Consider the following 288,358-nt stretch of genomic DNA (forward strand, 5'->3'; position numbering starts at 1 on the left):
CAACACAAAGTGAAAAAAAATACTGTTGGAGTACTAGTTATAGCATTAAATAAGAGTGTACAGCACATTAAAGACAGAGATCCTACATAATATTTTTTTAAAAAATTAATTAATTTTCTATGCCATTTCCAATTTAACACCAGGTTTTTTTTTCATTTTCAATTATCTTTATATACAGAAGATCGATTCAGTATATAATTAGTAAAGATCTCATCAGTTTGTACCCATGCAGAAACACAAAGTGTAAAAATACTGTTTCAGTACTAGTTATAGCATCACTGCACATTAGACAACACATTAAGGACAGATCCCACATTGGGTGTAAGTACACAGTGACTTCTCTTGCTGACTTAACAATTTGACACTCCTGTTCATGGCGTCAGTAATCTCCCTAGGCTCTAATCATGAGTTGCCAGGGCTATGGAAGCCTTTAGAGTTCGCTGACTTTGATCTTATTCCGATAGGGTCATAGTCAAAGTGGAAGTTCTCTCCTCCCTTCAGAGAAAGGTACCTCCTTCTTTGATGGCCCCGTTCTTTCCACTGGGATCTCACTCACAGAGATCTTCATTTAGGTCTTCTTCTTCTTCTTCTCTTTTTTTCTTTTCCATGGTATCTTGGCTTTCCATGCCTACAATACTCTCATGGGCTCTTCAGCCAGATCCGAATGCCTTAAGGGCTGATTCTGAGGCCAGAGTGTTGTTTAGGACGTCTGCCATTCTATAAGTCTGCTGTGCATCCCACTTCCCATGTTGGATCTTTCTCTCCCTTTTTGATTCTATCAGTTAGTATTAGCAGACACTTGTCTTGTTTGTGTGATCCCTTTGACTCTTAGACCTATCAGAGCCATCAATTGTGAGCTGAAATTGATCACTTGGACTAGTGAGATGGCATTGGTACATGCCACCTTGATGGGATTGTATTGGAATCCACTGGCACATATCTAACTCCACCATTTGCGGCAAGTCTGATTGAGCATGTCCCAAATTTTACATCTCCTCCCTATCTTTTTCCACTCTTACATTTAACAGGGATCACTTTTCAGTTAAAATTTAAACACCTAAGAATAATAGTGTGTTAATTACAGAGTTCAACCACTAGTACTAGAACAACAACAACAACAACAACAACAACAAATACTAAAAAGGATAAAGTATTACATTGTACATCAACAGTCAGGACAAGAGCTGATCAGTTCATTGTTTCTTATAGTGTCCATTTCACTTCAACAGGTTTCCCCTTTGGTGCTCAGTTGTCATCGATCAGGGAAAACAAATGATATTTTTCTCTTTGGGACTGGCTTAATTCACTCAGCATGATGTTTTCCAGATTCCTCCATCTTCTTGCAAATGACTGGGTTTCATTGTTCCTTACTGCTGTAGAGTATTCTATGGAGTACATGTCCCATAATTTCTTTATCCAGTCTACTGTTGATGGGCATTTGGGTTGGTTCCAGGTCTTAGCTATTGTGAATTGAGCTGCAATAAACATTAATGTGCAGATGGCTTTTTTATTAGCCAAATTAATTTCCTTTGGGTAAATTCCAAGGAGTGGGATGGCTGGGTTGTATGGTAGGGTTATATTCAGGTTTCTGAGGAATCTCCAGACTGACTTCCATAGTGGCTTAACCAGTTTGCATTCCCAACAACGGTGGGTTAGTTTCCCTTTTTCCCCACATCCTCTCCAGCATCTGTTGTTGGTAGATTTCTGAATGTGAGCCATTCTCACCTGGGTGAGGTGAAACCTCATTGTGGTTGTGATTTGCATTTCTCTGATTGCTAGTGATCTTGAACATTTTTTCATGTGTCTGTTGGCCATTTGGATTTCCTCTTTCGAAAAATGTCTATTGAGGTCCTTGGTCCATCTCTTAAGTGGGTTGTTTGTTTTGTGGTTGTGGAGTTTCTTGATTTCTTTGTGGATTCTGGTTATCTACCCTTTATCTGTAGTATAGTTTGCAAATATTTTTTCCCATTCTGTCGGTTGCCTCTTCACTTTCCTGACTGTTTCTTTTGAAGTACAGAAACTTCTCAATTTGATGCAATCCCAAATGTTAATTTTGGTTTTGACTGCCTGTGCTCCTGGGGTCTTTTCCAAGAAGTCTTTGCTGCTGCAAATATCTTGCAGGGTTTCTCCAATGTTCTCTAATAATTTTATGGTGTTGGATTGTAGATTTAAGTCTTTAATCCATGTTGAGTGGATTTTTGTGTAAGGTGTAACATAGGGGTCTTGCTTCATGCTTCTGCACATGGAAATCCAGTTTTCCCAGCACCATTTATTGAATAGGCTGTCCTTATTCCAGGGATTGCTTTGAGATCCTTTATCAAATATAAGTTGGCTGTAGATGTTTGGGTTGATTTCTGGTGTTTCTATTCTGTTCCATTGGTCTATCCATCTGTTTCTGTACCAGTACCATGCTGTTTTGATTACAACTGCCCTGTAGTATGTCCTGAAATATGGTATTGTGATGCCTCCAGATTTGTTTTTGTTGTATAAGATTGCTTTGGCTATTCAAGGTCTTCTGTGTCTCCATATGAATTTCAGCATCATTTTTTCCAGATCTGAGAAGAAGGTCTTTGGTATCTTGATTGGTATTGCATTGAATGTATAAATTGCTTTTGGGAGGATGGACATTTTGATGATATTGATTCTTCCAATCCATGAGCATGGAAGATTTCTCCATTTTTTGGTATCCTCTTCTATTTCTTTCTCTAAGGTTTTGTAGTTTTCATCGTAGAGATCCTCAACATCCTTGGTTAAGTTTATTCCAAAATATTTGATTGTTTTTGTAGCTATTGTGAATGGGATTGATTTTAGAAGTTCTTCCTCAGCCGTGGCATTGCCTGTGTATACAAAGGCTGTTGATTTTTGTGCCTTGATTTTATACCCTGCTACTTTGCCAAACTCTTCGATGAGTTCCAGTAGTCTCTTAGTAAAGTTCTTTGGGTCCCCTAAATAAAGAATCATATCATCTGCAAAGAGGGATAGTTTGACTTATTCCTTCCCAATTTGTATCCCTTTAATCTCTTTTTCTTGCCTAATAGCTCTGGCTAAGACTTCCAGAACTATATTGAATAGCAGTGGTGAGAGTGGGCATCCCTGTCTGGTACCAGATCTCAGTGGAAATGCTTCCAACTTTTCCCCATTCAATAGGATGTTGGCCGTGGGATTTTCATATATTGCTTTGATTGTATTGAGGAATGTTCCTTCCATACGCAGTTTGCTTTGAGTTTTCATCATGAAAGAGTGTTGTTTTTTATCAAATGCTTTCTCTGTGTCTATTGAGAGAATGATATGGTTTTTCTTCTGCAGTTTGTTAATGTAGTGTATTACATTGATTGTTTTGCGAACATTGAACCATCCCTGCATACCAGGGATAAATCCCACTTGGTCTGGGTGGATGATCTTTTTGATGTGTTGTTGCATTCTATTGGCCAGAATTTTATTGAGTATTTTTGCATCTATGTTCATCAGGGATATTGGTCTGTAATTCTCTTTCAATGCTGCATCTTTCTCTGGCTTAGGAATTAAGGTGATGCTGGCTTCATAGAAAGAATTTGGGAGGATTCCCTCTTTTTCGAGTGTTCTGAACAGTTTGAGAAGAATTGGAGTTAGTTCTTCTCTAAATGTCTGGTAGAACTCAGCAGCGAATCCATCTGGTCCTGGGCTTTTCTTTGTTGGGAGGGCCTTTATTACTGTTTCAATTTCTGTCTCAGTTATGGGTCTGTTTAGGTTTTCTATGTCTTCCTGGCTCAATTTAGGTAGTTTGTATGTGTCCAAGAATCTGTCCATTTCTGATAGATTTCCCTGTTTGCTGGCATACAAGTCCTTGTAGTAATTTCTGATGATTCTTTTTATATCTGTGGTGTCTGTTGTTACATTTCCATTTTCATCTCTGATTTTATTGATTTGGGTCTTTTCTCTTCTTTTTTTAGTTAGTTGAGCCAATGGTGTGTCAATTTTATTCATTTTTTCAAAAAACCAGCTCCTTGTTTGGCTGATTTTTTGTAATGTTTTTTTGGCTTCAATTCTGTTGATTTCTTCTTTGATTTTAATTATTTCTCTTGTCCTATTGGGTTTGGGTTTGGTTTGCTGCCAATTTTCTAGATCCTTGAGATGCGTTGAAAGCTCATCTATTTGGTGCCTTTCCAATTTCTTGATGTAGGCACCTGTTGATATAAACTTTCCTCTTAACACTGCTTTTTTTGTATCCCATAGGTTTTGGTATGTTGTGCTTTTATCCTCATTTACTTCCAGAAAATTTTTGATTTCTCTTTTAATTTCTTCTATGACCCATTGTTCATTCAGGAGCATGTTGTTCAATCTCCATGTGTTTGCACGTGCTTTAGGGATTCCCGAATTGCTAATTTCCAATTTCATTCCTTTGTGGTCTGAGAAGCTGCATGGTATGATTCTAATTCTTTTGAATTTGCTGAGACTTGCTTTATGGCCTAGTATGTGGTCAATCCTAGAGAAGGTTCCATGTACTGCTGAGAAGAATGTAAAGTCCTTAGATGTAGGATGAAATGTTCTGTAGATATCTGTTAGATCCATTTGGGCTATAGTGTCATTTAAATCTACTGTCTCCTTGTTGATCTTCTGTCCTGTTGATCTGTCTATCTCTGAGAGTGGAGTATTGAAGTCCCCCAGTACTATTGTATTGGGGTCTAAGTCTCCCTTTAAGTCCCTTAACAAGGCTTTTAAATAAGTTGGTGCCCTGTAATTAGGTGTATATACATTGATAATCGTTATATCTTCCTGTTGAATGGATCCCTTAATCATTAAATAGTGCCCCTCTTTGTCTCTCTTAACAGTTTTTTGGTAAAGTTTATGTTGTCCGATATTAAGATGGCTACACCCGCTCTTTTTTCATTTCTGTTGGCATGGTATATATTTTTCCAGCCTTTCACTTTCAGCCTGTATGCATCATTGTTGGAAAGATGAGTCTCTTGTAAGCAGCAAAAAGATGGGTTTTGTTCCTTAACCCAATCTGCCAATCGGTGTCTTTTAACTGGACAGTTCAGGCCATTAACATTCAATGTGACTATTGATAAGTAGTAACTTTGCCCTGTCATTTGCCAAAGATTTTTTCTAATATATGGTTTGAGACTCCTGTGATCTTTTGCTGTGAGGTTTCCTTCCTTTATCTTCTTTCGTATTGGTGACCGTGTTTCTGTATTTCTGTATGTAACACATCTTTAAGCATCTTTTGCAGGGCTGGACGAGTGGCGACAAATTCTTTCAATTTCTGTTTGCTGTGAAAGGTCTTTATTTCACCTTCATTCACAAATGAGAGCTTTGCAGGATATAATATTCTGGGCTGGCAGTTTTTCTCTCTTAGTACCTGGGCTATGTCTCGCCATTCTCTCCTAGCTTGTAGGGTTTCTGAAGAGAAGTCAGCTGTGAGTCTAATTGGAGATCCTCTGAGAGTAATCTGGCGTTTCTCTCTTGCACATTTTAGGGTCTTTTCTTTGTGTTTCACTGTGGTGAGTTTGATTACGACGTGTCGTGGTGAGGATCTCTTTTGGTCATGTTTATTAGGGGTTCTATGAGCTTCCTGTACTAGGATGTGTCTGTCCTTCTCCAAACCTGGAAAATTTTCTGCTAGTATCTCACTAAAAAGGCCTTCTAATCCTTTCTCCCTCTCCATGCCCTCAGGAACTCCTAGAACCCGAATGTTGGGTTTTTTAATAGTATCCTGTAGATTCCTGACAGTATTTTTTAGATTTCTGATTTCTTCTTCTTTGATTTGATTTGACTGTTTCCTTCCCTGTTCTCTGTCTTCTAATTCCAATATTCTCTCTTCTGCTTCACCCATTCTGTTTTTAAGGCTTTCTAATGCGTTTGTCATTTGATCTATTGAGTTCTTCATTTCATTATGGTTTCTTGTCACTATCACAGTTTCTTGTTCTACTAGTTGTTTCATTTCATTTTGATTCCTCCTTAATATTTCATTTTTACGAGAGAGATTTTCTATCTTGTCCATTAAGGATTTCTGTAGTTCAAGAATTTGTTTTTGAGAACTTCTTAATGTTCTTATCAATTTTTTGATATCCACTTCTTGCATTTCCTCTATCTCTTCATCTTCATAATCTTGGATTGGGGTGTCTTGTTCATTTGGGGGCATCATAGTGTCTTCCTTGCTCTTGTTTCCTCGGCTTCTATGTTTGTTGTTAGGCATGTTGGAGATAATTTATGTTTTTTGGTTTTTTTTTTTTTTTTTTTTTTTTTTTTTTTTTTTGCTGTGGTGTTTTTTTCTCATTATACTATGCCTCTAATTGGGCTGTCTGCTTTGATGGATCCTTAGAGGCTGTGATGGGTGTGGCCAGAGAGCTCCACTTGATTCTTCAGGTTTAAGGCTGTGCAAAAAGTGACTCTCCCAGATTGTTCTCTCCCTTGCTCCTTGCTGGATTGCTCTCTCTCTCTCTCTCTCTCTCTCTCTCTCTCTCTCTCTTTTGACTCAGTTGGGAAGTATTCGACACAGGTGAGTGGAATTTAGTATAGTTGAAATCTGGCCTCTGTGAGTATTCGTTTGATCTACCCCTGGGACCACACAAAGAGTTTATGCAGCCCTCAATGTGTTCTCAAGTTTCACCAAAGTTCCAATGTTACTGAGTTTGTGAATCGTTGCGCTTTACATATGTAAAATGGCGCCTGCTCTTTGTTTTGCTTGGTGAGTGAATAGAGAGGCCTCTGCTTTTCCCCCCAATGTCTCGGGTTTCTGACGCCTTTGTCTTACCTTCCGTTTGTTCCTGCGCCTGCGAGATTCTGCGGCTAGTCTCCCGCGGTTGGGTTTCCACGCGGTGGGCTCCCTGTAGGTCCTCTGTGTCACATCCACTAGATCCGGACGCGTTTCCTCTGCAGTTTTTTTCTTGAATCTTTTCCTGAGGCTACAGTAATTCCACTTTTATGAAACTTTATTTTCCCAAACTATGGCGCACGTCCTCACTATCTGCCATCTTGGCTCCGCCCCCAGTGTTTTCACAGTCCCAGCACATAAGGCTCCCACAGACATGAGCTCTCAACCCCCTGTCAATTCTCCCAGCCAGACTCAGACGTCTCCTGTCAGCTGGTTGCTAGGCACGCAGACCCAAGCTGGCACAGCTGTTATACATGTCCAAAATGGTCACTGCCCTCTTTGACTAGTTACAGGATGCTGGTGCCAGCTGGTGGGGAGAGAGAAATATGCCCCCAATTTTCTTCTGGCATGGCAGGTACACTGTCCCCCACAGTGCTCCAAGCCCCCCCCCCAACTCTTTCAAATAAATAAAATAAATTTTTAAAAGAAAATTCATGGGTAAATCACATTATGAAGAAAACCCCAAGGATTTAAAAAAGTTTTTGCGCTAAATTTTGTAATTCCATGCTTTAACATTTTAAAAGTTATACTAACTCCATAAGCATTTTGAAATTCTGGATAAACTTAGGAAAAACTTATATTGATCATTTTATTCAGTCTTGAAGGATAATAGCATATAGAATCTGGGGTCATAGGATGTTGATGTAACATTTAGTGATTAAAGATTTTATAAATCAATGGTGAAAATTGATTTATATTAAAGTTATCTAATTAAATATTTTAAACTACAAGAATAAAAGTAAATTCTTCAGCAAAAAAGGTTAAACAACAGGAGAAAATATTTCAAAAGTATTAATCTGATAATAGATTGGTTTCCAGCATATACAAGGAACTCAAAAACAAAAATTGAATTAGAAAATGAACAATATATATAAATATTCAGTTCTCAAAAGAGGAAATTCAAATGGCCAATAAGTTTATGGAAAAAAATACTCAACATTATCAGCCATCAAAGAAATGCAAATGAAAACCACAATGAGATATCATCTCACCCCAGATAGAATGGCAATGAACAAGAAACAAAAATAAGAAATGCTGGGGAGGATGTAGATAAAGGAAATTCTTATACACAGTTGATGTGAATGTAAATTAATACGGTCCCTATGGAAAACAATATGGAGGTTCCTCACAAAAGCAAAAATTAAGTTTACCAAATGATCCAGATACCCCACTTCTGGGTGTATATCAAAAGGAAATGAGATCAACATATCATCTATCTCATACCTGCAGTCCCCTGTTTACTGCTGCACTATGCACAATAGCAAACGTCTGGAATCAACCCAGACACCCATCAGCAGATGAATGGATGAAGCAAATAAGGTATATATCCACAACAGAATATGATTCAGCTCCAAAAGAGAATGATAATTATAATTTGCTGCAAAATGGATGGAACTAGAGAACAGCATGTTACGTAAAATAAGTCAGATTCAGAAAGACAAATGTTACATGTATCCCCCTCGTGTGTAGAAGCAAAACAAAACAAAACAAAACAAATTGACCTGAACAAAGAACAGTGATTCCTAGAGACTGGAAAGGAATGGGGAGGGGAGTTATAGGGATTTGGATAACAGGTATTAAAATACTGTTAAAGAGAGGAATAAATTTTGGTGTTCTATAGCACAGAAGCAAGACTGTAGTTCACAATAACTTATTGTATATTTTGTTACTAACTGGAAGAGAAGAGCTCCCCAAGGCTCTAAACATGGAGTAAGGATAAAGATATGGTTATGTTGATTACCCTGATTTAGTCAATTCACATTTTATACATAAAATAAAATAGCTGAGAAATATGTACAATTGTTATGTGTTAATCAAAAAAATGTTTTAGATTTATTTGAGGGCCAGTGTTGTGGTGGAACAAGTTAAGCAGCCATCTACAATGTTTGTAGGCCATATGGGTGTCAGTTCAAGTCTCAGCTGCTCCACTTCCAATCCAGCTCTGCGCACTCATGGAGGAGACCCAGATGAAGCTCTTGGCTCCTAGCTTTGGCCTGGCCCAGCCCTGTCTCTTGCAGTCATTTAGGGAGTGAACCAGCGGATGGAGGATCAATTTCTCTCTCTCTCTCTCTCTCACTCTCTCTGTCTCCCTCTCTCCCTCTCCCTCTCCCTCTCTCTCTCTCTCTAACTCTGCCTTTCAAATAAATAAAATACACATTCCTTTTAAAAAATATTTATTTGAATCTATAAATTGCTTTTGGGAGAATGGACATTTTGATGATGTTGCTTCTTCCAATCCATGAGCATGGAAGATTTCTCCATTTTTTGGTATCCTCTTCTATTTCTTTCTCTAAGATTTTATAATTCTCATTGTAGAGATCTCTAACGTCCTTGGTCAAGTTTATTCCAAGGTATTTGATTGTTTTTGTAGCTATTGTGCATGGGATTGATCTTAGAAGTTCTTTCTCAACCGTGGCATTGCCTGTGTATACAAAGGCTGTTGATTTTTGTGCCTTGATTTTATACCCTGCTACTTTGCCAAACTCTTCGATGAGTTCCAGTAGTCTCTTAGTAGAGTTCTTCGGATCCCCTAAATAAAGAATCATGTCATCTGCAAAGAGGGATAGTTTGACTTATTCCTTCCCAATTTGTATCCCTTTAATCTCTTTTTCTTGCCCGATGGCTCTGGCTAAAACTTCCAGAACTATGTTGAATAGCAGTGGTGAGAGTGGGCATACCTGTCTGGTACCAGATCTCAGTGGAAATGCTTCCAACTTTTCCCCATTCAATAGGATGTTTGGCCGAGGGTTTTTCATAAATTGCTTTGATTATATTGAGGAATGTTCCTTCTATACCCATTTTGCTTAGGGTTTTCATCATGAAAAGGTGTTGAATTTTACCGAATTATTCCCTGCAGCTATTGAAATAATGATATGGTTTTTCTTCTGCAGTTTGTTAATGTGGTGTATCACACTGATTGATTTGCGAACATTGAACCATCCCTGCATACCAGGGATAAATCCCACTTGGTCTGGGTGGATGATCTTTCTGATGTGTTGTTGCATTCTATTGGCCAGAATTTTATTGAGTATTTTTGCATCTATGTTCATCAGGGATATTGGTCTGTAATTCTCTTTCAATGTTGCATCTTTCTCTGGCTTAGGAATTAAGGTGATGCTGGCTTCATAGAAAGAATTTGGGAGGATTCCCTCTTTTTCGAGTGTTCTGAATAGTTTGAGAAGAATTGGAGTTAGTTCTTCTCTAAATGTCTGGTAGAACTCAGCAGCGAATCCATCTGGTCCTGGGCTTTTCTTTGTTGGGAGGGCCTTTATTACTGTTTCAATTTCTGTCTCAGTTATGGGTCTGTTTAGGTTTTCTATGTCTTCCTGGCTCAATTTAGGTAGGTTGTATGTGTCCAAGAATCTGTCCATTTCTGATAGATTTCCCTGTTTGCTGGCATACAAGTCCTTGTAGTAATTTCTGATGATTCTTTTTATATCTGTGGTGTCTGTTGTTACATTTCCATTTTCATCTCTGATTTTATTGATTTGGGTCTTTTCTTTTTTTAGTTAATTGAGCCAATGGTGTGTCAATTTTATTCATTTTTTCAAAAAACCAGCTCTTTGCTTGGCTGATTTTTTGTAATGTTTTTTTTTTTATTCAATCCTGTTGATTTCTTCTTTGATTTTAATTATTTCTCTTCTCCTACTAGATTTGGGTCTGGTTTGCTGCGGATTTTCTAGATCCTTGAGATGCGTTGAAAGCTCATTTATTTGTTGCCTTTCCAATTTCTTGATGTAGGTACCTATTGCTATAAACTTTCCTCTCAACACTGCTTTTGCTGAATCCCATAAGTTTTGATATGTTGTGTTGTTATCCTCATTTACTTCCAGAAAATTTTTGATTTCTCTTTTGATTTCTTATATGACCCAGTGTTCATTCAGGAGCATGTTGTTCAGTCTCCATGTGTTTGCATACTCTCTGGGGATTCCTGAGTTGCTAATTTCCACCTTCATTCCACTGTGGTCTGAGAAGCTGCATGGTATGATTCTAATTCTTTTAAATTTGCTGATACTTGCTTTATGGCTTAGTATGTAGTCAATCCTAGAGAAGGTTCCATGCACTGCTGAGAAGAATGTAAAATCTTTAAATGTAGGATTGAAAGTTCTGTAGATATCTGTTAGATCCATTTGAGCAATAGTGTCGATTAAATCTGCTGTCTCCTTGTTGATCTTCTGTCAGGATGATCTGTCTATTTCTGAGAGTGGAGTATTGAAGTCCCCCAGTACTATTGTATTGGAATCTAAGTCTCCCTTTAAGTCCCTTAACATATCTTTTAAATAAACCGGTGCCCTATAATTAGGTGCATATACATTTATAATAGTTACATCTTCCTGTTGAATTGATCCCTTAATCATTATATACTGTCCCTCTTTTTCTCTCTTAACATTTTTTTTTTTGTGTTAAAGTTTATTTTGTCCGATATTAATATGGCTACACTTGCTTTTTTTTTGGTTTCTGTTGGCATGAAATATCTTTTTCCAAACTTTCACTTTCAGTGTGCATGCATCTTTGTTGGAAAGATGAGTCTCTTGTAAGCAGCAAATAGAAGGATTTTGTTCCTTAATCCATTCAGCCAGTCTGTGCCTTTTAACTGGAGAGTTAAATCCATTAACGTTCAATGTGACCATTGATAAGTAGTGACTTTGCCCTGCCATTTTCCCAAAGATATTTTCTAGCATATGCTTTGAGCTTCCTATGATCTTTTACTAGTAGGCTTTCTTCCTTTACCTTCTTTCATATTGATGGCCGTGTTTCTGTGTTTCTGTGTGTAACACATCTTTAAGCATCTTTTGCAGGGCAGGATGAGTGGCGACAAATTCTTTCAGTTTCTGTTTGCTGTGAAAGGTCTTTATTTCACCTTCATTCACAAATGAGAGCTTTGAAGGATATAATATTCTGGGCTGGCAGTTTTTCTCTCTTAGTACCTGGGCTATGTCTCACCATTCTCTCCTAGCTTGTAGGGTTTCTGAAGAGAAGTCAGCTGTGAGTCTAATTGAAGATCCTCTGAGAGTAATCTGGCGTTTCTCTCTTGCACATTTTAGGGTCTTTTCTTTGTGTTTCACTGTGGTGAGTCTAATTACAATGTGTAGTGGTAAGGATCTCTTTTGGTCATGTTTATTAGGGGTTCTATAAGCTTCCTGTACTAGGAAGTCTCTGTCCTTCTCCAAACCTGGGAAATTTTCTGCTAGTATCTCACTAAAAAGGCCTTCTAATCCTTTTTCTCTCTCCATGCCTTCAGGAACTCCTAGAACCCGAATGTTGGGTTTTTTAATAGTATCCTGTAGATTCCCAACAATATTTTTTAGATTTCTTATTTCCTCTTCTTTTCTTTGGTTTGGGTGTATACTTTCCTGTTCTCTGTCTTCTAAGTCTGATATTCTCTCTTCTGCTTCACCCATTCTGTTTTTAAGGCTGTCTAATGTGTTTGTCATTTGATCTATTGAATTCTTCATTTCATTATGATTTCTCGTCACTATCACAGTTTCATGTTCTACTAGTTGCTTCATTTCTCCCAAAAGCAATTTATACATTCAATGCAATACCAATCAAGATACCAAAGACATTCTTCTCAGATCTAGAAAAAATGATGCTGAAATTCATATGGAGACAAAGGCGACGTCGAATAACTAAAGCAATTTTGTACAACAAAAACAAAGCCAGAGGCATCACAATACCATATTTCAGGACATACTACAGGGCAGTTGTAATCAAAACAGCATGGTACTGGTACAGAAACAGATGGATAGACCAATGGAACAGAATAGAAACACCAGAAATCAACCCAAACATCTACAGCCAACTTATATTTGATAAAGGATCTCAAAGCAATCCCTGGAATAAGGACAGCCTATTCAATAAATGGTGCTGGGAAAACTGGATTTCCATGTGCAGAAGCATGAAGCAAGACCCCTATGTTACACCTTACACAAAAATCCACTCAACATGGATTAAAGACTTAAATCTACAATCCAACACCATAAAATTATTAGAGAACATTGGAGAAACCCTGCAAGATATTTGCACCAGCAAAGACTTCTTGGAAAAGACCCTGGAGGTGCAGGCAGTCAAAGCCAAAATTAACTATTGGGATTGCATCAAATTGAGAAGTTTCTGTACTGCAAAAGAAACAGTCAGGAAAGTGAAGAGGCAACCGACAGAATGGGAAAAAAATATTTGCAAACAGTGCAACTGATAAAGCATCAATAACCAGAATCTACAAAGAGATCAAGAAACTCTACAACCACAAAACAAACAACCCACTTAAGAGATGGACCAAGGACCTCAATAGACATTTTTCGAAAGAGGAAATCCAAATGGCCAATAGACACATGAAAAAATGTTCAGAATTACTAGCAATCAGGGAAATGCAAGTCAAAATCACAATGAGGTTTCACCTCATCCCGGTGAGAATGGCTCACATTCAGAAATCCACCAACAACAGATGCTGGAGAGGATGTGGGGAAAAAGGGACACTAACCCACTGTTGGTGGGAATGCAAACTGGTTGAGCCACTATGGAAGTCAGTCTGGAGATTCCTCAGAAACCTGAATATAACCCTACCATTCAACCCAGCCACCCCACTCCTTGGAATTTACCCAAAGGAAATTAAATTGGCAAACAAAAAAGCAGCCTGCACATTAATGTTTATTGCTGCTCAATTCACAATAGCTAAGACCTTGAATTAACATAAATGCCCATCAACAGTAGACTGGATAAAGAAATTATGGGATATGTACTCTATAGAATACTATACAACAGTCAAAAAAAAAAAAAAAACAATGAAACCCGGTCATTTGCAACAAAATGGAGTAATCTGGAAAACATTATGCTGAGTGAAATAAGCCAGTCTTAAAGGGACAAATATCATATGTTCTCCCTGATCGGTGACAATTAACTGAGCACCAAAAAGGAAACCTGTTAAAGTGAAATGGACACTATGAGAAACTGTGACTTGATCAGCCCTTGCCCCAACTGCTGATGAACAACTTAATACGTTATTCCTCTTAGTATTTTTTTTGTCTGTTCTACTTAATACTATTGGTTGAATTCTGTAATTAATACACAGTTATTCTTAAGTGTTGAAACTTAAGTGAAAAGTGATCCCTGTTAAATATAAGAGTGGGAATAAGAGAGGGAAGAGATGTACAATTTGGGACATGCTCAAGCTGACTTGCCCCAAACGGTAGAGTTAGAAACATACCAGGGGATTCCAATTCAATCCCATCAAGGTTGCATGTACCAATGCCATCTCACTAGTCCATTTGATCAATTTATGTTCACAATTGATTATGATAGGACTAAGAATCAAAGGGATCACATAAGCAAGACTAGTGTCTGAAAATACTAACTGATAGAACAAAAAAGGGAGAGAACGATCCAACATGGGAAGTGGGATACACAGCAGACTCAGAATGGCGGATGTCCTAAACAGCACTCTGGACTCAGAATCAGCCCTTAAGGCATTTGGATCTGGCTGAAATGCCCATGAGAGTATTCCAGGCATGGAAAGCCAAGACACTTTGGAAAAAAAAATTGATTTAAATGAAAGATCTCCGCGAGTGAGGTCCAAGTGGAAAGAACGGGCCATCAAAGAAGCATGTATCTTTCTCTGAAGGGAGGAGAGAACTTCCACTTTGACTATGGCCTTGTCTAAATATGATAAGAGTCGGTGAACTCAAAAGGCTTCCATAGCCTTGGCACCTCATGACAAGAGGCTAGGGTGATTACTGATGCCATAAACAAGAGTGTCAATTTGTTAAGTCAACAACAGGAGTCTCTGTGCACTTACTGCTCATGTAGGATCTCTGTCCTTAATGTGCTATACATTGTGAGTTAATGCTATAACTAGTACTCAAACAGTATGTTTCACTTTGTATTTCTATGTGGGTGCAAACTGTTGAAATCTTTACTTAATATATACTAAACTGATCTTCTGTATATAAAGAGAATTGAAAATGAATCTTGATGGGAATGGAAGGGGAGAGGGAGCGGGAAAGGAGAGGGTTGCAGGTGGGAGGGAAGTTATGGGGGTGGAAAGCCACTGTAATCCATAAGCTGTACTTTGGAAATTATATGCATTAAATGAAAGTTAAAAAAAATTAAAAAAAATTGAAAAGCAGAGTTAAATATGGAGAGGTGGAGAGAGAGAGAGAGAAGGAGGGGAGGGGAGCGGACGGGAGAGGAGGGGAGAGCTTTCATTTTCTGATACATTCCCCAAATTGTTACAACTGCTAGCGCTAGTCCAGACCATATCCATGATCCTGGAACTTCAATAGGGTCTCCCACATGGGCAGAAGGAGCACAAATTACTTGGGAGATCTGCCACTGCTTGCCTAAGCACATTGGCAGGGAGCGTAATCAGAAGTGGAGCAGCCAGGACTTGAACAAATACACTGATGTAGGATACCACTGTTGCAGTTGGCAGCTTAATCTGCTGCACCACAATGGTCACCCTAATCAATGTTTTTAATTGTTTAAGGAAATGGAAATGCTACCTACCCTTATTTGATCACTGTCCTTTACCTATGTATTTTGAAGTTTCACATTATTCCCCACAAACATGAACAGAGAAAAAATTTTATTGTTCTCAAATTTCACCTGCAAGCAATTGAAGTCAATTATCTTCAGACCAGACCAAACTTTTATTTTCTAAGAGCAACTATTGTATACCTCAAGCTTAATGAGAGATTTCCTATCTTAAATAACCAAATAAATATAAACAACTTAAGCTTTATGGGAAAAATTTAAGATGTGAATATGCTTAATGTATGTGGCTAGGAAGCTATGGAACTGTCAAAGGCACAGTTATAGTTTTAAAAAAAAGGCAGAGGGGACGTAAAAGATGAGCAAGCACCAAAGCCTGCTTTTGCCTGAGAGTATCTCCAGACCCCTGGTCACTTTGAATTTCTTATGATCAAGCTCAAGGACTACGCACTATGTGAAGCTGAGAAACTATGGTAGATGAATAATGGTCCCCAAGGATGTCTGTATTTTAATCCCCAGAACCTATGAGTATGCTCTTACATGATAACATCTTCACTTAAAGTTGCTAATCAGCTGACTTTGAGAGAATTTTATTTATCCTGGATTATTCATGAAACCAGTGTAATCACATACGCTCATTAAATGTGGAAAATGGAGGCAGAAGGTCAGAATTAGAGAGAGATTTGAAGATGGGAAGATGTTGAAGATGGAGGAAAGGACCATGAGCCCAGGAATGCAAGTAGATTCTAGAGGCTAGAAAAGTGCAAGGAAGCAGAGGCTTGCATGCAGCTTCCAGACGGTACTCAGCCCTGCTGCCATTTTGACGTGGACCCAGCCTTCTGAACTCCAGAGCCACAGGATGATAAATTTGTGTTGACTTCATCCAGCATGTTGGTGACACTTTGTTACAACTGCAGAAGAAAAGTAATACAGAGGCCCAAGGGATAATGTTTCCAGAATATTTGCAGTATAGGATTGCTGAGGAAAATTATACTTGTGGAGATAGTAGAATAATTTCTATCATATAATGAAAAACACACAAACATGACCAACATCCTCAGGAATTCAACAAATTCTTACTTGTGAAATTGAATTTGATGAAAAGAAAAGCATCATCTGCATTTAGGAAAGGTAGGGCTAGGTTCATTTACAGTTACATTTACTGGAAATGGGTGAGCTGAGTCATTGTGCTTCAAACCTTAATCTATCTTAGTCATTCTACAGAATTTAGAATCCCGTAAATAGAAATAGATGACCGTATCTGTAATCAGTTCCTGCCTTACCTTTCAGATGATGTGACTATGTGTCCTCAGAGGAAGAAATGATTTTTGTAAGTGAAGGAAATGACTCCAATTTCATGACATTCAAAATATGAATGAGGTTATTTGCAGAACATTTTATAGGAAATGCAGCAGCAGTGCACCAAAGTTCATAGAATGAAAGAACCAAGGGTTATTTCTGTGGCTTTTTCTAAAAGTGTTACTACTTCCATGTAGGAGGAAGGTTTTCCTCTTCTTTTAAGTTCATGGGCCTTTGATATCACAGCAGTGATTTCATTGTTCAGTAATTCCTTTCAAAGCTTAAGAATGTCTATGACCTGCTTCACAACACTTTTGCTAAACACACACACACACACACACACACGATTTAGTAGTGGATTGTAGTAAGTGACCTGAAAGCATTGAAGGAAAAGCAAAAGTTGGCTAAATAGCAGCTAGGTTTCAAAAGGCTCAACACTGTGGGGGAAGGTGTTACCAAGAATAAATAACATTGGCTTAATCCAATTCCAAGAAGTTAGAAAATTGTTTTCTGCTTTAATACCCTTATCCTTTTACTTCTACCCATTGCCAAGTTCTCACACTTAATACTGAGAGTCACTAGCCTTAACCACTGCCACCAAACTCCCCCTCCCATATCCTATATGATAAATCTTATCTTTCCCATCCTCACATTGCTTCTAAACTCAGCTGTCAATAATTTTCTCATCCCTTGCTTCTACTGCCCAGCTATTCTTGTTGGGAGGGAGATCCTAAACTACTAGATATGGAAATTACATGTAAATGATCCTGGAATTCTCCTATCCCCACCGCCAGAAGAGAACGGTGACTCTGATGACCGAGTGTTCTCCTCAATGCCCATCCATCCTCCTAGGAGTGTCTTCTCTGTAGCTGTCCAGCCAGTTTCTGTAATTTGTGTTGAAACTGACAATGGGAGTAGAATCTGAGAGGCAAAGGAGAAAGGAAAGATGTTAATCATCAAAATCAACAGCTGGAAGAATTTTGAAAATTTAGGGCAAATAAAAGGTGCTGGCATAGTGTGAGCTATGAGCAATTTAAGCAAAAGGGAAAAAAATAGTTGTTGATGGGAGGTTCGTTAAAAAAACAACTTTAATATACTTAAAAAGTACAAAAAGTAGAAAATAATTTCATTTTTTATTGATATTTGGTCTGTGCTTCTATGAATGAGACTTTGTGCATATGCTAGACTATATGGTTAAAAGATTTACATACTAAGTTTAAGGTGACCAACTAATTTTAAGTTTTCCAGGAGTTCCTTAATTTTAGCTCTGAAAATTTTAGATCCTGGGAATTCCTTCGGCCTTAGTCAAATTTGGATGTTTGTCCACCTTAACTAGTGACTAATGATGGCTTCATGCTTTATATATCCTGGGAGAATAAGAAGTTCTTGGTTTACCTCAGAAAGGTTACCAATGTTACAGGAAAAACTTCAGTGAAATCTGCCCTCAGGGGTATCCACAGAGATACTGCCCTTACTATAGTTGAAAAACACAGATAACATAATTTACATACTCACCAGTGCCTCCAGGGACTTGGATACTAGAATCTGATTTCTTTCTAGTACTGGCAAGAGAAGACAGAAAATATCCTCAGAAGAAGATAATAAGGGTGAAAGATGAGTGGAGGAAATGGAGGAGCATAGGGAGGAGAGAAAAGAAGGAAGGTGAAGAAGGTGAAGAGTGAAATTGTGTGTGTGTGTGTCTGTAAATAAAAGAGAAAGTCTTGACATAAGCAGAAGTTCTCAACTGGACATGATTCTATCCTTCAGGGACATTTGACAATATCTGGAGATGTTTTGGGGGTTGTCACAATTGGGAGGGGAACACTGCTGTCATCCAGTGAGCAGAGGGCAAGGATGTGGCTAAAGCTGCCATAATGCACAGGACAGCCCTCTACAACAATGAATTTCCTAATCCAAGGACTCTGTGGCCCCAGAGTTGAGGATTTTGACCTTATGGAATACACCATTAATGATGGACTAACACACATCAGAGAAGTGAACAGGAGGCAGGTAGGGGATGCAGCCTTCCTGTCAGTCCATAATTCACACCATATATAGAGTGGCACTGAAAAGCCTGGTAATGTTCAAGTGTCTAAAATGGTAGTGCTAGCACATAAATAGAATGCTGAAGGAACACAAGCAAAAGGCAGGAAACAGGTGTCAGTATCTTTTATTCAGCTGTCTAGATCTTGGATAAAACACTTCATATAGAAGATAACCATACTTTTCTCCAAGGTTTTCTAATATTAGAACAAAAGGAAGTGTCCTACTTCACCAAGAATCTATATAAGACACTTTCAAGTTGGAATTGAATTGGCAATTAGGGAAGATGAAGTTCACCTTATAAACAATAGAGTGCTTGATTCATGCACTCAACAAGCATAGTAGAAGAGGACTGGAAAAAAGTTCATGGAAAATAGAATTAAAAGGCAAGTTGAGTTTGGTGTGAAAACATTTGGAATCTATTTTATAACATACATTTTTATAAATTTTTGAACACTCTACAAGTACATGAATTTCACTATTTTTGTATCACAATAAATTTATCTTTTATTTCCATTTTTTCATCTTTCTGAAGTACCCTCATACATATTCTGTGCCATGCTCATCACTGTCCTCTCCAAACTCAGAATCTTAGCCCACACGTTCCCCTCTCTGCCACTTCAATGTCTCTACATAAACCATTCAGATGAGAGAGATGCTTCCATCCTGTGCTAGGCATAGGTTATATCATTTAACTTTATTTATAGCGTTGTTATGGTAACTGCTTCTCCCTGAGTATAAATCATACTCTTGCCCATTTATGTCAAACACTTTTTAAGGGACAAAATCTATGTAGCCACAGCCTTGAATTCTTTAATTCAACTATAAAGTGGCATTGTTCTTATTTGTTTATTCATGTACTTAATAATGTTAGAGATGGGGAGAGGCAGACAAACTTCCCAGTGACTGGTTCATCCCCCAGATGCTTGCAATGGCCAGGGCTTAGCCACAACCAGGAGCTGGAAATGCAGTCTAGCTCTCCCACATGGGTGGCAAGAACCAAATTTCTTGAGCTATCACCACTGTCTCTCAGGGTCTGCTTTGGCAGGAAGCTGGAGTTAGGAGCCAAAGCTAAGTATTGAACCCAAGCACTCAATGTGGGACACTGAAATTTTAGTTGCTAGGCTAAACACCTACTCCCTTATTTATTTTTGGATGAGGCACATAAACAGTTCTCCCAAATACACTTTCAAAATGTTAGTCTTTCTAGGGAATATGAAAATTCCACGGGGTCCAGTCTAATGGAAGACTAGTACATTATGATTTTAATATTATAAATTAAAGCAAAATTTAAAAATATTTGCACATGTATTAACTCATAAAATAAGGTAAACCCTTTACATGTTAATATATGCACCATCATGACAAATAACTATTCTTTCCAAAATAAACCAAAAAAGTATGAGGACAATGACATTGTTTTACATTTTCACAACTCTCTTTAATGCCTAGTTTAGTAGTCAGATGGATTCTCATATCTGGCTTGCATTCAATCTGCTGCCATATATTGATCTGATTAAGATGTATGAAGAAATCTCAGCCTCACACAGATGAGAAACTGAAAGGCATACTTTAATATCCTTGTCAGACAATTGAAGACATTCTTCTTTGATGCTATACCAAAACTTGACTTGGCTTAAAGAGCACTTCCAAAATCAAAACTGAAAAAGAACAGCAGAATTCATATCTGCTAGTGATCACATTTGGGGATCCTTTTGGCCTTCATGCTTTCATAATCCCTCTCATACATGCTCAAACTCACACAAAGCTAGGCACATACATCCCTATGTTGTAAGTGGAAAAACTAAGCCTCAGAGAAATAATGTCTCCAGGTTTGCCAAGGATATACTGTAAGTAAGTTTTTTTTATCATTTCTCAGCCTTTTGGCTAAGATCCAGTGTAAGTAAGTTTTAAATCCAGAATACTCAAAAAAAAAAAAAAAACAGTGTAAAACTGCTCCCTTACTATGGACACAGTAACTATTAGAAAGTATGTGATTATATCATAATATGCTATCAACGTCATTTTACATATGAGCAAACTAGGATTTTAAACTAGCTAAATGAGTTTCCTAAGATTATATGGCTGGCTGAGGGCTCAATCTGAGAACTTTTGACTTTAAAATTCTACCACAACAGAAATCTGCAATACAACATCCATAAGAAAAAGCGAATAAAATTCCTTTGCTCTTCAAATTTGGAATGAAGTGGGTAATAAATATATAGGAAGAATTTTCATTTTCTTCAGGTTAAGATATAAATAAATTGTATTTTTTGGTAATTGTTTTTATCCAAAGTCATTTGATTAAAAAAATCATGTGTTAATAAATATGTACTTGCCCACAGAAATTGGCACATTAATCCTTAAATTTTTTATTTAAAAGATTTATTACTGGCAAAAAAAATTCTGCCCCTCTATAGTATTTCTTTGTTAATGAATCAAAATACACAAGAAGAGATACATATATGTTCTAAACCCACATATTTGCAATTTGCTTTCATTGGTAAAGTCAACATTTCCCTTAATACTACCTGACCATAATCTTTCTTAACATCATATTCTCTTCAGAAAGAAGCCTCTTAGTTTAATGGAAACTGTGAAGCCCAGGATCCAAGCTTTGGTCTTAGACATAGGATCTAAGAAAATTTTTCGTATTTCAGCTTCTGTTTTGAAAGTTTTGAAAGAGTGACAGATGACATATTGAAAATGCATAACATCCCTATCATAGTTTGTGACATACAATAGGTACTCAATGGAACAGGTGACTAGTATGACTTAGTTTGTTTCTGTGGCCCCTAATGATAACTTAAAAAAAGGTTATATGTGTGTACCTACTTAGAAGGGGCAAATATACAGTGAGCCATCACTTCATCAATACAACAGATTCTTTAGAAAATTTCCCAGCCCAAACTTTCCACCAGGATCATTTCAGTAATCAATACCAACATTTAATATTACCTTAACTCCTTGTCCCTTATTTCAATGATAACTGTATATCATAAAGGTACTTTTTCCTTCTTATTCAGACATGGTTGCCACTTTTTTTTTTACTGCATTCTGTACATGTACAAAAGAATCAAACAGCAAAATATAGAATGTTGTATTTTCAGCACCAGCAATCAAGCAATGATTAAATGCTGAAACTTAAAATTTCCCTTAACTAAAAAAGCATATGGTAACAGACATTATAGATATCTGCAAAAACAGAGAGGTGGAAGAACCAAGAGATACTCTGATTACAAAGGTTCACTTGTTAATAAACCAAAGAACCATCTGGGCCTCCAGCATGTGAGATGATCAGATAACTGGTCACAGGGTAATTTTTGAGGCCAAAGGAATGACCATTTACTATAGGCAACCAAATCAGAGAAGACTGCCGGGCTTGTAAAGACAAGAGTGAAGGTATCTTGCTTCGAGACTCAGCTAGTACACAACCCAGTAGGAACCTGGATCTGGCTGATCCCATAGCCTATTATTCTTTTACTCTTGCCTGTCACTGTCAGGAGGGTGGGACTTAGAGAATCAGCACAAAAGGGAATTTTATATACTTGGAGATACCTGGAGATTAAAGAGTAGACTGTTTCTGGCCCATGTACAAATAGCATTGGCCCTGGTAAATCATTTTCTGAAAACAACACTTTAGGTGCAGATCCAAATTGATAAAGTGTTGGCATGTGAGTAGTTAAGATGGGATGAATAATTTTATAGTTAAGGACTGGAATTGGGAGCAATGCCACTGCTTTCCTCATTCCTCGGGGCCTGTCAGATCAGTTTGAAGAGGATAAGCTTGTCAGTTGCTGGCAGCAACTTTCAAGCTGTGCAGATTATAGAAGGTGTTTCAGTCAATCCATTCTTTCCCAGTCCCGACTCCCCTCCGCGAAGCTCTGTCCAACTTCCTTGAGCTTTTCTCTTCTTTTTTTATTTTAATCTTTAAAATTTTTTCATTAGCACCTAATGCTTTATGGATACAGTGTAGTATTTCAACAGATCATTTCAGGCAACAAGCATCCTCACCTCATTACCCCTTATCCATGTTCAGAACCTGCTGGCTCCTCTCCTTTATTTCTTCATACAGTATGTAATATGTTATTGTGATCTACAGTCAGCCATGGCGCTGTGGAAAATGAGAACCTGTTACTTCTGTCTGTGTTTTGACACCTGTTACCCAATCTCTCCCTAAACCCCTCCCCACCACCCTTCCCAGCCTCTAGCAATCACTATTCTAACTTTAGATTGACCTTTTTAAAGCTTCCACATCTAAGCCGAAGCATGCAATATTTATCTAAACATGATGACTCTCTTTCCATTTTGACAGGGGGCTAGACTTGGGTCTAGGGAGGGAAAGTCTTTAAACAATTTGCTGTGAAAAGGAGGAAGTTGAAAAACAAAACAGAACAAAAAATAATAACCAGAAACAACAAGCAGGCAAAACCAGCTGCTTCCTACAAGTGTTTGATCACTTCTCAGCTGTTCCCTGTCCTAGTCTCCCTCTGCTTACCCTGACAGCTGTACCCTCGCCAGTATACTTCCCCCTGTGCAACAAGATTCTGAACTATGTATGTTAACTCTGGACAAATGCTCGTTTCTTTACTCAGTTATGATCAAAGCTATCCTTTTCCTATAACAGCAAAATAGATAACACTCTCAATACCAGGGTACTTCAGAAAGTTTGTGTAAAACTGTAATTATGAAAAAAGAAACTACACATGGCTTTCAAAATGCTTTTACACCAAAATAAACATATTTTTTAATTTCACTTTCCACAGACATTGTGAAGTATGCTTTCACTTCTTCCTTTAATCCTTGTAGTTGCCCAACAAGGAAGATTGTATTGTTATCCTCATTTTCAGTTGAGAAAAGTGAGACCTAAGTCCTGAGTCCTGGTCATCATTCTGACTTCAAGGCTGTTCTTTAGAGGACCATAAAATGTCTTCATGTCAGCAGGTGCATTGTTGAAAACTTGGATGCTCAGGCAGCTGACTCAGAGATCCTGATGGAGTAGTGCAGTGTGGATCCCAGGAATCTGTTTTTAATAGACATCTCTGGTAAAGCAACTTTTGTGGTGCTACTCTAAATTTTTGTATATTCTGCCTTACACAGCCTTTAACAATTCTCAGTTCTGATTAATCACTTCCACAGGGTCTCAGAGCTCTCTCATGGCTACTATAGCAGGAGCCACACTGTGTTAAAATGAGCTGTTTTTATGTCTGTCTCCCTGACTAGTTGGGGAGCTGTATGATGTTTTCAGCATCCTGTTTCTTTTCGACTTCCTCTTCCTGAATTGCTCTTTCCACTGTACTTTAAATAGCTGGGTTCTCATTACTTAAGCTTCCACTTTTAAGTTCCCCCTCAAAGACATTTTCTGATGAGCTAATTAAGAAGCCTACCAGTCATTCTCTCTTTATTTCACCTGGCGTAAATCACAGTGTGTAGCACACTGAATGTTCAGTTCCAACTGGATGATCCAAGGCAGATTCAGTACATTCTGAGCATACCAGAAACACAGGGACATCAAAAATCTTTTGAAGAAGTTGACAAATGATTATCAGTGGAGGAAAAAATGAAAAAGAAAAAACAGGATTTGCTAATTTCCCTCCATTTATATTTTAGACCAGTATTTATATTTCATTAAAGATTTATTTGAAAGGCAGAGTGACAGAGAGAGGGAGAGATAGGGAGAGGGAAAAGAAGAGGGAGAGAGAGAGAGAGAAAGAGAGTCCTCCCTTTGTTGACTTACTTCCCAAATGGCCCCAGTAGCCAGTGCTGGGCCAGAATGAAGCCAGCAGCGAAAAACTCCATCCAGGACTCCCACATTTTACACTGCCTTCCCAGATACATTAGCTGGAAGCTGGATGAGAAGTAGGTTAACTGGTACTTGAACCAGAACTCTGATATGGGATGCCAGAGTTGCAAGAAGTAGCTTAACGTATTGCACCACAACGCTAGCCTGTAGACCAGAATTATTTTTATATGGAAATTATATATTGGGTATGGCCTTCATAACATTCTGGGGCTTTGAATCTCCAAAAGTGTTTTTCTGGCACACTGCATAGAATTTGTTTATCAATTACCTTTTTTCCTGAAACATTTTGAAAATATATTGGGTGGTTATTTTGATGTAGTCACAAGAAGAGGAGAAAGAATTTTTAACTGAGTTTTGTCTTCCTAAATGTCAAAATTTTTCTAGGTATGTTTAATAATAAAATGAGCATTAAATAAAAGCCAAAGAATACATCCTGTCAGTACAAAAAGCTCTAGATCATTAAAGAATATACTCCCCTGAGGTGCCATTGGGACAAACCCTTCCCCATGCTTGAAGTCTGCACTTCATTTTCCTCATCTGTGAGACTCAGAGACTAAAGTAGACCTGGACCTGTAAGCCCTAGACTACCCAAACATTAGACAGTTCCTGAATTGTCCAAAGACACCTGTGAGCTTGAGAATCCAAAAGGCTGTGTGATCCCGATTTTTTTGGTGAAAGCTTTTCTTCCCCTGATTAAAGTGACTTACCATTCTATCACAGAAAGAAATTGCCTGGCATAATTTATGCTTCTCAAAGCCCTACTTGTTATTCTACAAGGGCTTGAGTTTTGTCTTGTTTCAGGTGAGACTTTGATTTCTTGTATTATTAAGATAAATTTAAAAGGTATGAGCATCCATTGATATCCTTAACTAGAATCTCAACACCTGCAATAGTCTAATTTTGTTGCTTCCACTCTTGTTTCATTTGTAACCCTTTCTGCTCCTAGACCCCAGGATAATGTTGTCAAAACATGTCATATTACGTCACTCTGTTTAAAATCCTTTGGTTATTTCTTTTCCCACTTACCATAAAATCCAAACTCTTTTTTAAATATTTATTTGACAGGTAGAGTTACAGGCAGTGAGAGAGAGAGACAGAAAGGTCTTTCTTCCGTTGGTTCACTCCCCAAATGGCTGCTACGGCTGGCGCTGTGCTGATCTGAAGCCAGGAGCCAGGTGCTTCTTCCTGGTCTCCCATGCAGGTGCAGGGACCCAAGCACTTGGGCCATCCTCCACTGCCCTCCTGGGCCACAGCAGAGAGCTGGACTGGAAGAGGAGCAACTGGGACTAGAACCTAGCACCCATATGGGATGCCGGCGTGGCAGGCAGAGGATTAACCAAGTGAGCCACAGCGCTGGCCCCAAAATCCAAACTCTTAACACATATCTTCAGGGTCATGTGTAATGCATGACTGAGCTCATACCTACTGTTTGATTTCCTCACCTACTATTCTCTCTTGTAACCTAGACTGATCTGCTGGTTCTCCCTCATCTATCAAGCTCATTTCCACCTGGAGTGTTGGCCTATGCCATTCCATCTTCCTGGTTAGCTCACAGAGTTGAGTTAATGTTTTAAAATGTACCCTGGATTCTTTTAATCAGCTATGGTAAGACACACAGACATGGAGTGACTGCCATGAAAGAAGTTGTCACACTTTGAGATCCCTAGAAAGAGGAGGCATGCTATGAAAGTCTGGTGGTTTATGAGGGAAGAAATGGGCAAGGCAGGTGAGCAGGCTTAGGATGGGCTAGTTTGACGAAGACCAGCAGCTGGGGGACACAGGAGCTGTCTGACGTTGTATGGCACCTGGCCTTGGGGTGATCAAGACAGGAGAATATTGGGCTGGAGTGAGAGTCAGAGGAAGGTAGGGATACAAGAGCAAGCCCTGGGTGGGTTCCTTTGAATATGAAAATCATGCTCCCTCCCTCTCCCAGAGTTAATTAGCCCAGAGAAGAGCAGTCACTCCCCAGGCAGCCAGGCCCCAGGCCCCAGAGCACCAACTATGCGTTACATAGAGTTGATACAACTGAGTCGAGTAAACTCCATAGATCACTGGGACACAACTTCAGACTTCTGGAAATCATCACCTTCTGACTGGACAAGGGCGAGGGAGAAATAAGAGCATCCTTCTTTTTCCATGGTCTCAGAAAGTATAATGAAAGTTTGATTTCGTGTTCTTCCCTAGACTTGGGAATGAAACATCCCATTTTCTTGCTCCCTTCGGTTTTTAAAGACAGAATCCTTGTAGCTGTGTTGTCCTTCACCAATATCCTCAAGAGACTCAGGTCCTGTACATTCTTTAAGGAGAAAATCATGTCACTGTTATCTCTGATAATCTATCTCTGAACAACTTGAGCTGGGCTGGCAAGCTATTTAAACTCATCCTCATTCAAAACAAACATGAGGTGGAGGGGGCCAGGAACAAAAGTGCAGAAGTGAATAGCTTATGAAAATTGTGAAATAACCTTTCTCTGCAGCCTCCATTAATTTGTGTTTGCCCTGGATATATTTTACTATCTGTTACTTGAATGTTTACAATAGCAAGAAAGCCAGTTAATCCATATATACTGGAAGTTTAGGGCAATACTTAGAAAATTTGGAAACATAAAATCTTAGAGTTGTAGGAATTCTAGGAATTACAGAATTGTCTACCTACGTAAGAACTGATTATGAAATGTAGTTATATAGTTACTCTAGGCAACTTACTCTATTACAAGCCAACTTGTGAAATTAATCATATTGCAATGATAAGTACACAGCCCTGTAATGATATGATCCAAAGATAAAATTGAAGATGCAATTTTTGTTTTCTCCAAGAGAAGAAAATAAACCAAAAAATTTGCCCAGTCTCCCACCTGAGTATCAGGTCAGTAATTTTCATTACTAGTGAGTTCTCCAAGACAAGGTTTGGTAAGAGCTCTGAGTCCATGGACATTTTCTGACGAGAGCCTCAGTTGTCAAAGTTGTATATGCGAGATACTTTTGGGGTTGGAAGAAGGAAAGAAGTATGACTGACTTTCACAACAAATGAACCTAAATACCTTACATAGTAATATACTGAGTCCAGTTTGGATTACTGATCAGGCTCTGGATGCTTTCTGTCCTCTTGTCCTGTCTTCCCTAGACCCTGCCTGTCCTCAGAAGGGTCCCTGACTGATTCAAGGCAGATGCCATGTCCCCAGGCCTCATGTCCTTGCACAGTGATGCCTTACAGCCAGCAGTCAGGGAACGGCAGCACCCACCTTCCTCACTTATCCTTTGAAGACATAGGGAAAATTTCTCCAAAGGCTTTCCTTTACCTCAGTACCAAAAATCATGCTGCATGCCCCTTCCCAACCTAATTAATGACAAAGACAATGGTTACCCTGGCTGGGAGGCAGTAGTGATAGCTCAAGTAGCTGAGTTCCTGCCACCCACATGGGATACCTGGCTGAATTTCGGTCTCCTGGCTCCTACTGATCTGGACGGTGGAAGAAGGGGCCATGGGCCAAGGAATGCAGGTGGCATCCTGAGGCTGGAGAAGGCAAGGAAACAAGACTGTAGCCTGGGGATGCCAGGGGACACAGACTCCAGAGCTATAGAAAAATAAGTCTGTATTCTTCTAGACCACTAAGCTTGTGATATTTTGTTACAGTAGGAGGAGGAGAATCATATCATAGATATTTTTAACCTGTTATTATGTTTGTATTAATAACTCAGTCTGTCCATAACATTGTTTTGATACCAGGTGTTTTGAGTTTTCAGCTGCAAGGAGAGTAATCTGAAAATACAGATTTTCTCCATATTCAATTTGGTTTCCTTCCTTGCTTTGCCCCTTCCTTCCTTCTCTTTCTTTCCTTCCCTCCTTCTTTTATTTCTTTGTTTCTTTTTCTTTTTCTTTCATAAACATTTATTTATTCATTTGAAAGAGTTATAGAAAGAGATCTTCCATTCGCTAATTCACTCCCCAAATGGCTACAGGTGTATTAGCAAAGAGCTGGATCAGAAGGGGAGAAGCCAGTGCTTATATGAGATGCCCGTGTCACAGGCAGTGGCTTAACCTGCTACACCACAACACTAGTCCCTTGGTTTTCTTCTTTAAAGCCTCTTTGGTGGTATCTGTCCTTTGCTGTTGTCACCACCATCCTAACCCCTGTTGCTTATCCCTATTGATGTAGCCTTAAAGAAGTTTGCCTCCCAAGATTAGGGTGGTGGCTTTAAGGCCCATTTATAAGAAATAACATTATGCCCCACACTCGGGACTATCTGATCATGAAATCTAACATGACAATACTTGTTATAGATGTGGTCACAGTTTTTTTACTCTAAATTTCTAAAATATCTGTTTATAGAAGACAAAAAAGTTGGTATAAGTCAAGTGCCATAAAGCATCTCAATGTCAAAGTATCTTGAGTTCTGAGTACCATTGATTGTAGGTGGTTTCAGGCTTCAAGTTAATCAATTATTACATTGATGATATGAAATATTATTATATTTACCTTTGCCTAGCTATTGATAATTTTTCTTTTATGGATGCCCTTGCTTTGTCCTGTGAAACAGAGCTATTATCTGTCTCATAGTACTGTAATAAATATTTTAAATTAGTATATTTAATCCTTCAAACCATGATTTTTAAACTGTGGCCCCTTCATCATCAGCAGTTTCTGGAGGCCTGTTAAATGCAAAAATTCTCAATCCACATGCTAATCCTACAGATTTAGAAGCCCTGGAGCAAGACCCAGTAATCTGTGTTAGATTATGTAAGAATATATTTAAACTTGCTGAATATAAGGATTGAATCTCAAGTCACTGGAGCTTCAGTAATTGCTATTGTAGTAGTTTAGATGCCAGCACTAAATGTGCTGTGCCTACTCTAATTTTATTAAATTAAAAAAATAAACATGCAAAACACAAAGCAGCAGTAACAGCAATGACAATTCTGCTTTGAGCTGTATAGGGTGATCTGAGTCAGATCACCTGCTAAGGCCCTAAAGACCTTTTTGGAAAAGTCACTTCACATGTTGGTAGTTTAGAATACTTAGGTAGAACTTTTCTTCTGACAAATTCTGAGATGCATGCTTTATTTTAAGCAAACTTAAGACAACTCTAGTAAAGAAAAGTTCTTAAGAAGTGACCCTAGGAAGTTGTTGCCTATTGTTTCTGTCACATTCTGTTTAACACTTAACGTGCCAAAAGTCATATTGGTCTACATGTCTGCTATGGTCTGGATATTTATTTTCCCTCTCCACCCCCAAGTTCCTGTGTTGAAATCCTAACTTCTAGGGTGACAGTATTAGGAGGTGGGGTCTTTGGGTGGTGATTAGGTGATGGGGCAGAGCTCCTATGAATGAGATTAGTGCCTTTATAAAAGCCCCAGAGGATGCCTTGCCCTTTCTACCATGTGAGGACACAGATGTCTTCCATGAGGAAGCAAGACCTCAGCAGACACTATGCCAATTTGACAGCACCTTTTTCTTGAACTTGTCACCTCCAGAACTGTGAAAATAAATGTTTGTTGCTTCCCCCTTACTGTAAGGTTTATTTATAGGTTTTCAATTTTATTTACTTTATGGACTTATATTCTTAGAAATACCGTATTGCCTTGATTATTGTAGCTTCTTTAAAAAAAATGTATCTATTGATTTGAAAGGCAGAGGAACAGAGAGAGAGAGAGAGAGAGAAGGAAAGAGATACCTTCTATCCACTGGTTAACTACCCAATGGCCTCAACAGCCAGATCTGGGCAAGGCTAAAGCCAGGAGCCAGGAAATCCATCCAAGTCTCCTAAGTGGGTGGCAGAGGCCCAAGCACTTGGGCCATCATTCACTGCTTTCTCGGGTGCATTAACAAAAAACTGAATTGGAAATGGAGCATCTGGGACTTGGACCAGCGTTCCAGTATGGTACAATGGCAGCCCAAGTGGTGGCTTAATCCATTGTACTACAATGCTGGTCTCTAAATGTTTGTTACTTACAATTAGTCAGTTTATGGTATTTTGTTATAGCAGCCCAAATGGACTGTGTACTTGTCTGTAAGCATAATCAAGGAAGGAACCTGCCTGATCACTGCTGTACTCTCTGAACCTAGCCCAGTGTATGTTGCAAACAGAATCTCAGTATATCTGGTCTGGATGCCTATTAATCACCTGTCTCTTACCAAAACAGAAACCTACTGTCTAGAATTCTGTATGCTGGATGCCTACAATGGCACTGTGTGGGACATATAGTAGGTTCTCTAATAAATGATTGGATTCATGACATCCATACCAAATTCCATTCCCCACTATTCAGTTCATATTCAGCTATCCTATATAATTTTGCTGGAAATAAGTAGGTGTGGGCTGATGCCAAAGGAATTTCTGTTACACTAATACATTGATTACAGAAATATTTGAGGTTGAGATTGTGCAAGCTACTGCTGTAGAAATGAAGAAAAGTCAGCTGGCAAAAAGTAGAAAATCATTTCAGACATTAACGTAAATTTGAGCCAGAATCTGTTTTATGATGTGTAACCTAAAGTATGCACTTTAAAATGATGACTAATCATATTAAATACTTACATAACAAAACATTAGAATATGATGAAAAGTATATGTTTCCAAGAACAACATAATGGTAATTTTATATTAAACCTGTCACTTCACATTTGCTTTACTACTATTTTTCTAAATGTATCTCTAATGAAGTAAGCCATACTCATCTCTAATCTTCTACATTCATGATTGACTTCATGAAAGAATCTCAGCCCTTGGCTCTCTAACTGGAAATACAGAGAACTGAATCTCCAGACATTTTGGTTTCTTTGTTTTATCTGGTTTTAGGAGATAGGGATGGGGTAGATGATAAGAGAAGACTGAAAAGTCATCCCCTACAAAAACAAACTTGTTTAAATGTGTTTGGCCATTAAGCAAAGTTGAACTCCTTTATTGCTGCTTTTATCTGACCCTGTAATATGACTGGGCTGAAAGACTAGAGTTTGGATTTGTTGACTTTCTCGTAAAGTACTTGACATACAGTGGGTGTTGATGAATACATGTTGAACTGAATGCACAACAAGCAGTCTGAGGCACAAGAATGAGACTTAAGGTAGAGCTAGAAAAAGAAGACCCCCAAGTCCTTCTATGGAGGTAGGTGAGTGAAGCTCTGAGATTTCTCACATTTAAAATAAATGTGGACTGGGAGCAGCAAGGGTGCTAGCTGTGAGGGACATGCACATTTTCCTCAAGGGATTTACGAATGGAACTATGAATCATCCTGGGGTTAAGTGAAATTTAAGGGCAATTTCCAAATATTTATCATTGCCACTATATTGCTTTCCAGCAGATGGATTAGAATTTTATCTGTCTGGGATATTCTCAGTGACAGGATCCTTAGCTCTAAAGAGCCCAGGAAGAATCAAAGTATTATATTTGGTAGTCTGTAGTCAATGAAAACCTTTAGCAGCAATAGAAACCTTTGTAGATCTTCAATATGACTCAGATGAAATGCATTAGTTTATCATGTGATAAGCGCAGAGGCATCCAGTTAAATCCTGCCTACTCTCATTTCTTTGACCCCAATTGTATATGCTTTTTTTTAGTCCCTTGGAAAGAATTCAGAAGATACTATACTTTCTGGGATAATAATAAAATGATGAGGAAGATCAAAGTTATCAGTACTTAACCACTTTTGGAGCACTGCAGATAGATGTTTGGATGATCAGTACATCAAAATAGGGCTAACACACTTGTCACAATTAACAGTCATTGCTACTAATGTTCAGGATTTGGAAAAATTGCTGCCATGTGGCAATTTGTGTACAAAAAGAAAAACAAGTTTACAAGAAGATATAGCAAAAAATAAACAAACAAAAGTGCAGTGAGATAGACTAGTACTTTAAATCACTGGGAAACAATTGTTAGTTTATTCCTTCATTTTATTTCTACTTTAGATGTTCACAAGTGGTCTTGTCAGATTGGGCTGCTATAACGAAGTGCCATAGACTGGGTGGCTTATGAACAATAGATGTTTGCTGCTGTGAGATCAGGGTGCCCCTGTGCTTAGGCTCTAGAGAGGGTCCTCTCCCATGACACTGATGTCTATCTTCTTGTATCATCACATGGTGAAAGGAGGGTGAGAGACCTCTTTGGGTCCCTTATATTAGGGCACTGTTCTTATTCATGAGGGTTCCACTCTCAAGAGCTAATTACCACCCAAAGACTCCTATTCCTAAGACCACCCTACAGGGGTAAGGAGTGCATACCATCTGGATTTTGGAGGGGACACACTCCATCTGGTGCTAGTGGTTCCTTGACTCTTTATTACAAACACTGGTTCCCATGTATTCAAAATGCACTGCAGGGTAATAAACTTCCCAGAAAGCAGCAGAAATGAAGAACTCAAGTACCAGATTTGCATACTTCTAAGGAGGCAGCTAAGCACGTTTTCTCTGATGTGAGTCTGGTGCTGTTGCAGTTACTACTTCTGCTACTGTAGTAGAAATGGGATCTATCCAAAGTGAATTCAGATGCCAAAGAGTCCACTAGGAAGAGTTATGATGAGGGCGGGGCTGGGGGAGGAGAAGAAGATGCAGGGCCAGTCCTGAATAAAGGTTTCATTAATTTACGGAACTGGAACAATGGGAACTGGAAATGACTGCAATTCAATTTCAGCTGACAGCTGGACACCCATTCACAAAAAGCTAATTAAAGCTTTGTGGGGTTCCCATTCAGTTTGCTATTGTAAATGTTTCCTGAAATGTCACACTCCAGAATAATAGTCATTAATGTTTTTCATATCATTCATCTCTTGAATAGAAAGGCACAATGTCATAGATGAGAAAAGAGGGTTCTAGAGCTTAATCTGGATTTAAGTACCAGTTTTGATTGATGAACTCCAAATCCTTGGACAAATTATGTAACATCTCTTAGTCTTCAATTCCTCATCTGAAAAATGGGAACAATGGTAGCAGCAGAGTTGATGTGTGTAATGACCAATATCATTTACGTAAAATCACCTGGCAACTGGCAAGAATGCAGTACACATGTGCTCACATTTGAGTGTGTCCAGGAACCCCTGCCTGGCCCATCTTTCCCTCCTTGTCCTCTGTTTGCCTGCAGGTGGAATGGGAAAAAACTGGGAGGGGTTCCCAGGTATGCACAGGGAGTGGTTCCTGGTGGAATCTTCAGCATCAAATTTGTGTCCCATCAATGACGCTCAGCTTGACAAGGCACCCTCTTAAATTCTTATGGTGTGTAAAGTTCCCTGGAAGTTTGGGGGTAAATGAATTCCTTTACTTCTGAGGTTGAGGATGATCGATATTCCAAACTTCATCACTATCATTATTCTGTTGATAATAGTGCACACCTTTTTGGTTATAACTTTCCAGAAAAACAACCTAACCTCTCTTCCCCAACAAATAAAACTCAATTTGATAAATCTCTAAGCAACTGTATATACAAAATCCTACAGTATAAGATGTTTTGTAAATTCTGGTGTTTCCCAGTTACAAAGTCAATAGGTACTTATTGTGGAGATCAAACATTCAGAAGTGGTTTTATAAACATTCACAGGAAGTGAAATCGCTGAAGTTCAGCTCTGTAAACCACCTGAGATAGACAAAAGTGAAAGCTAAAATTATGAAGCATAATTGGTGATCCCATTAAGCATCCAGAGTTGTCCATAATACTTTGACAGGATGGTCGGTGTCAGATCTGGAGTAAAAACGAGGGGCACATGGGAAGGCTGGTATACCTCTCTCCTCTCCTGGCACGGGGTCCATCAACTGGTGCAATAATCCAGTCTTCAAATCCTCCCCTAATGACATGCTTTGACCAAGCTGTTCCAAGATGCAGCCATTTTGTAGACCACCCCTACACAACTCCAGCAAGGTCCCATCATCTCGGAGTCTGCAGTGAGCCATTCAGCTCCTTGTTCCTGTGTTGACCAGGGTAGCCAGGAGACAGCCTAAGAGATCTTAGGTGCTTTTTCCTCCCCCTCTTTAGGTTGCTATTTGGCTTGTGGCCAAATTGTCTTCCAAGGAAGAAATTTAAGAATCCATAATTAGGGTGTTGAAATTCAAACTTGTGAACTTGATAGCAATCTCCATGTCGCTCTGTAAAAAGGAAGTACTGCTTTACACTTTCATATGGTCTTCTGACAACCTATAACAAAACCGGTCTCATTAGTCTTTTTGTTTTTTGCCAATCTTATGTCTCGTTATTATTTCATTTTTCTTCATTGGTGTCAATATAGAAGAAAATGAAATCTCTGCACATGCTTGTGAACTATTTGTATTCCTTCTGTGAATTTCTTGTCTATAGCCTGTGTCCTATTTTAAAATGAGCTACTTTTCTTACTGATCCATAGAAATTCATTTTTTTTCCAGATTTATTTACTTATTTGAAAGGCAGAGTTACAGAGAGAGAGGGGGAGAGGCAGAGACAGAAGTCTTCTGTCCAGTGGTTCACTCTCCAAATGGCTGCAACAGCCAGGGCTGGGTCAGGTGGAAGCCAGGAGCCAGGAGCTTCATCTGGGTCTCCCAAGTGAGTACAGGGTCCCCAGCTCTTGAGCCATCTTCTGCTCCTTTCCCATGCCATTAGTAAGGAGCTGGATTGGAAATGGGGCAGCCTGGACTCAAACTGGCACCCATATGGGGGTGTCAGCACTGCAGATGGCAGCATAACCAATGCCTGCCCCCATAGAAATTCTTTGTATGTTTTAGATATTCTCCCTTCATTATAATACGTTAAAATTGTTTTCTAGGCACCGGCACACCGGGTTCTAGTCCCGGTCGGGGCGCCGGATTCTATCCCGGTTGCCCCTCTTCCAGGCCAGCTCTCTGCTATGGCCCGGGAAGGCAGTGGAGGATGGCCCAAGTCCTTGGGCCCTGCACCCGCATGGGAGACCAGGAGAAGCACCTGGCTCCTGGCTTCGGATCAGCACAATAAGCCGGCCGCAGCGGCCATTGGAGGGTGAACCAACGGCAAAAAGGAAGACCTTTCTCTCTGTCTCTCTCTCTCACTATCCACTCTGTCCAAAAAAAAAAAAAAAAAATGTTTTCTAGCAGTCTTACTTATGGCTTCCACCACACAGGTTTTCCACATATTCCTATGCCTGGGAAGGGCTTAGCACCAGTCCTATCTTGGTTTCCCCTCCAGGCCATGGAAGGAGAGCAAACACAGTACAGTTTTTGAGACTGAGCTACTAAGACCACGCCTCCTTGATAGCACTGGTGGACAATGGGGACACCATCATTTATGAAGCTGCAAATAAAATTTCTTGTATCCTTGAAATCACTGTGTGCAACCACAATTCTGGGAAACTCATAACAATAGTTACATGTATAAAAATAGTTGGCTGAGACCCAGCTCTGAAGCACAGATGTTTGAGAAGAAGAATTTTGCTAGACAATGCTAAACTGCTTCTTGCTAAGGTAATAAGTTTTTGACACTTAGTGTCATGGTTTTAAGTCAAGATTTAGACTCCTTAGGCACTATGGCTTATTTTTGAAATGCATATATTCTTCAAACAATTGTACAGAGGCGATAAGGCCATAAGACAAGGCTGGCAGGATCCTTACCCTGAGTTGTATGAAGGTTATATGCAGAAAGGATTACCTCAGTCTATTTAAAAAAAAAAAAAACTTTTTAAAGATTTATTTATTTGAAAGGCAGAGTTACAGAGAGGCAGAAGCAGAGAGAGAGAGAGAGAAGTCTTCCATTCACTGGTTCACTCTCCAAATGGCTGCAATGGCTGGAGCTGTGCCGATCCGAAGCCAGGAGCTTCTTCTGGATCTCCCATGTGGGTGCAGAGCCCCAAGGACTTGGGCTAACTTCCACTGCTTTCCCAGGCCATAGCAGAGAGCTGGATCGGAAGTGCAGCAGCCAGGACTAGAACTGGCACCTATATGGGATGCTGACATTGCTGCCGGCAGCTTTACCCGCTAAGCCATGACATTGGCCCCTTTGCCTCAGTCTTAAACCAGATACTGTTAAAAACTGAAAAACTGAAGTCTTGAGAAACATTACAAAAACAAAACCTTTTTATTATTAACTTTTTAAATTTATTTTTAAATTTTTTGACAGGCAGAGTGGACAGTGAGAGAGAGAGACAGAGAGAAAGGTCTTCCTTTGCCGTTGGTTCACCCTCCAATGGCTGCCACGGCCGGCGCACTGCGCTGATCCGAAGCCAGGAGCCAGGTGCTTCTCCTGGTCTCCCATGCGGGTGCAGGGCCCAAGGACTTGGGCCATCCTCCACTGCCCTCCCGGGCCACAGCAGAGAGCTGGCCTGGAAGAGGGGCAACCGGGACAGAATCCGGTGCCCCAACTGGGACTAGAACCCGGTGTGCCAGCGCCGCAAGGCGGAGGATTAGCCTATTGAGCCACAGCGCTGGCTTGTTATTAACTTTTAAGAGGATAGTGGAAGTAAGTGATGTCTTGTCTCTTTATGGGTATCCCTAGTGCTGGGGTTTACCTGCTCTGATCTGATCTCATTTTTGTGATGCTATCATGTCTTAGGAGTAGAGAGTCTCACCATTGCTCCTCCCAGGCAAGGCTGTACTTAGGACAAGACCTGAGAGTTTGGCAAGCAGACCCTACATTGCATGGAAGGAAGAAATACTACTTTCTTTGGCCTTTTTCTAGACTGTGAGCCTACAGGTGCTGACTGGTACCCCATGGTCAGGCAGGGAACCTGGCTCCCACCTGTCACTGGGCCGACAGCAGCTGCATTCCATGTAATATTTTATTTCAAAGAGATTACACCATCCACGTAGGAAAACAAGCCTAGCAAGCAGCTGCAGTGCCATATGCATGCACACTACCTAAATGTCACGACCTCAGGGATCTCCAAAAGGCCTTGTATGTTCCAGGATCCTGTTCCTCCTTCATGGCTCCTCCTTTTCCATCTTATTAGGATAAATTGTCTGCTAAAAGGTAGAGCTAAACATATATGCTCTGTGAAAACATTTCCCCCAAAGGGCCAGCAGTATGATACAGTGAGTTAAAAGCTGCCTGTAGCACCAGCATCCCATATGAGTGCCAGTTGGTGTCCTGGCTGCTCCAAAACTTCCAATCCAGTTCCCTGCTGATGTGCCTGGGAAAGCACAGAAGATGGTCCAAATCTCTAGACCACTGCACTCACTTGGTAACCAGATGGAGGCCCTGGCTCCTGGCTTCGGGCTGGCCCAGCTCTGGCCATTGCAGCCTTTTGGGGAGTGACCCAGCAGATGGAATATCTCTCTATCTTTTCCTCTCTCTTTTCTCTGTAACTCTTTCAAATATAGTACTTAATTTAAAAAAATCTTTTCTCCAAAACATTGACCAAAACAGTAACCCAGAGAGGCTAAAATCTACAATCCCATCATCGTACTAAATCCTTATCTTCTACAGGAATTAAAAATATTTTCTTTATAGCAATTATATGTCTGTATATCCTCAATTAAAAAAAGATTAACGTTATACAGATCAAAAGCCCCTGCCAAGGAGAGTTACATACTAGTGACATCCTGAAAAGAAAACTGATTTTGATTCTACTACTGTCATTTAATCACAGATTCAGCATGGGCAGTATGGCCTGGGGCACTCTGTCTCTTCATTTCTGCCAGGAGATAATTCTGGCTTGCAGGGTTAGGGAGGGGAGCAGCGCAGCTGACTCATGGTGGGCACTGACTGGAAATGTTCTTAGTATTATTTGTAAGGTCTATATTTTACTTCCTGAATGGATGGTTTTTGTGGTAAGCACTGTGCCAATTAATTCTTTACACCATTATACATCAGTCCTTCTAACAATCCCTTGAAATGCGCTTTACAGCTGACAAAGCGGAAGTGCACTGAGGGTTACACAGCAGAAGGGACAGCATTGGAGCTAGGCTGGGGTGAGCAGTTGCCTTTCTTGGCCTCAGTTAAATAGGAAGTCCAAGTGTTGTGGAGAACAGCAGATGGCCCTCACTTCACACAGACTCAAAAAGTCTAGACAGGCCAAAGGGGAGAAGCCAATACCGATGCGAGTTTGAGATCATGGAGAAGGAGGACAACCAGGAACTCAGACGAAACCAAAGGACAAAGCAGCCCTTCAGGAAAACTAGCCAGAAGGGCAAATTCCCTAACTTTCTATGCCGGCCCCGGACTCTCAGGAGCCACGCTGAAAATGACAAAAATCTGTGTGGGTTACCGGCAAAGCAAGTTGCAGAAAGAACAAAGGACATGAATACTTGGAATCCTTTTTTTTTTTTTTTAATCAGCGAAATTGGGGAAATAACAAGTGCGACCTCCTAGGCCTGTTCCTATAATTAAGACGAAAGCAGGAAGGCCACGGCAGAGCCAGGGCTTTGTTCCAGTGTGGGACACCTGGCCGGCTCTGAACCGCACGCAAACGGGGCTCTTTTCTCTGGGGCGGTGGATCGAATGGAACCCTGCGGTTCAGCGCCTGAATGCTGCCGCTAGGAACTGAATGTTGGTATATAGTGCAGCATATGACAAACACGGACATTTTAAAACTATTCGGATGTATACATATCTCAGGACATTATCGACACAGACTTTTCCCTAGGGAGAACCTCTCTAACGAGAAAAAAAAAATCCCACCTTGGTCCTTCTCCCTAAAATAACATCGAAAGACAAAAAGACTAACACATCTGTCCTTGAAAGGTTCAGCCCGCGAATCGGGAGCGCTCTGAACACACCCCTCCTTCTGCTCCGGACCAAACCTCCAGCCGCGCCCCGAGCTGCCAGCAGTCCCCGCGGCCACCAGTCTCCCCCTCGCCCCAGCCAGCGCGGCGAGGCCAAGGAGGACCCGGCCGCCCCCACGTTCGCTCCTGAAGTTTTCCAAACAACCCCGGGCGGGATGGGAGTGTCTTCTTGGCTGTGGAAATCGATCCTCCTACCTTGTCCCGAAGCCACCCGCCGCCTTGCCCCGGCCCTCCCCTCGCCTTGATTTTCCTATCCCGGACGCCCGGCGCGGGCGCGCGGCTGGAGTCCGCCCCGCCCGAAAGGTAGGCTTCCCCACAACGCACCCCCCTCTCCAGCCCTGCGATCCCGCATCGCTGCCCCGGGAGACGCAGGAGCCCGGCAGCCTCCCTGCGCATAGCACCTTCCTTCGCGGACTCAGGGGCGGCCGCAGCCACCGCGCATCTGGCGCCAGAGGCTGGGCAGGAGGAGCTGCGGGGGGCGCTCCGCGCAGTTGCGGGGGATCGGGACTCTGGCTCGGCAGAAGGCGCGGGGCTGGTGGGCGCCTCGGACTCCGCACGGCGCCGTGCCCTCCTCCTCCAATCCGCGGCCAAGTCCCCAGGGGGAAGGACTCACGCCCACGCCACCTCCCTCCTGTTTCTGCGGGCCGCGGGCTTCGGCGGCTCGATGCGGCAGGCGCCGCGGAGGCAGCAGTCGGCTGGAGCGAGCGGCGCGGGCAGGCGGAGAGCAGCGGGCCGGGCCAGGAGCCCAGCGCGCCTGGGCGGTCATCGCGCCTGGGCCTCGGCGGGTAACTCTCCCCGGCTCGCTGGGCTGCGGGGGTGCATGGCTTGGGCGAGGGAGGCTGGGGGAGAGGGGGACCGCCTGCAGACCAGGGTCGAGGCTCCTGGAGACCGCGCTGCCCGCAACCCCGGGTTTTGGAGACTCTGCGGCTGAGGGCTGGGAGCTCGGTGCGCGCTCTGTCCCGGCACCCAGCCTGCCAGCCCCAGAGTGCGTCGCAGGCGGCGGCACGAGAGGCTCGGGGACCCGCAGCCGCCGAGGGAGCGCTGGGGGTCCGGGAGCGGGCAGCGGGAGCCTAGCAGATCTGCGCTGGGACCTTCTGTCTCCGAATCGAGGCGGGGCTGGGCGCTGGGGAAGCCGACGGGGGTGTCCGGTGCCTGGGTCACTATTGTTTTGTGCTGAAGGGTCTGTGCGCCAGGAGGGGCGATGGGTCTCGTGGTTTCTGGCCTTTGACGTTAGAAAGTTTTTGTGAGAAGCCCCTCTTCCCGCCACTGGGCAACCAGACCTGACAAAACAAGCGCCGAGGCAGTTTGGGACCGACCGGCAAGGAGCAAATTGCCGTGTTGGGGCTGCCGTTAATTTTCTGGGTCGGGGAGAGGCAGTCTCTTTGCAGCCGTTGGCTCCGCAGCTCTGGGCGACCTCAGCCCTTTGCTTATGTGCTGGTGTTTTGGCTTTATTTCAAAAGCGATTTTCAGAGACCAGAAATAAACCCAAAGCACCTTCTTTTGGGATTTTTCAGTGGAAGCGATAGGGGGAGGGGAAGAGGCTGCGGGCCGGCGAGGAAGTGGGGGCGGGGGAGGGGGAGCCCGGCTGTCGTTCAAAGGTAGTGTTTAGAAAAGCGTGGGGTGGCGATGGGGGAGACCGAAGCTTGGCGGATCCGAAACCACCAGTCACGTTTGCTGTGAGAGGACCTCCTGAGTACTCGGATCGGGTTGCTGGCTGAGGAAACTTTGGAAGGTTTGCGTCCTCTGTGGTCCGTGTCCACATTGACCTTCAGGTCCCTGAGGGCCGCCTCTCTGAAGTCAGCCTGGAAATTTGCCTTTCGGATCTTCAGCCTCCCTTTCTCAGCTGCGGCCCAGGCAACTGTCTTTTTATTTACACGGAGAAGTTAAATATTTGAGAGAATCGGATCAAGGTGCCAGATTACTTTCCGTCAGAAAGCATGCTGATTTGGTGTTTTTAAATCGGTTTATGTTGCTTCCTGCCCTTCTCACTGAGGACTTCTTTTCAGACCAACATGTTTAAAAGAGGCACCCTTAAACTGTCCTTTCCTTTGTTGTCTCTGAACGGGGCCAAGTGCATTAGATAATGGCAACTTTGGTTTATAGGAAGAGAACTTTTTAAGAAAATATTTCTATTTCTGCTTCTTTGATCTGGCTTCCTAAATTGCCTTTAATGGATCTCTGGAGTGGGAGGACTGGTCTCCATTCCGTACCTGATTGTGCTTTCTTTGAACCCAATTTTTGCCCTAGTCCATGAATGTCAGTCTCAGATTGTACCATGTCTTGTTTTAATGGGGCAATAAAAACAGAACTGCAGGTCTGACTACATTGCAGTAGATTAATTGGAGATGTCCCATTTGTTCTGATGCCTCAAATCAATAAAAATCCCCGAGAGGCTTAGAAAACAATAGACGGTATTGAAGAAAGAATGCTTTTAAGAGACTTGCCATGAAAATACATCACTCTGTCTTTTGTGAAATGGTGATTCTCAGGGTTTCCCACTCTAGAACTCAGTGGCCAAGGAGTGAATTTCACAGCAGTATTCTTCTGTTGGAGATGTATTTCTGTTTCACATCAACTAGAACATTCTGAGAGCAGAAGTGAATAATGCCATTCTTCCCGTGTGTACGGTTTCCTGAGAAGCATCATCTGCTAACCGTGCAGGTTGCCAGATGGCTTCTGTAAATTGTGATTCCATCCAGGGTTAGGGACCAGAGATCTGTTTCGCATGCATTCTAGAGGCTGCTTGTTGAGAAGGTGAGGAAGCATGGAGCGCCCATGTGGCACCTATTCAGAACCGCAGCATGTTTAAATAGGTTTTGCCATTTAATCTGCCTGATAGCCCTGTGAGACAGCGATTTTTAGCTCCATTTAATAGGTATAAAACAGCTAAGAGTGCCCTAGGTTAAGTGAATAACAGTGGGTCACAGAAAGCTCTGCCCGTCTCTGCCTTATACCATCCCAGGAAGCTTCCACAGCAAACATTCTTAACAAATCCTTCCATTCCTTGCATGTATCTTTCTCCTTTGTCTCAAACATACATAATTACCCCTCTGGCTGGGCTCTTTGAACAGGTGGTCTGCATTTTTTGCCTCTCTTTTGACAGCTGCAAACTTACACAGGTGAGGTACTTTCTATGTTCTACACATCTTTGATGTGCCACTTAGGTGTGCTACATCTGGCCAGTCTGGGAGATTGTCCTATCTTCACTGGGTTGTACTCCAGAAGTTCTTTTCTTTCTGAGTGTGTCTTCATGATGCTCCTGCTCACCCTTCAAGGACCAGATGCATCTTTCCTGGAAGAAGTTGTCTCAGGGCTCCATCTTCACTTGGCTGAAATGAACCTCTTTCTCTCATCTACTTCAACTGCAATGGATGATAGCACACAGCACAGTTTCCAAGTTGGCTCGCCTGGATTAAGAACATGTTTGATTCAGAACGAGCTTTATGGTGTTTTAGTAGGAAACTATATTTATGGTTCCACATCAGCCTGTCCGGAACACACTTCCCTTAGCATTGAAAGGGTAGTAGGAGTTCATTCCTCTGGAAGTGACACCTCAGCCTGATCTCTAAGAGGTGCCAAAGAGTCATCCTTAGCCTGTTGATTAATTTATTGTCTCTGGTTAAAGCTAACTGTCTGAGAGACACTTGAGATAATAGCAGTTTCCACTGCACCTCATCACTGATTACAGTTTAGGAAGCCAAATGAAGGAAGTAGAAATAGAAATACTTTCTAGAAAAATTATTTTCCCTCTCTCTCTCTCCCCATCTTTATAAAAGATTTATTTATTTATTTGAAGTAGAGTTACGGAGCGAGAGAAGGATAGTCAGAGAAAGAGAGATATATCTTCTACCTGCTGTTTTACTCCCCAAATTACCACATTGGCTGGGACTGGGGTAGGTTGAAGCCAGGAGCCCAAGAGCCTCATCCAGGTCTCCCACATGAGTGCAAGGGCCCAAGGACACATTAGCAGGGAGCTAGATCGAAGAGAAGCACCCGGGACTGGAACTGGTGCTTTACGGGATGCCAGCACCTCAGGCAGCAGGTTGACCCATTGCACCACAGCGCTGGCCCCAAATTCTGTTCTTGTAAACCAAAGTTACCACTATCGAAAGAATCTCTGAAGCAATTATCCTTTTTCAGAGACAACAACTAAACAACAATCCAGTGCCATGATCACTGTGCTGGGTGGGGTGGCAGCAACGGAGCACAGGGTGGTTTTTTGGTGGATCTTGGGTGCCTTTCTACATGGTCCTCCACAGATGGACTTTCTTCATGATCAACCACTATTTTCTGAGTATCCTCTACGTAACAGGAGATGTTCTTGAGGGTAGAAAATGGGGTGTGTGCCCTGTTGAACAAAACAGAAATAGCCCCTGCTCTTATAGAGCTTCTGCTTTTGTGGGATACAGAGTTAGTAAACAAGTTACAAGTCATTGGAAAATATGTTTCAAATAGATACAGTATTACAAAGACAATGGAGAGGGGGCGGGTATGATAGGGCACAGGGGAAGCTCCTCTTGAACAGAGAGCTTCAGATGAGAGGAGGTTCGAACCATGTGAATGATGAGAAGGAGCCAGTCAAGTGAAGAGAAGCAGCACTCTGGGCAGCGTTAACAGCAGCTGTAAAGATCCCGAGGCATGTGGGAATTTGGGGTGGTTGAGAAACGAAGTCAGCATGTGTGGAGTTGCACAAGTTGCAGTTGGTTTTTCTTTTCCTTGTTAATTGGCCATCCGTGATTTCTCTCTCCTTGTCCCAGGTCAAGGCACAGGCCTATCCATATTATAGGGCACAGAGGACCCAGTAAACTCATATACCCACTTAGTTTCACATTCATGCAAAAAAACTCTCCATCATTAGTTCTGATTCCTCACCTGCTCTTCTGATCAGAAATCTCTGAAGTCTCTGGGTTGGCTGGTATCATCTTAAACTAGGTACTAAAAATTAAGTTAGTGAAATCAAATCACAATTGTTATCTTTTGCGAGGCAATCTTTCTTGCAAGAGGCAATATTCTCAATAATCCAAAGCCCGGCACTTTGCTGAATTCCCACTCCCTGGGATCTCTGCAGTCTGTCACAAGAAGTTCATGGTCTATTTAGAGTGCAGTTTCAGTGGAAATGTGCAGGGCTCCTGCAATATTTGTTGTAGGAATATACTATACCTGAGAATTTCATTTCTGTTTATATATGATCTTGGCAATCTTAGAGCAGCACTAAAATGACCTTAAATTTATTATTTCTGATAAATTTGTAGTACTGCTTTGTCAGCAATGTACAGAAGGTCCCAGGAGTTTATCAATATATTTTTTTTTATTCCATGATGTTTTTATTATCACTATTATATTATCCTCTGGGGAAACCTGGCACAGTTTTTAGAGATTTAGAGGTTGTTTTTGAGATTCTTTAGCCAGATGAACTGCTTATTTATTAATTGATGTATTCAGTGTAGCCAACATATTACTTATAGCTTTTTGTGTTTGTTTGTGAGGGCAGTGATGTGTGTTGTCTTGACACCCCTATGTCCTCTGCAGCTGGCTCAGTGGCCAGTGTATTACAGAATTAGCAAACTCTTGTCAGATGACTCAGTGAATGTCCATTGATTGACTTACAATGTTAATCTCTCAGCTCAGTTGTACCATGTTTATAACAAGCATCATTTATCTTTATAATGATGATTAACAATCTGTCATGGGGCTGGCGCTTAATGGCGTAGCAGGTTAAGCCTCTGCCTAAAGTGCTAGCATCCCATATAGGGGCCAGTTCAAGTCCCAGCTGCTCCTCTTCTGATCCAGCTCTCTGCTATGGCCTGGAAAGCAGTAGAAGATGGCTCAAGTCCTTGGGCCCCTGCACCCATGTGGGAGACCCGGAAGAATCTCCTGGCTCCTGGCTTCGGAATCTGCCCAGCTCTGGCCGTTGTGGCCATCTGGGGAGTGAACCAGCGGATGAAAGACCTCTCTCTCTCTCTCTCTCTCTCTCTTTCTGTCTGTATCTCTGCCTCTCAAATAGATAAATCTTTTAAAAAAAAATCTATCATCTCAGAAAGTTTACCCACTGGAGGAAACAGATTCATCCCTATGGATTTGTATAGATTAATTAAAACCCTCTGGGTTGGCATTGTGGCTTAACAGGTAAAGCTGATGCCTGCAAAGCCGGCATCCAATATGGGCTCTATTTCCAATCCAGCTCCCTGTTAATGGCCTGGGAAAAGCAGCAGAAGATAGCTCAAGAACTCATGCCCTGCACCCATGTGGGAGACCCAGATGAAGCTCCTGGCTCCTGGCTTTGGCTTGGCCCAGCCCCAGCTGTTGCAGTCATCTGGGGAGGGAACCAGTGGATGGAAGATCTCTGTCTCTTCTTCTCCTTCTGTAACTGACTTTCAGATACATAAATACATCTTAAAAATAAAAAAAGGAAGAAACCTCGGAAAAAAAGTTTTTCTCCTTCTGAAAATATTAGTGTATTTATGTTGACAAGGAAGAGATTAGTATGTAATGTTATCATGTGACTCTTCTCATATTTGTTTTTATGTACAATAGACTTTCAATATAGTTTCATAGTTCCTAATTTGTGATAATTTGGATGGGGCTAGTTAGGTGTTGCGGTTACATTACTGAGGAAATACCTGTGCCAAGAATGTGAACAGCAAAATCCTTTCCCTCTGTAATAATTAAGTACAGCATCTTTATGGCCATGATTTCATGCTCTGATTTTCAAGCACTTTAGTAGGCCAAGATTTCATTGCCTAAGTTCCAATAGCTTTGATGTTTCTTAGCTTTCTATTAGATAGCACTCATTTGAGAAGACACAACTAATACCCTGGGGATTAAAAACTGCACCAAGACTGCCAGAGCTGGTTGGGCGGAGTCGGAGAGAAGCTCCTTGTGACTGAGGCCAGCGCCCAGGGTGCAGCCTGGCCCCATGGGGGCTCTCGCTGAGTGTATGGTGACACTCTCACACAGACCGTATCTGCAGAGGGCATCCTTTTGCTTAATAGAGGTACTGTGTGTTCTGATTTTCAGATGGCCCAGAAAAGGCTCTGGCTTCTAGCTTTCTTTTCTCCTGCCCTGCAAGAATGTGATGCTATAAAAACATAGCCTTCTTGTCTTTGAGCTCATTTTAGAGTTCCTGTCCACCATCCCATCAGGTTTGGGACCTCAAAGGTCTTTTTCTGACCTCTTTGCAGAGTTTTCTTCTTAGGATATATTCTGTTGCAAATGTTGAGGCTGAAACCATAGAAGGAAGTCTCCAATGTTTTTATTAAAATCTTGTGCAACTCTAGTACATAGAGGCACTAATGTGTTAAGGAGTGCAGGAAGCAGAGAGAGGGAATGTGTCTATTTTGTATGGTCATCATAGAATAAAAAGAGATCACAGATTTTAAAAAATTTCCTGATTCCTCCTTATGTGTAACTAATCACATTTACCATTGCAAAATGGGTTATCTGGGAGCAGTGAGGTGATGATCCAGCATCCTGGTAACGCATGGGTGGATTTTCATCTGCTTTTCAGCAACAATTAATTTAATTTGCAATTTTATTTAATTATTTAATTGCTAGAGTTAATTAGTTAATTAGTGATAGTTAAAGGAGCTTTCTGTTGTCAGTTATCTTCTGAGATAAAGGACATGGCTGTCAAAACACTTCTGATATTTGGAGCTAATATTTTAGGTAATTTAGGTAATTATTTTGTTGTATCCTAGCTGTGTTACAAATAAATGATGAATAATTGGAATTTTTTAATAAACAGGATGATAGGATATGTGTGCTTTATGATCATGATCTATACATGCTTTGCATGTACTGATTGCTTTGGATGGGCAAATCTGGCCCATCTATTTCAGAAAAACATATTTATACAAATTGGGTAGTTATGGCATTTCTGCTTTAATCATAAAATAATCACTTATTTAAAAAGTTTTATTGTTATTATTATAATTATTTTATTTGACAGAGAGAGACAGAGAGAAAGGTCTTCCTTCCGTTGGTTCACTCCTCAAATGGCCGCTACGGCTGGAACTATGCTGATCTGAAGCCAGGAGCCAGGTGCCTCCTCCTGGTCTCCCATGCAGGTGCAGGTGCCCAAACACCTGGGCCATCCTCCACTGCCTTCTTGGGCCACAGCAGAGAGCTGGACTGGAAGAGGAACAACCAGGACAGAACCCGGCACCCATATGGGATGCCAGTGCCTCAGCACCATGGTGCTGGTCCCAAAAGTTTTATTATTTTTAAAATTATTTATTTATTTTTTTGAAAGGGAGAGGTACAGAGAGAGAGAGAGATCTTTCATCCACTGTTTCAGTCACCAAATGGCTGTAATGGCTGGAGCTAGGCCACTTGGAAGCCAGGAGCCAGGAGCCTTTTCCAGGTCTCCCATGTGGGTGCAGAGGCCCAAGCCCTTGGGTCATCATTTGCTGCTTTCCCAGGCACATTAGCAGGAAGCTGGATCAGAAGTGGAGCAGCCAGGAACTGAATTGCCCCAGTAATCACTTCTTATAAAGATCTTTTACTTAAGTTCTCCACCTATGACCACCAATATTTCTATAATGTATCTTCATAATTACATTTCTTAAGCATGGTTTTGATTCTGTAATTTGTTTTTCCACACAAAATCCACCAGTCATGCAGTTTTCTGCCATTTCCCACATTGCTAACTTTATTTTTACTCTCCCATTTGACCCTGGAGCTACGCAGGCCTCCTAGGGCTGTTGTTTGGGTTCTTTTACATTCAGGACCTTTCTCCTTCAACTCTGCCAGGCAAGCCAGGTTATAATTGCTTTTAGTTTCTAGCTTCCTGGCTTATAACTGCATGATTCTGAACAATTTGCCTAACTGCTCCAAGCCGTACTTGTGTACAAATTTGAAATGTTCACATCACAATTTAGTATAATTAAAAAGAAAATACATATAAATAGTTCAGCATTGTTTCTGCCAAATATCAAACTTTTTTTTCAATGTTGTATGCAATTCTTACTATTACAGCTCTATTAGTATAGCCATTGTCACAACTCTATTGTTCCTCAAATACTTAAAATTAACCAAAAGGCCTTTCTGGTTCACTTTATGTCACTCTATCCTTCCTCAAGTCTGTTTCTTCTTAGCACCTGACTTTATCTGGAGGATATTAATCTACCCACATTGGTTTAGTTCTTTAATTATTCTCTATTGAAGAGCAACAAATATTTGGGTCCCTCTCCTCTGCCAAGCACAGTGTGTTATATAGGGATCCACAGACACATAATAGAGAATTGCAGAAAGTGTGTGTGTGTGTGTACACATGCTTTTAATGGGACTGGGGAAAGACCATCTGTAGGTTAAATAGGGCTATGGATTTTTTCAGGGTAAATTAGCGGTAAGGAGTAAAAATTACTTTCTCCATATGTCCATTTAAAAACCTAACATCTTTTAATTTGAGGATTTTTTTTTTTTGACAGGCACAGTGGACAGTGAGAGAGAGAGACAGAGACAGAGAGAAAGGTTTTCCTTTTGCCGTTGGTTCACCCTCCGCGGCCGGCGCACTGTGGCCGGCACACCGCGCTGATCTGATGGCAGGAGCCAGGTGCTTCTCCTGGTCTCCCATAGGGTGCAGGGTCCAAGGACTTGAGCCATCCTCCATCTGCACTCCCTGGCCACATCAGAGAGCTGGCCTGGAAGAGGGGCAACTGGGACAGAATCCGGTGCCCCGACCGGGACTAGAACCCGGTGTGCCGGCGCCGCAAGGCGGAGGATTAGCCTGTTGAGCCATGGCGCCAGCCTGAGGATTTATTTTTAAGTGATTATAGTTATCCCTGTATTTGGTATGGCCTTACATATGCTTTCTTTCATAGATTCTTCTCTATCCTCATCCAAATGCAGATGAGAGGTAGAAAGGGAACTCCTCCTTGAAAAGCTGAATCCCAATACATGATAGCATGGAGTGGTAAGGTTGGGTTGAGGCGGAACAGCATTTCATGCAGCAGGAACTGTAGGGTCAAAGGTGCTGGGGTGAGTAGGATTAAGAACTGCACAAAGTTTGCTGTTAGTGGAGCATGACGTTCAAAGTCGAATATTTCAGGATGAGGCCTGAGAAGCCATGGGAGTCAGCCCAATTGGAATTGCAAGTCTGTGGCCTCTGTATCTATATCTCCCTATGCCTGTGCACTTAGGGAAGTAGGTCTATGTAGGCAATTTATAACAGGCAAAGTCTACATTTGTGACATACTTCTAAAGGTGGACTTGGATTTTACATATGGCATAGTAAGGCCTCTCTTCCAAGGACTGTTTTCATAAGCAAATGGAGAGACCATTAGTTGAAGTCATACATGCATCCTCTATAGTGTAATTATATATACTCTATAGTGTAATAATATATATTTTTATATATTATATAGAATATTTTATATAGTGTAATTATATATACTCTATAATATATATACATATATACATTACATATACACATACATATATAATGTGTATATATACATTATTGAGTGCATATAATTGCATAAATATAAATCTAAATAATTTATAATTTATAAAGTATAATTTGTATAAGTGTCAATTTATGTAATAAATAAGTATAATTTAAGTATAATATAAACATAATTATATATGCTCATACATGCATATAGTATACTCTATATATACTCAATAGTGTAATTCATAGCAGAGCTTTCATTTTTAATAATGCAAGTGTTGAAAGGCTTGAAGTGTTGAATATCATTTATGACCTCAGGGTGTGGGGTTCTTTATGAAATGTGATGGCAGACAGGGACTTGGGCCGGCTGGTGTCCCTTAGTGAGAAGTCGCAGGATCACTACAGATTCACGCCTCCCTGACACATTTGGCACGGCAGAAGGCCTGCCAAGGCTTCTGTTCACAGCCTCGCTTTCTGTGAGCACATTTTTTTCGCTGTGTTTCAAACTTTCTCTGTCTGTTTTGATCCATATTTGATGTGTGTGTCTTTGTTGGCATTTCAGTTAAGGTTTGGCTCCTTCCTCCCTTCAGGTCCCTGATTTGCTAGATCAATGAGCTGCTGTTCACAACTTTCTGCAATAACTGCTTTTAAATGTCTGAATTATTTTGAATTGTAGAACATCTTGTGTTTTTACTCCAAAAATATTTTCCCTACTAAGCTGAGTGTTGCCTGGTAGCTTTTAACTCTCTCTTTTGGTGGCAATCTCTCTTCCTTAGTAATTAAGCAACAAGACCCAAAGCACCCTAACCACGAGAGCTTAAAATTCCCGAGAAGAATTAGATGCAAAGGAAATAAACACTGGAACTTGAACTGTAATTAGCCCGTAAGTGGGAGGTTGAGGAGAGGTTTGCCAGGCGGCTGGGCAAACAGAGGGAAGCAGAAAGTCCCAGCATACTTGCAATACTGCAGGGGAGGATGAGCCCTTCCCATGGGTCTGTGCTCACCAAATAACTTTAATTATCACTCAGGGATTTCCAGGTAAAGTTGCTAACCTGATGGTTCAAAACTGTAGAATCTTTGGCACTTACACTTTATGTATTAGAAGAGAATCACTTGGGCCTTTCCAATTATATGCCAGGCTCCTAGGAATTGCGCCCCTCAGGTGAACTAATCCCTCGCATGTCTGAGCCTGCGGGGCTGAGCTGCCAGTCTTTCCTGGATAAGGCCCCTCTCGGAGGGTCTACCTAGGCTATCTCTAGTTCTTAGCTCCATCTTCTGCAATGTTTCACAAAATTTCTGGGGAAATAGATCAGGCATATCAAGGAGTAAATTTCCTCACAGTCAGCACCTCCAGGTATATCACCTTCAGCTGAAACAGGACACCTCCAGCCTCCCACCTGAATTAGCACCCGGCAGATTCTGAATGGCTCAGAGCATCAGGTACCCTGGCTGGCTGAATGCGAGGACTGAACACCCCTAGGAGGGTGGGAGAGGTTCATCTGGGTCACCCCTAAAAGAAGCTGTGTTGAAGTCCTAACCATCAGTGCCACAGAGCCTGACCTTATTTAGAAAGAGGGCTGTGGCGGATATAATTTGTTGAGATGAGTTTGGAAAAGAGGAGGATGGGCCCCTAGTCCAGGATGACTGGCATCCGTGTGAAAACAGTGACAGGGAAAACACAGAGGAAGGTGGAGGGTTAGTGAGGTGACACATCTGGAAGCCAAGGAATGCCCAAGATTGCTGGTTCACCACTGGAATGAGGAAGAGGCACTAGAGGATTCTCCCCTGCAGTGTCCAGCGGGAGCACAGCCCTGCTGACACCTTGATTTTGGGCTTCTAGCCTGCTGAACCCTGCTGAACCAAGACAAGAAATTCCTGTTGTTTTAAGCCACCCAGTTTGTGGTGGTTGTTGTAGCAGCGCTACACAGAAGCTCTGCAATGGGGGACTCTGCTTTATATTCCCTGGAGCAACCTGGCTCTTGGTCTTGGGGTTGCCCACCAGGCTGAAGGCTACACTGTGTCCAAGCTACTCCTGTGTGACTATCTCACCCACGGCTTCCTTTGCTGATGCTTGCTCCCAGTCTGTGGTGTGCTTCTTAGGAGCACAGATTCATGACCATTAGATGGCTTTTTCTTCATCCAATTGGCTTTTCACCAGCACCTTTGGGATGAGCTAGTTTGGTTTCCTGACATGCTACAGACTGAACATGGCAGAGCAGCCACCTTGTCTGGCTTACCTCCCAGACCCAGACTGGGCCAAATCCTCGTGCAGTTTCCATCAGCTCATCTCGTCCCAAACCATCTTTGATGGGAAAAAAAAAAAAAACTCATATTACTTTATTTTTTTTATTTTTATTTTTTTGACAGGCAGAGTGGATAGTGAGAGAGAGAGACAGAGAGAAAGGTCTTCCTTTTTGCCGTTGGTTCACCCTCCAATGGCCGCTGCGGCCGGCGCATCGCGCTGATCCGAAGCCAGGAGCCAGGTGCTTCTCCTGGTCTCCCATGCGGGTGCAGGGCGCAAAGACTTGGGCCATCCTCCACTGCCTTCCCGGGCCATAGCAGAGAGCTGGCCTGGAAAAGGGGCAACTGGGACAGAATCCGGCGCCCGAACCGGGACTAGAACCCGGTGTGCTGGCGCCGCAAGGTGGAGGATTAGCCTGTTAAGCCACAGTGCCGGCCAACTTTATTTTTTAATTAAAAATCTTCATTCATAGAAGTTTAGATAGATAGGTAGGTAGGTAGGTAGATAGATAGATAATGGATAGATACGACTCTAAAATAGGGATTGGTAGAGGCCAGGAAGGGTGAGGGTATAAGAGGAGATCTGATTATGGGCAGTGACATGCAGCCAGGTGAAGGTAGTGGGTTGTGGTACTACCCAGAACTAAATGGTCTGTGATAAATTGCATGCTATGATTTATGCTGTGTGTCTGTTGGAATATTGCACTATACACTGTGCATTAAAATGTACAAGAATTTCATATTAAAAACCCAAAATTTAAAAAATAAAGAGTTCAGAATGAAAGATGGATAAATACCTGGAATATTACATTTTAAGTGTAAGATCTAGTAAATGTTAGTAAATTGATAAAAATCAAGTTTGATTAATTAGAGCACCAGAATCATAGGATTCCCTACACGATAAAGTGGTGTCTGAGGTGCTCATGAGGCCGTCATATGTTCGACCTTTGGCCAAGACTGCTAAAACCACTGTAATTGAGTCTCTGTTACCTTCATTTCAATCTTGCAGAGATATGAAAGATGTCTTTGTTTTCAATAGGAAGCATTGAAATAGTTTCAAATAATAACAAAAAACAGTATGTTTACTAACACCGAGAAAGAAATCTTTAATTTTCAGTGTGGCCTTCTGTAAATAAATGCTTCGTTTGGCTGCACTTGGCTGTACCATAGACCTGTCCTCATTGGAGAAAATGAAAACTGTCAGATCCAAAAGCAGCTCAACAGCTAGGCCTTCAGCAGCAACAGGGAACTCTGCAGAGCCTGAGACTACAGGATGTGCTTTCTTTAGCAAATGGTTTTCAACCGCCTCACCACCTATCTGTTCTTTATTTTGAGCTGAGTTTCTGGTGCTTGTGGAGTCACAAGGCTGGTACTGTTGTAAAGTCTCCAGGGTGACCACAGGCTCAGGTCAGTTCCCATGCTCCCCACTTCTGCTCTCACGAGGGGACCTAGGGACTCTACTGGCAGCATTTCTTGTACATTTAGAAAATTTTAAAAAATTATTTATCTAAGAGGCAGAGAGACAGATACAGACTGCTCCCAACCATTGGTTCACTGCCCAAATGCCTGCAATGGTTGGGGCTGGATTAGGCCAAAACCTGGTGCTGGAAATTCACTCCAGGTCCCCCAAATGGGTGGCCAGATCCAAATTACTTGCCTCTTCACCACCATCTGCCAGGCTGTACACTAGCAGGAAGCCAGCGTTAGGAACCGAAGCTGAAAATTGAATCCAGGCACTCTAATTTGGGACATGGGAATCTTAACCACTGGTCTGAATGCCTGCCCTGACATTTCTTTTAAATGCTCTTAGCAGAGATTCTTAGTCTCGAATGGCCCCAGTCTAGATGATCGCTGAGGGCATGAGCTCTCTTCTACTTCCCCTTCTGTTTTATTCAGAAGCCACTGACTACTGCTGGTAACTATGTCTTGGGGACATGTAAAAAAATCACAAACATGGAGGACTTGCAAATATTTACGTTATCTTATTTTGTAGTTTATTTGCTGTGCTTTATTTTCTTATTAAGCCTTTTTCCACCTCTCGCTCCTGATGTTTATTCTTGGCAAATACTTTCTTTTTATGGAGAAAGTCTCAGGCCAGTCATTCTCTATGAAGATAAAACATTTTAAAAAATTGAAAAATTATAAAATAGTGCACTTTAAACTCAGAATTAGGGGATCTAGGGTAGGGCAAAAGTTATGTTTATGTGTGTGACTATATGGACCTGCCTTTAGTTTGTGCTCTCTCAGCTCAGACAGCCCTTGCATCCTGAAATGCCACGGATAGATGGTGGATAATGAAGCTACTCCATATGCTTGACCGGTTTTCTCATAAAAAGAGAGGGATGAATTTGGGTTCAGTTGGGTTCTGGTTTGTCTCCTGAAGCCTGGGAGAGTGTTCACAAGCCCAGGAGGATTTCTTGGCCTTAAGCTAGTGATCTAGAAGAATACATATCTTCTTGGCTTGCCTCTGGAATGTGCTAAAACATTTTTCTAGTTGTTTGCTAATTGTAACGCCCAGTGTGCTGAAGTTACTTCTTTCATTAGAACCCAGATTACACTTGTCATTTACCTTCTCAGGGATGGTGCATCTACCTTGGCAATCTGCTAGTAGAAGAGATATTTTCCCCATCTCTCCCCTGGAAGAGAAACACCCCTTTTTTAATTTCCTCTGACATTTTCTACACTGAATTGTTTTATAGTGTGAAGAATGCAGTTATCAGGAAATAGATATGCATATTTTGAAAGCTCTAACTTTTGATGTTTTCTTAAATTCTTCTTTAGAGAAGAAAATGTTAAAGCTATAGGAAGCCCAAACATGCGACTTCATATATTTGTATACTTGATGTCAGTTTACCCTTGATAGTATGAGGAGTTCTGAAAAAGTTTATGGAAAATGTATATTATTCAAAAAATGAAATGACACATGGATTTCAAATTTTCTTGCATCAGAGAAACATGTTTTAATTCTGCTTCCATATACTTTTTGAAATGCCCTCATAAACTTTGTTAGGGTCCTTGAATGAAAAAAATGCTGTTAATGCAAATAGATCATTGTTTATAGTCAAATCATTTATATAGGTCTGGCCATGTCGGGATAAAATACCAAGCATTTTATTGCTTTAATTGTTCACCCTACCAAACATTGTTTCTGTCACATACAGGGCACTTATAATCTCTTGATTCTTAAAAAAAAAAAAAAAAAGGGTCCCCTTTTTGCAAAGTTGTGCCTTGGATTATATCTGGCCAGAACATGGGATGAAGCATTTCGGAGAAACGGTTGGTTTGCTTATCTACTTTCTCCAACATGCTGTTTTCCACCCAGTGGTGTGGTTATCAGGAAGAGAAAGTGGCTGTAAGAGCATTTGCTGCATCTGCTGTCTCTTCGATATGTTTTGTTTTCAAAAGGATTATTTTGGATTCACACAAGCTAACAATTTATTTTCTTATTTAAAATAGTTTACTTTCCCTTTTCAGATGTTCATATTTTAGATATCTAGGTGTTTTTCTATGACTTGAACTAATGAGGTTTATATTTCAGGAAAAAAGCTATTTTAAAATGTAATTTTAGTTTTGAAGTATTTCTACCAATTTCTAGGACTTACTGGCCTAGTCAACTGTTTTTACTACATTGGGAAAGGAGACTGTATCCAAATGACATTTAGATAAACAGTTTTCTGCAAACAACCTAAGTGTCTACTCCAAGGAATGGATGATTCCGACAGAATATTCAACAGTGTTTACAGTGAATGAAATGGACCTTTAGGCATCAAATAGATCTCAAAACGAAAAGTGCAGAGTAAAAAACACAGATTTCAGCATATCATGTATGTGCTGGCAAATGTTAAGTTAAACCTCAGTATCATAGACCATATGATGTCTTTGAGAGAGGATGTGTGTTTGTAAATGTATATGAATAGAAAGTAGAGTGGCTAACTATTAAAGTCATGATAGTAGTTATCCCTGGGAGAAGAGGAACAGGTATGGGGAAGGAAACATACATCTGTGTTTAAAATAAATCTCCAAGAAGATATGATATTTTAGCTAATGGGTTCATGAGTATTTGTTTAAATATGTATATATGTTTATATATATAGGTTTATATATATATATGTGTGTGTATGTATATATATATATATATGTGTGTGTGTGTGTGTGTTTATATATATATATATATTTGAAAGGCAGAGTTACAGAGAGAGAGAAGGTCTTACATGAACTGGTTCACTCCCCAGATGGCTGCAATGGCCAGAGCTGCGCGGATCCGAAGCCAGGAGTCAGTGGGTTCTGCCAGGCCTCCCACGTGAGTGCAGGGGCCCAAGGACTTGGGCCATCCTCTACTGCTTTCCCAGGCCATAGCAGAGAGCTGGATCGTAAGTAGAGCAGCCAGGACTTGAACTGATCCCCATATGGGATGCCAGTACTGCAGGTGGCAGCTTTACCCACAGTGCCACAGCGCCGGCCCCAGGTATTTGTTATATTAACATTTGGACTTTTATTAACATTTTTGTGATGAAAAGCCTCCATGTAATATTTCCTAGTGAAATAGATCCCAACTAGGACTAGGAACCATGTAGTTTGCAGGGCCCTGGGAATGAGACTGAATCAATTGTTGAACACATCTAATATTTCATGATGCTATTCTGCAAAAGATGCGAATGAGCAGGATCAGTTTTCACAATGAGGGAGACCCCCAGTTGTCCTGGCTCCAGGAAAGCTGTACTAGCTTACAGGTCAGGAATAAAGACCCTTGCAGCAAAACCAGGACCAAACCAGGCTTGACACCTGCTAGCTGGAGAACTAGGCAAGCCTTTATCTTCTCCAGGCCTCCATTTCCCTCTCTGTAGAATGAGAGTAATAGTGCCCATCTCAGCACCGTTGTGAGGATCAAATGGGTTCCTGTGTGTGAAGCCTGGGATGCAGAAGCTGTGCTACAGGATAACCTATTATTGTTTTCATCACCACCTCCATTTAGCAGCCTTAGTTATTCCAATGGACCCTTCGTTCTTCCTGCAGGATCTTTACCACTGTTATTTCCTGTACCTAGGATGCTCTTCCTTTCTCCCCTGTTGCATCTGGGTAACTCCTTATCTTTCCCTTCCAGGGTCAGCTCCTACTCATACAACTGTAGTTTGATAATAGCTTATGAACTACTTGCTAATGTCTGCTTTTCTCACCAGATTGTAAAGTGCTTTTCTGCTTTACTGCTGTGTCTCTAATGCCTAGAACAGTATTCGACATAGAGTAGGCATGGGGAAATTCTATACTGAATAAGTCAGTAAATCAGCAAAGTTACTGTAGAAGGAGCAAACATTCAGAGTTAATTTTAGCAAGAAATGAATTTGATTCAGTGCACTTTGGCTTAAGGATTAACCTACTGGTATTAGGAAGTAAAACTAGGATTATATAATTTCATAAAATATATGCCATATGTACTGGTATATTTTAATAATAAATAATATGGTAGCACAATTTACTTGACTGACCCCATGTTTATAACTCAGTTTGAGGAGATCATCTGATGGATGGTGATGTATATATTCACACATTTTGTTTGTTGTAGAAAGCAAGACAGTTTCTAACCTTGGAATCTTAAGGCTTGATAATATGCCCTCAATCTAATGCCTTTCCTCAAAAATTGCAGAATAGGTAAGGAGAAAAATGAACAGGCAGGAGAAGATGCCTCCTACGGATTAGATCAACATAGCCTCATTCAGAATAAACTGGCATAATAAATGGTTTGGAAATAGGGATTTTGTAAATCAGATAGAATGTTATTTCTAACTTCTAGGCAAACCACAACAGTAAACCCTTTGGAAGGGTGACTTTCAGAGTGGAAGAAAGGCAGGAAACTGACTCCATAGATGAGGGTTTATTTACTCTGGGAGAGAAACATCAGAATGCCTTCACATTTAAGGAAGCGCTGTGGATTCAGATACCAACTTATTTCTCCAAGAAAGGCATCCCATAGGATTTTGAGTTGTTTGACAGTGCAGATTTATAAGATAAATTTGGGGAGTAGAGCAAAATACAGCCAAGCAACAAGTGGGGACTTTCAAAAACTGGACTTTCAAAAACTGAAGGAATTCTCAAGATTTAGATGGGTGGTAGGAAGGTGAAATTCTAGGACTAGGGAAAATTCTAGGACAGGGTTCTAGCCAAAAACAATGAAAACAAAAAGAGTAGAATTTGTGGCCTTGGGAGACTCTTGCCTCTCCCACCAGGTACAGACACATGATTTTCTTTCTTTTTTTTCTTTTTAAGATTTATTGATTTATTTGAAAGGAAGAGATACAGAGAGAGAGGGAAAGAGAAAGAGACACAGAGAGATCTTCCATCCACTGGTTCACTTCCCAAATGGCTGCAATGACTGGAGCTGAGCTGGGCTCATCTGAAGCCAGGAGCTTCTTCCAGGTCTCCCACATGAGTGCAGGGGTCCAAGCACTTGGGCCATCTTCTGCTGCTTTCCCAGGCACATTAGCAGGGAGCTGGATTAGAAGTGGAGCAGCTGGGACTTGATTCAACACCCATATGGGATGCTGGCATCACAGGTGGCAGCTTTACCCACTATGCCACAGTTTGGGCCCTGACACAGGATCTTATAATAGAATCACTGGGGGGTTTCCAAGATGGTGGAATAGCAATAGGACAGTCTGAATCACATGGGGCAAAATTAATGTTTAAAAAGGGTTGAGGGGTCAGTGCTCTGGTGCAGTGGGTAAAGCCGCTATATGGGCACTGGTTCAAGTTCTGGATGCTCCACTTCCTATCCAGCTCTCTGCTGTGGCCTTAGAAAGCAGTAGAAAATGGCCCAAGTCCTTGGGCCCCTGCACCCACATGGAAGACTCAGAAGAAACTCCTGGCTCCTGGCTTCAGATCAGCCCAGCTCCAGCCATTGTGGCCATCTGGGGAGTGAACCAGTGGATGGAAGACCTCTCTCTCTCTCTCTCTCTCTCTCTCTCTGTCTCTCTCTTTCTTTCTCTCTCTGCCTCTGCCTCTCTGTAACTCTGCCTTTCAAATAAATAAATCCTTTTTTTTAAAGGGGTGGGGGCTGAAACTACATGCCTGAGATAAAGCCATGGGGAATTCACAGCAGAAAACACAATGAATGGCAGGGATGGTCCAAGTCTGCACATAAAGAGCGAATAAGAAAAAAAAAGAAAAGGAAAAAAGAAATGATGGAGGCTCCAACCCATAGAGGAGAATGCTAGGCCTAGTGGACCATGTGAGAGGGGATGGATTGGTGGAGCTGCAGGTAGCAGCAGGAGGGAGTCCTTGGCGAACTGCTTTTGAAGTTATATGCAGGGAACGAATAAATGAACAGATAGAGAGGTGGTGTACCTCCTTCCCTCTCCCCCAACCCTGCAGGCACCAGCAGGGGCTGAAAGAAGCCATTCTGCTCCTCTGGTTTTTTTTTTTTTTTTTTTTTTGGACCAAGCAGGTAGTGGCTGTCCTCGCCTCCCTTGCATGCACCCAGTAATAGCAGGAGTCGCTTCACCCTCCACCCAAATAGTAAGGAACACAATAATTCAGAAGAATACCTTCCCTCAACATGCAAGCTGTGTGGCAAGGGGAAGCCACACCTCTTGAAAGCTCATGCTCACCCACTACCATTGAGAAGTGAGCCCAGTAAGTGGGGGCTCTGCCCACATGCCCACAACTCATAGACCAATAGTAGCTCACAACAGAGGGAACGCTGCTCACAGGAAAATCGCCACAGAAGAAAGGTTCAGTTCATTAAGTAGTCCCTCTAGTACTGAAAACACCAGGAGCTAATACCAGGGCATCCCACAGCTGTGAGGAGAGGGGCTGGTCACACCAACAGAGGTGAACACCTTCTCTACAGACAACCAGAGAAGAGCTACAAAGCCCCTCAGGGGCCTTACTTTGGATACTTGCTCCACCCTGGAATATTGAACAGAGCAACCAGGTCACACCCACCACAGGCCTCCTGGTACTCACTGAAAGTACAGAGGTCTCACTAAGACACACAAATGGCAAAAAACAAAGGGGAAACTTAAATAATAAGGAAGATATGATGAGCCCCCCAAAGGAACCCTACAACAGTAGTAGAATGTGAAGATGAAGAGATTGGGGATATGCCAGAAATGGAATTCAGAAAATTAATCATCAGACTACTTAGAAGTAACCAAAAGCAAATTCACAAACTAAATGAAAAATTTTCCCACAAAGCTGAGAGATTAAAGAGAAATCAGAATGAAATACTAGAAATGAATAACTCTATAGATCAAATAAAAAATGGAGTGGAAAGTCTCAGCAACAGAGTAGGTGAGACAGAAGAAAGAATATCAGAACTAGAAGACAAATTTCAGGAAATTTTACAGTCAGACAAAAAAAAGAAGTTAGAAAACTAAAAAACACTGTTGGACATCAAATGACCCAACATATGGGTTCTAGGAGTTTGTGAAGGCATGGAAAGAAAGGATTAGAAAGCCTTTTTAATGGAAGAATAACAGAAAACTTCCCCAATTTGCAGAAAGGGACATCCAAGTACAGGAAGCACATAGAACTCCAAATAGACATGACCAAAATGTAGTCAAACTCTCCACATTGATGACACATTGTAGTCAAACTCTCCACAGTAATAAAGACAATATTCTAAAATGTGCACAAGAGAAATGCCAGATTACTTTCAGAGGATCTCCAGTTGGACTCACAGCAGACTTCTCATCAGAAACCCTACAGGCTAGGAGAGAATGGAGAGATACATTCCAAGACTTAAGAGAAAAAAACTGTGAATCCAAAATACTGCACCCTGCAAAGCTCTCATTTATGAATGAAGGTGAAATAAAGACCTTACATAACAAACAGAAATTGAAAAAATTTGTCACCCCTCATCTAGCTTTACAAAAGATGCTTTCCAAGGATGTGCTACACAGAAACACGGTTATCAGTATGAAAGAATGTGAAGACAGAAAATCTCCTAGTAAAAGTGCAAAGGAAATCCAAAGTAAACAATAGGAATATTTATGGAAAAATGCCAGAGCAAATTGTTACTTATCAATAGTCACCTTGAATGTAAATAGCTTCAACTCTCCAGTTAAAAGAGAGACTGCTGAATGATTTCAAAAAGAAAACCCCGCCGGCGCCACGGCTCACTAGGCTAATCCTCCGCCTTGCGGCGCCGGCACACCGGGTTCTAGTCCCGGTCGGGGCACCGATCCTGTCCCGGTTGCCCCTCTTCCAGGCCAGCTCTCTGCTGTGGCCAGGGAGTGCAGTGGAGGATGGCCCAAGTCCTTGGGCCCTGCACCCCATGGGAGACCAGGAGAAGCACCTGGCTCCTGCCATCGGAACAGCGCGGTGCGCCGGCCGCAGCGCGCTACCGCGGCGGCCATTGGAGGGTGAACCAACGGCAAAAGGAAGACCTTTCTCTCTGTCTCTCTCTCTCACTATCCACTCTGCCTGTCAAAAAAAAAAAAAAAAAAAAAAAAGAAAACCCCTCTATTTGATGCCTATAAGAAACACATGTCACCAAGAAAGAGTGAGAATAAGAAAGAGAAGAAGAAGGGGAGTAGGAATGAGGGTGGGAGGGTGGGTACAGTGGGAAGAATCACCAAGATCATAAAGTTGTAATTGTGAAATGTATGAAGTATGCAACCACAGAGCAGTATAGGCCTATATACATTCATATGGACATACCTCTAAGGGTATACAACCTAACAACTAGCCATAAGACTCTGAAATCCCTTAAGCTGGCTGATACAAACAGCTGCTTAAGTGTTACAAAGATCAAATGGATAGGAACAAGTGGTAAAATGAAATATAGATACAATCAAGAGTTCAAGTGATCATATTAATAGGACTAAGTGTTAAGAAACAAGAATAGACAGAATTAAAAAGAAGTGGAGGCCCCAACATGGGAAGCAGTCCATACAGAAGACTCACAGAATAACAATCACTTTAAGTAACAGTCCGATCTCAGAATCAGCCTCAAGGCATTCTAGTCTGCCTGGAAAGCCCAGGGGGAGCATTTTAGGCATGGAAAGCCAAGACATTCTGGGAAAAAATGCCCTACATAAAGGACCCTTGTGGGTGAGACACCAGTGGAAAGAAGTGGCCACCAAAGAAAGTACTTTGCTTCAAAGGGAGGAGAGAATGTTCACTTTGCTTATGGCCTTGTCAAGCTACTGGATCCAAAAGGCTTCCATAGCTGAGGCAGCTCATGTCAAGAGTATTAGATGATCATTGATGTCCTATATAAGAGCATTATTTGTTAAGTAAACAACAAGAGTCACTGTGCACTAACTTCCCATGCAGGACCTCTGTCCACAAAGAGTTGTATCATGAAACTTAATAGTAAAACTTTTTCTCAAGAATCGCTTCCTTTTAGTGTATTAAAAGGAGGATATTATTATGTCTGCCAAGTTATAGTCATGTCTAAGAGCTCAAAATAATATTCTTGGGTTCTTCTTTAAAGACAATCAAGTTTCAAAAAGGAAAGAAGGGGGAGGAAGAAAGGGAAAAGAAGGGGGAAAGTGAAAACACTTTTGAGAAGTAATAACAAAGAATACCCCTTGTTTAGACTGTTGAACACTTCTCTTAGTTTTTCTTTTCCATTCTTTCTTCCTCTCTTCCTTTCTTTCTCTCTTGTTTCCTTTTCTATTTTATTTTATTTTATTTATTTGAAAGTCAGAGTTACACAGAGAAAGATGGAGAGTCAGAGAGAGAGAGGTCTTCCATCTGATGGTTCACTCCCCAACTGGCCGCAGAGGCCAAAGCTGCACCAATCCAAAGCCAAGAGCCAGGAGCTCCTTCTGGGTCTCCCACGCGGGTTCAGGGGCCCAAAGACTTGAGCCATCCTCCACTGCTTTCCCAGGTCATAGCAGAGAACTGGATTGGAAGTGGAGCATTGGGGACCTGAACTGTTGCCCATATGGGATGTCGGCACTTCAGGCCAGAGCATTAACATGCTGTACCACAGCACTGGCCTTTTCTTTCTCAGACCAAACAGGAGAAGGGGGAAGAATGGAGAGGGGTGTGTGGGAGGATGGGGGTAGTGGGAAGAATTACTATGTTCCTATGTATTTATGAGAGACATACAAACAAATAAAATAATAGAATCATTGGGAAAATTACTTCTGAGTCATGTGACAATCTACATTTCCATGAACTGTAATATTCTGAAATCATAAACTTATTCTTTGGTTTCAGTTACTTTCCAAGCTCAGAATAAGGGTGCTCTTTTCTACATTTTTAAATTAATTAATTAATTAATTAATTTGGCAGAGTAAGAGACAAATAGAGGAAAGAGGTAGAGAGTGCAAGCTCCCATCCATTGGTTCACTCCCAAAATCCCACGACAGACAGGTCTGGGCTACACTGACAAAAATCAACGTTGGAGATGACATTTTCTTTACAAAATAAGTTTAGAGCTGGCACTGTGGCATAATAAGTTAAGCTTCCACCTGTGGCGCTGGTATCCCAAATGGGTGCCAGTTCATGTCCCAGCTACTCCTCTTCAGATTCAACTTTCTACTAATGGCCTGGGAAAGCAGCAGAGAATGTCCCAAGTGCTTGGGCCCCTGAACCCACATGGGAGACCAGGAAGAAGCTCCCAGCTCTTGGCTTCCCACCGGCCCAGCTCTAGCCATTGTGGCCATTTGGGGACTGAAACAGTGGATGGAATCTCTTTCTCTCCCTCTCCCTCTCTCTCTCCCTCCCTCTCTCCCTTCCTCTCTCCCTTCCTCTCTCCCTCTTCCTCTCTCTCCCTCTCTCTCCCTCTCTCCTTCTCTATCTCTAGCTCTCAAATAAATAAATCTTAAAAAAGTAAATGTTCATTAGATGTTAGAAGATATTATATACAATTCATAAATTCCTTATGAAACAATTGCCAACCTTTTCCAATTTTGTGGGTACTTTCAATGTATTTGCAAATTTTCTGTGAAAGAGGGTCTATAGTTTTAAGCAACATGCTTAAAACTGAAGTCTGAATGAAAATGATTTCTCAAGGGGCTGGTGTTGTGGTGCAGTGGCTTAAGCTGAAGCACTGTTCAAGTCCTGGTTGCTTCACTAACTATTCAACTCCCTGCTAATATCCCTGGGAAAGCAGTGGAAGATGACCCAAAAACTTGGGTCCCTGCCATCCACTTTGGAGACCCACATTGAGTTCTGGCCTGCTGGCTTCAGCCTGGTCCTTCCTCAGCCATGAAGGCCATTTGAGGAGTGAACAAGTAGATGGAAGATCTTTGTCTCTCTGTCTCTCTCCCTATAACTCTGCCTTTCAAACAAATAAAATCTTAAAAAAAAAAAAGAAAATTAGCTCTCAAATGCCCTTTTTCTTTATTCCAATGAAAAAATAATGGGCAAAAGAACATTAAATTGACTTACTGAGGAAATGAAAGTATTCTGTAACCTCAAATTCACCTAAATATTTTAGAAGTAATGCTATTATAAGTTACCAATGACCAAGCACACTAGGTGCTCAAATGAAATGTATATTCATGAAATTAACATTCCAAGGATTAAAAACACTGTTGCCAAGAAGCCCCTCTTATGGTAAGATATGGTTAAAGAAGTCTCATTTACATGGCAAGCCTATAGCAAGTGCCATAAACACTATAGGAGACACTCCCTACACAGTAAAATGACAGTCCATCAGTTTTAGGACTGAATAGTATCTTTTTAGTGGTGTTGCTGGTGTAAAAAAAAAAAAAAAAAAAAAGAATATACAAGTTCAAAATATGATGGCACCAGTCAAAGTAGCCAGTAGTGTTGGTATCTCTTTGGGAGCGCACCCTGCAGTTTAGCAAAGACTGGCTTCCAGTCTTCTGCCTGCAAGCACGCTTCTTTCCCAAAAGGATGCCTGCTCAGCAGACGCCACCTCAGGGAGCAGGCTCCCAACCACCAACCTGAAAGGGATGTGGTTCAGCAAAGAAGAAGATAGACCAGAAATCAAAAGGAATTTTACAATGAGTGTTTTGCAGATTTTCTCTTGAGCCAGAGATGCTTTTTCTGTATATTCTCTAGTGAAACATTCCAAATTGTACTTACGTCATGATTTCGGTGTGATAGCTAAGTTAGGTCTGGAACAGCACACAGCATGTTTCGTGAAAATCTTTGGCGAGATGCAGTCTGCAGAAGCCTCCTTACTGTTTCCTTCATCACGATATGCCTAGAAGCTTCAAGGGATTTTCAGAGGGGAAACCACAAGACCATAATGAAAGACACACAGACTGCCTACCTATTGTGAGATTTCCCTTAGAGCCTGACTGGCTCCAGCAGGTGATCGCCACAGATGATATGTACCTGGCAAGTTAGATCAAGAACCTTTTCTCTTCTGAGAAATTTTTTCTACGTGCCCAAAAATTGCCTCTCCTAGAACTTCAATAAACTTATTTTCCAGTGGATTACAGTTGTCACATGACTTCCTCAGGCACCAGTGAACTCCAGTACTAAAGACATGTCAAGTTCAGATGGAATATGAAACACGGATTTTAGGAGTCTTGGATCTTTCTCTGCTTGAAGGGACTGGCTGTGGAACAGCAGGGTTAGGGACTTCCAGGCCTCTTTACAGAAGTCCTACACTTACTTCCCCCCTCCCTTTTCTAATTTGTAGACTATATCTTGCAACTGTGGGACCAACCTTAGGTTACCAAGAGGTTATGTCTGATGTATTACTATGTTGCATTTTTGACATCTATTGCTGTTGTAAAAAATGTTACAATGCAACTTTTACAAAAGTTTTTACAAACCTTTTTACAAAAGGTTTGAAGACATTCTGTAATGGTAATAGTAGCTATTAAGTAACCTTTGCCTAGAGGAAACAAGATGTATGGGGTCAGCTCAGAAGTATTACTGGTCGCCTGGCCCGGTCTCCTCCAGCCTCCGGGAGAAGTGGCTCATCTCTTTCTGTGCCTCCTCCTCATCGTCTTCCTCCAACTCGTGATTCTTCAAGTGGTCCAGGCTGTGCTCCCGCTCCAGCTTTAGCGTCAAGGCGCCCCCATCCATCCTCTCTCCTCCCTGATACTACCCCCACCTCCGCCTCTGCAGGCGGTTCCGGAGGCAGGGGACAACCTTGGCAGTGCCTGTGCCGGCCACTATGCAGTGCCCCCCACGAGGCAGGCTAGGTCAGGCCAATAGGCCAGAGTGAGCAGGTGTTGGGGGCCTGGAGAGGACTTCTGAAATCGTGTACTTAGAAGACTGTGCTGGACCACACTTGGGTAAACACTTGTTTAACTAATAGTCACCTTTTTTCCAAAAACAATGTTATGTACTTCTCACAAAGTTTCTTTTCAACACATTTACTGGGGCTGGCGCTGTGGCCTGTGGTGCGGCATCCCTTATGGGCCCTGGTTCGGGTTCCAGCTGTTCCTCATCCAATCCAGCTCTCTGCTTATGGCCTGGAAAATCAGTGAAAGATGGCCCAAGTCCTTGGGCCCCTGCACCCATGTAGGAGACCCAGAAGAAGCTCCTGGCTCCTGATTTACTGTAGGCCCAGCTCCGGCAATTGCAACCATTTGGGGAGTGAACCAGTGGAAGGAAGACCTTTCTCCCTCTCTATCTGTAACTCTACCTCTCAAAAACAAAACAACAACAACAAAAACCTTTTACCTGAGAGGCAGACACACGCAGGGAAAGAGAGAGGAACTCCCATCTGCTATTCACTCCTCAAGTTCCCTCAAGCCAGCAGCTCAGTGCAGGTCTCCCACATGAGTAGCAGGGACCCAAGCACTCCAGCCATTTCCTGCTTCCTCCTAGGGGCTGCATTAGCAGGAGCACCTGGACTCCAACCCAGGTACACTTATATGTGTTGGGGTACGAGCATCCCAACCAGCACCTTAACCATGAGATCAAATGTCCACCCTAAATTATATTCTAATGCTCCTGTTCACCTTATAACTTCACTATTCAAAGCATAGGCCACCAACGAGCAACAGCATTGTTACTTTGGGGCCTGCTGGGAATGCAGATCATCAGGCTCCACCCCAGATCTACTGAATCAAAACAAGATGCTCCGGTGATGCAACAGACTTTAGAGTTGGTTCAGTTCTGCCCTGCAAAGCCCTAGCAAGTGGTCCTTATAACAAAATAGTAATGAATGACCAACCATGAAATCTGTTATTTTCTTTAGGCAGCTTAAATATTAGCAAGTTCTTCCTGGTACTGAGCTCAAGCCCAACTCCTTGAATTTTGAATTTAGTGGTCTTGGTTTAAGCCCTGGTGCCTCGGGGACCAGGCTAATTCCTCTTCTAGAAGGCACTTCACAAGATTAGAATATCCTGTTTCTTCCTGGGATTTAAGCTTTTCCAGGTGTAACTAAATCCACATTGCCAGGTGTTCCTGGTATGACTGTTGGAGGTTTCTTCTCTAACCTATTTAGACTACAAATCTTTATTTATTTGAACGAAAAAGAAAGGAGAGAGAGGGAGAAAAAGAGAAGAGAGAGAGGGGATAGGGAGACAAAGAGGAGAGAGAGAGAGGGAGAAAGAAGATATAAGAGAGAGGGAAGGGGGGGCAAGGGCGAGGGCGAGGGCGAGGGGTGGGGCAAGACCATATTTGCTAGTTCACTCTCCAAAGGCCTGCAACAGCCAGGCCTGGACCAGACTGAAATCAGGAGCCTGGAAGTCAATTCGGGTCTCAGGTGGGAGACCCAGTCACCTGAGCCGTTGCCTGCTGCTTCCTGGGATGCACATTAGCAGCAAGCGGGGATGGGAAGCAGAGCCAGGACTTGAACCAATATGGGATGTGTATGTCTTAACCGCTGCTCCAAACATCTACCCTGGGGACTATGTAAGTCTTAAAGGACTCTTCCAAGTTTAACGTCATGATTGATCCTTTACTCAAGTTGATAGTGGGTAGAAGATTATAGAAATACAGCAATGGTAGTATCTATGCAAGTAAGGAGAATATTTTTTTAAAGATTATTTATTTGAAAGAAATACAAAAAGGCCGAGCTCTTCCATCCACTTATTTACTCCCCTAATGGCCACATGGCCAGGACTGGTCCAACCTGAAGCCAAGAGCTTCATCCGGGTTTCTTACATGGGTGGCAGAGGTCCAAATACTGGGGTCATTTTCTGCTGATTTCGCAGGTACATTAGCAGAGAGCTGGATTGGAGGTGGGGCAGCAGGGACTTGAACCAGCACCATATGAGTTGCCAGCATCCCAGGTGGAAGTTTAACCATCTGTGCCACAATGCTGGCCCCTGGGAGAATATTCAGAGGCAAAAATTTATCATGACCCATAATTTCTTTAGATTCAAAATTCTCTCTTGGTGAAGACGTCTCTATTGTGATAGTCACTCAAGGGGTACCACTTTGCTTTCATTCTAATTTCTATGTAGGTCTGTTATTTAGTACTTTAAAGGTAAAGTAAATATAGACACATATGAAAATCAGTGTTTTCTCTACAAATTTATGTTTTAAGAAAAATCCCCTGTAATCCTTAATTTAGCAAATCAAATGTTCAGTAATATGTACCACACCCATTCATCTAATGGACAGATCTAAATGTGTTCAATGTTCAACATTTTCTGTCTTTACTGGTTAGAATCAATTTGTGTTACTAAATGATTTTCATAATAATTAAACATCATTATTTCCCTACTAAAGGACAATACTTTTCACAAATGCCTTCAGAAATAAAAAATCATCTTTTTTTAAAAAACATTGCTTCCTTAGAATTAAAAAAATATATATTGTCACATAACCCAGACAAGTTGCAGGTTTTCTTGATGGGTTTTGTGTTAGGGTTGATTAGTTTATAAGCACTGCAGCAGCTGGGGCAGGAGCAGTTTGAATTTTTTTTTTTTTTTTTGAGGAAATGGTCCACAACCCATTCTGATAATTCACCCACGCTTCCTTCTTTTCACTCTCTTCTACATGTTTTTGCTCTCTCTGACCTCATCCTCATCCTCCCTGTCCCCTCTTTCCTTCCTCTTCTGAGGGTTTTCAGAGCACTGGCTCCTTCTCTTACCTCTGCATTTTAACAATAAAGCTGTGTGTATGTGGAGAGACGCTGGAAAACAGGACAGATGGTTCTTTCATTACCAGGGTGCTTTGGATTCATTGAGCTGGATATGTTATTTCTTTCAAGGAGACCAGGAGACCGGGCTGGATCCTTTAGAAAACCAGTCATGAATGACAATAATGTAATATGTGCTGTGGGTCTGGCTGCTGGATTTCGTTCGGTAATTACATTATCCTATCAAGCATGTTTTTGAGATCAGAAGTGAGTTTACTCAGTGTTTTCCTACAATGTTTTCCTGGCTGTAAGTTTCTCAGGTAGCTGAGTCACTCTTACAAGTACGATCTCTGTGTGTGTGTGTGTGTGTGTTTCATTTCAGCCCTTGCAAGTGAAGAAGCAGTGCAGTTCCTGGTCTTGGATAATTTCTAGAAGAGAAGCCCCAGCCATTTAGCAGACAGCATCCTGGTCCGTCCTTACCGTATTCTTCACCTTCAGGAGCCAGGGCCTTTGGGAAAGAGATTCCTCCAAGTGCAGGTAAGCGAAGGCAGCACGCCAGTTGTCCCAACTTCAGACTCAGATGTAAGATTGAACAACCGAGATGTTGTTCTTCTTCAGTGTTTCCATAGCTCGCAAGTGATGTTAAAAAGCAAATCCCTCTCCTGTGTTGACAGTGGCCTATAATTTTCTCTCTTACAGGTTTACAGGTGGCCAGAGGGCTTAGGAGACTATAGATGGAACTAGAGCCTTTGCAGTGTATTCCACAGTGGAGTTAAGGAAGTACTAAGTGTTTTATTTTCAATCTGAACAGGCCTTCTGAAGGACAGTACTAAACCAATACAGAAGTAAGGAATAAGACGATTTTGGAGATAAAATGTGAACTTCTGGCATCACAAATAATTTTAGAAGTTCTGTGGTTAACAGGCAATGGACAGGAGGCCCTCTCTGCACCTGTTATTCTCAATAGAATTACTTCTACTTTTCTCTGAAGTGCAACAATGAACAGTAATTTCATCCAAGTACCTTACTATAATTTTTAGACTTATTCTCCTTACTGTTCCTGGAACCCCATGCACCAAGCTCAGGCACCAGTTTGGAACTTGATTCTGAGAACATTCTAGTGCTCAAATGCCCACTCACAATTAACTACACGTGTTACCCATGAACACCCATGCAGTCTTTCTGATTCTTTGGGGCTTCACCAGAGAACAATTTTTCTACTCGCAAATCTGTTACATTAGAGTTTTGTTTGGAGATATTTTTGTGAAGGGCACTTACTGCTGGAGAACATTATGTTTCACATGCCCATGGCTAATTTAGTCTTGGGATCTAACTTTTGGGAATCTCTTGAGCTCTTGCCTGTTCACAATGAGATTGTTGATGGTGGTTTCAAAACCCTTTTCCGTCACAGTCCTGAGCCATTAGACGTAAGGGAATTCTTGATTGCCATGAGCCGAGGCTGAGGGTAGGACCAGGTGCTCTGGTTTTCTACTGCCTGCAGCACCTTAATTTAATAGAATTCGGGCCCATAATCATCTAGATGATTTGTGGAACTGCCTTTCCTGTCAACTTTCACATTTTCCTTCATGAAGAAGCTGGAAGCATTTTGAGATTCCTTATGGGATAATGATGAAGAGTATGGATTCTGGTGTGTGTCCGATCTAAGTCCTACGTGTGCTGCTTGTTACCTGGGTGTCCTTGGGTACGTGGTAACGTTTGTTTTAGTGCCTTTATATGTATGCTCTCGTTGACAATAATATCTTTCTTAAAGTGTGGTTTGGAGGATTAAAAGAATTCTCCATCTAAGGCATTTGGAATCATCCTGTCATGGTAGGTATTAAGTATATTTGAACTATTTTTATTGACATTTGTTGCATGGTGTTTCTTCTTCTACCCCTATTCTTTGGTTTAGGACTGGCAAATATTCTAGCTTTATCCTTTCCTTGTTGGTCATGCTGAGTCACCACAATATTTGCTTCTAAGCCTAAGACAATATTTGAATGCTTTTCAACATTATAATGGATCTAAATGAAAGTATTAGATGGAACGTGTTTGCCAAATGAGATTATTTGTAGAGTTCTTGATTTCATTTCTTGTTTTAAGAACTGCATTTAAAATTCTTATTACAAATCAGGTTTTTGTTGTTATTTCTACTAAGCCTCAGTGTAGTTTCATTATGAAAAGCATGAAAAGCTGTGGTTTCCCTAACCAGAACTAACATCTAATTCTAATAGATGAGTTTTGCCAATGAACTGGTCTTTTGGATGCCATTCATTTTATATTCAGAATCAGGTAAGTAAGGATTCCTGCCCAAGACACTTTGAAATGTTAGAATGAATGGGCAAAAATAATAGGTACTACAGTAATAGAAATGTAATGTTAAAAGAATTTTCTTACAGTTTATTCATTTTATTTGAAAGCCAGAAAGAGAGGGAGAGAGAATGAGAATTAATCTTTCAGCTGGTTCACCCCCAAATGCCTACAATAGCTGGGGTTGGGCCAGGTCAAGGTCAGGTCTCCCACATGGGTGGCAGGGACCCAAGAACTTGGATCATCATCTGCTGCCTCCCAGAGCTTGCATTAGCAGGAAGCTGGAATTGCAAGTGGAGCTAGGACTCTAACCCAGGCACTCTGATATGGGATGGGGGCATCCCAAATGGTGTCTTTTTTTTTTTTTTTTAAGATTTGTTTGAAAGGCAGAGGCAGAGTAGGGAGAGAAAGAGAGAGTGTCTTCCATCTGCTGGTTTGCTTCCCAAATGGCCGCAATGGCCAGAGGAGCCAGAAGCTTCTCCCGGGTCTCCCAAGCAGGTGCAGGGAACCAAGCACTTGTGGCTTGCCCAGGCCACAGCATAGAGCTGGATCAGAAGTGGAGCAGCTGGCATCCATATAGGATGCCAGCACTGCAGGCTGTGGCTTTACCTGCTGTACCACAACACCTGCCCCTAGAGAAGTCTTAATTGTAGGCTTAAGTGATGTTTATTTGGCAGGCAGCAGGAGGTCAGGGAAAGCCTTCTTGGGGGTGGGTGACAATGTGAGAGCTGTGCTTTGAGAATTTTATGCCAGGTACAGCATGTGGGCTGATTTAAAGAGATGGATTAGAGGTCATTGCTGGCAGCTGAGGCGAGAAGGAATGAGAGCATGGGTTTAGGCAACATGATTAAGATAACAACTTGAGAACACCTGCATTTGGGTGGGAAGATGAAGGGAGAGCTAAAAGCAAAGGCAAAGTGGGTTTAGAGATATCATTCGTTCTTTCACTGGCTTGCTTATTTTCTTATCAATGAGTAAATATTGGGCACCCCTGATGAGACAGCAATTGTGCTGAATGGAAGTCCATGGAAAAATGTTCTCCTGTGCTACCAACTCCACTATTACATTTGACAACTGAATTTTTATTTATTATTTATTTATTTGTTTTAGGCAGAGTGGATAGTGAGAGAGAGAGAAAGGTCTTCCTTTTCCGTTGGTTCACCCCGCAATGGCCGCTGCGGCCAGTGCATTTCGCTGATCTGAAGCCAGGAGCCAGGTGCTTCTCCTGGTCTCCCATGTGGGTGCAGGACCCAAGCACTTGGGCCATCCTCCACTGCACTCTCGGGCCACAGCAGAGAGCTGGACAGGAAGAGGAGCGACCGGGTCAGAATCTGGCGCCCCGACTGGAACTAGAACCCAGTGTGCCGGCGCCGCAGCCGGAGGATTAGCCTATTGAGCCACGGCGCCAGCCAATTTTTATTTTTTAAATCATGGCTGGCTCTCCTGTAATAGGGTACATGGGGCCTGACCCTGTCTAAATACCCCCCCCCCCCACTTTTCTGTCCTTTCCAGCTCTGAAATCTATAGTTCTTGGGCCCAAGTGAATAGCAATAATTGCAAATGATCATGTAAATGCTTGGCTGGTGATTGAGGTGGTACTTTTAGGTGAATCGGGAGTTGTGGAAGTAAGAGTGTGTCCTGCGGAGAAAGCAATCAGACATATTTCCTCTCAAAAACCCCAGCAGGGTCAGTGTTTCTGGTGGCAGATAGAAGGTTAAGACTGGAAATGCCATTGGAAGGACCGTGTCCAGGGAATTCACGAAGAAACCACAAACATTCCCTAGAACGATGAGGGAAATTTTTCTCAAAGTCACCCATTTTTTTCCAAAGGATGTGACTAGTTTCTAAGAGAAAGTTCTGCTGATTGGACATTTTAAAAGGTCAAGCTCTAGGACTTTTCAAAGATGTAACTGACAACATGGAATGAGCTTCCAGTTCCTTGCGAGAACGGTTTCCTGTGCTGCTGATCCCCTCAGAGGGGTATGAGTCCTCTTTCTCTGACTTCTCCAGCACTGCTTTCATGCACATGTCTCCTGAGCATCTTGCTGAGCCACAGACCTGACTCGGTGGGTCAGAGGGAGGGGCTGAGACTCCGCACTTGTGCCAGCTTCCCAGGTGATGCCATTACTGCCGGTCCATGGACCACACTTTGTTTTACTTCTCCTAGCATAATCAAAATTACTTTGAAACAATATAGCTTGCCTCCTTCACCAGGCTGGGAGCGCTGTTCCTTATATCCAAGAGTACATATGCATTATGTATATGTGTAAGTATATGTTCTATTGCATTGATATTAATAGATTGAGAGTTCTTATCTTGGTGGGTGAATTGTGTTATTCAATAGCATCAATAATTTGAGTTGTTATAGGCAGAGGATTTTCTTTCTTTCTTTTTTTTTTTTACTATAGCTAAGAGATTGAAGTAAATGTGTTGTTTAAAAAATAGGCACCAGGGATGGCATTGGCATGCAGCATATTAAGCCACCACTTACATACCCCAGCATCATATATTGGAGTCTTGGCTACACCCTGCTGATCCAGTTCCTGCTAATGTGCCTGGGAAGGCAGTGGAAGATGGCCCAAGTCCTTGGGTCCCTGCCACACCTGTGGGAGACCAGGATGGAATTCCTGGCTCCTGGCTTCTTCCTTGCCCGTATCTGGCTTTCGTGACCATTTGGGGGAATATACCAGCAGATGGAAGATCTTTTTCTGTCACTCTGCCTATTGAATGAATATAGAATATATTTTAAAAATAAGCACCAGAATGAAATATAAAGTTTTTCTATAAGCTCATAAATTTACTTTACCACCCATGAAAACATATGAATATGTCCACCTGAAGTGTTAGACTTGAATGTTCAATCCAGCTTTATTTATACTAACTAAAAACTGCAAGGCAATCAAATGTCTGTTGTCCGGTGAACTGATAACCAAATTGTGATATAATCATATGATGTACTACTTAATAATAAAAAGAAACAAATGCCTGGTGCTAGCAACAAAGTGAGCAATGCTTTGCAAAGCATTATCCTAAGTGAAAGAATCCAGAAATAAATATATACTGTATAATTCCTTTTCCATGAAATTTTAGAAAAAGCAAAACTTTAGTGAGAAATTGCTAGGAGCAAGGAAGTGGGTGAAAGGAACTTTTGATGTTGATGGAAATGTTTAGTATCATGTCTTTTGTGGTGGTTGTGTGATTGTGTACATTTCCAAAAATCATCAAATTGCACATGTAAAAAGTGGTGAATTTTATTATATAAAACTTTTATCTCAGTAAAGTTGATGGTAAAAATCAATAATAATCACTATCTATTAACAACAGGCAATACTTCTTGGAGACTTGTTTCAGTAGAATAATAGTATAAGGAAATAGAGAAATTTTCCACTTTAGGAGAAGAAAGGAGTTACTGGGAGAAAATATGAATAAATAGTAGGAGCATAAGAAGTTCCTCTAAAAGCTTCCTTGTGTACTTGCAATTGAGCAGAGTCTAAAAGGAGAGATCTTGAAAACAGGAACTCTAGTTCATTTATTACTAGCATCCGGTGTAGTTACTATTAGCTGAGTGATTTTAGTGTATACAGCTGCACTGTTGAAAAACAAAATTCTGCTGAAAAGTCATTTCTCTCCTTTTTTTATTCTTTGCAGTGAGCACAGGACATGTTCTGGGGAAGACTGGGTCATCTGCTTTGGCAGAGAGAGTGTAGCTTCAATTAGGTGCCAAGATCTGACTACATATGCAAAGGAAGAAGTCTGGCCAAAGCACTGCCTTTCTGGAAAGACTGAAAGAGAAGGGCATGGGTTTGTGTCTGAGAAGTAGCTGCCCATCGCTGCATTAGAGAACTGGGGAAAGGGAAGGAAGGGAATCACACATGTTCTGCCTCTACTATGCAGAAAGAGAACAGCTGTGTATTGAAAAACAGGTCAGAATATAGACAATTGGTCCAGTTTGTTGAAACTATGTAGACCTATTTTTTAGGAGGCATAAATCAGATTATAATGTTCTATTTACCCAGTAATATCAGATTGTTAAAATTTTGTAGTAGAGTAGTAGCTCCTAATCTGATTTAAATTTAGCTTTTTTGAGTTAATATTATATTGATTAACTCTGTGTGCTTTTTTTTTTTTTAAAAAAAGATTTATTTGTTTATTCAAAAGGTAGAATGAGAGGAGGGGAAAGAGAGAGAGAGAGAGAGAGAGAGAGAGAGAGAGAGACCTTCAATCTGTTGGTTCACACCTCAGATGCCTACAACAGCCAGGGTTGTGTCAGGCCAAAGCCCAGAACCTAGTATTTTGGCCATCACCTACCACTTCCCCAGGCATGGAGCTGGCTGGGAAGCAAAGCAGTCAGGACTCCAACTGGGACTCTGATATGGGAGCCAATGTAACAAGAGGCAACCTAACTGGTTGTGTTACAGTTCCAGCCCTGTGTGTGCTGGTCTTTATTTCTTAATTATGGCAGTGACAGTTTGCCGCCAGCTGAACTAATCTAGTGATTCCTGAAGATTTATTTTTTAATTGTGACATGAGTACTTTTGCATGTTCTTTCTAAATAACTGCTTTACTACTAAATGCATACATTTAATGTGTATTATCCCCTTGTCTTATTTTTAAAATACATCTTTAAGTGAATATAGTTCATATTAACTGTAGTAAGTGAATACATTTTTAAGTTTATACCATTGTATTTTTAAAAAGCATAATTAAGGGTTTTTATGATGTATAATTTAAATCAGCAGTCCTTGAAATAAGATGGAATTGAATTCTGGTCACTGCTCTGGGTATTAATGTCTGGCACGGGGATGAGTGATAGTCGCTCTGCTTTCATTATATGTGGACAAGCGCATGGTTCTGTGCTGGGCATTTAGCAGGTACTTTCGTGTGCTGTTATTTCTGTGAGCATTGTTGCTGGAGGCTGGAAGTCCCTAGTGGGGTAATGAGACTACCATTTCTCCCACCTAATTAGTAGTAAGGATCCTTCTTAAAAGAACAGGAAATCGATTGGCCTTGGGGCTTTTACATTTGTCACTGGGAAGTCCTGTGTTTCTCCTTGAAGATTTGGGCTATATGGAGATAGATAGTTCTGAGAAGACTAGGATTAGGAGACTCATGGGGCTCAGCCCCCCAAATCTAGACATTCATGTGTGGCTAGAGCTGGAAAATCTGTTGTTGTTTTGTTCACATGATGATGCGGTTACAGAGAATGATCACGAACTGGCAATATGTACCAAGAGGAGGGAAGGCAAGGTGTTTGAGATCTGTTGACCATGGACACAAACAATTGAGTGTATTTCAGTGTTAGCAGAGGACAGGTAGAGGCCTCAAAGGAAGAGGGCCTCTCCAGGGGCTGAGTGGACACAGGTGTCACCAGGATCACCTGGTAAAGGGTGTGGAGGTGATGGGTGAACAGGGCACCTGGCATCTAGCAGCTGCCAAGAGACTAGATATTAGATGCCCATAGGGCAATGTGGAGCCAAACTGGGTGTTCTGTTCTAATTCACATAAAGATGCAAGTTATTGGCTATTATTTTTGTGTGCTAAAAGAGTAAAGATCTAGTAGCAAAATATAAGGCCCTTTGTCACTGAGGAAGCAGGGCCTTGACCCAGAGAGGATAGGGGGGAGGTTTAGGATTGTAGTTATTAAAAAATTGGAAGTTTGGCTGTGAACCTCATGGGGTGGCTTAGAGAAAGAAGAATTCAGGCATTGGACATGATACAATTTAAGGACCCCTGGTGCAGGCATTTTGCCTGGCGATTAAGATGCCAATTAGGATGTCCCAGACCTTTATTGGAGTACGTGGGTTCAATACCTGTTTTTGACTCCTGACTCCATCTTGCCTATAATGCGGACCCTTGGAGGCGGCAGATGATAGGTCAAGCAATTGGATACTTGCCACCCTATGAGAGACGTGGATGGAGTTCTCGCCTCCCAGCGTTGGCAGAGCCCATCAGACAGAAGCTCGCTCGCTCTCTCGCTCTCTCTCTCTCTCTCTCTCTCTCTTCCTCTCTTCCTCTCTTCCTCTCTTTTCCTCCCTCCCTCCCTCAAACAGAAAAGGACCCAGCAACAAGAAACAGGAACTCAGGTTTGGTGGATTAGCTGCCCATGGCCCGTAAGCAATCCACAGCAACTTGCCCTAACTGTGAGGCTGCTAGTCAGGAGCTCCTCAAGATCCATTTCCTTGGGCTAGGATCTGTTCCAGGGCTTGGCGTGGCTGAGCTGAGGATGGCATCAGGGGACACTTGTAGCTAGGTCAAGAGGAAGTGGGAACCGAGGATCTGGACAGACTGGGTGTGCCTGTGCTCAGCACCTGGAGGGGAGACTGCCTTGGTGTTTACAATGTTGGGATACCCACAAGGTGTTTGTGCTTGATGAATGGAAGAGTGTTTCCAGAATTATTGCTGAACATGCTGCTGACTGTGTGTGTGTGTGTGTGTGTTTGTAGCTGGTTGGAAAAACAAGCTTTCTTTGGTTTGAAAAAGCTTTAGGAGGGCCCCAAAATAAAAATCTGACCATTTTCCAGTGTCCTTCTCTAGGGATTGTTTCGTTTTTACAACAATGCTAGCATGGCTGGGAGGAGCAGGACTGGGAAGAAGAGTGCTCAGAGTTTTGTGGCTGAATTTCAGCAAAGCTTAAATCAAGAAGCCTGAAAGCTCTCTATTTTGACAATCTGTAGAATTAATACTGCGTAAGAAGCTGGTGGGATGAACAAATCAAAGGCATGTTCTGTAATGGTTAGTGCGGTGTGCAAAAGACGGGCCTGTGCCCACGTGTGAAGACTGGTCTAACCAGTAAGATGTGAGTCCTGCTTCTGTTGCTGGTCAGCTCAGGCGCATTAGTATTCTTCCCAGAGCTACAGCTTCCTTAACTGGAAAGTGGGAATTGTGACTTCATTACTTCCCTCCCAGGGACATTGTCAGCCTGACATGAGATGATATACCAAAAGCATTTGTCACGTGCCAAGAACTCATACACGTTAATGATTCAATTCAGCCATCATTCATTGGGCATTTGCCATCTGCTAGGCATGTAGGGGGGAAGCATTAATGCAAAGCATCCAGTTGTGAGGTCTGTAGCTATATTCAGCAGCTATCTCCTTAGAGTCTTCTGTGTGTCCGTATTATTAGACGTGTTGGAAATAAAATGATAGAGAAGACACCATATTGTTATGGTGCTCGCATTCTTCTTGGGAAAATTACTATACAGTCTGTCGTGGACTGTGTATTTCTTCAGCAAATGTGTGTTTCCCTTCCATGGCTCTCATACGTTAGTGTACCTAAGAGTCAAAATGGAGGATGCTTGTTTAAATACACACTCCTGAGCCACAGCCATCCAGATCAAGTGGGGGTTCAGACATGTGCAGTGCAAAGGCCCTGCAGGTACTGTCCCTTGTACTGCCTTAGAGCATCCGCTCCAGCAGCTTCTGAATTTCTCCTTCCCACACACTAGATGCCAGCTGGTACCTCAAGGGAAGTTTTAGATTAGAACTGTCTCTTTTGGGTTTCCCGCATGCCTTTTATCTTGAGAAACAAGATGACACTAAGAATAGAACTCCAAGAAAGAAATGGGAGGGCCTTAAGTCTATTTCTGTCTCCCTTTGACTACGTAATCTGAAGTGACCTTCAGTTTTTTCATTCTTCAAGGAGCAAATAGGCACACCACTTAACAAGCAAAATTTGAGTCTTAAATGAAGTGAAGGGAATACCAACATTTTATGAATTTTAAAAGTCCGCGTACTTTCATTTTTAATTAGGAGGGAAAAACTATTAAGGTTTGGCATATGCTGGGTTCTAGGTCATAGTTTGAGAAGAAATGAACATTTGACCTTTGCCAATGAGTCCTGCTCTCCCTTGCTGCCCTTTATCCACACTGTAAAGGAGTAACGGCTTTGTAACATACAGCTGGTAAAAGGTGTCTTAGGGTCTCTTGGTTTTACGAGTGTCTGTCATGTTACTGTCAATGTTTAATGTCAAGGTCTTGCATCTTGCCTGTTTTGCTAACAGGAGCTATATTCAAGGGCCTTGTTTATGTCTTTTTTTTTTTAATGACATGCACCCCATATTAAGTTCTAAATGGTTTTCCTTTGAATGCTTTAGCTCAAAGAAGATGGTCCTTCCATTTATAGAATTATATAATTAGGGAATTCATTTATTTGTAGAAGCATTTTCCTGTGAGCAGGCAGAGGAACCATATATGTTTATCACAAGGATATCCTTGCTGGCCCTCACCTACTTTGCAGCTTGAATATCAAAGCTTTAAGTTGCTCCAGAAATACAAGTGGCTAAGCTTCCTAAAACTTTTTCAGATGATATGTATCATGGCTTTCCAAGAGCAGTATCATTTTAGCTTTTAAAGGGAAAAAGAATGTGCTACCAAACTTCTTTGTGTTCAGTTAAACCACATTATTAGTGAATCAAAGACAACAAAAGAACAGAAATCTTGCTTCCCTGCACCTCCTTGCTCTGTAATATGTATCAATTACCCAGAGAATGTGTTGTAGAGAATAGATAAGTAAACTGAATTGTAAATACCAACTTTTTTCTTTAGACCTTTATACATTATCCTATCTTATATGTAAATATGTTTTTTGAATATACTGGTAAATTGCATCCTTGTTAGACATTTGCATGAACTGTTATTCTTGGTGGTGCATAACATGTTTAATTTCTGTGTTTAAGCAAGTAGTTGGTAACTATTTTGTCCCACAGTAAACTGCCTTCCAGGACAGTCTAATAACTTAAAGAGGTATAGGGTATGCTCTCACTTTCAACCACATGAACACACTTGGGTAAGCACTGACTTACCTATGACCCCACCCAAGCATAATCTGGCCTTGGGCTATGAATCATATTTTCTGATTTCTAAAGTGTCAACTCTTCATGAGGATTATATATGCTAAATTAGAATTGTGTGTCACTGAAGTTTGCTTGCTTAACTCACTTGTTTATTTGCTTTCTCATGCCATAGCCTTCCTTTCTAATTTATAATAGTGGCTTGTGGGAATGGTGGCTGCCCTAGCAGGAAGAAGTACCAGGTAACACACCTCAAGGAGCAGGCTAAGTCAGATAATCATTAGGGTTTGGGACTATCTAGAGAAGAGCCTCCCACCCTCATGTACTCCAGAGGATCTCAACTCTAAGAAAACCCAGCACAATTTGTTTAAGAAAAGAGTATGATTAGCTTATGAGTAGCCTACTAAAGAAGGCAAGGGAGTGGTTTACTTTTAAGATTCCTATTTGAAATCACTACCGAAAGGAGGCAACATTACATAATCTAATGTTTTGTACTCACATGTGCTAGTCTATATTGCCCTGCTGAAAGTTAATAGATAGAGTAGAGGTGAAATGGTTAACAGGAACCAGAAACTTGATAAGGCAGGCAGGCAGAGAAATGGTTCACCTATTGAAAGTCATTTGCATTGAAATAGATCGGTAATGGGACCATATATTAAATCTGTTTTTGTATTTAATTACATTTCAAAGTTAGCTTTGAAGCAAAAAAAAAAAAAAAAAAGGAACTAAACAAATGTGTTTTAGAAGATTTACAAAATGTATTCCATGATGTTTTTCTTTTTTTTCTTTTTGACACTTACATTCTAGAAAGGATTGTATCCATGTTTTTGCCTGTCTACAAATGTGCAAAGAATGATACTGTTAATTCAATACAGAAACAAGCAAGTACTTGGCTTACTACACCATGCTGAGGTTGAAAAATTAAATCAGTGCATCTAGAAGTATGTAAAAATTGATGGTATGGGCAATATTTTTTAGTAGCTTTATTTCTTTGGCTTTTCAAAATTAGAAAATCGAGTCATATAAGTTATAGTATATATAATTTAAAAGTCATTTCAAGTACTGATGAAATATTCACATCTTAAGGTATGTACTCACTTTCTGATGAGAGGGACAAAATGAATATTCATCTGTGTTTCTGAAAAATGTTTTGGATATGGAACAGATGTGTAAAATTTTGTTCTGAAGGAATGTTTTTCTTTCTTTTTTTGTTTTTTAAAGATTTATTTATTTGAAAGTGTTAGAGATAGGTAGAGACAGAGAGAGGTCTTCCATCCCCTGGTTCACTCTCCAAATTGCTGTAATGGCTGGAGCTGAGCTGATCCGAAGCCAGGAGCTTCTTCCAAGTCTCCTACATGGGAGCAGGAGCCCAAGCACTTGGGCCATCCTTTGCTGCTTTCCCAGGCACATCTGCAGGGAGCTGGATGGGAAGTGGAACCGTCTGTACTCGAACCGGCACCCATATGGGATGTCAGCACTACAGGTTGGGGCTTTAACCTGCTGTGCCACAGTGCTGCTCCCCTCCCCCTTTTTATTTCTTACCTAACTTGAGAAAGTAGTAGGGAAGCCCCTAGCTTGAAAACCATGGAACTGTACATTGGTGTAAACACTTCTCATGTTGTGTTGGATTCATTGACAGGAGGACAGTCAGAAGAAACATGTTTTCTTTTTTCTGTACATTTTTTAGTATTTCCAAAATTAAAGGCCTACATCATTTCTTCTATTCCTTCTATATATGCTTATTCACTAGTGCTTATATTTGAATCACTGTGAGATTCTACCTAACAGTCTTCACTTTTGGACTTCTCTTGTGTTTCAGGTGGGCCAGCCATGAGAGGGTACCTCGTGGCCATATTTCTGAGTGCTGTCTTCCTCTATTATGTGCTGCATTGTATATTATGGGGAACAAATGCCAACTGGTAAGTTTCACCTTACTACTGACACTCTAGTTTGGGAATTATGTTTATCTGTCTCTTTCATTTCCCCATCACACACATACACACACACACTGTACTGGAGGAACCTATTAAAAAAGAAAGCCTATGACATTGTAACATTTTGACTCTTCTCTAGATTTACCTTATAAATTGAGATTTTAGCATTCCAGTGTCCTATAGGTTATACCTGTAACAATTTAAAAACTGGCAAGCAAGCCCTTTTTTGCCTCTCCAGGGAAAGGATAGGATTGAGCATCTTTGGGACATAACATTCTCTAATTATGTGGTTATTCATCCCTTTGAATTAATGGAGTAATTTTACAATTCAGTGATACTTGACTTTTAGAGACCAAAATGCTTAGATAAGAGATTGTTGATAAAATATGGACATTGCATATGGTTTCTTCTGTTTAAAATACTTGGTAAATGGTGACATATGTATCATTTTAAATAGCTTTGACTTGAAATATCACACATGAAACTGAAGAGGCACAGATAGTTTTCCTGTGGAGAACGCATCTCCAAGTTTTTTAACCTTCCCACTGTCAGTTCTTTGGCTAAGAACAAAGTTTCAATGACCTTTAGATCTTGAATGGGTGGTAGTACATAATTAAATCCAAATAAACCACATGGCAGCTTCCTGTCTTAGACAAAGGGGCAGTATTTTTTTTTTTTTGCCAGTGTTTCAATAATAGATCCTACATCATGTTTTTAGCTTGTGCTTAGGAGATTAAAAAATGATGTGTTTGCATTTAATTTCATCACTACTTGAAGATAATTTTAATACTTTTCATTGAAGGAAGTTAGGCAAGTGACCATAAGAAAAACTCCAATGCCCAGTGGATGTGTTTGGCCCTGAAGTTTTAGACTTTGGACCTAAATTTCGGGCTACAGCCCTTTGAAGTCTGTACCACAAGGCTTTATCTCTCCGTCTCTGTCACATCCTGTCTCTGTCCCACACTTGGTAGTGGGAGACAAAAATAGAAGTGAAAGCCTTTAAAAAGCTTACTAGATTGCTGCTTTCCTATAAATTTCTATTGTAGGTCACAGGGGAATGAAACAGAAGATAATGAAAAGGCTCTGAATTCAGCACAGTCTTTTGTCATCAGAATTTGAGGACTGTCCAAATTAAGCTAACACATTACCCCAGTCTCAGAAAGTACCGTGGGAAACCACCCCTGGTGGGTGTTTCTGCCATGAACTTGCTTCCTTAAAGGCTATCTCAGACAGATAATTATCCTTTTGAAAAAAAAAAATCCAAAATTTTCTTTACAATATCCTAAAAGTTTTTTTTTGTTTAAATGACTTCAAATAATACATGAAATAATATACCTCATTTTGTCCTCTGAATGTAATTCAGCTTTTGTGGCTTCCTGTGCTGGTCTACCACGTTTATGCATCCTCTCTACATATAACTCGAGGGGTCCCTGCCATTTGTGACATTTACCAAAGAGGTTTCCCTGCATGAGGACATTATTAGCCTTATGTTCAGACATGAAGCAGTTCTAACTATGGGGGATTTTGTACACACACACACACACGACAGGAAATTGTGTTTATTTAGGCTATTTCTTTGTTTTAATCCTGCTGATTACAGAAGAAAATTCACCAATTTTCTTCTTATATATTGATTCTTTACATAACTGATGACCATTAGTAAGTTCTTGCATTAAGCTATTTTTCTTGGCTAAGTCTAGATCCTGCCTCCCCACACCCTCTTTATTTATTTTAATTGTTGGGCTCTGTCATGTTTGACAATACCCCTTTAAACTGTGGAGACAAGTACTCCATTCAGGAGATGGGCAAGGGCCTAACCTGTGTCGGTGTGGACTCCAAACAGTGTGACGTGTGGAATCCACAGGATCACAAGGCCGGGTTTGTGGGACCTGCTCAGGTCAAGTGTTTCTGGTGTTTGTTGCCAGTAGATACCCCTGATGTGTGCACCCGGGCTGAGTTTGGTTTCTCAGGCTTTGGGGGGCTTATACGAAGCAAGCCTGGTGTGGCTTCCGCAGTGTGTAATTCTAGTCTTCCCTCGGGGCCCCCTGAATCACGGCTCTGTGTATCGCTTCTGGGTCACTGGGCATCTCAGCCTTGCCCCTGTCCCCTGCCTTACACCCATGAGTCCTCAAGGGCTGCTGGACTTGGAAGAGGTCCTGTCAGACCCAAGGGGCTGCTGGGAGGAACTGTAGTGGCACTGAGTGGTTCCCAGGGCATTTGCTTCCCTTTGGGCGGGCTGCCCAGTTCTGGTTTCTGACCGACACTATTTTTGTCTTGTAGGGTTCCACCTGTGGAGATGAAGCGGAGAAATAAGATCCAGCCTTGTTTATCAAAGCCAGCTTTTGCCTCCCTCCTGAGGTAAAAATACACAAGATGAAAACCAACTAACCAAACAAACCCCTGTGGCATACAGAATGTTCAAGCTGTTTTAATCATTTCCTATACTTGTTTTAACTTACCCCTATGAATCTTAGCAGTATAAAGTGGATGCCCCAAATTTAAGGAAGATCTTGAATATCCTGTTTCTGTTTGTGTTCTTAGAGCTCTGCATGTGTTTTAAGAAAAAGCATTGAAGAACTCAATCAAACCAGTGTTCTTTTCACACAGGTGACATTAGAGAGGACTATTTGTGTTTGATCATAAAAAAGTAGAAACGTTCTTTGGGGTTCTGTTTTTTCTCCTTGTCCACAAGTTAATTTGTATTGTTATTTATTTATTTTTTATTTTTTATTTTGGGGTGGTTTCTTCCCCCCTTGCCTCTAGGTTAAATCTCGTGCTTAGAAATTTTCTCTTTTTACTGTTAGTGAACTACGTAGAATGTAAATAATCATTACACATTGTGGTTGTCAGTACTCATCGAGAATTTGCTCTTCCAACCACAAATGCTCTTTTCCACTGCACCCTGACTTTCACAGATTACTGGTCACAATGCTTCAAGATAACGGGAAGTAAATGACAGCCTGGTCTGGGCGTGTTTAATTGTGTAAAATAGGCACAGGCTCTTTAAACTTTTTCCATTAAGCATCAAGAATTCATACTTTCTTCTAATATACAAAGGGTTCTACAAAGAGCTCATGGGAATATGTGAGAAAACTACATGTGAGTTTCAAATATTTTTTGCTCCAAAATGAACTGTTACTTCCATTTTACCACAAACTTTACAAAATACTCCCGTCATACTGTGCCTGTCCATTATCAGTTCTGAATACTTTGGGCTTAGAGATTCCTTTAAAATCAATCAGCTCTCTGGAAAAGTGCATGCATTGAGTTGTTTTTGCATACAATGCCTGTCACCTATCCCTGGGTGTGTGTCCTATTTGGACTACTGCACAATGAGAAAGGTCTTCGTAAAGCTTTTTTTTTTTTTTTTTAAACCATCTCTCATCTCATTTTACTTTGGAATCCTGTATTCATATTTCTAATAAGAAAAACAAAACATTTTTAGCCTTTGTAGTCCAGATACCCTGCATTCTGTTCTATTTAGTTTAAAAAAAATATTCTGATCATGATACAGTTTGATTTCCTGAGCCATTTATGAGTTGTGGACTACAAATGAAAATATTACTTTAGGATCAAGGTACTCTGTAACTTTAATGAGCAAAGATTTCCTTCTTGTGAAAATTGGAAAAAGGTTAAAGTATTTATGCAAGAATGCTCAGCAGGCTACAGTTTGAGCACAACTGATTTGCATTTGTCATGTGAACAGCATGAGGGCAATTTTCTGAAGTGTGCTGGTTCTCAGCCACAGAGCAGAAGCAGCAGCCATCAGGAGACACTCTGCTTGGAAACATGGAGCTGTTGCCTGCAGCGTGCTACAGAGGACTCCTTCCCTTAGAATTAGGCTTGGGAGTGAATTTCACCTAGTGACCTCAGAGGAGTTACTTCGCTTCCTATAGCCTCAGCTTCATCCACATTGATGGCTTCATTTTGCCATGCTTTTCAGGCCTTTGTAGAAATGACAGTCACAGGAATCTAATGTCATACAATGTACTGTGATGTAATATCATACATGTAATACAATGTAATGTAACAAATGTTCCAGATAAGGCTGCTGCTTACCCAGCTCCTGCCATGCCTGAAGTTGATGCCAAAGAATTATTTAGAAATAAAATGTGGGTCACCTAGAACAAGGTCCTGACTGGGAATAGACAGCAGTAATTAGTTACTATCATTAACACTTTCAGCGACTCAGAAGAAAGTCGTCATTGGTGCAGTTATTTAGGGTTCAGTTTTCCAAGTAAGACTGAGAGACTGTTGAGCCTCCCAACCCTCAGGAAGGTGACCTGATGCCTCCTCTTCCCAAAGCAGATCCTGAACTCGAGCATCAACATTGCTATAGAAAGAACTTTTGTAGGTTGGCTGGACCCTTGAGGCTCCTGCATTCATTATCACAACTGAATTTGGGATGTGCTTCATATCTCCGGCAGGGAGATCTGGTCTCTCTACTGGTGTCCTTGGTCTGACTGCAGAGTGATCTCTTTTTTTTTTTTTTAAAGACTTTATTTATCTATTTGATAGGTGGAGTTAGAGAGAGAGAGAGAGAGAGAGAGAGAGAGAGAGAGAGAGAGAGAGAGAGAGAGAGAGAGAAAGGTCTTCCATCTGCTGGTTCACTCTCCAAGTGGCTGCAACGGCTAGAGCTGGGCTGATCTGAAGCCAGGAGCCAGGAGTTCCTCTAGGTCTCCCACATGGATGCAGGGGCCCAAGCACTTGGGCCAGATTCCATTGCTTTCCCAGGCCATAGCAGAGGGCTTGATCATAGGAGGAATAGCCAGGATTAGAATCAGCACGTGTGTGGGATGCTGGCACTGCAGGCAGGGGTTTAGCCTGCAGTGCCACAGTGCTGGCTCCCAGAATGAGCTCTTCTTCCCACTCTGAAGACAATAAGCTCCTGTGACTTGCCCAAGTCCAGTGGCTCCTGAGTGGCAAAGCCAGGATAAAATTGCAGCTATTTTATGCTGGCTGACCTGCTTTTTATTTCTAGTTGGTCAGTCTTACAGCCTTCTGAAACGTCAGCATCACTCTGGTCTCCACCTGCAGGTTTTAGACTAGGTAAGCAAAAACCTGCTATGACAGGAGAGATGGTACCAGATGTGGGGCTGCGGTAAGGATTAGCTAGATTTGTCCTGCGGTGTGTAGGCAGCGTGCAGTCCTTCTGGTGGTGAAAACAGCATTTTAGTGTGAATTTTAGGACACTTTCCTTTTCCTAAATAAAACCTAAACCCTATTTTTTTCCTCCTGTTTCATAATGGTCCGTATAGGAGTTTGCTTTCCATTGCTTTAACAAACTACCTGAGGCTGGACACTTTACAAAGAAAAGAGATTTTTTTTAGCTCAGTGCTGGAGGCTGAAAATTGAAAGCACATAGTGCAGGCTCTGGCGAGAACCACCTTCCTGGCCTTGCTGTGCCAGGTCATTCCAGGTGGGATTATGGTGTTAATGTGTATAAAAGGGAGAGCACCTGGTGACACGGAAAGCCATAGAGTGAAGGAGGCTAGTCTTGCTCTTTTCTAACAACTCTGGCAGCAACTAACTGGAATCCCACATGAACAATGTTAATCACTTCCCAGGGCAATGTCCCCAGTGACCTACTACTAGGCTCCGCCTCTGACAGGTCCCACAACCTCTTACATGGCTGCATTGGGAACCATGTTGCCAATACAGAACTCGGGGAGGACACATTCAAACCCTAACAGTTCCTTAGACAATTGATTTGGAGTTGAAATTCATTTAATCACTTAATAACCATGTGTTGCCTGCCTGGTCTGTGCCAGGCTCTAACAGTGAGAAAAGACCACGGATAGTCCTGCCTTCATCAAACTTTGTCCCTTGTGAGAAGGGAAAAGCACACAGAAAAAAGACAAATGCCATAATTCTTGTTCTTAGGTAAATCGTAATTTAGCAATAATACGAAAAGTTGGATTCTAGCCAAATCTAACTTTGGACCCATTTTTGTTTTCACAGCTGATACAGGCATACACAAATGATACTTTAAAATTTAGGGATGGCTTGGGATCAATACTTTTATTACTTCTTTTCTTTGTGTATAAGGCTCTGATTGGTTTGCTTTTAAATTTTGTTTTCATTCCCTGAGGTGTAATGTTTAGAGCCCAGTGCTTGGAGAGTGTTTCTGTTCTTGTGTAGTTCCATTGCACATCCTATTCCATGGAATATTAAATACAGTTTAAAATTATTTCTAAAAAATTCTAATTCTACATTTACCTACAGTTAACATGACTTACATACTTCAGTTATTTTTGGCTGCAATTTTAAAGCATTTGACAAGATTTTTCTTTATCCTTTCCTTCCAGGTTTCGTCAGTTTCACCCTTTTCTGTGTGCAGCTGATTTTAAAAAGATTGCTTCCTTGTATGGTAGTGATAAATTTGATTTGCCCTATGGGATAAGAACAACAGGTCAGTGGTGTTATTCTTACCCTGCCTTGTTAAAGTTGAGTGGTGTTTGATGAGACTCACTGCTTTGTGTAAACTTAAGGCCTTTGAATCCTTCGGCTTCCCAATGATTCCTAGGTGGTATGATTTTGGGATGGGATGAAGGGAGTTATATTTTTAAATAGAAATCTCCACTCCTTTGAAGGCAGTGTAGACTAAAAGCAATAAAGAAAGTGGGTTTTTTTTTTTATGTTATGAGAAACTGCTTTTTAATTCTGTCACTGTGTGATTAATGAATTCTGATGCCTTACTTTATTGTATGTTAGAATTAACATGAGGCCGGCGCCATGGCTCAATAGGCTAATCCTCCGCCTTGCGGCCCCGGCACACTGGGTTCTAGTCCCGGTCAGGGCGCCGGATTCTGTCCTGGTTGCCCCTCTTCCAGGCCAGCTCTCTGCTGTGGCCCGGGAAGGCAGTGGAGGATGGCCCAAGTGCTTGGGCCCTGCACCCCATGGGAGACCAGGAGAAGCACCTGGCTCCTGCCATCGGATCAGCGCGGTGCGCCGGTCGCAGTGCGCCAGCTGCGGCAGCCATTGGAGGGTGAACCAACAGCTAAAGGAAGACCTTTCTCTCTGTCTCTCTCTCTCACTGTCCACTCTGCCTGTCAAAAAATAAATAAATAAATAAATAAAAATTAACATGATAGCCCTGAGGGTTAGTTGTCACCCCTACTCTCAATTTCCCCCATTTCACCGCTTTACCTGTCAATTTTATTTTATGTATTTCTTTTTATTTTTTGAAAGATTTATTTATTTATTTCAAAGGCAGAGCAACAGAGAGGCAGACAGAGAGAAAGAGAGAGCTAGAGAGACAGAGAGAGAGAGAGGTCTTCCATCTGCTGATTCACTCCCCAAATGGGCACAATAGCCAGAACCAGGAGCTTTTTCCGGGTCTCCCATGCTGATGCAGGGACCCAGGGACTTGGGCTATCTTCCATTGCTTTCCCAGGCCATAGCACAGAGCTGGATTGGAAGTGGAGCAGCCAGGACTCAAACTGGTGCCCATATGGAAGGCTGGCACTGCAGGCAGTGGCTTTACCCACTATGCCACAGCACCAGCCCCTATTTTGTTTATTAGCAAGTCTCAACTCCTTGCTTAATTTTTTTTTTGACAGGCAGAGTTAGACGATGAGAGAGACAGAGAAAAAGGTCTTTCTTCTGTTGGTTCACCCCACAAATGGCCGCCATGGCCGGTGCGCTGCACCGATCCGAAGCCAGGAGCCAGGTGCTTCTTCCTGGTCTCCCATGTGGGTGCAGGGCCCAAGCACTTGGGCCATCCTCCATTGCCTTCCCGGGCCATGGCAGAGAGCTGGACTGGAAGAAGAGCAACCGGGACAGAACTGGCTCCCTAGCCGGGACTAGAACCCCGGGTGCCGGAGCCGCAGGTGGATGATTAGCCTAGTGAGCCGTAGCGCCAGCTCCTTGCTCAATATTTTAATTTAATCAATATGTATGTTATTTTTGTATTCTAATGACAAATACTCTTCCTTCTGCTAACTTAGAATTGGTTGGCCTATTTATATAGCTTTAAGTCCAAAAATTTTTTACAAGATTTATTTATTTATTTGAAAGAGAGAGAGGGAGGGAGGGAGGAGAGAGAGAAAATCTTTCATGTACTGTTTCATTCCCCAATAGCCCCAACAACCAGTTCTGTGCCAGGCCAAAGCCAGGACCTTCACTCACGTCTCCCATGTAGGTGGCAGTGACCCAAACACTTCCACTGTTTCCCCAGGTGCATTAGCAAGTAGCTGGACCAGAAGTGGAGCAGCTGGGTCATGAACTGTTTGTCCATATGGGTTGCCAGTGTTGTAGGCTATGGTTTAACTGGCTATGCCACAATGCTGGCCCCTAAGTCCTAGATTGTTGAGAGACCTTAAGAGCTGAAGACATGATAAGTTTACAGTTTAGTGAATTACATTGTGTTTGTTCAGCTGATCTTGGAGTGTTGCCTGTTTGTTTTCATATTTTAAAAATATTTTGCCAATAATTTGATAATTCACTTGGTTTGAACTTAATATTTCTGTGCTAACATCAGTTTAAGAATTATCTCATAATGCTAATTTCTTGATGTTTTAGAATGAGTGTTTTTAGATGAAGCTTCTTATTCGGGTGGGGGGGTTTGGAAAGTGTCTTTAGAATATGAAGCATTTTGAATGTGTCATAAATGGGTAATGATGACTCATTGCAGTCATAACGTTAGCATTTCACAGAATAAATCATATGTGGCTATACCATTTGGAAATGGATTTGGTGGGGAGGAAGCAGTGTGGCTTACTATGTACCTAAAAAGTCGTGTTTGTCCTTTTATTCATAATACTCCATTTGTTTTCTAGCGGAATATTTTCGACTTGCTCTTTCAAAACTGCAGAGTTGTGATCTCTTTGATGAGTTTGACAAGTGAGTTTACTTCCTTGCTTCTGTCTGACTTGTAGCTTTAGGTAAGGTGGTTCAAAATTTGTACCCCAAGGGATGTAAAATGTATTTACTCAGGAAAGTCCCATAGTATTGTGCATTGTACATACTAAAATATTTAGTTCTTTCTGTAACACTTAAAATAAACCACAAAATTAATTTAACATCTGTATAACTGGTTGACTCAAAAGTTTGTAGAGAATATTAATGATGAGCAGTCCCTAGTCAGGACACTGTTAATCCATCATCATCTTTTCTAAGTTGTTGCTGCTTAAGAATTAACACCTGCTGTGGATCAGTTCACAGCCTCCCTTCCTGGGCTGTTTCCATACCTTCCCATACATTCTCCAAAGTATTCACGGAGACTCTTCTGACTCACTTGTCTGGAAGGTTCAACATTATTTTGTCAGCATCTCTCTTTCTTTCTATAAAGAGTTATATTTGAAGGTAGCAGACAGCTTGCTCATAAATACATTTTCTGATTACAAAGGTAATTTAGTTTGTAGAAAATTTTCTATAAATTTTTCTCTAACCACATATTTACTCCCACTTATGTCTCTTGGCAACTTCAGACAAAGCAGTCAATACGACCCTGCCCACCAACCGCACTCCACTCCCTCCCAATACAATAAGAAACAGGCATAGGCTAATAGTGGATAATGAGGAGGGGCACACTCTCTGTGACCAAAGGGGAAAAGAGGAAAAAAAAAAAGTGAATCCCATAGAAATTGAATTGCCAAGGATAAGCTTCTTGGTAGGTAGACTCATGTTACAGAGGTAGATTTATTACCAAGGTGTTCATCTATTCTTTAGAACGTGACTAGTGGGCCAGACTGATAATATGAGCACTCTATCAATGTCAGACCTCTGTTACAAAGGAACATGGCAGAATTTCCCCTCTTGCCCAAGAGAATAGAGGTGCTGTTTGATGGGTGCAGAAGGTAGGAGGCAGAGATGATAAAGTGGAAATGGAGTTTCTGAACAGAACAGGAGGAACAGAAGGAGGGTTTAGTTCCAGTTTATCTCAATTTTCTCTGTCGTGGATTTGGACTATTAAAGTGGGGATTATGTAATGTGCCTTCATTCATCTCCACTTGTAAAATTTATAATTTGAAACACCTGATCAAATTTGACTTTATCAACAGCAACCATGTCTTTTTTCCGATCTGAACTTTTATGTGGCTCTCATTTGTAGAATGTTATTTTGTACAGATTTTAAACATGTACTTCACGTGAATTCTCTCTCATTTTTAAGTGGGGAAACTGAAGCTAGATAAATGGACATAGTTTTTTACAGCTGGTAGATGCCAGAGCTTGGACATGCACCTACAATGTTCTAACTCCAGTGCCTGGAGTTAGGAATGATAATGACTGTTCCTTGTATGCTTGCAGCAAGTGTCTCAAACATCTGTAAAGATCGTGACCCTGTAAATGTGAGATCCTGTCAGGATGCTTGAGGGTATCTGACTAGAAGTTTCATCCTTGCCTGGCTTCTTAGAATGAGACAGTGTTTTATTTAGTTGCTTCCACAGCGGCTTTGCCCACAGGTGCTGCTCCATTCCTATGTGCCTTGGCCAGGCTATTTCCTGTCTTCTTGCCAACTTGGTCTTGTTGCCTCCCTTCCTCTTTCCCTCTTTGGTCACGGAGAGTATGCCCCTCCCCATTATCCACTATTAGCCTATGCCTGTTTCTTAGCTTTACCTGTATTGGGAGGGAGTGGAGTGCGGTTGGTGGGCAGGGTTGTACTGACTGCACAACAGTGCTTTGTCTGAAGTTGCCAAGAGACATAAGTGGGAATAAATGTGTGGCCAGAGGCTTTTAGATAGTGAAAGGCAAATATCCCTGTAGGGTCTCCACTGAGGAGCAGTGTTGCTTTGTCAGCTTTGTTGAATTGTTTGACTTGTACATACTTGTTCTCCAGAGATTTCAGAAAGACTATTTTGAAAATAGATAAGGATATGATAATTTTTGGGAAGGATTCACTTATACTAAATTTTACCTATATTTTAAATGAGCCATAAGCCATTCTGCGCTTGTCTGGTGACAAAGTACAATGCAATTTTAAAAAATTTATATTTAGTTACCTGAGCAATTCATTTCCAGCAAATGGTAGAGAGGAAAAATATACTAAATCTGCCTAAATATTGCCACCTAGTCAACTCAGTTTGTCCCCTAAGTGATCAACACAGCTACCATTTCTCTTCCTGGCCTGGGGAAGATGCTCTGGGAGAAAGATGTCTGAGGACAGCAGAGATTTAGACTCCCCTTGGCTGAGAGACCTCTCCCTGAGCCCTCGGCCTGTGGAGCTGGGAGGAGGAAGAAGCCTGTTGGCTTGGGCTGGTTAGCTCTTGGTCACGATCTTCAAGTCAAAGACAAGGGGCTGAGGTGGAGACAGCTGAGATCTGCCCGTTCAGTCCCCTTCACTCTTGTTCTGCACTCTCTACTGATGTTTATGTAGCTGCTGGCTGTTTCTTTCCCTGTGCTCTGGAAGACACGACTTGCTTTTGCAGACAGCCGCTAAGGACAGCTCTTTCCCCTAAATTTTATTCTTTCTCTATCCTTTTTTTTCCTTTCAGAATGGCTCATACTTTTTTTGTTGTTATGCATCCAAATACTTGAAGGTTCCACCAGATAAATGTGATAGTTTTGTTCAGAGATCTTGTCCAGTATGCATGAGGCCCTCTCTTGGGACAGGTGCCACTATGACAGTTATGTCTGTAAGATAGATATTTTTCTCTTTCTCCCGTGGCCGCCACGGCCGGCACTGCGCTGATCTGAAGCCAGGAGCCAGGTACTTCTTCCTGGTCTCCCATGCGAGTGCAGAGGCCCAAGCAATTGGGCCATCCTCCACTGTCCTGGGCCACAGCAGAGAGCTGGACTGGAAGAGAAGCAACTGGGACCAGAACCCAGTGCCCATATCGGATGCTGGTGTGGCAGGTGGAGGATTAACCAAGTGAGCCACGGCGCCGGTCCCTCTGCCAATCCTTAATATATACTGCTTCCTCCACAGGGTCCAATGAAATTGTTGGACTTCCATCTGTCACTTCTTTGTTCCTGCCAGTGGTGATGAGGAAAGGGCAAAGGCATGTCCCCACCATTTAAAACTTCCTTCTTCCTTCTTTAAGTACATCTGTCAGAAATCACATAGAATACTTCCAAGGGAATCGACAAACGCTACATACCAGGGCTTTCCCCCTTCTTACCCCAGAGAACTGATTGGTAAACATTTACTGGCAACTGCTGATTACATAGTATTGGTAGGTGTCAATCACAAGGCCCCACTGAGCTGAGAGGTGGACTAGAAAATGTAGCCTTTATTGCAGATGATTCTGTGCCCAGCATTAAAAACAGTGAGTCCTATTTTAAGGGACAAAGGAGACATTAGTGAAGGGCAATTAGCCATCCTTATCAGTAAATGCCATTATTTTCCTGGTCCCATCTATTTTTGTGCCTGGTCACTTTCAGGATTCTGAAGTCAATTATATAAATCTGCCCTGTTACATAAAGCTCAGGGCATCTTTGCTTTATGCTGCTGGTGTTGATTTCTCAAGACCTCCTGTTTCTCACTTTATTCTCCAAAACACATTAACACAGCACTACTGTGTTCAACCAACTTCACTATAGATTAAGGATTTAAGGGAATTCAGCAAAAAAAAAAAAAATGGTAATACTTAGTATCCTCGTCCCTGGGATTGTCGCTTTCTCATCAGTGGGCGCTCATCCTCTGCAAGCCAGAAGCAGCAGAAGCCCTGAAGCCCAAAATCTTTGCCCCCACTTGAAATGCACAAAGCAGCTCCCTACTCCCAGCCCTACTGCTGCCTTCTGAAAGCAGGCCAGATTGGGAGGCAAATGCGTTATTTCTGGAAAATAGGTGGTTATACAATAACTACACATAACGGATGCACCTGTGACAAGTCAGTTGGCTGCTGCATGGATGAGGATTTGTAGAAGCTACCCGGTTGGTCACTCAAGCAGAATTCATTATGTCAGCACCAATACAGCTGGGTTAGATTGGCTACCAGCCAGGGCAGGAAATGTAAATATATATATACACACACACACACACACACATATTAGCAGTGTAGGTATTGAAAGAAGTCTCAATTCTGTGAGGCATACCAATGCCTGTGTCCCTACTTTAGACATCCTTCTGTTCTGTACAGTTTCTCTACATGGCAGCCTTTCAGCCAGGGAGAACTGGAGGCTGAAGGGAAACTGATCAACAGTGAGTCACATGTAGTGAAGGTGCAGGTGTGGCCGTAGCCTGTTGCCTAGTGTCTGTGGGGTCAGGCATCTGGTAGAGAGACAGATACCGTGGGATACAGGCCAGAGTAAAGGGTCACAGAAAAGAACAACAGTCAAGGCTTCAACGATTCTCTGACTTCACAAAAAGGAAAACGGAGTAGTCGGGTCACTAGGCCAAGGTCCCAGAGGTGCTAAGCCAGAACTAGAAGCCAGATCTCCACCCCCAGGTCTCTTTCACTGGGTTTTAAGTCTTCTGGCTGCAAGTAATAGTTTCCTAAGGGTGATTTAAACAAAGAGAACATTTATTATCCTCCATATTGCATAGAAATACGGTTCCAGAAGGCCAGGCATCCTGCTCAGAGCTTCATATACTGCAGATCACAACTCCAGGGAGTGCCAGTTGCCCACTTAGTTGTCTGAATGATGTTCCCTAAGGTTGGACTTTGTACAACCTGAACATCTGCTGGAAGCGCTTCTGGTGGTGGGATTCCGTTAGTGGCTCAGCGATGGCAAGGCTCCAGCGTCGCTCTTCTGTGACACTCTTCTCCTCAGAGTTGCAAGATGGCTGTGTCACATCCGTGTCTAGGTAAAAAGGAAGGAGTGGCTGAAAAGAGAATGTTCTGCTTACCCATTCTTCTACCAGGGGCAAAAGTCTTTCCAAAAGCATGGAGCAGGCTGCTGTAATTTCTTACTTCCCATAGGCACGTGGCTATCTTGAAACCCTCGATTGGCAGCAGAAAGGAGCTCACCAGTGCAGGCTTAGCAAGGCAGGGCTAGCAAGGCACACAGTGTGATGGTGTGGGATTATGATCAGTAGGGTCTGCCATGTACTGTTACACTGAAGAGGGGATAAGTGAATGCCAAAAAGCATTCAGAAAAGAAGATCCTCTGAAAGGAGCAACTGAAGTTGACTCTCTCTGTACTGATTGTGTTGACATTTCCCTGTGCACACAGCAGGATCTCCTCCAGCTCTAACTTTATAACATACATGCCTTTCACCTGGGAGAAGTAGAATCTCTCACCACTACTGTTCTAGCAGCTTTGCAGATTTTCCATTAACAGGTTCAGGCACTCTGGAATTATTTTGTTTTCTGGGTGAGCAGTTTTTTGGATCATGTGCATAGTCTTTACCAGTTTCCAAGGTTGGGGGAGGAGTTACAGGTACCTGCTTCTGCAGACACAAAGTAAGAAAATGACCTCCACACACTCGATGTCACAACTAAGCAGGTTTCTAAAATGCTAATGAATTGGGAAGCTGTAACTGGAAGGATACAGAGATATAAGTGATACTGCTGTTTTTGTTTCTGGGGACTCACAACTCATGGCAGCTATTTGTGCATGAAAGTTGTATTAATTAAATGTGGTGAAGTTAAACAGTCACCCAAAGGACACCAGAAGTCACTGTTGTACACCAAAGGAGGCAGGGGCATACAGAAGCCCAGACCAACTGGACGAAATCAAGGAAGAATAAATAAGACTTTTCGTAGCATGTGGGTACCTGCTGGGGAGACGCAGAGGAAGCCATGACTTGTGAGGGATGTGGTTCAGAGAGTTTATCTGTACTACTTGTATTTTTCAAGAGCCATGATGCAACTCTGGCTACTAGTAGTAGATATGATTGGCAGAGAGTAGTCCTAGGCACACTCTCCAAAGGGCTTCTAGAATTACATATGATCCTCATCATCTGCTCAATGTTCTCCTTGTGGGGCAGCAGTCCTTTGTTGAGTTTCCAGGAGAACCCTGCAAATGTGCTTGTGGCTTGCACATCTGGCCTTTGCCTCTACATGCCTGGTATAGTTGGCCACGTAGCCTGATGTCAGACTGGGGACTCCAGGCTGGCATGGATGCTTGAGCCCCAGGTGTACCTGAGCTCAGGGCAAGGGAGCTCATCCCCTCCACAGGGGACTAGGCCAGCCTCCGTTGGAGAGAGACAGTTAGGCTAGTTACCATCATTACAGATATTCATGCCTCACCCCATGCAGGTTATCTAATACAAACTGTTATTTCAATCCTGTCTGTTCTTAGCCACCCCTCCATTGTCTAGCATTCTCTGCAGAAAGATGGAGCCAGCTTCAGGAGGTTCAGCCTCTGGTGTGCATTACACTGACCGCAAGGTTATGGAAAGGTCTTGCAAGCTGTAGGTGTGGGAATGCATTGTCCCCTGCTGGAGAGCCTTCCTGGGATGTGTCTGGTGAGGATCATGGCCACCATACCCCGAGAAGAAGGGTTCTGAATATCCAACAATGCTCCCATCTCAACCGTGGTCCCAGCAAAGAGGAATTTTAATAAAGTTGACTTCCTGAAATTGGGATTGAAGTCAAACTTGTTTATGGAAGTGTCCAGAGAAATATATTGTTTTCTTAGTTAAAAACAGATTTCAAAAATAAACACCTCTGGTACATATTGTGACCTGGAACAAGTCCATGATGGGAGGTTTCCAGCACACCCTCCAATGCCTTTCCACCCTCTACTCCCCGACCCCTGCCTCCTGTGAAACTCATCATACTTGTTCTTGTCTGATGAAGTAGAAACCAATTTAGGCAGGATTCTAATATTTGAGAGCTAAGAGAGCTCAATTAAAATGAGTAGAAACTTGTGTGTTTTGCTTCAAAGGCTTATTTATTTGAAAAAGAGGAGAGACAGAAATCTTCCATCCACTAGTTCACTCCACAAATGGCCACACCAACTGGGGCTGAGCCAGGCTGAAACCAGGAGCCAGAAGATTCTTCTGGGTCTCCCACGTGGGTAGCAGAGGCCCAGGGATTTGGGCCATCTTCTGGTTCTTTCTCAGGAACATTAGCAGGGAGTTGGATCCAAAGTTGAGCAGCTGGGACTTGAACCAGTGCCCATATGGGATGACGGTGCTGCAGGAAGCAGCCCCAAAAAGTGTTTTTAGTTTATGTTGAAACTTAGATGAGCTATACAAATTCTCCATTAAAGAAGTAAACTTACAGTGCAAAAATGTGTACATTCTCTTTTCTTAATCTGAAAAGGCCAATGCTTGGCTCTTCTAAATAGTTCCTGCATCTCTAGGATTTGGGATTTTATAGCATTTATATAATTTTGCTGCTTGTTCATTTCCTAAAATCTTTGAGGTCTGCTAATTTCATGGTTTTTGAGGAACACTGTTTTTCTTCAGACTTTTCATGATTGCCCTACAATGGCAACCTCAACAGCCTTCCCTTCTGCAGTTTTGTTTCCTGGAGGAGAGGGACAGGACCTATTTTTGTCATTTCTCTGGCCTGGTCTTGCAGTTGTAAGAGCTGGGAGACAGAAGGGCCAAGGCCATGTTTACTGAGAGCAAATGGTATACGATCTATGGTTCTAGGCAGATCCCAGCTGGCAACAGGAGGTCCCCCTTTGTGGCCTATCTTATGGTTCTGATTCAGGAACATACAGTGAAGTTTTTGTTTGTACTGGTTAACTGCCAACAACCAGTCCATGTTTAGGGAATTCAAGTGAGCATGGGCAGAATACAGAAAGCTACGCGTGGCCATCAGGTTGCAAATTGTCCATCTCCACGCTTAAAATGTAAAAGAGAGCCAGAGGTACAATCTTCAAGGAAGGGGTAGCACTGTTAAAAATATATATATGAGGAAGTTTCAGGAAAGTTTGTAGAAAATAGACTTAAAAGAAGTTTATTTTGGTGCAAAAAATTTTGAAATCCACTCGGTTTTTTATTAGACACATTTGTTTTAAACTTTTTGAAGATCTGTTGTACATGGATTTAAAAAATATTTTACATGAGAATAAACTGCAAATTTCATTTTCCAAGAACTTTTTAATAGTACCCACATATGAGAACATACTTTTTTAAATATCAACATAGAGAGTTGGAGGGTTGTTTGTATAGTCCAGATCCAGGTGCTCGTTTAATCTCTCTGTAGTGTGACTTTGAAGTGATATGTAATAGTTTTCTAAGCTTCTTTCTTCATTTGTATAATGGGGATATAAGGCTGACTTATTTCAAGGTATAGTTATGTGAATCAAATGTAAATGTGCTGATAAGTTAATAATTGCTGAAAATAATATATTACCATTGCATGCTATTTATTGCATTTCTTATCTAATACATATCTAGACCTCTGTCACGATTCTTTGGCTTTTTCTCTACTTATGCAACAAGTGAAATTTGGCACTGGGTTCTTGAAAGGAGGAACAAGTTTTTGGAACCATCCCATTTGGCAAAAGATTGCTCAGTCTCTCACTTGTCTATTTGCCCCACAGCGTGCCATGTAAAAAGTGTGTGGTGGTTGGAAATGGAGGAGTTTTGAAGAATAAGACATTAGGAGAAAAAATCGACTCCTATGATGTAATAATAAGGTAAATGTATTTCCTATTTGCTAAGCTAGAATTGTTTCAAAAGAATATGCTTTCCTGCCTTAGTACAGCTGTGTTATAAAAAGAAAGGGAGTTGCTTGAATTTACTATGTACTTAATTATGAAAACTTTTCTCTCAATTGCTGGCTAGAATTAGATCCAGATTTCAGATCATTGATTCAGCAAATGTGTATTAGGTCCCTTTGCTCTGCCCAGCACGCTTCCCCAGTGAAGCCTACATTCTAACAAAGGGAAGAAAACGGTCTTTAAGTACATAAGGGTATACACCACATGGGAAATGAAAAAACATGATAGATGGATGATTGCTTTGTGGAGAAGACATCTCGGCTGAACCTAAAAGACCATATGGTATCAGCCACATAAAGATTAAGGAAGAGTTGGGCCGGCGCCGTGGCTCAACAGGCTAATCCTCCGCCTTGCGGCGCCGGCACACCGGGTTCTAGTCCAGGTCGGGGCACCGATCCTGTCCCGGTTGCCCCTCTTCCAGGCCAGCTCTCTGCTGTGGCTAGGGAGTGCGGTGGAGGATGGCCCAAGTCCTTGGGCCCTGCACCCCATGGGAGACCAGGAGAAGCACCTGGCTCCTGCCATCGGAACAGCGCGGTGCGCCGGCTGCAGCGCGCTACCGCGGCGGCCATTGGAGGGTGAACCAACGGCAAAAGGAAGACCTTTCTCTCTGTCTCTCTCTCACTGTCCACTCTGCCTGTCAAAAAAAAAAAAAAAAAAAAGATTAAGGAAGAGCAGTCTAGAGAGAATGCTCATAGCAGGGCTTCAGGAGGATATGGTCTGAGTTTGAGTAGCAAAAATCCAGTGAGGTTGGAGGGCAAAGAGGATGAGGTGGGAGTAGTGGTGCATTCAGAAGCTGACAAAGTGGGCAAGGAGCAGCCTATCCTGATCTATTACCTAGATTAAGTGAACTAGAATTAGAGCTTGGATTTTATGTACAGTAGGCAGCTGTTGAAAGTTCTTAAGAGAGCAGTGCAACCTGGTTATATATTTAAGATACTCTGGTTGTAACATCACCGTGGAATGTGAGGGACAAGGCTAGAAGGGAGGAGGCCAGTTAGGTTGTTGTATTTGGGTAGTAGATGGTGGTGGGTTGAGAAGGGACTATCATGGAAGAGAAAGAAGTGCACAGACTGAAGGCGTATTTTACAAGTAGCATTATCAGGATTTGTTGTTTTATTAGATGTGAAGGGTAATGGTGATAAAGTAACCAAGATGGCTCCTACTGTTTTCAGCTTAAGAGACTGGCTGGAGAGTGGCTATCATTTATTGAGTTAGAGAAGACAGGGGTAGGAGAAGATTTAGAGAAAAAACAGGATTTCTCTGTGAATATGTTAGATTTGAGTGCTTATTAGAGTTACAGTGAGTAAGTCATGTAGGAAGTTAGATCGCTTAAAGTCTCTCTGGTGAGCAGCCTATGGGCTGTATTTACACCATGGATGGGGTGATGGTTCCCAGGGAAGACTTCAGAGACCCAGGAAGGCCCACAAGAGAGCCTGGGGGCACTCAACACCTAGAGGTTGAGCAAAGGCAAAGAGTAAGCAACAGAGATGGAGAGAGGATTCACCAGTGAAGTGGGAAGAAGATCTGAAGGTGATCATGGAAGCCAAGTGTTTCAGGCCAGAGGGGCAGGATCAAGCAGGTCCCAGTGCTGGTGAGAGGTCATGCAACATAAGGAGAGAGATGATAATCTAGTTGGTAACCTGAAGCTCACTGTGACACTCAGGACAAAACAGACTTAGAGGCATAATGTGGCAAGAAGCTAATCGGGATGAGTTGAAGAATGACAGATGAGGAAGTAGAGAAACCAATGAACTCCTTTGAGAAATTTTGCTCTGAAGGAGAGCTGAGAAATCAGGAGGCAGCTGGCCGGTGGTTACGGAAACATGGGAGGCTTGTTTTGTTTTGTTTTGTAAAGATGGGAGATGCCAGAGCAGATTGGCAAATACAGAATACAGAAAGAGGTTGGTGTGATAGAGAGGTGGTGGGGTATACAGCAGATGTGAGGTTCATCTTTTAAAATGGAAAAGAATCCAGATTATGTTGACAGCTGCCAAGAGTGTGGGGAAATAAGGACATTGCCATCTCTGCTTTCTCAATGAAAGGTTAAGGTCAGGTCATCTTCTGGACTCAGTGTGTGTGTGCAGAGTGACTGTGCAGCCTTTTGTGGGAAAGTGACCTTGCTAGGACAAAGCCACTTAAGGGACCTGGAAGTGTTCCAGGGTTGTGCCAGATTACAAAGTGCCTAGGACTTCTGCAAGTAAAGTGAGGTCACCCTATTTTGTGTATTATCCATTTTGAGGAAGCTGTGACAATTTATCTACCAAACTATCTTGAAGCACTCACAAATTTCTCTACTCATAATGATCTAAACTGATTGCTTAAAGACACAGCAAGCCCTGTGGAAAAGCACCATGAGGGTACAACATTGTCATTTCAATTGATGTTAAAGACTGCCTTATAGAGTCAGTGGCAAAGTATAAAACAGTATTTATCCTCCTGGGGGGACACTGTTTTGGAAACAAAGCATTTCTTTTTTTATAGCAGGTCTTCATAGCATATGCATAAATAGTTCATGTCTACCCCTGCCAACAGGAGACCCTTTGTGGCTCTTTAGTTCACACTAGCAATAGACATGCATTGGGTTGTTCTTGAATACTTAACACAAGCGATTTTATGTGGTTACTGTATTTCAGAGCACAACAGTTTTGAAGGGCCATCAACTTCATGATGATGATTCTTGTCAATCACTTAGATATATCTCTGTGTGATCTTGGACAAATAACTTTGTCTCCATGGACTTCAGGGCTGTTCTCTGTAAATCCAAGGAGATCTGTATGGTTGTCCTCCAAGATCCCTTTTAATTTTTGTACTTTGTATTCACATTTCTTTTATCTAGCCTTCAGTTTTCCTAGAGATGGAATTATCAGTTTCCACAATGAATTTTCAAATACAAATATTTCTGTCTTTGATCAACCAGCTCTTTCATGAAAGGGAATTATTTCCTTGGCCATCATGTACAAGAGATTGATTAGTTGCCTTGTGGCTTTGGGTAAATGGCTGATGCTTGTCCATCTCTGAAACCTCTGAGAACTGTGATGAAGTGCTCATACATCACTTGGTATTCATATTTTGTGTTTTATGACCCACAGAATGAATAATGGTCCTGTTTTAGGACATGAAGAGGAAGTTGGGAGAAGAACAACTTTCCGACTTTTTTATCCAGAATCTGTTTTTTCAGATCCCAATCACAATGATCCTAATACTACAGCAATTCTCACTGTTTTTAAGCCACTTGACTTAAAGTGGCTTTTGGAATTGGTGACGGGTGGCAAAATAGTAAGTTTGAAAAACTGATCTGCCTTTAAGTTAACTTCAGTGTTTTCTTCCTGAAAAAAGAAAACCATCCACAAGTTGTGTTTTCTGTATTATTTCAGGACACTAATGGTTTTTGGAAGGAGCCAGCCTTAAACTTGATTTATAAACCTTACCAAATCAGAGTATTAGATCCTTTCATTATCAGAACAGCAGCATATGAACTGCTTCATTTTCCAAAAGTGTTTCCCAAAAATCAGGTATGTATTTATGTTTGTGTGGTTTCAATGTAAAGATTTGGCTGAGGTAGGTGAGGGGGTCCTCAGGTGTGAGAAACTGTATGAGACCCACACCCCATTAAGTGGTTTCTGAGGACCACATCCGAGTTGGTAAAAGTAGATATCTGTGGCCTTTATGTTCCAAGGAAAAGAACCTTGAGCAGAGGGTTTTTCCTGCCTTTGCAGGGCCCTCCTGGGTTGTCTTACAACATTGCCTTCAGTGTTGTGCTCCAAGGAGACTTTGCATGTGTGTGTTGACAGGCAGCTTGTGCTCAGAGCAGCAGAACTGGCACCAGGACAAGTGCATGGTTTTTCAGGCTGAAAAAAAAAAAAAAAAAAACCTGCTTGAACACTGTGACAAAAATATCACAGGAAAGCCAGAAGAAAGGTGAAGGGCCACATGCTAGTCCAGAAATATTTCTGTGGTCAGAGGGCATAGTGGCACTCTGTTTTTAAGAAATGCAGGAGAGAGCAATAGTGAGAGTTCTTGAGACTTCAGCATGTCATACACATCCAGACACACAGTGGCAGGGATGTTCTTCTCATTTAAGTTTGGGTAACTGTATCGTGGTACCTCAGAAGAGAGGAAGGCTTCTGTTTGTAATAGGGAAAAGCCAAATACATATACATCACACATCTTTTCTTTGGCATGCTAAAAATTGTGATCAGGACATTCTAAAGTGTTTAAAATCAAATAACTTCTAAAGGAATTTTTTAAAAAAGGAAATTGTCCTCTTGCTAATGTAATCCAGGTAATTTTCCATTTGCCACTGTTTACATTCACAAACACATACCCATACCCTTTTAGACAGTTATACCATAGGTATTCTGCTTTCTTTTTACCCTGTGTAACTATTTTCCTATTTATAGACATTTACATATATTCAACTTTTTTTCCTCTATATAGTGTCACAATGTATGTGCTTATATGGATTTTTGTGTACTAGTGTGATTTCTGTGGAAATAGAAGACCCAAGTAAAAAAGCATACACATCTGAAATTTAAACCCCATTTCTTTGTAATTTTGAGGGTAAACGACAGCTTCCGATTTTGTTTTGTGACTTTTCAGTTCCTGTTTCCCTAAGTGGCTGTGATCAGATGCATCCCTGGCTTTCTGACTGGGGTAATGTTACGTCTTTGACACTAAATGTGCAGCCAGACCCTCTCATACTTAGACATGATGCTGAAGCTAAGATTAAAGTGCCAGTAGGACATGGTGTCCCAAAAGATTAGGACACTGCTACATCTCAGGAGAGAGCAGTCAGCCATGTCATGTGCTGTCTAGAAGTTGAACACAAATAGTAAGCCCTTGTTTTATAATCATGGAGATCAGATTGGTGAGACTGACAAGAAAGAGGAAGATAGGCTGCTTGAATTAGGTCACAGAGGATATGGGACATGAGCAAACCACAGACTTGTCTTTAGTGGAGTTTTGCTGGAACAGGCTCAGAAATGGAGCAATAGTTTGAAGATGACAGCATTTTCCAGAAAGTTTTACATTTGTATTCTGAAGGCAGTAGTCCGAGAGAGAGAGAGAGAGAAAGAGAGACAGACAGACAGAGATGAGAATCTTCTTTACTAGTGAACTTGCTTCCCAGATGCTTACAACAGTCAAGACTAGGCCAGGAGCTTGGAAGTCTCCCATTTGGGAGGCAGGGAGTCAAGCACTTGAGCCATCACCTGCCACCTCCCAGGGTGCACATTAACAAGAAGCTAGAATTGGAAAGTACTTAACAGGCATTCTGATAGGGGATGCAGGCATTCCTAGAAGTACCTTAATCACTATACCAAATGCCAGCCCTGACTCCAAATATTTAATCCAATCACTAACTTCCTTCAATAGCAGATGACAAGGTTTGTGATAGGGTCACATAGTAAATGGGATAAGAAAAGGTTTTGCTGATGGCTGTTAGGACTTAAGATTTGCCTTCTGGAGTTCATTTGATTTTATTGTGCTTCTTTTAAGTTCTAAGTAATTAATATATAATTTCCATGAGATCTGTCAGAAACTTAGTGAAAAGGTATCTTTGAATGATTGTGCAAAAGATATATTTTATTTTCATCTATGAAGTCCACCCAGTGACAATTAACTTTTGAATGCCAAGACTCTGAACATCTATTGCACTTTTAGGTTATTCATATGCAAATATAGGAAAGGGATGCTCAATTTCTATTTTTTTTTTCTTTTTAAACAATCTAGCTGGGATGATGATGTCTATATATACATTTGGATGCTTTATTTGCTAGTCAGATGCTATTACAGTTTGCCATTAAAGTTTAGTCTTTTCTCAGGGCTTAATGATTAGGAGTAATAACTATAGCTATTTTAAGTTTAGTTCATTTGAAACCTTTAAACAATATTTACTTATTTGAAAGAGCTACACAGAGAGAAGACAGATCTTTCATCTGGTGGTTCACTCCCCAAATGGCTGCAGCCAGGAGCTGCTTCTGGGTCTCGCATGTGGGTGCAGGGACCCAAATACTTGGACCATAATTCTGCTTTTCTCAGGCCATTAGCAGGGAGCTAGATCAGAACTGGAGCAGTTGGGACTTGAACCTGTGCCCGTATAGGATGCTAGTGGCATTGCAAGAGCTTTATCTGGTACGCTGTAACACCGGCCCTATTTGAAGCCATTTACAATGATCCATTAGCACCCTGAGCTCTTTACATATCATACATGCACTCAAAACCCCTAGGCTTTGCTTCTCCCATGAAGAGCCTGACTCATGTTTTCAAAGCAGAAGCACCTTCTCCCTTCATTTGGTAGTTGTTCTCTAAGTCAATACTGCAGCAAAATTTTACTTGAAAGATTTTCTAACATTCCAGCTGTGTGTGTATGGGTACATATGTTTATGTGTACTGTCTGGGGCTTGAGTCCTAGGGCCCAAAAATATTGATTCAATTTAATTGTTTCTTCACTGATAAATGTTCAGCAATCCGTGTTTTTAAAGACTAAGTCAAATGTTTTGGAAACAAGTGGCTTAGTGGGATTCTGAAGAAATTTTCTTTTTCCCTCAGAAACCCAAACACCCAACGACGGGAATCATTGCCATCACACTGGCATTCCACATATGTCATGAAGTTCACCTAGCTGGTTTTAAATACAACTTTTCTGACCTCAAGAGTCCTTTGCACTACTATGGGAATGCCACCATGTCTTTGATGAATAAGGTAATATGAAGTGATTTATTTAAGTAACATACTCATATACTTTGGTATAAAATCTTTGAAGTCGCAAAGCCCATATTTTCTCACTTTTCCATTTCATTGAACAAACAGGTTCCAAGGGGTTACAGAGCTAACAAGGAGTAGCAATAAGAGACTCAAATCCAGAGATCATTTTAGTACACCAAGTTCCAATTTGTGGGTCTCAGGCTCTTGTGAGAACCTCATGGTTTTTGCCAAGTGCCATCAAACCCCTATACGGACCTTTACTTTAGATAGTATCATGTTTGCAGCATTTAAACAATCTGCTGTGTTGGGGATATTACAGTATTAGAGTCACCTGAAAGCATTGCTATGCTCACAGTAATTAAACATTTTTCAGTTAAGCAGACAGATGGTCTAAAACACTATAACCCCACAAGTTTTCATGATCAAAAAGGTTGCAAAATTTTATACTGGATCATGCTTCTCTTACATAGGGATCATTTGATCCTGAGGGTTTTTGATTGGGAAGTTTTGTGTTTCTTTTTTTCTTTTTGTGCTAATTTTAGCGTAAGTGGTTTGATAAGTGATAGAACTAAGAGGTTATCGGTATACTGTAATATTAAGACATGAATGGCTGTAATAGATATGAATATATACCATGACTGTGACCCCCTTCAACCCACCCGTACTGCATAAGGATGATAAGTGGGACTATTCAGGTTGCAGTTTAATCCTCTTTTGTCATCCCTCCCTCAGTGTAAGATAAACACTTGAGTAGTTCAAGAACTAGTGTCTAGAATTCACTTTATATTAGACTCATTTCTCCTCAATCCTAAAGTTTCCTGTAGCACTTGTGGCATTTCAAGAATCTTCTAAAGAACAGAATATTAATACAATGTCCTGAAGAAAATTAGGATACACACCAACAGATAAACTACTATAAAGCATAATTCAGTTTAAGATGCAGTTGATCTCCAAGCCAATTTGCTTTTTAAGGGGTCCCAGGTGCTGCTTTTACTATAAAGATACAAAGATTTTGGTATATTTGAATCATATTATAAATTCAGAGGATGATCTGAAGGGATCTCTTAGGTGATAGTTTAAGAACAGGGGGCACTAGGGGAATGGTCAAGGAAACAAAGTTATAAAGGTAATAAATGCTACAATTCCATGTGACTTTTAGCTAACTACTCAGAACATCCTAGATACAGAACATTCCATTGGGGTCTTTCATGCCTGAGACTGGGACAGATACTTTCATTTTTCTTCTCTAGAATGCGTATCACAATGTGACTGCAGAGCAGCTGTTTCTGAAGGACATTATAGAGAAGAACTTTGTAATCAACTTGACTCAAGATTGACACTATAGACTCGGAAGATGATGCCAACAGTATTAGTTTTATTTTTATACTGCAATTTTTAGTTTATTTTTAAATGTTGGATGCACTTATCAAATAATTATGTATATTAAGTCTGCTGCCTGGTGATTCATAACCACCGGCTTAATTTCTGTGAATATATTTATGAAAACCAAGAAATATATAGTTATCAGGGAAATAAGTTTTGACAATGTTGTGTTTTTAAAATAAGCTAGGTTTCTTAGGTGTTTTTAAACATCTTTTTTTATAAGTAAAACATCATAGACTTTTGGAGGGATGTGACTTCCTAATAAGAGGACTTTCTAGGCCACAACAATTTTGATTGACACTGTCAGACATACATTTGGCTACTATAAACCTGGCTGGGGAAATGGCATGTGACTGTGCCTTGATGTGGCAAAAGAGAAGCACTACTTGGGAAATTTCAGTTCATACTGGTTAAATTAAACCCGTTTCCCCTGACAATTAAACCATGATTGTGACGAGCAAATCTGGTAGAATGAGGATGCCTTTTTAAGTTAAAGGAAATACGAGTAAATGACTAATTCAATTACCAAAGTCTGCTGGTTCTGCATTATTTTTTTAAAATATATAGTTTATACAAAAACAAGCTAGACATACTCAAGAAGGGAAAAATCCTTAAACATTTTTTGCATGGCTTAACTTAAGTACTAAACTTGGAAAGTTTTCTATTTGAAGTAAATTAGAAATGCTGAACACAACAAAGCAAGTAAACCTTTAAGAAGAGTCAAGCTGGGCTCTGGACTTACAGGTATTTTCATAAAAACTTTTTTCACATGACTAAGTCCAGTCTTCAAATGGAAAGCTTACCTGTGTATCCTGAGAGGCACCAGAACAGAATCTGATGGGATACAAACAACCCAGCTTTATTGATGTGCTGAGCTTGTCTCCCTTCCCAAATGTAAGTGAAACTACAAGCTATTTGGGAGAATGAGATGGAGAAAAGAAAAATAGTTTTTAATTCTATCCTACTTACCTGTCCCCTTGCAAAGGTATAACAACACCTGCTTCCCGCACAGCTCTCCATCTCTTCTTCATCCTCTCTTGATCTGTCTCCACCCTCCTCTCTCTGCCCCTTCCCTCCAGCCTATCGGACTTCCCCCATCAATAAAACCTTCCCCTTAAATAAAAAAAAAAAAAAATTGGCCATAAAATGTGTGACTGATAAAATTGAGAAACCCAGTATTTTGTGAAGTATGAGAAAAAGCTACAAACCTCAAGGCTGTTTTAATAATCTGAGCAAGACATCTATAATATATACAATTTATTAAAAACACAGGAACACATTAAAATTTCACTGTTTATACAATCTAAATTCTAGCAACATATACAAATACTGAGTGACTACAGTACATGCCGAGGTAAGAAAAGTACATTCTGGGAGAGTCACTGACACTAGGCCATTTTTATTTCCAATATGCATTTCAATACATGTTTTGTTTCCATATTCAACAGTGCCAAAGGGGAAAAAAAATAAAACTAGCCACAAGTTGGATTACATGAGAATTCGTGCCTCGGTTGATCTAAAAACTACTTTCATAACTATCCAACTCTTAAATTTTGCAGTTTAGGGACTTCAAGTTTAGAACAAAAAGGTAGAGCTCATAAGTAATTACCCTAATCTTAGGCAGAGCTTCATCAGTTCTCTGAGGAAATGTCCCCCACACTCCACTGGGCCCTTCTAGTGGACTCATCTGACAGGGTCTTTCTGCAGCACAGGAAGGAAGCCCCAGCTTTGTCACTGTCCACACTCTGGAGCCTCAGGCACATTCAGATGAGCTGGGAGTCTGGTGCCCTCTCCCAGTGTTGTGGGGGACAGGGGAAGAGGCAGGTGTATACACAATTTTAATTTCTGAATAAATTCTCTATTCGAACGATTTTCATCAGTGAATAAACCCATTGTTCAATGCAAAGTGCAAATAGTGAACTGTGAAGTTAAATAACTGGACTAGACCCAGCACATAACAGATTCTATTTATAGCATTTTAATAAAATAAAAATAAGAATTCACAATATCTTTGTGCTGGTTCCTAGGATCAAGTAACAGCCAAGTCAGTGTAATTTTATGAAACCTGTAAGGGCCACACTTGCTGTGTCATTGTCTGATTGCATTTCTATAATTGTATTAACACACCAAAAAATAATAAAAACGACTTAAGTCTTAAATGCTTCAAGCAAAGAAAAATCCAAGGGAACTGTCAAGACGGTTACTTTCACATTTTCAGATGTTACTTGATTGTCTCCAAAGCTGTATTTATATGTATATATATATATACATATATATATGTATATATATCAGACATATAAACATACTAAAAAAAATCTCTAAAACAGGAAAACAAAGTACAGAACTAGAAAAACCATTTGAATCAGGCTCAGCTCTTCATCTGGAAGGGAAAATATATAAAAGTAGTAAAAACTATTTTATTAAAATCATGGGTAGTTCAAGGACAGCACAGTGGTGATGAGAATCAAGTTTTCAAATATGCATCACTTCAGAAAGCACTTGCCTTTTTTGCACAGCAACAAAAGCTCCAGGGCAAAAAGCAATCAGGTACACAAAATTACACAGAAATAGCAAGCCTCTTTGGGTAAGTGAAATAATTATTGAAAACATCTCTCCTAAAGCTTCAAAGAGGTTTACAACTTGAGGAAGAGTATATTTTCCATGTACTAAGGATGAATTAAAAATTAAAGCCACTGGTTTACTCTTTCCACCTGAAAGGGGATGACTGCATTAACACACACACTTTACACATTCATATGTGTCTCAATTTCAACATCTGTGCTTTTTGAAACAAACTATGCATGGATTTTTTTTCAATGAATAAAATTGTGCCTCAAAGTTTGTCTGGAAAAAGAAAAGCAAATGAGAAGCCAACAAAGCATACAATGAAGAAGGGATCAGGGAGGCTGTAGAAGTACATGGTTCTCTTTTTGGAGCAATGTTTTAGAATATCATGGAAGCAAACAAAATGAATACTGTTCACCTTCATTTAAATGTAGTGAACTCTGGCAACATCATAGTCTGGTGGCCTGGCTGACAGCAATGACTAAACCAGTTTCACATTAAGTCTACAAACTAAGGTTGATGGAAGAGGGGATGTCAATTTTCTTTTTTTCACTATATGGTGAGCTTCTTATGTTGTCTTGCCAGTCTAAAGACTTTTTAAAGTTTTTTTTTTTTTTACACTACTGGCTGATACATTGCAGACGACTTTTTATTTTTGCCTTATTTGCAACTCGTTCTAGACGAATCATGAAAAAATGGTGACAAGTTGCCAGGAGGTACCAAAAACAAGGCACAGATATTCATTTGCTAGGATGTCACTACATCTGTTCCTCAGGTCTGACAAAGGACTACTCCTACCTCTTAGCATCCAACGGGCACAGTCACAGTGAAGACTGAACACCACATGTTGGGTTGGCATTTCTTACAAGAGTTTACTGTGGAAAACTGCACTGAAAATTATTTGCCTAAAAATAATAAAGTACCTTGAGATGGAAGCAGAATTTGTATGTGTGTGTATAAAGCCAAAGAGGACAAATTTTCATTGTATTATTTGTTTTCTTAAGGTAATCTGTATTACTTGTGAGTGAATGATTTTTGTCTTTTACTGTGATAAATCAGTTATGTTTACAGCATTCATTTAGAAGCCTTCAACTTTCCACAACTCTCCCAGGGAAAAACCTCATTGCAAATAAAATTTGGGGGAAGCGAGGAAGGGAATCTTTTACAGCTTTTCTAAATTGTAATTAGCTCCTCTCATGTTTCCACATGGAGAAATATAAAGACTTCAGAGGATCTGAGTTCAAGAGATGGATACAGCAAGCATCACATGCCGAAAGAAACCAAACATTTTATAAACACAAGAATGGGCCTCACCCAGAAGGACCCTGGTCAGAAGCAGCCAGGCTGAGACCAGGTCATGTACCATGAAGTGCTGAGCTTGTGAGTGTCACAACATGAAGTCGGCACCCTGCTCAGTACAAGCCAGTTTCCTAGCTACAGATCTTCCTACTGAAAGAGAAATGTATATGGCTGTAATCCAAACAGTGCTGTGTCACTATTCAAAATAATAATGCAGAAAGCAATCTAGAAATAGAACAATAGGAAATCAAGATAGTACCCACCTTTCATAGAGAATTTCAAGCCATTAAATATTTCAAAACACCAAAAAACAAAAAACAGTACCATGCGTTATTGCCAGTCTGGCTTACAGAGCCATCTCTTGAGTTCATTAATGTACCTGCAACATTGGAAATAAATACTCAGTGAATTTTAATGTCTTTGAAGTGCATTACAGGGAGCTTTTTCTGTATTAAAAGAGTGTCTTACAGTAGTAACAAACAGGATGTTGAAAACTTAAGAGGCAAGCAATGACTGGCACAGTAACACCTTTAAAGCGAGATGGCAAAATTAGTAGTTTCCTGTCCCTTGGTCATCACGTTTCCCCAACTGCTGCAGTGACAGATATGCAATACATTCTATATATTACTACCACTAATAATCTTTACAAAGGCCATGTGCTTTAAAATGATGCTTCATAAAAAGCAGCATCAGCTTCAAAGGATTTCTTTAAAAATACCACATTCCTCCTCTCTTCCTGCACCTGGTGCTTCCTGCGTGCTCTGTGGTACCTGGTACACCAATTCGTCTGGGGCAGTTGGACCTGGCTTCCCACCTTTTGGGGTGTCATACTGGGCACGGGCTGAGGAGCAGCTGGCAGTCCTGGAGAGAAGTGGACTGTAGGTTCCCAAAGGGGGAGGAGGTTGGTTCCCTGTAGCTTTGAAAGTGGATGTTGCAGGCAGACCCACTGAAGCTGTGGGGTGCCCTGACATGTCCATGACGATTGGGGTTGCATACTCAGGCCCGGTGATGGGGAGCGGTTCGGCATAGGCATGGTACACCTCCTGCACTGGCGAGGTGTAAGGATCGAGGTCTGCGTAGCCTGCGTCTTTGCCTTCCTCAGGCTTGAAGGTAGATCTCTGGTGAAGGGTGCCAACGAGTCCTCCCACAAGTGGCTGTGCGTACTCTGTGGAGATCATGAAAATGCAACACGGGAGCTGTTTTGCTAATACACAGATTACAGAACTTGGGAGTTAGCTGCAAGAACCCCAAAAGTGCTTCTCAGTGGTACTTTTGTCACTACCAACGAAGACCTATGGATTTCCCACCTGGCAAGATCCAACTTCAAAAATGGAAATTTAAGATGCTATCTAGTACGTCATGGTAACACATTAGCATGCAATTTTGCATAAAGAATGCATACATTCTTTAATTTACAGTTAGCACTTCATTAAGAAAAAGAAATGTATTGGAATAAGTCTTAGTTCTGGAAATAATATCTGAAAAGGAAAAAACTCTGAAATTAATTTTAAGATTTATTTACTGGAGATGTAGAGTTACAGAGAGAGGGAGAGACACAGAGAGCTCTTCCATTCAATGGTTCACTCCCCAAATGGCAGCACTGGCTGGAACCAGGCTGATCTGTAGCCAGGAGCCAGGACTTTTCCTCTGAGTCTCCCAAGCAGGTACAAGGGCCTAAGCACTTGGGCCATACTCCACTGCTCTCCCAGGAGCTAGATCGAGAGTGGAGCAGCCAGGACCTGAACCAGCACCCATAGGGGATGCCAGTGCCACAGAGGGATGCTTAACCCACTATGCCACAGAGCCAGCCCCAGGAATGTTTAAAAGGAATATGCACTGGGATAACAGGATAACTGTGGATATATAGCAGGGTAATAGGATAAATTCTGTATGGCTCCGTCTTTTCTGCTTGCGGCTTAACATCCTATCCTCTCTAAAAGGCCAAAACAGATGAAATCCTGGCGGGGGTTGGGGGGAGTGGCATTGTGGCAGGGCACATTAAGCCATTGCCTGCCATGCTGGCATCCCACATGGGCACCGGTTCATGTCGTGGCTGGTCCACTTCCAATCCAGCTCCATGCTAATGTGCCTGGGAAAGCAACAGAAGACAGCCCAAGTACTTGGGCCTATGCCACCCATGTGGGAGACCCAGAAGAAATTCCTAGCTTCACTGTTAGTGGCCATTTGTGGAGTGAACCAGCAGATGGAAGATCTCTCTGGGTCTCTCCCATTCCCTAACTCTGCCTTTTAAATAAATCAATCTTAAAAACAAACGAAACCCCAGGTTAAGACAAAAACGTCCACGTCTTTACAGATGAATGCCCTGATTTTACAGATAGAGCACAACACAGAAACGACTCTATTATCAAGGTTGTCATTTTGAAAGACAGTTCATCTCTTCCACATGAAGAAAGGCCCAGGCTATTCTAAGTCCCAAAGCACTTAACAGACGTAAGCAGTTGCCCCTCTGCCTGGTGCCCTGAGGCTGCCACCCAGTTACCTGCAGAATCAGCCTGCAGCATCGTGGTGACTTCTCTCGGACTCAGGTGATTCACTTCACTGTTGCTGTAGCGAACTGGGGTTTCCTCGTGTTCCACTGACTTGGCAGGGAGAAACTGCTTCATTCCTTTCCACCAACCTTCATTATGATCAGAAGCCAAAGAAACCGTTACATGAGAACCTACGCCTCAAAAGATAACGCCAAGGGAAATAGCCTGTTGTATTTAAGCCTTTTCTATCACAACAACCTATCTCTGCAACCTCGTCTTGATGTTCCCCCTCATTTTCTGCTTTGATCGACTATCCAGTGCAAACGAGAAGATGGCAGAAACCTCTATCAAAAACAAGCACATGCACAAGACAATCCCTGCTCCTACAGGGCAGCCAGACTGTCTATTGCAAGGGTGGCTTTTCCTAAGTTGTTCCCCAAAAATACTTTCCCATAGCCACCCTGGGGTGATAACAGCACGGAGGATCTGCCCCCAGCTCTGCCCTTTTACCACACTGGCCCCAGCTTGCACTCTCTCGGCTCCTAACTGGGGTTCCAGCAGCGAGACCGGGCAGTACTGAGCAGGGGGAGTACAGGTGGGGACCTCTGGTATTCCTTGCAGTGATTCAGCGATTGACAGCTCACCGCAGGCCTCCGCTAGGGAAATCAGTGGGACTGGTTTCTCATTTGGGTTCACACGGGCCATATAGAGAGCCACTATCAAGAGGAAAAGGTAAAAGAGGTGCGACACTCAGGTTCTCCAGAGGAGAAGGGACAGGAGAAATTCATGCTTCCCAACGTCACTGCTTATTAACTACAGAGATTTTGTAAAGGGGCAAAGGATGGGAAGGGAAGAGGAATGGCACTCTTCCGACGCTGGTGGAAGCTGTGACGGGCTGAGAACCCGGTCCTCTCGCACTGCTGCCGCCTGCAGGGGAAGGACTTGCATCTGATGGAAAACACAAGTCAGGGCCCCATGAGTTACCTGCCCGGTCCCAGTACGGTAAGTCGTAAGTGCCTTCTGTTTTTTTCTTTCTGGAAAAATACAGAAAAACAGCGAGCCAACAGGGTGAATTCACTGGAAAGAAATCTCTGAAGCTGCAGCATAAACACCCAAGTTAATAATTAGTCAAGAGCATGCACTTCATTTGCTGATCTATTTCATTTGACTTTCCAGTGTGCCACCACCCAGGCTTATGAATCCTGGACTCAGTCAATTAACTATCATCTGGGATAGTTACCTTGTTATCCACCTATCAGTCACTCGTGAGGGATAAGGGAAATTGAAAAAGGCCAAGTCTGTATACTAAAAGACTGAATGAAATCGAAGTCTCAGCCTTGACATGGCAAATGACGCTAGGTTGGCTTTGGTTTCAAATACAAATTTCGCAAATCAATCAAATCACAAAATTTACAGAACTAAAAAAATCATCTTCTGGATTTCTGTTCTGCATTTTCTGCTCTTTTTTTCTGACTTGTTTCCTTGCTTTTAGGGTCCTTTGTCTCAGAGAGGGATAAAGTGCTTCACACTGATTTGTAGAGACTTAATTCCCCCCAGGATTAAGTCAATGCCATCATTAACAAGTGACAAGTGGCAAAAGGATTCTCCAGGCCTGGGCGGCAGTGTATTCTTGAAGATTCTCCCCTGCTCGGCCCTTAGTACTCTGATCTGTCCTCCCCAGGAGGAACTGCACGTCTCTCTGTTAGCAATCACTGCCTCTTACATGGAAAAAGTGAACGGAAGCCTGTAAATTTAATTAAAACTAGTGCTTTGTAAGATGAAAAGAAAGCAGAAATTGCTCTAGTTTACAGATGAAGACAAGACAGTTGAGTTATTTGCTCAAGATCACAAATGTGGCTTCCATGTAGGGCCTAAGCCATGTCCTTTTCATACTAGGAAACATTATTTTTCCAGTGAAAGATGATGTATGTTTTTATTAGACACCAAAGCCTTTAAAAGCTTCCTCACTTTTTAAAGGCTGGATGTGTTTATATTATTTCATTGTTTCAGAACACAGTAAGAAATCTATGGAAGAGATGGCAGGTGAGGAAGCTATTAATGAAAACTTGGAACAGACAAGAAATAAAATATGCTGTTTTATTACTTTTCCCCCTGAAAGCCCTCTAATTAATTTTAACAAAAACAATCTTTTCTAAAATACTGAAGGAAGATGCCTTATATGTGCAGGAGAACAAATTTCATGGTATGAATATTAGCCAAGGGTTGCACTATAAAGAATTTCATGTACTGAATCTCAAGTGACAAGACTTCTGGTTACTAATTCATTACCCACAAAGTGCTCTGAACAGTGTTTGGCGTGAGGTAAGGACTCAGTGAAGTTGCAGCTGTTTTTGTCATTCTCCACCTCTCCCCATCATTACTCCTTGTCATGAAGCCAATCACTAGCAGTTTCAACTACTTTCTAAACAGCAACTTCAAGTCTCTGGCTCGGATCTTGACTGCCGCCCATCAGGCGAGTTCTCCAAATGTTTCCTGGGAGTCTGGATGTCCACAGGGTCCTTTCAACATCATCCCAAACTATCCCGGGACTTCACTCCTGCCGCCCTTGCATTGACTCTACCTTTCCTGCTCCTGTGCTAGATTATGCTTTATATACTTTATTTATTATACAGTCTGAAATGGCAGGGGCCTGGTCCAAATCCCCACTCTACCATGCAAACCTCAGGCAAGTTACTAAAGCTGTGTCTCCCTTTCTTCTTCTGTGAGATGGGATTCTTAACAGTACTTGCTTTATTGGTTGTTCTGAACAGTTAGTGAATTAACACATGTATACAGAATAATATTTAGGATAATGTCTAAAGAATTTAGGATAATGCCTAAACAATATAGAATAATGCCTAAATCCAGCATTTAATTTTCTGTGAAGCTTGGCTAGCGCTGCTGTTGGACTTGTTGCTTCTCCTGCTGTTCAGCTGGATGAATGCACGAAATACTCTCCTCTTGAACCTCCCAAAGCCCTCGAGCCACTTCCTGGCTCTCTGTTCAGCTTCACTGACACTGAGTCTGGGATCTATGTGCTCCTCCAGTTTCCTCTGAGGCACACGTTCTGTAGGCAGGGCCACAGTGGACATTTCTGTGCACTGTATCCTTTCCTCATGTGTAAGTTTCAGGGTTCATCACTAGAATGGCCGCGTGTACTTCAACACTTGGCACAGGTTAAGAGCTAACTATTCAAATGTATATTGAAGGGCTTAACAAATGAAATCATTCTCTCTCTCCATCAAACCCGTCCCTCCTGCTGTTATCTCAACACATGAGATCACTACTGGTCTAACTGCACAAACTGGAAACTCAGATCCTTCCTTCTACGTTAGGAGACAAGTAGTCTCGCATCCTTTAGATGCTATGGTCAACCCCCCCCCCCCCCCCGCCACCATTCCTTCTCCCTTCCCCCTTCCCTAGAACTGCTGTGTTGTGCCACTGCCTGGTCTTAGTAGTTTTCTAACATATCTTGCTGCCTCTTCCAGTCTCTCTCTTTCAATCCACCCCAAACTCCTGCTGCTATCTTTCTACAATCACACGATATCATCACCCGCCTGCTTAGCAACTGATTTCCCCATCAATAAAATTAAATCTAAATATCACTCTCCAGAAAGCCCTTCCTGGTCTAGGCCCAGACTGGCTTTCTATGGGCACTTCTCAGGAATCTCCCACGCCAAGGCCACTTAGGGTGACTCACTTCTCTGCCTACATCCCACACCTCTGTGCCTTCCTTCACTCTAGCAATTCGCTCAGTCTGGGCTACTCTCTATTGCCAGAGTCTGAATGTGGATGTCTATAAAAGTCACAGCTGAAGTTCTAACCCTCTAATCCTGGTGGTAAGAGGAAGTGGGGCCTTTGGGAAGTGATGAGGTCATGAAGGCAGAGACGTCATGAATGGGATTAGTGTTTCTTTTCCGCCCCTCCCACCAAGGGAAGACTGAGCAAGGCAGCACCGTCTAGAAGCCAGAGAGTGAGCCCCCCAGACACAGAATCTGCCGTGTCTTGGTCTTGGACTTTTCGGCCTCCAGAACTCTAGGAAATGAGTTTCTGCTGCTGATCACGCCCCAAACTGATAGCACTTTCTTTCAGTAGCCCAGACGAGGACATCTACATTCTTGCACGCGGCTAACTCCAATTACTTTAAAGGCAACATGTGACAAACTCGAGGGTTTCCCTTTCATGATGAATTCTGGATGACACATGGTTCTCCTCAGTACTTCATAAATAACTCATCAAACCACATGACAGTTCCTTATTTTGTGTCAGCCAATCCTGCTAACTACTTTGGGGGAAAGGAATTATCTCATTCTCTTAGGAAATATTACCAAACACCTACTAGGGGTCAGACACTGTGCTTACTAATGTTCATATACCAATGTACAATGCTGAACCTGATACAATAAAGGTATTCAGTAACTGAAATGGAACTTACTCATTTTTAACAGGAATGAAAGGGTAATATTTGCAATTTTTTTTAACTTAGTGACTACTTTACTCTCATATCAAACAGGTGAACTGTATATAATTCATCTTCTATATTTAATGCTGTTTTACATTTGATAGCTTTGGAATACATCCGACCTTGCAACGAATGGGTGAACTGGTCATGTACTAACCTGTTTCGCCAATGCCAGGCACACACCAATATGAGGATGAGAGTAGTGAGGACCATGACAAGCACAGGGACAAGAACTGCAGCCAACGCTACATCTGAAGTCAAAAAAGAAAAACAAAAGTACATATTAATACCAAAGGCAAAAATCAAAGGAAAATTTACAAGGATTTAACTACATCTTCATGCAACACTCTTCTATTACAAAAAATACCTTGACTATTATTTGTGAAACAAAACCGAACTGGTAATGGCAGAAGCTTTCACAGATACTTGGATGTTCATTATATTCATTCCACCTGTCTACTGAATGGCCAGTGCTTTTTTTTTTTTTTTAAGGTTTATTTATTTTCTGAAAGGCAGAGATACAGAGAGGGAAGGAGGCAGAAGGAGAAGAGGAGGAGGGAGAGAGAGAAAAAGTGAGAATGAGAAAATCAATCTTCCATCCACTGGTTCACTCTCTAAATGGCTGCAATAGTTAGGGCTGGGCCAGGCTGAAGCCAGGAGCCAGAAGCTTTATCTGAGTCTCCCACAGGAGTGCAGGGGCCTGAAGCCTTGGGTCATCTTCCACTGCTTTCTCAGGTGCACAGTAGCAGGGGAGCTAGATTAGAAGTGGAGCAGCTGTGATGTGAACTGGTGTACATATGATATATTGGCACTGCAGGAAGAGGCTTAACTCTATGCCACAGTGCTGGCCCCGTCAGTGGTTTTAGTCACCAAAATAAAACTGAAGGAGAAATGATAAACTGGGGAAACATTTTCTGCACATGACGAAGGATGAATATATATCATAAAAATATTACAGAAAAAAGTATAACCACTAAACATTGTTAATAAATCTGAAAGTAAATTCTAATATATTTGTATTTAAAAATCTAAAAAATTATAATCTGTAAACTTTTAATGAGTACATTAATGCAGAGTACATTGTAAAATGTTTTAGTTTCTACCAAAAGTTCCTTTTTTTCCCTTTTTGCCATCAAGTTTCCTATTCAGAAATTTAACAAATAATTGGGGTGGGGGTGGGGAAAATTTTGGTTCCTGCTATGATTTGAGTGTTTCTAAAAATTTCTAAGAATCAGACTCAATGCACTTAGTTAGCAGGGAAAAAATAATCACAAGAGGATACCTACAGCATAGCTGCCAGCTCTAAATATTGAAAGGACAATTCCACGTGGCACCTGAGAATGGAATTCAGATCAACACACTCAGCCTTTTCCCCAAGGAAGGAAGGAAGTCAAATTTTTTGGCTATACGTGGAAAAAAATACAGTTGGAAGACATGAAACTGAGGAAATAGTCCTGAAAACTTAAGTTAGAAACAACAAAATCCTACTAGGTAATGGGTGTCCATTTTTGCACCTGCATACCTTTGGTTACATTTGGAGTTACCGTGGTATTTTTGATATCAGGAGTAGCAGTGGTTTGTTCTGTCTCTGCAGGTAATTCATTGCTACTTCGAGGTTGGAGTGGTTGAGTAAATTTGGGGGCACGACCTTGAAAAAAATTTAAGAACTCTTTATTCTTTTATCTGCACCAACTTCAGATGGCTGTTTTATAATGCTTTTAATGTATTTCTGATTACAAATCCAGGCAATACCAGATTCTCACATTAAAAAGGAGGCATTACCTTTGGCTATTTTTGGAGGCAATGTGGTGTTTTTGAGGTCATTGCTGTTCCGAGGAGGTGGAGGTTGAGTAAGTTTTGGAGGTCGACCTTGAAAAATGGTTTACAGACATTTACATTCTGCTTTTAAAAATCATGTTACAGATGGTGATGCCAAATGTCTTCTGCATTTCCTTACCAATGTAATTCTGCAGAGTTCTTATAACCCTTACAGAGATAAATATTCTACTCCACATTAAATGCACAAATAGACCAGGCATTCTGTTTTTAAATTAAAGGAGACAAATGGTGACAAGAATGATGTTGACTCCAAAGTTATAAAGATGGCACCACAATTTGATATTACGCTCAACTGAACTGGCCAATATTTTTTTTTTTTAATCAGGAAATTGTTTTATTGGACTATGTATCAATCATCACTTATAAATTTGCTAGCCAATATTTCTGAAGGCCTGTCAAGCGCTGCTAGTTTGGGGGATAACAGAAACCAGCTTATTAATATACTCTGTAATATCGGTCAAAATTATTTCTACTTTTAATTTCTTCAAAGTTAGGCACTTTTTGGCTAATGTTGCTGTTATAATCTTTGGTTCTTATTTGAAAAAAATAGTATAGCCCATGAGAACTGATTAAAAATTATGATTGAAGCTAGATTTGGAGAGCAGTTTCTCACAAATGATGCTATTTCTTTTTCTTCAGCTTATTTTGAAAACCATTCTGACTGCAACTTTGGTTAGGGTAGCTTTTCTTAAAATGTCCTTTAAGAAGATATCTCAACTAGAATTTTAACACGAAAACACATTATTATCAATTACTTCCTCTGAGAACAACAAAACCATTTTAAATTCACAATCCAGTCTAAACAACATGTCTTAAACACACTGTCTCTTTACCTTTAGGAATAAACTGACATCCAAGCAACTCCATTTTCATGGCAATTTTCTGCTGCCACTGGGTAGGATTCACTCTAATAAAACGTGCAATAATTGGTGGCAAAAAGTTATTACGTACATCCTGGTGATAATCTTTGTTTCCTTGAAATATCTATAAAAAAAACAAAAAAATGGTACTTTACATCAATAGAGATGAAGGTTAATCATTCCACTTAAACATGGCTTTGTTTTTGCTCTGGGCCTTAAATAACATTTGTAAAGTACTACAACAACTAGAATTAATATCTAAGAAATATTAATCACAACTGGGAAAAGCTATTAAGAAGCTGTATATTCTTTATTAAAAATTTATAAAAGGAAAATACTGAGTATAGAAATGTTGATGATTTAGGAATTTATCAAGAGTGCTAACTTGGCAATCTGGGAAAAAGATTTCAACTGCAGTGAGAGAGTTTACTGTATTTATAAATCAACTCTGGTCTTGTGGAATTGACAAACTACTTCGATGTATTCACTTTATTTTCAAAGTGAAACACCCTTCATCATACAAGGTCTTAGAGGAAATGCTTTGCTCATTTACTTTTCATAGTTTTTTCAATAAAGACAGAAAGTGAACATATACTAAACACATAACAGATACATGTCTCCACCTACTGGATGAACTGCATAAGACAGTCCCCACATTACAAATCTCCATGTTCTCTACTTGTTGCTGTGTAAATCAGAACAGAGACTGTTTTTTAAGTGTTTTCCCCCCAACGAAACCTTTTATTTAAGGAATACAAATTTTTTAAGTACAACTTGAGGAATATGGTGATTCTTCCCACCATACCCACCCTCCCACCCCTCTTCCTTCTCTCTCTCCTTCGCAGTCCGACTCATTCTCCATTAAGATTTTCAATTAACTTTGTACACAGAAGACCAACTCTATACTAAGTAAAGATTTCAACAATTTACACACACACACACACACACATCTGAGAACCAGTTTTACAGTTAACTCTCATAATACAACTCACTGAGGACAGAAGTCCTGCATGGGAAGTAAGTGCACAGTGACTCCTGTTGTTCATTTAACAATTAACACTCTTATGTGTGACTTCAGTGACCACCCAAGGCTCTTGACATGAGCTGCCTAGGCTATGGAAGCCTTTTGAATCCACGAACTCTGTCAGTATTTAGACAAGGCCATAAGTAAAGCGGAAGTTCTCTCCTTCCTTCAAAGAAAAGTACATCCTTCTTTGATGGCCACTTCTTTTGCTGGGTCTCACAGAGATCCTTCATGTAGAACATTTTTGCCACAGTGTCCTGGCTTTCCATGCCTGAAATGCTCCCATGGGCTTTTCAGCCAGACCAGGATGCCTTAAAGGACAGATTCTGAGGTCAGAGTGGTACTTAAAGCGACTGTCATTCTATGAGTCTGCCTTGTGAACTGCTTCCAATGTTGGAACATTCTCTCCTTTTTAATTCTATCTATTGTTATTACCAGACACTTGATCCTATTTATATGATCACTCTAATATTTAATCCTATATGCTCACTTTACCATTTAATATGATCATTTTAACACTTAAGATGGCATTTTTACCACCCAGCTTAATGGGATTTTGGGGTCCCATGGCAAGTTTTTAAAATGTATCCTTAAAAGTAAGTCTGTAACAATGTATGCAGAACTATCCATCTTTATAAGCTAGAAGAGAGACTTTGAAACACTGCCCTGTGCCTAGTAATGTTCATAACTACATACCAACAAACAGTAAACCTTGGGTAAAACTATATTTCAAGTGACTACCTACCTCATTCCTTAAACTATCTCATTCCTCCAACTATTTCAAGCAAACAATAATATCTTACACTAGACTAGCTCAATTATTTGCAAAGCATTTTCATGTAATTAAGTCAGATGCTCCTGATGACAACATAGGCAGGGCACAGGAAACTGTGACTCAGAAAATACACAGCTAGTTGATGATGTGAGTGACTTGAATCTGGGCCTGCTGGCTTAAGAACAGTACTCCACACAGCTAGAGTGCCCTACTTGTTCTCTCAGTCCAAATCAACCAGCTTCTAAAGGCCATTTATAAGTAGATACTTGCCTAAAATCAAAGTAGGTTGTTTTTTTTTTTTTAAATAAAAATCAACTGAGAACAATTAAATGTTTAATTCCTTAATCAAGTTATCTTTAAATTTTATGGTTACTTCTTCGTGGTTGATTCATGTGGCATTAGGTTATAAACCTCAAAAGATGTGTTAATATCCTTCACATTCTAAAAGTTATGCTTTGAAGTTATAAAAATTTCCACACTAACAAGCTTCCCTGGTTTTTAAGATATTACTCTGAAATTAAATAAATGTATTTTTGTGGTTTTATTATATTAATAGAACAGAAACAATAGTGAAATATCATTTTAGGACTTAAGAAAACTATTATTAAGGTCTTCCTATACTTTACTAAAATTGAGTGAAAAACATTTGTCATAGTTGAGCCATACCTGTATACAGAGAGGTTTGCAAGGTGTCATGAGTATAAAAATGAACATGTAAGTCAATCCCAACTTTCAGGGAACTTAGATTCAATTGGATATCAGCACACACAAATACGGCATAATATTAGAAAGACATATATGCCGGCGCCGTGGCTCAGTAGGCTAATCCTCTGCCTTGTGGCGCCGGCACACCAGGTTCTAGTCCCGGTCGGGGCACCGATCCTGTTCCGGTTGCCCCTCTTCCAGGCCAGCTCTCTGCTGTGGCCAGGGAGTGCAGTGGAGGATGGCCCAAGTTCTTGGGCCCTGCACCCAATGGGAGACCAGGAGAAGCACCTGGCTCCTGCCATCGGATCAGCGCGGTGCGCCGGCCGCAGCAAGCCTATCGCGGCGGCCATTGGAGGGTGAACCAAGGGCAAAAAGGAAGACCTTTCTCTCTGTCTCCCTCTACTGTCCACTCTGCCTGTCAAAAAAAATTAAAAAAAAAAAAAAAAAAAAGAAAGACATTAGCAACAAGTAAAATCAATCAAAATCTATCTATAGATTTATACATATAGACATAGATTTAACTTGCTTTCCATATATACATGAACATATATAAATGTATATATGAATATTCTAAAAACAAAACTATTTAAAAGTCTCCATTTGTACACATGTGCACACACACATCCATGTGCAAGCTTAGAAAAGCTGTGATAATGAATTCACCAGTTACTAAAGTTAGGGGTAAATGACAGAGCAGATGGATAAATGTTAAGTGAAGGAATATTATTTCACATAATTATGATTTCATATAATTCAATATCAGGACTTTCTGCCCATTAACAGGGACTGCACTTATCTTGTAGCCTTAAACATCTGAAAAGCTGGATAAAATCCATGACACAATGGTTCTCAGAGAATGGACAACTCAAAGTATAGGGCAATCATCAGTGAAACAAGGGACCACATGAGGTTGGCCTTACTATATAGCTCCAGTACAACCTGGAGAGAGTGGGCAGATCACAGTTCGGGGAAAGGGGCCCCTGACAAAGCCTGGTGGTCTCACTGAGTGGAGGAGACACAGACCAGAGATCGAAAGGCCAATGAGGCATCTAGAATTTGTAAGGCAGGATTCAGGAGTGAAGAGAAACAGAGTTAATTCCAGGATAAGAAGTTTCTCCTTAAGTCTTCAAGTGCATGTAAAGAAAAAAACTTATCAGGAAAAGAACCACTGGAAGGGGCCAACAGAACAATTCTTGGGGCAACACAGGACTTAGGAACACTTGACATCCCAACAGATAGAATGGGAAATCCTCATAATACATGGGACACTAGGTTGAGTATTTAGAAGAGAAAGGGTTCAGTGGTGGGGAAAAATTAGAATGAAAGCTTGCTCAGGACCTAATAATGCTTGAAAGCAAGCCTTGAAAACATCAAATTGTTTCCAAACACCTTAAAAGCATCCCAGATGAAAGCTCAAAGACATCTAAGGAAACAATAAAAACCCAGCACCACGTCATGTACAATCTACAATATTTGGTATCCAATCAAAAGTTACCAGGCATACAAAATGATTCATTATCAACCAATAAGCAAAGTCCCAGATATAACAGATGATAAAAATTGGTAGATAAGGACATTTAAAAAGCTGTATTCAGTATTTTTTCAGCAACAGAAAAAAGCATGTAAAGGGGAGACATAGAAGGCATGTTCACATATGAAAATCTAAAGGGGAAAAGCACAACACCTAGGATAAAAATATACTCGTAATATTAACAGCTGATTAGACATCACAGAATATTGAAAGCAAACAAAAAAAACACAGAACTGTTCTCAACTAAAACATAAAGAGTGAAAAAAACTGAAGGAAAAAAGGTAAGAGCATCTGAAATGTTGAGACATCTTCAAGGATAATAGTTATAAAGTTAGATTTGGAAGGGGCAACATTTAAAGGAAAAAGTCTACTTTTTTAGAAGACTGATTCTGAATGTCAGAGTTACAAAGAGAGGGAGACACACACACATGGAGAGAGAGAGAGAGAGAGAGAGAACATGGAGAGAGAGAGAGAGAGAGAGAGAGAACACGGGGAGAGGGAGGGGGGAGAGAGAGAGAGACAGACAGACAGACAGAATATCTTCCATTTGCTGGTTCACTTCCCGGCCAGCCGCAACAGGTAGTGCTGGGCCAGGAGCCAGGAGCCTCATCCAGGTCTCCCAGGTGGGTTGTGGAGCACAGCATTTGCACCATCTTCTACTGTTTTTATCCAGACCATTAGCAGGGAGCGGGATAGGCAGTGGAGCACCTGGGACTTGAACTGGTGCCCGTATGGGATCATGGGAGGCAGCTTTATCTATTATGTATGCCACAGTGCTGGTTCCAAGCCAATACTTTTTTAAATTTGATGAAGAAAGAAGCTCAAAGAGCCCAAAGCAGAAGAAACATGAAGAAAACTATAGAAAAACACATCATCATAATCAAACTACTTAAAATAAACAATAAAAAAATCTCATAAGCAAAGAAAAAAAGATAAATTATTTATCAGGGAACAGAATTAAGGATAAGAATGGCAGAATTTTCACCAATGCAAGGCAGAAAACAATGGATCAATATATTTAATGTATGGAAAGAAAAAATAGTCAACCTAGAATTCTATACCCAGTGAAATTATCTTTCAAAAATGAAGGTAAAAAGGTCTTTTTCAGAAATATAATTCAATGCTGTTAGAAATCTATATAATATAGGCATTGGAGCTGGCGCTGTGGCATAGTGGGTAAAGCCGCCACTTGCAGTTGCGGGCATCCCATATGGGCACCAGTACGAGACCAGGCTACTCCAATTCTGATCTAGCTCTCTGCTATGGCCTGGGAAAGTAATACAAGATGGTCCAAGTCCTTGGGCCCCTGAACCCATGCGGGAGACCTGGAGGAGGTGCCTGGCTCCTGGCTTTTGACAGGTGCAGCTCCAGTCATTGCAGCCATCTGAGTTGTGACCCAGTGGATGGAAGACATCTCTCTCTGCTTCTGCTTCTCTGTAACACTTCCTTTCAAATAAATAAAATCTTTAAAATATATATAGACATAGGTAATTATTAAAATTTAATTCTATTTCACAAGTATAATAAATGTTACTGAAGAAACAGATGTACCAGGAGTAGAGTGGGCAGGTTTGGGGCATTAAGCAGAGGATGGTGACAGTGTGCTGTTCACTTCAACAGGCAGAGGGTTCATCAAAGACAAAGTTAATGTGATATCAAGTAGAAGACAGAAAAGAAGGCCGTGAGTAAGTACTTAGATCTCTATGAAATGGAGTCCCTGGAGACTTTTGAAGTAGATGATAAAAGTGGTAACTGAAGATATATTAGCAAATCATATGGATGATATAAAATGAAAATATTATATAATTGGAGCCAAAATCATACGGAAGACTCATGGAAAAAAACGTGTTCATAGTTTCAATTCTATGTGGGAGGTTATCTATTTTCCTTAGGGACAGGGACTTCTTCACTTAAAGATCCTTGTGGTGGGTCATGGACCAGGAGCCTGGGTGAATGGAATAAACAAATGGATGAAATTCATTCTGCTACCATCCACCCCTTACTGACAAGTCTGGCTCATTCTAGCATGTTCAGAGCTTTTTGCTAACAAGCACCAAAACGGATAGAGTTTTAGACCAATTTTATAATTAACTAACGCTACCTAAAATGACCAGAAGAGGGCAGTGTAAGACAAAACTATTGAATTTTCACACACCTTTACACTTTTGGCAAGGAGTCATTTTTGAACATACTTTTTAAAAACACCTCGATAATCATTTACCTTATCCTGTTCCACACCAGGCTCTCTATACACAGTCCATTTCTGCCCATCATCGCTGTACAGAATTTTATAGGCAGACACATAGTAATTGTGCTCCACCATAGTAGATCCAGTGGTTATAATGCCTGGGAATGAAGAGTTGTTCTCATCAGAACACATGGTCTAACTCAGCAGCCAAGCATAAACAACTGAGGGCATTGTTCAGACATTTCTGCCAGCAGCTCATTTCCGCACCTCTGTGCAAGTTTTCATCATCATGGCTTTGTGTTCTTGTAGAGATAGAAAGAGGTATGGGTGCACATAAGAAAGCACTATTGTGTTCTGGCAACTTGTGTTCATATCACTATAAAATATATTTTAATTCCTAAGAATAAATTTCCGGGAGTGAAAGATTAAAAATGATTATTGGTATTATTTTCAGTACCAAAGCAAAATAAATCTTTTAACAAAACCATTCCCAACCAATTATTCACACCATTTGCTAAGTTTCCCTAAATTAAATTTATGCTCAGCACATGTGGAGAATTAGTTATTTATAGCACTTAAAATGGACCCCATGAACATAAATTTCAATGACTCTAAGAGATGGTTATTTTGTGTGTTTCAAGACCACTTTTCACTGAAACACACCCTTGAAAGAATGAAAGTGAAAAACTATTAAGAATTAAATACCACCTCCTTTCCTCTGCCATGCTTTATAAAACTTTCTCCAGTGATATTAACACCAAGCAATAAAATTGGAAACCATGTAATTGAATTTTCCATGAAAATCTTAGATGTCAACAGGTTTGCAAGTAATAAGAGTATCATAAATGGTTCCAGGAAATTATGTTTCTTAACCTGTTATCTTCTTTTCCTTATTCAGATCTACTTGTAACCACTGATATTCATCAGTGGCAAAAGCAGCCCAAGGGGGTCCAGGTTTCTTCAGCCTGGCCTTTTCAGGTTTCCAGCTGTTCTCCTGCCCTGTGTGGTCAGTCCACTCCAGCACAGACGAGGCTGTTACTTGGGGATCAGCAATCACACCAGATTCCATCCCCAGTGTGCCATAACAACCTGAAACAAAGCAGAAAGTAAACTTGGTTTCTAGATATAAATTCAAAACTTAATGGACTTGCTCCTTGCAAGCTTTCTACTGCATCTTTAATTAACATGTGCTGTGCTAGTAAAACACTGTAATAGAAATTTCAATACCAGGACAGTGTTTCTTGGATGTTATATTTTTGTGTATCATTAGGAAACCTGTAAACATTCACCAATGAGCAAATGAGCAATAACTTTTAATTTAATGCAGGTACAAGATCCTCTCCCTGGGATACTCTTTCCAGATAAAAGAGTAACTCCTTACCCCACTTATCTCTTTCAGGGTTTGTTTATTTGTTACCTTCTCAGTGAGGTTTTTCCAGACCCTACTTAAAACTTCAAACCAGTACCCTTGCACGTCCTGTCTTCCTTCCTTGCCTATTCCCCTACATCTTCTTATCATGCTGTGAACAGTGTGCTATAGACAACAATTCATTTACTCATTGCTTGTCACTCTCACTACCAAAAGGTAAGTTCCAGGAAGGCAGGTGTTATATTGTTCACTGTCGAGTCACGAGCACCAGAACAGCGCCTAAGCAAGTAAGAGAAGTTACTCAGTAAATATTTCCTGTTCAGTTACTTCTTCCTATCAGTCATCTTTTCTAAGGAACCTTGCTTGCTTATATAATCTATCTACAATAGTATGAAACTCCCAATTTATTCTATTTTTTTAAGATTTATTTGAAAGGCAAAATGAGAGAGAGAGAGAGAGAGAGAGAGAGAGATAGGGATAGGTGAGGGATGGGGGACAGAATCTTCTATCTTCTGGTTCACTCCTCAAATGGATGCAATAGCCCAACAGGGCCAGGCCCAAGCCGAGAACACAGATCTCCATCCAGATCTCCTGCATAGGTGGCAGGGCCCAAGTACTTGGGCCAACTCCCACTGCCTTCCCACAACAGCAGCAACTTGGATCAGTACCAGAGCAGACGGGACTCTAATTGTTGCTGGGAGATGCTAATGTCTCAAGAAGCAGTTTAAACCATGGCACCATACCACCAGCCTCTATCATTTTAATAGGTACCACTTTGTGTTACTAGGATGTTTAAGAGCAATAGTACAAAAAGTCAGTAATTGACACAGTGCCTGCTATAGAGTGTATAACAATTATCAATTTAACAAACTACATTAAGTTATAAAGTCCACAAAAGACTTACCACTTGTCTTAAATGTAAAAAGACTTGTAGATAAGTGTCCCCTGAAACAGAGAGAAGTGTTTTTTGTTTTTTTGTTTTTTTTTTTTTTTTTTTTTTTTTTGGTGACACACACATAACACATGACTTCTCCAACCTCATTAAGACTAAAACCATGGTGAAAGTTTGCTTTTTTCTGTACCATTTAAAGACCTAGTGTGATTCCATGGCTAAAAATTAGGCAACTAGTATTGTTTCTAGGAAAAAAGTCTCATTTCTAAGCAAAGCAAGTTTTGAAATCTGCATAAACAATTTTCTCTATAAACATCTAGTATCCAGTTTCTTTCTCCTTTTTAAAACTTGAGAGGCATGAGAGACAGACAGAAACAAAAGGGTGGGGTGGAGAGGCAGACCTTGCTCCCATCTAGGGGTTTACTCCTGCCTGAAAGAGATGGAGTTGGGCTGAAGCGGAAGCTGGGAGCCAGGATTACAATCAAGGTCTCCCCCATTGGTGCCAGGGACCCAATGACTTGAGCAACCATGAACGCCTCCTAGGGTTTGCATCAGCAGGAGGCTGGAGTCAAGAGTTGTAGGCAGGAATCTTCACTAGCAGGCTGAAAGCTTGCTCCCTAGTCCCCAGTTTCATACATGACTGTGTCAATATATCCATACACAATAATATGCACTTATTTATTTTTCATGAAATGTATTGACTGTAAAACTTTAGCTTTTTGTTCAAGTACACTAAATGGTATAAAACTCTGAGAATGAGGCTCAAGCTTCCTGGGGTAAACATAAAAAAAAAAAAAATTGGTTACTAACAGACTGCACTATTTTTAAAAAAGGGGAAACCAACATGTCTGAGAATGACCTTTAATATTAGAATCCAGCATTGCATTTGCATTTCCAAGCAGTGGACAGAATAGGTGAGCAGAGAATGGACCAGTGAGCCAAGTGAAGACTTCACCAGATGGCAAGCCAAAGGACTCCCTTGAACTTGCAGGAATAAAACCTCCAGTTCAATCTTCGGCCTCTACACAGCATTCAAACTATTACATCCTGTGCTTATTTTTTTTTCAAGTATGAAAGGCAGAATTCATCCCCCCTCCACAGACTCTTTCCAAAGGCAGGGAAGGGGAAAGGAATGACAGCATCTGCATAAAGCACAGAGAAGGAACCCAATGAAGGAAAGGTAGCTGGCTCCGTGCTAGGGAAGGGCGAACAGCAGCCCAGGCACAAGGCCAGTTCTGCACAGCCAGTGAGCCGAGCGTGATTTTTACACGGTCGAGGAGCTGTGAATACAATACAAAGAGAGGGACAGAACCACGTGGCCCAGGGAGCCTGCAGTGCTTCCTAGGTGGATCTTCACAGGAAGTGTTTGCTGCCCCCTGCTCTAGAAAGTCTGGCTCGTGGGCCACACACTCGCGTTCCAGGTGAAAACTGGCCGAGGGCCCCCGGAGGGAAGCTGGTTTCACTGAGGCCTAGAACTGTTCACAGGAGGAAGCATACCTAAGATGCAGAGTTTTAAACATCTCTTAGCTAATACTGCATTTCTAGCTAATGTTTCAACTTTTGCTTTTGATGTCTGGTCCTTGTTTTGTAAAGCAGAACACTGTCAATACTATGAAAATAGCTTCTTAAAACATTCTTCCAGAATGAGAGAGATTCATAATAATATTACCTATTTTATGTCAACATTATGTCAACATTTAATTTATAATTCAAAATATTTCAATTATCCTCAGTCCATCCTGGACTACACGGGCTATAAGGAACAGGGCACTTACAGCTTCTGATCTTTAAAATAAAATGGGATGCAGCAGAAAACTTTTAGACTCTTACTCCAGAGTTTCCAACACTTAGGAAAAAAAAAAAAGCCACCCTTCCAAATGACTATCTTTTTTTGAGGCAGAACTAAAAACTAGTACAACACTGCCTGTACACTTCAAACTACTCAAATATTGAGAACACACCAATCTGAGTGCTTTTTGCATAAAGGTTTTTCCCTGAGCCCCATTAACAGTGACACTTCTGAGATCCAGCCAGTCCCTAGCCCACTCCTATTCAGCATGCTTACTAGAAACAGCAAAGGTACTTACACCACAGATGTGACATTGTTAGCCAGAGAACTTTCATAGTACGGGATACCTTTGCTGATTACCACGCTGATTTGGCCGCCCAAAATATTTGACACTACTCCTGCATGCACACCAGCCATGCACAGTGGCGAGGACTTGGGGAAGGGAAAAACAAAAGATTAGGTTTTAATTATCTTTGCCTAATTAAGAAAGAAAATACTTCTACTTTCCTCAAGACTTCTGTGGATTTGGGCAGTTTTCTCATAAATATATAGTACTGGTGCTCTAACAGAACAGAATTTTAGCAGAAGAGAAAGAATAAAGCATTACATGTTGCTAAAAAGAAATAATTTCTAAAAGCAAGATTATATATATACAATAGATACATGTCTCACTGTTCTGGAGTTTACTTTTCTTTAAAGTTATAACATTAAAATAAGTCTCTCTGCAACTCACATCTCTGTATCCATGAGGGATTGTTCCAGATATCTCAGCAAAAGGAAGCAGACAACCAGCTGGGCAGTACTTGCTGTGGAATGAAAACAAGTGAAAGGTTATATTAGGGTGTACTTTCTAGGGAAAAACATCAAGACACATTCATATGTATTCCTCAGCTCAATGCAAATACTATAATATCACAACCCTGAAATAACTAACATTTTTTTTTTTGTTTTAAGATTTGTTTATTTGAGAGGCAGAGCTACAGAGAGAGGGAGAGACACAGAGAGAGGTTTTCCATCCACTGGTTCACTTCCCAAATGGCTGGGGCTGGGTGATCTGAAGCCAGGAACCAGGGGCTTCTTCCAGGTCTCCTGCATGGGTGCAGGGCCCAAGCACTTAGGCCACCCTCCACTGCTTTCCCAGGCCATCAGTAGGTAGCTGGATCAGAAGTGGAGCAGATGACTTGAACCAGCACCCATATGGGATACCAGCACCGCAGGTAGAGACTTAACCTACTATGCCACAGCGCCGACCCCAGTAACTAACACTCCTAAAAAGACTTTTCAGATATTTTTCTATTGCTCCAAATATAAGCACAAAGGCAATACAAGTTCCATGTGGTGGCAGGGAACCAATTATATGAATCATCACTGTTGCCTCCCCAGGGTCTGCACAGTAGAAAGCTCAAGTCAGGGGCTAGAGCTGGGAACTGAACCCAGGTACAATACTATGAGACACAGGCATTTTGATCATTAGGTTAAATGCTCATTCCCTAGTATGCAGTTTCAAACATGACTGCGTGAAGTCCATATAAAATAATGTGTACTTATTTCTTTTTGTGAAAAACACTGACTCCTAAACTCTTACAACTTTTGCTTTGGGTGAGTCTACACTAAAAGACATTATCATCATTACACATGCTAACACTTTTTCACCTGTGTTATTTACAAAATTTTTCTCATTTTGCAGTTGTTTTATTTACTTCATAATGAATGGTAGACATATTTCCACTTTAAGATCATCTATTCGTTATACCTAATAGCTACATGATATTCTATTTTTGGACAAACAATGTAAGATCTATTCATTATATTTAATAGCTGTGTGATATTCTACTCTGTAGATAAGTGATAGTACATTCTACCAACCTTCTATTGATCAAATTGCAGTTGCATTAAAAGAAGCCTGGCATTCATTCCTTTATTCATTTGCTCACTCATCTACTCAACACAAAGTCATGTTTTTGTGTCTCTTAACAAGGGAGATATATTCGCAGAAATTAATCCTTAGACAAATTCATCATTGTGTGGACATCACTGAGTGTACTACACAAACCCAGATGGCATAGGAGACTTAACACCAGGGCTATAAGGTATAATGTATTGCTCCTAGGCTACCAACCTGTATAGTATGTTACTGCACTGAACACTGTCACAATGGCTAGTTTCTGTGTATCTCAGCACAGAAAAGAGACAGGAGAAACACAGTATAAAAAGATTTTTAGGGGCTGGCGCTGTGGCGTAACAGGTAAAGCCACCACCTGCAGTGCCAGCATCCCATACGGGCGCCAGTTAAAGTCCTGGCTGCTCCACTTCTGATCCAGCTCTCTGCTATGGCTTGGGAAGGCAGCAGAAGATGGCCCACGTCCTTGGGCCCCTGCACCCATGTGGGAAGACCCAGAGGAAGCTCCTGGCTTTGGATCAGCACAGCTCCACCATTGCAGCCAATTGGGGAGTGAACCAGCAGATGGAAGATCTTCTCTCTTTCTCTCTTACTTTCAAGTAAAACAAATAAATCTTTAAAAAAAAAAAAAAGACTTTCAACATAGTCCACCTGTAGAGAGGAACTCCCAGGAAGGGAGTTGCAGTACTGGAAGCTGATCTGGGTGAGTGAGCGGTGAATGAATGTGAGGCCTAGGGCATTACTGGACATGGCCACAGACTTCATAAACAACGTACACTCAGGCTACACTGAATCTGTTCAAATATTTTTCTTCAGTAAGAAAGAAACCTTTGTTTAATGTCACTTTCTCACCTTACAAAACTTTTAAACTGTTTGAACTTTGTGACTCTCTTGTAGTAACACCCAGCTTAAAATATTAGCACACTGTACAGCTCTACAGAAATATTTTTATATCCTTACCCTAAAGCTTTTTCCTATTTATTTTTAACTTTCTAAAATTTTTTTTTCTAAAAACTAAGATTCAAGCCCCTGCATTAGTCTCAGCCTGCACAGGATGATGATCGTCAGTGTCACTTCTGCTCCCGCACCTCATCCCGCTAGGTCTCCAGGGCAGTGGCATGCCTGGAGATGTCACCTCCTGTGACCACAAGGACTCTTCTGAATACCCCACACAGGATCTGCCCAGGGCTCTTCTTGAGGACATGCCACTCTTTTCAGAAACGTGTCCACGGTGGTTTTCTTGGTGTGTTTTTTTTTCATCACAGATTTGCTTCTAAGTAGATAGTGCACCACAAAAATCCCTCTAAGGAAAACCTTTCCACATGCTGGTGTATGTTTTGAAACTCTGTAAGGAGCTTGTGGATGTCTGTAGAAGCTTCTGCTAAACTCCTCACTGAATTTTCTAGCGGTTCTTCCTCTTTTTCTTCTCCTGCAGTGTCTTTTTCTCTTGCTTCTTCTGCAGCCCCGAGTTCACTAGGTGATAGGAATGTTTCAGGTCTATTACGATCTCAAGGGACTCCTGTGGTATATACAGTCCGGCACTGATGGAAACGCTACCATGCAGTACAGCACTGTACTAGAATGTTTTATTATGTTGTCTGCTGAGTGTTGGGCTGTGTGGACACTGGGTTTGCAAAGGTCAAACAAACAAACGTAGCCCCTGCCCTCGTTGAATTTACATTCCAGTGGTGGAAGAGACATTAAACCAATACTTCCATAAATAATTAGATTTCAGTTCTGTGATGAAGAAAAGGCACTGTGAAATAACCGGGAAAGATCTAACCTAATAAAAGTTAATATAAACACTTAGTAGGCTTATTGTGTGCCAGGCAGCATCCTAAGGGCTTCAGGAAAGTCACACAAGAACCCTATATGCCAGGTACTGTTACCATCTTCTCTTTAAAGATAAGCAAACTGAGGAACTGTGTGCCCAGGGCACACAGCTGGCAAGCAGTGGGAGGGCTCCAGAGTCTGCGCCCTTGCAAAGCAGGGCTGTGGACTGCCTCAGCCAGGGGACGGGACCGTGAGGTAGGGAAGCCCAGCAGTGTGCTGAGGGCACACTGAACAAGCAGAGGAACGTGCAGCAATCACTAGGAAGGGCACACCCTGCAGCACAATGGCCTGCTCTGTGAGTGCAGGTGCTCAGTGCAGAGGCCAGGCCACAATGAGCAAAGGGAGAGGAGCAAAAGGGTACACAGGGGACAGATCACACAGACAACGGCATCGAGTCTAGAATATATTTCCAAGTAAAAAGAGGAAGGCAGAAAGAGATTGACAGTTTACATAAATTTTTTTTTTAAAGATTTATCCATCTTTTTGAAAGGCAGAGGGAGTAAGAGTAGGGAGAGAGGGGGGAGAGGGGAAAGGGGGGGAAGAGAAGGGGGAGGGAGGAGAGAGGGGGGAGAGAGGGGGGAGGGAAAGAGAATCTTCCATCTGCTGGTCGATTCCCCAAATGGCCACAAAGGCCTAGGCTGGGCAGATCCAAAGCCAGGAGCTAGGAGCCTCCTCTGGGTCTCCCATGTGGGTGCAGGGGCCCAAGGCCCTGGGCCATCCTCTGCTGCTTTCCCAGGCACACCAGCAGAAATCCAAATCAGAAACAGAACAGCTAGAATCCAAAACTGTGCCCATATGGGATGCCACCACTACAAGCAGAGGTTCAACCACTCCATCACGGTGCAGGCCCCGCTCACCCCCCTTCATATTTCTAATAAAGGTTATTCTGGCTCCTGGGAAACAAGAGAAGGTGAGGGATCATGAGCAGAAGCTGCGACAGTTAAGCAGATACAGATCAGATTTGGGCGATGGAGCCCAGAGAGGAGGATGAGGAATCTGGATCCTCCAGCAGGGTCATCCTTGCTGAGCAAAGCACCTATCAAATGCAAGAGAGGGCACACTTGCCACAGACAGAACCATTCTTACAGACAAAACTGAGCTTCTGTAGGGAGGAGAAACAAGCTGGGAGGAGGCTGAAACATGAGAATGATTTTGCCAAGAGGAGAAAAATTCCAGGAAAGTTCAGAGCTCAGAGCAGGGTAAATAATCCAGAATAATTTTAACATGGAAGTAGATGAAACAAGACTGGAAGAATGGTCCAAGGACTCCTCGTGAAGGACTCTGAAGACCACACTGAAGAGTGGGCAACTTTTTATGACCATAAGGAGTCCCTAAGATGTATCAGCAGGGAAATGTTCACATATCTAGTTTAGAAAACAACTTGGCAGGGGTGTGAGTGGCAGAACAAAGTCAGAAGAGATCAGAAATGGGAAATCAACTAGAAGCTAATCCTAGTCCAGGCAAGAGACAAAGTGATAAAGTAGACAGACAGTAGAAATGCTACTTGGGAAAGAATACCTAAGAATCCCCTAATAGCCTAAACCTTCCATTTTCCTTTTCCTAGAAAAAAGACAGCTTTTCTATTTGTTAGCTAGCAGCATATATTGAAGCATATTAAAATTATACTTTGAAGATCTAAGTGTTACAATTATAGAAAAATTTAAATATGGCAATAATTAAATGATTTTATGTAAACTATTTGAGTCATGGAATAATGATTATGTGTCATATATTACACAATAATCCTAAGTAGATACAGAATGAATATGAATATTATTTAAGCAAAATGGGGGAGGGGGCAAAAATATGCTCATACCTGAACTCAGGCTCCAAAAAATTGGATGCAGTGTCCAAACAAGTAATTAGATCTAGAAAAACAAAAACAAAACACTAATTCAGTAATGCACAAATTCACTCTTGCTAAAACACCAAATGTCTCAGAATCCCAAAATGTATTGCCCTAAATTTCAAAATCTCCAAACAGCATTTTTTGTTAATCAAGCTTTCTGATTTTAACTATCTTGATTTGTGGCACTATGTCTCCTCAACACACTTGGACTACTATGTCACCTGAGGAAGTCACATACCACATACACAGAACATACACAGATAAGGAAAGCCTGGTAGTGGCTTCTGTAAAAAGAGGTGTTGATTCTGCGGTTCCAAATGCTACACAGAATTTGCTCTCTGCATAGGACCAGTGGCAGCACCATCTTCTTGGAATTTACTAGAAATTTAATTTTTTTTCTTTAAAAATATAATTATTGATTTACTTATTTGAGGAGCAGAGTGAAAGGGAGAGAAGGAGGGACAGGGAAAGATCCTCCATTTGCCAGTTCCCTCCCCAGATGGCCAAAACTGCCAAGGATCAGCAGGGTGAAACCAGGAGCTAGTAACTCCCTCCTGGTCTACCATACAGGTGTCAGGGTCCCAAGTACTTGGGCCATCTTTCACTGCCTCCCTAGGTTCATTAGCAAGAAACTAGATCAGAAGAAGAGCAGCTGGGACTCAAACCAGCACTCAGACACAGGATCCTGCATTGCAAGCAATGGCTTAACCCACTGTGCCACAATGCAGGCCCTAGAAATTCAAATTCTTGAGCCCCATCCAGACTCACACAATCTCTGGAGACAGGGCCTGGAAGTTTGTTTTTAACAAGCCCTTCCAGTAATTCTTAAATACAATGAAGTTAGAAAAGCACCGCTCTATAGAGAAAATAATTTTTTTTTTTGACAGGCAGAGTTAGTGAGAGAGAGAGAGAAAGAAAGGTCTTCCTTCCATTGGTTCACCCCCCCAAATGGCCGCTATGGCCAGCGCCCTGCACCGATCCAAAGCCAGGTGCTTTCTCACGGTCTCCCACGGGGTGCAGGGCCCAAGCACTCGGGCTATCCTCCACTGCCTTCTCGGGCCACAGCAGAGAACTGGCCTGGAAGAGGAGCAACCAGGACAGAACCAGTGCCCCAACCAGGATGAGAACCCGGGGTGCCGGCGCTGCAGGAGGAGGATTAGCCAAGTGAGCCGTGGCACCGACCAAGAGAAAACAAATTTTAAAATTTAATATACTCTGTCTAGAAGTCAATACATCTGAGTGTTAACCTGCCTCTAAGACCTAGTTCTTAGGCTACAAAAAAGGTAGCTTTTGATGAAAACACATTTTAATGGTTTCTTTCCACTCTCAAGACAGAAAGCAAAGCTCTCAACACAGCCTGTAGAGTCCTGTAGTGCCCAGCCCACCTCAGTCTCTCATCTTGTCCTGGGCCACCTTGGCTTCTCATCACTCTACCTTTCTTGTCCCCCTGGTAATAGCTACTGGCTTGGCCTGCAAGGCCTTTCCACTACCTGTTAGCCTAGGATTCCCCTCTATGATCTCAGCTTTAAAGAGCTGCCTGCTTGGGGCCGGCGCTGTGGCACAGTGGGTTAAATGCCCTGGCCTGCAGTGCCGGCATCCCATATGGGTGCCGGTTTGAGACCTGGCTGCTCCACTTCTGATCCAGTTCTCTGCTATTGCCTGGGAAAACAGTGGAAGGTGGCCCAAGTCCTTGGGCCCCTGCACCCGCATGGGAGACCTGAAGGAGGCTCCTGGCTTCGGATCGGTGCAGCTCCAGCCGTTGCAGCCAGTTAGGGAGTAAGTCAGCAAATAAAGATTTCTCTTTCTCTCTCTCTGCCTCTCTTCTCTGTGTAACTCTGACTTCAAATAAATAATTTTTTTTTTTTAAAGAGTTGCCTGCTTACAGAAGCTGGCCTTGACGTTTGCAAGTTAAGGGTCACACAACAGGCACTTAAGTTTGGTTTGTTTTAACAAATGAATGGCTATTATGTTCTCACAGTAACACGTTTTATGTAAGACTGATTTTTGATGTGATTATAAAATTATAAGCAACACTGTTCTATAATGCCTGGTTCCTGGACAGAGGCTGAGGCTGTGTCGTCCACTCCGTATTGCCAGCAATCAGTGTGAATGTTTTACAGGAGGCTTTCAATGAACATTTATTAAATCAATGGAAGAATAAAGTTTCTGTTTGTTGGCATGTTTGCCAAGTCCTGTCATTTACTAACCCATAGGGAGGGAAACCTGGAAGAAGACACAAGAGCAATCACAATGCTTGGCTGGAAAACTGCATTGCAGGGGGAGGGGGGAGCAGGAGAGACACACACTGATAGTGACAGCAACCAGCACGCTTCCGCAGGGCTGGCATCCCAGGTGGGCGCCAGTTCGAGACCCAGCTGCTCCACTTCCAATTCAGCTCTCTGCTGCGGCCTGGGAAAGCAGTAGAAGATGGCCCAAGTGCTTGGACACCTGCACCCATGTGGGAGACCCAGAAGAAGCTCCAGGCTCCTAGCTTTGGATCAGCTCAACTCTGGCTATTTGGGAAGTGAACCAGCAGATGGAAGATCTCTCTCTGCCTCTGCCTCTCTGTAACTCTGCCTTTCAAATAAATAAATCAATCTTTAAAAAAAATTTAAGAGACTTTGTGTTTATCATCAAGCTGAAATGAATCTCAAAGAACTAGAACATAGTAACTGTGCTACATCAATAGGAAAGCAGTATTTTGAGAACAGTTATACAGGTTAGTAGCTACAAGTAATGGGCATTTGAATGATGCTCAGGTTAATTTTGTGCTTTAGGAGTTTACAAGGATACATGCCTGGACTAGTACTATTTCACTAGTACTAGTTGACCAACTGGGAAACACAAACAAATGGAATTACCTTTATTCTGGTTATTCCTGTCAATCTTTGTAAAGCATCAAGGAGAATCAATTTTCCACTTTCCTATTCCACGAAAAGCATTTCCAACGTCCAAGATTTATGGTCTGGGATGAAAAGGGACCTGTGTGGTCCAACACGGCAGTCAAGCCACAAGGAAAGTGCCAGCTGGCCTCAGTACCTTCAGGCCACAGGCCAGAAAGCTGGTCAATTATGAACACATTCAATCAGAACAGGACTCTGGTTCTAAGTTCATGCACTGCTGAAACTCCACAATACGACATGCAACTGTACAACTGACTGGCTTGTTCTCAATTTCCATGGAGGCTCAAAACAGGATGAAGGAAGACAATAAGAATTCAAAACAAGCAGCTACAAGGAAAGCCAGGAAGACTGAAGATAGAGAAAGTGGCAAGTACAGAATTGACATTTACAACTCCATGAAGGCAAAGGAAACAAACTTAGCAGAGAATTAAGAAGTGTAAAAATGGGTCTTGAGAGTAAACAGCCATCCAGAAAACTATCACTATTACAAGGATCCCAGAAAATAAGAACACAGTCCGAATAAGAGAAACACATCTCAGAAAAAACCATCTACCTCAGAGACTTCTGACAGCCATTTTTAAGAATATAATCAGTGGGATAGAATCAAGAGTCTAGAAATAAATCCTCAAATTTATAGTCAACTGATTTCCAAAAAGGGTGTCAAGATAATTCAGATAGGGGAAGAATAGTGTTTTTAAACACATGATGCTGGGATAAATGGAAACTCGCAAGCAAAGCACAGAAATTGGACCTTTACACTTCATCCCAGATTAAAAAATTAACTCAAAGCAGATCTAAATATAAGAGCTGAAAATATTTAAAAAATTAAGAAAATATAGGAGTAAATGATGACCTTGGAGTAAGTAGTGGTTTCTTAGATTTGACACCAAAGGTATAAACAGCCAACTAAAACTAAATAAACTCAAGTTTATCAAAATTAAATCTTCAGTGCTTCAAATGATATTATCATGAAAGAAAAAATCCTGTAGAAAATATTTGCAAATTATAGATCTGGTAAAGGTCTACTATTCAGAATATATACACAATATTGTGATGGGACATTTAAAAGACAAATTACCCAATTTAAAAATGTGCAAAGAATCTGAACAGACATTTCTCCAAAGAAGATACACAAACAGGGGCCAGCATTGTGCTGCAGCAGGTTAAGCTGTTGCCTGCAACAACACCGGCATCCCATATGAGAGCGCCAATTTGGTCCTGGCTGCTCCATTCCAATTCAGTTCCCACTAATGTGCCCAGGAAAGCAGCAGAAAATGGCCCAAATGCTTGGGCCCCTATCACCCAAGTGAGAGACATGGATGGAGTTCTAGGCTCCTGATTTGAGCCTGGCCCAGCTCCAGCTCTTTGCAGCCACTGGGTAGTGAACCAGCAGATAGAAGATCTCTTTGTGTCTCTTCCTCTATGTCACTTTGCCTTTCAAATAAATTTTAAAATCTTAATGCAAGGACATACAAATGGTCAATAAGCACATGGAAGATATTCAACATCATTAGCCAACAGGGAAATGCAAATCAAAATTACAATGAGATATCACTGTAATAAGACAGCAACACTCAAGACAGACAGAATTAGCTAGAATATGGAGAAATTAGAATTCTTATAAGAAATTAAACATAATTAAACATATAATTATGAGTCTGCATATAACTCAGAAATTCCATTTCTAGATATTCAAACAATGGAATGTTCTTTGGCCAGAAAAAGGAATGAAGTACTGATATGAGCCACAACAAGGATGGACATTGAAAACATGCTAAGGGAAAGACAGTCATGAAAAGACCACATATTATACAATTCACTTACATAAAATGTCAGCAATAAGTATCAAGATGAAAAAGATTAGTGGTTACCTAGGACTAGAGGGGATCAGGAGCTGTGAAATGGTAAGTGGCTGCTATTAACCATGGGGTTTCTTCTGAGGTGACAAAACATTCTAATATTGAATATGGTGATGACTTCACATCTGAATATCACAAATGTCAATGAATTATACACTTCAAGTAGGAGAACTGTATGGTGTGTGAGTATATCAATAAAACTGTTACAAAATTTTAGAATACAGAAAAATAAGCTATCATATAATAACAATTTTATTAATATACAGCACATCTGCAGTTATGAAAGAAACAGAATGTGGTAAAAGAGCCAGAGCTGGCAACTTAGTCATTAAACACATATTCAATAAGCACATATTGTTACCAGGTGTTGTTCTAGGCAGAGATGGAACAAAGAACAGTCAGACAAAAAAATCCCTGCACAAAGCCTAAGTACTCCCAGTGAGGTGAGGAGGAAAGAGAATTTTCAGTAAGAAAAATTTTCAGTGTGTGAGAACATGGAAGTACCTTAAAAAACAAAGAGTAAGGAAGCTAGGAAAAGTCAGGGTGCTGTCATTTTAAGTACAGCGATCAGGGTAGGCCTCAGCGAGGTGTCATCTGAATAAAACTCAAGTAGAGCAGGTGTGGCTCTGAGAACAGGCTGTGGAAATCACGGACGTCTGAGGAGGAGCATGTGCCAGAAGGAACAGGAGGACGAAAGGCAGAAGAGGTCAGACAGGCAATGGGAAGCTCAACCCCAGAGGGTCTCCCAGGTAAGGACAGCTGGTAGAATGAGATGGGAGCTTGATTTAAGACCACACGGACTGCTAGACTCAGAGTAGACTGAAGGGGAGGAAGAGGAGAAGCAAAGTCAGTGAGGAGTTTATCTACCATAACAGAGGTAGAAGTTGACAGTAACCTGAGCTAGCACGATAGTAATGGAGCCACTCTGATATAATCAGATTCTGTACATGTGTATCCGAGTATATATTCAGGGAAGTGGCAGATGGATATGCATTTCAGAGAATGAGGAATTAATGCTAAATTTTCTGGATTGAGCAACTTAGAAGATGAAGTTATTTATATATAAAGTTCTTAGATTATAATAAAAATACTGGCAAAGCACTCAACTCTCATAATTATCATGCTGGATCCATTTTAACATGTCCTATAATATCAGAAAATCGATTATCTGTTCAAAGTGTAGGAAAGCAGGTAATTCACTATATTCTCTTTAAAAATAACATATTTTTTAAAAATTATTTCTTTGAAAAGGAGAGAAAGATTGATCTTCTATCTACTGGTTGACTCCTTAAATGTCCAAAACAGCTTGGACTGGGCCAGGTCACACTCAGTCTGGGTCTCCCGTGTGGGTGGCAGAGACCCAAGTACTTGAACTATCACAGGCTCTCTCCTAGGGTGCACATTAGCAGGAAGCTCGAATCAAGAATAAAGCCGGGACTTGAGAACAGGCACTACAATATGGGATGTGGGTATCCCAAGCAGCCCAACACCCACACGGAATTTGCCATATTCTTAACTAGGAGCCCCTGTGTAGGACATCTGGCAATTTTAATGAAGCACTTACTACACACCAAAGACTACAGCATATATGTCCCTGTACAAGGTAGTACACATGTGGCATGCTCTGTTTGGGTGCATTGGAAGACAGAATGGCAGCAGAAGTCATCAGCAGCCCTCGGGGGCTCTGCTGCAGCAGACTGGCATTCCCTCTTTTCCTGGTACAGCCTATATGGGATCAGCAACATCCTGGAATCTACTCTAGCTGTAAAAGCAGGGACTCACTCACAGGGGCTGTAACCATAACCCCTTTATAATGAGCTTTGATCTATCCCCATTAACTGCATTCCTTAATCCTGGGAAGTTTTCTAAAGCCCCAATCTCCAAATGAGGTTCTGAAGGCAGCTTAACAGGGCTGGGAGGAACAGCAGGAGAAAATCCAAAAAGGAAGCAACCCAACAACAGAATGGAGGATTTCAGGGTTTTCTTAGTAAACCCATAAACATCAAATTTCTAAGACAGCTCCAAATAGCAATACTACCATCTGCAATAATTGATACACATGAGTTTTTTTTTCCTTAAAAATTTATAATTTAAAAATTTTTCAACATATAACAATTAGAGCCTAGAGAACTTTAGAACTGATCCACAAAAAGTATTTACTCATGAAGCTTTAGAGTTGATCCAAACAAAATACTAGGAAGACAGAATATTTTATCCTAACAAATCAATTTTTAAACTCAGTTCATTGGACGGCCCTAGCACTTGAGTCCCTGTACCCATGTGGGAGACCCAGAAGAAGCTCCTGGCTTCAAATCAGTTCAGATCCAGCAGTTGCAGTGATCTGAGGAGTGAACTACCGGATGGAAGACCTCTTTGGCTCTGTAACTCTCTGCCTTTCAAATAAATAAAAATCTAAAAAAAAAAAAAAAAAGCGCTCATTGTTACTCTGTCAGAAATATTCTTACTTGAGAGACAGAATAAGAGTGCTGGGCTAGGCCAAAGGGAGGAACTCAATCAAGGTTTCCTGCATGGGATGACAGGAACCCAGCTTTTTTTTTTCCTCCCAGAAGCCTTTTAAGATATACAAACTTGTATTTTTACACTTTGTGTTTCTGCGTGGGTACAAACTGATGAGATCTTTACTAATTATATACTGAATCGATCTTCTGTATATAAAGATAATTGGAAATGAAAAAAAAAAAAACCTGGTGTTAAATTGGAAATGGCATAGAAAATTAATTTTTAAAAGAATATTATGTAGGATCTCTGTCTTTAATGTGCTGTACACTCTTATTTAATGCTATAACTAGTACTCCAACAGTATTTTTCTTTCACTTTGTGTTGCTAGATGGGGGCAAACTGTTGAAATCGTTACCTAATATATACTAAACTGATCTTCTGTATATAAAGAGAATTGAAAATGAATCATGATGTGATTGGAAGGGGAGAGGGAGCGGGAAAGGGGAGGGTTGTGGGTGGGAGTGAAGTTTTGGGAGGGGGAAGCCATTGTAACCCATAAGCTGTACTTTGGAAATTTATATTCATTAAATAAAAGTTTAATTAAAAAAAGATATACAAACTTCATGTATTTCGTAAACACAATTTTAGGAACACAGTGATTCTTCCCACCCTCTCTGCCCTCCCATCCTCATTCTCACCTCTTTCCCCTCTGATTCTTATTTTGTACTAAGATCTATTTTCAATCAACTTTATATACACAAGATTAACTCTATACTAAGTAAAGAATTCAACAAATAGTATAAAATTGTTCCTCAACAGTGGAGACAAGAGCTGTTCAGTCATAGCATTTCAAAATGTCAATTTCACTTCTATAGAATACTTTTTTTTTTTTTTTTTTGACAGGCAGAGTTAGAGAGAGAGAGAGAGAGAGAGAAAGGTCTTCCTTCCATTGTTGGTTCACCCCCCTCAATGGCCACTATGACCGGCGTGTTGCGCCAATCCGAAGCCAGGAGCCAGGTGTTTTCCTCCTGGTCTCCCATGCGGGTGCAGGGCCCAAGCACCTGGGCCATCCTCCACTGCCTTCCTGGGCCACAGCAGAGAGCTGGACTGGAAGAGGAGCAACCGGGACAGAACCCGGCGCCCCAACCGAGACTAGAACCGGGGTACCGGTGCTGCAGGCAGAGGATTAGCCGAGTGAGCTGTGGCACTGGCCAATGTACTCTATTAGTTACCCAAATCAGGGAGGACATATGGTATTTGTCCTTTTGGGACTCGCTTATTTCATTAAGTATATTTACCAGCTGCATCCATTTTATTGTAAATGACAAGATTTCATTTTTAACTGCTGTGTAGTATTCCACAGTGCACATACCCCATAATTTCTTTATCCAGTCTTCAGTTGATGGATATCTGAGAATCCAACTATTTGACCATCTCCTGCTGCCTCCCCAGGTTTGCCCTGGCAGAAGCTGGAATCAGGAACCAGAGCCAGGAATCAAACCCAGACACTCCAATGTGGGACATGGGCATCTTAACCACTAGGCCAAGTGCCCACTCCATAGAAATATTTTTGACTAAACACTATTTGACTTTGCAGATCTGTGAAATCTATTTTACATTTTTGTGTTCTTGAATGAACTGTGTTCTGTACCGTTTTATGTTCTTGACTGAAGAGAGATTTTCAATAGTGTCTAACTCCTCACCTAACAAAAGTGCAACACCACCTACATTAGCTCTAGGGTTTAATTTTTGCCCAGCTGAAGCCACTTACCTCTAAAGGAAGGGAAGCCTGAGGGCCTGTATTTATTCTTCTGCATGGAATCAGAAAAAAACTACTTCTAAGTTACTGTATTTAGTCCACAGAAATGAGAAAATGTAGGAAGACAATGTGTGCTGACAAATTCTTCTCCTTTACTTGCTTTAAAATTCCTTTTTCTTTTTTAAATAGAGAGAAAGGGAGATATAGGAAGGGTGAGAGAGGGAGGAATGGAGGGAGGGGGGAGGGAGGGGGAGAAGGAGAAGGAATGGGAACAGGAACGAATATCTTCCATCTTCTGGTTAACTCCCCAAACGGCTGCAACAGCTGGGGCTAGACCAGGCCAAATCCAGGAGCTTCATCCTAGTCTCCCATGGGGATGCAGAGGCCCAAGTACCTGGGCCTTATTTTGCTGCTCTCCCAGGCCCTTAGCAGGGAGCTGGATCAGAAGTGGAGCAGCCAGGACCGGAACAGGTGCCCATATGTAATACTGGCAGTGCAGGCAGAGGCTTAACCTTCTATGTCACAGCACTGGCCCCTAAAACGCTTTTTTAAAAAATTTTATTTGAAAGGCAGAGTTAGAGAGAGGCAGAGGCAGAAAGAGAGTGGAGCAGCCAGACTCAAACTGGCACCCATATGGGATGCTGGCACGGCAGGTGGCGCCTTTACCTGCTATGAGGCAATGCTGGCCTCCTAAGATTCTTTAAATAGTCAATTTCTCACAGCCTAAAGGAGCATGCAGTCTTGCTTTCCTAATTCTTACCTTGTCAGTAATGTTGCATTGTGGGTACCTGGATGGCTACTTTGTTCAAGTGCTAGAGGAGGTGGGATAAGACTGGTTTGGCTGATAAATTCTCCTGACAATATCACAGAGTTTTCTTAGGACTAATCTTGTTTCCATGATAGGAATCTGGCATTAGTCTGTATCAACTGCAATTTAAGAGAAATCTGCATATATTACACATAGTTTACTGTGATTCAGAATTAACATTTATTAAGTGCCAGATTCTATACTACATATTTTACCTCTCTTGTACATTCTTAGAGTAGAGGTTAACTGTTTATTTTTTTATTTATTTGAATGGCAGAGTTACAGAGACAGAATGAGAGACAGAGATAGATCTTCTATCTGCTGGTTCAATCCCCAAATGGCCACAACAGCCAAGACTGGGCCAGGCTAAAACCAGGAGCTTCATCCAGGTCTCTCACATGGGGGGCAGGGACCCAAGGACACGGGCTATCTTCCACTGTCTTCCAAGGCACATTAGTAGGGAGCTGGATTAGAAGTGGAGTAGCCAGGACACAAACTGGCACATGTGTAGGATGCTGGTGAGGCACGTGGCAGCTTAACCAGCTACACCACAATGCCTGCACCCACGAAGTTAACTCTTAGTATTACAACGCCACGTATGGGAGTGGAGTCCACAGTTGGAGCTCTTGGGAAAAATGTCCTCAGATGAAATTAAGTAATGCTTTCTTATGTACAATGTAGCATGGCTCGGTTGCCTAAGACAAACCATGCATTCAGAGAGGATATAAGCTACCCATGGTTAACCAGGTGAAATCAACCTCTCTCTATACTTAAATTCCTATATGTTGACAAGTGAATATAAGACATTAAGAGCCCAATTCTTTTGAGACCCACACAGTACCTAGGATACTAATACATTAGTATTTATCAACAGTGAAGGGGTTAGCTGCTGTATAGCAGACAGCACATTTTGGCATCCTTTCATAGCCTTCTTAATATACAAAAAAAGTGAAACACACTTAAAACACTTTTTAAAATCATTAAGGGGCTGGCATTGTGGCACAGAAAGCTAAGCCTGTATCTGTGATGCTGGCATCCCATATAGGAGCACTCTTTTGAGTCCCAGTTGCTCTGATTCCAGTCCAGCTCCCTGTGAATGTGCCTGGTAAGAAGCAGGTAATGGCTCAAGTGCTTGGGCACCTGCCACCCACATGGGATGCCCGGATGGAGATCCTGCCTCCTGGTTTTGGCCTGGATCAGGCACAATCGTTGTGGTCATTTAGTGACTGAACCAGCGGATGGAAGATCTCACTCTATCCCTCCCTCTCTGCTTCTCTGCCTTTGAAAAAAAAATAAAAAAATTAGAGTGCCATTCAGTTTGTTGTATGTCATTTTGGAATAAACTCTATCCCATATGCTAAACTGCTTCTTGTGAGGAACACTATCTTAACAGATTCTGTATTAATTTCACTTTCTCTACAAAACTGCTAATATTTTACTACCAGAACCCTTAAATTAAAAACTTGACACCAAAATGCAGGCATTTCTCTGTATGTTAGTTATATCATGTACACAAACACCATACATACTCATTTGTGAAAAATAAAGATGAATGCAAACTGAAACTTCACTAACAAAAATCATACTGATGAATTTAGCACTTTAATAGTTTAATGTTTGCCAGATGTAAAAAAAATTTATAATACAATATAAAAATTATAAATAGAAGCCTAGCTAAATGTACTTGAGACAAATTCAGTCCCATAAAATTACTGTACGTTTAAAGCAAACAACCTAAGAATGCACTCTATTTTCAAAAGCAGAAACATTCCATGCAGGGGAAAATAATCATAAAAATTTGGACTCTGACAAAGCAGTTCTCTACTCAGCCCTTGTATCAGTTACAAGTTTATGTAATCTGATTTAAGGAAGGAATGGAAAATATTTGCAAAAAATGTGGTTAAAAAGCGGAGCAATCTGAAAATTTATTAGTATTGGTGTTAGTTCTAAAAATATTCTATCATATAATAACAATAACCTTGTCAAATGAGAATATTTTCCAGGCTCAGCTGCTCAGAAGTCTTAAACACACTGTCATCAGATTCTAAGGAGTGGCAGGCAAAAAAAAAAAAATGAATATAAGTTTATGAGTTCCAATTAGGAGGGATGTTAATATCTGTACTGGATTTTATTCCATATGAAATTTTAACTTGTTTTCTATTTTTCCTCACAAAAATAAAAGCAGATTGACTATTACAAAATTCTGGACTTGTGAAAACTAAAGCAGTGAGGCCTGACGTTACCTGTGCAGTGATGATGTCACAGACTACAAAAATTTCAGGACTGCAACCTTCTACCAGTGTATGTACACACACAGCAATTACAGCACATTTAATAAATGCAGCCTTGAAAGACCAGAAGTTTCCAATGCAGGTGTGGATGTCTTCAGTTCACTTTTTTATAGCCAAATGACTAATAAATCATCATTCAGAATCCTAGAAATGTTGAATCCTTCATAGAAATTGGCCATTGCTGAACACAGATTCAAAAGTAGGAATTTAGATTATTTACCTATAAAGTTTATTTTATGTTTCACATCCTGTGGCAATTTCTAGGCAACTTCTGTTATTAAATTTACATTTTAAAAGTGAAAATGGGGGCCAGCACTGTGGTGCAGTAGATTAAGCCTCTGCCTGCAGTACTGGCAGCCCATATGGTGCCATTCAGCTCCCTGCTAAAGCACCTGGGAAAGCAGTGGAAGATAGCCCAACTACTTGGGCCCTTGTACCCATGTGGGAGACCCAGAAGAAGCTCCTGGCTTCATCCTGGTGCAGCCCCAACTATTACGGCTATTTGGAGAGTGAACCAGCATGGAATATTCTCTATCTCCACCCTTCAAATAAATAAATACATCTTAAAAAAAAAAGTAAAAATGTCAGCAGAATTTATTATTAAACTAGGTGAACTAGAGACTGAGTGGTAGATCCTGCTTGTCTCAGTGATCAGCAATACTTAAGACTCCACACAGAGCTCCTGAACAGTGGATGCTAACATTATGCCCAGGATTCCACAAAGGTCCAGCTACAGCTTCCATTTCTTAGAAAGTCCACTGGAATTTGATGGGATTATTCCAACTTGGAATAGAAATGCTAGTCCTCGCTGCAAGAGGTGGTTCACATTGACATGCATCTTTCCTTGCTACCCAAATAGGTAAATGGGAACTTTGTTGCTGGTAGATACAATTTTTGAAAAATTAGGGGAGAGCAGCAAGACAGCTGAATAGGAAGCAAGCACATTGATAGTCCGGGAAGACACAGGTTAATAAAAGTGGAGATACTGCAGGGTCAAGGAAGAGTAGGGGAAGAAACAGCAGAGGAAACTCTTCCGGAACTAGTGATTCACAGTGGACCTGTGTGGAGAGCATGTGAGCCCAAGTTCGGGACACCAGCGGCAGACTCAACACACCAGCGCTGGAACGCGGGGTGAGCCGAACCTCAATAGCCCGAGACACCAGCGGGCAAGCGGAAAGAGGAGACTAGAGGGAACGAGGCTTGAAACTCCGTGGGGAGAAGTTCACCAGGCTAACTAGAAGAGAGAGAGGAAAAAAAAAAAGTGACCGATACAGACACGAGTTTCTCTCTCTCCGCTCACCCCTCAAAGGCGAGCAAGACAAAGAGCAGGCGGCATTTTGGACATACGTCATAAGCAGGGCGACCTCAGGTCTGCACCAGCCCTGAGCCTAGCAGAAAAGCTGACTCTGGGGGGAGGGGTGAAATAACAGGAGATAAGGATCTAACTTGGCAACCCAGTGGGAGACTGCAGGAGAATTGGAGCCCACACTGAGGGCAGCACAGATTCCCTGTGTGGTCCTTGGGAAAGAGCTTCCAATCTCTGGCTCCTGTGGGTATATTATTCTCCTGCTAACTACCTCCAATTACTTTCAGCAGTGTGGAATTACTTCCCTTTTGAATCAAAAAAAAAAAAAAAAAAAAAGAAAAAGAAAGAGAGATTTACCACGCCTAACTGGGAGTGTCATCTTTGACACACCCTCAACCCTGAGGAATCAAACACAGCTCTCAGGCCACACTCATCTCAAGCCTCTAAGGCTCCACCGAAAGAAGACAGTCCACTTAATATAGAGCCATAGTGTAACAAGAAAAACACCACAGTGAAGAAACCAAGTATCTCCAACATGCCAAACAACAAAGGCAAAAATCGAGGTAACAAGAACAAGGAAGACACTATGACGCCCCCAAATGAAAAATACACCTCAATTCAAGATTATGAAGACGATGAGATAGAAGAAATGCAAGAAGCGGATCTCAAAAAATTGATAAGAACATTAAGAAGTTCTCAAAAACAAATTCTTGAACTACAGAAATCCTTAATGGACAAGATAGAAAATCTCTCACATGAAATTGAAATATTAAGGAGGAATCAAAATGAAATGAAACAACTAGTAGAACAAGAAACTGTGATAGTGATGAGAAACCATAATGAAATGAAGAATTCAATAGATCAAATGACAAACACATTAGAGAGCCTTAAAAACAGAATGGGCGAAGCAGAAGAGAGAATATCAGACTTAGAAGACAGAGAACAGGAAAGGAAACAGGCAAACCAAAGAAAAGAAGAAGAAATTAGAAATCTAAAAAATATTGTCGGGAATCTACAGGATACTCTTAAAAAACCCAACATTCGGGTTCTAGGAGTTCCTGAAGGCATGGAGAGGGAGAAAGGATTAGAAGGCATTTTCAGTGAGATACTAGCAGAAAATTTCCCAGGTTGGGAGAAGGACAGAGGCATCTTAGTACAGGAAGCTTATAGAACCCCTAATAAACATGACCAAAAGAGATCCTCACCACGACATGTTGTAATCAAACTCACCACAGTGAAACATAAAGAAAAGATCCTAAAATGTGCAAGAGAGAAACGTCAGATTACTCTTAGAGGATCTCCAATTAGACTCACAGCAGACTTCTCATCAGAAACCCTACAAGCTAGAAGGGAATGGCGAGACATAGCCCAGGTACTAAGAGAGAAAAACTGCCAGCCCAGAATATTATATCCTGCAAAGCTCTCATTTGTGAATGAAGGTGAAATTAAGACTTTTCATAGCAAACAGAAACTGAAAGAATTTGTTGCCACTCGTCCTGCCCTGCAAAAGAAGTTTAAAGATGTATTACACACAGAAACACAGAAACATGGTCACCAATATGAAAGAAGGTAAAGGAAGGAAACCTCACAGCAAAAGATCACAGGAAGCTCAATTTCTCTTTGACATAGAATTAAACTTTGATGCTCTGTTAAAGCAATGTGTTAATCTATTATGTTCTCTTGATGTCTGTTACATTCTAATTGTTCAAAAACAGCTGAATTTTTATTAAGAGCTATGGGTTATTTAAATATGTGCTTATTTTCAAAGATTTGAATAATCACCTTGTAACAATGATCAAATTTGGTCTATGTTACGTCATGATTTTAAGGAATCTTATTTCAACCAGATATTTTGGATTTTGAGCCTTCTTGGCATTCTTGACAGGCATTCAAAAAATCAAAGTTTCAAACAAGCTGGACTCTAAAATTTCCAGTAAATCCTGGACTTTGGTTTTTCCAGTTTGGGCCCAACTGAAAAAAATCGAAGGACCTATGTCTCTCATCTTATAGAGACACTAACTAATCAGGCTATTTGGATTATATTAGAAGTACTGTCAAGATGTGATGTGGTACCAAACTTTAAGTTTCTATAATGGAAAATGCTATTAATACAAATGTTTGAGAATTAAAAAGTCTAATGATTTTGTGTTACTAGACATGATAGTTATCTTAATGAGAAAGCCCCAGAGGCCTAAGGGGTTAAATACTTGTAACATCCTACAGGCGCTTTCAAAAATACTGTGAAGTAAGCAAGTGCCTCTTGTTGGTTGATGAGTTTATAATTTTAAACATGGCGACTTAAAGTCTTTTGTCATCCACAGTTATATATGATTTGCTGCTCATAAAACTAAAGTGTTGTTGGTTCTGTGTTTAGCTGTCCTCCTATAGGTTCCTATGGACTTTTTCCAGCCACTTCTATTGTATTCAGTACTTTGGGATGGCTCTGTAAACCGATGAAGCCAATACTGTATTAACAGTACCAACTGAGAGAAAGTATGGTTAACTGAGGTTACTAAAAACAAAAAAGATTTCAAATCAATTGGCAATCTACAAAAAGAGTTAAAGATTTTAAAAGCTATCATTAAAATTGCTATATTGGTCTATTATGCTATGTTATATGTGTGTACATATTGTATGTCCACATGGGAAAATTTTATTAAGAGTTTTATTTTAATTGGCTTATAGATTAGATTGTCCATAAATTTAAGCTGCTAAATTTAATCAAAGATACATTTTAATTCGTGTGACCTGAATCTGTGTATCATATGTTTTAAACTTGTTGGTAGAAAGAAACTAAAAACATTTTATATAGTTGTGCTTAAGTTTACCAGTTAAACAAACTACACCATGTTAGATATTTAAGAGGTGTTTCCAAACACATGATTCTTAAAATTTATAGAAGGCATTAGACCTTCTGGTAAATGTTTTCTTAAGTTCTTATCTAATGGTTGAAACTATTTGCTAAGTATTCATGTAATATTGCTATTGTCAGCAAGCAATCTAGGACTTGCTCCCTCATTTCTCTATTCTAAACCCAACTTCTTCTTTTATTTCTCTATTCTCCTCAAGGTAGGAAACTAATTCTATTATGAAGGAATCTGTAGGACGCACAATTTAATCTTTAGACCTTATAAAAGAGATGGCTAACATTTTTCTGTAATAGCATAGCCAAAATAAGAACTTCAATAATAATCTCATAGCTAGATTTACTTCGCCATCAGCAAAGTATACAGTAAGTAGAAAAAAACCTCCCTTTCAGACCAAAGGGAAAGAAAGTTTTAAAGTGAGAATATAATTTTCCTCATGGGCATTGTCTACCTTAGAAAAACTACTACAGAACATGACTGTGACTATAGACTTGTAGTTCAGGCCACCGAAGATTAGAGATGGGACATGGGCACTCCCTTGACTTGCATCCTCTGGTCTGCTTTAACACAAACCAGGAGGAAAAGAAAGCTAGGCATCAGAAGCAATGGGTGGCAGGCCTATTAATGGCTGATCTGTACAGTGATCTGCCCTCAAGGAGACCCAACAGGCCAGTCCACTGCAGTGGCTTTCAATGTGGTAAGCCTGGGCTTCAGCAGAAGTCAGCTTGTGAAGAGCCCTGGCAGCTCTGCCAAGAGTTGGATCGCTGGAAATGGACCTGCCCTGGAGTCAAAGGATGCCCAGGTCAGAGCCACAGATCTTATTGGCTCTAAGCTGAAAAGCCCTTCACTCAGCCCAACTTCCAAAGTGACCACTGCAGCTGAGGGGATGGCCAAGTAGGGTCAGCAACATTGCAGGCAGAACTGTAAATTTCTTGTTAGAGATGCCCCCTGCCTTTACCTAGCCAGCTCTCCTCCCAGGCCAGCCAAGTAATGAAAGTCAACAGAGTGCCTTCCCCTAGGAGGTTCACACCTCCCTTAGGATATACCCCATGTGAAGAGATAGATAGGTCTGGGCCTCTTAACTTACAAGGCCTAAAGCCCAGCAGATTATTACCAAGCCCCTTCTGTCAGGTTCTATTTGCCTCTCAATCAGAAAACTTAATTGTAGCTTTGACAGCACCTTTCTTAGCTCCTCTAATAATGACTCTGTCCTTTGTTCTAGACCCTGTCTAGTGCACTTGGCCTCATTCCCTTGTAATCATAACCTCTATTCTACCACCAATGGCTCTACTCCCAACCTGTGTATACTGATAGTCCTCTTCCCCACTTAATGCTATAAACCTGGTAAATGCCACTCTTAGGATCATTGGTTACTATCCTCACTCTGTCTTTTATGACCTTGTCTAAATATGATCAGAGTCGACAAACTTGGAAGGCTTCCATAGCCTTGGCAACTCATGACAACAGCCTAGGGTGGTTACTGGCACCATAAACTAGAGTGTCAATTTGTTGGGTCAACAACAGGAGTCACTGTGCACTTGCTCCTCATGTGGAATCTCTGTCCTTAATGTGCTGTACATTTTGATTTAATGCTATAACTAGTACTCAAACAGTATGTTTCACTTTGTGTTGCTATGTGGGTGCAAACTGTTGAAATCTTAATATATACTAAATTGATCTTCTGTATATAAAGAGAATTGAAAATGAATCGCGATGTGAATGGAAGGGGAGAGGGAGCGGGAGAGGGGAGGGTTGCGGGTGGGAGGGAAGTTATGGGAGGGGGAAGCCATTGTAATCCATAAGCTGTACACTGGAAATTTATATTCATTAAATAAAAGTTAAAAAAAAGATACTATAATAAAAAAAAAGAAAAAGAAAAATTAGGTTTACAAGTGAAAATCAAGAGCTAACTAATAATGGAACAGGCTGGAAAGTACTGCTCAAAGATCAATGACAACAAGGAGGATAAAAAGCTATAAATTAAAAAAAAAAAACTAGAAACAAAAGTAGACAACACCAGGGACGGTGCCCTATATACAGCAGCTCAGAGCTTCATCCAAGAGGGCTTCCTTAGCTCAAAGCCTCTTACTTATGGCAACTTAAACTCCAACAGGGTGAATCCTAAATCTTTGCAACGTTTCCTTCTAGGTCTGATTCTAAAAGCTTCAGAAACCATCACAAGTCTAGAGTTATGTTTGTAACCTGACATCTTAATTCAGTTACTTCTGATCTTGTCTCCTCCAACAGTCTTCTTCTCCCTATTCTCACTTTTCTTCAACTCTTGGCAGCACAGGAGGGACTGCAAAAAAAAAACAACCAACACACACACACAAGTCCAGTCACATTACTACTCTGCTCTAGCAGCTTCTATGTGTTCTTAGGAAAAAGCTCCAGTGCTCTGAGTAAGGAGAGCCTCTCTCTCCACTCACTCCGCTGGAGCTACATCGGCTTTTTCTTCCTAGTTTCTTTTGAGGTGAGACCTCTGCACCTGCTCTTCTCCTCCCTAGAATGGGCCCCCTTCCTTCTCTGCCTGGAATCTCTAATCCTTCAGTTCTGAGCTGAAAATTGCCTTCCTCAGAGAACTCTGCTCTTCATCAATCTTCCACTCCCTGCACCCCTGTGGCGGCCTACCATTTGCAGAATTCCTTTGGCATTCTTACCATAACGGCAATTAAGTAATCACTTGTTTAATGTCCTTTTCCAATCCTTTACCCCTACGAAGGCATGACTGCGTCTGTCTGTCTTCTTTACTGCTGCTTCCCCAGTGGCAATTACTAACCAAATCGGTCACTACAGAGTATAACTGTGCAATTGGCTCTTGCACAAATGAATAAAAATTAGTCTATCTTACACAAAATCATGACTCTACAACAGATACTAGAACATTAGCCTGTCTCTGTGAGAGTGTAACACTTGAAGCAGCTATTGAAGCAGGAGTTTTCACAACCTTTATTCCCAAGTATCCTAAATCTTCAACTGGAAGGCTAAGCTGGGGACATACAATGATGTTCCTTAAAATTATTCACGGAATTCATCGTGCAGCTAAGTTTCCTGGATGGAAACAAACCGAGGATCCCAACCAAAGCCAACTAGCCTTCAAATGAATGAGTCATTACAAGAAATTGTGACTAAAAGGCCACCCAAGAAGTAATAAATTCAAACAGTGCTCTTTTGAATATGGTTTAGCCAATTCTCTTTAGTTCAAATAAAACAAATGTCTGATGGATGGGACAGGACACGCAAAAATATAAGTAAGACTTCAGGAGACAGCTATGAAATGAGGATTTTGCAAAAAGAGTTATGACTTTGGAAAGTGATTTGTCAGGAAGCTCCAAATCAAGGTGGATACTTCAGAAACCTTTGGAAGCTAAAGTTCATCTTGAAAATGCAATACAGCCATCTGAAATGTGACACAGAAGTTTATCCAACTGGAATATACTGATTCTCATATCTGAGACCACTATCAATTCTTAAGTAACTTTCCAGTTTCTGTGGGTGAAAAAGCCCCACAATTTAAGTATCTATCCTAACAAGGTTTGCTTTCAACCAGAGAGGATATTTGTTTTCCATAAATCTTCAACTCAACAAAGAAAGAGGGAAAACAGGAATAAAAATATAATAATCTGATTTTAAGACTGAGAAACTTCAGGGGAATAAAAAGCAAATTAATTATTTTCCTCCCCTCACCCATCCATCCAAGACTTTTCAGGAGTAAAACTGAAGGGATGGTATCTGTTATGTCACTCTGGGTTGGGGAAGCTACCCTACGTGTAAGGAAAATGTATATACATGTATACAGTGGAGGAAGGGGAATTTTCTAATTTTAAATGGCCAACTAGGTAAATATCAAAATAATTTCCTATCTTCTAATTTAAATAATCGTTTTGATATATTCTTCTAATAGCATCGCTTCTTAACCTTTGTCAGGCCACAGAGGACAAAGGATGTCAAGAGATTTCATGCGAGTCTTGCATTTATCAAGGGCCCAAGCACTTTGGCCATTCTCCACTGCCCTCCCAGGCATATTCCCGGAATAAAGTAAATTTTGGATTCTGTTCTAGTTAATAGCCTTCTTTCTAATTTTCCCCCGCTCAGATCCTAAACATTAACAACTTAGAAAATATTTCATAGTTATTTTGTGCTGTCTCAGATCTTTCAGGGTACTTGTGATAGGAGGGACTATTTTGAAAAGCACAGTACCATGGTGTGTTTTTTAAAATGATTTATTTATTTGAAAGGTAGAGTTACAGAGAGGCAGAGGCAGAGAGAGAGAGGGAGAGAGAGGAAGTCTTTCATCTGCTGGCTCATTCCCCAAATGGCTAGGATGGCCAGAGCTTCCTCTGGGTGTCCCTGGTGGGAGCAGGGGCCCAAAGACCTGGGCCATTCTCTCTACTGTTTTCCCAGGCCACAGCAGGGAGCTGGATTGGAAGTGAGCAGCTGGGACTCAAACTGGCGCCCATATGGAATGCTGGCACTGCAGGTGGCAGCCTTATCTGCCATGCCACAGCACCGGCTCCAGTACCATGGTTTTTAACATAGAACCATGAAATGGTAAACTGTGGAAAATAAAGCTCTAAACTGCTACATTTCAATAATTCATAGTTTACAGGTTATTATAGTTTGCATTCCAGTCTTATAAAAAATCATGACAGTATTACCTCTGCTATGGAAATGAAATTATATGCACTTTATACAAAAGTATACTCTTAATTTTGGGAATTCTGAACTGCACAGAATTTTCTTTGTCAAATTTATGTACATCTTATTCACTGTTCAGCCTTTGTGCTGTATTCCAATCTCAGATAACAGGTACTGAAAGAAACATTTTTTTTTTTTGTTAGCCATTTCTTCTTATGTAGTGAAATTACCTTGTTTATCTACAACTGAATAGGAAGCCAAAAATCCGCGTCCAGAAACATGGATTCCACTCATGAACAGCACTGTAATCTCATTGCTTTTTGATTCAATTGAATGGTTCATTTGCAGCCCCAAACCACAGTATTTGCCTAGGAACAAAAGAAAAGCAGACACTTGGTATGACTCTCATGAAGTCAACAATATTTGCAATGTAAAGAACAAAAGCAGAATAATATACCAAACTAGGTATTAAATTACCATAAAATATTGGGATTTTTTTAAAGATGTTTAATGTTCAGAAATATTTTCTGGAGAAAAAAATAAATGCTAATAACAATTCAACTGATTCAGAAGAAAAAAAGAACAGTAAATGCATCATTGCCCTTAAGAGGATTCAATTTCTTGTGAAACACATATATACTCTTTAAAAGAATAATTGAGAATTAAATAACTTCAAGCATTTCATGCAGGCAGGCAGCTCACAAATGAACTATGACCAATCAATAATATTCTTAATAAGCCTTCACCAGGGCATCCCTGGATTCCTCACTTCAGAGCACCCCTCAAATATTCTTTTCAGTTTCAGTCAATCCCTTTAGGTGAACATATCTGCTCCCATGTTTTTAACTATGATCTGACAACTCCAACTTCCATACACTTTCCCTTGAATTTCAGCTATATATATGAGGGGGAGGCAAAATATTCATGGAAAAATGGTTTTAAAAGATAACACGGAGGCTGGCATTGTGGCACAGCAAGCTAAGCCACTGCTTGCGATGCCAGTATCCCATCTCATATTGGAGTGCCAGTTTGAGTCCAGGCGGCTCCACTTCTGATCCAGATCTTTGCTAATGTGTCTGGAAAGGCAATGGAGAATGCCCAAAGTACTTGGGTGCTTGCCACCCATGTGGGAGACCTGGATGGCTTTCTGGGCTCCTGGCTTCAGTCTGGACCAGTCCCAGACGTTTCAGCCATTTAGGGAATAAATAAGCAGATGAAGGATTTCCCTCTATGTCTCTGTCTCTGCCCTGTCTTTCAAATAAATCAATCTTAAAAAAAGATAACAGGTATTCTCCATGAACTTTTTGAAGCCCCCTCATAACTAAGTGCCTGTCTTATATCCTTTCATGTCTAACATATATGTAAAAAGTCACATGGTCTCATTCCAGATCTAAGTACACTAAGATAAAAAAAGATGACAAAATAAATAAAGTAAGATATCAACCAGTAATAAAAATGGATTCCCACATGGGCTTGTTAACTTGTCTAAAAAACTTAGGACAAAAGCTCCATTACTTGAATAAGAGTCATGTGGACTTTTATGAACACCACTTTCAAGGGTGGTATTTCTTTTTTTTTTTTTTATTAAGCTTTTATTTAATGAATATAAATTTCCAAAGTACAGCTTATGGGTTACAATGGCTTCCCCCCTCCCATAACTTCCCTCCCGCCCGCAACCCTCCCCTTTCCCGCTCCCTTTCCCCTTCCATTCATGTAAAGATTCATTTTCAATTCTCTTTGTATACAGAAGATCAGTTTAGTATATATTGGGTAAAGATTTCAACATTTTGCCCATATAGCAACATAAAGTGAAAAAACTACCATTGGATTACTAATTATAGCATTAAATAGCAATGTACAGCACATTAAAGACAGAGAACCTACATAATTTTTTTTTCAAATTAATTAATTTTCTATGCCATTTCCATTTTAACACCAGGTTGTTTTTTTTTTTTTCATTTCCAATTCTCTTTATATACAGAAGATCACTTCAGTATATAATTAGTAAAGACCTCATCAGTTTGTGCCCACACAGAAACGCAAAGTATAAAAATACTGTTTCAGTACTAGTTATAGCATCACTTCGCTTTAGACCACACATTAGGGACAGATCCCACATGGGGTGTAAGTACACAGTGACTCCTGTTGCTGATTTAACAATTTGACACTCCTGTTCATGGCGTCAGTAATCTCCCTAGGCTCTAGTCATGAGTTGCCAGGGCTATGGAAGCCTTTAGAGTTCGCTGACTTTGATCTTATTCCAATAGGGTCATAGTCAAAGTGGAAGTTCTCTCCTCCCTTCGGAGAAGGGTACCTCCTTCTTTGATGGCCCCGTTCTTTCCACTGGGATCTCACTCACAGAAATCATTCATTTAGGTCTTTTTTTTTTTCCATGATATCTTGGCTTTCCATACCTGCTATACTCTCATGGGCTCTTCCGCCAGATCCGAATGCCTTGAGGGCTGATTCTGAGGCCAGAGTGTTGTTTAGGACATCTGCCATTCTATGAGTCTGCTGTGTATCCCACTTCCCATGTTGGATCTTTCTCTCCCTTTTTGATTCTATCAGTTAGTATTAGCAGATACTTGTCTTGTTTGTGTGATCTCTTTGACTCTTAGACCTATCAGAGCTATCAATTGTGAGCTGAAATTGATCACTTGGACTAGTGCGATGGCATTGGTACATGCCATCTTGATGGGATTGTGTTGGAATCCCCTGGCACATTTCTAACTCCACCATTTGCGGCCAGTCCGATTGAGCATGTTCCAAATTGTTCATCTCCAAGGGTGGTATTTCATTTTCTAAGTAGAAAATCCTTAGGAATCAACAAACAAAAACAAAAAAACAATCCCACCAGAACTATTAAGGCAAAGTCATAGGATCAATATATAAGCTCAGTTGTATTTTCATATGCAACAATCTGAAGAATTTTTAAGCTATTCATAACAGCATAACATAAAAATATGGAGATATTTTTAAAATGTTAAAAAAATCAATACACAGATAAACACAAAACACTCCTGAGAAACATTAATGCTAAAATAAAGAGATGTACCAAGTTTATGAACTGAAATTCCCAATACTGTTAAGATGTCAGTCTTTCCTACACTGACCGTATTAATTCAAACCAATCCCTATAAATATCCTGGTGGGCTTTTTCATTTTTTAAAGAAATTCACAAGCAGAGCTTAAAATTCATATGGAAATGCAAAGGACACAGAACAGCCCCAAAAGAAAACTGAGGCTTTATATTACCCAATTTTTAAACTTACTATAAAACTAGAGTAATCAAAACAGCATGATACTGGTGTGAGGAATATATCTACACCTCTGTCTATTTGAGTAAGTATGACATGTGGACATGGTCAACTGGATTCCGACAAGGTTGTCAAGGTGCCTCAACAGAGGAAGGCTAGTCCCGTCAGCAAATACACTAAAACAGCTGTACCTAAATATAAAACCAAATGAATTGAAAACTTTATTCCACAACATATACAAAAATTAAGTTGACATGGATTATGAGCCTAAATGTAAGAGCTAAGATTATAAATTCTTACAAGAAAACATAGGACAAAGCCTTGGATTCCAGGGTTAAGCAGAGATTTCTTTGATTCAATGCCAAAAGGATGACCAACTTTAAAGTAATTTCAATTTCATCAATACTAAAAAGTTTTTTCTTCAAGATACCATTAAGAAAAGGAAAAGACAAGCCATAATCTGGAAAGTATTTGCAAAATATCTGATAAAGGACTTATATCTAGAATACTCTTGTAACTCAGTCAGACAATATAATTTTTTTTTTAAGGGCAAATGATTTGGCTAAGACAAGGCAATCTATGACAAGTAAGCACATAAAGATGACAATAGCATTCATTATTAGGAAAATGAGTATTAAAACTACACTTGGGCCCGTGCCTTGGCACAGTAGGTTAATCTTCCGCCTAAGGCGCCGGCATCCCATACAGGCACTGGTTCTAGTCCTGGCTGCTCCTCTTCCAATCCAGCTCTCTGCAGTGGCCTGGGAAAGCAGCAGAAGATGGTCCAAGTGCTTCGGCCCCTGGACCTGCAAGAGAGACCAGGAAGAAGCACCTGGCTCCTGCCTTCAGATCTGCACAGCTCCAGACATTGTGGCCACTTGGGGAGTGAACAAATGGAAGGAAGATCTTTATCTCTCCCACTCACTGTCTATAACTATCTCTCAAAAAAATAAAATCTAAAAAAAAAAAAATAAAAACTACACTGAGATACAACAGACCCACTAGAACAATCAAAAGGACAGTACATCAAATATTGGTGATGACGTAGAGAAATGAAAACCTTCATACATTAATGGTAGGAACACAAATGGTACAGCTGTTTTAGAAAAACATTTGGCAGTTTCTGAAAAAGATAAATGTAAACATAATTTTTAATACAGCCTTGCAACTAACTTCTAGTTATCTATCCAATAGGAAAGACTATGAAAATGTTCACAGGACAAAAAAGGGAGAGAACGATCCAACATGGGAAGCGGGATACACAGCAGACTCATAGAATAGCAGATGTCCTAAACAGCACTCTGGCCTCAGAATCAGCCCTTAAGGCATTCGGATCTGGCTGAAACGCCCATGAGAGTATTGTAGGCATGGAAAGCCAAGACACTATGGCAAAAAAAAAAAAAAGAAAGAAAGATCTCCGCGAGTGAGATCCCAGTGGAAAGAACAGGTCATCAAAGAAGGAGGTACCTTTCTCTGAAGGGAGGAGAGAACTTCCACTTTGACTATGGCCTTGTCTAAATAAGATCGGAGTTGGCGAACTCAAAATGCTTCCAGAGCCTTGGCAGCTCATGACAAGAGCCTCAGGTGATCACTGATGCCATAAACAAGAGTGTCAATTTGTTAAGTCAACAACAGGAGTCACTGTGCACTTGCTCCTCATGTAGGATCTCTGTCCTTAATGTGCTATACATTGTGAGTTAATGCTATAACTAATACTCAAACAGTATTTTTCACTTTGTGTTTCTATGTGGGTACAAACTGTTGAAATTTTTACTTAATATATACTAAACTGATCTTCTGTATATAAAGAGAATTGAAAATGAATCTTGATGTGAATGGAAGGGGAGAGGGAGCGGGAGATGGGAGGGTTGTGGGTGGGAGGGAAGTTATGGGGGGGGAGAGCCATTGTAATCCATAAGCTGTACTTTGGAAATTTATATGCATTAAATAAAAGTTAAAAAAAAGAAAGAAAATGTTCACAGGAGCACTGCACTTACCTGCCTCAAAGACACATATTCATCAGTGTATTAAAAAAATGTGGTAAACATCCACACAAAGGAATACTATTCAATAATAAAATGGAACAAACTACTAATACATGGATGAATTTGAAAAACATTACATAGAGTAAAAGAAGACATTTAGATAATATGTACAGAAAATGCAAAAAAATGGGACCAGTGTTGTGGCACGGTGGGTTCAAGGGCGCCAGTTAGAGTCCCAGCTGCTCTACTTCTCATCCAGCTCCCTGCTAGTAAGCCTGGAAAAGCAGAGGAGGATGGCCAAAGTGGTTGGGCCCCTGCCATGCACATGGGAGATCTGTGTGGAATTCTAGGCTCCAAGCAGATGGAGGTTCTCTCTCTCTCTCTCTCTCTCTAACTCTGCCTTTCAAACAAATTTGTTTTAAAAAAGAAAAGGACAACAAAAATTTGTTTTGAAATTTAAAAGTCAACGTTTGAAAGCAAAGAATATTCAGTCTCTAACTTTTCAATTCATTTCACATTTAATAAACACTAAACTCTACGGCGTACGTATGTCTTAGGCACAATAGATGTTCAACATAAAATATGTCATGCTCATCCTTTCTTTCAAAAAACACAATTGTGCACAAATAAAAATTTTCTATTTTTCTATTTTTTGAAAAAAATATTTGAAAATAGGGACGGAGGGAGAGGAAAAGAAAGGATATGAAACTGTGAATGTCCTATCTGCTGGTTCATTCCTCATACAGCTGCAACAGCTGGGGAGGCCAGGCCAGAGCCAGGAGTTCAACCTCGATCTCCTCTTTGTGTGGCAGGGACTGAAGTATTAGAGCCATCAGCTGCTTCCCCCAGCATGTGCATTAGCAGGAAGCTCAGATCCATATCCAGTATATGTCTCCAACATGGGATGCAGGCAGCCCAAGCAGCATCTTAACCACTGCACCAAATACCTGCTCCTTTTGGAATACTCAACATATCATAATTGTACAAATTTATATGGTACAGTGTTACATTTCAATGCGTGTATATACATATATAATGAACAGCATAACTTGCCTGTCACCTAGACATTTATCACTTCTTTGGTTTGGGAACATTCAAGATCTGTTCTACTAGCTGTTTTGAAATATTTGATCAATTTTTGTCAACTATATTTATACTACTGTGCAACAGAATACCAGAAGTTATTTCTCTAGCTGCACCCTTGTACCCATTAACCATCTTTTCTCTCCATCGTCCTTCCTCCATACAATTTCCAGGCTCCAGTAACCACCACTTCTATGGTTATCAACATTTTAACATTCATGCCAAATAACCCAGTACCAAAGAATCCTGCAACAGTCATTATCTGAATACTGCAGTCTCCACCACCTGCAGTTCTGCTTTCCGGGGCCTCAGTTGCTCACGGTCACCTAAGTGCCAAAGATATTAATATCTCTGGTTCTTCCAAGAGATACAGACTACATTCACATAATTTTTATTGCAGTATATTGTTATAATTATTCTACTCTATTACAATGTTGTTAATCTCTTATGGAGCCTACTTTGTAAATTAACCCTCCTCATGGGTATCTGTGCACAGGAAAAGATATAGAGCATACAGGGTGCAGCATACTGTGCTCCATCGGGAGCCCTGGAGCAATTTCATCAACTACATATTTACATAAGCCAGTTACCTATTCTCAAAGTGATCAGCAGTTTCATCTGGGCCCATCAACACTAGTTGTTCTTTGCCATTTAAAGATTTTATTACAACGCTGGATGTATAACTTTATGACAATGCTGGACAGAGTGTTCACAGCAAATACTGACTTACAGATATTTTTAGGTACAAACGGAAAAGATCATATTTAAAAGATATTTAGGCCATATATAAAAGTGTCTTTACCTTATAAAAATGAAATCATTTGCTGATAATGAATTATAAATTATTAAATAATTTGAAGTACAAAAATATATTCCTGAAGTGAAATATTTAGAAGTTACATCTGTAAAAAAATTTTTAAAAATTTGAAAAGTAGAGTAACAGAGAAAGAGAGAGAAAGAAAAAATCTTCCATCAGCTGGTTGACTGCCCAAATCATGGCAAGGGCCAGGGCTGGGTCAGGCTGAAGCCGGGAGCCTGGAATGCCAGCCGGCTCTCCCACGTGAGTGGCAGGGACCTGAGCACTGGGCCATCTTCTGTGGCATTAACAAAGAGTTGGATCAAAGTAGAGTAGCTAGGACTCAAACTGTAGATCATTTGAGATACCCATTTTACAGGTTGTGGTTTAACCTGCTGCACAACAAATCTGGCCCCTGAAGTTAAACTTTTAAAAATCCTTTCAACAGGTAAAGAATCCTAAAAGTCTTTGCTATCATTTTTAAAATCATTCTTGCTTTACAAAACTCAAAAGACAATGCTAAGCGCAAGAATAATTTTAATTTTTACAAAAGCACAATTGCCAACTCTGCCTTCAAATAAATCTCAAAAAGGAGGGGTGTGGGCAGCGTTGTGGCATAGCAGGTTAAGACTCCACCTGCAATGCAGCATCCTACATGGGCACAGGTTTGAGACCCAGCTGCTCCACTTCCAATCCAGTTCCCTGATAATATGTCTGGGAAAGCAGCAAAAAGTAGTCCAACTGCTTGCACCCAGAGACCAGGTTGATGCTCCTGGCTCTTGGCTTCCGCCTGGCCCAGTCTTGACTGTTGCAACCATTTGGGGAACGAACCAGCAGATGGAAGATCTTTCACTCTGCTCCTCTGTAACTTTGCCTTTCAAATAAATACAAAATAAATGCCTAAAAGAAAAAACAAAAAACAGTTGCTGACCTTCTAGGTGGTTAAATACACCAACGTACACCACATAAATACCTGCTATTATCTCTTACTCTTGGCCACAAGGGCTGTCTACTGCTACTTTTGATCACAGGTGTTACTCATTATACAAGCAACACAGGGACTTGGTTAAAATTTCATATATATATTTCATATACACACACACACACACACGAAACATAGAAGAAACTTCATTCCTAATCTGGGCAATATACTAGTTAATTCTTTAATTCTACATCCCCAGTTTGGCCTTTCAAAGGAAATCTGAAATCAACAAAAAGCATTTGATTGCTAACAACTATAGGATCTGATGGTTCTCAAAGCGAGCTAAAATCCCTAGAAATTTCTCATACATAAATAAGAGAAGACTTTCAAAAAATAGCACAGAGATACCTATAGAAAATGTAAATATTAAAGTAAATCTCTTATCTGGCCCAATATAATACTCACAAAACACTAATTTAGAGTCTAAAAGAATCGACAGTTCAGACAAATAAAATGTTTAAAAAATCATTAGCCATGAGAGAAATGCAAATCAGGCCCACAATAACATAACACTTCCCACCTATTAGGATGGCTAGAACCAAAAAAGAGATAAGCGAGTTTTGACAAGGATGTGGACAAATCAGAACCCTCCTACACTGCTGGTGGGATTGTAAAACATGCAGCCACTTTGAAAAGCAGAGATGGTTTTTCCAAAGGTTAGATGGAGTTAGCATATGATCCAGCAATACCACTGCTGGGTAAAAACCCAGAAGAAATGCAAACATAAATTCACACAAAAACTAACTCAACACATCATTCATAATAGCCAAAAAGTGCAACCCAGCCAGCATTCTGAGATATCTAGCATACAGCTTCTGGCATTTCTTTGGGGAGGTGCGGATAACCCTGAAGAAGGAACAATGTGATCTTTTGAGATCTGGGAAAAATATGATGACCTATAAGAGTCTGCTAACAGAACAAATGCCTCCTGGCTTTTAGGGGAAGAAAAGACTAATTCTCAAGGGAAACGTGCAGATGCAGTAGGGAGTTTGGGTGCAGAGCAAACTTGAACAGCAGTGAGTCAGGGAAGCTTCAGGGGACAAAGGTCTAAGGACTTCAGGAAAGCAGAGTTAAGGGTCCCACCAAAGTATGGTAGGGGCTGGAACTATTACCTCTCTCTTTTTTAAAAAAGATTTTATGAAAGATATATTATTTACTCAAAAGGCAGAGTTAGGGAGAGAGAGAGAGAGATGGAGAGACACAGAGAGATCTTCCATCAGCTGGTTCACCCCCAAGTGGCACAATGGCCAGGACTGGGCAGAAACCAGGATTCTTCCAGATCTCCCATGTGGGTGCAGGGTCCCATCTTCCACTCCGTTCCCAGGCCATCAGCAGAGAGCTGGATCAGAAGTGGAGCAGGGGCTGGCGCTGTGGCAAAGCAGGAAGAGCCACCGCCTGCAGCACCGGCATGCCATATAGGCACGGGTTCATGTTCCAGCTACTCCACTTCCCATCCAGCTCTCTGCTATGGCCTGGGAAAGCAGCAGAGGACGACCCAAGTCCTTGGGCCCCTGCACCCACGTGGGAGACCTAGAAGAAGCTCCTGGCTCTGGATCGGCACAGCTATGGCCATTGTGGCCAATTGGAGAGTGAACCAGTGGATGGAAGCCTGCTCTTTCCCTCTCTGCCTCTCCTTCTCTCTGTAACTGACTTTCAAATAAATAAATCTTAAAAAAAAAAGTGGAGCAGCTGGGAATTGAACTGATGCCCACATGGTATGCAGGAGTCAAAGGCTGTGGCTTTACCTGTTACCCCACCATGCTGTCCAGAATCACTAACCTCTTAAAGTGACTTCATTCAAGAGGATAAACCAGTTGATGCAACTTTTAGTATGAAAATTTAAGTTTCCAATTTTCCCATGCTTTATATCACAGAAAAGATTTGACTCTATGTACAGATTTTCCTGTGTTTCAAATGATTAGTGATGCCACATTCTCTGAACTGCAGTTACAGAATCATGTTATTTTCCAAGAGTTATACCAAATTTACATGACTATCATAAATGTTGGGTCAGTCTTTATTCCAATGCAGCCTTATTGTCACTTTGTCCATGCTGATAAGATTTTTAAAAATCTATAAAACTAAGAATTTGAAAGACTCACTCTTAAGTGAAAACAAATTATCCTTACATAATCCTAACACGCAGACAAGCACTCTCAGTGTCTCGGCTCTTTCCATCTGATAAATGCAAATGCTGTATGTATCTCATAGGGTCACAGGTATCAGGAAATGAATATAAATGTGTATATATATATATATGTGGATATTTCATGTGTCTGTTCATTCATCCATTCATGCATACTCTCGCTCTGACTTTAACACATGCTGTTACTACACCGCTTTTTCAGTCAGCCTGTAGCAATTTATTTCTCTCCCTCCAGGATTATTAGGGATTAAAGAAAATGGTAACTTGTTATCTTCTAGATTAATTGTAAAGGTGAACTTTTTAAACATGTGTTTCCTTAAATTTTTCCCTCTAGTAAGTGATCTTTCTATGTTTCTAAGGTATTTTCTTGACCATGGTCCCCGATTTTTTTTTTTTTTTTAAAGAGTAGAGGTAGGCCTGATCTGATTAGATATGTCCTTTAAAAGCACAGTGTTTTCTCCACTTGGTTGCAGAATTGGAAAGCAGAGAGAGACGCCAGCTGGCCTAGAAGGAAGTGAACATGTGTGCTGTGAATTGCCTGTCGGGGCCACTGCACGCAGCCTCTAGGAACTCAGAGCAGCACCTGGCCAAAAGTTACCGGCAAAATGAGGAATTCAGTTTCACAACTGCAAGAAAGTGAGTCAGCCAGCCAGTAAACTTGGAAGGGAAACCTGAGCCCCAGAAAATATCCGTATCCCCAGCTGACACCTTGATTTCAGCCTTACAAGACTCAAAACAGAATTAAGTTATATCATGCCCAGACTTCTGATCTACAGAAACTAAGACAATTGCATCTGTGTGCGTGCGAACACAGACGCTTTAGGTTGCTAAGTTTGTGGTTATTCGCTATGAAGTAACAGAAACCAATAAACCAGAAATTTGCTTTAGTGTACTGTAAGACTACCCTGGCTTTTGGATGATTGGAAGTATAGAGCAGAAGTTGGAATCTACAGCTCACAGCTCAAATCAGCCCATAGATGTATTTTACTTTGCCTCTTGGCCTATACAATTTTGGGCCACATGCTCTTCCAAAATGTTTAGATTAGTTGCCAAGATTTTAAAAATTTGACATAAATTTTGATTTTCTGGGTCCTCTTGAAAAATCACAAGGGGAAAGAAAAAAGGGAAACCTGGGCCAGTTTTCCAAATGGTTATACCACTGAAAAGGATAGTGGCTATCCTCCTTCACAGAGGAAACCACACACTACAGTTTACCACAGCTCACCATTCCATACTTTCCCCAATTCCAAAACTCAAATATCACACATGATCATAGCAGTGCTGTCATTTTACCCTGGTTAGGCCCTGCTGGCAATGAGTTTGTACTGACTTGTACAGAGCTTAGACTGTAAGGTGTTCATGCCTCTTCCAACATTCATATCAACCACATTTTGGTAGATGAACACCAACGAATTAAACTCCAGAAAGCGTTAATGGGAAATATTCCATATTCAACAGAGAAGAGAGATGTTCCCAACTTAGACCAGAATTGGAATATTAAGAAACTTAAAACCTGACTTATGTTCTCAAGTAAATAGGAATTCAATCTATTGAGAGATGAGCCACAGAACAATGTTGTTCTTAGAAATGTGCAACTTGGGGCTAGCACTGTGGCATGATGGGTAAAGCCATTGCCTGTGGTGTCGGCATCCCATATGGGCTCTGGTTCCAGTCCCAGCTGCTCCTGGCTTGGGATCAGTGCAGCTCCAGCCATTGCAGCCATCTGGGGAGGGAACCAGTGGATGGAAGACCTCTCTCTCTGCTTCTGCCTCTCTGCAATTCTGCCTTTCAAATAAATAAATAAATCTTTTAAAAAAAGAAGAAACAGACCTGCAGCATATGAAGATGGGGTTGAGGGAATGGAGTTACCTGCTGAGCAGATCGGGGAATGGTACATGCTTAGAAGAGAACCATTGTTTGCAGACAAACTGATGTAGAAAGTTTTCAGTACTCAGTACTGAAAAATAAAACTGGGAATTCTCAAAGCAATTCAGGTTTTTTTTTTTTTTTATTTGACAGGCAGAGTTAGACAGTGAGAGAAAGACAGTGAGAAAGATCTTCCTTCCATTGGTTCACCCTCCAAATTGATATTGAATCTAAGTATTCAGGCACTATGCTTTGCAGGTGCTGGGGACTCCGGGATGAAATGAGATAGGAACACTGCCGCCCTCAGGAAGCTGAATGGAGGGGGACACAGCAGATGCAAGACTGGCCCTCTAAAACAGAAGAGCATGTTTAAGAAGAGATGTTACCATTAAGTAATGTCTTCTGTCCAGCAAGTTTCTTTAAAAAGCCATGCTTCAAGGATCACTACTTTCTGCTTGCTTGGTGGGCCAGAACAAGGTAGAACTGCACAAATTAGCCCCTGAGTTGGAGGTGAGATTGTGTTCTCTTTCGGGAAGCCTGAAAACTCTTTCCAAGATTCCTCTCATGCTGTAACTTACAATAAACTGCTGTTTGTGGCTGGATTCAGCTTTAGTTTCAGCTGCTTCAAAGACTCACCTGCAGAGGATATTGACAGGAAGGTATAGATCTCTTAAGCAATAAGACTTGGGTTTATAATTAAAACATGACATAGCAGATATTAAAAGCAACAGCACTAAGAATGGACATGCCTTTCTTTCTAAAAGACAGTGATGACTGCAGGTTGCACATCCCTTACCTGAACTGCCTGAGAACAGGAGTGTTACAGCTGGAAGATGGCCCAACTCCTTGGGCCCCTGCACCCACATTAGAGACCTAGAGGAGGTTCCTGGCTCCTGGCTTTAGATCGACACAGCTTTGGCCATTGAGGCCATCTGGGGAATGATCTAGCAGATAGAAGACTTTCTTTCTCTCTCTCTCTCTCTGCCTCTAACTCTGCCTTTCAAATAAATAAATCTTAAAAAAAAAATAAAAATGGTGCTGGCAAAACTGGATGTATATAAGAATAAAATTAAATTCCCTACTCCTCACCTTATACAAAAGTCTACTCATGTATATCATATAATTTGACCAAACTTATGCATATGTTTTTATACATATACCATATATGCATATTATTAAGGATAATCTGAAGAGGTAACTAACAGAATGGGAGAACATATTTGCAAACAATAGAACTGATAAATAATTAATATTCAGAATTTATAAAGAACAAGAAACTCAAAAACAATAAAGCAAACAATCTAGCTAAGAAATGGGCAAAGAACTGGGGCCAGTACTGTGGTGCAGTGGGTTAACACCCTGGCCTGAAGCGCTGGCATCCCATATGGACGCCGGATCAAGACCTGGCTACTCCACTTCTGATCCAGCTCTCTGCTTTGTCCTCGGAAAACAGTAGAAGATGGCCCAATTCCTTGGGCCCCTGCATCTACGTGGGAGTTTCAGAAGAAGCTCCGGGATCCTGGCTTCAGATTGGCACAGCTCCAGCCATTGTGGCCAAATGGGGAGTGGAACTGGGGCAATTGGAAGATCTCTTTCTCTGCTTTTCCTCTGTGTAATTCGGATTTTCAAATAAATCTTATTTTTAAAAAAAGAAATGGGCAAAGGACTTGAACAGGCATTTTTCAAGAGGAAATTCAAAGCACCAACCTACAAAAAAATCTCAGGATCACTAGCCATCAGGAAAATGCAAATCTAAACCACAGTGAGGTTTCACCTCACCCCCATTAGAACGGCTTTCACACAGAAATCAAACAAATGCTGGCAAGGGAAAGGTACCCTAATCCACCACTGGTAGGAATGTAAACTAGTGCAGCCACTGTGGAAGAGAGTATAGAGATACCTCAGAAATCTAAATACAGACCTACCGTATGACTCTGCCTTCCTACTCTTGGGAATTTACCCAAAGGAAATGAAATCAGCATATGAAAGAATTATCTGTACCCCATGTTTATTGCAGCTCGATTCACAATAGCTAAGATATGGAATCAACCCAGATGTCTATCAGTTGAAGATTAGATAACGAAATTATGGGATTTGTACACCATAGAATACTATACAGCAGTAAAAAATGAAATCCTGTCATTTCCAGATGAAACTGGAAAACATTATAATGAAATAAGCCAATCCCAAAAGGACAAATATCACATGTTCTCCCTGATCTATACTAACAAAGCACCTAAAAGGTAATCTATAGAAATGAAATTGACATTTGGAGATGTGATGATTTTGAATTTATTTGGTTTTCTTGTTTTAAAGTTTTATTTTATTTATTTAAAAGGCAGAGTTAGAAGTGGAGACAGAGAGAGGGGTCCTCCATCCACTGGTTCACACCACAAATCACCCCAACAACCAGGACTGGCTGGGTCAGGCCAAAGCGAGGAACCAGGAGCTTCTTCCAGGTCTCCAATGTGGGTGCAGGGGCCCAAGGACTTGGGCCACCTTCTACACAAAACCATATAATTGTACTAGAGAGGGAGGGAAAAAAACAGGTAAATTTATTTTACCTGAGATGTTGGGTGAAGTTATCTTACTATGATTAAGAAAGCAGATGTAATTAAAGAAGACTGATGACTTTAACTACATTTTATAAAATCTGCACGGGAAAAACAAACACCCTACACAAATTCCATAAACCAAGTCAAAAGACAACTGATGAGATAGCAGAAATTATTTACAGCATATATCACATATAGGCTGAAATCCCTAAAAGATAATAATAGCCCTGGCCAAAGACACAGAGACAAAAAGTTTAAAAAAAAAAAAAAAACCTCAAACACTTCAACATATGAATAAAGGTTCTACCTGGCCAACAATGAGAAATGCCAACTACAGCAATAGGAATACTATTTCTCACCATTCAGTTGGCAAATCACAAAAAGCATGGCAATACACTGTTTGAAGGACTGTTTGAAATGCATTTTTACGTGTTGCTGGCGCCAACTGGCACAATCTTTAAACGGTATACATAAATGTATACATATATATATCTGGACTCAATAATTGCTCTTCAAGTATCTGCTCAAAAGACATACACTAAGAATACCAAAAACAGTTTATAGGTGTAAAATATCTGAAGCAAGCAATACAGCATCCATAACAGACTGACTGAATAAACACCAAGAGTACCATGCCATAGAGTCCTGTGGCTATAAAAAGAATGAAGATTGTCTCTATAAAGTCATGTGGAGTGAATTTCAGCATATATTATAAGTGGGGAAAGCAAAGTACAAAGGATAAGGATTTTGAACTAAAAGTGTAGAAAAAAATAAAACACAGAATGACACAACTGGTTAGCTGCAGGGGGCGAGTGGGGATTGATGAAAACAAAGAACGGTGTCACTTATCTGAGTATATCTTCTTGCACATTTCTAACTATGAGAACCATGCTTGTATTTCACATATTCAACAAAATAAAAGAAAACCATCAAGGACAGAGGAAAATACCTACAATGGGAGATGAACAGAAACAAATGAACCAAACCATATTTCAAATGAATAACAAACACTCAGAGATAGGAGTTGGCAGGAGGGGAACAAGCCTAATGTTTGCACATGTTACTCAAACTATACAAGTTCTCAAAAAGTCCATTAAAAATGTGTATATGAAAAAAACTACATAGATTTCAAAGTTTATTCTGCAAAATAAATGTCTTTTGATCCCATTTTCCAGAAATTATATAAAAAAAAAAAAAACAACAAAACAAAAAACCTTTGTTCGAGGAAAGGAAGAGGAGAGAGGGAGAATAAGAGGCTATCATGTGGGTGGCAGGGATTCAACCATTTGAGCCACCACTGGCTGTCTCCTAAGCTCTGCATTGTTAGGAAATTGGAATTGGGAGCCGAAGCCAGGAAGCAAACCCAGGTACTCCACTATAGGCTGTGAGTCTCAACCACTAAGCCAAACACCCACCCCTCCATAAACGTTTTGAAGTAACCTTGTATGTCCTCTGGTTTAGATTCTAAACAAATACAAGTTCTACCTAGCAGGGTCCTTTCATTTAGAGTCACAGGTATGTAATTTTGAAACTTTTCTGGTTATAGACTAAGTAAATACAAGGATACTTCAAAAAGTCTGAAAAATAGAATTAACAAGATTTTAGTGCAAAGATATTTTGAAATCCATGTATATTAGGGGGTGTTCAAAAAGTTCATGAAAGGATATGAAAAAAAATCTATGAATTTCAGATATTTTTGACAACCAAAAAAATCTCTAAAAATCCATTTCAAATTGAACTTTCTAAATTAGTCTCATATATTATAGATAATGGGAGCTGGATTTCTCATTGTTAGAGAAATAAATTATAAACATGAATAAGAAAAGGGTAGAATGAACCCTATAATGTTAAATTAGGATTAAAGGCATCAATAAAAACCCATGCTCTTTAATATAGATAAATATAAGACCTAAGATATACACATGTACATACATATGTAAATATGTATGTATACATGAATATATACAGCTATTTACGAAATCTGTTAATAGGGCCTGACAGCCCATTGGTCTAAACTGATGGACTGGACATCAATTTTTCATACCAACCTCTACTAAAAAGAACCAGAGTTCTCTGATGGGTTCCTTGAAGAAATGGCTCATTCCAGGAACAAGTGCAAGATAAATCTAGACTATCCTGTGTTAGATATAAGGCAGTAAAGAAGGATGAGGTCATCACAAAAGGAACAGGGTCTGGCGTCAAAAGGTTCCCACTGGAAATCTGGGCCAATATGGGCATACAAATGATAGTGAAGGGGCCGGTGCCGTGGCACAGGTTAATCCTCTGCCTGCAGTGCCAGCATCCCATGTGGGTACCAGTTCTAGTCCTGGCTGCTCCTCTTCCAATCTAGCTCTCTGCTGTGGCTTAGGAAAGCAGTAGAAGATGGTCCAAGTGCTTGGGCCCCTGCATCCACGTGGGAGACCAGGAGGAGGCGCCTGGCTCCTGGCTTTGGATTGGCGTAGCTCTGGCCATTGCGGCCACTTGGGGAGTGAACCAATGGAAGGAAGACCTTTCTGTCTCTCTCGCACACTGTCTGTAACTCTGCCTGTCAAATAAATAAAAAATCTTTAAAAAAATGATAGTGAAGAGTCACATGTAATGAACCTAATAATCCATTGAGCCCACATTTATAAAAAAATGAGATAAGGAAAATTTTTCAGTAGAAAAAAAAAATCTAAGAAACATAGAAGAAATGATGAAACTAGGAAACCAGCATTTGGCAACCGTCATAACTGATTCAGACAAGGATCATTAATGAATGCCAAAACTAGCTTGATAAGTAAAAGAAATTTACATCGTTTCAAAGAGTTTCCTCATAAGATATGTATTGATTATGAAGAAACTAGGTACAACATAGAAACCTGGGTGCCACATGGGAGACCAGGAGAAGCACCTGGCTCCTGGCTTCAGATCAGCGCGGTGCGCCGGCCACAGCAGCCATTGGGGGGTGAACCAACGGAAAAGGAAGACTTTCTCTGTCTCTCTCACTGTCCACTCTGTCAAAAAAAAAAAAAAAAAAAAAAAAAAAAAAAAAAAAAAAAGAAGGAAAGAAAAAAGAAACCTGGGTGCTATCAGCTTAGCCAGGAGATCAAGCCAGTCATGGAACAGGCTGACACTGTGTGCCATGAGTTCACTTCTGCTGAAAGTGCCTAAACTGCACCGACTCACAACACAAAACAAACCAAATTAAGGACTAGCCTACAAAATAATTAGTCCACATACTGAAAATTGTCAACAGCATGAATACTGAGAAACCAAAGAACTGTCCTCTCCTTTAATCTCCAAAGTAATGGAGGCAAAAAAAAAAAAGATGAGACAATTGAATAAAACAAAAATATATTAACCGAAATTTGATTTTGTTGCAAAGCACATTACTTGGTTAACTGGAGAAATCTGAGTAAGGACTGTAGCTTACTGCATAAATTACATCAATGTTAATTTTCTGTGGTTATGTAAAGACAGTGTCCCTACTGTCAGGAAATGAACACTTTAATATACAGATGTAAGGGGAAATCATGTCCAAAGCTAAATTTCAACAGTCAGAAAGGCAAAAGTATGCATATGGAGAGAGGAGGGGGAGGAAGTGGTGTGAAGATAAAGCTAAAAGGTGAAATGGTAAAACATTAGTAAGTGAAAGGAATATGGAAATTCTTTATCCCATTCTTACAATGAAATTGTATCAAAACCAACAGGTAAAAGAAAACAAGAGTTAATGTTGACCAAAAAGCTGCTAGTTTCATCTGTTTGGGGTAAAGGAACCATATTGTAAAAGATGCAGACCATATTATAAAAGAAAGTCATAGTTGAGACTATGGACTTTACAATGAGACCTCAGTTCAAATTCCAGCTGTGTTGATATGACTTAGCGAAGCTGCATATCTTCTGATCTTTTTTCCGCCTTATTTATTTATAGGGATAATCTACTGGATTCTTGGAGGATCTGGTGAAATCAAGCACGTCAATGGTTTACAATAACAGATACCAGTTCCAGAACAAAACTGCTTTAGTCTGAACCTCACTTTGTACTATAGGTGTGACCTTGGGCAAGTTATTCAACCTTCTGTGTCTCAGTTTTCTCATCAGCACACATAGTAATAACAATACCTACCTGAAAGGTTTCTGGGGAAGACCAAACTGATAAAAGCACTTTTGAATAGTACCTAGTACATTGCCAGCACTGTAAGACTATAAATTATTTTTATTACTAGCCAGAACTTCTACAGAATAGGAATTCAAAAAAATATTTTATCATTAAGCACATACTATAATTTTTACAAGAACTTGATGGTAAATAAAAACAAAATTTCCTTTTTCCCTTATGATAGGCAGACCAAAGCATAATATAGAGAAAGGGGCCAAGAAGTACAGAAAGGGAAACTGAAAATGTGAAAGACATAGAATCACTCATTAAGTGAGATCTTAAAGATTTCAGTTCCCCTCTTTGTGAGTAATGCTGAGGACTTAAGGTATTTTGGATGAAAGCATAAGACAGAATGCATTTTTTAAGTGTAACTTTGACTACATAAGACACATATACTTTAAGTTTCTTCTTTTATAGAATGCATTTTTTTTTTTTTTTTTTACTTTGAGAAAAAGTGAGCAAGTGACAGTCTGTGGTTCACCACTAAACGCCCACAAGAGCCAAGACTGTGGCCAGAAACAGGAGCCCAGAACTCGACCCAGGTCTTGCACATGGGTGGCAGGGACTCAACTGCTTCAGCTATCACCTGGTGCCTCCCACGGTGCCCATTGGTAGGAAGCTGGAATCAGGAGTGAGAGTTGGGACTCAAACCCAGGTACTCCAATATGGGACAAGGGTGTCACAACAGGAAATGGTAATAAGGGACAGTGCCGGGATCCCATTTGGGTGCCAGTTCCAGTTCCAGCTGCTCCACTTCCGATCCAGCCCCTTGTACCCCTGTGGGAGACCCAGAAGAAGCTCCTGGCTCCAGCTCTGGCCATCTGGGGAGTGCACCAGCAGATGGAAGACCTCTCTCTCTCTGCCTCTACCTCTCTCTGTAACTTGTCTTTCAACTAAATAAATCTTTAAAAAAAAAAAAAAAAAAAAAAAAAGCCTTCTCACACTATAGAAAATAGCATCGAAACCTGGGCTGGTTCAGTGACTTGTAGAATGAACTCTGAATGATTCCAGGAGCTATGATTAGAATCCAGCAAGCCATTTAAAACCTGTGTGGAAAACTCTTCCTCTCCAGTAACAGTGCTTCTATTTATTGTCCAAATATACAACTCTTGTCAACATTTTAAAAACATTCTTCATTTTGAGAATTTCCAAAACATACAAAAGCAAGCAGCAGCAGGTGTAGTAATTCCCAGGTGCCCACTCCCAGAGTCCAGAAATGTGTGCTATCATTGCTTTGCCTTTCCCTCTCCACACCTTTGCTTCCTAAAGCACTGAAAAACAAATCTTAGACATCTCATTTGAACTCCAGAATCTCTCCACACATTAGGATAAAACAGTTCATTTAGAACAGTCATTCTTTTCTGATCATCTTAAAAATGTCTTCCTTCAATAAGATCTTGATTCAAAGTAACCTAACAAGGTCTACACATTATTTCTGGAAGACATGTCACACTGTACAACAGTCCCCTCCCCTTTTTTCCTTTTTAAAAAATGCTATTTATACGTTGAAGAAACTAGGTCGTTTTTTTCTGTAGAAATTCTCAAGTTCCTAACTTAGTAGTTACAGTCAGTACAATGTGTTTCTCTGTCTCCTTTACTTCCTGTAAGGTACTATCAGAGGCGGGACCAGGTTTTTTTCACTGCTGTTTCCTGAACGTTTGGGTGGCATCATCCACTGTCAAATGCAGCCTTATGAGGCATCTACTATCCAATTGTCTTCTGTTACTTATTATAATAGGGTTTCTATAGCCTCCATTCATGTGAGTTCCTAAAAGTTTATCCAACAAAATATATCCATGGAACTATGCATATGGTGATCAAGCCTCCAGAGCTGACTGAAGACCACAGAGGTTATAGGTCAGCAGCTGGGCAAACAGAGCAGAAATTTTCTTCTGTTAGATACAAGGCTGAAAAGTAGAGGAGAGATGAAAGATTTGGCTAGAGATGGAGAGAAGGCCAAGGGATGAGGATTTAAAAAGCAGGATACTGGGTTCCTATCATATCTGAAAGATATTTATATTTCCAAATAAACTAACACTTAAAGTGATGTTAGTTCTCCAAAATGGCCTTGCACGAATTCTTCCACCCATTTTTTTTTTTTTTAAGATTTATTTATTTATTCAAAAGTCAGAGTTACACAGAGAGGAAGAGATCTTTCATCCACTGGTTCACTCCCCAGATGGCTCAACGGCTGGATTCAAAGCCAGGAGCCAGGAGCTTCTTTCGGGTCTCCCACACGGGTGCAGTGGTCCAAGGACTTGGGCCATCTTCTACTGCTTTCCCAGGCCATAGCAGAGAGCAGGATCGGAAGTGGAGTAGCCGAGTCTTGAACCAGTGCCCATATGGGAAGCCTGTGCTTCAGGCCAGGGCGTTAACCCGCTGTGCCAAAGCACCAGCCCCTCTCCCACCATTCTTAACAGAAAGATACTGATCTCCAAATCAAAGGTTCTAAAATTTGTTTGGGGGCTGGTGCTGTGGCACCTGTAAGTGCCACCATCCCATACGGGTGCCGGTTTGAGTCCCGGCTGCTCCAGTTCTGATCCGGCTCTCTGCTGTGACCTGGGAAAGCAGTACAGGATGACCCAAGTCCTTGGGCGGAGACCCAGACGAAGCTCCTGGCTTCTGGCTTCGGATCAGCGCAGCTCTGGCCATGGCAGCCTTCTGGAGAGTGAACCAGCACACAGAAAACCTCTCTCTGCTTCACCTTTTCTCTCTGTGTAACTGACTTTCAAGTAAATAAATAAATCTTAAAAAAAAAAAAAAAAAAAAAAACCTTGCCTGAAACACAGATTTTTCTGGGAAGCTTTTAAAATACTGAAGCCTATATCCTACTCGATCAACTCCAACTCAAGTGGTCTAAGACGGGAATGAGTAATAACAGCAGTTTTCAAGTCTCCAGAGGTGACTCTACCACGCAGCTATACTTGGTAACCGCTGACAGCAATGCACGCACAAGCGTTACCGGACAGGTACTGTTGGAAGCACCAGTTTGGTCCTTACTTCACAAGCGAGAAACAGAGAGGGGAGGTAAGCCTGCCCAAGATCTGAGACCCAGCAAGCTAAGGGCAGACAGAATTTTTAACCCCAGGAAGTTTAGATCCATTGCCCATGCTTTCAACCAGCAAGGGGCTTTTTATGGTTTGGGGACTGGATGTTCTCTATCCTTGGTATAGCTATTCACTGGAGCCATGTAAAGCCAAGTTAGGTCGAAATAATCAATGATCACCTACAAATTTAGTTAAAGGAAACTTCCAAAATGAACCAGCTGTACCACCCCCATGTGTGAATTACACTTGTGTTCTTCAACTGCAAATAAAGTAATCAAAGGAAAATATTCAAAGGGACATAACTAATTTTCTCTTTCTTAGAAATAGTGCAGTGGCATCTTGGGTGAAGATACCAACAAAGGCTTATTAGCAAAGTAAATAAACAAGATAAACAGAGAAGATTCAAATTTGAGATTGTCTACACATTTTCAGTAGTTTCCCACATATCATCTTACTCAGTATAGTTATTCAATGGTAACTGCTTTAGTTTCACAACCTGAAGTAACAATGAATTACACTTGTATTTACAAAAAAAAGTCCTACCTATTTCAGTTCTGCTGACTCCAATTCCATTATAAATTCTGAGATAATTAAAGTGACAAGAACCAGAACCTTCAATGTCAAAGTCACCAAACTTGATGCGAATTCTCTCTCCAATCTTCACACGGATCTCCCATTCACAAACAGTGCTGTTGGGGTAGGTCTGTGGATAGTTTCTGGACGTAAGGGTTCCACTTTCAGGGCCCAGTACAGTATGTCCACATCCATCACCTTTAAAAAAAAAGGTTCAAAGAATGAGAAATTGTTCTTACATCTTACACTATAACCGATAAGGAATTTTTTGTGAAGATTGCAAAAAGGTATTTTATAGCATCGATACTTTCTTTAAACAAAACAGGTAACAGTCACATGTGGGGAATCTTTTTTGGTCAAGGGCCATTTGGAAGTTTATAACATTATCTGTAGGCCATACAAAATTATCATATTCAAAATTAGTCTGCTATAGATTTATTGAATTAAGTCCTATCTGTGGTTGCCTTGGCAGAGCCAGACCAAATGATTCTGTGGGCTTTTTATGGTTTGGGGACTGGATGTTCTCTATCCTTGGTATAGCTATTCACTGGAGCCATGTAAAGCCAAGTTAGGTCGAAATAATCAATGATCACCTACAAATTTAGTTAAAGGAAACTTCCAAAATGAACAAGTAAAAGTAAATGAAAATAAAATATGTATGCATATCATAATAAATCCAATCTTAAAAAGAATGTCAATTTACAGCAATTGCTCAAAATAAATATATAGTACAAGAATGTTATCAGCTTCATTTATTAATTTACAAGTATTACAAACTCCTAAAATCTCTGATAAGCTGAATGGCTTCTAAAAAACAATCTGCAATAAATATTATGCAAATTATTGACCATATTAATTGTAAGGTACTTTTAAAAAAAAAAAAAAGATTTATTATTTGAAAGGCAGAGTTACAGAGAGGGAGAGGCAGAGAGAAAGAGGTCTTCCATCCGCCGATTCCCTCCCCAAATAGCCACAATGACCGAAGCTGGGCCCATCCAAAGCCAGGAGCTTCCTCTGGGTCTCGCATGTGGGTGCAGGGGTCCATGCACTTGGGCCAACTTCTACTGCTTTCCCAGACCATAGCAGAGAGCTAGATAGGAAGTGGAACAGCCAGGACTTGAACCAGCACCCATATGGGATGCCAGCACTGCAGGTGGCGGCTTCACCCGCTATGCCATATTAGCGGCACCAAGGTACTCCTTCTAGAAAACATTAAAGGTATTTATTTAATGTTTTGATGAAATTTCACATTTTAGTTGCCCTTCCCTTAATGCCTTATTTTTTCCTTGTCAAATGAAAAGAAAAAACAGCATTTTAATGATTAAAGACTAGGAATAATGACTTTATATTTTGGTAGTGGTGTTATTTGCTCCAAAAATTTCTTCAGCACCTGTACCCAGAAACTTATAGGTAGCATATTACTTCGCAAAAATGAAATATTTCCATTGTCCCTTTTATTATAGTTTGACTTTTTTTTACAAAGAGCACCCACAAGGAAGCATTAATTAATGTTCATTCAGTAGTTTCAGCTGCCTCTTTAATTTACTGGCTAGCATTTCATAAATGATGGGATTCAATAAATCTCTAATAGGGTGATGGATATATTCTTTCAAAATAATATTTGTTCCTTGAAGTTATTTATAATTATATTCTGGAATAATACAGCACTTATACACACAAAAAACTACACTAAAAGGGGCATCATTGGGTTTTAACCTCAATAGATACATATATTCTATTATCATGATTTTATTCTTTAAGAATATGGTACTGATATAATTTATTAGAACAGATTATTGCTTCTACGAAACTATAAATAAGGACTTCACATAATATCTAGCAAGTAGAATCTAATTTTTTTTAAAGATTTTTTTATTTGAAAGGCAGAATACAGGGCCCGGTGCCATGGCTCACTTGGTTAATCCTCCACCTGTGGTGCTGGCATCCCATGTGGGCACCAGGTTCTAGTCCCGGTTGCACCTCTTCCAGTCCAGCTCTCTGCTGTGGCCTGGGAAGGCAGTGGAGGATGGCCCAAGTGCTTGGGCCCCTGCACCCACGTGGGAGACCAGGAGGAAGCACCTGGCTCCTGGCTTTGGATCAGCATAGCTCCGGCCGTAGCGGCCATTTAGGGGGTGAACCAACACAAGGAAGAACTTTCTGTCTCACTGTCTAACTCTGTCAAATAAATAAAATAAAGTTTTTTTTTTTTTTTTTCAAAAGGCAGGCAGAATACAGACAGAAGGAGAGAGAGAAACATTTTTCCTCTTCCATCTGCTGGTTAACTCCCCAAATGGCCAAAATGGCGAAAACTGGGCCAATTCAAAGCCAGAAGCCTCTTCAGGGTCTCCCATATGGTCCAGGGACCCAAGTACTTATGCCATCCTCTGCTGCTTTCCCAGGCACATTAGCAAGGAGTTGGATCAGAAGTGGAGCAGCTGGGACTCTAACCATTGCCGCAGGTTTTACTTACTACTCCACAGCTCAGGCCCCATGCTAAATGTTTTTAATTGAATGAATACACAAACTTTATCCTATGAGAAAGTAATTTCAAACTCATTTCAAAACTAATAGAACAGGGGGCTGGCTCTGTGGTGTAGAAGGTTAAGCCTGTGCCTGCAGTGCCAGGACCCATGTGGGCACCAGCTGAGTCCCAGCAGCTCCACTTCCAATCCAGCTCTCTGCTTATGGCCTGGGAAAAGCAGCAAAAGATGGCCCAAGTGCTTGAGCCCCTGCACCCATGTGGGAAACCCAGGAGCAGCTCCTGGCTCAGGCCTGGTGCAGCTTTGGTCATTGTGACCATTTAGAGAGTGAAGCAGAGGACAGAAGATCTGTTTGCCTTTCAAATAAATAAATGAATGTTTAAAAAAAAAAAAAACAAAAAAACAAAAAAACAAAAAACTCTGCACTCAAATTTTTATAATACTTTAAAAAATTACATCCTTTGCTGATACAGACATTTGATAATGAAGCCCAAATAATTGTTTCTTAGACTACTTTTAAAGGTCAATGATGAAATCTGGCTTCAACAAATACCCCTCATAAAAAGCTTAGCTTTTAATCAACAATAAACATTAGTAATCTCTACACCTGCTTTTATTAAGCACTAGACACAGCAGCTGAATAATATAAGACTATATAAGGGTAGAATGAAAAAAAAAATGTGGAATTTTGTGCACTATACCCGCTGATCTTTTGCAAATATAAAACTTAGGATGTTATACAATCAAGAAAAAACAGCCACAAATTTCCCCTGAAATTACCACAAAAATACCTTGAATATTTCTGCTGGTTATCAGCTAAATTAAAAACATACAGGTATAAAACCTGTACTGTGAAAGTGAGTGAACTTTAATGTAAGGAAATTCTTGAGACTCATCAACATTCTTTCGTTAAAGAAAAAAACCATATGAGAGTTTCTAAAATTAGGAAACTCATCAGAAATATTCTATTACTATTGAAAAGATGAAAACATGTTTCCTGGAAGCATTTCAAGCTAAAAAGTAAACACTGAATAAATGAAATAACTCAAAAGATAAATGTATTTCTTTAACAAACAAACTGAGGCAGAGGCTTTTTAACTTATTAGAAATGCTGATGGATTGCAGAAAGTCAAGACTTTCCCATGAACAGCTGAATCTAATACTTTGTAATGGTAGATTGTCATATTTAAGTACTCCACATAGGCTATTCAACTTACGGTTGTCATTTCACAACAAATTTTACAGAAAGAGTACAAGTAAAATGTTAGGAGTAATTTTTATGCTCAGTTTATGTTTTAGTCACAATAAATAAACAAAATGTTTTTTGCCCTTTCCATCATAAAGCATGATTTCTACAAAAGTTAACAAAGTAAATACTAGCTGATGAAAATCAGGATATTTGCATGCACGCTGATGAAGAAAATAATTAAAATGGAGCTCTCTTCAGAATCTTGTGGAAGGGGAGGAAGGGCATGAACAGCCCACAAGTAACTTGCCAAGAATGTTCTAAAATATGTGATGGAGTTCAGAGTTTCCTCCTCTTGCAAACAAGTTGATATGCACCAGAAACCAAGGTTAAAAGTCTCCGATCCACTTCAATGAACAGTATGTCAAAGAATGTCTGATAAGTTTAACCCGACTTAGATAAGCAGCTAAGCCAAGCAGCTCCTACTACGGACATCTATGTTTACAATGATGTAGTTTGAAAGGAAAGCCTGGGCATTTATAAATTCATTAGGCCAGCAGCTTCATGTGTTTTTCTGCTATTCCAAAGAAAACGTTTTACACTGTGACGCTATACACGCTGGCATGCAGATTCTTGACCCACTGATGGCCCCCACCTGCAGTCTGAGAAACACTATACTTTGCATCCAAAGGTCATAAAATTGAATCTGCAAGCAGAAGATCTTGTCTTCACTTTCATCTGCAATTTAGTAATGAGTTCCTAGTATATATTTACAGTTCTTAAAAATAAAGCCTACTCAAAATATTTAAAAGTAAAGTTAAAATCTGGAAAATGCTATTTTATCAATGAGACACCTAATACACTCAAAGAGGGGAAGATATCCCTCCCGGCCCCCACTTGGTAATGTTTGGAGATATCTTTGGTTGTCACAACCAGAAAAGGAGGGGTGTTACTGGCTTCTAGCCTTCTAGCCGATAGACTACAGGAATGCGACTTAAGCAACTTAGAAGACGCCCCACCCCCAAACAAAGCTAGCCCCCTTAAATGTGAATAGTGCTGAAGTTAAGAAGTGCTGACTTCCAGCCAAGGCTAGGAAATCTCAGGCTGAAGATCTGGTTTAATTCTTGGCTGGGTTTCATCTGACCACAGGGTAAAGTTGTTCTACTCACCAAGGGTACAACTCAGGGGAGAGTTTTCTCCCAAAGTCCAACAATTTTACTAAAGAGTCTTGTTACTACTTCCCATTTTTTTTAAAAAGACAAATAAATGGAATGATTTATGTTTCAAAAGAAAAAAAAGGGTCCTTTTTATTGTCTACAGATTTCAAATGATCCTTTTCCCCCTGGATCAACTGCTTTCAATATTAGGGAGAATAAGTACTAAGAAGGTCAGGAAGAATCATCACCAATTTCTCTGATTAGCTTTGTACACCGAGAAGAATGATTTGTGACGAGGCTACACCACTTACTTTTAGTCATTTTCACAAGACAGAATTGACATAAAGATCTTAACTATATAAAGAAAACTACTACTAAAGTGGGTATTACAGGACCAGCTCATACAATCTAACAACTCCAACATCACCAATTTTTTCCTTCAATTCCATCATCATGACCATCACTGTCAACTTCTCTTCCACCTCATCCCCTAAAGGATCATCATCAGACTCTGACTATAAGTGGGTAGAAGCCTATTAATGTAATTTTCAAATTTTAATTTTATTTTAGTGCAGAAACAGCACTGGAATTTGATCTCACTGCTGCGTTGCTCAGCTACAGATTTATCTAGGGGATTACTCAGAGAACATGTGTTCACTTCCTCGGAAGAGTGTAAGGTCAGATGTGTTAAGCCAGATACGAATTTTTATATTGTTCCAGGAAGAGAACTAAATGACTGTTTTTTACTATTTATCCCTAGAGAAAACAGAAAGAACATTAAATATATTTAAATGACAAAAAAAAATACGCAGCAAATCCAAGCTAATTTTAGGCTACACTAAATTCTAATAAATCAAATGTAGTTTCTGGGTGTTTCATGATGTTCATTGCATGTAACTCTCCAGTCATCCCCAAACTTTAGTCATATCACCACTAATATGTGTGTATATATATTATCTTTAAAAATGTATATATTTATTTGAGAGGCAAAAAGAAAGTTCCCAGACACCAGTTCATTCCCCCAATGCCTGCAACAGCCAGGACTGGGTCAGGGCCAAAGCAGGGAGCACAGAACTTAATTCAGGTCTCCCACATGGGTAATAAGGACCCAATTACTTGAACCATTACTGCTGTCTCTGTTAACAGAAAGCTTGTTAGGATCCAGAGTCAGGTGTCGCCAACCCAGGCATGCTGACATGGGACACAAGCACAAACTGCTAAGCTAAGTACCTGCCTCTATATTACTGAATTTTAATAATATGAAAATGATTACCAAAATTTCTTCATTAACAATTCCAAATACAAATGCAGGTCACTAACAGAAATACGTCAAAAATGAAGAGCAATGTAACTTTCATTATAGTAATTATAAAATGAAAGGTTTATACTTTTCCCATTAACTTGCAAGGATCTCTTTTCTTACCATTGAAGACTTGAGTCTCACTGTACTTCCTCTAAATAAGTGTCACTTTTGTCATGTCTTACAATACATTTCTAAGAGCTTATAATAACATGAAAAAAGGAAAAGCAAAAAATATTTAGGGAGTTGAAAACTGTTCCAAAAAGTCACAACTGTCAACTAATACATTCTTTTTCACTTGGCTGCAATGAAGTTTTTAATCTACTATTCAGTGCTGTTAACTTTTAGACCAGAAGTACTGTATCAGTCCATGTTAGTGAGGTGTCTTAAGAAACATCACTGGGGCTGGCACTGTGGCATAGCAGGTAAAGCTGCCACCTGCAATGCTGGTATCCCATATGGGTGCCAGTTCGAATCCTGGCTGCTCCACTTCCGATCCAGCAGTGGAAGATGGCCCAATGCTTGGGAGACCTGGAAGAAGCTCCTGGCTTCTGACTTTGGATCGGCTCAGCTAAGGCCATTTTGGTAATTTGGGGAGTGAACCAGCAGACGGAAGACCTTCCTCTTTGTCTCTCTCCCTGGCTCTGTATCTCTACCTCTCAAATAAATAAATAGGATCTTAAAAAAAAAAAAAGGCATCAGAAAAATTCAAGGCACTCCTTTAGTTTCACTTTTTTTTTTAGGTCCTCTTTATCCTTGGGAACTTTTCTTGTTCTGAAGTCAGTTTTGCTGACTTTTAGCTGCTCTTGCTTTCGATTAGGATTCACATGTCACATCCTTCTCCATCCCCCTATTTGTGGTAGATGAAATATTAACATAAACTCACTATTTTTAAATTGACTTTATTTATCTTTTACATAAGTTTTAGGTCCAGAGCAAAACTGAATGGAAAGTACCACTCTGCACATATTCCTTTCCCTTATATGCGCAGTTTCCTCCATCATTAACATCCCTGATAGGACTGGTGCACTTCTGACAAATGAGAAGCTACACTGACACATCATTATCACCTGTAATTTACAGCACAGTTCATTCTTCCTGTTGCACATTCCATGGATTTGGAGAAGCATACAGTGACATGTATCCACCACTACAGTATCATACAAAGGAGTTTCACTGCACTGAAAATCCTGTGTGCTCCACCTGTTCATCCCCACCTCCCCCCAAATCCTGGCAACCCCTGATCTTTTTACTGTCTTCATAGTTTTGCCTTTTTCCAGAATGGTATATGGTTCAACCACACGCCACAAAGGCTCTTCAAAGAAGTTTGTGGGAAAATGGAATTAGAAGATTAAATATTTGGGGTACAAAACCATTTCATATCCATACATTTGAAGCACATTTCCAGGAGCCAGTGATGTAGTGCAGTGAGTTAAAGCTCTGGCCTGCAGTGCCAGCATCCCATATGTCCCAGCTGCTCCACTTCTGATCCAACTCCCTGCTAATGTGTGTGGGAAAGCAGCAGAGGATGGCCCAAGTCCTTGGGGCCCTATCCCTACGTGGGAGATCCGGAAAAAGCTCCTGGCTTCTCATCAGCTCAGCTCCAGCCATTGCAGCCATTTGGGGAGTGAACAAGTGGATGGAAGACCTCTCTCTGTGTCTCTACTTCTCTTTATAACTCTCTCAAATGAATAAACCTAAACAAAAATGAAAAATACATATTTCCATGAACTTTTTAAAGACCTCTTATATGCATGGATTTAAATTTTTTTGCATCAAAATGAACTTTTTAATTCCATTTTCCATGAACTCTGAAGTACCTTGTTATGTAGCTTTTCCAGCTTAACTTTATTCACTATGCATTTAAGTTTTCTCCATGATTTTTCATGGCCTATTGGTTCACTTCTTTCCTTATTTAAAGATTTATTAATTTATTTGAAAGTCAGAGTCACACACAGAGAGACAGAGAGAAGCGGAGGGAGGGGAGGAGGGAAGGAGAGAGGTTTTCCATCCACTGGTTCACTCCCCAGATGGCTACAGTGGTAGAAGCTGTGCCGATCTGAAGCCAGGAGCCAGGAGTTTCCTTGCCATCTTACAATACCTAGCACTGCTTCTCAAACACTCCACTCAAACATCTTAACCTCAGATGAAGGAATGAGTAAATAAAATATTTGATGTGTTCACTTTATACTTACACTGTGGTTAGATCTTTGTCTTTTTTGCAAATTATGCCTTGCAAAGTGAGTCTTCAGTGGGGCTAGGGTCTGCACTTTTTATAAGTTTTGTAACATGGTAAAGCAACAATTAAAAGACACAGCAAACTTTCTACCCTGAATCACTGATATCAACCTTTTTGTTTTTCACTCTCCTTTTACAGAGTGATTTCCTTGGTTGCTTTTCTTGATGTCTTACTTATATGCCTCTCATTACAACATCAACGCCCTGCTTCCAGGCACTCATGGATTGGATAGTGTCCATCAAAAGGTAGGTTCAAGTCCTCACTTCTGGTACCTAGGAATTGACTTCTTTGCGAACAGTCTTGAAGATGGAGTTAAATGGCATCAGGCTGCGTTAGGGCAGGCCCTAATCCAATGACTCCTGCCCTCATAAGAGGAGGTCTTGGATTCAGACACACGGAGAATGCACAGAGCAAAGTGAATTCATTCATAAGACAAGGAAGGCTAAGGATTTCAACCTCCAGCAATTAAGAGTAGGCAACGAAGCATCCTCTCATGGGGTCTTGAGAATTCTCCAGAGCTTAGTCCTGCTGGTATCCTAAAGACAGAATTGCAGCCTCTGAACCTGACAATAACTTTGTGGTTTTAAACCATCTAATTTTGTGATACTTTGTTACAGCAGAGCTAGGAAACTAACATAGAGACCCACCTATCTGAGGGAGCTGCCGCTAAAGCCAGTGGATACTTTCCCACCCTTATCTTCTGTGACCTCTCTACAGCACTGGCATTTCCTCCCCTCCCAGCCTTACCTCCCTCCTTAAAACTTTCTTCCTGTCTTAGTTCTTTTAATTCTAACTCCAGCTTCTCAGATGCCTTAGCTACAATCTTGTTTCCCCAAAATGCTGACTCTGCTGTTCTTCACTGTCCTTTCCCCATCCTCTGTATCTACCTGGGCAATCTCATCTACTCCCATGACTTCGGCTACCACCAAATGGAAAAGAGCTCAAGCCTCCAAACTCTCCTCCAACCCTCAAATCTGCTATCTGTGTATCTTAAGAACTTCTACGGGCTGGCGCTATGGCATAGCGGCGGGTAAAGCTGCTGCCTGCGGAGCCAGCATTCCATATGGGTGCCAGTTAGAGACCCAGCTGCTCTACTTCTGATCCAGCTCTCTGCTATGGCCTGGGAAAGCAGAAGATGGCCCAAACCCTTGGGCCGCTGCACCTGCATGGGAGGCCAGGAAGCTCCTGGTTCCTGGCTTCAGATCAGAGCAGCTCTGGTCATTGCAGCCATCTGGGGAGTGAACCAGCAGATGGAAGATCTGTCTGTCTCTCTCTCTAACTCTTTCAAATAAATAATTAAAAAAAAAAAAAAAAAAAAACTTCTGCTCAGAAGTTCCATACCTTTTCAAATTCAACATGTCCCAAAAATTCAATGAACCTCGACATGCCAGGTACTGTGCTATCATGCTATGTGCTAGTGATAACAGTAAACAAGACAGGCAAGGCCCCAACCTAATAGAGTTTACAATACAGAGGACCGTATGGCAGAGGTGAGGAATACTACCAGCAGGTCATGGTGCGTTATGTTCTGTGTATGTGTGAGTTCTATGGATCTGTGAGAGAGGAGGATAAAGAGGCAGCAATTAGGCAGAAATTCTGATGGATAAGTGGAAAGCAGCAAGAGGAAAATGACTTCAGAAAGGGAGGGGAAATAATAAAAGCAGGGGAAATAATAAAAGCATTTGAGTGCTGGTTCTCTCAAATTTAAGTGGTCATTCCATTTTTTAGTTTGGATCTCCTTAATATCTCCAAATGTAGTCCCCCTGAACAAGTGCAGATCCCTGCAAAGTTCTCTATCAGGTCTCCCCTCCATATCTTTCCCCTCTCTGATCCACCATCCACACTCCTGCCAGTATTTCTTAGACACTAACCCTACTAGGCCAGTCCCTTACTTTAAAAGCCTTTAACTGTTCTCCACTGATGATCCAACAGAACCCAAACTCTTCAGCAAGAATGCAAAGTCCACTATAATCTGGCTGCAGATTTCCCTCTGCAGTCCTGTCTCTCCTTCTGCTGTGGCATGATGGTGACCCCACCCATGCTGCATGCTCGCTCACCTCTGTGCCCACACATGCCATCCACTGCCAAGAATGTCCGTCCTCCTATCCACCTGGCAGACACCTGCTCAATGTGATCTCCCTTTTGAACTTTCTGAAACCAATCTCCCATTTCCATTATCACATCGGTTTACCATACATAGCTGTGAAACTCTTAGGAAGGCAATACAATCTATTTGCCTTTTTAGCCCTAAGCACAGAAATAAAACAAATGAGGCTCTTGGCATAGGCTGCTTAGAAATAAACCCAAACAAGTCCTATATTATGGCAGACAAGTGATAGTACAGGAAGTACACAGGCTTTGGAATCAGAAAGACTTGGATTTTTTAAAAGGAGATTTATTTATTTATTCAGAATGAAGAGTGATGCGTGAGAAGGGGATAGAGATCTTCCATCTGCTGATTTACTTCCCAAACGCACATGATAGCAGGGCTGGGCCAGGCTGAAGTCAAGAACTCCTTCATCCCAGGTCTCTCATGTCGGTGGCAGGAATACTCGAGTCATCCACTGCCTCCCAGAATGTGTATTGTCAGAAGGCTGGATTGGAAAGGAAGTAGCCCAGAATCAAACCCAGGCACACCGATGTGAATGTGGGCATCCCAGGTGGCAGGTGGCTTAACCCAGAGCCTTCTCTCAGTCCTGGACTGCAATTTTAGACATGCCAACTTTTGAGATCCTGTCCACCTCCTCAAGCCTAATATCCTTAACTATGCATGGGCACCATCCATCTTCCAGCTCACTTAACACATAGTGGACTCTCTAAATGCAGCATTCTTCCTCCTTCTCGAAGAGAATGTCTCTGCCTATCTAGTTCCAGCCCTATCCATCTGGGAACTGCCCTGCAGTTTCCCCAGTTTTTACATGACCTCATGCCCCCTGGCTAGTTGATTGGTCCAATGAGGTACTGATTCATACTGGGCCAATGTGAGTCAATTTACCATTCCCGGAACCAAGTACAATAGGGAAAACCCCAGAATCTCTCCAGCATTACAACTACAAGATACGGGGTTGTCAAAGCGCTGATTCCTTCCAGGTAAAGCTGGACTGAAATAAAAAAGATTAAAGCTGAGCCCTCGCCCTTAAGTCCAGCAGCAGTCTTGCTTCCCTCAGCTTAGGCTGATTCAGCTCTAACGAACAACCTGTAAGCCACTTCAGATTCCTCCCAGTACTTTCTCTTTCCACCTTAAGCATATTTGTATTTCTGTTCCCCATAACCTCAAGAGTCCTTACTAAAATACCCTTCTCCTACCACTGCAACACAATGTCTGCCTTAGACACACACCTGAAGCACCTGCTTCCAGGATGCAAAGAGTCACAAGAAAAGGAGTGTGTCAGGAGAAAAGTGATCATCCATCATAAACCCAAGAGGAAGGAGACCAAGGAAAGTTGAAACCTGACATTAGGTAGAAAGTTGGAGCTAGAGCCAAGTCTAAAAGGATAGGAAAAACCAGTGTGAAGGTTTAGGTGTTGAGACCAATTAAGGACAAACCATGTGAACTCTTATGCTTTGCTGCCACATTCCTTCGTGGCTTGGCCCGACTCCTTCCACTGAGCAAATCCTGGAACTTCCCCAGACACTAACTGGGATGGTGATAAGGAGAAGAGCAACAGGGTGAGTCTAGGCAGAAACAGCGAACATCTGAAATGGAGGGATTTCAACTGCAGAGAAGGCAAGAGTCCAGATTTTCAATCATGTACTAATTCTCATTGAATAAAAATTTACCACTGCCCAAACAGATCTGATCTAATGATACATTCTAAAATGAGAGGCAAGTTACACATTTTAAAACACTGATAGTAGTAACTCATTCTCAAAATTTGACATGGCTAGTATGTAAATCCAGGTACGTCTGAGTTCAAAGCCTCCATATTTTCAAAAATCACTTCTGCAATAATAATCATAATCATAGGACAGTTCCTAGGTTCTTCAGGCTAAACAAAAACCCACACAAAAAAATCTGTTTAAATCACAGTTTTAGCAGAGCAGAAGGCTGCAAGGGTTAAAAAGGAAATTCATCATTTAATAAATATCTACTGGGTGCCAGACAGTAACAAAATGTATAGCACAAATGTAGTTTCCACTTTTTAAAAAACTTGTCACTTGAAAAAGCAGGGGGCCGGTGCTGTGGCACAACGGGTTAAATCCCTGGCCTGAAGCGCTGGCATCCCATATGAGCACCAGTTTTAGTCCCAGCTGCTCTTCTTCTGATCCAGCTCTCTGCTGTGGCCTGGGAAAGCAGAAGATGATAACCCAAGTCCTTGGGCCCCTGCACCCATGTGGGAGACCTGGAAGAAGCTCCTGGCTCCTGGCTTCAGATTGGCGCAGCTCCAGCCATTGTGGCCATCTGGGGAGTGAACCAGTAGATGGAAGACCTCTCTCTCTCTACCTCTCTAACTCAAATAAATAAAATAAATCTTTAACAAAAAGAAAAAAAAAAGCAGCTGTAACAGGTGCCAGGAAAGCAGTTGAAGAAAGAGATGTATAAAAGGTGTTGGAATTTTGAGCCCGATTCTAGACTCGGAGTAAGAGCAACACAGAGATGCAAAACATACTGGAGCAGAACCTCCACAAACTGATGAAGCAGTGCTGGGCAAAGGGGATGGAGACCACGCTCCAGGCAGGAGGAGCGCTGAGGCAGAGGCACAGTCCTACAGGCAGGAATGAGGCACAGTGAAGAACTTTAGCCCTACAAAGTGCTGCTCCTGAGCACAGGGACCCCCATTTGAGATTTCACCTTGGCAGCAGATCTGATCGCAAAGGCCGTGTGCCTGTCTCCACAACCCTGACCCAACCAGGACCAAAGAAAGACAACAGGAAGTATCACATAGGCCCACGCTGGGGAACTGCCAAGAACCAAGGCAAGAACACTGTGGAGACTCGGGCCTGAGGGCCTGGGCTGGGAAGAGTGAGGAAACATGGAGATGGACAAGTAGCTTGTGTGAAGGAGGCGGCCACGGCAGGCGTCATGCCGCATGTCACAGGTACTCCTCCTTCAGCCCCTCCGTGGGAAGGCCTCCACAGCCTGGCCCAACCTTTCCAGCCTCTCACTGCCTTCCTATGATACCAGGTTATTAAAATGACCTGAACAAGAGTTTCAGGTGACGAGGAAAAAAGGAGGCACAACACCGGTAGAACCCAGAATGGGGAGAGGGTGGAAGGAATCCACTCAACTTGCTGGCATTGATTGATGCTACCACCCTTCTCAAAGACAACCTGTCTCAGAAGAATGGTTTTCTAGGAGCCAAATCTGCATTCAGAGTTCCAGCTTGAAGGAGACCTCTCTCAGTCAAGGGAGTGTAGCAGGGAGTTCCATTTCCTGGGAAGAAGGGAGCTGGGAAAAGCTGGGCAGATTGTTAGGCCTGGAGAAGTGGTGGTAAGGACCATGAGGGGGCTCTATTCCAGGAGACTCAGGCCAGGCTCTTGAACTGATCATCAACTGTGGGGATCAGGCTAGGCACATGCCCAGGGACTAACACCAAATAATATGCCCTGCCCAGGGCAATAGATTCACTCCAGATTTTGGGCTCTTAATTCATTTATTCTGAATGACAGATACCATGGTAAGTATTAAAAGAAAATGAATGAAATTGTGCTGACAAGAAAAACTATTTAAAATACAGCATAAAAAGTACTATCTGGAAATGAGTATGCTGTAACGGTTAGAGAAGTAGAAGGGATGATACCCAAGAATGGTTTTGAAGGACAATGAGGAGCTACCTAAGAAAAGGAAAGTAAGGAAGGGTATTCCAAGTAGAAGCGGCTGCATATGTAAACAGACCAGTCTAGGCAACAAGATAAAACGGCATGGAATTATATATTAAGAGGAATACAGCTCAATGTTATACTTGCACAATGGAATTTAAGGAGTACAGGCACGAGATTAGGTCAGAATGCAAGAGAATGTATAAAGTTTACATACATAATATACAAAGAAGTTTGGACTATACCCTGAAGAGGCTACTGATCACATTATGGAAGTCATTAACACAGCTCCAGGAGGGCAAAACCTTCAGTGCATGGAAACACGGCCAGTCCCCAGGACCCAACCCCGCAAATATTTGCTCAAAGACTGGGCACAAACATAGGACATGGGGGCTCAAGGAGGAAACGGTGGCCAGGACTAGCAGCTTGCTTCTAGAAGGAACAAGGCAGAGTGCGACGTTCCCACACTTTCCTGACCACTCCCAACCTGTTCGGATCTTGTGGTATTTTAAAAAGATTTATTTGAAAGGTAGAGAAACAGAGAGAGGGACAAACAGAGTAAGTAAGCTGGCTTCCCTCCACTGGTTAACTCTCTAGATGGCCACAATGGCCAAGGCTGGTCCAGGCTGAAGCCCAGAACCCAGATCTTGTGGTTTTTTTATTCCTCAAATGTATGCCACCTCTGTGGATTAGAAATCTAGCCACCCTTCAAAGCTCACACACCTAAAACCACTTACTCAGCAAGGTTTGCATTTCCCCAGGTAATAAGTTTTCTCTCCCTTATAAACCTATATACTGTACATCCACCCTTGATTTATATATAAACATATTCCAACTTGACCATAATTACTTCAACTGAACCGTGGGTTCTCCAAAGACGACAATATTTCACTACTCTTTGAATGTCCCACCAGGGCTGTGATCAAACAGAACATTCTTGAGAGCTTATATAGTCTGTACCCCCCATGTTGACAGCTCCCAAAGACAGAATGATAGAATCTCAACATCTCTTCGATTCCAAGCAATTTCATTTTAACGGCAAAGCTGCAAGTACCCTACTTAACAAATGCCTTGCAAAGAACTCTAGGCCACTGGCTCTTAGAAAGCAGTTGAGGGAAATTGCACCTTGGGGTACTCTTAAGTAGCTAACGAAAGCTCTTCTCTCAAGGACATACTCTTCAGAGTATGGGTTGATCTAGATGGTAGTATATCAGAAGCCTCTGGAAATCACCTATTTTTCTCATCTGCTTCAACAGACACTACATTGTCATACATTACTTATTAGTTTATTTGGATTATCTATATTTTCTGTCCTCCCAGGTTAGACTGATTTAACCCAAATAGTGACAGGCAAAATAGGATGATAGATGCTTCTAAACTAACAATTTGGACTGTAATACTTTCGCAAAAATTCTACCCAGAAAAATAAAACAATGTAATAGTCCTAAATATAAAAATTACCCAAGTAACAAATGTCTTATGATGAAATTTTACTTTGACAATTTTTCTCTTACTTTTATTTGTGAGTGTGCTATGTGTAATAATTTCATCTATAAATTAATTTCAACATGTCTAGCATATAATACAACACTACTAAAATCAGCTGTGCAATATTATGTATGGATGTCAAACAGACTAGGAAGGAACAACAAAAATAAATTAATGGATTAGGGGATAAGACTATGGATCATCTAAGGTTTTAGATTTGAGTAAGTATCATTTCTATTTGTAAAATATTTTTAAATACAAAGTGTGATGATCTTAAGGTTGTCATAACAAACTGAAACCAGGAATCAAAATTTAATAATAACCATTTGACTGAACTTCAACAATCACATTTAGGAAAAAATCATCTTTCATAAAGCTTTTCCTAATCCTTCTAACCACAGGTCATCATTCCCACATCTTTCAACTAGAGTCAGGTATCACCTAATGACAGCCATAGTGACTGAGAAATGTGTTATTAGGCACTATTGCAGCTGTGGGAACGTCATGGTGTATGTACACAAACCCAGAAGGTATGTATGGGTCAATCACTGCACTTGGCCTCTAAAGCCAGTCAAGAGACATAGCAAGGGGCGGGTGCTGTGGCTGAATGGGTTAACGCCCTGGCCTGAAGCGCGGACATCCCATACAGTTCTAGTCCTGGCTGCTCCACTTCCGATCCGGCTCTCTGCTATGGCCTGGGAAAGCAGTAGAAGATGGCCCAAGTCCCTGGGCCCCTGCACCCACATGGGAGACACAGAAGAAGCTCCTGGCTTCAGATCAGCTCAGCTCCAGCCGTTGCGGCCATCTGGGGAGTGAACCAGCAGATGGAAGACCTCTCTCTCTACCTCTCTCTGTAACTCTGTCTTTCAAATAAATAAAAATAAATCTTTATTTAAAAAAAAAAAAAAGAGGGAGAGAGAGACTTGGCAAACATAAGACATAAAGCTGTGCCTGAGTAACAGGGCACATCATATTATAGTCAACTTTGCTTACTAAGACAGTACCTTAAAATAACCATAGTAAATACATAAACCAATAGCTCTTTATTATCACTATCAAGTAATATGCCCTGTACATAATAACTATGTGCTATACTATTATATAGGACACCAGCATCAGCACAAATATATAAGTAATGAGTCTAACATGGTACAATGGCTACAATGTCACCAGACCAAGGGAATTTCTGCTCCATTATAATCTTATGGGACCACTGTCATATGTTGTCCATTATTAACCAAACATCATGTAGCACATAACTATAATTACGGAGTAGAAGTAGAAACTCCAACCAGGTCTCCCATGTGTGTGGCAGGGACTCAACTTCTTGGGCCATTACCTGCTTCCTCTCAGGGTGTTCATTAGCAGGGAGCTGGAACTGGAAGCATGGCCTGGACTCCAACTCAGGCACTCAATACAGGATGTGGGTATTTCAAATGGTGTCTTAAGTACCATGCCAAAAGCCTGTCTCTAAGTTTTTTTCCCCCTCATGTTGATCTTGTAGAATGAAGCTCAAATGTTCAAACAGAATTATCAACTATCTCCAGATAAAAATGTTTCCATTTTACTTATAAATTGGAAAATCTACCTTAACGATCATTAACCTGTAATTTTACAATCAATGTCTCCTTTACAAGTTTAAGAATGTGGATTTAAAACTGATGGTTAGCACATGTAGAATGTGGGCTACATATCTGTCACTGTGCAAAATAGTCAAATATACTAGAAAAGGATGCTTTTTTTCCTCTGAACCAATGTTTTACCAGACCAAGAAAAGGCAATGGAAAATTCTAAATCATAACCTATTGTCAACATTGGAAATAATTACAAATGTTTCTTTGCAGAGAGAAATGAATCCATTCCTGACAGTTCAAATATTTTTCAAATAGTTTTTCCCTGCATCACAAGCAAATAAAGGCATTACTTTATGGAATATAAAATTTTTTCACAAGTTTCAAATATCATGGATGTGAATGATTCTTTTAAAGAACAAATTTGATTCATTTAAGGTTTACTAAATTAGCAAGAATCAATACCCTCAAAAGTATATCATATTAATAATTAAAAAATCTATTATGACTTTTTATGTTTAAGTTCCAGGGCTGGCGCTGTGGCGTAGCATGTAAAGCCGCTGCCTCCAGTGCCGGCAACCCATATGGGTGCCAGTTTGAGTCCCAGCCACTCCACTTCTGATCCAGCTCTCTGCTATGTCCTGGGAAAGCAGAAGATGGTCAAAGTCCTTGGGCCCCTTCAACCACATGGGAGACCTGGAGGAAGCTCCCGGCTCCGGGTCCGCGCAGCTCTGGCAGCTGCGTGAACCAGTGGTGGAAGATCTCTCTCTCTCTCTCTCTCTCCCTTTCCGCATCTTCTTCTCGGTGTAACTCTTTCAAATAAAATAAATCTTTAAAAAATTAGTTTCCTGATATTTACCACATTCAAATTACTTTCTACCCAGAAGGTAGGCAAGCCTTCCATGATACAAATGAGGAAGCTGAGCTCCTGAGATGATCCAAATTCCTACAGATCCAATGTAAACTGGAAAAACCAATTCAATTATAGCAGACCATCAATTTCCTATGAAATTATTACAATAGAAATACGCAATTAGAATAAATTAAATCAAGTTAAGATTTTTGGAGAAATGTGCATTTTATTGCAGGCTGTGTTGAAAAAAAAAATTTTTTTTTTTTTGACAGGCAGAGTGGACAGTGAGAGAGAGACAAAGAGAAAGGTCTTCCTTTTGGTTCACCCCTCAATGGCCGCTGCGGCCGGTGCACTGCGCCGATCCGAAGCCAAGAGCCAGGTGCTTCTCCTGGTCTCCCATGGGGGTGCAGGGCCCAAGTACCTGGGCCATGCTCCACTACCCTCCCAGGCCACAGCAGAGAGCTGGCCTGGAAGAGGAGCAACCAGGACAGAATCCGGCGCCCCAACCCAGACTAGAACCCAGTGTGCCAGCACTGCAGGCAGAGGATTAGCCTATTGAGCCGCGGCACCAGCGGAAAATATTTTTCAATAAAAACAATTTGAGGTTAACATCTCAATATTAAACTTAAAACTCAAATACACAAATGTAAGCCATATCTAAAACACCAACATTGTAAACAGATATAAACTGTATCTATTAATAAATGTCTAGGTGAAATAAGACTGGTTCTCTGAGAAAGGTCGATAAGTTTCCAACCAATGATGAACACTGGCTGTTGTGGCTATCTGGGGAGTGAACCAGCAGATGGAAGCTCTCTCTTCCCCCCATCTCTCCCTCTCTCTTTCAAATAAATAAATCTTAAATATATATCATTTTTAGAAATTAGGAAATTCACAACCCATATAATTCTTGAATTTTCAAATGATGTGTACCTAATTAGTCCTTAATTTACATGCTTAGTAAGCTCGACTAATGATAATCACTTACAGTTGTATTATGCTCTTCCCTTTGCAAAACTCTTCTGTGCTATTTCACTGTCATTAAGCTATGAGATAGTTATGCATTCTCATACCAATGATGCAGAAAACTGATGATTTTATTCTGTGTCAAATGAGAACAAAAAAAAATCACTGTCAGCAGAAATGCTGAGAAATAGCTATATATGGCATTAATTGGAATGAAGGTAATATATTCTGCTATTTCAAAATGTCTCAGAGATTTTTTAAAAAGGATAGTTCTTCTCCAACATAATGTTTCTGCCGAGGTTGACTGAGGAAAAAAAAACCTTAGCAAAATCATTTTTACCCTACTTTTTTACACTGACTATATGCAAATTGCAGATCTGAAGAAAGTATAAGGAAATTGTTCACAATTCCACCACCAAAACACAACTGTTAACACTTTATTACTTCCTTCCAATCTTCTTAAGATTTCTTATAGAGTTAAAAATTCTGCCTTGTAACTCAACATTACAACATGCGGACACTTCCTTTACTGAAGACTATAGACATTTTAAAGCACTGTGTCTCATTTTAAAATCAGTAGATCCTGAATTAAATCTGTTAGGCTGTTAAGACTATTTGAAAAGGAATTTCATTAAATATTTTTTTAAAATGTTTTTTGAAGGGTAGGAGACAGGCATTTGGCACAGTGGTTAAATTGTTGGTTGGAATGCCTGCATCCCAATCAGAGTGCCTGGGTTCCAGTTCTGGCTCTGCTCTCCATTCCAACTCCCTGCTAATATGCACACTGGGGGGCAGCCATGCTGGCTGTCCCTGCTTCCCATGTGAAAAGCACCTACTGAGTTCTGGGCCTCCGGCTTTGGCCTGGTCCAGCCCTAGCTGTTGCAGGCATTTGGGTAGTGAACGGCCAGATGGAAAATCTCTGTCTCTGCCTCAAAGAATAGAAATTAAAATTTTTTAAAAAATAAATTCTAGGCCGGCGCCGTGGCTCACTAGGCTAATCCTCTGCCTTGCGTCGCCGGCACACCAGGTTCTAGTCTCGGTCGGGGCACCGAATTCTGTCCCGGTTACCCTCTTCCAGGCCAGCTCTCTGCTGTGGCCAGGGAGTGCAGTGGAGGATGGCCCAAGTGCTTGGGTCCTGCACCCCATGGGAGACCAGGAGAAGCACCTGGCTCCTGCCATCGGATCAGCGCGGTGCGCCGGCCGCAGCGCGCCTACCGCGGCAGCCATTGGAGGGTGAACCAACAGCAAAGGAAGACCTTTCTCTGTCTCTCACTGTCCACTCTGCCTGTCAAAAAAATAATAAAATAAAATAAAATAAAAAATAAAAAAATAAATTCCACCACAGAGTGCACTAGGACCCCTTCAGTAAGAAATATAATTTTGAGGGCTGGCATTGTGGTGTAGCATGATAAGCCTCCACCTGCAGCAAATCTGGGCTTCTCCACTTCCAATCCAGCTCCTCGCTAATGTGCATGGGAAAGCAGAAAACTGTCCAAGTGCTGGGCCCCTGAAGCCAGGTGGGAGACTTGGAAGAAGCTCCTGGCCCTACACTGGCTGTTGTGGCTATCTGGGGAGTGAACCAGCAGATGGAAGCTCTCTCTTTCCCCCATCTCTCCCTCTCTGTGACTCTTTCAAATAAATCTTAAATATATATATATATCATTTTTAGAAATTAGGAAATTCACCACCCACATAATTCCTGAATTTTCAAATGATGTGTACCTAATTAGTCCTTAATTTATATGCTTAGTAAGCTCAACTAATGATAATCACTTACAGTTGTATTATGCTCTTCCCTTTGCAAAACTCTTCTGTGCTATTTCACTGTCATTAAGCTATGAGATAATTATGCATTCTCATACCAATGATGCAGAAAACTGATGTGTAGAGCGATGAAATTTAGCCAGTCTATTCATAAGATCTGAACTAGTAATCTTTCACTTCTATTTGTGTTAACCTTCACCGTGAAAAAGAAGCACATGCTCACTAAAATGCTCTGGCAAAAATATACTAAACCTGGGGCCGGCACTATAGCGTAGGTTAAGCCTCTGGCTGCAGCACCAGCATCCAACAAGGGTGCCAGTTCAAGTCTCAGCCACTCCTCTTCCCATCCAGCTCTCTACTAAGGCTTGGGAAGGCAGGGGAGGATGGCCCAAGTGCTTGTGCCCTTGCACCTCCTCTCCTCAATGTGGGAGACCTGGAAGAAGCTCCAGGCTCCTGGTTTCCGATGGGTCCAGCTCCAGCTGGTACAGTTACTTGCAGAGTGAATCAACAGTTGGAAAACACTTCTCTCTGTCTCTCCCTGTCTGTAATTCTCTCAAATAGATAAAATATTTAAAATACATATGTATGTTAAGCCTTTATAAAAAAAATAAGGTAATGTTGCATGTTTGATGAGGCTGGAGAAATTCTAAACAAGGAACTCACATCATTAGGTGCACACAGGGGTGGAGGGGGTGAAACCTGTAACTGAGTCTATAATGTTCCAAGATGCTTTTTTAAACATTTTTAAATACAAACACTTCATATCTACAAAGAAGCAAAACTGCTTATGCAGCCACATTCCCTTCAGTATCAGAGTCCCTTCCAGTCTAAGTTTGAAGTGGGATGACAATACCTATCTCAGCTGGTCGTGGTAAGGGTTAAAGGAGTTACTTTGTGGTCTACACAGAACTAAATGGTTTATGTAAATTAAGCCCTAGTACCTGTTAGCTGCAAACTCTTTAAACCTGTTTTCCCCCATCAGGTAGGAAAGACACAGACTCTCAAACTTCAACAGAATGAATTTCACACTCTGATATGCAAGTGCTGTTAAAACCTGAGTGCTAAGTATCTAATTTTTAAGTTGCACTATGTAGCTACAGATCAGCCTATCAAAACACTCCCCCCCCCCCCCCCGCATGCCTGCCCAAGCTTCAGCATCCTCCTAACGACACACTTATGGCCTCCATTCCATACTTTACCGAAAACCATGTGAACATCAAGCTGTACTTCCACGTACAGATCAATTTTTAAAAAATCATCACAGCAATAAGTAACAACCCAATGTTTATCGTCTCCTTGCAATAAAATGGGAAATGTAATGGAAAAATGTGTTCAATAACTGATGCTAAACTGATTCAAAATTTGTGGTACGCTGAAAATAGTACTGAAAGAGGGGGAAAAATCAGTTCTGCTTTCTTTTCTATTAGCATGATTCTTCAATAGTTTTTGCTTGCTTCTGGAATAGGCTTTTCAAGTAGAGTAGACGGAAATAAAGTTTTGTCACTTTCTGGAAAGGCTTACCCTGTTAATGTGGGGCGCTCCACTAAGCAACACGGCACGATGCCTTGGGTCAGACCCAGGCACACTATATACCACAACACCAGTAACAGGCAGACTTGGTTAAGAGACCACCAGAAGCCATTCCATTCGCTTTAACACAGGATGGTGATTATCACGACTTGGCTTTAATGGGTTTAGGATGGCTATTTCATTTCCTGGCCTTACTACTCAGCCTGGCCATCCACCTGGCTTAACTTGGGGGGGGGGGGGGGGGGGGGGCTCACATCTACCAAAGTTCTTTTTCCTTCTCAAATTTCCCCAGAGTAAGGATACAATGTCAAAGCGGGCTTTCAGAGCAGAGGCTCAGGTACATCTTTTCAGGGAAATGAAATGCCTTGCCAGAAAAAAAAAGTAACACCGCGCCAACTTGGGGAGCAGGCAGAGCCCACTTCTGCAACTCAACCCTTGCCAGGTTTGGCCAAGCAGAGGAGCGCAGCGCATCGGCCTTTGCAGATTCACTTAAAGACCCGGAGACAGCGAACCCGGGGGAGGTCCCCGGGGCCCCCATTCGTTCCCTGGGCGCCGCGCACCGCGCACTCCCCCGGGGCTGCTCACCTTGCTGGGCTCCGGCGTCTTCGAGCAGCAGAAGCAGAATAAGTAGGAGCAGGAGGAACAGAGGCATGGAGGAGGAGGAGTTGGAGCCGAGAGGGAGGGAGCAGTACAGGGGGAGCGCGGTCCGGGCGGGGGCGGCGGCCGCGGCCCGGACTCGGGCACACCGCGGGCTGCGCCCGGCTCTCACCACCGCCCGGCTAGCCATCCAGGCGGCTGATGGTTCGCCTGCATAGTGCGGGCGCCCCGGGACTGCGGCACCGGGCGTGGAGGCGGCGGCTGCGGGGCGGGAGAGCGAAAGGCAGCGCGCGCCTCGCCCCGCGCCGGGACCCCTCCGCCCCTCACCTCGCTTTCACCTCCTCCTCCTCCTCCTTCGTCCCTTCCCTCCGCTCCCCGCCCCGAGACCGCAGGCCGGAGCGCAGGGGAGGGGAGGGAAGGAGGCGGGGTGCTCGGGCCGCGGAGGGCGGCCGCACAGAGCAGGGGGTAGCGCCTCCCGCGCCGCGCTTCTCTCGCGGACTCGGGTCCCCGCGCTCTGCCGCGGCTCTGGCTAGCTGGCAGGCCCGCGGGCCGCCCGCTCCCTCGCGCTCCCTCTTGCGCGCGCCGGCCACGCCTCCGAGGCCACCGCCGCCAATCTGCGGTCAGCTGCGGTCCATCTCTTTCCGCATTATCCAATCAGCACGCTCTCTCCTCAGTCGACCCGTTAACTCCCCGGCCCACTCTTCGAGCTCCAACGCCCCTTATCAGCACTCTCCAATCCCCTTCGGCCTTCTGCAGCGTCCCACCCGCCTTCCCCAACCTGGGTTCCGCCCCCAAGCTCCGGTCCCCGGCGGCCCCCGCCCGGCCCGGGCCTCTGTTATTGTTGGGACCGCAGCCCAGAGCGGTCGCGCTGAGGCGGCCGCCAGCCCCGGTCAATGACTTCCGGGACTTCCCCCATCCCGCGCACCCTGCTCCCCTAGCCCAGCTTGCTCGTAGCTCCTCCCCTGCCGCTCATCAGGCCACTGGAAGGGGTGGGAAACCTGGATCCTGGATGGTGCTAGCTGGGAACTGAGTCTAAAGGACTTTCTTTGAAAAGCAGAGCGTGTTTTTTATTAAAACTAGCGGCAAGTTGTTGCAGCAACTCTGAGTTACGATTGCAGACTCAGTATTCAATTTTTAAACATGCATTTCTTGTTTCCTGTGTCCTTTACTATATGGGGGGGGGGGGTGGACTAAAAACAAGACCCATGCCCTGAAGGTAGTTTAATATCCTAACGTGCAGTCAGATTATTCCGCAGAGTTGTTGAGCACCTGCTATCTGCAAACATTGGTGTGAGAGTCATGGGAATTATAGCCATAATACAGACATCTTACAGAATGGGACAGAAATGTAAACTCATGCAAGCTTTAGTGAAATAAATGCCAATTAGAATAACAAGCAGTGTGAGGAAGGAGAGAGCAGGTGGAGGATAAAAAGAACATATCTTTAGGAAAAGAATCCACAAGACTAGGCAATGGTTGATTTCAGAGAGGAAAGACATTCCATCTAGGATGTTCTTAACAGGAGCAGGTGACAGTAGGATGATGTCCTCAACAAATACAGGGAAGTAGAAAGGTTGTGTGAAAAAGAGGACCGGTGTTGTGCAACATACCTGCATCCCACGTAAACACTAGTTCAAGTTTAGGCTGCTCCGCTCTGCTTCCAACCAGGTCCCTGCTGAAGCACCTGGGAAAGCAGTGGAGGATGGCCCAAGTTTTTTTACTTTTGTCACCCACATGGGAGATCAGGAAGTTCCAGGCTCCTGGCATACACCTGGCTGAGCCCTGGCTGTTGTAGCCATCTGGGTAATGAACCAGTGGATGGAAGATGTCTCTCTCTCCCTAACTCTGCATTGCAAATAAATCAATCTTTAAAAAAAGAGAGAGAGAAAAGTAGGTTAATTTTGGGTATACAGATGGCTCCTGATTTAGAAGGCTCAACTTAAGGTTTTATGGTGGTATAAAAACAATATGCAGTCAGTCAAAACCATACTTCAAATCTGAATGTTCATCTTTTCCCTGGGCTAGTGATATGCAGAATAATAATCTCTTGTGGTGCTGGGTGGGTAGCTCCCAGTCAGGAACAAGATCACAAGGGTAAACAAACAACTGATAGCTCTACAGGGGTGCTGTGTTCAGTAGGCGTCAAGCTATGATGTTCAGCAGGCATTTTTAACATAATAGTATTTCCAGTTTACAATGGGTTCATCCAGAGACAAAGAACTTCTACTAAATTTGAGATGCCAACTCAGCTAATAAGTGAAGCTATATAACAGGCAGGTGGACATTTTAGTCTAAGCTCAGGTTGAGAAGTGCTTTAAAATTATGGGTCTGTGAGTCATGGATAGATGATATATTCAAACACATGATATCCTCAAATGACAATCAGAGAGTTAGAAAGGACTTCAGAGGTATCTTTTTCAACTCCTCTGCATACTTCTCATGCAATAAACTCTTCCACTAAATTTATTTAATAAGCATTTGTTGAATGTATATGCAGCTCTATTATGTTCTAGACTTAATGTAGGCATTGGGCATACAAAGCTCCATCAAAGGAGCTTCCCTTAATGTGGGGGAGGTGTGTAAATTACTGCATTGTTACCAGTACCATGTTGGAAGTATGGACTGGAGTCATAGTGTACTCATCACAGTGAGTATGAAACTCTGGGTGAGTCTTTTTTTGTTTGTTTTATTTTAAGATTTATTTATTTATTTATTTATTTGAAAGGCAGAGTTTAGAGAGAGGCAGAGGCATAGAAAGAAGTCTTCCATCTGCTGTTTCACTCCCCAATTGGCTGCAATGGCCAAAGCTGCACTGATCTGAAGCCAGGAGCCAGGAACTTCTTCCAGGTCTCCTATGTGGGTGCAGGGGCCCAAGGACTTGGGCTATCTTCTACTGCTATCCCAGGCCATAGCAGAGAGCTGGATCTGAAGAGGAGCAGCAGGACTTGAACTGGTGCCCATCTGGGATGCTGGCACTGCAGGTGGCAGCTTTATTGGCTATTCCACAGTGTGGCCCCTCAGTGAGTCTTGAATAAGAAAACAGAAGAGGAAGGAGACCTCTGTTAGAAGTAAAATAGGCTGAATCACAGAAGTAGTGAACAGTGTTGGTGCAGCTGAATGGAATTGACTCCTGCTAATGTAATGGGAAGAACTAGAGACTGGATTGAAAAAGTTAATAGGTGCAAGGCTATGACAGGCTGAGTCAAGATCTTTACTTTATAACACTGAGAAATAACTAAAGAGTTGTAAGAAAAAGTGACAGCAGATTGTGATTGTAGAAAAATCAGACAGGAAGGCGAGGAATGGATTGGAATTAGAACAAGACTGGAAGCCAGGAAGAGCTAGTCTGGAGTAAAGGGAATGACTGTGAGTCTTAACTGCATGAAGCATGGTCTTGGAAAGGGGCACTGACTGGAGGAATGTTTGTGAACCTAGAGACCGATTAGATGTGGGGAATAGGGAGGAGTTGAGCAAAATCCTCAAGTTTCTAGGTAGAAGATGCCTTTTACATAGTAAGTAGCACAGGAAGAGGGGCTGGTTTGAACAGGTAAGGACTTAGAAGATGCGAAATGGAACCCGGTATTGAACATATCAAACAGGGTGTGCTAATGTGTCAAACTATCAGCCATGAACTAAGACTTCCTAGTTACAGTCTCTGAGACAATCCATTTCATCTGTTGAGCCACTCCCCTCATAGGGCCATTGGGTGATAACCCGAGTTCTCAGAGGTGGTGACAGAGCAAGATGTTATGGACCTCATGCTGACGTCCATTGACAACCTAGAACCTGTTCCAGAGGGAATGAATTCACCAGTGAACAACACAGTTATGGAAGCCTTTCTGGAAGAGAACAAAACCTGGACTACAACCATCCATATCACTTACTACTACAATGTGGAAAGATGCAGACCACGTGCCCTGAAAGCAAGAGAAAAAAGCTCTTAGCTTTTCTCATCCCTATACTGTATTTAAAAGGTTATTAATGGGCCGGCGCTGTGGCTCAACAGGCTAATCCTGCGCCTTGCGGCGCCGGCACACGGGGTTCTAGTCCCGGTTGGGGCGCCGGATTCTACCCCGGTTGCCCCTCTTCCAGGCAGCTCTCTGCTGTGGCCAGGGAGTGCAGTGGAGGATGACCCAAGTGCTTGGGCCCTGCACCCACATGGGAGACCAGGAGAAGCACCTGGCTCCTGCCTTTGGATCAGCGCGGTGCGCCGGCCGAGGCGTACCAACCGCGGCGGCCATTGGAGGGTGACCCAATGGCAAAGGAAGACCTTTCTCTCTGTCTCTCTCTCTCTTACTGTCCACTCTGCCTGTCAAAAATTTTTAAAAAAAAAAGGTTATTAACATGGAGACTAGAGAGATGAAGAATTTCTGAATGAGGTCAGTGGCAGAGAAAGAAGAGGGTGGTAAAATAAAAATGGAGTTAATATTTAAAGTGGTGAAACCAAAAGTTCTTGGTCACTAATGCCATTTGATGATTTCCATATCATTTTGTGCTTCAATTTTCTGCGTTTTGCTTTAGAAAAATGGGGTCTGGATCTCAGGATAGAGATTGCTCCATGTGCATAGGGAATTACTGTAGCACAAATGTGGATGGCAGATAATGTTATTGATGAATTTATTCTCTCTTCATTTCTCCTAACCATAGTCCCTCTACTGAGCTGCAAAAACAGTGGTGAAGGCTGCTATGAGATGACCAAACTTTCCTTGTAGGAGCTCCCACAAAAGCAACATAATGGCATTCATCTAGGAGAATAACTGTGCAGAGGTAGATCTCTAGTTTATATAAATATTTATATTTATTTCTAGTTTATTTCTCTCACTCTCTGCATGCTGCTCCTGCCAACTTTGTCATCTTCCTTGCTTCTAGGAATTGGTTCATTTGGGGTTGACATCTACTGAGGCAATGGGAGCCATACTTGTCCAGGATCATTTTACCTGCATGACCCAGATGCGTCATACTGGGACACAACTGGGGGTACTATTCAGGAAAGTGGATAAGTTTGAAGGAGGCCATCATCATAGCAACCAGAGGCCCCAAGAAACTAAAGTGCCTCCAGCAGGAAATCCCAGGGCCCAGCTCTTTCCTACAGAGTCTCAAAAAGTAGGAGCTTTAGATGATCCCATGGGCACAAAGCAAACAGAACAAACCCAAATTGAACAGTGTCCTAATTGAACCTGAATTCACTGACATGGAATAGGACTAGTAGCAGTCACGATTGACTTAGTTTCATTGGCTGGTAAATGAATTAATGCTTTGAAAGGAGGTTCTGGGGAAGATTAGAGCTTCAGGAAGGGACCATGTAGGATAGTTAAATGTGAAATACCAAAAATTAACATTTGTGTCATTGTAATATATTTAGGGTTGTTCACAATAAGATATTTAAACATACAAATAGATCATGTACCTAAATTTTAATTCACCAGGACTTGAATCTTCTCTTTTCTTTTCTCTTTTTACTTCTCCTCTCTAATCAATAAAGAGTGGAAGAGAATGTGGAATTGCTCTACAGAGAAAAGGGGAAATATGACAATAGTTATACCCAACTATTTTTGCTTTCAAGTGAATCCCAACCCAGCCAACTGCTAAGGAAATGAGAACAGGGGCGAAGACCCTGGGAGCTGGTACCTATGCATCTGTCCCTGCAGAAACATCTGGGTTTTAATGTGTAATATGGTAAGAATCATTTGGCACCATCATTGCTATTAAATGTCTGTTAAGCTTTAATGAAACAAAAGAGGCTCATTTAAAAATGGCATTTATACTGGAAACCTTAGCATAATGGTATGTAATGAATCATTGGTGAGCATTATCAGTGAGTGTGTGTTTCTGGCAGGATAACAGAAAGAGGGAATGAACAAGAATTTACTTTTGTGATCTTCCAGTGGGGTGGGAGAAAATGAAGACTGTGGCAGTCTGGGGAAATACTTCCAACTTTAAAGACCAGAGCCCTGTGGTCTGATTACTGTCCTCGCAAGGGCATTCTCTTTGTCCTGTCAAATGTGCAGACAAATGCTTACAGCCACGTTCCTTGCTAAATATTTGAATTCTGCTGAAGAGACTTTCTTCCCTTCTGTGAACAGAAATGGTTTGGATACATTTTTCTCTTTCTCTGGTAAGCTTTCAGTGAGTCATCTCAGTCAAATATAACTCTCAGGTTTATTACTCATGTTTTCTTAACATTTATGAACTATTTAAAAATATTTGCAATAGCAAACTGAAGACAGGAGTGATAGGAGACTGACTTATTATAGAAAGTGTGTAATTTCTCCTAGTGAGTCACAATACTGAGTATTTTTTCCTGTGCAATTAACATTGGCATAGGTCAGCAACATGACTTTGATTTTTTTGTTTGCATCTTCATCTGTTACAACTATCTCCCTCTCCATCCCCCACCTCAGTGTTTCTTATACCCTTGTTTTTCTAGGAACATAGGTTTGACCAATTTGACTTCTTGTGGGTCAGAACCAGAAGGCTTCAGTTTTATCTCTGATGGAACCCTCAAAAGATTTTAGTAAATGCGTGTGAAAACAGCCTTCCAGAACATCAACATACCTAGAAATTGAGTATTTACATACATGAACCATGAGCACAGGACTGAAGTATGCACAGAACATACCAGAATAACTGAGATAATATGATTTAGGTGCTCAGTAGCCACATGCCTCCCTTGCTTCGTGCCTGTATCCTTTCCTATGGGACCCTTGCTGGCAACACAGCCAAGAATTAAATGCACATACTTGAAATGCTATTGGCTTCTGAGAAACTGAGTTGTTTCGTGAGATCACGGAAACAGCCCTGGGTCAGATCATAGATCCAACTTCTGCTCACAAATGCTGGATAAACTCCAGACAGGCTGTACTTACCTCTCTAGAGCTCAGTTTCCTTGTCCATAACTGAGTATGTTTGGAACCTTTAATGTTTTCAAAGGTTGATCATTCTTTCAAATTTTTATTATCTTCTCTCCCTTTATTTCACAGCCATTGTTAAATCCATAATTTCTAAATTGCTACCTATTGTGGAGAGAGAGGGAAAGGAAACAAACATTGATGACTGGGAAGTAATTGTTTTTTGCCAAACAGGAGTGCACCTGAAAGGGAGTGTTTGGTTTGCGAAATAGCCCTCAGACACCCTAGTGCCTTGGTGAGAATGCCTTTATGAACTCTTGCAGGTGAATAGCCCAGTTCTGTTCTGTGAAAGAAGCAAACAGGATTTAGGAGGGAGGAAGGTTACCTTATAAGGGAGAAGGAGGAGGTCCTGGAGATAAAGCTGATCTGCAGTGTGGCAGGAAGGTGGAGCTGCAGAGAGGGGAGAAACAGAAGTTCCCAGGGGTTCGAATGTAAAGATGCTTTTATAAATAGGTTCAAGTAGTAAATGATTTCAAATTGTTCACACATATGCACTCTTATAACCTTCCCCTTGCCTTCCTCCCAAACTCTCCATCAAAGTGACCACAGCCACAGGCTGGTCTGGGTGAAACTTTGGGAACCAGCAGTGGACGACCCTGAGGCTGGTATCCAGGTCAGTAATTCTGCATGGGTAGCGGAACATCCTCAGGAGGTGAAGTGGAAAGGAAAGTCAAGATCATGGGTTCAGAGCAAGAACTTCAACTAGAACCAGAGGTTCTGAGACATTTTACACTTCCACTTCCCATCCTAGGTTTCCATCCCATCCCTAGGGAAGTAACCAGGCAAGCGAGAGGATTTGGAATCATCCAGATGTCTGCTTCTGTTATACTAGGATAAATAAATAATAAATTAATTTTTTTTTGTTTTCTAAGAACCAAGAAAATAGAAATACAAATTGAAGGTTTTTTTTTTTTTAATACACACATCACTTTTTTTGAATTGTTCCTTTTGAATCCGTTAATTAAATTTAAATTTAATTTCTTTATGTTTAGTAAGTCAATACAATAGGAATTAATATTTTAAGACATGCAAGTCTTTGGAAATTCACATTTAAAAGGAATATCTGGGGCTGGCAATTTCGCACAGCAGATTAAAGCCGCCACCTGCAATGCTGACATTCTTTATGGGTGTCGATTCCAGTCCCAGCTGCTCCACTTCCAATCCAGCTCCCTGTTATTGGCTGGGCAAAGTAACAGAGGATGGCCCCAAGTCCTTGGGCCCCTGTCACTTATGTGGGAGACCTAGGTGAAGCTATTGGTTTTGGCCTGGAGTGAACCAGCAGATGGAAGGTCTCTGTTTCTCCCTCTCTCTCTGTAACTTTGACTTTCAAATAAATTAAAAAAATCTTTAAAAATAAAAAAGGAATAACAAGTTTTGAAGAGGTGTTAAATTTTCTTAGTATCATTTGTTCACAGAATAGTTTATACTAGCCTGCGCAACACAATAAGAAACAAATGAGATGCAGAACATATTATACATGTTTTCATTTAAATAAGTCTTTTTATTTTTGATATTCTAATAAGCCATTTCTTTGGTTAAATGATAGATTATGGTCTAAAAGGAAATGTGTACTATTAAGATTAACTTGACTTTTCATGAGCTTTTGCATTAATAATAAGGTTTTAATACTAATATAAGTATTGGGTTTGACTGACATGCACTATCATTTTGTTCACAGTTAACATGCTGCACAAAAGTGAAGATGTGAGAGATTATTCTGAAGGATTGAGTACAGGCTGAGCTAACCCTTAGAAGAGAAACAAAGGAAAATATAATTCCCCTGATCTAGCTACTTTAATTTTTGCTTTTGAAGGATGTGACATGCCTAGTACTCACAGAATTTTGTATAAATAAAGCTATTTTCTTACCACATTTCTCTCAAAATCAATGTTTGGTTCTCATTTGTAGATCTGAATATACTCATATGTCAATTCCTTTTTGGTGAATGTAATCAGTTATATGATGCACATTGATAAGTCAGTAGTAAAAGACTACTGACTTGCAGCACACTTGGTAAAGTGATAAGTATAAGTACACAACCGATCAAAAAAGATAGGGTAAGTGTCGAAGAGATTTTACAAACAAAACCAGTGTAAGCAAATAATGAAGGATAGAATTAAAAGGGAGAGAATGATCCTGCGGGGGAGGCTTGACACACAGCAAACTCATAGAATGGCAAATGCCCAAAACAGCACTCCGGCCTCAGAATCAACGCTTGGGGCATTCGGATCTGGCTAAAAGGCCCATGAGAGTCTCACAGGCATGGAAAGCCACGACATGGTGGCAAAAACAATCTAAATGAAAGATCCTGGTGAACAAGACCCCAGCAGAAGGAACAGGCCACCAAGTGGGGAGGCGCTTTTCTCCAAAGGGAGGAAGGAACCTCCACTGTGATATGGCCTTGACTAAACAAATTCAGCAATGGTGAACTCAAGGGGCTTCCATAGCTAGACAGCTCATGGCAAGAGTCTGAGGTGATTGCTGACGCCATAAATAAGAGTGCCAATTGTTAAATCAACAATGGGAGTCATTGGGTACATGCTCCCCACGTAGGACCTCTGTCCTTAATGTGTTTTACTATGAAACTTAAAAACAACACTACTAGTTAAACAATACCTTATACCTTGTGTCGTTGTGTTTGAGAGCAGCTTGTTGAAATCCTTGCTTAGTATATACTAAGTTGATCTTCTGTATATGAAGGTAATTGAAAATGAAACTCGATGAAAGGCAGGATGGGAGAGGGAGTGGGAGAGGGGAGGGCCAAGGGAGGGAGGGAGGTTGGGGGTGGAAGCCACAACAATACAAAAGTTGCACTTTGTAAATTCACATTTATTAAATAATAAAAAGAAAAAAAATAATACTGACTTGACTAAAATAGAGACTAAGAGCAAGATTTGGTAAAAAATAATAAATTTATTGAGTCACAAAAATTCATGAATTTTCTATTTATTTAGGACTCATTAAAAAGTCATACAGGGGGCCTGCACTGTGGCATAACCAATAAAGCTGCTGCCTGCAGTGGCGGCATTCCATATGGGCACTGGTTCAAGTCCCAGCTGCTCCACTTCTGGTCTAGCTCTCTGCTATGGCCTGGGAAAGCAGTAGAAGATGATCCAAGTCCTTGGACCCTTGCACCTGCATGGGCAACACAGAAGAAGCTCCTGGCTCCTGGCTTCAGAAGGGCACAGCCCTGACTGTTGTGGCCAATTGGGGAGTGAACCAGCAGATGGAAGACCTCTCTCTCTCTCTCTCTGCCTCTCCTCTCTCTGTGTAACTCTGACTTTCAAATAAATAAAATAAATCTTAAAAAAAAGGTCATGCAGATATTAACAGCTCCTAAATGACAAACTCTATTTGTTTAACTGTTTGGTTTGAAATAGTCAGCTTTTATTATCTCCAAAACCAATTACCAGACATGAGGTAATTCAGGATTTACTTTGTTCTTTTTGTCATATTATTCTCATATTGATGACTGATATTAAGAAAGGACTTCATTATCCTAACATAAATATATTTATCCATATCTAAATTTATGCTACATACTGTGAGTCACATACATGTGCAGTTAATTAAATTACCCATAAAGTAACATGTTTACCAGAGAGCCATGCTGAATCATCCGACAGACTTTATTTCAATAATAAATATGGCACTGTATGATTACGTTGAAGTTCTCCCCAAGTGAACAAACTTATACAGCATTCAAGCATGCTTAAGGCAGCCACCCATTTAGAAAAGTAGTAGTTATACATGTCTCAGAATGAAATTTTTAAAGCCATCTGTGCCCTTATAGAAAACAAAATGAAACAAATAAGCCATGCTTGAAGATATGTTAAAATCTGACACTCAGATTCCATCTGTAATCCCATTTTCTCCTCTGAAAATTATTTCCCAATTTTTATGTCCCTATATTATGCATATAGAGAGTTACAATGTCATCTTTATCCACTAAGATTTTGTCCTGGTTCTCTGTTATCACTTTCATAATTGAGAGTCTCATTCTGTTCCTCTCAGATGAAACAATTCCCACCTTTGATTTCCCAAATCCAAACGCACCTTTGATTTCCTAATATTCATGTACAGCCGAGTGAGCACCTTTAGTAACCATTAAAAATTTGCCTTCATGAGCTTGATGTACTTAAGGAATAAAAAAAAAAAAATGTTTAAGAGAGTACCACATGAATTGCCGCTGAAGATACCTTGAGAATGTAAAATGTCTGAAATGCACAGGATTCTACATTCTATACAATAAGGGCTAACTTCTTCCCATCAGGTTTCCAACCTGATTTAAAAGCAAGCTGCATGAAAATTATGACACTTAAGTTTATGGACTATGGGGCCAGCGTTGTGGCGCAGCGGGTTAACGCCCTTGCCTGAGGTGCCTGTATCCCATATAGGCGCTGGTTTGAGACATGGCTGCTCCACTTCCAATCCAGCTCTCTGCTATGGCCTGGGAAAACAGTAGAAGATGGCACAAGTCCTTGGGCCCCTGCACCCACATGGGAGGCTCAGAAGAAGCTCCTGGCTCCTGGCTTCGGATTGGCGCATCTCTGGCCGTTGCAGCCAACTGGGGAGTGAACCATCGGATGAAGACCTCTCTCCCTCTCTCTCTGCCTCTCCTCTCTCTGTATAACTCTTTCAAATAAATAAATAAATAAATCTTTAAAAAAAAGTTTATGGACTATGGAATATAATGAGCTCCTCTCCTGAGATGACATCAACAGAATCACCTGATGTGGATTTTGTAAGTCCTGAGAACCCTGTATGGAAAACAGGAACCTTCTGGAGTAATGATGAGAAACGTCTTGAGAACTTTTTGTTGGAAGGTTCAATTTTGACAGTCAGGCTGTATGAGTTCATTAGGGACTTTGACTTTTTCACATTCACATTTAAGAACCCTGTGTGTCTGTTTCTGCCAACTAAGCTTATGTCTGTCTTAGACTCTGTATCTTCCCTATTCCTTCTTTGCTGCAAAAGCCTCAATGAGACACTGTGATCCATTAATGGAATGCAGTTGACTCTATGCCCTCTGTCACAATGTTGATTCATAGCCCCAAGGAGCAATGGGCAGAGTGCCAGGCTACAGATAGTGCCTGAACCCTGGCAGCAGGTCAAATGTGGGGCTCGCTTATTGGGCCCTCTGTCTGCCTGAAGCATGCAGGTCTATCACAGTGGGCTCAGCTTTCTCATTGTAAGAATTGTTGCACACAATTTCCTGTCACTGAGATTCCCCGGAAGGCTATCTGTGGCCAGGATGAGGCACCCTTTGTAGCAAATGAAGAATCATACCTTCTGATACTGGGTCACTCCCCCTCCCCCGCCGCTGCCTTCCTCAGCAACCTCAGCCAGAAGTGCAAGGGGGAGGGGATTCACAGTTCGTGAGTGTCCGCCTCTGTTAGGCATTTTACGCTTGTATTACTGATGTCTCAGAGCATCTTGAGAGCAGTATCATCATTCACAGATGTGGGCACACTGGTTGAGAGATCAGGCTAGGACTCAGCTGGATTGAGATTCAGGGCCACCTAACATAAGCACTTGTGTTTTTCCCACTTCACCTCACTGCCTCCATGTTACTTTTGGAATGCTTGCATGGTTCAGTGACCAAGACTATTTCTAAAACTTGCTACAAGAATTCAACTAGTGAAGTACCTAACAAAAGTGGTGGGGTGGGTTTATTTTTCTTTCTGCTTATTTTTGGTTGCAGAACTGTTGTTAGGTACTAATGGCATTTCTGAAAAGTGCATTAGAAATACTAATTATATCTCTTGTATTTTCTAAAATTGTGTTAAAAATTTCAAGTCTTGACTGTGTTGAAAGTGGGCAAGCAAGCCTGTGTCCTGTAGTTTTGTGGAGTTAAATTCAGCGTTTAGAGAATGTGTTGGCATTCGAGGACCAGAGACATTCATTTCTGGTTAAATATCGTGGGTTGACCACAAATGCTTATTACCTCTCTGAAATGATTTTAAAAGACATTCAAGGAATTCAAAAGGTGGATATCAAAAGGCACAGGGCTACAGTTCTATAAACTGAGGGCCTATCAGGTAGAAAAGCTAGACTTTAAGTCAGAGCTAAAGACGAGGGTGGGAATGAATAATTGAATGTGTGCATTTTGAACTCTAGGACCTCAGTGCCAAAGACCAGGGCACAGAGTGTTTTGAAAAAAAAAAAAAAAAAAAAAAAAGAATGAGTTGTTCTGAAATTTTGTTGAGATTCTGGAACGTTCCCCCATGCCAGTATTATCCATGCTGATTAAATTTTACCTTGAGCTTGCTGTAGGTTAAAGTGTGATTCTGCCATCCTATATCCCCCGACATGCCAAGCCCTGTTTGCATTTTAACAGCCACTTTCTTGGTGGACAAGAACGTGCACTGACTTGATGGCTAGCTAGTCTGAAAACAAGCAGGCTAATTTCTACTGAGCTAGTTTGGCAACATAAAGACATGAAATTTTCTGATGAAACATACTAGAATTTTGTCACAAAATGAACTGAGTCCTGACAGCATTTTTCACAGCCACCTGTAAATCTTGGAATAACTCTACACTACCATCCACCCGAAGGGACAATCGGTCTGTTAAAAATCAGGCAGTGTCTTTACCCCAGTTCCTTTTCCTAGTCCATGGTTTCAGCACAATTTGCTACATTCAATTGCCTGAAGTCCACCTACACTTTTCTACTGTATGTGTGTGACATGGAATAAACTATAAAGAGTTACAAGAAATCAGAAATATAGCTTTATACTGTTGGATTCTCTTTACATAGTTTTTTTTTTATTTTTTTAAAGATTTTATTTATTCATTTGAGAGGTAGAGTCACAGACAGTGAGAGGGAGAGACAGAGAGAGAGAGGTCTTCCGTCCACTGGTTCACTCCCCAAATGGCTGCAACAGCCAGAGCTGTGCCAATCCAAAGCCAGGAGCCAGGAGCTTCTTCTAGGTCTCCCACATGGGTGCAGGGGCCCAAGGACTTGAGCCATCTTACACTGCTTTCCCAGGCCATAGCAGAGAGCTGGATCAGAAGAGGAGCAGCTGGGACTAGAACCGGCACCCATAAGGGATGCTGGCGCCACAGGCGGAGGATTAACCTACTGCCCCACGGTGCTGGCCCCTAACATAGTTTTAATGTTTGTAGAAAGCCCTTTTCAGGGGTTTGATATTTTAAAAAATTTTGTTGTGAGGTAATTCATAGACCATTCCTTTAAGATCCTATGATCCAGGCTTATCTTAACTGTGGATGTCATCCCACATACTCCCTTACATCTGAAGTCACTGAATTGTTTGCTGCCAGAGAGCAGGGAGTATTTTACATTGACTTTGCTGTCTCTTGCCAGTAAATAAAACCATAGATTTATAATAAAGTTTTCATGATTGAATAATGTATTGATAAAAAATCATGTTCCTTTGGACTCGGGAAAATTCTATTCTTGTTTCAATTGCAAGTACCAGCCTTCTATTTCAGATTCTGCTATTAGTTATGTCCTAACATTCTTTTTAAAAAATATTTATTTATTTATTTGGAAGGAAGATTTAGAGAGAGGCAGAGGTAGAGGCAGAGAGAGAGGGAGAGAGAGAGATCTTCCATCCACTGGTTCACTCCTCAAATGGCCACAATGGCTGGAGCTGTACCGATCCAAAGCCAGGAGCCAGGAGCTTCCTCCAGGTCTCCATGCAGGTGCAGGGGCCCAAGCGCTCGGGCTATCTTCTACTGCTTTCTTAGGCCATAGCAGAGAGCTGAATAGGAAGTGGAACAGCCAAATTTCAAACCGGCACCCATATGGTATGCCAGCACTATAGACTCTTGTTTTTCTCTCTTGTCCTTGATCTTAAACATGGGAAGTGCTCCCAGAAGGTATGTATCCTGTCCACTACTCTTGGTGGAAGCATCTTGGAGAGTCTTGTTTAATTCTTTCTCCTTTCCTAATTTTAAAACATCCTGCCATTTTCTATTAAGTGTGCAGATTCTAGAACCGTGTTCTGAGTCCACATCCAGGCTTTCCCAATTAAGGTCTGTGGTTTCTTTTCTTTCTGGTTGATTATTTATTTTCATCTACTTGGGAGAGGGAGAGGGAGAGGGAGAGGGAGAGGGAGAGGGAGAGGGAGAGGGAGGAGGGAGAGGGAGGAGGGAGAGGGAGAGGGAGAGGAAGAGTGTTTCACTTTCCAAATGCCTGCAACAGGCACTTCTGGCCAGGCCAAAGCCAGGAGCTTGCACTTCCATCTGGATCTCCCACTTGAATGGCAGGGATCCAACCCTTGAGTCATCATCTGCTTCTTCCCAGAATGTATTAGCAGGAAACTGGACTGGATGTAGAATAACTGGGACTTGAATTGGCACTCCAATATTGGATGTAAGCATCCTAAGCTGTGGCTTCACCCACTGCACCACAACGCCCACCCCTTAGTTTTTTTTAACCTATAGAACAGAGTTAGTAACAGGATCTCTTCATAGAATTGTTAAGAATTAAAGTAAGGACAGATGTAAAAGTTTTAGTGTACCACCTCGTAGAATGTAGTAGTAACTGTTAAAAAAAAAGAGTAGTGAATGTTAGTCTTAAGTATTATTATTGTAGAAACCGTTTACCTCTGTGTAGTTCCAGGTAACAAAGCCAAGAATCTATCAAGCTACCTCTGTGCAGGGATTCACTGCATTCACCTGCTCCACCTGCTCCTCCTAGCCGTGTCCTGACTTAGCCCTGCGGCATCAATGTTGTTTGCACTAACAGCTTTAGGAATTGGTAAGACCACACATGTTGACACTCTTCCCCCAGCCGTAGGCCACTCCTGTGCTTTTTGTTCCTGGTTAATAAGGAGATATGCCAACCATTTCTAGGGCCTATTTAATATTCATTTCTACCTACTTTATTTCTAACAGAATTCTAGTTTTCTTTGGGACAGCAGCATGCCCAATTTCATGTGTACGTGTGCCTATCTGTGTATTCAGTCTTTTACAGCTAAAGAAGGCAAGCCCATCTGGTAGGATTCCAAGAAAGCTTTTGTCGTTTTTTTGAAAGGCAGAGTTACAGAGAGAGGGGAATCTTTCATCTTCTAGTTCACTCCCTAAATGGCCACAATGGCCAGGCTGTGCCAGGCTGTGCCAGGCTAAAGACAGCAGCCTTGAGCTTTTTCTGAGTCTCCCATGTGGGTGCAGGGGTCCAAGGACTTGAGCCATCTTCTGCTGCTTTTCCAGGCACATTAGCAGTGAGCTGGATGAGAAGTGGAGCAGCCAGGACTTGAACCGGCCCACATATGGGATGCCAGCATCGAAGGCAGAGGTTTCATCTGCTACACCACAACATCAACCCGCCAAGAAAGCTTTTTAAAAAATAGTCAGATTTGTATGGCATTGGACCTTCACTCTTTTCTTTCTTCCTTCCAAAGGCATGGTCATGATGTCTTGGAGGCCCAAGAGGCAGGTTCTGAACACAAAGACAAGAAACATGATAAGGATGACAGAGCACAAAGATAATAAGAGATTAGGTTCTGATGGCATCCTGCCACTCAGTAACTTCCTACCAACACTTTATGTTTCAGGAAAAATAAACTCATTCAAGTCTTCATGGTTAGAGTTGTGTTGTTTGCCGACTAATGCAATCCTACCTTATTTGTAGGTATGTGGGAAGAGAAGTAATGCAAGTTGGCTGTAAAAAAGCATAAGACAGGTGCATTGTGAATAAGTTTTAAGAGGTCTTTTTACTGAAAAGATTGTTATAAGTTGATACAACATCTATGAGGTGGAAATGAGTATTAGATATTCCTCATAGATGAGGAATATAGAATGGTATACTAAGACTACAAGTCCCTATTCCCTAATCTAAATAAATAAATCTTAAGAAATTTCTAAAATGTCTAATATACTATCTTCAATAATATAGTAAGAAATAAATATGGGCCGGCGCCGTGGCTCAACAGGCTAATCCTCCGCCTTGCGGCGCCGGCACACCGGGTTCTAGTCCCGGTCGGGGCACCGATCCTGTCCCGGTTGCCCCTCTTCCAGGCCAGCTCTCTGCTGTGGCCAGGGAGTGCAGTGGAGGATGGCCCAAGTGCTTGGGTCCTGCACCCCATGGGAGACCAGGAGAAGCACCTGGCTCCTGCCACCGGAACAGCGCGGTGCGCCGGCCGCAGCGCGCTACCGCGGCGGCCATTGGAGGGTGAACCAACGGCAAAGGAAGACCTTTCTCTCTGTCTCTCTCTCTCACTGTCCACTCTGCCTGTCAAAAAAAAAAAAAAAAAAAAAAAAAAAAGAAATAAATATGAATAAGTATTGAGTCCTTCTCTCAACAAGCTTATTAGAGAGGACTAGATAAGTATATGAATGCATGTTTATAATACAAAGTGGGGTCCAGTGCACTCCGTGTAGTAGAGGTAGATGTAATGGATCTGGAAAGCTTCATGGAGAAGACTTTAAATAACGAACTGCCACCACTGCAGCCGCCACTGTAACACTGGCATCCCATGTGGACACCTGCTCAAGTCCTGGCTGCTCCACTTCCGATCCAGCTCCCTGCTCATGTGCCTGGGAAAGCAGCAGAGATGGCCTATGTGCTTGGGCCCGTGCACCCATGGAGGAGACCCAAAAGAAGCTCCTGGCTCTTGGCTTCAGCCTGGCCTGGCTCTGGCCATTGCAGCCATTTGGGGAGTGAACCAACAAATGGCAAACCTCTCTCTGTGTGTGCTTCTCTTTCTCTACATAACTCTGCCTTTCAAATGCATTTAAAAAGTAAATCTTTTTTTTAATTTAATGAATATAAATTTCCAAAGTACAGCTTATGGGTTACAATGGTTTCCCCCTCCCAAAATTTCCCTCCCACCCACAACCCTCCCCTTTCCCGCTCCCTCTCCCCTTCCAATCACATCATGATTCATTTTCAATTCTCTTTATATACAGATCAGTTTAGTATATATTAGGTAACGATTTCAACAGTTTGCCCCCATATAGTAACACAAAGTGAAAAAAAATACTGTTGGAGTACTAGTTATAGCATTAAATAAGAGTGTACAGTACATGAAAGACAGAGATCTTAAAAAAAGTAAATCTTAAAAAAAAAAAAAGCAATTGACAGGCTTTAAGTAAACTGATGGTTTTAGGGGTAGTAAACTTTTTACCTGCCAAGGGCCATTTGGATGTTTAAACATCATTCATGGGGCATACAAAATTATCAACTTAAAAACTAGCCTGTCTATAACTGACTGAATTTCAAGTCCCACCTGGGGTTGCCTTGGCAGGCCTTATACAGCCCTCAGTCTAGACATTCTCCACCCTTGCTTAGTATACTATCAAAGAAGAGAATGACATGGACAAATGCATGAAGGTAAGAATTTTCAAAGATGATCTTAAGAGTTATTAGCCACCATATGAACTATATTAATATTTTCATCTTCCAACAACTATCAACATATCAATTTAGATAATATTGATCCCTTATTTACATTTTAATTCAACCATCCCTGACTCTGTTGTTAAAGGCACATTTTATTTATTTAGTTCTAGCAATGAAGGTAGAAACTTGAAGACATTGTAATTTGGGGGTTATTAATGTAAATCTGAATTCTTTATTTGTATCTACTGTCTGTGAGATGGCTTGGAATATACCAGTGCATCTTCATTTTCTATGATGATTTGAAAGATGTGTATTTTGATGACAAAGGATTATAATAATTGCAATCTCTTTGTCCTTGCCCACTGTATAATGTATGATGGTCTTTAATTGCTCTCCTTGTCAAGCAAAAGACTATTATACAAAGATATTGATGGAGCATGTGAACTGATAAGAGTATGTGCTTTGTGAATTATTCCACGGTGTGGAGGAATTCCTAATGATTCTTTCTTCACCACTTTATCTCCCTTATTTTTAAAATGCAGTCTAAGACATACTTTGCTCCTTGACAGTGAAATGGAGAGATTACTCTCTCAAGGTTACTAAGTAATTAATACTATGGAATTGTTTGCATATAACTCCCCATAATCATCCTGAACATATCATCTGAATACCTGAACAGATTGTAAGAGTTTCAAAAAAATTTAATTAATGAAAAGTATTTATATCAAAAATTAGATCAATGAGTGGGCACACAAGAGCTGGAACAATGTTACTGTTGAGACTGCCACACTTGTGTAGACTGTGCACTATTTCACTCAAGAGAATGGTATTTACATCATAGTCTATGGAATGAAATCCTAGTTTCTTGGGAGTGTACAACCTTCATGACCAAACAAGGCAATTCAGGACATTCTTTGGGTTATCTTTTGTTCTGCTTATTGTGGCTGAAGGGGTCTCCTTGCCAAGTTTCCCTGTGCTTGTCTTCTTTCTTTCCTCTGACTCTTATTTGTTTTTGGAGCCTTGGCAATGGATTCCATTGGCAGTCCTGTTATCGTGGGCTGTCTTTGGCTTTGTCCTTGACTCCCTAGATATCTTAGAAACTGGCATTAATATACCGGCACCCTTTGTTGGGAGATTAGTAGGGATGCTTGCACTCTTTTACCATGTTTTTCTCTTTCCGGATGCCAAGGTGGTTCCCTGCCAATGACTTTTTGCTTCAAAGAGAATCACATTGGTTTTGTTTTCTGGTATTAGCATGACTATAAACATGACTTTTTGAAGAATCCTCGTATATTGTGCAATCAGGTACACTTTAAGATATAAGGTTATCCTAATGCAAAGGCATAAAGAGCAAACATGATCCTTAAATATAGAGCTATTGCTGAAGAAAATGGCATAACAGCATTAAACTGGAACTGTTGGGGCTGGCATTGTGGCATAACAGGTTAAGCTTCTGTCTGTAATGCTGGCATCCCATATTGGTGTTCTAGTTCAAGTCCTGGCTGCTCTGCTTCTGATCCAGCCCCTAACTAATGCACCAGAGAGAGCTGAGGAGGATGACTCAAGTACTTGTACCTCTGCAATCCATATAGAAGACATGGATGGAGTCTGGCTTCAGCCTGGCCCATTCCCAACAATTGCAGCCATTTGGAGAATAAACCAGCAGATGCAAGATCAATTTCTCTCTCTGTATCTCACTCTCTGTCACTCTGCCTTTCAAGTAAATAAAATAAATGTTTAAACAGAGTGGGACTGTCCTGAGCACCTTGGGGTGTCTGGCCATCTGTGCTCCGATTTCTCTTACCTGAGAAGCAGGTGATTCACACCTCTCAGGGAAGATGCTGTAGTTTTGGACTATTCCCATTTAGTAAGTAAATAGCCATTGTCCTGCTGCCCATAGGAGTGGCCTCACTGTTGTGGCACTTCCCTGGGACTCTCCAGACCTTCCTTGCTCCAGCATCTGAACTGTAAACATCAGCAGTGATTGGCAGTCTCTAGGGGCCAGCATTGTAATCTTCTTGATAGTGGCCTGTGCCATAAAATTTGCTAAATGCTTTTGATATTACCCTTCTTTCTCAGTAACTTTCTTTGTCATTCTATTAAGTTCTATTAAGTATCTGAAGATACTCAAGCTTCAGATTGCTGTTTCTTTCTGACAAACATATGCACCATAGACAGTTTTCTTTATATTATTTACACACATGTCATAAATAGCAAGACATTTTCCTGACTCGAGCAGAAGGTATTTGACTCTGTTACCAACATCACACAACTGCAGTGTGATTATAGATACTTCAAGCAAGCAGCTTCAAAAGCAGAGCTCTGTGTCTCTTCACCACCCAGCACTGTTGAAAGACCGTCTCTGTCTTTGACTCCATTCCCCTGATTGGAATGTGGAGAAGAGGACTGGTTCCATGAATAACATTAGAAAACCTAGAGAAGAGCTGACTAAAATGAGGGCAAAAAACTATTGTGCACTTTTCTTTTTTTTTTCTTTTCCTTTTTTTGACAGGCAGAGTTAGACAGTGAGAGAGAGAGAGAGAGACAGAGAGAAGGGTCTTCCTTCCGTTGGTTCACTCCCCTAATGGCCACCATGGCCGGTGCGCTGCACCAATCCGAAGCCAGGAGCCAGGTGCTTCCTCCTGGCCTCCCATGCGGGTGCAGGGCCCAAGGACTTGGGCCATCCTCCACTGCCTTCCCGGGCCACAGCAGAGAGCTGGACTGGAAGAGGAGCAACTGGGACAGAATCAGGCGCCCCAACTGGGACTAGAACCCAGGGTGCCGGCGCCGCAGGCGGAGGATTAGCCTAGTGAGCCGCAGCTCCGGCCAGTGCATTTTTCTGAAAATCACATACCAAATATTCCTGGTTACTGGGTCAAATTAAGAATGTCAGCACCTGGGCCGTGCCTTAGGGAGAAAAGCTGCCACCTGTCGTGCCAGCATCCCAAGTGGGTGCCAATCTGCATCCTGGCTGCTAAGCTTCTGATCCAGCTCCCTGCTAACATGCCTGGGAAAGCAGCAGAAGACAGCCCAAGTCCTTGGCCCCTTATACCCTATTGGGAGACCTGGAGGAAGCTCCTGGCTCTTGGCTTCAGTCTGGCCCAGCTCTGGTCGTAGTGGCCATGTGGGGTGTGGAGTGAACCAGCAGATGGGAGATTTCTTTCTCTCTGTCTCTCCCTCTCTCACTCTGCAACTCTGCCTTTCAAGTAAACAAATGTATTTAAAAAAAAACCAAAAACCTTGGATATATAAAAAGTGTAATTTGGAGGATCCAAAATGAGCTGCCTCAACATATTACTGAGGAGGGAATTGCCTGCTTTTATTTTAGGTTTTTTTTTTTTTTTTAAGAGTTCTTTCTTTATTTGAAAGGCAGAGTTACAGAGAGGGAGAGGCAGAGAGAGAGTTCTGCTCCCATTGTCGCAATCTAAAAACAAATGGCTAAGCTACCTTCCAGACTTTAGCAGTCACCATCCACCCTGGATCTTGCTGCTGTTCACCTACTGGCTCCACGCTCCAGAGCCTTGAATAGACAGGTACATCATCTTGCTTTCTCTGCAGAGCATCCTCACCTGAAGCCCACGTTGCACTAAGAGTTCAGGTACTTTTCAAATGCTCTCTAAATCGCTTTAACCACGGGCCCCTCGTGGATAGAGCTGCTATACTGCTATCTCTATAGATCTCCCCATGACTTTGTGAAGATGACTCTACCATCATTCCACACTGAGAGAAAGGCAAAATCTACTTCACTCCTGGAACTCAATGGGAAACTTGAGTGGTGTTCTGCAGGGTGATCTTTGCTGCTATCCTGCTTTCATTTTTTATGGATGATTTGTGTTAATGCATAGGAAATACAGTATTCTAGACTGCAGATGATACAGAACTGGGAAAAATGGCTAAACATAAAGTAATAACTTCAAACAATTTTTATTGCTTACTATATCCAGTTTTTTTTTCTGTGTGCTTTACATAAATTAGTTCATTTGATTCTTAGTTCATAGATGAAGAACTTGGCACATAGGGACATTAAATATTGCCCAAGGCCACACAGAAATGAAATATCAAAGTTAAAACCAAGTAGACGGGCTTTAAAGTACATGCTCTTGGCCATATTTTGATGCCTTCAACATTGGGTCATAGATGAGTCAGTAGAATGGATTCTTTAGATTTGTTAAAACAAGGGGCAGAAAATGATAAAGAGAAAGGACTGACTTTATAACAATTTATATGAAAAGAACAAAGGTTTTTAGTTGATTCTAATCTGAACTTGTATAGCAAAATGGAAGCAGATAGGTAAATGTTTTATAATACTGTGATGACTCTGACCCATAGGATTATGTTAGTTTTATCTAAGTCTGACAGTGAGCAGCATTGTCAGCCTCCAGATCCATAGGGCATTAATCAAAACACCTTCAGTCCAGTGACTACTCCATGTAAGGTGGGACAGAAGTTGGCAAAAAGGCCATGGCATACCAGTTTTCAGATATTATAAAAATCATCTCCGGGAAGAGGTATGAATTGTGAAGTTATATGGTTAATATCTCAGTTTAAGACCAGGAGGAAGCATGAAAATATTCAGTCTTAAAATTGTTCAAAGACAGTAGTCAGGGCTGCCTCATTAAGTAGTGAGCAGCTGGACAACGAATGTTTCAAGAAGTATTTTGGATAACTACTTGTTGACCACCTAATTTGCTGTGAAATACTATCAACTGGGATATTATTCCAACAAAACTGTTAAAAGAATTCCTGTTTTCAAAAGTAGTTTTTAGCCAAAGAACAATATCTCACTTAATTCCTCACCAGAAAGCATCAGACTAGTATGATTAGTATGCTCTTCTTAAAACTCAGATTACACATACTGATGGGCAATGTTACCAGTAAAATATGAAAGAATCATAATAAAAATGAAACTCCTAAACTGCTTATCATGCATTTTTGCAAGAAGTTGAAAACCCAATTTTACATGAATGCTTTCTTGCCAATTTAGTGGATTTAAGTGCTCTATCTTTGCACAGATGCTTCAATATGTGAAAGTGTAAAATTTAAGTGGCTAAAGACCCTGTCAAGATGCCCTGTTCAGCCAGTGCCCTGTAATAAGTGAGGAAAGAAGAAAAGGTTAAAGCAATTAGAGAAATGAATTCTGGGTAACCCCAGGGAACATGTCTTATGAGTCATCTATGTTCACATTTCTTTGAACTTTGTCTATCCTAAGGGAGATGAAGCAATTACATAGACATAGTGTCTTACCCTTTCAGTGCAATGCATCCCACATTCCTCAACCCATTCATCATCATCAGTGGTATTTGTGTTCAGTGCTGTCATGCAGAGCTAGTTGCCAACAATTATTAAAGAGAAATCCATGAGGGTATTCGTTTAGAAGATAAACAAAACCAATTTTCACAATGTATACTATGAAGACATCAATCCATTAAGGGGAGAAATCACTAAGAAGCTCTTCAAAGATACTTTTGCATCAAGGACTGTCTCCAGAGACCAAAGAAGTGAATGAAGTGATTATCTGTCATCTACGATTTCTCTTCTCTAAAATGGGATCCATGATGCCTGTGACATTGCTGCACGTGGCAGCTTCCCTTTCTCCTGTTGTTCTCCATTTTACCTTGGTTCTCACTCATCAGTTGTGAAAGCCTTTTCTTCTGGACCTCCTGCATTGATTGCTTTGATTCGTCAAAAGCAAACAGTAAGAATAGTCTAAGATTTCATTACCAGGGACATTTCATGTAGCAGGAATCCTGTTTGGTAGAGTTACCACTATTCCTGCCAGCTTCTTAGAAAAGAACATTTTCAATATTTTTCTATGAAATCGGAAAAGATCCCCTTAAATTTACACTGAAATGTGGGCCCTTAAAGTTCCCTAGAAATGCTATCTGGGGTGCCATATGTGCTACTGGAATTTGGGGTGCCTTATGATTTCACCACGGGCTTATTACTAAATCCCCGATATTAATAAGCTCAAGAGGGTTCTTGCCTAGTATTTAGAGAAGAATTCTAAATACCGGCACAGATAAACGAGGCAGCATGGTACGTTTTAAGCTTTTATTTAGTGCGAGAAGTATCTAGGAAAGTGAAGGCTTTAGTTCAGGTAGGAGAGAGGGGAAAGTCTGGAAACTAGGGTAGCGTCCATACCACTCAGAGAGCAGGCCAAAGCCACGTGCAGCAAGCACCTTGAGCTGCTATCCACCGCTTATCACCAGCAGCACGGCAGAGGTAGAGAGAGCCTTTTGCGACACTCCCTGTCTTTATATATAGTTTCCACAGGGGAGTGGCTTGTGGCCAGGTGGGTGCTCAGGTATGGTCAGGTAGAGCCTGATGTCACATGGGGGCATGTCACAGGTAGGGCATGAAGTCACACAGGGGCGTGGCAAAGGCGTGGTCTTCCAGCTCACAAATCTAACAATTTTAGCCTGTATGCCTGCCTGCTTCATCTCTCTTCTCCCCCTCTCCTCCTCTCTTCCCCATCCTCTCCCCTCCACTCTCCTCCCTTTCCCTTCTCTCCTCTTTTCTTATTAACCTCCTCTCCTTTCCTTCCTCCCATTTACCCCCTGCCTCCTCCTCCTTTGTCTTGTTCCTCTTCCCCTACCCCCTGCTTTGTCATCTTTCCTTTCAAAATGAAACTTTCAATCCTTGCTATGTACCAGGCAGTATTCTAAGAACACTCATTGATGGACTTATTTAATCTCAACAATATAAGAGGTAAGCAGTATTGTTAAATTCTTTGATAGAACACTAAGGCATCAGGGGTTATATAGTATTCCAACAGCCAGATGAGGTCTGAGCATAGCGCTGTGATTCCAAAGCTTTAATGCCAGTAGTGACTCCCTTAGAAACTAAGCAAGAAGGGAACTAACATATTCTGGGCCCTAATTTGTTCCAGGAAGTAAAAATATGTTATGTAGTTGATCCAGTTAGGATATTATTATTATGTTATCTAGTTATTATTATTTTATCTAGTTATCTAGTTTAGGTATTATTATCTCCACTCTACAACACAACAGGCAATATTATTCTTGTTCTACAGAAAAGGGTTAAAAATAAACAAAAACTTGCTCAATGTCACATTGTGAGCCAACAACACCGTTCTTTTTCCCCATTTTCACATGCTACCTCTTTAGGACATTACAGATTAGCCCCTGTGTTTGAACAGGGAGCAAGTAGCATTTAACCTGATACCTCACCTTGGGCATTGTCTCCTTGCTCATTCTGATATCCCAGCCTCCTGGACACTTTGTAAAACTTGAGCTAGTCACAGGGCTGAATCTTCCTCCTTTAACCTGCTCACAAGAATTCATTCTCTTTTCTGGGAGACTTAGACCTCATCTCCCTCTGAGTCATATTGCTGACTCTGACCTGCATCACATACTTTTTTTGTTGTTGTTCTGTTCCTTTCTTCTTACAAATCCTAAAAAAGGATGTGGAAAATCAATGATTAAGTGAGAATAACATGAATCACATGATAGGAATTATAAGGATGAACCATATGAAACTGATAGTTTTGTATATTAAGAGGTTCAAACAGCAAATTTTCATATGGATCAGTATCATCTAAATTTTGTAAGCTCTATTTTTATGTTCATAATTTATGTAAAAGTAATTATAGAAAGCAAACTATTTTAAGGCCATATAATCCTATTACTAAGAAATAATTTTCAATATATTTCATATAATGTTATTTATTTTTTATTTTTAAAGATTCATTTTATTTACTTGAAGGGCAGAGTTACGGAGCAGGGTGGGAGATAGATCTTCCATCTGCTGTTTCACACCCCTAATGGCTACAAAGGCCAAGGCTGGGCCAGGCCAAAGTCAGGAGCCAGGAGCTCATGCTGGTCTCTCATGTGGGTGCAGGGGCCCCAGAACCTGGGCCATCTTCCACTGTTTTCCCAGGAGCATTAGCAGGGAGTTGGATTGGAAGAGGTACAGCCAGGACCGGGACTCAATCCGGCGCCCATATGGGATGTTGGCATTGAAGGCAGCAGCTTAAACCATTATGCCACATGTTTGCCCTATGATTTTATTTCTTATATAAATAATAAATGTAGACCAAACAGCCCTTGCAGCTAGTGCTGTCATGCAACTACATCTTAAAGGAAATTAAAAAATACATTGAGCTCCATGAAAGTGAAAATACAAGATATAAAAATTTATGGAATGCATTCAACCAATCCTGGGAGGGAAATTTATAGAACTAAACGCTTACCTTAGAAAAGAAGGAAATCTCAAATGAATAACTAACTTCCTATCATAAGAAACTGGAAAGAACAGCAAAATAAAACAGAGAACAGAAAGATGATAGAGAAAAATCAGTGAAATAAAGAATCAGTTTCTTTAGGACACAGACATTTAGATTAGCGGTTAAGATGCCTATGCACCACATTGGAGTACCTGATTTATTCCTGGCTCCAGGTCCTGACGCCAGCTTACTGCCAAGGCAGAGAGCCTCTGCAAGGCAGGAGTAATTGGATTCCTGCCAGCCAAATGAGAGACCGGGATTGAGTTCCTGGCTCCCCATTTCAGCTTGAGCCTGGCCCAGCCCTGGATGTTGTGGGCATTTTAAAATCAATAAAATTGATAAACCTTTAGTAAAACTAACAAGATAAAAAACGGGGAAGAGGAGACAAATTACCTATATTAGGAATGAGATGGGATCACTACAGACATAAATAAAATTGAAAGGAAATATTAGAAACAACTCTATACATATAAATTTAACAGCTTAGGGGTAGGCATTGTGGCATAGCGAGTAAAGCCGCCACTTGTAATGCCAGTATCCCATATGGGTACCAGTTCAAAACCTGGCTGCTCCAGTTAGCTCCCTCTAATGTGCCTGAGAAAGCAGAGGAGGATAGCCCATGTTCTTGGGCCTCTGCACCCTCGTGGGAGGTCTGGAAGAAACTCCTAACTCTCAGCCCCAGCTGTTGGAACCATCTGGGGAGTGAACCAGAGGATGAAAGATCACTCTCTTTCTCTCTCTTTCTCTCTCTGTGTAACTCTGACTTTCAAATAAATAAATAAATCTTGAAATATAATTTTTGACAGCTTAATTGAATTTTAAAAATTCTTCAGAAAGCACAAACTAAGACAATTCACTCAATATGAAATAAATAATTTGAAAAGCTGTATAACTCTGAAATAAATCAAATTTATAATTTAACCTCCTACTTTCCCCTCCCTCACCTCAAACCCTTCAGGTCCAGATGATTGCACTGGTGAATTCTCCCAAACATTTAGAGAAGAAGGAATATCAAAACTATATAAACTCTTCTAGAAAAAAGAATACAGCATATTTTCAAACTCATCTTCTGTTGTCAGCACTAGCTTGATATTAAAATCTGTCAAAGTGGGCCGGTGCCACGGCTCACTAGGCTAATCCTCCGCCTGCGGCGCCGGCACACCGGGTTCTAGTCCCAGTCGGGGCACCGGATTCTGTCCCGGTTGCTCCTCTTCCTGTCCAGCTCTCTGCTGTGGCCCCAGGAATGCAGTGGAGGATGGCCCAAGTCCTTGGGCCCTGCACCCCATGGGAGACCAGGAGAAGCACCTGGCTCCTGGCTTCAGATCAGCGCGGGGCACCGGCCGCAGGACGCCGGCCACGGTGGCCACTGGAGAGTGAACCAACGGCAAAGGAAGACCTTTCTCTGTCTCTCTCTCTCTCACTGTCCACTCTGCCTGTCAAAAAAAAAAAAAAAAAAAAAAAAGAATTTGGCAAAGACAATGCAAAAAGAAAACTACGGAGCAATATCCCATGTAAGCATATCCACACAAATACTTGAAGTAATAATAATGAATCGAATCTAGAATGTATTAAAAATGGTCATTAATATCAACTAAGCCTGGTTGATTACAGTAATGCAAAGTTGGCTCAATTCTTGAAAATAAATCAATATAATTCACTGTACTAGCAAAATAAAGAAGGAAAAACCCATGATTACTTCCATTAACGTGACAACAGCATTTGGGGAATTCACTATTAAAAACATGAGATCTTTACTAATTATATACTGAATCGATCTTCTGCATATAAAGAGAATTGAAAATGAAAAAAAAAAAACCTGGTGTTAAATTGGAAATGGCATAGAAAATTAATTTTTTTAAAAAAATATTATGTAGGATCTCTGTCTTTAATGTGCTTGCTGTACACTGTTATTTAATGCTATAACTAGTACTCCAACAGTATTTTTTTCACTTTGTGTTGCTATATGGGGGCAAACTGTTGAAATCTTTACCTAATATATACTAAACTGATCTTCTGTATATAAAGAGAATTGAAAATGAATCTTGATGTGAATGGAAGGGGAGAGGGAGCAGGAAAGGGGAGGGTTACGGGTGGGAGGGAAGTTATGGGAGGGGGGAAGCCATTGTAACCCATAAGCTGTGCTTTGGAAATTTGTATTCATTAAATAAAAGTTTAATAAATGAAAAAAAAAAAAAAAAAGAAAACCCTGCAAATAGAGGCCTCTGGGGGGAAAAAAAAACTCAGCAAACTTAGAAAAAAAAAGAAAACTTCCTTAACTAGTAAAAGTCATCCATAAAAATGCCATAGCTAACTGAAGTTATGGGTAAAAGGCTAAACATGTATTTTAAATGAGGTGTGAATACTTAATCTCAACTTTTCTACTTAATATTGTTCTAAAAGTTTTAGCTAGGTCATTAAAGCAAGTAAAAGAAATAAAAATCATACAATTGTGGCCATCTGGGGAGCTAACAGCAGATGGAACATTTCTCTCTTTCTCTCTGACACTCCCTCTATCTTTGTTACTCTGCCTTTGCAATAAATAAATAAATAAATCTTTAAAAACATATCACAGTGATATGGTATATATCCATGATAGTTAATGTGTTATGTATCAACATGAGTGGCCACTGGATGCTAAAATGTTTGGTTAAACATTATTCTGGGTGTCTGTGGAGTGTTTCTCCATAAGATCAACATTTTTGTTTTGTTGTTTTTTTTTTTTTAGAAAGCTTTTATTTAATAAATATAAATTTTGAAAGTACAACTTTGGATTATAGCAGTCCCCCCCCCCCCCCGTAACCTCCCTCCCACCCACAAACCATCTTACCTCCTACTCCCTCTCTCATCCCACTCTTCATTAAGGTTCATTTTTAATTATCTTTATATACAGAAGATCAACTTAGTATATATACTAAGTAATGATTTCAACAGATTGCACCCACACAGACACACAACCTATAAAGTATTGTTTGAATACTAGTTTTTCTGTTAATTCGCATAGTACAACACATTAAGGACAGAGATCCTACATGGGGAGTAAGTGCACAGTGATTCCTGTTGTTGATTTAACAATTGACACTCTTGTTTATGATGTCAGTAATCACCCTACACTCTTGTCATGAGCCGCCAAGGCTATGGAAGCATTTTGAGTTTACTGACTCCGATCTTATTTATACAAGGTCATAGTCAAAGTGGAAGTTCTCTCCTCCCTTCAAAGAAAGGTGCCTCCTTCTTTGATGGCCCATTTTTTTCACTAGGATCTCACTCACAGAGATCTTTCATTTAGGTTTTTTTTTTTTTTTTTTTTTTTTTGCCACAGTGTCTTGGCTTTCCATGCCTGAGAAATTGTCATGGGTTCTTTAGCTAGATCCGAATGCTTTAAGGGCTAATTCTGAGGCCAGAGTGCTATTTAGGGCATCTGCCATTCTATGAGGTTGCTGTGTATTCACTTCCCATGTTGGGCTGTTCTCTCCTTTTTAATTCTATAAATTATTATTGGCAGACACTGGTCTTATTTATGTGATCCTTTTAACACTTAATCCTATCTTTATGATCAATTATGATTTTTTTTAAACTTTTATTTAATGAATATAAATTTCCAGTGTACAGCTTATGGATTACAATGGCTTCCCCCTCCCATAACTTCCCTCCCACCCGCAACCCTCCCCTCTCCCGCTCCCTCTCCCCTTCCATTCACATCGCGATTCATTGTCAATTCTCTTTATATACAGAAGATCAATTTAGTATAAAGATTTCAACAGTTTGCACCCACATAGAAACACAAAGTGAAACATACTGTTGGAGTACTAGTTATAGCATTAAATCACAATGGACAGCACATTAAGGACAGAGATCCCACATGAGGAGCAAGTGCACAGTGGCTCCTGTTGTTGACCCAACAAATTGACACTCAAGTTTATGGCGCCAGTAACCACCCTAGGCTGTCATCATGAGTTGCCAAGGCTATGGAAGCCTTCCAAGTTTGCCGACTCTGATCATATTTAGACAAGGTCATAAAAGACAGAGTGAGGATAGTAACCAATGATCCTAAGAGTGGCATTTACCAGGTTTGAACAATTATACAGCATTAAGTGGGGAAGAGGACCATCAGTACACACAGGTTGGGAGTAGAGCCATTGGTGGTAGAATAGAGGTTATGATTACAAGGGAATGAGGCCCAAGTACGCTAGACAGGGTCTAGAACAAAGGACAGAGTCATTATTAGAGGAGCTAAGAAAGGTGCTGTCTAAGCTACAACTAAGTTTTCTGATTGAGAGGCAAATAGAACCTGATGGAAGGGGCTTGATAATAATCTGTTGGGCTTTAGGCCTTGTAAGTTAAGAGGCCCAGACCTATCTATCTCTTCACATGGGGTATATCCTAAGGGAGGTGTGAACCTCCTAGGGGAAGGCACTCTGTTGACTTTCATTACTTGGCTGGCTTGGGAGGAGAGCTGGCCAGGTAAAGGCAGGGGGCATCTCTAACAAGAAATTTACAGTTCTGCCTGCAATGTTGCTGACCCTACTTGACCATCCCCTCAGCTGCAGTGGTCACTTTGGAAGTTGGGCTGAGTGAAGGGCTTTTCAGCTTAGAGCCAATAAGATCTGTGGCTCTGACCTGGGCATCCTTTGACTCCAGGGCAGGTCCATTTCCAGTGATCCAACTCTTGGCAGAGCTGCCAGGGCTCTTCACAAGCTGACTTCTGCTGAAGCCCAGGCTTACCACATTGAAAGCCACTGCAGTGGACTGGCCTGTTGGGTCTCCTTGAGGGCAGATCACTGTACAGATCAGCCATTAATAGGCCTGCCACCCATTGCTTCTGATGCCGAGCTTTCTTTTCTTCCTGGTTTGTGTTAAAGCAGACCAGAGGATGCAAGTCAAGGGAGTGCCCAAGTCCCATCTCTAATCTTTGGTGGCCTGAACTACAAGTCTATACTGACCACTTTAACTAGCAAGATGGTATTGGTACATGCCAACTTAATGAGATTTGGAGTCCCAAATAGAGTTTCTAGTTCTACCATTAGGAGTAAGTTCGAGTTAGCGTGTGCCAAACTGTATGTCTCCTCCATCTCTTAGTCCCACTCTTATTTTTAACAAGGATCACTTTTCAGTTAAATTTAAACATCTAAGAATAATTGTGTGTTAATTAAAAAGTTCAGCCAATGGTATTAAGTAGAAAAAGAAATACTGAAAAGAATAAAATAGTAAGCTGTTCCTCAACAGTCAGGACAAGGGCCGATCAAGACATTGTCTCTTATAGTGTCAGTTTCACTTCTACAGGTTTCCTTGTAGATGCTCAGTTAGTTGTCACCAATCAGGGAGAACATCTGATATTTGTCCCTATGGGACTGGCTTATTTCACTCAGCATGATGTTTTCTGGATTCCTCCATTTTGTTGCAAATGACCGGATTTCATTTTTTAAACCACTATGTAGTATTCTATAGAGTACATAATCTCATAATTTCTTTATCCAGTCTTCTGTTGATGCACATTTAGGTTGATTCCATGTCTTAGCTATTGTGACTGGAGCTGCAATAAACATTAAGGTGCAGACTGCTTTTTTGTTTGCCAATTTAATTTCCTTTGGGTAAATTCCAAGGAGTAGGATGGCTGGGTTGTATGGTAGGGTTATATTCAGGTTTCTGAGGAATCTCCAGACTGACTTCCATAGTGGCTTTACCAGTTTACATTCCCACCAACAGTGGATTAGTGTCCCCTTTTCTCCACATCTTTGCCAGCATCTTTTGTTGGTAGATTTCTGAATGTGAGCCATTCTAATTGGGGTGAGGTGAGACCTCATTGTGGTTTTGATTTGCATTTCCCTGATTGCTAGTGATCTTGAACATTTTTCATGTGTCTGTTGGCCATGTGGATTTCCTCTCTTGAAAAATGTCTGTTGAGGTCCTTGGCCCATCTCTTAAGCGGGTTGTTTGTTTTGATGTTGTGGAGTTTCTTGATTTCTTTGTAGATTCTGGTTATTAACCCTTTATCTGTAGCATAGTTTGCAAATATTTTTTCCCATTCTGTCGGTTGCCTCTTCACTTTCCTGACTGTTTCTTTTGCAGTACAGAAACTTCTCAATTTGATGCAATCCCAAATGTTAATTTTGACTGCGATTGCCTGTGCCTATATCTTGCAGGGTTTCTCTGATGTTCTCTAATAATTTGATGGTGTCGGGTTGTAGATTTAGATCTTTAATCCATGTTGAGTGGATTTTTGTGTAAGGTGTAAGATAGGGGTTTTGCTTCATGCTTCTGCACATGGAAATCCAGTTTTCCCAGCACCATTTGTTGAATACACTGTCCTTGCTCCAGGAATTGGTTTTAGCTCCTTGATCAAATATTAGCTGGTTGTAGATGTTTGGATTGATTTCTGGTGTTTCTATTCTGTTCCATTGATCTATGCATCTATTTTTGTACCAATACCATGCTGTTTTGATTATAACTGCCCTGTAGTATGTCTTGAAATCTGGTCTTGTGGAGATAAATGTTTTAATTGGTAAACTAAATACATCTATTGCCCTCCCCGTAGTGGGCAGGTCTTATTCAGGCCTGCAAATCTGAGTGAAAGAGAATTCACTCACTCTAGCTTTGAACTGTCAGCCTCCTGTCTTCAGATTTAGACAGAACTGGAATTTACACCATGGACTGTTCTGCTTCTCAGGGATTTGAACTGCAGATCTTAACTTCCAAAATCCTTGGAGCCAAATTCTTGTAATAATTAACTGCTTATCTCCTATTGCGTCTGCCTCTTTGGCATACCCTATCACATTTTCTTCTTCTTCTCCTCCTCTCCTTCTTCATCTTCTAGAACAACTTCCTTAGGGATTCTGTTTTAAAGTATTTGGTATATATTGTCAAGTTGTCCATAGAATTACTACATCAATTTACACTGTTGCCAGGGTTCCCACCACCCCACTTTTTCCAACATTGGGTATTACTATTTGGAAGCATTAATAGTCACTTTTCCCATTCTGCCTTCCTTTTAGCTAGACAGAAGTCTGCTGCTTGTAATAAAGACTCCTTCTAGCATCTCTTGCAGCTAGATACTACAACACAACTAAGTTCTAGTAATTGAGATCTACGAAGTGTATACATAGTATCTGGATGTGTATGTTTTCCTGGCTGAGGGGCATGCTCTCTTTCCTATATCTGCATCTCTGTGGCTAATGGCTCAGTGTATTATTCCACTTTTCTTTCCTGCAATGGAATATCTCAGACAACTAACTTTATAAAGAGAAAAGCTTTATTTAAGTCAGAGTTTTGGGCATTCAAGTCCAATCTATGGCTCCCCTTTGGGTGTGGCATCTGTTAGGGTGGCAGGTGGTAATAGTGAAACAGGTGAGGAGGAAAGATCACAGGACATGGCAGGGAGCAGAGAGAGCAACTAGGACTATCTCAAGATTTTATATGAGAATTACCTTCTTCATATGAGAATTCACTCATGTGAGGATTACCTTCTGTAAACATTCCCCTCAATGACAAAAGGACTTCTCACTGTGTCTACCTCCTAAACACCATAATTGGATTAAGTTTCTACCCTTTTAGCATCATTAACTTATGACTTTGGGATTTAAAGTTCTACATGAGCTGGGAGCCAAATTATATTAAAACTATAGCACCCAGTAGCCATGATTTCCGTAGCTTCCACATAGTACAGCAACGAAATGGAAAGGGGCTGAGTCCCTGACACCAGGAACCATACTATGAGCACTGGACTCCCTATCTCCTAAATGATGTATAGCAAAAACAAACAAACAAACAAAAAAGAAAGAAACCACACACTTTTTTAAAAAAAGATTTATTTATTCATTTGAAAGTCAGAGTTACACTCAGAGAAGGAGAGGCAGAGAGAGAGAGAGAGAGAAAGGTCTTCCATCCCCTGCTTCACTCCCCCAATTGGCCACAACAGCTTGAGTTATGCTGATCCAAAGCCAGGAGCCAGGAACTTTTTCTAGGTCTCCCACATGGGTGCAGGGGCCCAAGGACTTGGGCCATCTTCTACTGCTTTCCTTGCCATAGCAGAAAGCTGGATCGGAAGTGGAGCAGCCGGGACTCAAACCAACACCCATATGGGATGCTGGCACTGTGGGTGGCAGCTTTACCCACTGCACCACAGGGCCGGCCCCCACATTTCTTTTTTAAAGATTCCTTTATTTATTTGAAAGGCAGAGTTAGAGAGAGGCAGAGGGATATAGATAGATAGATAGATTGATATATAGATAGATAGATATAGATAGAGGTCTTCCATCTGCTGGTTCATTCCCTAAATGGTTGCAGGGCCTATCAAGCAAGTAGCCTGGAGCTTCTTTCAGGGTGGGGTTTCCCACATGGGTTCAGGGGCCCAAGGACTTGGGCCATCTTCTGCTGCTTTCCCAGGCACATTAGCAGGGAGCTGGATCAGAAGTGGAGCAGCCAGGACTCGAACCTCTGCACATATGGGATGGCTGCCAGCCCTAATACACTTCTTGTTTAATCTGTTTGCAGCTGAATTTATTCTGATTACTATGTCATTATTGTTAGTTTTCACAGCACAGGTGAGAACATCTTATTTTTATTACACATACTTCTCTTGACAGCTGCTTGGGAGTCATATGTTCAAATTATTCATACTTTTAGCTAAGCAAAGGGGAGAACAAAGGGAGAGTTTTTTCTTCATTTCATCTTTGGGGTGACATATTGCTAGAGTTCTTCTAAATATGAATGAGTAAATTCATTAATATCACCTTTCTCTTAAATTCAGGGATTATTTGAAAGATAAGTTTGCTATGATCAACAGATATTTACTGACATATTCTATTCAACTGATACTTGGAGAGACTACTTAGATTTTAATAGTCATGCTTTAGAGGATTTTAATAATGATAAAGGTGCCAGATATTGCTGATTCCTTTATTAAAATAACCAACTAAAATTAGAAAGCAGATCTAATATCTCCAGTGAAGTTAATCCTTGTTATTTATGTTTGGATGGGTCTGGGAGGAAGTGTGATGAAACTATGAAATCCCAGCGTTGTGATTTCCAAACTTCAGTGTGCAGAATGGCAGAATGAGTAGTTCTGGTGTATGACTGTCTCATTGCTTCTGATGCGGTGCCACCATTCTGGTGTAACTCTACCAATTCAAAGAATGAGGCAAAAAACTAAGGGAACGGGAAGGGCAAGAAGCAGAGAACATCGAATTTCTTCAAGGTCACTGCTTGGATTTATTTATGCCTTTGGACTGATTTCCAATACTTAGACTGCTTCCTGTCCAATTTAAAATTTTGCTGATTCCCTTGGAAGAAGCATCGTAAAAGACCCCGACTCCAATTTGGCATAGCCAAGGAACTTTCCTTTCAGCTTTAGAGAGTATAACCATATGCCCTCCTCCAATCTCCTGACAGCTTCCGTGATGCAATTGAATTTATGTCCCAATGTTCCTGCAGAACTCAGCCCCTGTTATAGATGTTCTTGGCTACATTTCAGCTACATAAGAACTGCTGTCACTACTGTTCCTAACTCCACTGATCTCTTTCCCTTTCCTGCATTTACCATTAACTCTGAATTAGAATGTATATGGTTTAAAATAAATTTTCGGCTACAGGATAAATTTATATATGAGGTTTATAAAAATTCAATTGCCTTTAATAAAGCCATGCCATCTTATCAATGTTTTATTTGGTATTTATCTATTCTGGTATTTCCTTCTTAATGATCAAGTTGCTAGGTATGTTGTCGTTGCCATTAAGTAAGCTTCACCAAATAAAACATATCTGAGTATCAGATTTTCATTTTCCCACCACAAACTTTGCAGTCAGGATAGCAGCAAAAGGACAGTTGAAACAGTCTCAATTTTTAGGTGCGATGTATTCTTTTATATAAGTTGGATATTTTATATGTCCATGAAAAAGATACAGACATAGTCTTAGAAGGGGGTTTAAAAATTATTTGACTCAAACATTTTGTTTTACAGATAAAAAAAATCTCAGATTCAGATAAGTTAGGTAATTTGTTTAAAGAAACTATTAGCTACCAGCTAGTGAATGAGCCAGTAGCAGAAATATGCCTACTATTGCTTTGCAAAGTCAATATTAAGTGAAATGAACTACAGCATTTTAAAATGCATTTAAACTATTATTTCACCTTATTTAATGAAGGTGTTTTTCCTGTATTAAAAATGGCATAATAATATATTTTGAAAAGAAAAACAACATACTACAGAAGTTAGATACTGCTGTACTTCTAAACAGTTCATTAAAATGTTTGATTTGAACCAAGTAACACTGATCATTAATGATGCATTCTTGCTGATTTATGAGGAGCTGTAAGTGCTGCAGGGAGCATGCAGAAGGGATGAAGATGTTGAAGAGAAGCCACAGGAGAGATAAGCGGCCCAGCTGGAATGTGTTTGGAATAAGCTTTTTCTCTAATAATGTTCACAACATTTAACATTCTCATTATCTCAACATCTACATTTATTCTTCAAACTTCTATTTTCTTTCATTCTACTTTATTTCCACTGTGGCTAAAGACACATAGGGATAAATGCTAGCACTGATTCTCATGATACATTTCTATTGCAAATAGTTTTCTTAATTGGTTATAATTAATAATAATGAATGCAATTTCAAGAACATATAAAATATTAATTCTTATTCACTTAGTTGAATTATAAGGGATAATTAGGTTGCTAAAACACTGGCTAAAAATTTGGCTTTACAAGATTAGTTCCACCATAACAAGTTTGCAACCATCCCATTATATGGCTGCATGAGTAAGAGCAAGAGTAACCAGTCAGTTTTACCATATTCATTAAATTCATTTGACCAACATTGCAGTGTAGTTAGATAACGCACCATTGACTCAGATGCTTGGAGTGAGAAATATTGGTGTTTCATCTACTCAATGCTTTAAGCATCTGAACACATCACTGTGAGGGAAGACTCCCAGAGAAGGCCAGAAAATCATCTCATCTGCTTTCATCTTGTTTCTGGGCTTTGTTCCCTCTGTGCTTTGCAAGTGTGAGAGGGAGGAATTAACTTCCTTCTCTGTCTGTGGCTAAGAAGAATCAGGCTCTTTATTTTTAGTCTGCTTCAAAATTGTGAATCATATTAGATTACAAAAAATATTGATAACAGCCATGTCTGCTCTAGAAAAAGATGACACAATTTCTCATATTTTGCCTCATTGCACAGTGATTTAAGCTGCCACCTGTAAGGCTGGCATTCTGTATGAGTGCCTATTGGAGTCCCAACTATTCCACTTCCAATCCAGCTCCCTGCTAATGCATCTGATAAAGCAGCAGAAGATGGCCTGAGTGCTTGGGCCCCTGCTACTCATATAGGAGACCTGGATGGAATTCCTAGCTCCTGGCTTTAGCCTGGCACAGCCCTTGCTTTTATGGGTATTTGGAGAGTGAATCAGAGGATGGAAGGTCTTTTTTCTCTGCCTCTTCCTTTCTGTAACTCTGCCTTTCACATAAATAAATAAATCTTTAAAAAAATTAGTAAGATCTAACATGCATATTGTTTACTATATGTAAATACTGTTTAATGCAAATAAGTTGTTTATCTTTAATACCACCTAGTAAAATAGTTCACTTATAGTAATATTTTCATTTATGGAATTTGCTTTTAGTAAAATTTCCATTTTATGTATGAGGAAATAAAGGCAGAGTGAATTTAAGGTATTGCTTAAGATAAAGCAGCTCATAATTTGTAGAGATTTAAATGCAAATCTTAATCATTCTGCTCTTATCAGAGCCCAGGTTAGAAATATTTAAAAAGAAGGCAGTCTGTGCAAATCAAAACAAATTATTCATGGAAATTGAAAACTCATGCAACATGAGAAATTTAGCAGATGCATTGAGATATTGGTCCATCTGGTTGTTTGGAAACAAGAATTCTAATTAGAGTTTTCATAAACAAAAACTTCAGGGTGTCTGAGAAACACAGGCATAGAAGCCACTATAAGATAATCTATACAGTTTTTGTCTTCCACCAAATGATGACTAGAAAATAGTCCATTTGAATTAAAAATCACTTGAGTTACTGGTTTTTTAAAAATAAGTATTTTCTTGTTAATATTATGAACATTTTAAAGAATTTTAAGATTTAGTTCTTATTTCTTGGAATCTATTTTTAGAAAAATTATGCATTAGATAACAGTATATAACAATATAGGGTACATATGCTCTGTGAAGTACCATAGAGAATAGTAAAGACAATGTACCCTTGGAAACTCCAAAATTTTCTACATGGATTCAAATAGAGGTAGAACAAGGAGGATCATTCATGAGAAAAGTTCCATGAAAAAGGAAAACTTGAGATAGGACTTGAGTGGCGTCGAGAAGCTGGTAGACAAAGCAGGAGGCAGGATGTGCTTGACATATTTTAGGGACAATGAGAAGAAATATATGGTTGGAATAAAGGAATTGTAGAGAAAAATTCTGTGGGTAAGGATATTACTTAAAGGCTTAGAAGTTAGCACTCTATCTCATAACAGTGTGAAATTATGAGAGGCTTACAAGGTGTTAAGATGTTTAGAATGGTAATAGCAAAGTTAGGAGAATGGTTAAGGGGCTAGTACATCAATCCTTTTTTTTTTTTTTTTTTTTAATTTGAAAGGGAGAGTTACAGACAGTGTGAGAGAGAGAGACAGTGATAAAAGTCTTCCTTCTGTTGGTTCGCTCCCCAAATGGCCTCCATGGCTAGCACTGCGCCCATCTGAAGCCAGGAGCCAGGCGCTTCCTCCTGGTCTCCCACATGGGTGCAGGGGCCCAAGCACTTGGTCCATCCTCCACTGCCCTCCTGGGCCACAACAGAGAGCTGGACTGGAAGAGGAGCAACCGGGACAGAATCCGGCGCCCATATGGGATGCCGGCACTGCAGGCGGAGGGTTAACCTAGTGAGCCACGGCGCTGGCACCTAGTACATCAATCCTAACATGAAGCAGGAGACATGAAATATAATGGATTTTTATGGCTCTTAAATGAGAGTGGTCAAGCTAACTGATATCAGTATTATTCTCTGGTCAGGATAAGATAGAAACAGAACAAACTGTATCCGAAGAGTTATGAATTCCTGAGTTCAGAATTCAAGTAGCCAAATTTACTGTCAAGTTACAGGGGCAAGCATGGGGCTGAGATCTAGAGCTGAGGCTAGTGGGAGCTGAGTAAAGGCAAGAGTTGACCAGGAGTTGAGGCATTTCTGTGGGAGCAAAGTGAGAAGGTTGCAAGCAGGGCAGTTTTCCTGCAGAAAGTGCTGTTTTCTCGAAAGCTCTTTTTAAGTGGTTTATTAGTGATTCTCAGCAGAGGATATTCAGAAAATCGCCACTCTGGCTTACAAAATGGTAGAACAGTTGATAGTAGGCTTGTTGGGCATTGTCCAATCATGATCCTAAGGACCTTGGGAAAGCATGTGAGTGCAGGAACTTTCTTAGGAATTTGCTTTTTGGGGCTGGCATTGTGGTGTAGCAAGTAAAGTGGTCACGTGCAATGCCAGAATCTCATATGAGCACTGGTTCCACTCCTGGCTACTCCACTTCCGATCCAGTTCCCTGCTAATGACCTGAGAAAAGCAGCAGAAGATGGTCCAAGTGCTTGGACAACTGCCACCCATGTAGGAGACCTGGAAGAAGTTCCTGGCTCCTGGCTTGGGTCTGGCCCAGTCCTGGCTGATGTGGCCATCTGAGGAGTAAACCAGCAGACAAAAGTTCTTCTTTCTCTGTCTCTCCCTCCAAACCCCTATACACACACACACACACACACATATATATATATATATATATATATATTTGCTTTTAAAATAAATTTTTAGGGGCCGGTGCTGTGGTATAGCTGATAAAGCTGCACCTGCAGTGCTGGCATCCCATATGGGCACCGGTTCAAGACCCAGCTGCTCTACTTCTGATCTAGCTCTCTGCTATGGCCTGGGAAATCAGTAGAAGATGGCCCAAGTACTTGGGCTCCTGCATCCATGTGGGAGACCCAGAAGAAGCTCCTGGCTCCTGGCTTCGGATTGGCATATCTCCAGCCATTATGGCCAATTGAGGGAGTGAACCAGCGGATGGAAGAATTCTCTCTCTCTGCTTCTCCTTTTCTCTCTGTGTAACTCTGACTTTCAAGTAAATAAATAAATAAATATTTTAGAAAAAAATAAAATAAATTTTAAAAATAGATTTATTTATTTACTTGATAGGCAGAATTATAGAGAAGGAGAGACAGAGAGAGAGGTCTTCCATCTGCCAGCTCACTCCTGAAATGGCTGCAATGGTGGAGCTGGACCAATATGAAACTAGGGGCCAGGAGCTTCCTCCTGGTCTCCCACATGGGTGCAGGAGCCCAAGCATTTGGGGCCATCTGCTACTGCTGTCCCAGGCCATTAGCAGGGAGCTGGATTGAAAGCGAAGCAGCTGGTACTCGAACTGGTGCCCCTAAGGGATGCTAGCACATCAGGTGGAGACTTAACCTACTATACCATAGTGCTGGCCCCTAAAATAAATTTTTTAAAAAAGGGAATTTCTTTACTCTGATTGACTATTTCAGATGATCAAAAGTCAATGCTGAGTCTTGAAGATGAAAAGATGGAAATGAATTCAAGAAATTTGTAAAGGTGAGTTAGGATTTTTAAATATGGAATAAACTTGAAATTAGAAAATCATACAATTTTAGAGCAGAAAGGGGCCTCAGATCTTCTTGTGGGTCTCCACTTAAGATTTAAAGGGGATTCTCAAAAAATAGCATGCACTATTGTCACACACGTGTTTTTTGCCCATTCAGGAACATTTCTATATATTTTATTGTATATAACATCCCCCTTTGCCTTTTTTATAAGAATACAGTAGGCTCATTGGCTAATATTAAAGTTTGCAAGAATAACTTACCATGAACTTTATTTAAACTTATTACTATGATTACATTCATTAAGGGATAAAATAAATTGGGACTTTAGATAGATGACAGTGTCTAAAAAAACTTCTAGATCTATTTCCAGAAAATATACAAAAAGTTGTTTTAAATGATCTCTGTGGTCATTCTGACAGGGATTTCTGGCCCAGTTAATAGCACTATTCTACAATTGTAACCCACATGTAAGTAGGTGTGAAATATTGAGAGTAAAATCTCATATGTTATTGCCAGAGAATGGCTCACAGGAGTAAAGTAAGGATGGAAAGCCAGTGAGCTCTGCACTAGTTGGGGTCATTTTCAGGAGGTGTAGATAGAAAAAGAAAATTTTTGCTTCACATCTGAATATTGGTTATGTAGAGAGAAAGGGATATTTTCTTCCTAAATTTTCAGTCTACCATAAGAAAATGAACCATAAAAATTACGATGATAGAAGAAAGAGATCCATAAAGAATTAGGACGTATTTTCTTTAGCATTACCTTGTTATGTTTTTTGTCAATCTCTAGAGAGGAAGTAGTGTTAACACCATGGTCAAGGACATATATTGAATGTTATTTTTCATTTGTAATACATGTATTTATTTTTATACCTTAATAGAATTATAATCTCATTATTCCATTGTTACTTTATTTGAGAGATATAGGATTATAAGCCAAAGACAGTGGATTAATTTGTAACAGGTTTTTGCTTCCGCAAGTAGAGTACCTCCTGGACTCATTTGCCTCACAATTTTTTCACATTAATTTGAGCATGAGGAATATTTTTTAAATCACATCACAAAATTAATCACAAAAATATAATCTGAAACAAAATCATATTTTTCTTTCTCTAAAAAGAGACCAAAATAATTTCAATAAACCCTAACCAGTTTGTTTTCTCTGGAGAATAAATTTTCTGCTCACAAAATAGCTGTACATCCCATCTTGTTCTTATTATAGTGTAAGTCATATAATGAACTGTGAAAAGAATGTTGCGTGCCAGTGTACCATATCCTCATACTAAACAGCTTTGGAACACACTGCAGTAAATGTCAGTTTGTCATTTTGTGTAAAATGTGATTCTTGCAGGTTCTTTAGCAGTAGCCAACTACAACATCAATGCCGTTAAGTCATTCCTTCTGTTCTCTTTTAGATACTGTTAGGTAACTTCAGATGTATATCACTTTTCAATATAAACTCTCATATATTATAAATTATAGAATATTTGCTTTTAATGAATAATATATAGAAGTAAATTTATGAATCATTAGCTAAGTGTGCAAAGCATCAGGATACATTTCAATTGTGCTGATATCAGCGACCAATTTTTTGTAAGGTGTGGAACTCATATAAAAATTCATATAAAATATTTCTAAAAAAAATCTACACTAACTTAGGGAAACGTCTCCAAGAAAGTCAGATGAGTAACATGCATGTTCAAGATGACAGAAGTATGTGAATCATTTCTATAAAAGTGGAGCCCATCCCACTAGTCTCGCAAACATTCAGGGCTGATTTTATGTGCAGTGAATGAAAACACTTGTGCCTTGCTGGCTCACAGTGAGAGATGCAGATTACAGTGCAGCGTTTGCCACTACAAGGTCTTTTCCTTAAGAATTCTCATTGAGCAGTTTAGCTACACACCCAAGCTGTGTTGGACTCCTGGGGATTGAATCACATGCAGTGATTAATCAAGAAAAGATCTCCTACGAAGTGCCTATAGACCATTTGGATTTTTAGGAATGAGAAAAAATTACCCTGGCTAAAAATTAGTGCTGAATCAAAGGATTTGCAAGGGAGAGTGTCTGCTGGTCTCTGCCTTTGACACATAGGGAATATTTGTTCTTCTTGTCCTTGTCGTCTATTAAATTGGTAAAAGAGGAATTATTAGTTGTCCCCAAATATAAGTCAAGTGTCTACCGTGAAAATATATTAAACTTGAAAATAAATTATTCACAGCTGGTGCTGTGGAATAGTAGACTAAGCCTCTGCCTGCGGTGCTGGCAAGCCATATGGATGCTGATTCTAGTCTTGGCTGCTCCATTTCAGATCCTGCCCAGTTGTGGCCATTTGGAGAGTGAACCAGTGGATGAAAGACTTTTCTCTCTGTTTCTCCCTCTCTCTGTCTATAACTCTACCTCTCAAGTAAATAAAATATTTAAAACTCATAAACATTTTATCAAAAAAGAAAGAAAATAAATTACTCCTCACCTCCTGTAAAGTAGACTGAAGAATTTAGCATCAAGTGCTCACATTTGCCTAGGAGTGAATCCTTGAACTTGTGTATATCCTCTTAAAATGATGGTAAGGAGAAAAACTGGTGCTTGAATCACAAATGTCATCAACTTAAATTCTCAGAAGGAAGCAAAAGGCAATTTTAAATACTTTTATACAACTAGAATAAATAGCACTTTACCCAGTCATTATTTTTCTAAAGTCTTTTTAATTGCAAGTGTAAATGTTCTGGAAACCACAAATGTCATTGCTAATCTTTCTTTACTGACTGTCTAGGAATACTAAAATTTGGAGCTTACTAAATTCTATTTTTGAGCTAATCCCATATGCAGACTACTTAGATGAAAGTATGATTCATTTTTTAAATTAAAAATTTTAAGGCCGGCGCCGTGGCTCAACAGGCTAATCCTCTGCCTTGCGGCGCCGGCACACCGGGTTCTAGTCCCTGTCAGGGCACCGATCCTGTCCCGGTTGCCCCTCTTCCAGGCCAGCTCTCTGCTGTGGCCAGGGAGTGCAGTGGAGGATGGCCCAAGTGCTTGGGCTCTGCACCCCATGGGAGACCAGGAGAAGCACCTGGCTCCTGCCATCGGAACAGCGCGGTGCGCCGGCCGCAGCGCGCTACCGCGGCGGCCATTGGAGGGTGAACCAACGGCAAAAGGAAGACCTTTCTCTCTGTCTCTCTCTCACTGTCCACTCTGCCTGTCAAAAAAAAAAAAATTTTAAATCATGTGAAAATTAATATATGACTAGCAGCTAAATCTAGAAAATCAGAGGGAGGTATATTTAACAAATCTATAAAACATCATATAAATGTTTACAGTGGAGCTATACAGAAAAAATAGCCCCCATGAAGCTCTGGTTTCATTATTAGAATTACCAAGTGAAAATATAAAGTCAGAAAGAAATAGTGTTCTGGTGAGAATCCAGGTAAGACAGGTTTTCTTTTTTATTAATGTAACCAATTTTTTTAAAAACTTTTATTTAATGAATATAAATTCCAAAGTACAGCTTAAGTATTACAATGGCTCCCCCCCCATAACTTCCCTCCCACCCGCAACCCTCCCCTTTCCCATTCCCTCTCCCCTTCCATTCACATCAAGATTCATTTTCAATTCTCTTTATATACAGAAGATCAGTTTAGTATATATTAAGTAAAGATATCAACAGTTTGCACCCACATAGCAACATAAAGTGAAAAATACTGTTTCAGTACTAGTTATAACATTAACTCACAATGTACAGCACATTAAGGACAGAGATCCCACATGATATTTTTTAAAAATTAATTAATTTTCTATGCAATTTCCAATTTAAAACCAAGTTTTTTTTCATTTTCAATTATCTTTATATACATAAGATCAATTCAGTATATATTAAGTAAAGATTTCATCAGTTTGCACCCACACAGAAACACAAAGTGTAAAAATACTGTTTCAGTACTAGTTATAGCATTACTTCACATTGGACAATACATTAAGGATAGATCCCACATGAGATGTAAGTACACAGTGACTCCTGTTGTTGATTTAACAATTTGACACTCTTGTTTATGCCATCAGCAATCTCCCTAGGCTCTAGTTATGAGTTGCCAAGGCTATGGAATTAACACACAATTATTCTTAGGTGTTTAAATTTTTTTTTTTAGGTTAAAAAATATTTTATTTCTGGTATTTTATTTTCCTGTACATTTTTTTATTAAACTTTTATTTAATGAATATAAATTTCCAAAGTATAGCTTATGGGTTACAATGGCTTCCCCCCTCCCATAACTTCCCTCCCACCCGCAACCCTCCCCTTTCCCGCTCCCTTTCCCCTTCCATTCATGTAAAGATTCATTTTCAATTCTCTTTGTATACAGAAGATCAGTTTAGTATATATTAGGTAAAGATTTCAACATTTTGCCCATATAGCAACATAAAGTGAAAAAACTACCATTGGATTACTAATTATAGCATTAAATAGCAATGTACAGCACATTAAAGACAGAGATCCTACATAATTTTTTTTTCAAATTAATTAATTTTCTATGCCATTTCCATTTTAACACCAGGTTGTTTTTTTTTTTTTCATTTCCAATTCTCTTTATATACAGAAGATCACTTCAGTATATAATTAGTAAAGACCTCATCAGTTTGTGCCCACACAGAAAAGCAAAGTATAAAAATACTGTTTCAGTACTAGTTATAGCATCACTTGGCTTTAGACGACACATTAGGGACAGATCCCACATGGGGTGTAAGTACACAGTGACTCCTGTTGCTGATTTAACAATTTGACACTCCTATTCATGGCGTCAGTAATCTCCCTAGGCTCTAGTCATGAGTTGCCAGGGCTATGGAAGCCTTTAGAGTTTGCTGACTTTGATCTTATTCCGATAGGGTCATAGTCAAAGTGGAAGTTCTCTCCTCCCTTCGGAGAAGGGTACCTCCTTCTTTGATGGCCCCGTTCTTTCCACTGGGATCTCACTCACAGAGATCATTCATTTAGGTCTTTTTTTTTTTTTTTCCATGATATCTTGGCTTTCCATGCCTGCTATACTCTCATGGGCTCTTCAGCCGGATCTGAATGCCTTGAGGGCTGATTCTGAGGCCAGAGTGTTGTTTAGGACATCTGCCATCCTATGTGTCTGCTGTGTATCCCACTTCCCATGTTGGATCTTTCTCTCCCTTTTTGATTCTATCAGTTAGTATTAGCAGATACTTGTCTTGTTTGTGTGATCTCTTTGACTCTTAGACCTATCAGAGCTATCAATTGTGAGCTGAAATTGATCACTTGGACTAGTGCGATGGCGTTGGTACATGCCATCTTGATGGGATTGTGTTGGAATCCCCTGGCACATTTCTAACTCCACCACTATAAGCAACAATGAACTGATCAGCTCCTGTCCTGACTTTAGATGTACAATGTAATACTTTATCCTTTTTAGTATTTGTTGTTGTTGTTGTTGTTGTTCTAGTACTATTGGTTGAACTCAGTAATTAACACACAATTATTCTTAGGTGTTTAAATTTTAACTGAAAAGTGATCCCTGTTAAATCTTAGAGTGGAAAAAGAGAGGGAGGAGATGAACAATTTGGAACATGCTCAATTGGACTGGCCACAAATGGTGGAGGTGTTTAAATTTTAAATGAAAAGTGATCCCTGTTAAATATAAGAGTGGGAAAAAGAGAGGGAGGAGATGTACAATTTGGGACATGTTCAATCGGACTTGCCCCAAATGGTGGAGTTAGAAATGTGCCAGGGGATTCCAATACAATCCCATCAAGGTGGCATGTACCAACGCCATCTCACTAGTGCAAGTGATCAATTTCAGTTCACAACTGATCACACTGATAGGTCTAAGAGTTAAAGGGATCACACAAACAAGACTAGTGTCTGCTAATACTAACTGATAGAATCAAAAAGGGAGAGAACGATCCAACATGGCGAGCGGGATACACAGCAGACTCATAGAATGACAGATGTCCTAAATAGCACTCTGGCCTCAGAATCAGCCCTTAAGGCATTTGGATCTGGCTGAAGAGCCCATGACAGTATTGTAGGCATGGAAAGCCAAGATACCATGGGAAAAAAAAAGAGATCTAAATGAAAGATCTCTGCGAGTGAGATCCCAGTGGAAAGAATGGGGCCATCAAAGAAGGAGGTACCTTTCTTTGAAGGGAGGAGAGAACTTTCACTTTGACTATGACCGTATCGGAATAAGATTGAATCGGCAAACCTTAAGGCTTCCATAATGTAACCAATTTTAATAATGCACATATTTTATTGAGTGTTTTCTATGGGCCAGATATGGTGCTACATGCTCTGCTTCTTTAAAAAATGCTTATTTATAGTGTTTATTCTGTAAAACAAGCAATAGAAAATGAGGGTATGCTTTTGGTTAAATATTACTGGGTTTTATTTTTAATTGTGTCTTTAAAGAAATAGTAGTCACTATAATGTGATAACATGATTTTCATGAAGCAGTGGAAGACTGTAGCCTTTCAAGGTGATTTTGATTTTAGATCATTAGATGTGTGATGAAAATGGTTAAATGTTTGCAACTTGAGTTCTGTATTCAAAGATGTAACAAATGTTTGTTTTAATAATATACAGACTTCCCTTGAAAATAAAGGATGAAACACATTCTCCCCTTAAAAAAAAATAAAAAATAAAAAATGCTTATTTATTTAATTTATTTGAAAGGGATAAAAGGCGAGCTCTTCCATATTATTATTCTTTAAATGCCTGCAACAGCTGGGGATAGATCAGGCTGATGCCAGGAGCTTAGAGCTCAATCTGGATTTCCCATATGGGTGGCTGGGCTGCAACTACATAAGCCATCATCTGGTACCTCCCAGGGTACAATTAGCAGGAAGCTTGAATCAAGAGCAGAGCCAGGACTCATACCTAGGCACTCAGATATGCAATACAGGTGACCCAAGTGACACAATTAACAATTCGACCAAATGCCTTTCCCTAAATCCTTTTCATTTAAGGACCATGGAGACATGAGGTAGGTACGGTTACTACTGTAATGCCAATTTTGCAGGTGCAGAAATTGAAGGTATGTTTAAATAACTTTTCTCTGCTTACATAGTAAAGATTTGCATCTATAGTTACATTGTCTTACTTCCAAAACATCTGTATATATGTTCAATGTTCTAGAAAATGGAATAATAAAAACCCTTAATTATCAAGAACAAAAATATTTTAAGCAGAATTATTCAAACTGAACATACTTTGAATCCAGTTCAATGCTGCTACATGACTTCTCAGTAGAATTATTTGTAGGAATCAAATTCAGCAACAGTTTACCTATATATTAATAAGTATTATGATTTCTTCTACTCCATTTCTTCCTCCTTTAAGTCTTTCTCACATTCATATCATCATCATCATTATCATGCTCAGGATCATCATCATCAACAACATTATGTATACCTGGTTTAAAAAAATCATTTAGGTCAATACTTTTCTGAAATTTGAGTTCTCCTTACAACATTTCTACTCCGTGTTTCAATATCTCCCATAAAGAAAGATTTTTCCTTCTTGAGCCTGATGATTCCATTTTTGTTACTGCTCTGACAATGAGAAAAGTGTATCTTATAATAAAGCTAAGATTATCTCTCTCTGTGTTTTGCCCACTCTTTGTAAGATAGTTCCATGGCCTAAGAGGATGAACCACTCTCAAAATATATTTGCTGACTACAATAAGTATACCTCACATATTAGGTAATTTTAAAATTTCATGGAGGAATGAGAGGAAAAGACATGTTTCATCTTGGTGCAAAAATATTTTGAAATCCATGCAAATGAGAGTTAAAATGTTCATGTAGAATGCATATTATGGAAAAATTAAGCTTAGATTTCAAAATGTGTTTTGCTCCAAAATAAAATATATTTTAATTCCATTTTACAGAAATTTTTTGAAGTAGCCTCATAGACTAATGTACTTATTAAGTAAATGTTGCCAAAAATCTTATGATTTTCACCTATTGGTATGTGTGAAGAGGATGGGATGGGGACAGGTACAGGGAGTAAATGAAAAAGTTAAAAAGACCATTTTGAAAGGAATGTGATGCTATTGTCTTATGAAGAGTTGGTAAACAAGTAGATAAAAATAGAAGCTTCCAAAATGTCTCAGTTACATCTGTAAGTCTATTATTTTCAAGTAGCTTTTTATTTATTTATTTGCAAATGGTACCATCACATACTCGCTAAACAGTTTTCTCAAGGGGCTGCTGCTCTCCTATATTAGATTCTTGTCAACATTAATTAGTTCAGAAAACCCTTAGCCTAGTGTGCCGGTGCTGCTAGGCAGAGGATTAGCCTATTGAGCCACGGCAATGACGTGGTATAATTGTTTATATTATATAACTCAACTACAATTACACTGTCTCCAATTTTTAAAGTTGGTGTTAATAGTGTTCCATTTATAGGAAAAGTATCTACTAAGTATATGCTAAGTATTCAAAAAACACTTGTTAAACAATTTGAATTAAGTCAGATAGTAGGTTAAATTTTATATAGATTTGCTTATCTTAATGGTTGAAGGAAATGTTTTGAATTCGGAATTATGTTTTAATTTGAGCCGGACACCATACAATGGTCTCAAGGGAACATAGCTCCAATTTTGGAGCAGTTCAGTGAATACCACCACTTCTACAAGAAACAAGTCATGTAAAAAAGTAATACGGCTCTGACCTGGGCATCCTTCGACTCCAGCTGAGGGGATGGTCAAGTAGGGTCAGCAACATTGCAGGCAGAACTGTAAATTTCTTGTTAGAGATGCCCCCTGCCTTTACCTGGCCAGCTCTCCTCCCAGGCCAGCCAAGTAATGAAAGTCAACAGAGTGCCTTCCCCTAGGAGGTTCACACCTCCCTTAGGATATACCCCATGTGAAGAGATAGATAGGTCTGGGCCTCTGAATTTACAAGGCCTAAAGCCCACCAGATTATTATCAAGCCCCTTCTATCAGGTTCTATTTGCCTCTCAATCAGAAAACTTAATTGTAGCTTACACAGCACCTTTCTTAGCTCCTCTAATAATGACTCTGTCCTTCGTTCTAGGCCCTGTCTAGTGCACTTGGGCCTCATTTCTTTGTAATCATAACCTCTACTCTACCACCAATGGCTCTACTCCCAACCTGTGTGTACTGATGGTCCTCTTCCCCACTTAATGCTGTATAATTGTTCAAACCTGGTAAATGCCACTCTTAGGATCATTGGTTACTATCCTCACTCTGTCTTTTATGACCTTGTCTAAATATGATCAGAGTCGGCAAACTTGGAAGGCTTCCATAGCCTTGGCAACTCATTACGACAGCCTAGGATGGTTACTGGCGCCATAAACTAGAGTGTCAATTTGTTGGGTCAACAACAGGAGCCACTGTGCACTTGCTCCTCATGTGGGATCTCTGTCCTTAATGTGCTGTCCATTGTGATTTAATGCTATAACTAGTACTCCAACAGTATGTTTCACTTTGTGTTTCTATGTGGGTGCAAACTGTTGAAATCTTTATACTAAATTGATCTTCTGTATATAAAGAGAATTGACAATGAATCGCGATGTGAATGGAAGGGGAGAGGGAGCGGGAGAGGGGAGGGTTGCGGGTGGGAGGGAAGTTATGGGGGGGGGAAGCCATTGTAATCCATAAGCTGTACACTGGAAATTTATATTCATTAAATAAAAGTTAAAAAAAAAAAGTAATACGGAAAGAGCATTAGCTTTTGAAACCTGGAAACAAGTGATAGAAGCTATGCTAGCTCTCCCTCTGCCTCTCTTCTCTCTCTGTGCAACTCTGACTTTCAAGTAAATAAATAAATCTAAAAGAAAAAAAGTGATAAAGAGGACCTAAATGAACGATCTCCCTGAGTAAGATCCCAGTGGAAAGAACAGGGCCATCAAAGAAGGAGGTACCTTTCTCTGAAGGGAGGAGAGAACTTCTACTTTGACTATGACTTTGTTTAAATAAGATCGAAATCGGCGAACTCAAAAGGCTTCCATAGCCTTGGCAACTCATGACTAGAGCCTAGGGAGATTACTGACGCCATAAACAAGAGTGTCAAATTGTTAAGTCAACAACAGGAGTCACTGTGCATTTACTCCTCATGTGGGATCTCTGTCCTTAATGTGTTGTCCAATGTGAAGTAATGCTATAACTAGTACTCAAACAGTATTTTACACTTCATGTTCTGTGTGGGTGCAAACTGATGAGGTCTTCACTAATTATATACTGAATTGATCTTCTGTATATAAAGAGAATTGAAAATGAATCTTGATGTGAATGGAATGGGAGAGGGAGTGGGAGATGGGAGGGGTGCGAGTGGGAGGGAAGTTATGGGGGGGGCATTGTAATCCATAAACTGTGCTTTGGAAATTTATATTTACTAAATAAAAGTAAAAAAAAAAGAGCTTCCTTAAGCTTTCAAATCTCTCATCTGTAAAATTATGAAGAAAATATATTCTTCCAACTATTAGTGGGGGTAATTTAACAAACTATTATATTGGGAAAGGTCAGATAGTAATAACTTAATCTGCAAAGTTACCAAACAGTATGTGTATCTATATTATTTGTAGAATTAATTAAAGTAAGTGCTTGGGAAACATTCTGGAAAGAACCGTTGTTTATCAAAGTGGGTAACTGTGGATGTCTTTGGTCATGTGTGTAACTAGATGTCATTTATCATGTGGGATGCTCAAATCATTCCTACATGAAGTAAATATGTATTACATTTATACAGTCTGGCTCTTTGGACATTCTGCTTTCCATTATTAAACAGTTCAAAGTTGGGATGATTGTCTGAAAGTCAGCTAAAATTTGAAATGCAAAAAATGGTTCCCCATCTTAACTTGCCCAATTCTTAAAAGTAGGAGTGAAAATTAATCAAAATATACAAAGAATAAGATGCCAAACTCCAAAGAATCTTCCTATAAATGATTACTAACATTAATCTGTATTGTTGTCCAACCTACTTTTATTTAAATTATTTATGTAAAACCTGTTTGTCACCAAACTGTCTAGGGTCTTTGCCTAGTGTTTGTATTTCTGTATAATATTTTTTGACCCAGAAGTCTAGAAGTCAGTAAAACACTTGGTTAAACTCTTTGGACGAGATGGTCATGTAATTGCAGGAAATGTAGGGATCTCCTTAGGGCTGATAACTGAGGCCCTTTGAAGTCAGAGGGATCCTCGGAAAATATGCATATTGACTACATCACATTTTGGGAAGGCTCTTTCCCTGATAAAAACTGTGGTATGCAGAACCTTCTATCTCCAAAAGCTAAAAGAGTGGTGCTTGGATAAATGATACTGTAGACCTAGTCCTTCAGGAACATGTAACAGGGACTCATACAATTAAGTTTTACCAGGATCCATGGTGCTACAATTACTGAGAAAACAATCTAATAGGCATTCAAGTAATTTCTGAAAAGAAGAATTAAATAGGCATATCAAACACTAACTAATTGGGGAGTGATGGGATTTATACATCAACATATTCAATGTAGATGTCCAGAAAAATCCAAAGCCAAAGCATCATAATCAAGGTTGAAAGCATGGCCAAATAGAGAAATAGGTTTATTTCTCTTATTTCAGAGAGTTTTCACGTTAGGATTTGAGTTATTTAGGTTGATTAAGTTGGTCTAATCCAATAGATTGTGTCTTTCTTTGAGATTAATATGGTAAAACTATTCATGTTGGTTATTACAGACTGATGATGGTTTTTATCCTTCCTAATGTACTTGTAAAGGGAGCACTTTCTGTCAACTTGCTATTTCTAGGCTAATGGAACTGCTTAAGTGTGTGGTTACAAATGGTCCATGGTTAGCCAGTGGTTTTGGCATGTAAAATCCTCCTGTAAAACACTCTTATTTTTTCTAAACCTTAATCAGTGGTTTGGGCAAAGCCTTGGTTAATCATTCTAGTTCAAATACCAATTTCAGTGCCTAGCACTTAGGTGTTCAGTGAATTATTATTATTATCATTACTAGGTATTTATAATGCAGTCCTGCTCTGGGAAAGTGTTATATGCTTGTTTTTGTCTTTACATGTGAAAAAATATATAACTATTTTCTCTAGTTGGGAAATGTATCAGAAACATCATCATTTTGAATATTAGGAAAAGGAAATAACTATTACATTCTAGAAGCTAATTTACATGTTATAATAAAGCAAAGTAAAAGGAACTTTGAACAACAGCCACAACCTTCATATTTTTTTTATTTCTTGATCTTTGTTTTCTAATAATTCCCAACTTCTTGTTGAGTTAATCCTTTTGGTTATTCAGTGATCCTGAGTAAAGCTTATTCCTCAATGTCCCAGGTGCTGAATTTGAATTCTCTGCAGTTTTCACTGAACTCTGCTGGACAACCATGCTTTCAGCCCTAACAATATCTTAGTTTTTGTTCCAATAATCAAAAATTCAATGGTACTTACTAACTCATTCCTTGAAATTGCGTACATCTGTCCACGGTATTCCTCCCTGCCTTTCTGTTGTTCTGACACAGTCTTGACTAAGGCTTCTATCATTTCATGTCTATCTAACTCTGCTGCTACTTTCTCCTATCCTGCATTCCTTGTAATCTGCCATTTGCAGGTACATTTACCTGAAACAACTCCTTTGTTATATTACTCCCCTCCCCATCTTGATTGACTTCAGTGATACATCCTTGAACCTGCAAGTAAGCTCCTGAAATAGCAGAGACTTGTCATACTTCTATGAGTTTAAGGGCTATTCCATAATATTTGTTTAGGGAAAAATGCAGCTGACAGGTTAAAATGAATTCTAATTTCAAAAACGCTAAAAGTTTAGAGAAAACATAAATCCAAGAATCAGGGCATACAGTACTTACTTAAACTTTGTAACAAGACCAGTGTTCATTACATGGTAAATGGTACTACTTATTCCATTATCATTTTTATTATTAGTATCATTACCAGGTAAATATTAGTTGTTGACAAACAACCTTTATTTCAAATGGATAGAGTCTCTTGTTCTATTGTGTTCTACTAGATCTTTAAAAAAATATGCTTTTGCTGATAAAATTTTTATTTAAAAACTGTGTATTTATGGTGTACAGTATGATGCTTTTGATATATGTGTGACATATTATGGAATGACAAGATCAAGCTAATTAACACACTCATTATCTCACACACTTCTTTTTTGTGATGAAACCATATGCTGTTTGGTGTCTTTATCGTCCTTACTTTCCTGACTACGTAAGTTCCCTCCTCTGAATCTTTTTTGATTTTTGTTTTAGGTGATCAGTGCCTTTCAGACTGCAATCAAGTGTCACCTACCCTTGTGTACCCTCAATATTTTTAGTTTTACTTATTTATACTTATTTATGTGAAAGACAGAGTGACCAAGAGAAAGAGAAAGAGAAAGAGGGAAGGGGAACGAGAGGGAGAGAGGGAGAGAGAGAGAGAAAGAGAGAGAGAGAGAGAGGTGCTTCTATTTGCTGGTTCACTCCCCCAATTTCTGCAACAGTTGAAGATGGTCCAGGATGAAGCCAGGAGCCAGAAATCCCATACAGGGCTCCCTTGGGTAGTAGAGACCACAGTATTTAGGCGTCTTCTGCTGCTTCCCAGATGTACTAGCAGGAAGCTGGAACAGAAGTGAAGGCAGGACAGAATGGGGAAAAATATTTGCAAACTATGCAACATATAAAGGATTAATAACCAGAATCTACAAAGAGAGCAAGACCTCCACAACAACAAAACAAACAATCCACTTAAGAGATGGGCCAAGGACCTCAATAGACATTTTTTTTTTTTGACAGGCAGAGTGGATAGTGAGAGAGAGAGACAGAGAGAAAGGTCTTCCTTTTTGCCGTTGGTTCACCCTCCAATGGCAGCTGCGGCCGGCACATCGTGCTGATCCGACGGCAGGAGCCAGGTGCTTCTCCTGGTCTCCCATGCGGGTGCAGGGCCCAAGCACTTGGGCCATCCTCCAGTGCCTTCCCGGGCCATAGCAGAGAGCTGGCCTGGAAGAGGGGCAACCGGGATAGAATCCGGCACCCCAACCGGGACTAGAACCCGGTGTGCCGGCGCCGCAAGGTGGAGGATTAGCCTGTTAAGCCACGGCGCCGGCTAATAGACATTTTTCAAAAGCGGAAATCCACATGGCCAACAGGCACATGAAAAAATGTTCAAGATCACTAGCAATCAGGGAAATGCAAATCAAAACCACAATGAGGTTTCACCTCACCCCAATTAGAATGGCTCACATGCAGAAATCTACCAACAACAGATGCTGGTGAGGATGTGGGGAAAAAGGGACATTAACCCACTGTTGGTGGGAATGTAAACTGGTAAAGCCACTATGGAAGTCAGTCTGGATATTCCTCAGAAACCTGAATATAACCCTACCATTCCACCCAGCCATCCCACTCCTTGGAATTTACCCAAAGGAAATTAAATTGGCAAACAAAAAAGCGGTCTGCACCTTAATGTTTATTGCTGCTCAATTCACAATAGCTAAGACCTGGAATCAACCTAAATGTGCATCAACAGAAGACTGGATAAAGAAATTATGGGATATGTACTCTACAGAATACTATACAGCAGTCAAAAACAATGAAACTCGGTCATTTGGAACAAAATGGAGGAATCTGGAAAACATCATGCTGAGTGAAGTAAGCCAGTCCTAAAGGGACAAATATCATATGTTCTCCCTGATCGATGACAACTAACCGAGCACCAAAAAGGAAACCTGTTGAAGTGAAATGGACACTATGAGAAATGGTGACTTGATCAGCCCTTGCCCTGACTGATGATGAACAACTTAATACTTTATCCCTCCTAGTATTTTTTTTGTTTGTTCTACTTAATACTATTGGTTGAATTCTGTAATTAATACACAATTATTCTTAAGAGTTGAAACTTAACTGAAAAGTGATCCCTGTTAAATATAAGAGTGGGAATAAGAGATGGAAGAGATGTACAATTTGGGACATGCTCAAGCTGACTTGCCCCAAATGGTAGAGTTAGAAACATACCAGGGGATTCCAATTCAATCCCATCAAGGTGGCATGTACCAATGCCATCTCACTAGTCCAAGTGATCAATTTCTGTTCACAATTGATCACACTGATAGTTCTAAGAGTCAAAGGGATCACATAAATAAGACCAGTGTCTGAAAATACTAACTGATAGAACAAAAAAGGGAGAGAACGATCCAACATGGGAAGCGGGATACACAGCAGACTCATAGAATCACGGATGTTCTAAACAACACTCTGGCCTCAGAATCAGCCCTTAAGGCATTCGGATCTGGCTGAAAAGCCCACGAGAGTATTTCAGGCATGGAACGCCAAGACAATCTGGTCAAAAAAAAAAAAAAAAAAAAAACTAAATGAAAGATCTCTGTGAGTGAGATCCCAGTGGAAAGAACAGGTCATCAAAGAAGAAGGTACCTTTCTTTGAAGGGAGGAGAGAACTTCCACTTTGACTATGACCTTGTCTAAATATGATAAGAGTCAGTGAACTTAAAAGGCTTCCATAGCCTTGACAACTCATGACAAGATCCTCGGGTGATTACTGAGATGCCATAAACAAGAGTGTCAAATTGTTAAGTCAACAACAGGAGTCACTGTGCACGTACTCCTCATGTAGGATCTCTGTCCTTAATGTGCTGTACATTGTGAGTTAATGCTATAACTAGTACTCAATCAGTATTTTTCACTTTGTGTTTCTATGTGGGTGCAAACTGTTGAAATCTTTACTTAAGATATATTAAACTGATCTTCTGTATTTAAAGAGAATTGAAAATGAATCCTTTTTTAAAATTTTTGACAGGCAGAGTGGACAGTGAGAGAGAGAGAAAGGTCTTCCTTTGCCGTTGGTTCACCGTCCAATGGCCGCCACGGTTGGTACGCCTCGGCCGGTGCACCGCGCGGATCCGAAGGCAGGAGCCAGATTCTTATCCTGGTCTCCCCTGTAGTGCAGGGCCCAAGCACTTGGGCCATCCTCCACTGCACTCCCGGGCCACAGTAGAGAGCTGGCCTGGAAGAGGGGCAACCAGGACAGAATCTGGTGCCCCGTCTGGGACTAGAACCCGGTGTGCCAGCGCCGCAAGGCGGAGGATTAGCTTGTTGAGCCACAGTGCTGGCCTTTTTTTTATTTTTATTTTTTTAATTTTGACAGGCAGAGTGGACAGTGAGAGAGAGAGAGACAGAGAGAAAGGAAATCTTGATGTGAATGGAAGGGGAGAGGGAGTGGGAGAAGGAAGGGTTGCGGGTGGGAGGGAAGTTATGGGGGGAAAAAGCCATTGTAATCCATAAGCTGTACTTTGGAAATTTATATTCAATAAATAAAAGTAAAAAAAAAAAAGAAGTGAAGGCAGAACTGGCTCTCAGGCACTCCTGATATGAGATGTGGGTCCCAAAGTGGTGGATTAACTCTCTGCCTCATAATACCAACCCCCCACCTCATCAGTTCTGAACCTTTACATTTGACTAGTTTGGCATTTTATTCCACTACTAAAGTGTAGCCAGATTTTTTTTTTTTTAAATAACACTTAGCAGCTGGTGCTAGCACTTCACTTACCCAGTTTCTTTGTGTATATTTAGAAAAATGCTCTCATGAGGGTGAAATGAGAAGCTCCTGATAGGGTCTGGAAGAGAAGACAGGATAAACAGAAGACAGAGATGCCCTGCATAATAAGAAAGCATTCATGGTAAGAGCATGATTGGCTTCCTATTTTCCTTTCTTCCTTCCTTCCGGCCTAAGCCTGCCTGCCTGCCTTCCTTCCTTCCTTCCTTCCTTCCTTCCTTCCTTCCTTTTTTCTTCCATTCTTCTCTCCTTCTCTAGCTCCCTCCCTTCTTTCCTCCTTTGGGAAAAGAAGAGTGAGAGGAAAGTAAGGGTAGATCAACTTAAGCAAGAGGCCGAAGGGAAAGCTGCAAGTTGGAGGCTCAAGCAGAGTTGAAAGAAATGGCCAAAGGAGTTTTAAAACATGGATGTAGCTAATATTCTTGTAATTTCTTGCAAATCTTGTAAAATTTTTAAACATCGTTATTGGCTTAAACCATTGACACAGCATGCAACATGCATCAAGGCATTGTATTCCTAGGTCTCCCACAAGGGTGGCAGGAACCTAATTACCCAAGCCATCAGTGATGCCTCTCAGGGTCTGCAGTAGCAGAAATCCAGAATCAGGAGCTACAGCCAGGAATCAAATCCAGGTACTTCAATGTGAGACACAAGTCCTTTAACCACTTCCCTAGAAGTCCACTCCTGACTTTTGTTCTTTTTGTATGTTTTGCTTTGTCAATAAAGTATGAAACTCATAATACATATTCAGAAAACAATCAATTTGAAAAATTTAACCATTTTAATTGATGTAGACAGACAATTCAGATCTTCAGTGTTGCTGAGGTTCAGTTTGATTTTACATATTTGTTACTTCCATCACTAGAGGTATATCTGAAATTTCCCAACAAGTAATTAAAGCTTTGTTCATAATTAATATTTCTTGTCACTTATGAGTAAAAACTGATAGGGTAGTGATGAACAAGTAGGTATTAATTTAGTTGAGAACTTGCAGTGAGTAGTGGTCCTGGTGATTAATACAGGCAGTAAGCAGTATTTACTTTGAGGAAAATCCAGATGGATGTTTTTGCTTAACACTCTTTCCAATCTTGCTCAGTATAGTTCAGTATCATTGCTCAGTAGTTTGATACCATCTAGACTCCAGTACTTTATTTTTTGAGGAGGGCCTAGGGGTGTTGTTTTACTGAATTTTTCTAGGCAGTAGTTTATGAGCTCTAAGATTAATGAATATGAACTTCCCCCAGTGATGGGAGTAGATAGGAACTGTGGGAAATAGATCTATAAAGAATGCAGTACTGGTTAAATTGAACCCAAACTTTCCTCCATCCCCAGTGCTTACAGATAGGAGGGTTTGAGAAACATTTATTTTAAATACATTGAAGCAACTTAGCTTAGAGTACAATAATTCACTCATAACATAATATGCATCACTTGCTATTTGGAAATCATGTATTAGACACTATGGAAATCAAATGCAAGTAAAATAGGTTTCTGTATCTAAGGGTTTTTAGAATCTGGACTTAAAATCTAATTTATAATATAGGCATTCAGTTAGTAATATCACAAAGTATCCTAAGAAATGCTCAACTAATGAGCTATAGGGTTTAGAGGAAGGCTGGTCATTACTACCAGCTTGATTTGAAGACATGAGAGTTGGAGTTCATAAGTGAGCACAGGGAGGAAGAAAAAGTGGAAGGAAATCCCAGGTGTAGTGAATGATACCTGTTGGCAGCTAAAATCCCTCTTCAGTTTTCTTCTGATCATCACCCACATTATATTCATTCACATCCTGGTTCCTTCTTGCAAGCTTTATGGTAACTGCCTCCTTAACAGCTCTCCCTAGATTGTCTTTTCTAATTTATCCTTGGAAATATATTGCTACATATGATACTCTATTACTAAAAACATTCAATGGATTGTTATTGTGTAGTTAGTCCCCATACAAGGCCCATCATAATTTGGCCCAAACTAACAGTAACAACTTTGTACTGCTTAGTGATCATTTAAAAATGCAATGTCTGGAAAAACTTCTGGTTGTCCCAAGTCAGGGAAAGCTGCTCCCGGCATCTAGTGGGAGAGTTCAGGGATGTTGTTAATTATCCTGCAAGGCACAGGATAGCCTCCTACCACAAAGAATTATCTGGCACCAAACCAATGGTGTTGAGGTTTTTATCACACTTAATTCAGTTGTGTAATTATAATAACAAATACAACGGATTTGAGAAAAGAAACCATTGACTCTTAATGAATGTAAAATTCAACTAGTGGTAATAGAATTCCACGGGTGAACAGGAGAGTAATCTATCAACTGTAAGTGTTTAGCATGTCCTACACATTAGCCAATACATTTATACAGGCATGCAGTGCACTGTTTAATCTCAAGTGTTGTTTCAGTAGATGTTAATTAAGGAAACTTTTACTAAGCTAATAGTTTCCCAATCTATGCATCAGCTCTATTGCTAGACTTCAGCATACATTCTTTTTTATGCTTGTAATTTTTTTCCCTACGTTTCCACCTGGTAAACTTATAGTTATGTTCCAAGTTCCAGCTTTAACATCACATTCCAATTGGTCTAGCAGTTTTCTCATATCTCCCACAACATGCTTCATAGATCATTTTTATTATTTAATATACGTTTCTTCCACATATAGAATGAGTTCTTTGAAGACAGGTTTCATGTCTCATTCATTATCCACACCCAGTACTCACCATAGAATCTTATGCACATTAAAAAAGTATTAGTTGATTTAATAAATGAATGAGAGAGGATAAAAATGAGATGTATACTAGAAACAGGTAAAATCTATTTTGGATGGAAAGGAAGATCTGAATAAAAGTAGTAAAATTTTGACTGCAAAGGTCCTTGAGGTTTAGGTTATAGAGTGTTTTGAAGAATTGGAGCTTATGGTTTATTCTGGAGGATTTAGAAAAAATAGAATATCTTTTTTATCAATAGGTGACACAAAGTGCCACCACAGAAACATTGATCTGGTGGAGGCATTAGAAACTATTTGGTAAAATTACAAGGCATAAAATCATTCAATCATAATGTATATGAGGCTTATGTAAATATTGTGGTTTTTAGTGCTGAAGAGAGCATGTGAACTCAAACTAGGGTCACTCCCAAGCCTAGAAGAGTAATGAGAAGGAGATAGTAGAATCTCATACTACTAGTCTCAGGGGATCTATGTATTCATGGCAGTAGATCAAAGTGAGGAAACCATGACAGAGTCTGGATAACCATTAGAGCTGATCAAAATCAGACCTGCCCTGGATGGAAGTGTCCATGCCTCTCTCTGTAGATGTACTTTCTTGGTATAGTCCATGGTGGGCATAGCCATTGGTAACCAAAGGTATACAGAAGTAGCTCTTGTTTCTGTCAACTCATCCTTAACATCTCCCTTTTCATTTCTACAGCATTTACTTCCTTTGGGGGACTCATTTCTTCTTAATATGGTCCTGGTACACCTCTTGATCATCATACTCCTATCTTCTACTTTCCCAGACACAAGTGTGTAAGGATTCAGGCTGAGCCCATCATTGTACCATGTCTACCTGGACAGTTATTATTTACAGCAGTGTACACATCCACCAAACTAGGCCAATCAGCAATCCTTACCAGAGCTGTACCATGAATAACTTTCTTCCACTTATCACAGGAACTGCAGATGTAGGCCTGTTAGGATAATAGAAGTTCATCTTCTCCAATTCATGGTGTATGTACATGTATGCCTGCATATAGAATATGAAATAAAGAAGCCAAGTGGAAAGAGGAGGAATGATTAACAGAAATAAGAGTTGGATGATCTCTGAATCATTGGTCTCTGCGGTTTTTTTCCCAGGTTTACAACACACTTTAACATGCTTCCTAACAAGATGAGTCAGCTCATTTCCCTTCCTGCTTAAGTTAATTTTTGTTGGGTTGTGGTCATATGCAATCAGAATAATATTATCTCATAGAGTTATCCATTACTTAAGGGTGTAATAAATAATACAAGAGAGTATGAATCTAGCAGTAGGCTGGGATCTGCAATATCAGCACTTTTTGCTATGCAAAATTTCCTTGCTATTAGTGACACAAAATTGGTAATAATTTCCAAATTCCTCTCAAAATTAAAAATTGAAAAAATTAAAATTAAAAATTGAAACATGAAAGCTTTAACTTTGGATATTAAGAGTTTGAAACATTTAACATATAAAAAAGAGGTGAACATTTAGCCTAGTGGTTAGGATGCTGGTTAAGACATCTGCATTCCATTTGATGTACCTGAGTTAGAATCTAGGCTCTGCTTCTGATTCCAGCTTCCTCCTAATACGCATCTTGGGAGGTAGTAGATGATGGTTCAAGTGTTTGGGTCTGGGTCCCTACCATCCATGTGAGAGACCTGGACTGGGTTCTGGGCTCCTGGTTTTGGCCTGGCCTAGTCCTGGCTGGTGTGAGCACTAGGGGAGAGAGCAAGCAAATGAGAACTCTCTTTTTCCATCTATTTTTCGCTTTCTCAATCTCTGCCTATCAGAGAAGTAAATTAAAAAATAAAGTAAAATAAAATAAGAAGTTTGTAGTCCCTCTGAAGTAGCTCAGAATTTATGCCAGCATAATGGAGTCTGCCCATCAGGCTCAAGATGTGGCTCACCTTCTTTGGACACTTAAGAACCACAAAGATAGGTTTTCTCCCCATCTTCCCATTGCCAATAGACAACCATGGAAAAAGGGACAGGATAGCAAGAGCACACAATCTTGTTTGGAAAAGGGAGAATGGACACAGACAGTGGCCACTGGACTGTGGAAGTTCTGAAATCCAGCTGGGGAGACATGAGTTGACTGTGGGGTGGGAGAGCTCCCTTCATTCTTTGGTCTGTGATTCTGCTCTCTGGAGGAACTTCTGTCTACAGCTCTTTGAAGGACGTGTCCTTTTTTCTTCGTCAGAGGGTCTAAAATGGGCATTGGAGACATGGGCCCTCCTTGGGGGCTGTAGCTTTCCCAGCCCATTCTCACAAAGGAAGCGTGCAGATCCAAGACATTTTCAGTCAAATATTTCTCTGGTTAAAGTTTCAGTTTCTCTGGCATTATAAGCTATCAGAGGTAGGCCTCTGATGTGTTTACTTCCAGTGAATGCCCAGCACCAGTAACCACAATCACAGCTCCTTTTGAGACTTGGTTCTCAAATCTTTATTTCTGTGCCTCTTCATTCCCTTGCCTTGTATTTGCTGGACTCCCTTCAGGCTGTTGAGTTTATTTATTTTAAAAGTTTTATTTATTATTTGGAAAGTCAGAATTTACAGACAGAGAGAGTGTTCTTCCATCCACTGATTCACTCATCCAGGATGGACACAATGGCCAACATTGGCCAGGCCAAAGCCAGGAGCGAGAAGCTTCATACAGGTCTCCCACATTGCAGAAAGGGGCCCAAATACTTGGGCCGCCTTTCACTGCTTTTCTCAGGCCATTAACAAGGAGCTGGATAGGAAGCAGAGCAGCTGAAACACAGACCAGTGCCCATATGGGTTGCCAGCAGTACAAATGGCCACTCAACCTGCTGTGCCCCAATGCAGGCCCCTAGGGCTGTGGAGTTTAAATGGGAACAGTATACCCTTACTCTAACCTTCCTAGAAGCAGTTTAATCAGCTAAGGGGTTTTATTGGATATTAGTCACTTAGAGCCTTTTTAGGACTGTTTCTTACTTCTGAGGTGTCTATATAATGGATCCTCAAACCTGAAAGGTCTTGAATTTCTGATCTTTACCACATATTCCCTTATAGTCAGCTTTCAAATGGTCAATTCTTCCCAAGTAAATTTGTTTTTGGCAATACTTTGCTAAACATGGCAAAAGTATTGCAACGCACAGTATGGAAGGTCTATTTTCTCTAAACTCCTGAAAAATCCTTTTTCTTTACACTCCTGGCTCAATACTCTTGTGAACTGACTTGCAGCTCACTGCATGTACTAATTTTATCAAATATTTGTCACCGTAAAGCACATATCATTATCATTTCAGCCACTGCTATCAGTTTCCTTGCTGTTCTTTACCCATTCAGCAAATTCATATGTGTTAGGTTGTTTTTATACCAACATTCTATAATCAGGTACTAGCTTCCTCATTAGGATAATTAATGCCAAAGGCCATAATTGATGGTTTAATGTCTCAGTGCTTACAGAGTAAAGGTTTAACTTTGTTTACATTTCATGTCCAGAAAGAGTCTGTGGACAGGAGATGGGGGAAGTGGTGCTGCTCCACATAATCACTCAGGAAACCAGGCTCATGGAGGTTCCACTATCTTGAAGCTACACCACCTGGAACACTTGGCCTTTGAGGTATCCTTGGCACTGAAGGGCATGATGGAGGAGCATATCAATTCTTAATTCCTTGGGCTTGTGTTTATACATATGACTTCTCCTCATGGCCCATTTGCCCAAACCAATCACTTAACTATAACCTAACCATAAGGAAGCCTGGGAAATCTAAGGATGCACGTAAAACGGTTGGTGAACACTAATTGACTGTACTCCTTGAAACTACTATAGGTATATGCAGATGTGAGAAGAAGACTAGGCATTAGACAGGAATATACTGGCAGGAAAGTTCTGGAAGTCATTAGTTATTCAACAAATATTTCCATTTCTCTTTCCCAGAATGTTGTTCTTTATTTCCCTGGAGTTTCAGTGGTCATGTGCTTTGGCCATTCATTACTTTGGGCAATGAAATGTGAACAGAAGAATATCTGTTTCTTCCAGGTGGACTCTTTAAGCCCAATATGCAATTTGTTGTGTGCTATCTTTCCATCTCCTCAGTGACTGGTAGTGTTCCAGACATTAGCTTGGGTATCCAAGTGAGGATGACAGGAACTTGAAACCTTACAGTAGCGATATCGTGAAATAAACCCCAGTTATAAGTTGCTGGGATGTGGGTGGTTGTTTATTACCAGAAAGTAGTTCATAGCATTCTGACTGATATTGCATTTTCTCACTTTGTTTCTTTAATGCTTTAGCAAATGCTTGTTGAAGGAATTTTGAAGTGACTCCTTTAATTCTTTTTCTCTTAGGAAATATGTGTCTCTCTCGCTCTCTTTTTTAAATGTTCATTTATTAAAATTTATTTGAAAGGCAGAGTGATAGGGATAGAGGAAAAAATGGAGAATGAGAGAGAGAGATCTTCCATCTGCTGATTTACTCCCCAAACTAACAAGAGCCTGGGCTAGGGGCAGGCTGAAGCCAAGAGTTTAGAACTCCATCCAGGTCTCCTTTGTGGGTGGCAGGGGTCCAAGTACTTGAGTCATCTTCTGCTGCTTTCCCAGGCCTATTAGAGGGGAGCTGGATTAGAATCTGAACAAGCTGACACTCAAATCAGCCTTCCAATTTGGAATGCAGGCAATGCACGGGGCAGCTTAACCTGCTGTGCCATAAGGCTGGCCCCTTTTGTAACTATAGCTATCTTATTAATGATGATGCTCTCAAGCAATATGACCAATTTTTAAATAGTTTCCTGAACGGTATTCAGACCAGTGGCCATTGACAGCTTGGAGCTGTGGGAAAGGACCACAGGTGGCTCTTCTTAATCTTGTTTTCCAAGGAACACTTCTCTCTGCAATGAGGGTTAACAGGATATCCTTCAAATACGAAGTCGTTCATTACTTCCATTTATTTCTCACTCTTTCCTTTCCTTCTTGCCTCAGAATTATCCTTCCTCCATTTTACTGAAAGAAAATGAACATTATTCTTAGATAATAGGTGAGATAGATTTATTGTACGTTTGGTATTACTTATACATAGAAGTATTTATTGGAAAACTTTTGAGATTTGGATTCATGAAATATGGGTTTGAATCCTGCTTCTGCTACTCACTAGCCATGAGAATTTTAGATAATTTCTTCATCTGCAAAATGTGGCTAATATGTGCTGGATCTTTCAGAATGTTGTTATGGAAACAAATATAAATTATAACATTTTGAACCAGTGACTTTTTTAACCCTTGCTGTTAATGAGCCATCTAAGTGTACTAGAGTGGCTGCTTTTCTTGCAATTTCAAAGAATTTTCAGTTTCCTTTATGAAATTTCTCATACTTTAAATAAAGAGTCATGATTAATGGTTACTTCTAAAGAGCTAACTCTGGGGCTAGGGTTCTGGTGCAGAGACACCACCATCCCATATCAGAGCACTGGTTTGAGTACTGGCCACTCTACTGATCCAGCTCCCTGCAAATGCACCTAGGAAAGCAGTGGAAGATGGCCCAAGTCCTTGGGCCCTTACCACCACATAGGAGACCCAGATGGAGTTTCTAGCTCTTGGCTTCAGCCTAATCCAGACATAGCTGTTGTGAACATTTGGGGAGAGAACCGGCAGAGGGAAGATCTCTCTGTCACTCTCTTTCCATCATTCCTCCTCCCTTTCAAATAAACAAAATAAATCTTTTTTTAAAAAGAGCTAGGTAATTTCATATAATTAGATTGCTGCCATTGTCTCGTCATGGCTACCCTCAACTCAGCTTTCTATCAGACTGGGCTGACTCATGTGTACCATGTCATGGGTTCCCTGAGTTTCCTATTGAGTTTGGGCAGTTTGCCCGTATGAAGCCCTGGCAGGGGCTAAAGGAAGGAGAGGGACTGGTGCTGGATGACTCTACCAGCTGACAAATGAATTCTCTTAGAGCAACAAGCATCAAGCATGTCTAGTACAGCAAGTGTCTGTACTGTGTCTTCCCCTCTTAATGACTTGGGTATTAGGCTATTCCTAACTCTTGGATATAGGGTTCCCATGATCCACATCTTTGCAAGTAGTCTTTTTATAAATAAACTCTCATGAAATTATTCTTGTTTGAACTACACCATATGTTTCCTCTTGGGACAGTAAGTATTTCAGTGGATGTCTCTGTTTAAATCTACTCTCCATGTTCCTACTTTCTCTTTTATTGTTGCTGTTGTTCTTGGCACTTTATTCTGTGCATGATGTCTCCTATGCATGCTTCTATGTATTTTTTTCTATTTGACACGATGTATCACTGAACATGCAGTGACTTGCCAAATGAGGACTCTCATATTCAGATCTGTAGTATCTTCCTTTGTTTTTATTTTGGAATAATTAAAAACCTACAAAAAGCAGCAAGAATAGATTGAAAAGCTTTATCTTCCCGAACCATTTGAGTAAGTTTTGCCAAGAAGCTCCATAACTCCAAAAGCATCAGTGAGTATTTTGTACAAATAAGTAAAGTTTTTGCATAACCAGAGTAACGCCACTGACATTAGGAAATTCACAATTATGCCTTACTACAACTGAAATCACAGATGTCACTCAAGGTTTTCCCAATTGTCCAAATAATGTCCCTTATAAAAGAATTTAATTCAAGATCTTGTGTTGCAATCAGCTGCCATGCTGGAACATGAGGAACAGTTTCTGTCTTTATTTTCATGACCTTGACAATTTTGTCCAGTCAGTTTAAAAAATCCCTAAGTTTGGTTTATCTAGTGTTTATTTATGATTTGATTCAAGCTGTCTTCTTTCAGGGATGGAATGCCACAATAATGACTTAGTGTTCTTCTTATTCATCCAATTAGATGGTACATGCTTTTAATTTGTCCCTTTACTAGTGATATTAACTTTAATAATCTGTTTAGATGATGTCTGCCAGATTTCTCCACTATATTGTCACTCTTTTCTCCCTTGCAATTAATATTTTGTGGAAAGATGAGATTGTATAAATATTTCATTCCTCACCAAACTTTCACTTAATAATTTCAAGACCTATTGATATTTTGGGGCTGAATTAATTATTACTATGATGGCTGCTAAATGGTTATTTTCTAATTGTGCCATTTCTTCTTCATTTATTACTTAGCATTCCACTGTTTGGAATTTACTTATCACAATTTATTTTTTCACTTTTTTATTAATATCTGTGTGGACTTACAAATTTCTATTTTACTCAGAGTGTAATTATTAATTCTGCTGCTCAGATCATCCAGTGGCATCTCTTTCAAACTGACTTCCACAATTGTTTGATCATTTCCTTGAGGTATTGAATAAAATATTCAGTCTCACATTTAATTTTCCCTGCTCTAGTCCTGAAACCAATATTTCTTTGAGGAGTCCTACCTCTTTTTAGTAGAGAATAGTATTTAGAAACCAAAGTCTGGGGGGTGAGCATTGTGGCACAGGGGTTAAGTCACTGCCTGTGATACTGGCTTCCATATGAGTGCTGTTTAGAGTCCTGGTTGTTCCATTTCCATCCAGCTCCTCGCTAATGTGCTTGGGAAAGCAGCAGAAGATGGTCTAAGTGTTTGTGCACCTGCACCCAGATGGGAGACCTGGATGGATTTTCAGGCTCCTTACTCCAGCCCTGGTCTCTGTGGCCATTTTGGGAGTGAACCAGCAGATGGAAGATCTCTCTCTCTCCGTTTCTCTCTCTCTCTCTCTGTTTCCCTTTCTCTCTGGAACTCTGCCTTTCAAATAAATAAATAAACAATTTTTTAAAAGAAGAAATTATTTATTTGAAAGGCAGAGGGGTGTGTGTGTGTGTGTGTGTGTGAGAGAGAGAGAGAGAGAGAGAGAGAGAGAGAGAGAGAATAGGAATCTTCCATCTGCTGGTTCACTCCCAAAATGGTTGTTGGGGCTGGGCCAGGCTGAAGTCAGGAGCCAGGAGCTTTATCCAGTTCTCCCACATAGGAGACAGTGGTTCAAGCTTTTGGGACATTTTCTCCAGGCTATTAGCAGGGAGCTGTATAAGAAAGTGAGCAGCTGGACTCTGGCCTCAGAATCAACCCTTAAGGCATTTAAATCTGGCTAAAAATCCCATGAGAGCATTTAAAGCATGGAAAGCCAAGACACTGTGGCAAAAAATGACCTAAATGAACGATCTCTGTGAGTAAGATCCCAGTGGAAAGAAGTGACCATCAAAGAAGGAGGTACCTTTCTCTGAAAGGAGGGGAGAACTTCCACTTTGATTATGGCCCTGTCTAAATAATGTTGGAGTTTGTGGACTCAAGAGGCTTGGCAGCTATGACAAGAGCCTTGGGTGATCACTGACACCATAAACAAGAGTGTCAATTGTTAAATCAACAACAGGAGTCACTGTTCACTTACTCCCCATGTAGGATCTCTGTCCTTAATGAGTTGGACTATGAGGATTAATGGTAAAATTAGTCTTCAAACAGTACTTTATACTTTTTGTGTCTGTGTGGGTGCAAATTATTAAAATATTTACTTAGTATAGAGTTGATCTTCTGTATATAAAGATAATTAAAAATGAATCTTGATGATGAATGGGATGGTAGAGGGAGCACGAAGTGAGATTGTTTGGGGGTGGGAGGGTGGGTATGGGGGGAAGAACTGCTATAATCCAAAAGTTGTACTTATGAAATTTATATTTATTAAATAAAAGCTTTCCATAATAAATAAATAAATATATACAATTGGGGTTGGTAAAAAGAAAAGAAAGTGAGCAGCTGGTAAATGAACTATACATATGGGATGCTGGTGCCTTCACTTTTTTTTAAGATTTATTTTATTAATTTGAGAGGCATAGTTACAGACAGAGAAGGGGAGAGACAGAGAGAGAGTCTTCAGTCCACTGGCAATAGCTGAGTTGAGCAGATCCAAAGACAGGAGCCAGGAGCTTCCTCCAGGTCCCCAGTATGGACTCAGGAGCCCAAACACTTGGGCCTTCTTCCACTGCTTTCCCAGGCACATTAGCAGGGAGCTGGAATGGAAGGGAGTAGCTGGGGGACTCAAACTGGCACCAACATGGGATGCTGGTACCACAGGCAGAAGGTCAACCCACAACATCACAGCACCATCCCCTGCCCATTGGTTTTGAAATGTTGCACCCAGACCTGTACAAACAGCTATGGAATTCATGTGTGTGTGTGTGTGTGTGTGTTCTAACATACACTCAAAAGTACATTAGTTATGTATTGCTATATGACAAACTACCCCTAAACTTATTGGCTTAAAGCAATGAGTATTCATTACTTCACAGTTTCATGTGGGATTCAGAAGCAGACCAGCTAGGAAGTTTTGACTTTTTGGATCCGTAGAGTTTATAGTCAAGATATTGGCTAGGACTGTTATTTTCCTAAGGCATGATTGGGGCTGGAGGACTTAGTTTGACTGTGGCTTACTTGCATGTCTAGTGAGTCAGGACTGCTTGTTTGTAGAAGGCCTCAATTCCTCATGCTATTGACATCTCTATTAGCTGCTTGAGTGTCATTGTAGCATTGTGGCTGGCTTTTCCCAGAGTGAGTAGAACTGAAGAGGAAGCCAGAATGCCACAGTGAATACAACCCACTCATATTTCCCTGGCTACCTACAGAGCATCTCTTTCACTGTATGTCCAGCCTTAGGGTTGTCATTCTGTTGACTCCCTTCACATCCTATTCCCAAATGAGAGGTAAAGGTTGTTGAGTTCAGGGATGTTAGTCCGCTGACTCAGACATGTGTGTCGTGACTTATGCAATGCATCATTGCATAGGCAGGATATAAACAAGTGATGTTTGCACACCTCATTATTTTTACAATATCCTATTGCTTATGCTAGTCAACTCTACTCAGTATGGGAATGATACAAAGAAATAAGAAAAAGTGGGGAGTTGTTTTAGAGGCAGGCTACCATGATATCTATATTTATTTCTCTATCTATCTATCTACCTACCTACCTATCTATCATCTATCTATCCTATGAGTTTATACCATGGGATTCTTCTACTTTTTCCTCTTTCCATGACAATGAGAAAGTTGGTTTCCATTAATCTTATATATTTTCAACATAATCAATCTACTGTCTCTCCATGTCCAGCTACCACCCCTACCCCACCCCCACCCTATGTAAATGCTTTTCTCAACACATGTGAGCTCTTAATGCTTTGCCAGGCCATGCAGCTCCTCCTCACTCTCAACCCATATGGAATAAGTATCTCATAAGGACTCTACCAAATGTCTTTAGAACTGAGATATTCATAAAGACAGGTAAGTAGGTTTGTCTTTTTTTCTTTTGGTTCAGAATTGTAGTGTGGTAAGAGGAAGAATTTGTAACTCTGAGATTTGAATTAGAAAATCAAAAGTTTAGATTTACCCTAAATTAAAAATGGCTCCTTGGAATGATGCAGAGTTCTGTGAACTCTGTCACATTCCTGTGTATGAGAGCACTTTCAAATTTTAGAGAAAATGAAATTAAAGGATGTTTATTTTGACTCAAAAAATTGAAATCCATGCAGAATTTTTCATAATATGTATTATCTATGAACTTTTTGATGAAGAAACTATGCATGGATTTGAAAAATATGTTTTCAATCCAAATAAACATCTTCTCATTCCAGTTTTTGCACACATTTGTTAAATGAACCTTTGTAAATGAGTCAGGTGCTGATTTAGTCTGCAAGCAGTTGTTCTTATAGGGGATATTTTGGTGTAGGCTACAGCTGCATTTTTTACCTCCTTTTTCCCTTTACCTCTTCCCTCCCTTTTCTCCTCTTTCTTTTTAACTTTTCACAAATACGCCCTCTCCCATTTTGTTTTAGTTGTCTTTGCTTCAAGCTTCTTAAATGACATCTATGGCACATGCAAAGACATTGTTTATTCTCATAGTAGTCCTCAGGTTGTGTGCAACTAAACAAACAAATGTCCATTGATGCTTCATTTAAAAAATTGAATGCATTAGAATGAACTTTCACATGTTAGCCCTTTACTTCCAAGAGCATGCTCCCTTTGAGAGCATGGGAATATAAATTTCAAAGCATCTCTATTATTTCTATGTCTCTGCTGAAGGGCTTACAAGAGATATGTGGTTTTCAGTTTCAGAATAAGAAATATGAAGAAGCAAGTCCAGATTTCCAACACAGAAATAGTGATTATTCTAGTAATATAACTTCTTTCAACTATATGCAGATGTGTCACACAAAGTATCATTCCCACTCTGGGCTGTTCAGTTCTGCAGAAAGCTTGGGAGATTTATCAGATGAGACGTGTCCACTGGGCTATAAGCCAGAGGCTCCAGACACAATGGAGGGACAAAAATCATGCATTAGCAAGCTGTTAAGTCACTATGTCCTTTAACTGAAAGACAGATAATAGTCTATTCTGCAAGAACTTGGAAGTTGGCTTGATTAAATCACTCACAGATTTGCACAAGATTTGGGGAATTTGGATATGAGGGTGTTCTCTATTCATAGAAATATCAATTTATTTTACTCTGCCTGTGGAATGATGCATGGCAAAAGTGACAATACACACATGTCCAAGCCAGGGGACTGACACCTCAGAGCTTAACAATGCTTAGCCCTCACTTGGGAATAAGATGTGGAATAAGTCAGAGGAAGGACTACCCATTGAGTATGGACACAGAGGGAAAGGCTGCTCAGTAGGTAGCCAGGGGGAATGTGAGTGTGTTCATATTTAGTGCACTCCATGGTCTCTTTGGCTAAACTTATTCAAAGCTATTATTTCATGTCAATTTTGTGCTGTGAAGAATTCACCATGGCCTGTAGAGCAATCTGGACTTTTTAAACTAAAGCCAGTGCCAAATTTTACCTAAATTTAACTGTTTGGAAGTATCATTCCAACAAATTAGGGAGATGACGAAATAAGCAACCATAAACATTTTAGAAATGTGATGATGGGCACTTTGTAGGAGGACATAAAAATTCCTAGATAAGACAGTATGACAACATTAACCACAGAAAAGAATATAGGGAGTTTCCAAACACTATTTTTATTTTGGGCTTCTGTTAAACTATATTAAAATTTTGTGAAATAAAACTAGAAATGGCTTTTGGTCACTATTTTTTGTGATTTTTATGGAGATAACAAAAGAGAAAAATTTCTCCAGGTTGCATTTTGATATTAATTTTTTCTATTCACCTTAATTTTAGCTTTCTTGGATCCTTAAATGTGTTCATTTAAATGGAAAGAAGGATGTTAGCGTTAAAATATAAAGGCTCTCTATGATCTTACTCTGGGGAAGGAAGTATTGGCAAGAAATATAAATCCCAGGGGTTCTTCTCCAGGAGTTAACATGAAAAAATTTTTAAAAAACTAAAATAAAAACAAAACTTGTTTTTACTCTACTTTCAATGTAAAAGTCTCTTTTCCTGAGAATTTATTCATTCTTTCATTTGTCTTTATGAGAGAACTAAAAGAGATTACAGGGCAAATGGATATTGCCTTACAACTTTTTAGTAAAAGAGTAAGATAAAAATTAACTCCAGGAGGCAATATGGTGTTGTGGGTTCTGCATTCACACAGGCCGTGTTTGATGTTAACTACCAACTGTGTGGGTAAATTACTTCACGTCTGTGAGTCTGCACTTGTGTGCAGCTCATAGTAATACCTACTTTTCAGTCCATTTTGTCCCGCAACAGAATACCACAGACAGGGTAATTTATAAGAACAGAAATTCCTTTTTGACTGGGACTGGGAATTCCAAGATCAAGGGCTGGCATCTGTGAAGGTGCTGACATGTCCTTACATGGCATAAGACAGAAGGGCAAGAAAGGAAAGAAATCCTTCCATAAAGTCCTTTTATATGGGCCATATTATCTCATTCACAAAGGAGGGAACTCCCTAGCCTAATCATCTCATAAAATCCCCACCTCCTAACAATATCATAGTGACAACACCTGATTTTTGGGAGGGAACGCAGTCAGGTCACAGCATCTATATCTCCAAGTTATTGTGATGATTTAAAGAGATAATACCTGCGTGATATTTAGCCAAGTACATAATTTAACCATTATATTGATAAATCTCTCACCCGTTGTATCATGCCATTCTTATGCATAATGTGTCTTTTCTCTATTTCATTTATATTCTTCCTCTCAATACTTAGCAATGCTTTACTTTCATGAAGCTAGTGTTTTGGTTTGTTTTCTGAAAAGTCCATTCTTGTAATTAAGTGCATCTCTGATCTTGTCTTAATTAGTTCTTCCAGCTCAACCAGGCTATAATTTTGAAACCATGAGGAAAAGGGTAGGGTTCAGAAAAAGTCAAATCTCTCACCCTACACTTAGACTCTGTCCTTAGAGAACTAACAAGGTAATCAGTCATTTTCTCTCTTGTAGAAGCTGAGAAGTATTTGTTCACCACTTTAAATAATTTTCTTTGGAGACAGGGAGCTCATCCAAGAAGCTGGTACACATGTTAGCTCAATTTTCAAGTGTAAAGGCCAATGATCAATCACTAGGTGAATGAAAAAAAACGTCGCTAATCTGAATGGCTAATATGGAGGTATTTTAACAGACATACTGGTATACTGTTGGAAAATCTATGCAGAGGCAAAGCATTATGGATTGTGGTTATTTCCTGTGTTTTGGGTTATGGGCAGCCACAACTTAATGCTTTGCACTATTCTCCAGACCCTAGTCTAGTGATGGATAGTTGCACTAAAATAAAGGGGAAAAGGGGCTTTTCGCTTCTCCACATCTGATAAAATGGTGTGTTCTACTCCAGAAGAAAAGTATTACAGCAACTAAAAGCAACCAAATGATTATTGAACCATGCTCATTGTCTTAGCTAGGTTGCTGAAACAAAAATACCATAACCTGGGTGACTTAAACACAGAAATCTACTTCTCACATATCTGGAAGCTAGAAGTCTGACACAGAGTGCCAGCATAGAGAAGTTCTAGTGAGGATTCACTTCCTGATTTGCAGATGGCTGCCTTCTCCCTGAGTCTTGTGTGGGTAGATAAAGTGAGCCCTGGTCTCTACTTCTTATCAAGATACTGGTCTCATCATAGAATCCTCCCTCTCATAATCTTATCTAATTCCAGTTATCTCTTAAAGGCACATTCTCCAAATACTGTAACATTGTGGGACAGGGCTTCAACATATGTATTTGAAGGGGACACAAACAGTCAGTCCATAACATTTATCTTTCTCACCTTATGATATTCTATACAAATCAGCTGTGGAGATACATTTAAATGTAATTACCATTCTTTTGGAATTACATATGAACTTAATATTTTACTCCTAGTAGACTTTAAATCAAAGTTATTAATAAAATTATTAAGTTCTAATGTGTTGTGATCCAATTCAATTTTGGAGTTGAAGATGAGAAAATTGACCCAATATCTTTTTCTTTTTAAGCATTTCATTTAATTCCTGATATTTTCTCATGTGGTAGAGAAATTTTAGAAGAAAATATTTTCTCTTGAATGTTTCCCCTCACTGTTAACAAAAAATGTTATGCAATGAACATCATCCATTCCTCTGTGGGATTCTCTGTTTGACCACTGTAGCAGGCAGGATGTGGCATTAGATGGACAAACATGACCTTGTGATCCCTCTACTAATGTGGACATTTGAGGAAGATTAAGCATATTTTCCAAACAACTGGTTTTGGGTTTAAGAGCACTGAAAGCATTGAGTTAGATAAAAGGGAATAACAACCCTGGCTCACCTTGGCACCAAGTTGTCTTTGAAATCATAAGTTATCTTTCTCTTAGCAGTGAAAATCTTCTTAAAACAACTCACTGCTTAGTGACTCTGAAAAAAAGTTTGAACAACTAATGATAAGATTTTTTATTATTTTGTGAAGAAAACAAACTCCTTGAATCTTCCCAAATTTGAGTTCACTTGTTCTTAATCTCATGCTTTTGATTTGTAGACCATGAGCTGACATAGGTTGTTTTGTGGTTGTGGAGTTGTTTTGGAGGTGAGGTTCTGATCATCCTAGGCAAGGCTCTTGACCTCTATATTCTTAGATGAATTGAACCACTTGTGAATTAAAATAAAAAGTCTTTCCAAACTGTGATTTGCTTCAACTGTTAGTTTAACTCCGTGGGCAATAAGATGAAGCCAGAGCTTAAGACAAGTACTTTCAATATTAAGTGTGGTGTTGACTGCCTGCTATTTAACTAGGAAAGAAATGTAGAAGGCAGAGACAGAGTTGTTCCACTTACTCAACGTAATCCAAAAGTGAAAATACAACAATCCTACTTTTTTAAGGAAAATGAGGAGTTTTGAGATGACTTAATTATTCTATTTGCATTAGAAGCATTTATTTTGCCTCTTTTTGCATTTTACAGGTTACTTCAGAGAACCCTAATATAATTTTGATAGTCACAGATTTTATTGGTAAAAGCAGTGAGTTTTGTGGCAAATATGAATCACTTTTTATAGAAATAGGTGACCCATGAACCAACACAATAACTGGTAAGGAGAAGTCCTCTAGTAGATCACATTATACTTACCAAAGTATAGGCAAACACAGATCCAACACAGTTGATGCAGTGTTATGAAGTTGATATGCCAAAAGGTCAATGGTGAAGCCTGGGAGAGATGATTTTTGGAGATTCAACTGAGGCAAATTATATCATTGGCAAGTAAGCAGGATGCTTATTGGAAGGAATTAAAGTCTGGCAAATGAATTTCCAAAAGAAATTCCCAGAAATTCTGGTAAGTAAGTTTTCAAGTCTTATAACAGCTATATTACTAAGAAGGCATTCAAAGTAATAAGTTAGATACAGGGGCTGGCATTGGGGCATAGAAGGTAAAGTTGGCATTTGCTATGCTGCACTGGTTCTAGTCCTGGCTGTTCCACTTCCTATTCAGCTCTCTCCTAATGGCCTGGAAAAAGCAGTGGAAGATGACTCAAGTACTTGGACCCCTTACTGAAACTCCAGGCTGTAGACTTTGGCCTGCCATAGTCCTGACCGTTACGGCCATCTGGGGAGTCAACCAGCAGATGGGCGATCTCTCTCTCTCTCTCTCTCTAACTCTGACTTAAAATAAATAAATAAATCTTAAAAAAAGGACATTAAACACAAGAACAGGGAGACAGGGAATGAACTACAAACAAATGGTGACTGAGTTTCACAAAAAAGGCAGAAGCTCCACTCAGCTAGTCAGTCAGTCAGTCAGCAAACATGGATTTACTCGTGTGTGTACCACCATTATACTGGATTATGAGGTATAAAGGAAAATAAGGTAAAATTGTTGGCTTTAACTGACATGTAGAGACTGGGAAGCAAGTTTAAGACCTAATTAGGAGCAAGTGTCACATGATGATGAATACCTGAAGAGAGTACTGTCATTCTATCTTTTCTGTCAAGTTTCAGGAAAGGTTTTAGAGTTAGGGCTGTAGAGTGGAGACAAATCAAGAGGAAGGAAAGACTGGAGAGGTCAGGAAGAGTAAGGGTGTGTCTCAATTGAAATAGTGGTACAGAAGTATAAAAATGAAATTTCCAAAGCCTTGGCTGATACTGTATATTTCATCATTGCTTGAAAAGAGCAGGGAAAGAGCTGGGAAGAGAGTTGGAATTTCTTAATCTCAGAAAAGAGTAAGCTTTACACACCTTAGTGGATCTGACTATCAAAGAATTTCATGAGGGACAATTTGTAAGATATAAAACCATTTATCTGAGGTGAGAGGAAACCATCTAAGAAAAGGCAGATATAGTAAGCCATAATTTTCTTCTATTTGTTTATTTTTCTAGAAAGGGAAATCTGTGATTTACTTGTCTTCTAAAGCATTTCTCATTAGTATCCATATGAAATTTTGGTATTTGCTGATGGTACTTGGTTGACACATGTTGTTTATATTAAGTGTAAGGATGTAAGCACTTGTATTTCAGACTTTGAAAACTGCCTGTTCATGTTTTTTGCCCATTTCTTACCTGGATTGGTTGTTTTGTCTTTCTGAATTTCTTGATCTCCTTATATATTCTGAATATTAATCCTTTATCAGATGCTTATTTTGCAAATATTTTCTCCCATTCTGTCGATTGCCTTTTTATTGAATGTTTCCTTTGCCATGCAGAAGCTTCATTTGTCTATTTTTGCTTTTATTATCTGTGCTTATGAAGTCTTTTCCAAGAAGTCTTTGCCTAGGCCAAGGTCTTATGGTGTTTACACTCTGTTTTCCTCTAGCAATTTGATAGTTTCAGGTCATAGGTTTTGATCCTTGATCCATTGTGAATTGATTTTTTTTTTGTATATGGTGTAAAGTAGGGGTGGTGTTTCATACTTCTGCATGCAAAGATCGAATTTCCCCAACACTATTTGCTGACAAAACTGTCATTTCTCCAAAGAGTGATTTTACCTCATTTGTCAAAATTTAGTTGGTTGTAACTGCCTGGATTAATTTCTGGAGTTTATATTCTCTTCCTTTAGTCCATATGTCTACTCTCGTGCCAGTACCAAGCTGTTTTAATTATAACAGCCATGTAGTATGTCTTGAAATCTGGTATTGTGATGCTTCCAGCCTCATTTTTATTGTTTAAGATTAATTTGGGTATTTCAGTATTTAGGGTCTTGTGTTTACCTATGAATTTTAGGATTTTTTTTTTCCAGATCTGAGAAGAATGCCCTCAGTATTTTGATTGGGATCCCATTGAATCTGTAAATCACTTTGGGCAGTTTGGACATTTTGATGATATTACTTCTTACAATCCATGAACTTGGAAGATTTTTTCTTTCTTTGTTTTCTTCTATTTCTTTCTTTACTGTTTTGTCATTTTCATTGTAGATAACTTTTACATCCTTAGTTAAATTTACCCCAAGTTATTTAGATTTTTTTTTTATATCTGTTGTGAAGGGTATTGATCTTTATAAGTGTTTCTCAGCCTTAGCATTGTTAGTGTAAACAAATGCTATTGATTTTTTTTTAGAAAAGATTTTATTTATTTGAGAGGTAGAGTTACAGACGGTGAGAGGGAGAGATAGAGAGAAAGGTCTTCCATCCTCTGGTTCACTCCCCAAATGGCCACAATAGTTGTAGATGGGCGATCCAAAGTTAGGAGCCAGGAGCTTCTTCTGGGTCTCCCACATGGGTGTAGGGGCCCAAGGATTTGGGTCACCCTCCATTGCTTTACCAGGCATGGTAGCAGGGAGCTGGATCAGAAGTGGAGAAGCCAGGACTTGAACTGGCACCCATATGGGATGCTGGTGCTGCAGATCAGAGGTATAACATGCTGTGCCACAGTGTTGGCCTCTGATTTTATACTCTGTAACTTCTCAAAAATCTCTTATGAATTTCAATAGTCTTTCAGTGGAGTCTTTTGGTTATCCTACATCAAAGGATCATGTCATCTACAAAAAGAAAATTTGACTTCCTCCTTTCCAATTTATATCTATATGATTTAATTTTCTTTCTTAATGGCTCTGGATAAAAATTCCAAAACAAAATCAATAGTAATAGTGAGAATGGACATCCTTGTCTGGTTCCTGATCTTAGTGGAAATGCTTCCAGCCTTTTTCCATTCAATATGTTGCTGGCTGTGGGTTTGCTATATATTGTCTTGATTGTGTTGAGATTTATTCCTGCTATGCCCAAGTTCTTTTTAAGGTTCTTATTATGAAAGGATGTTGCATTTTATTAAATGCTTTCTCTGTAACTATTGATAAAATCTTATGGTTTTTATTCTTTATTTTTCTTAATATGGCATCATGTTTATTGATTTGTGTATATTGTACTATTTGTTATTTTACATGCTACATTAAAAGCTTACAAGACAATGTAATAATATCAGCAAATTTCTTTATTCCAACCATATAAATACTGAACTTTGGCCACTGTTGAAGAATCTGTTAGGTAGTATTGGATAGCCCAGGAAATTGATTGCTTTTCCTTTTATTGCTGTGTGATTTTGACAAAATCAATGAATGGTTATCTACTGCTTTCCTCATCCCTGAAATGCTTAAGTCATGCAGATATTATAGGTTTGAAATTCAATGATGATGACATAAATTCAAATGTTTCCAATTGGAATTTACAACTTTCTCCAAATACAATTCTGCTTTCCACTCCCAGCTTCATTACCATGACATTCCTGAACATATCCTCCTCTTCAGCAAAATGAAATAACATTTGACTTGGGAGGCTCTTCTTCAGCTTTCTTTTCTGTTTCTATCCAGGACATTTTTGTAATCTCCTATTTATGCAAAACAATGAACAAGAAACCAAAGCATCTCTTCTTACTTGTTTCCTTGATTATTCTGGTTCAAGGAGAGGTACTGCTTGCCTGTTTTTTTTTTTTTTTTTCTGGAGCATTTTGTTTCAACCAAAATTCAACAGGAATCTCTCCCACAATTTGGATAGATCAGAGACGAAGCTCTCTGATAGTAGATAGTAGGCTATCTTACTTTATAGTTAGCAACTCATTTGGGGGGTTTCTGTGCTCATATTAGTACTGTATCAGAAAAAAATAAAACAAAATTTAAAAGTCTACAATGATTTGCAATTTTACAAAATTATTGAGGAACTAATGGGATATTCTCTACCAGAATTCTCAGGGCCATACCACTCTGTTTATGTATTTATACTTCTATTTTTCTTATATGTCTGAAGTAGTAATGATTTTTTCAGAATATGCCTGTATCATTTTGTTTAATTGTTAATAAATGTCTAGCTAACAACAAAGGTAAATAATACAGAGAATCACAATCAAGTGTCAGGGATTTTAAATGTTATCAGTATTGCTAGCCTTATTATAAATAGGTAATCAAAGTTCAGAAAGGTTAAGTAAATTAACCAGTTCTTTTTTTTTTTTTTTTTTTTTTTTTTTTTATTTTTGACAGGCAGAGTGGACAGTGAGAGAGAGAGACAGAGAGAAAGGTCTTCCTTTGCCGTTGGTTCACCCTCTAATGGCCGCCGCGGTAGCGCGCTGCGGCCGGCGCACCGCGCTGTTCCGATGGCAGGAGCCAGGTGCTTCTCCTGGTCTCCCATGGGGTGCAGAGCCCAAACACTTGGGCCATCCTCCACTGCACTCCCTGGCCACAGCAGAGAGCTGGCCTGGAAGAGGGGCAACCGGGACAGGACCGGTGCCCCGACCGGGACTAGAACCCGGTGTGCCGGCGCCGCAAGGCGGAGGATTAGCCTGTTGAGCCACGGCGCCGGCCAATTAACCAGTTCTAACCATTAATATTTTTTCCCTTCAGGATTCAAATTCAGCTCTTCCTTACTCTAAAATGGAAATTCTGTAATATCCTGAGGCAAATTTCAAATTATAACTATAAAATGCTACTTGCCAGGGTAAGAGGCAAACTTTCTTATCTTAAACTTACTTGTTCCAAATGAGGCCATGGGGGCAGGCAGTTGGTGTTGTAGTCAACATGCCACTGGGGTTGCAGCCTCTCGTACTGGAGTCCCTGCCTTCAAGTCTCAGATCCGCTTCTGTTTCCAGCACACTGGGAAGCAGCAGGTGATGACTCAAGTCCTTAGGTCCCTGCCATCAAGACCTGGATTGAGTTCCAAGCTCTTGGCTTCAGCCTGGCCATGCTCTGTTTATGTGGACATTTGGGGATGAACCAGTAGATGGGGGATCTCTGTCTATCAAATAAACAAAAAGTCAATAAATTTTAAAATTAAAATTGAGGGGATATTTTTACCTCCTGGGCTAGGCACATACTAGGTTTTCTCTCTCTCTCTCTCTCTCTCTCTCTCTCTCTCTCTCTATATATATATATATATATACACACACACACACACACACACATATATATATATATATATGATTTTTTCAGAATATGCCTGTATCATTTTGTTTAATTGTTAAACAAAATGAGGCCCCCATGGCCTCATTTGGAACAAGTTAAGTTTAAGATAAGAAAGTTTGCCTCTTCCTCTGGCAAGTAGCATTTTATAGTTATAATTTGAAATTTGCCTCAGGATATATATATATATATATATATATATATATATATAGCAGGAGTGGGTCACAGTGCTCCTGGCAAAAGCTGTATGGGCTCCAGAACCCTACGGGGGAGTGCATTGGAGCATATGCTCAGGTGTGGCTACTCCTGAACTTCAGTGCCTGCTCATGACTCTTCTGGGGGAGAGAGAGGCAGTTTCCTGGAGGAAGAGGGCTGGGCAATACAGCCACAGAGATTTGTTGACGTATTTGCTAGAGAAGACTTCTGCTAGACAAGACATTTAGGAAGTTATTTCATGAATGTCAGTAAGATAGCTCCCAGCTGCATTACTGCTGCCCACTGCCATCTCTTCTTCTGACTTCCTGGTCTGCGGCAAGGCCATTATGCCCTGACCACCAACCACTAACCCTGGTCTCTGAATTGCTCAACTGCAGTAATGAGCAGAGGAAATAAGTAATAGCTTCAAATTAATGTCTGGAAGGCACAGCCGAGTAATTCTTTGATTCTGAAGTGTCATTGGTATGTAAGATTATCTCAGTATTCTCAGGAGTAACTGTCCCACTGTTTGCAGAAGTAAACATGGACAGGGTGGGTGTTTGGTGCAGTGGTTAAGGTGCCACATCTGAGTGCCTAGGTGCGAGTCCTTGCTTTGCTTCTTATTCCAATTTCTTGCTATTGCACACCCTAAGAGGCAGCAGGTAATGGCTCAAGTAATTAGGTCCCTGCCACCATGTGAGAGACCCAGATTTTGAATTCCTGGTTCCTGCCTTTGGCCTGATCCAAACCCAGCTATTGCTGGCATTTTTGGGAATGAACCAGCATATCATAAGTCTCTATTTCTCTCTGTCTTTATTTTTTCTTTATTAAAAATTATTTATGTACTTATTTATTTCAAAGGCAGTCACAGAGAGAGAGGGGAGGAGAGACCATGTGTGTGACAGGGGTCCAAGTACTTGGGCCACCTTCTGTTGCTTTCCCAGGCACAGTAGCAGGGAGCTGGATCAGAAGTGGAGCAGGCAGGACACAAACCGGTGCCCATAAGGGAGGCAGGTGCTATAGATTGCAGCTTAACCCACTGCGCCACAGTGCTGGCCCTATTCTCTGCTTTTCAAACAAATAAATAAATACATTTTAAAAAATAATTAACAGGTGGAAGCTAAAATACTCTGCAATAAAGTCATATATTTTCTTTACTAAACTGTTTTTATTTTCTGATATATAAAGTATAGGTACTAGAGAATAATTTTTTTAAAGATTTATTTATTTATTTGAAAGGCAGAGTTGCAGAAAAGCAGAGGCAGACAGAGAGAGTTTTCCATCTGCTTGTTCACTCCCCAATTGGCCACAACAGCCACAGCTGGGCCGATTCAAAACCAGGGGTCAGGAGCTTTTTCCAGGTCTCCCAGTTGGGTGCAGAGGCCCAAGCACTTGGGCCATCTTCCACTACTTTCCCGGGCCCATTAGCAGAGAGCTGGATCAGAAGTGGAGCAGCCAGGACTTGAACAGGTGTTCATGTGAGATGCTGGCACTGCAGGCAGTGGCTTTACCTGCTATGCCACAGTACTGGCCCCCAAGAGAATATTATTACATAGAGAAAAGTTGAAAGAAGAGAAAAATATCCTTCATAATTATATGACAGTAGATAAGAGAATTATTGCTAACATTTTGGTGGAATGTTTTGCTAATCTTGGCATTCTCTAGAAGTTGAGATATATATATATATATATTATACATATGGTTTGTGAATACTTTAATAAGTTTTTAAAATGCAAAAATCTTCTAATACATTTTGTATTAGATGTTATATTTTCTTTTAAAGATTTATTCATTTATTTGAAAGTCAGAGTTACACAGATAGAGAAGGAGAAGTAGAGAGAGAGGGAGAGGTCTTTGATTTACTTGTTTAATCCCCAGTGGGCCCAATGGCTGGAGCTTCGCCAATTCAAAGCCAGGAGCCAGGAGCTTCTTCCAGGTCTCCTACACAGGTGTAGGAGCCCAAGGACTTGGGCCATCTTCTACTGCTTTCCCAGGCCTCAGTGTAGAGCTGGATTGGAAGTGGAGCAGCTGGGACTTGAACTGGTGCCCATATGGGATGCTGGCACTGCAGGCAGCCGCTTTACCCATTATGCCACAACACTGGACCCTATATTTTCAATATTATAAAGTCTCCTAAATATAAATGCATAATTGTTATACACTGTTCACATAGATCAGCTGTAATTGCCCAAGTTAATATACTTGGCTATCCACAGAACTAGGTCTAGAAACAACTAGTTTCTACTATGGGCATGATGTAAGCACATTTTGTTTTTGTTTTTGTTTATAATCTTTCCTGATGAAGGGTCGTATTAGAAGTAGAATGGGATGTTGATGAAAGCTTAAATTATCCACTGTTAAGGAGCCTCACATTTTGTGTGCTTAGTCATTTCTCATGGTTCCCATAGGACCACACTGTTTAGAAGGAGTTGGATGCTGCAAAAGAACAAGGCCAATCGTACACTCTGATGGGATCCATTTTGCCTTCAAAGACTACATCACCTTTGTGTCTGTATCAGATGGGAGAAAGGCAACTTTATTTCAGTCTGTACAGTAGGCTTTAGGGTGGGATTATGCTGTGGTTTATTTACAATAATTTGATGTATAGTTGGATTAAGAACATTGAGATTCCATGTTCCAAACTTTCCTTGTCATTTTTTGCAGATGAAGAAATAGGAATTTGGACGTCCAATCATCTGTCTGAGGTCACGGAGGGAGATGATTGCACAACTGGAATGTAAGCCTCACTATTTGTCTCAATCCTTGGCTTTGTCCTTGGGCCCTGCTAGAGGGATAAAGCTTTTCTCTTCCCAAGCACTGACTTTGAGTGCCAGCTTTCTGAGATTTATTTGACACTGAATCTAAGCTTTGTGACCAGTAGTTAGCAGGAGCAGAAGGGGAGGAATTACTTATCCTTTGGCACACATTTACATGCAAATAAATCTTTTCTATGCATTGTGGGAGGGTCTGAAATTGTCACATACAAAATACATCTTTTATCTAATGTTGCTTTGAAGAATTCACATTTAGCGGCCTCCCCCAAACAGCTACAGTGCTTCTTTTTCTTAGTACCAGAACTAATATCTACTGTAATTTTAATGAAAAGATTCTGAATTAATTAATTATTCATCATTTCTTTTCTATTATTTTTCCCTAATGTTTTAGGATGACTTACATTGTATATTATGTATACAATGAAGCTTTAGGTTTAAATAGAAAATTATAATCATAGAAAAAGAATATCATAATAACCCAGACAAGTTCAATTCACATGGCTATGTGATAAAGTTTTCCTTTAGACCTGATGCGTTTGCATGGAATCTTGTTTAATTGATGGAAAATGAATTTCGTTTGATTAACACAAAGAATGTAATTTCAAGTGTGATATGATTTTCTGTATTAAAATTTTATAAAATTTATTTCAAGTGATCACTTCAGAATGGAACATGAGCATTGTTCAAAGACAATAGTTATTGTAGTTTGAAGGCTACAGAAAGATTCAATGGTGCCAGATGTTTATTGGCTAAGATAATCAGCTGACACTACTGACTGATCTGCTGTATACTGTAGACTATAACATTTAAGAATGTTGACGCGACACACTAAGTAATGAAGAGGACCAAGAAGCAAGGGTGCAATCTAAATTTCAGAACCTTTTACCAGTGGTAAAGTAATTTGGAATGTTAAAAACTACTACTGCTTTTATGTTTCTCTTGGTGACTGTGCATTTTTGCTGATTTGCCAGAGCTCTTTTTTATATAGAGATAGCAATCTTTCTGATATTAACCAAATAATGTCAGAAACAACTTTTTCTAAGCTTGTTTATTTACAATTTCTGAATTTGTATCAAAGAAGAAAGTGAGACTGAGGCAGTAATTCTTAATCAGGGGTAATTTTGTACTGCAAAAAATATTTGGCAATGTCTGGAGATGCTTTTGGTTGTCACAACTGGAGTGTACTATGTGCATTTTCGTGGTTCTAGGACAGGAGTGCTGCTAAACACCCTGTCATGAACAAGGTGCTCTCCTCAACAGAGAATTACGCAATTCCAAATGTCAGTAGTGCTGAAGTTGAAAATCCTTGGTCTACAGAATCATATCCCAGTGTATTTTTTTTCCAAATACCTCCACTATTTATTCCAAGATTTTCCAAGTTCCTGTTTATCTTCTAATCTTTCAAAACTTACTTTCTAAGTACACATATATTAGTTGAGGAAAAGCAGATGAAACCATTCTGATGTTTCTCT

General features: G+C 40.6%; 2 protein-coding genes and 1 pseudogene across 6 annotated transcripts; 1 reads left to right on the top strand and 2 right to left on the bottom strand.

Moving 5' to 3' along the window:
* Positions 1 to 39,199: 39,199 nt before the first annotated feature.
* ST3GAL6 (ST3 beta-galactoside alpha-2,3-sialyltransferase 6) lies at positions 39,200 to 107,790 on the top strand. Of its 4 annotated transcripts, XM_062206787.1 has the most exons (12): positions 39,644 to 39,914; positions 69,064 to 69,218; positions 80,589 to 80,739; positions 81,601 to 81,700; positions 83,996 to 84,073; positions 88,024 to 88,127; positions 90,496 to 90,559; positions 99,047 to 99,142; positions 102,316 to 102,502; positions 102,601 to 102,738; positions 105,776 to 105,928; positions 107,182 to 107,790. In XM_062206787.1, exons 4-12 carry the CDS (start codon positions 81,612 to 81,614, stop codon positions 107,266 to 107,268), a joined length of 996 nt encoding a protein of 331 aa, XP_062062771.1. In that variant the 5' UTR covers positions 39,644 to 39,914; positions 69,064 to 69,218; positions 80,589 to 80,739; positions 81,601 to 81,611; the 3' UTR covers positions 107,269 to 107,790. The 4 variants fall into 4 exon arrangements, with proteins under 4 accessions (XP_062062765.1, XP_062062771.1, XP_062062763.1 ...); XM_062206781.1 differs by lacking the exons at positions 39,644 to 39,914; positions 80,589 to 80,739 and adding an exon at positions 39,200 to 39,432; XM_062206779.1 differs by lacking the exon at positions 80,589 to 80,739 and having other exon boundaries at positions 39,647 to 39,914.
* On the bottom strand, positions 64,976 to 65,725 carry LOC133750846 (polycomb group RING finger protein 6-like; annotated as a pseudogene).
* Positions 107,791 to 108,688: 898 nt separating the features above from the next.
* DCBLD2 (discoidin, CUB and LCCL domain containing 2) lies at positions 108,689 to 203,101 on the bottom strand. 2 transcript variants are annotated; one of them, XM_062206776.1, is made up of 17 exons: positions 202,885 to 203,101; positions 179,976 to 180,203; positions 157,805 to 157,942; positions 136,651 to 136,702; positions 131,835 to 131,907; positions 131,400 to 131,533; positions 129,325 to 129,365; positions 127,925 to 128,140; positions 127,085 to 127,209; positions 120,802 to 120,952; positions 119,912 to 119,998; positions 119,652 to 119,777; positions 118,287 to 118,380; positions 114,652 to 114,701; positions 113,679 to 113,816; positions 111,993 to 112,343; positions 108,689 to 111,557 (listed from the first exon to the last, which is right to left on the bottom strand). In XM_062206776.1, the coding sequence occupies exons 1-17, from the start codon at positions 203,084 to 203,086 to the stop codon at positions 111,457 to 111,459; spliced, it is 2,307 nt and encodes a 768-aa protein (XP_062062760.1). In that variant the 5' UTR covers positions 203,087 to 203,101; the 3' UTR covers positions 108,689 to 111,456. The 2 variants fall into 2 exon arrangements, with proteins under 2 accessions (XP_062062760.1, XP_062062756.1); XM_062206772.1 differs by having other exon boundaries at positions 111,470 to 112,343.
* Positions 203,102 to 288,358: the final 85,257 nt, after the last annotated feature.

Source organism: Lepus europaeus, chromosome 2 (genome assembly GCF_033115175.1).
Source record: "Lepus europaeus isolate LE1 chromosome 2, mLepTim1.pri, whole genome shotgun sequence".
Lineage (NCBI taxonomy): Eukaryota > Metazoa > Chordata > Mammalia > Lagomorpha > Leporidae > Lepus > Lepus europaeus.

Excerpts from the sequence above, each read along its gene's own strand:
- ST3GAL6 (XM_062206781.1), top strand. The coding sequence starts at position 81,612 with ATGAGAGGGTACCTCGTGGCCATATTTCTGAGTGCTGTCTTCCTCTAT. Across the intron at positions 84,074-88,023 it reads GCTTTTGCCTCCCTCCTGAG|GTTTCGTCAGTTTCACCCTT; the intron begins GTAAAAATACAC and ends CTTTCCTTCCAG. Across the intron at positions 102,739-105,775 it reads AAGTGTTTCCCAAAAATCAG|AAACCCAAACACCCAACGAC; the intron begins GTATGTATTTAT and ends TTTTTCCCTCAG.
- DCBLD2 (XM_062206772.1), bottom strand. The coding sequence starts at position 203,086 with ATGGCTAGCCGGGCGGTGGTGAGAGCCGGGCGCAGCCCGCGGTGTGCC. Across the intron at positions 119,999-120,801 it reads ATGTCAGTTTATTCCTAAAG|GTCGACCTCCAAAACTTACT; the intron begins GTAAAGAGACAG and ends CCATTTTTCAAG. Across the intron at positions 113,817-114,651 it reads ACCGTACTGGGACCGGGCAG|GTTGGTGGAAAGGAATGAAG; the intron begins GTAACTCATGGG and ends ATCATAATGAAG.